Source organism: Monodelphis domestica, chromosome 4 (genome assembly GCF_027887165.1).
Source record: "Monodelphis domestica isolate mMonDom1 chromosome 4, mMonDom1.pri, whole genome shotgun sequence".
Classification (NCBI taxonomy): Eukaryota; Metazoa; Chordata; class Mammalia; order Didelphimorphia; family Didelphidae; genus Monodelphis; species Monodelphis domestica.
This window is the reverse complement of record NC_077230.1, coordinates 77,830,881-78,119,238: the sequence shown is the minus strand read 5'-3', so window position 1 is coordinate 78,119,238 and position 288,358 is coordinate 77,830,881. Positions and strand designations below refer to the sequence as shown.

Genomic DNA, 288,358 nt, shown 5'->3' with positions numbered 1-288,358 from the left:
GAACAGGAAAAGACTTTGGTATATAATATTCTCATTAATGAGATTGTAGATCCATTGAAATAATAGTACACCAAACCATACTGAGCCAATATAGGAGAAAGGTGAGGCCCAACACTAATGAATGTATTTAGTTTTAATACTTGAGAGAGAATTTCCTAACTTTTAGAGATGTTGAAAATAGAATAAGATGCCTCCTATAAAGAAAGGAACTGCTGTTCCTACCAACAGGCACTCACAAGACAGGAATTTGTATGTTCCAGGCAAGTCAAACCACCACTACTGCCATCTTGACCACCATCTCTTTTCAGATTCTGATGGAGACAGCTTTGGACACTTAATCAAAGAACATTCAGAATAGTAGTACTTCTAGCCCAGTGTCCATGGTCCTTATCCTGAAAAAACAACCCTCTTGAAGTTGTAGCCTACAGGTGCTCTAGGCACAGCTCCTGAAGCCCCAAAAAGGGAAATTCTTGTCACCAAAGACCTTGACCTTATCAAATGGTCTGGCATAAGAAATTGGTGACTTGATCAGTGGAAATGACATTGACGAAGAGGCATTCTGTTTCCACAACATCCTTCAGATCGTGGATTCTTTCCATCTGACCTGCCATTGAAACCTTCCATATAATTATTGTCTCTCCCATTAGAATGTGAGCTCCTTGAGAGCAAGCACTGTTTTACTTTTCTGTTTTTATGCCTAGAGTTTAACACAATGCTTTATACATAGTAAGCCCTTAGTAAATAGTTCATTCATTTATATTCTGATTTCATGAGGTAGTGGTTGCTTCATTTCTGAAGAGATTCAAGCAGAAGATAGATGATTACTTGTCAAAGGGTATCATTAAATGGGGTTACTTTAGGTTTGGATTAGACTAGATGGCCTTAGGGTATTAATAACTTTTATTTTTTTAAAATATGAGGATAAACAAATAATAAGGTAGTAGGACTTCATGGGTATGAGTGTAAGTTGGTCCTAACCTATGATTTAAAAAATATAGAAAGTTCTAGAATATAAACTTATTTCACTATGCAGATCAGCAATCCCTCTATAACTTCCCCTTTTAAAGAGTTGCCTGAAATTTTAAGAGGTTAAGAGAATTTCCAATAGTCCAATAATATGTTCCAGAAGAAGGATTTTAATCTAAATTAATCTATCTCCAAAAGTGCTACACTTTCTAAAGTGTCATCATGCTTCTCTAATGGGGAATGAGGAATTTGTGATTATATATATATATATATATGTACATATATATATATATTACATATATATGTGTGTGTGTAAAATACACATGTATATATGTATGTATCTTGAGTACATACATATATGTGTTTATGCATGCAAATATGTGTAAAGAGTTTTACAAACAGACATATGTAATACATTTTATTCCTGCAGGTGGCAATACTCGTACTATTAGTTTTGTCTTGTGTTCCTTAAATATCCCTGGGAATAAATTTCAGTGCAGATAAGCTAATAACTAGAATATTGAAGAAAGAAAAAATAATTAGATTTGAAAAAATATCCTTACACAAAATTAAAATATACACTCAATATTTTAACCATAATAGTCACTAGTTTTTAGAAAAACACTGAAAGCCTAAATCCACTTGCTAAATACCTTGCATTCGTTAAATGGCCATATATTTAAGACAGGATAGCATTATGTGATCATAAAATAATAAATCTAGAGCTACTAGGATGTCATCAATTTCAATGATCTCATCTTTTAGATAATTAAACTGAGACCTAAAAAGAAAGTGACTTGCCAAAGTTAACATGGGAATTAAGTGGCAGATCTAGGATTCAAACTCAGATCCATTGATGTTAAAATAGTATTCTTCCTATAAGAATCATCATCACCATCATCGTTATGATCTTTATCAACCTTACAATACCAAAAAGCATTTTTTTATTTTAAGGTTTGCCAAGTGCTTAAATATCTCATGTTATCTTCAATACAATCCTGGAAGGTAGCTGCTATTTCTCTCTCCATTTTACAGATGAGAAAGTGGAGGCAGTCAAAAGTTAAATGGTTTGCACAGGGTCATCTAATTTGTAATTGTCTTGAGGCTGAATTTGAGCTTAAGTCTTCCTAACTCTAGGTCTAGGATTCTATCCATTATACTTGGAAATTATTTTATTTTTAGTTTGTCTTATCTATACACTATATTCTTCCCCAGTATAATGTAAGATCCTTGGGGACAAATACTGCTTTTTTCTTGTCACTGTATCTCTAATAATCTCTAATAGAAAGATTTTTTTAAAATATATATATTTAATTTGAATTTGTAAAGGGAATTTCTATTCTAATAGTTCAAATGACAGGGAGGAAGGTTCATTAAGGATTCTGTGAGATCTCATGATACCTCTTTAGCATCCTGTATTTCAGTTTTCCCCTCCCCTGGAGAAAAGCCTGTATATCTTCTCGTGAGAAGTGCTCTGTACATTTGGATGGCAGACGGACAGAAACATGCCGACACATTCGCTGACATGCCATACAGCATGCTGGTAGAAGGATCTGTGGGCGGGTTGTGAATACCTGGTAATTAGGATGATTCTGGGCACACTATAATGATTTCATAGATACGCAGAAAAAATCTGTGAACACTTTCATAAACATTTGACTCCTGGGGACTGTGTGTGGGTGGGCTGATGACTATTTTCACATTAAGCATAAATATGTGTGTAGGCTTCCCTCCCCTGTACTAGCCCCATTCCCTTCCTAGGAAAGAGGCAAATGATGGGGATTTTCCAATGATATAAATGAAAGAAACCAGAACCTTTTATTCAAGAGATGAAGTCAGTTTCAGTTGTTTGAATACTGTCATTCATTTTGAAATAACCTACTTTGGAGGGGGGCACCTATCTGTTTGCTTGGTCTAGTTGACCACGCTGTGGGGGATTAACATCTGGCTACATCTCACATTCCATCCTGACTCCATTTGTTCATGTCATAAGATGAAAACTAGTGTGCTAGAGTAGATAGAGAGGTGACATACTGACTTGCCATACATGATATTAACTTTTAGTGTGCTTCCTTCATTGGTCAATCATTTCAGTCTTCTTCATGACTTCATGAACCCATTGGAGTTTTTCTTGGCAAAGATAATGGAGTGGCTTGTCATTTCCTTCTTTGGATTATTTTACAGATGAAGAAACGGAGGCAAGTAGACTTAAGTAACTTGCCCAAGGTTCCACACACAACTTGTAAGCGTCTGAGTCCAGATCTGAGCTCAGGAAAGTGATGTTTCCTGACTCCACTGTTCCACCTAGCTATCCTAGGCAACTCTATCAGACCGTCCTATGCCAGAAAAGCTACTGAAATGAATTGGTAGATAGGTAAAGGATGAGATTTTCTAGGGATAGAGAGTAAAAGAATCAGAGACTTTTATTTGGCATAGATGGATGGTTTGAAACACAGTAGTACCTCAGTTTTTGTTGATATCGGTTATCATTGGGTTCAGGTTTTGTTGATTTTTTTCTGTGAAAAAATGTCTAGGTTTTACTCAGTTGCCTGGGATTTCATTGATGTGCCCACGTGACCTCATTGCTAATTTTGTGAAAACAAAGGGCAGCCCACACATTGTTCTTCTGCTCAGTGTGGCATTGCTTCTCGTCATGTCAGCATCACCCTGCGCATCCAGCCAATGCTTTCTTCTTTGCTAATGCAACACGGCTATCCAACATCATACATCAAGCCCACATTGACTGAAAATGGTGCAAAGCTAGCTGCAATTAACCTAGAAAAGAACATATAAATATGAGTGACCCAGGCAGAGGCGTGAACACCAGTTATATAGCCCAGCCTTTTGTGTGGGAGAAAATTAGCAGGCCAGTTGATTGGACCTATAAGAATAAGAGAATGGACTCAGTAAAAAGAGATAAAATATTTTGTATGTGTGGGGGAAGAGAGGCAGGGAGGTGATGGTGAGGTTTAAACCAGCAACACTAGTTTTGGAATCAAGTTATCTGAGTTCACTTCTCCCTAATTATTTAGACTGAGTTGACTCAATAATAATATGAAGGTTACATTTTTAAGGGTTCAAGCCATAGGTATTAGGAAACCACTCTAGCCCCTCAGAGTTATCCCTACAAATCTCAAGGAGAAATGTAGCCAAGTTCTGGAGACTCAACTCATTTATAAAAATGATAGTTGCAGTGATGATCTTCAGAGCTCACATGGACAACATTTAATTAAGAACTTCTATCTTTATCAAAAGGCAATTGAATATGATACTATTTGCTGACATTCAAAACTTGTGAAATTCAAACATACTTCAGAAAATGCAAACATATTTTCATCTAATTTGTGATCCTATAAGCTTATTTATTAATATTTTAATAAGCCTGAAAGCTCTAAGATTCTCAAGTATAATGTGTTTACAAATAAGATTGCAAATGTGTTAATTGTTTATTTTTTAATTCTGCTGCAAATTGGCTTGAATCTTCTTCCTAGCTATGAGTCAGATCCATACAAAATGGAAGGTATAGAAAATGTAATTTCCATTAGCATTGTGACAAATATTCTATAGGCCATTCCATTTGCTAAAATAAGATTCAATTCAATTCATTAATTACAAAACAGTAAGTTAGAGATAGAGTTAAAATACAAATGAAAAGTTGTTCCTGCCTTCAAGGTGCTTAAATTCCATGCAAAAGACAATTTTGGCATTTTGGGAGTACTTTGACATTTGCAAGATATTTTACATATGCTATTTTACTTGAGCAGTGCTATAACTCTGTGACTAAGATAGCACAGGTCATCTTATCCCATTCTGTAAATGAGATAATTGAGGTGATTTGCTCATGGAGAGCTGGCATATGTAAGAGATGGGGTCAAATTTGAAACCAGATCTCCCTAATTTCAAGTCCTGTACTCCTGTTTTAGAATTAGGAATATGTGAAAACAGTATCATTCAAAAGGAAATGCAGAATTGATGGAGCTGTAAACTGATCCAACCATTCAGGAAAGTAATTTTGAACTATGCTCATCAGTGCCAAAGGCCATCAAATCCTTTGACTCAGTGATCAATATTACTAGGTTTGTACCTGAAAGAGATCAAAGATAAATTAAAAAAATATATATATACATACATAAATATTTAAAACAGCTCTTTTTTTGGTGGAAAAGAATTGGAAATTGAGAGGATGTCCATCAATTGCAGAAAGGCTGAACAAGTTGTGGTAGATGGCTGTGATAGAATAATATTGTGCTAGAAGAAATTATGAGCAAGATGCTTTTAGAAAAAACCTGGGAAGACTTCTTAGAACTGATGCAAAGTGAAATGAATAGAAGCAGAAAACATTATAAAGAGTAAAAGCAATATTGTACAATGATCAAATGTGAATGAGGAATATTTTCAGCAATACAATGATCTGAGACAATTCTGAAGGACTCAGGATAAAAATACTATCCACTTCCAAAGAGAGAACTGATGTAATCTGAATGCAGATTGAAGCATATTTTTAAAAATCTTTCTTTATTTTTCTTATTTTTTTTTTTGGTGTGTAAGGGATAAATTTAGGGAGTTTTGACTGAATATATTAAACTATGGTCACCAGAGATTGATTCAAATTCCAATAAAAATACTCAAGTCAGTTTGGGAATTTTATGGTGGTTTAATTAATATAGAGGGAAGGAATTAAGAAGAAGAGAGAGAGAAAGGGGTATAAGATTTCTCCGGCCTAGCCTAAACCTAGGGAAGTTCAGAGACCACAGCACAAGGCCTCCTCCAAGATTTAATCTAGCTCAGCTACCAGCCACAAGGCCTCCTCCGAGATCACGGGCCTCCTCGGAGTATAGTGCTTTTAGGAAAGGTAAAGAGGAAAAAAATGAATCAGCCTAAACTCCAAGAGAGCTCAGGAAAGACACCTCACCTGACCCATGCTATTGAGCTTCACTGAGTCACTGCACCAAGGACACTCACCACCAAACCTGGCGGACAAGAGCTGTAGGCATGCCAAGATGCCAAGATGCCAAGATGCCTAGCAGGCTGCCACCAGCCACACTGCTGTCAAATCCAATGTCTCCGAGAGAGACCTAGAGCTTAACGCCTCCACCGCCAAAAAGAGTCCAGCAAGAGGAAGTGACATAAATATATAGACTATTTTTTACATCACTTCCTGTGTCTCACATGTACCAATGGTAGCTTAAGCTTGACTAAGGACAGCCCAGGGGGTCTATCAGTTGTTTCTTATTTGTCATTTGCTAGCACATGTCTGTCATAGGCCATCCTCCTTAACACGTAATCCTTAAATAGGGTGTAGACATTCCTGTTTGTTAGGATTTTAAAGATTTAATCAGAGTGGAGAAAATCTAAAATTCACAGGTGGCAGGTGTTTGTATTTTCTTTTACAACATGGCTAATATGAATATTTTGTGTGACTGCACATGCATAATCCATATAAAATTGCTTGCCTTCTCAAGTAGGGGGGAAAGGGGAAGAGAATATGGAATTCAAATTTTTCAAAAAATAAATATTAAAAATTTTTGTTTAAATATAGTTGAGAAAAACTAAAAATTAAATTAAGAAAGGAAAAATAAAAGCAGTCTTAGATTGAAGGTAGCTGAGCTAATTAGAATTAGAATTATATTCACAGTCATCTATGAGAAAGAAAAAATAACCTTAAATGAAGTCTCCAGGTGTAACGATTTTTCGTGCCACTGGACCCAGGCTTCCAACGCCAAGAGAGTGGGACTGTCTCTATGCATTGACTTTTCCACTTAAATCTCCTTCACGCACAAGTGTCTTTGTGCACACTCATCTATCATAGATGAAAATGCACAAAGACAATCATCATCCTTGGTTACCAAGAGACTACTACAAATACATGAGAATAAACATGGCATATATCATGAGAAAAATTCATGACCAAAAAAGGGATATAGATTGTTGCATTGTTGTGTAGCCCATATGCCCTATTAGTAAACATGTTAAGGACAGAGATTGAGATGATATCAATCTCTTCCCAAAGAGACCTCGTTTCCCAGTATTGTCTAGTTGGTAAACACTTTCATTAAATTCCATCATTCCCATATCCTGGAATGCTACACTTATGAGTTCATCATGTTTTTTGTTTGCTTTTTAACAAACCACCATTAACAAGTCACCTCAATTTTTTATTGTAGTGAAAGAAAAATAATTTGCAATCCATGATCCAGGTTTTTATAAATGGAATACTTGATTTTATATTATTGTGAAATTTTGTTGGTCAGGACAATATTACATTTGGTATGCATATCTTGTCAAATCTCTGATAGTCTCTGAAATCAATAATATGGCTAAGGATCTACACAATGAAAAATATATTGAGAAAAAGGTACATTTTTCAAAAGACAATAAAGGATATAGAATATAGAACTAAAAGACAATACAACCTTTTCTACAATTTCAGTGACTAATTTTGGGGTAAGCCAAAAATGGTGAAGAAATAATATTGTGGTAATGGAATCGAAGCTATTGTTTCATTCGGTATATTTTTATCTCCAGTATCTGTTAATTATCTGGTCTCAGACATTTATTAGCTGTTTGACCGAAGCAAGTCACTTAACCCTGTTTGCCTCAGTTTCTTTATATGCAGTTTGTTCCTTGAGAAGAAATTTTCAGGTGCTCTTGTATGGTTATTCTAATTTAAATGAATACTCTTGCATAGTTGGTTATTTTGTTTGCTAATTTTTTTCTGGCAGTAAGAGAGATTTGTTAAAAAAAAGCTCACAAGAGGAGTTCATTCAAAACACACACACACACACACACACACACACACATACACACACACACAAAACCAGTTGAGATAAGAACAAAGGATACTGGTTCTCCAGAATTTCAGCTAACCTGCTATGTCGTTTCTCATCTTCACTTCTCTTATCTCAGTATGAGAGGAGAGGCCAGACACTCCTTATATAACTGTGAGAAGAGAGCTCTATTTTTACAAGACCATTGCAGAACTGCACTTTCAGCACATTGGGGATATGTGAACCAAATGGTTTACAGATGAAATGAGAGTTCATTTTTTAACCTTAATGTCTTGTTTCTTATCTACCTTAGGAAGCAAGTTAGCAAGCTGATACAAAGAAGTTTCATATTTCTTGATATCTCTTTGCCACTTCTCATCTTTCATGCCCCATGCTACTTCAAAGGTGGTGAGTAGAGCAGGAAAGAACCAAGATACAGTAAAGATGGGGGGGGAGGGAGTGATAGGAAATAACATAGTGGCCCTAAAAGAGGCAGCTGGGACATAGGAAACTAGGCATCTTTGGACAATTCAGTTAACCTTTCTGATCCATGATTTACTCATCTAGAAAAAATAAAGAATTTGGACTAGATGGCCTCTAAATTCTTTTCCAGATCTAATAATCTATGTCTCAACTAAGATATATCATTAGATAATATAATATATTGATCATTGGAATTGTAGTCAAAAAGCCTTAAGTTCAAAACTCCAGTTCAGTCATGTATTAAATGCATGATACTGAGCCAAATGAAGAAATGCTTTTTTAAATTATATATGCCAAACCTGTGCTAAGAGCTGATGACAAAAAATGGCAATAATATTCTCTACCCATCAAGGAACTCACAATCGTATAGACAATCACTTAACTTTACTATGCCTCAGGTTCTTCATCTGTAAGATCCCTAGGGCCCTTCCAGCTATAGCTCAATGATTATATGATCCTAATTAGAAGAGTCTTAATGAAGGACAATTTTCTTAAGGAAAAAAGGACAGAAAACTCAAACACCTAGATGAAACTTCAACAATTAGATGGATTTAGGAGCCTAGATGGGAAAGTGGAAAATGCCAAACCTGGAATCAGGAAGACCTAACTTCCAATTTCACTTCAGACATTTACTAGCTATGTAACCCCATGCAAGTTACTTAACCTCTGTTTGCCTCAATTTCCTCATGTGTAGAGATAATTGGCACTTATCTTTCAAGATTGTTGTCTGCATTAAATGAAATAATTGTAAAGTACTTAGCACAGTGACACTCAGTAAGTGATATATTAATTTTAGATATTATTTAATGTAATTAATTAACATATAATTATTCAGTATACATTAATAATATTAGTCTATGGCAATTAAATGATGAATTTTGTTCACCTGCCTTGAAAATACATATATATGTATTTATGGATGTATGCTTATATGCCTAATAGCCTCACCATGTATCAGGCTATAGGAAAATCAAGAAGGATTTGTCAGAAGAGGATTTACTGACAGTGAGATTTGAGATTCATATATAAAGCCTGGAGTTGAAAGTTCTAAAGTGTGTTGCTATTATACCCAAAGACCATGTGTATGGAGATCAATTTCAAATATAAATGAAGAATAATCTGCTAACAGTCAAGCTAAACAGTCAAGAGTCAATGAATATGTAGAAAAACACTTACTATCTTCCAAAGTACTCTATTAATCATTGGGGATACAAATATGAAAAACAAAGCCCCTGCCCTCAAGGAGCTTACAGTCTAACAGTGGAAGACAATACAAAAAAGAACACTTTAAAGCAAGATGGAGGGAGGTCGGGAGGAGAAAATTCCTATTTTGCAAACATGCTAGTAATAACAATACTTAATAGTTGGCAGGGACTGTGCTAAGTATTTTACTATTATTATCTCAGTTGATCCTCACAAGAGATAGGTGCTCTTATTATCTCTACTTTAAAGATAAGGAAATGAAAGGAAAAAGAAAAGTCAAGATGGCGGCCTAAAAGGAGCAGAAGTTCAGACCTCTGAATACCCTTCCTTACTAATCACAAACTGAATGCTCCCAGGGGACTGAAAAACAAACTTAACAACAAGACAGAGCCAAGGAACCCTCTTGCCTGACTTAATTCAAAAGGTATGTTCCCCGAAAAGCCAGAATTCGAGAACACTTGGGTTTAAGGGTAAGACAGAAGGAAGGTCCCAGGACCCATCCCCCCTTCCACCTAGAGTGCTGAGACTCCAGCAGCAGCAGGAACTTCTGGGAAGGCAAAGGTGCTGGTCTGGAGGGTGTACCTTGTGGGCAGAGCTGTGCCAAGTACAGAGCATCCAAAACAGATGACGGGGAAGGAACTAGAGAGGGAGCATAGACCTGGCAGCCTGGCCAGAGCTGTGGAGATTCTCCATATTTGCTCCAGCCTTCCAGAAGGTTTTGGACTCAGAGCACACCCAGCCCAACTAAGCTGAACTTAATACTATCAAAAGTCTCCAGAACTCAGGGAAGCCCATGCTCCACACCCATTCTCATTGACTGCTGGACTTTAATCCAATCAAAAGCCTCCAGAGGACAGGGAAGCTCAAACCCCCAACAACCCTCCCCCAGAGACTACACCAAGAGATCTTCTGTTAAAGCTCCAAGAGGGGAGACTAACAGAAGCACCCAAAACCAAAAAAAATGAGAAGAGCAAGAGCACAGACAAATACGGGGAGTAAAGAAGGGGTGAATATGAGCAAACAACAGAAAAAGAAGAAAGAAACTACATTAGACAGCTTCTATTCAGCAAACAGAACAGAGGGAGAGAGATCAACAAATGATAAATGAGAAATCCCAGCGAATTAGATACAGGCTGTGGAGGAACTCAAAACACAATTAAGAGAGGCTGAAGACAAGTGGGAAAAGAACTTAAAAATTAAGATAAGTCATCTGGAAACAGAGGCACTTGAACTAAAATGAGGAAATAGTGTCTTGAAAGCCAAAATCAACCAGGTGGAAAATAAGGCAAAGGAGATGAAAGATGAGGCAAAGAAGATGAGAGATGAGACAAAGGAGATGAAAGACAAGATCAAGAGGATAAAAGATGACCTTCAAAGAAAATCAGACCAGAAGGAAAAGGATGAAGAAAAAGCCAGGGATGAAATTCAGTCTTTAAGAACAAGAATACAACAACTGGAACTAAGTGACCTCACAAGGCAGCAGGACATTATAAAACAAAACAAAAAGAATGAAAAAATTGAGGAAATATGAAGCATCTCATTCACAAAACAGAAGATTTAGAAAATCTTTCAAGAAAAGACAATTTAAGAATCATTGGTCTACCAGAAGACTATGACAAAAGAAAAAGCCTGGACATAATACTACAGGAAATTATTCAGGAAAACTGTCCTGATGTCCTAGAACAAGAGGGAAAAGTGGAGATTGAAAGAATCCACAGATCATCTCCTGTATTTAATCGCCAACTGACAACACCCAGGAATGTTATAGCCAATTCAAGAACTACCAGATCAAGGAAAAAAATATTACAAGATGCCAATAAGAAGTCATTCAGATACCATGGAACCACAGTGAGGATAACACAGGATCAGGCTGCATTCACACTGAAGGACAGAAAGGCATTGAATATGATATTCCGGAAAGCAAGGAAACTAGGTCTACAACAAAGACTCAATTACCCAGCAAAACTGACTATATTCTTACAAGGGAAAGTATGGTCATTCAAAACAATAGAAGAATTCCAAGCATTCATAAAGAAAAGACCAGAACTGAACAGAAAATTTGATGTCCAAGCACAGAATTCAAGAGAATCATCAAAAGGTAATTAAAAAAAGGGGGAAAAGAAAAACAAAACAAAACAACAACAATAAAAATTTTTTAAGAGACTCAATAAGTTAAAATGATATGTATCCCTATAAGAAAAGAGGTCATTGTTAACTCTTAAAAACTGTTGCTATCACCTGGGCAGCTAGAAGAATTACACTTAGAGGGAACAGTGACAAACTGTATAGGATGAAAGGACAAGACATAAATAGGTATATAGATATATGCATGCATAAATACATATACATGTGTATGTGTGTATATATATATATATATATGACTAGAACTAAAAAAAGAGGTTATGACTAAAAGAAATGGGAAAAGAAACAAATTCATGGCTAGAGGGGGGAGAACATCAATATGCTGGAAGGGTAAAGAGGTTGGAGATAGGAAATACTCAACTCTTACGTACTTTGAAACTGACCCAAAGAGGGAAGAACAATCCAATACATTGGGGAAGAGAATAGATTTAAGCCCTATAGGGGAGTAGAAGGGGAAAAAAAAACGTACTGGTGGGGAGGGAACCAGTACAAAGGAGGGAGAGGGCGGGGGGAAATTTTAAAAAGACTACGGGGGAAAATGATGGAGGGAATAAGAAGGGAGGGGGGTAGAAAGGAAAGTAAAATAAGGAGGGGAACTAGGGGGACTGACTATAAACAAACATTGGTGTAGAAGAAAATAGTGAAAGAAGAAAAGGCAGGACCAGGAGTAGAAATCAAAATGCTGGGAAATACACAGCTAGTAATCATAACTCTGAATGTGAATGGAATGAACTCACTCATAAAACACAAGCGAATAGCAGAGTGGATTAGAATCCAAAATCCTACCATATGCTGCCTGCAAGGAACATACAAGGTGAAGATAGATACACATAGGGGGAAAGTAAGAGGATGGAGCCAAATCTATTGGGCATCAACTGATAAAAAGAAGGAAGGATTCACAATAATTATATCTGACAAAGCCAAAGTAAAAATAAATCTAGTTAAAAGAGATAAGGTAATTACATCCTGATAAAAGGCAGTATAGACAATGAGGGAATATCTGTACTGAACATGTATGTACCAAATGGCATAGCATCCAAATTTCTAAAGGAGAAACAAGAGGAGCTCAAGAATGAAGTAAACAGAAAAACTATGCTAGTAGGAGAACTGAATCTTCCTCTATCTTAACCAGATAAATAAAACAAAAAAAAATAAATAAGAGAGAGGTAAAAGAAGTGAATGAAATCTTAGAAAAATTAGAGTTAGTAAACAGGGGAGAAAAATAAATAGGAACAAAAAGGAATATACCTTCTTTTCAGCAGCACATGTGACATTCACAAAAATTGACCATGTATTAGGGCATAAAAACATTGCAAATGAGTGCAAAAAGGCAGAAATAATAAATGCAACCTTCTCAGATCATAATGCAATAAAAATAATAATCAGTAAGGGTACATGGAGAGGTAAATAAAAAATTAATCGGAAATTAAACAATATGATTCTCCAAAACCGGTTAGTTAAAGAACAAATCGTAGAAACAATTAATAATTTCATTGAAGAAAATGACAATGATGAAACATCCTTTCAAAACCTATGGGATGCAGCCAAAGCAGTACTCAGGAGGAAATTTATATCTTTGAGTTCATACATTAACAAATTAAGAAGGACAGAGGTCAATGAATTAGGCATGCAAATTAAAAAACTAGAAAGAGAACAAATTAAAAATCCTCAAATGAAGACTAAATTAGAGATCCTAAAAATAAAAGGAGAAATTAATAAAATTGAAAGTCAAAGAACTATTGATTTAATAAGTAAGACTAAAAGCTGGTACTTTGAAGACAAAGTACTAGTCAGTCTAATTTTAAAAAGGAAAGAAAAAAAACAAATTGACAGTATCCAAGATCAAAAGGGAGACCTCACCTCTAATGAAGAGGAAATTAAGGCAATCATTAAAACTACTATGCTCAATTATATGGCAACAACTTTGGCAATCTTGGTGAAATGGATGAATACTTACAAAAATATAAATTGCCTAGACTAACAGAGGAATAAATAAATTACCTAAACAACCCCATATCAGAAAAAGAAATTGAACAAGCCATCAAAGAACTCACTAAGAAAAAATACCCACATCCAGATGGATTCACAAATAAATTGTATCAAACATTCAAAGAACAACTAATCCCAATATTATACAAACTATGACAGAATAAGCCAAGAAGGAGTTTTTCCAAATTCATTTTACGACACAAACATGGTACCTATCCCAAAGCCAGGCAGGTCAAAAACAGGAAATGAAAACTATAGACCAATCTCCCTAATGAATATAGATGCAAAAATCATAAAATAGGATACTAGCAAAAAGACTCCAACTAGTCATCACAAGGGTTATTCACTATGACCAGGTAGGATTCATACCAGGAATGCAAGGATGGTTCAACATTAGGAAAACTATCCACATAATTGACCATATTAACAAGCAAAATGACAAAAATCACATGCTTATCTCAATAGATGCAGAAAAAGTCTTTCATAAAATACAACACCCATTCCTATTGAAAACACCAGAAAGTATAGGAATAGAAGGGCCTTTCCTAAAAATAATAAACAGTATATATCTGAAACCATCAGCAAACATCATCTGCAATGGTGACAAACAAGATGCATTCCCAGTAAGATCAGGAGTGAAACAAGGATGCCCATTATCACCCCTATTATTTAACATTGTACTAGAAACACTAGTAGTAGTAATTAGAGAAGGAAAAGAAATTGAAGGTATTAAAATTGGCAACGAGGAGACAAAGCTATCACTCTTTGCGGATGATATGATGGTCTACTTAAAGAATCCTAGAGAATCAACCAAAAAGCTAGTCGAAATAATCAACAACTTTAGCAAAGTTGCAGGATACAAAATAAACCCTCATAAGTCATCAGCATTTCTATATCTCTCCAATCCATCTCAGCAGCAAGAATTAGAAAGAGAAATTCCATTTAAAATCACCCTGGACAATATAAAATATTTAGGAATCTATCTGCCAAGACAAACACAGGAACTATATAAACACAACCAGAAAACACTCTCCACACAATTAAAAAGAGATCTAAACAATTGGAAAAACATTGATTGCTCATGGGTGGGATGAGCTAACATAATAAAAATGACAATCCTACCCAAATTAATTTACTTATTGAATGCTATACCCATTGAACTACCAAAAAACTTTTTTACAGAATTAGAAAAAAACATAACAGTTCATTTGGTAGAACAAAAGATCAAGGATATCCAGGGAAATCATGAAAAAAAAAAATGCAAAGGAAGGAGGACTTGTGGTCCCAGATCTCAAACTATACTATAAAGCAGTGGGCATCAAAACAATTTGGTACTGGCTAAGAGACAGAAAGGAGGATCAGTGGAATAGACTTGGGGTAAATGACTTCAGCAGGACAGTGTATGATAAACCCCCAAATCCCAGTTTTGGGGACCAAAACCCACTTTTTTATAAAAACTGCTGGGAAAATTGGAAGACAGTATGGGAGAGATTAGGTTTGGATCAACACCTCCCACTGGACACCAAGATGAACTCAGAATGGATGAATAACCTGAATATAAAGAAGGAAACTATAAGCAAATTAGGTGAACACAGAATAGTATATTTGTCAGATCTTTGGGAAAGGAAAGACTTTAAAACCAAGCAAGAGTTAGAAAAAATCACAAAATATAAAATCAATAATTTTGATTACCTCAAATTAAAAAGGTTTTGTACAAACAAATCTAATGCATCCAAAATTAGAAGGGAAGCAACAAATTGCGGAATTTATGCAGAGTGAGAGGAGCAGAACCAGGAAAATATTGTACACAGAAACTGACACACTGTGGTACAATCGAATGTAATGGACTTCTCCATTAGTGGCAATGCAATAACCCTGAACAACTCGGAGGAACCTATGAGAAAAACCACTATCCACATCCAGAGGAAACACTGTGGGAGTAAAAACACCAAAGAAAAACATCTGCTTAAATGCATGGGTTGAAGGCATATTTTGGGGGATGTAGACTCTAAATGAACATCCTAGTGTAAACAACAACATGGAAATGGGTTCTGATTAAAGGACACATGTAATACTCTATGAAATTGTGTGTTGGCTGCAGAAAGAGTGGTTGGAAGAGAAGGAGGGAAATAATGTGCTTATTGTAACCAAGGCATAATCTTCTAAATTGACTAAATAAGTTTATTCAAATAAAAAAAAGAAAGGAAAAAGAATTTATATGACTTATCCAAAATCACAATAAGACAGTGAGTGTTTGAGGTAGGATTTGGATTCATTTCTTCCTGACCCCAGGTCTACTGCTCTATCAACTGTGACACCTAACTCTCCTTCTTTGTAGAAGCCAGTGAAGCCTGAAATGCAGCCAAGTTAGGAAATGAGGACACATCCAAGGAGCTATCAATCCTGGCCCCTCTCTTTCCTTAAATGGTAAAATTTATTCTCCACCATCCAATCAGAGAGACAGAGGGAACTGATAAAATGTATTGAGAGACTCATTGGATTTTGCAAGATGATGAGATTTCCCAATGAGATTTTTATTGGGGGCATGGTGGAGAAGCCAAAAAATGTCGAAAAGGACTGTACCTGGTTAGAAAATGAGGAGGTATCTGAGGAGAGGTCAGTCCTGTTCTCTCTCCTCCCTTAAATAGAGGATATCTTCCATTAAATGAAGAACAGGACAAATGGGATGCTGCCAATCCATGAAAGTCAGAAACATAAACTATGATTACACTTTTGACCAGTGAAGACTAGCCCAGGAGCATATTTTTCATTCTTAAGAATCATACCAAATGTGATTATCCCAAAGGTATGATGACAGAGGATTAAAGGCTAACTGTTAACACCCAATGAATTGAGCCACAATCATAAATGTGACACTGTGTGGGACTTCTCTAAGAAAGTGTCAGCATTGTCTTTAAACCTTGTTTTATTGAACTGCTATTCTTCTCTTGTTCTCGCATGAAAAGTAATAATGAATCAAACCCTGATTTGATGTTTTGTTATTTCTGAGGACTAAATGAACACAGGAAAAAATTAATAATTTCTCACCTATTATGACCTGACATTGGCTCTAGCACAACACCCCTGAATGGATCCCCTTGGCAATCTGGTGACACCCTTCTCAAAATCATTTTTAAAATATATTCCATAAAAGAGATAGGATTATAAAGGACTCAAATTACATCAAAATAATCAGATTTTTTTTGGTAGTAAATGGACCTCAGGGTTAAGAAACCTTTCTGTATACTCCACTCGATTTGGTGTGGGAACTACAACTTTTCTTGGCTTGTTTCAGAGAGTCAGGAGGTAAGTAGAGAGGATGTCAGTACTTATAACCAGGGCAATTAGTATTGAGAGATGATATGAAAGAAACCTGCCATGATATAATGTTTAACTAAAAGAGACATGATTTCTGCTCTAACAAAAATAGATGATGGCATGAAGGTTTTAGTTCATTGGCCAATAACATCAGCAAGGTGAAAAGTCTTTCTGAAAAATCTTGATGTTTGGGAACAAGCAAGGTAATGGAGCAATAAAAAGCTACTGGAAACCAACCAGTTGAGCGCTGAGCCTAGGAAATCTGTTTGTTAAAAGGTTTCTTAAGAGAGGAAAAGAACAAAAGTTTTAGCATGACAATTTGACCAAATGGCCAGATACTCATAGGAGAGTTAGTTAGTCAGACTTCCTAGTGTCTGGCCAAAAACTGTAATATTTATAGGAAAAATGTGTTGAGTGTTGAAAAACAGGGAATATAGAATGTTTTGTAATAGGGAAATGAGTAGTTGAAGGGAGATAAGAAATATGACTGCCACTGAGGTAACGGGTGAGAGATACCCCCTGCCAAGAGGCTATTTTTGAAAAATGGGGTTCCTGAGACTTCTATATAGATTAATGTTGAAGGTACCCCAGAGCAGGTAAGCACGGACCTTCCTGAGGGACAAGCCTCCCCCCAGACCAAGTTCTCCAAGCAGGGGTCCAATAAGGACTGTCTATGGTTGAATTGCTGACCTGAGGTTCAGCAACCTCTATGTCCCCTGACATGATCATCCTCTTATCTGACTGTAGTTATTTAAATAAAGAATAATTTTAATAAGAAGTTTGTATTGGGGAGGTATCAGAGAATGGGAATCAGGATTTCCCTAGATTGGGTTTGAGTCTCCCTCAGCTTTGGAACTAAGGCCAGGCCTCACAGGCTGGTGGAGGGTTTCTTTTATTCCTGTTTATGCTAATCTGTGCTAGTTTTCTTAAGTTCAATGTCTTTAGCAGTAGACAGCAAGAGGAAAAGTTCTGACCTTAAGAGCTAGTTGGGCCTGTCTTTTTGGGCTGACGCTCCTAAAAACCAGCCTAACAGTTCAAACTGCTTCCCTTAAGTCCTTTTGACTGATGACACAATTACAGGAATTCAGGTAGAGCACACAATTGGGAAAATCAGGAATAGAGGCAATTTTTTTATCATTACTTTTTTATTTGGTCAATTTCAAACATTATTGCTTGGTTACAAAAATCATTTTGTATTCCTCCCTCCCCTCCTGCCACCACTCCCATAGCCAACGCACAATTCCACTGGGTATTACATGGGTCCTTTATCAGAACCCATTTCCATGTTGTTGGTGTTTGCACTTTGCACTGGGATGTTCATTTAGAGCCTACATTCCCAATCATATCCCTTCGACCCATGTAATCAAGCAATTGTTTTTCTTTAGTGTTTTTACTCCCACAGTGTTTCCTCTAAATGTGGATAGTGTTCTTTCTCGTACATCCCTCCAAGTTGTTCAGGATCACTGCATTGCCACTAATGGAGAAGTCCATTAAATTTGTTTGTACCACAGTGCATCAGTCTCTGTGTACATTATTCTCCTGGTTCTACTCCTTTTGCTCTGCATCACTTCCTGGAGGTTGTTCCAGTTCACATGGAATTCCTCCACTTTATTATTCCTTTGAGCACAATAGTATTCCATCACCAACATATACCACAATTTGTTCAGCCATTCCCCAATTGAAGGGCATCCCCTCATTTTCCAATTTTTGGCCACCACAAAGCGCGCAGCTATGAATATTCTTGCACAAGTCTTTTTACTTATTGTCTCTTTAGGGTACAAACCCAGCAGTGCTATGACTGGGTCAAAAGGCAGACAATCCTTTAGTGCCCTTTGGGTATAGTTTCAAATTGCTCTCCAGAATGGCTGGATCAATTCACAACTCCACCAGCAATGAATTAATATCCCAACTTTGCCACATCCCCTCCAACATTCATTACCTTCCTGTGGGTTTAGCTTCCAACTGCCTTCTCCCAGGAACATTCCAAATGGAATGTTACTTTTTTTGATTGACAGCTGAGGTCCTTTACTTTGTGTTGCATGCTTTTCTTGTCTTGTAAATTCTCTCCTTTACAATTCAAATGATATTATAACTCAAATTCCTGCAGAAGCTTGGTGGTAAACAGTGTTAGTCTTGAGCAACGCTTACTTTACTATACCGTTGCATGCTGATTCTCAAAATATTTTTGCTTTCCAATGGGGACAAACTCAGCTGTGCTATACTAGATTAGTTCAAGGATGTTGTGAGTCAGCTTCAATATTTTGTGATTGTGGATAGACTGACTAGATGGGTTGAAGCATGTCTGTCCTAGAAAAATGATACTGCAATGGTAGTGAGATTTTTATTAAAGGAGATTATACCTAGGCATGGCATTCCCGATACCATAGATTTGGACAAGGGGTCCCACTTCACTTCCCAGGTTCTACAAGAAATCTACAAGACCTTAGGGATTAATTGCAATCACCATTCAGTTTATTGGCCCCAAAGTTCCAGTCAGTTGAGTGTATGAACAAAGAATTAAAGACACAAATAGGTAAACCCTGTTCAGAAACACACTTAAAATGGACAGATGTTTTGCCTCTTGCTTTGTTCAACATTAAAACCAGGCCTAGGACTGACTTGAATACATCACAATTTGAAATTCTATATGGTCAGCCACTTTGGCATGGTAGGACATTAAAGCCACCTTACTTGTCCATGTGAAGAGGGGAATGTGTTCTTCATGAAAACTTAAAACACATACATACAAGGTAGAATTGAAGAACTAAGGAAACTGTGTTTGCTTGTGCAAAGAATACCACTAGATTTTTTATTGCATAAAATAAAACCCGGTGATAAGGTATATGTCAAGAACTTTAATAGAGAATCTCCTACAGAACCTAGTTGGATCAGACCAACAATGGTTGCAATGACAACCCCAACGTCTATAAAGGTTGATCAAAGAGATCCATGGTTCCATGCTTCACATGTAAAATTACATCACACCCATAATGCTGAGTAGCCCTAGGACAATAATCGATAAGCAATAACAGTCCCTACTGAAAACAAAGGAAAGCACACATGAGAGTACATATCAACAGATAGTAAAGAAAAGAGAGCACTGCACATGTTAAAATGACAACAGGAAAGCACCCCTGAAGCCAATACAACCAGTAACACAGACAAAGGGAAAACATGCATTTGAAAGCTTAGCAGGCACAGTAAATCTATATTATAAATGAAGTCTCTGCTGAACACAGTAACATAACAGAAAGAAACAATGAAAGTAAGTTGAAATCTTCATGAATGTTTGTCAGAATTTATCAATAATTATTCATGTATTGAATGTATTTGAATGTATTCAAATGAATACATAATTCTCTAAATTCTATCTGCAAGAAATAATTACAGAAACCATATAATAAATCTCCTTGTGAAAAAGTCACACATCATAAAGATTAGGATAAACTTCAAATCACTATTCTTAATAAAATCTTGAGAACTTATGCTTACACACACCCATGAAGAACACATATACAGCTTACTTGCATGCATGAAGAAGTACACATGTCATACTTACTCCCATGCATGAAGAGAAACACATGTAAGGCTTACTTTCAAACATGAAGAATTATTGATAAATTCTGACAAACATTCATGAAGATTTCAACTTATTTTCATTCAAATGTAAATTTCACTCTTAAATACATGCACATGTAAAAACCTTACACACATACATATTTGTGTTTGTTCTCGTGTGTTCCTGGTTCCTGATTATTCCAGTGGATCCTGATTTGAAGAACACAAGTCTTCAATCAAAAGTGAAAAAAGACAGAAGAGTGGCATGCTGACCAGTTGGAGGACCAGAGATGAAGAAAGAGTTTATACAAGCAACATAAAAGAACATGGAAGAACTTTGAAATTTAGAACTTTTGATCATAAGGATATGTAAGAATGAGCCATACATGTTAACATTACATATATGCATGCACATGATACATAAAATTACACTTTAGGAAGATATTTCATGGAATGGGTAAGTATACAACATGCAGAGTTGCATAACAAAAAGACACACTGATAAAAATTTCTGTGGAAAATTCAAACAGATGAAGGTATTTCTCATCTGTATGAGTTTGCACAGAAATCTAGAATGATGTAGATATGTAAATACTTTTTTACTAATGAACTAATTTTATTGGAATAGTTTTTTAATATTCTAACTACTAACAGCAGTGACAGCTTAGTGAATTTGTTCAAGTCTTAGGAAAGTAGAGACATGTAGAATTACTTAACTATAGAAGAAACATTACATTATGATTGTAGGCTAGCATTTGTGAGTACTAAAAGATTTTACTTAGTGAATTTATAGACATTAGGAGATAAGACAGTTGCATGTTCAAAATATTATGGAAATCAATAGAATGATTTGAAAATTATTACATGATTTGTTGTATTGTAAAACTATGTTCATGTAAATCCCTTACCTAAACCATTTTCCTATATCCACTCTTAGCTTAGCATCTAGGTAGACAGAATAGCTGAGATAAGTTAGGATTTTGTTATTTTTGGAGTGTAAAAGAATATTTAAGATGGTATAGAGGGAAGTATAGATAGATATATAACTAAGATGTAAGTATCGTTTAATTTTGCTAGTTGCAAAATTAAGGGGAAAAAGGGAGGAATTGTAAAGAAGAGGATTTACAAGACAAGAGAAGCATGCAACACAAAGTAAATAACCTCAGCTGTCAATCAAAAAAGTAACATTCCATTTGGAATGTTCCTGGGAGAAGGCATTTGGAAGCTAAACCCACAGCTGAAGAACTTCTCTCTTGGCTTTGGAGAGGGGAGGGAAGAAGAAGGTTTTCTGTGGCTGAGGGTGGTGGTTTAACCTCAAGAGCTAATTGTGTCTCTGGACTTGAATTAATCAAGCTGAGATTATCTGGCTGGTTAAAAGAAGAAAGAAGAAAAATATTTGTCCTCCAAACTCTCTGGATGTCCCTGCTAGTGACTCTCTGACTGTCCCTGTTTTGGGAAGAAGCTCTGAACAGGACCCCTGTTAGCTTCTGTCCTAGGCTGAGGGACTGGCGTGGCTTTTGGAGCTGAGGGAGAAATTTGTGAATTTAATTTTGGATGTTGGTGGCTGAGTGTGGTGAAGAAAATATTGGTGTCTCTGAGAATTGAGTTTGAAGGAAGAAGAAAGAAGATTAAACAGTTTTCCTCCCATCTCCCTGACAGACTTTTCTGTCAGTTGTGACAGGGCTGACATTTCTCAAAATCCTCCTAACCCTCATTATAGACTAGGGATAACCCCATCCCTCCCACCTCATTTTCCTTCATTTTCCTGTCTTTCCCAATAAACCCCTTTACTTAAGAAAGAGAGAAATAGTATTTTCTCTAAACCTCATAGTCCACTCTGGGAAGGAGATGGGAGGGGCAAAGCTAAAGGCTTCAGAAGTGGGAGATGAGGGGAGGTATTGAGAGAGGAGGAGGGTAGGAAAAATATTAATCAATTAGTCATCTAGGTAATTGATAGATACTCTCAAGTATTCCCCTAGTATCACTCTCTCTACTATAACTAGGCACCCTCAGGTTTCCCCTGGTATCTCTCTAGTGAAGCCAGAGTATTCTTTCATTACAATTTAACCCCCAGCATCTATTCTATTACAACTTTCCCCTCCAGTATCTTTTTTAATACATGCCCCAATCCTTTCCTTTGAGTGATTCTTCTAATTTCTATAATAATGAATACAATTTTTGAGAGTTACAAATAATATTTCCACATATATTAATATATATAATTTGATCTAATTGTAGCCGTTAAAGAAGAGTTTGAATAAAAAAAAAACATTTTCCCCTTTTCCCTCTCTTTCTTATTTACCTTTTCATGTTTCTCTTGATCTTTGTGTTTGTATATCAGACTTTCCATTGAGTTCTGGTCTTTTCTTTACAAATACTTCAAAATCTTCTATTTTGTTGAATGCCCATACTTTCCCCTGGAAGTATATAGTAAGTTTTGATGGATAGATGATTCTTGTTTGAAGACCCAGTTCTCTTGTCTTTCTGAATATCATGTTCCAGGCCTTGTGGTCCTTTAATGTGGAAGCTGCCACATCTTGTGTGATCCTGATTGGTGCTCCTTGGTATCTGAATTGTCTCTCTTTGGCTTATTGTATAATTTTCTCCTTAGCTTGAAAGCTCTGGAATTTGACAGTCATAATCCTGGGAGTTGTCTTTTGGGGATTTAGTGTAGAGCGTGTTCTATGAACTCTTTCAATGTCTATTTTTCCCCCTTGTTCAAGAACATCAGGGCAGTTTTCTTGGATGATTTCTTGTAGTATGATGTCAAGATTTCTGTTTATTTTTGGCTTTTCAGGTAGACCAATTATTCTCAAATTGTCTCTCCTTCCTCTGTTTTCCTGATCTGTCACCTTGTCAGTGAGATATTTTACATTTTCTTCTATTTTGTCAGTCTTTTGACTTTGCTTTATTAATTCTTGCTGTTCTGCAGGATCATTGGTTTCCAGTTGCTCAATTCTGGTCCTTAAGGCCTGGTTTTCTGCTTTAATCTTTTGATTTTCTGCTATAATCTTTTGGTTTTCTCTTTGAACCATTTACTACTTCTCTTGCCAGAAGGCTTCCATATTTTTGATAAGCTCCAACTTAAAATCTTCCAGAGCTTGTGGACAATTTCCATTTTTTAAGAAGGTTTGTCTTTGTTTGAATTTTCTCCTGTATTTCCTCTGTAGCCTGGGTTTTTCCTCTGTAAAAATTTTTCGAGGGTCACTGTCTTTTTTGTTTGTTTATTTTTCTTGGAGGGTGTTTGCTCCTGTGCACAATTTGCCATCACTGTGGAGGTTTTACCTTCCATTTTTAGTCAGAAATCTGAGTGAGATGGGCAGATTCTCTGTGTACAGAGTTAGGGAGCAAGAATTTTGCCTGAGGCAAGCTCTCGAATCTCCGCAGCCTCTGTGTTTCCAGGCTCTTCTCTGAGTTACCTTCCCAATCATGCCCACAGTCTGAGTTCCCCCACCTGCCAGGGTTTCAGGTGTAGCTGCTCTCAGGGGTAGGTCTTTGGTGGTCTTAGTCAGCTCCCAAGAACCTAGAGGTGCCCCTTGATTGCTCTAGAGGTACCCCTTACTCACTTGCTGATTTTGGCATGTACTGGCTCTGACTCTGGCTCTGTAGGTGGGGTGGGGGAGGGTAGATCAACTCACATTTGGGTGGGAGCTTTTTCACCCCCTTATAGTGTGGAAATGCCCAAATCCCAGGTACCTACTGTGCCCTACTGTAGAGTCCCTTCATACTTGTGAAAATGGTTTTTTTTTTTTGGTCTTTTGAGGTAGTCTATATCAATGGGTGCTGAGGAGAGGAAGCATCTGGCATCTAGACTGCCACCATGCTTAACTGGAAGTATTAGAAGCACTTCTATCCAGAGACAGGGAGAGAGGCTCCTTCCAGTCTGAGGGCCAAGAAGAGAGTCAGTCACCAGACCAACTGTCACTTTAAGTTGTCCCTCCACCCACCAACTGTCATTCTTGTCAATATCTTCTTTCTAACATTCCAACTGCTATTTGTTCCACCTGATAGACAGAAAGTCCAAAACTTGCTTCAGTTTTCCTTTCCACACTAGTGAACTGTAGAATAAAAGCTATAGCCAATTCTAAGAAGAAACTCTCTCTAAAGGAGATGGTCTGGCCTATCTAATAGAAAAGCTCTGCAAGTGATTTGTTTTTTTATGATTTGAACATTTTTATTTAATTAATTAATTTAGAATATTTTCCCATGGTTACATGATTCATATTCTTTCCCTCCTCTCCCCCCAACCCCCTCCCATTACCAATGAGCAATTCCACTGGGTTTTACATGTGTCATTGATCAAGACCTATTTCCATATTATTACTATTTGCACTAGGGTAATTGTTTAGAGTCTACATCCCCAATCATATCCCCATTGACCCATGTGATCAGGCAGCAGTTCTTTCATTGGATGTGGATAACATTTGTATAAGAATTCCTTAGAATTGTCCTGGGTCAATGCATTGCTGCTAGTAGACAAGTCCATTAAATTCAATTGTACCACAGTGTAGCTGTCACTGTATACACTGTTCTGGTTCTGCTCCTTTCTGAAAGTGATTTTTAAAGTAAAGAAAGAAATGTGTGCTCTAATGACAGCTTAAAATTCTTGGTGCAAGTGGAGGGTGGATGGGTACAGGAGGGAAGGATTCCTACAGAGGTATCTTGTTTCCTGCCTGATGTTTTGGCTGGGGAGGTGGGGGAGTGTTATAAAGCCATCCATAATGCTTAAGAATTTTTTAAATGCATTTTTCTTTTGAACTTGACAAACACTATAAAAAATGCCCATAAAATGGGCATTTCCATATACCTAGTGGATAGCAAAAGAGAATTGTACATAAAATAATAGACTTCAATTATATAGAATGTGACCTTTTTTTGAAAAGTATATTATATTTAATCTTTAGTTTTCAAAGCTAACCTTTCCAGCCATTCTATATTCTTCTCTTATTTTTGAAACTTATTCTAACATTTCCTCTCTCACTGCCTCACTCCAATATTCTCCCTGAAAAACAAAGTCCTCACAACAAATATGCAGTCAAGCAAAAGAGATTCCCACATTGGCTTTAGGCCAAATCTGTCTTATTCTCTATCTTCACTTCTGTGTGAATAAAATGAGATAATATTTGTAAAGCACTTTATAAACCTTAAAGCCTTTTACAAATGCTTATTATTATTATCATTGTTATTATTTTGCATATATCATCTCTATGTTGGCTTGTGGTATGTTCTCCATATAATTTAGACATTGAATTAGGCATTAGTCAAGTTGTTTTGCTTTGTGCTATATTTATGTCACATAGTAATGCTGATATAATAATAGCTATATATCATTTCTATGGTTCTTACTTTATGTCAAGCACTGCTAAGTGCTATACAATTATTAGGTCATTTGATCCTCACAATAATCCTTAGAGTTAGATGCTATTATTATCTTAATTTTATAGATGAGGAAACTAAGGCAGGCAGAGATTAAATAACTTGGCTAGGATCACACAGCAAGAAACTACCTGGGGCTAGATATGAACTCAGGTCTCTTGACTCCAGACCCAGTGCTTTATTTACTAAGCCACCTATATGCCCCTATCTGTCATGAAAATGCACTGTGATCCCAAACTGTGCTGTTAGGATAATTACCCTAGATGTATTGAATATTGATGCTTATCATAATATTCATGGCATATATCTGCAGATGTTCTGGTGTGCCTTAAGTCGATTTCTTAGGGATATCTTTTGCTAAGGAGAGATTTTTTTTCATTTTTGAGTAGACTTTTAAGACCTTTAAGTCTTCCACCAAGGAGGCAGACAGCATGATTTGTGAGATTGCCTTGATTCTGTTTAGGACTGGGAGCATTGCGGCAGGAAGCAACCTGATTGGAGAAATCGAGATTATCTGCATCCTGTTAGATTTTTATTGCACTTCAGTTGCCTTTGCCATATTGGTGTTCCAAGAGAAAGAGTTGGTGAATAATGATTGCACAGAGAAGAACAGAGGGACAGAGGCCAGAGCTAAAGCCAGCCAGAGACCATCATGCCATGAAACTGAGACAACTCATGGGATTTGTCATGGAGGCCAGTGCAACTGAAAAAAAACTGAACCAGGAGCAAAGGTGGAACCAGGGACCAGGATCCCACAAAGAGAGGAGATTCAGAGATGATGAGACTGCTTTTGTGCTTTGTTCTGGATTAGTGAACTATGCTAAATGGATTCCTTTCATCATTTTTCCTGCTGCTTTTTTCTTTCTAGTCAATGATCTCAAAATGATAAGTAGATTTCTCTTTTGTTATTTCAGAATCATGGATGAGTGTAATTGTGTTCTCCCATAAACATATATGAAGATTTAGAATGGTAAATGGAATGAGGGCTAGAAAAAATGAGATGGAGTGAAAGAAGAGTTCCTCCACATGAAAGTAGTTAGTCTAGAAATGTTTTGTTTTATTTTATATATAGTAAACTATACAATCAAAGAACCCTGGGTATCAGGATATGAATCAGAATCTAAAAGAAGGTAGCTCAAGTGGAGTATATACTCATGAGTTAAATACAAATAATACATTTCACATGTTAATATTTTAAGCAATATTCCATCTCATCTTCTAGATGAGACATTCTATTACAAAGGAGGGAATTTGAAGATCATTCAGGTAGTTTAACCCTATAATTTCACATGAGGAAAATGAAGTCTAGAATAGTCAAGGGTCCTTTGTGGAGTCAGGGCTAGTCCCTTACTCTTCTAACTCCCAGCTCAAATCACTTCCCATTATATCATGAAAATTCAATTTTATCATAATAAAATCTTTAAGGTTGGGCAGCTAAGTGACACAATGGATAGATCTCTGGACCTGGAGTTGAGAAGACATGACTTAATCATACTTGACTCAATTTCCTTTTCTGTAAATGAGCTGGGAAAAGAAATGGCAAACTACTCCAGAATCTTTGCCAAGAAATCTCCAAAGAGAGTCACAAAAAGTCAACGCTACTGACACGACTAAACAATAAAACAGCAATAATACCTTTAATGTTGTCCCACTGAGTAAATACCAAGGAAAATTATGTGTATCAAGTGTATTTAAAGTAGATGTATTCATCTAGAGAGATCAATAAGTATATTCAAATGTAAATGGTTTCTTTTGTTTCCTATATTTTAGTCCATGCATTTGAAATGATCATTTTGAGAAAGGTCAGCAGACTTCCCCAGAGTGCCAAAAAAGATCCATGACACAATAAAAGGTTAAGAACCTTTGTCTTAAGCTGTCCAGCATAGGTTGTTCCAACCTGCTTATTTCTACAGTTACAATGAGGAATAGAGGAGTGAGGAGGCAAGGCATGCTGGGGAGAGAGAACAGTGTTTAAGTGTTTTCAGGATGAGTGCCCTCTGCTCACCTCTTAGGAAAGCTATCTCACTCATGTGTCCAGGAAAAAAATCACAAGGCTGGCCTAGTAGCTCAAGAACATTGGCGCCTTGTGGACAAATCAAATATTCTACTCCCTAATTAATTTAGTGGCAATCTGCCTTTCTGAAGGCTGAAAAAGATAGCACTAGAATTACATAACACTAAAGTCCTTTTATGGGGACCAGTTTTACATGTCTAACACCTGTTGAATGGATTTCATTGTCTCTTATTTTGCCATATTACTCAGTTAAATATCCTTTTTCTCTGAAATGCCATTATCTGATTAGCCTGCTAAATGGCCAAGTCAAGTTAAGAAGCCAACACATATTTATTCAGTACTGACTATGTACTACTTAATTCTGGAGATACCCTTTTCTTGAACGTTTTTCAAACACATTTATAATACTAACAGGGACAGATACAGGAAAAGTAAACATGCTCAAGTTGAGCAGTAACATAATTATTGCTTGTGAGGTCAAGAATTACCCTTTTGCAATTGTGTAAATCATGGTAGTAGTAGCTGATGGGACCTTGCTATATCACACAAGTTATGGGATCCCTTACTATTTCACACAAAATCCATGCTAAACAGGAGTGGAAAAGAAGAAAGAATACAGCAATAAGAATTGGGGATATGAGGGTCCAAATAGGGAAGGTGCCCAAAAGAGGGCAGTGTTGTCCAGAGCTAGGACCTTCCTCAATTAATTTGTGCTTGCTTTCTTTGATGTTCACCACTTTCTTTGACTATATACACTTCCCTTGGGTAATTTCCCAACATTCTGCTGAACTACTGCAAGTTCAAATCAGGGGTAAGGGGAAAGGGAAAGTCAGGGGCAAAGGAACAAGGGGAAAATATCAGCTAAGTAGGGATATTTAGGATTTTTCTTCTTAATAGTTCAAATTCTAGTTTGTATTTTTCCCCTAGCTGTATGAAAAGGAGGAGCCTATATTTGCATTAAGACTTAAGTACTCCTGCCATCCCCAACAAGCTTTTTTCTTTCTACCCTTCCTTCCCCCACTTCTTTTCTTTCAGGCTTCCATGACTTCCTCTCTAATGGAAGAGGAGGAGGAAAGCATGAAAGCCCATGAATATTTCAAAGGCAAAAGCCAGGGGACTCCATTAAATCCTGAATGCTCTCAGTAAATGGAGATAGAGTTTGAATAATGAGACACACCAGAAGCACTGAGAAGATTTCAGTGGCATAACAGACAGATATAAAATAAAATGTTTCTTATCCAGGTGATCATCTTTGCTCTTTCTCTATTCTTTTGTCTTCTCTATCACTCAATTTGGGTGATTCCTTGCAGACTTCTAACCTTTCTCTACAGGAGCATGAATTCCATTTCAACATTTTTATTTTTCCATCTACCATGACAAAACAATGTGGTACATTGGAAAGAACATTGGATTTAGTGTCAGATGACTTTTCTTCAAGTCCTAGAGCTTCCACTTAACCTTTGTGATCTTGGGCAAGTCACTTAACCCCTGTGGGCCTCAGTTTCCTCATGTGTTTGTAAAAGAAGACTTTGTAGGTCCCTTTCAACTCTAAGTCTTTGATCTTATTCTTCCACACATAACTTTCATCTTTTCCTCTTTCCTACCTACCATCCCAAGACTGTACTATGTTACATAGTCAATTGGGACTTTAGCTCAAACCATCTTTTCAAGTGGCAAACAGACAATGCCTGAAAGACCCATATGTTACAGCAGACATAATTCCTCCCTCTAATGGACCTTAGGGAATAGGGTAAGGGGGCTTTTAAGGGATTTGATATTGAAGTAGCATGCTAGAAAACCTTTATTAACTTTCTCTGGACTGCCAAGGGCATTTAAGTCAGCTAGGATGAGATCAGCCAACAATAATGTCTGACTTCTTGGAAAAACTGTCACTCTTCCTTTCCTTTCTATCTTCTCCTAGAAAAATGCAAAAATTATTCATAAACTGTGAATCAAGATACAGATATCTCTGAACTTCTACCTTTTGTGATCATAGAACCAGTAGATATTGAATTTGAAAGGGATTTCAGATTTTATTGAGTCCAGCCCCCATACTTTACCAATAGATAAAATAAAATCTAGAGAGATTGATGACCTAGTTCACGTTGGGAAGAAAGAGGCACAGCCCAGATTCAACCTCCATGCATTGTCACTGTCTCTTGTACCATGTCCTCAAATAAAATTGGGCTAGGTTGTCTGTGAAGCCAATAATCCTGAAATCAACTGGAAAATGTCCCTCTAGTCTCGTGCCAGTGGATATATGATTACCAAGGTTTGAGGAATACATCACATTGGGCTTATTCCTACATGAATAGTTTTAATTACTACAATGTGTCCCCCCCCCCCTTATAATAAGCTTAAATCAGCTGCTTTGCAGCTTTCATCCCTTACTCCTACTGTTATTCTGTCTTCTGGGGCTAATCGAAACAAGCTTCTTTCACATAACCTTACAAAACAATCATATTACATTCTGATTGCTCCTAATACCTCTTCCAGCCAGAGCTGAGTTAGCAGTTTATGGATGAGAAAAACATTTTCATCCCACAAGGGCAATATTGATTTTGGTAGACCCTGTTCTAATCGGTTGGGTGGAGTCTGTCTGGAAGGAAAATGAGTCAGTTCCAAGACATCTACCTGGTCCAGAGGATTAGGCATGGAGGCAAAGGACAAGAAATAGACAGGCAAATTTGAACACACTGCAAGCACAGAGAGAGACTGTTCTTTTATGAAAAATACCAGCTATTTTAATAAATTCAATCAAATAACTGCCTACAATTAAAGATATAGGGAAGGAAGAGACTTGAAAGGCTATCCAGTCCTGCAATGGTGTCATTTTATAGATGAGGAAACCAAGGCACAATGAGGTTAAATTACTTGTTCAAGAACTTTCAGGTAATAAGAATCAGATATATTAGACCTGGAACCAGTATTCTTTTCTGCTCTACAATGCTACTATTTTTTAAATCAATCATACCAATAATTTCATTGAGCAAAATAATAATCTAAATTCTTATGCAATTTTAATAACTTAGTCCCCAAAGATCTATCATTTTATAGGTGTGTTTACCATCTCCATCAGCACAGATTTCTAACATACTTGAATGTCCCATGAGTTACTGTGGCCAAAGCAATCAACAGCCTACCTGATAAAGAGACTCTAAATATAGCCTGGTCCTTGGACAATAGACACTCAGTATGCCAGCTCCAGGCTTTTATCCAAAGCCTTGCCAGGTGGTGAAATCTGCCCAAGCACTTCCAAATTGTGTAGTCTTTGAGAGAGAACAAAAGGTCAATTCCACAATTCTTTGAGACTTCTGGGTAGCATTTTAGGAAAAGATTCTTATTTAAACAGACCTTAAATCATCCAGTGGCCTAGTCATTTCTTTCATATTTCTATCTCTATACCCCACAATTTACTCTTTACTCTGTTACTAAGTAAATTTTCCTAATTCTCAAATCTGAGATTTCCAATTTTCAAATGTGGATTTTTGTTAATTCTCAAATCTCCACTACTTAGAACTCTTTGTCGATTCCTTGCTTCCTTTCCTAAAACCAAAGTTCTTAGCTTGGCTCATCTTACACCATACCTTTAGTTCCAATCTACTTCTAAAGATTTATCTCCAAATGATTCCTTTATCCAGCCAATTGTTTCCATCAGCCTAGTCTACTCACCATTCCCTGAAAAGTCATTCTATGCATCTCCATCTTTGTGCCCTTCCTCAGGTCATTCCCTATATCAGATATGTTCTCCTTCACCCCGTATCTGCTCATTCACATCCTGCCCTTTCTTCAAGGTCCATCATACTGGAAATTTTGTTTCTATATTTGCATTCATGGTGTTTGTACCTTGTTTATTTACATAATTTATTTTCCAATTAAATGTAAAATATTCCAACATGTTATTTAAAATATTGAGCTCCAAATTCTCTTCCTCCCTTCCTCCCCTTCTGCCTCATTAAGAAGGCAAGAAATTTGATATTGGTTTTGCAACTTATACCTCTTTTAAATATTTAAACATATTTTTATTGCAGTTATTTGTATATATGCCTTAGCTTTTTAAAATATTTAAATATTTTTATTTTTTAATTACATGTAAAAACAAGTTTTAATATCCTTTCTTTATATACACGTGTCATCTTCTCTATTAGATTTTTGGCTCCTAAGCAGCAGCAGCTGTGTCCTACTTATCTTTATATCTCCCTCAGTGCCTAGCAAAGGGAATGTCCCATAGCTAACAATGGAATGAAAGAACCTCCTGGTGTCAGATTTCCCATCAAATCATCATCCCTACAATCAATGACTTGCCATCCTCATGTCCCTCTGCTTTATTAGTTGGTAACCACTTTTGCCTAGTATGATAAGAACAACATCTATCAAGGTTCCTCACTACGTTGATTAGGTTAGATTTTCCCTAAAAGGCAAGTCAGTCCAGTGCCAAAAGCTTATTCAAGTTGTCATTTCTTAGTCACTTTAGGGCATAAAAGAATTGATTCCTTAAGTAGCCAGTGAATAGAGTATCACACTTGAAGTTGAAACAACAGCAAACAAACAAACCTCTCAGTAGATTGAGAGCTAGCCCTAGAGACTAGAGGTTCTGGTATTTAATTTCGCCTCAGATAGCTTCCTGGCTATGTGACCCTGGACAAGTCACTTCCTCCCCTCCTAATACACAGTATTGATTCTAAGAAAAAAGGTAAAGGTTTAAGGAAAAGAACCTGAGTTCCAATTTTGTCTCAAAGACTAGTTCTGTGATCCTGGTTAGGTCACTTAATCTCTCCCAATCTGTTCCTCCTCTGTTAAATGTGGATAATAATAATAGCACAACGTCACAGAGTTGTTATGTAATAAAGATTAAATAAAATAATATGTGTAATATACTTTACAAACTTTACAGTGATACACACATATATGTGGATATAGCTATATGCCAGTTATTTTTTTATTAAAAGATGCCATCCCACAAGAACTAGGTACCATTTAGATTTGGAGAATATTCTACTGCCAGGGAAGCTGAGCAGATTCGTTTCTGCACAGAGACAAGGCAGGATGCATCTGTCTGAACCACTGTGGTACCCTCACTTAGGATCCTTTCTATGATTTGGCAAAGTAAGTCTCCTTTGTTAGTTGTCAGATGACCAATGAGGGTCTCATTTAATTCCAGTCTGGAATCTGAGCTCCTAACCCAACCCCACTCTGGTCTGGCCTCTCCTCTCTCTCCAGCCTCTAAATCCAATTGATTAGCAGGTTCAGCTGATTCTCCTGGGGCTGTGCCTCTCAGGATCTCCTGATGTGTCCATTGTGACAGGAGTTAGCCGGGGAGGAAAGAATGCTAACTGCAGAAGAGTGGGCCAGTCCATCTTGCTATCTGCTTACTTTACTGAAATAGACCTATTTTCTCCTCGTCAGCACTCCCGAAGTCAATATTGCTGGTGTAGGGCGAAGCTGTTTTCCTCACACATCTTCAGCAACTGCCAGCTAAGCTCTGGCTGGTGAAAGCCTGAAGAATATAGCTTGATTGTTTTTCAAGGTGTAAGACTGAGGCAGGAATAACAGTAAGGCAAAGCCCCCTTTAAAATAACCTTGCTTCAGCATTTTTGTGCAGATGTTTTCTTCTTTTAGTCCTGGAGGAAATTATTAGGGAATTTTACTGTTGTGCCTTTGTTTTTGTTTTTTAGGTCTCTATTTTGACTTGCTAAATGAGCTGATTTGATATGAGAATGATTGAAAGTGAGTAAATATAGGATAATAATATACATTTCTCAGAGTCCAGATTTATTCTTTCTCCCTGACTTAACAACTCAACATTCTCATTTAAAAATCAGGAAATGTTTCTCTCTCTCTCTCTCTCTCTCTCTCTCTCTCTCTCTCTCTCTCTCTCTCTCTCTCTCTCTCTCTCTCTCTCTCTCTCTCTCTCTCTCTTCTCTTCTCTCTCTTTCTCTCTCTCTCTCTTTCTCTCTCTCTCTTTCTCTCTCTCTCTCTCTTCTGTTCTCTCTCTCTCTCTCTTTCTCTCTCTCTCTCTCTCTCTCTCTCTCTCTCTCTCTCTCTCTCTCTCTCTCTCTCTCTCTCTCTCTCTCTCTTTCTCTCTTTCTCTCTCTCTCTCCCCCCCTCCCTCCCCACAGTGGTCATTATTGTAAACTGTGTCCATCAGTGGAAAAATACAGCTTTCCTTTCAGATTCATCTTCCATTATGAAAATACAATAATTAGCATTCACCTAGCAACTTAAAGGTGCAGAGGACTGGAGGGTTTGGGGAAGGAGGGGGTGCGGCAGGGAGGAAGGAGACATGCAGAGAGACAGAAAGAGGAAAGAGTCACATAGAGACAGGGACATTGGGGAAACGCAGACACAATAGCACAAAGAGAGCCAGAAATAACCAGAGAGAGAAAATATAGCATGTTATCAGTCCACTAGTCAAATATCATATGCTCCATTTCTCTTTTGTACTCTTTGGAAATCAGGAAGTGATGTCAACAGCCTAAAACTTCAGTTTCTTAAGCGATTCAAGTCTCATTAATGGCTTTTAAAGATCTTTTTTTTTTACTTTTTAAACATTATTTAATTTGGTTATTTACAAACATTATTCATTGGAAACAATGATCATTATCTTTTCCTCCCCCCGTCCCCCTCCCACCACTTCTCCCATAGCCGGCGCACAATTCCACTGGGTTTCACATGTGTTCTTGGTTCAAACCCATTTCCATGTTGTTGGTATTTGCATTAGAGTGTTCATTTAGAGTCTCCTCAGTCATATCCCCTCCACCCCTGTAGTCAAGCAGTTGCTTTTCCTCGGTGTTTTTACTCCCACAGTTTATGCTCTGCTTGTGGGTAGTATTTTTTTTTAGATCCCTGCAGATTGTTCAGGGACATTGCATTGTCCCTAGTGGAGGAGTACATTACCTTCGATTGTACCACAGTGTATCAGTCTCTGTGTACGATGTTCTCCTGGTTCTGCTCCTCTCACTCTGCATCACTTCCTTGAGGTTGTTCCAGACTCCATGGAATTCCTCCACTTTATTATTCCTTTTAGCACAATAGTATTCCATCACCAACATATACCACAATTTGTTCAGCCATTCCCCAATTGATGGGCATCCCCTCTTTTTCCAATTTTTGGCCACCAAAAAGAGCGCAGCTATGAATATTCTTGTACAAGTCTTTTTACTTATTGTCTCTTTGGGGTACAAACCCAGCAGTGCTATAGCTGGATCAAAGGGCAGACAGTCTTTTATCGCCCTTTGGGCATAGTTCCAAATTGCCCTCCAGAATGGTTGGATCAGTTCACAACTCAACCAGCAATGAATTAATGTCCCTACTTTGTCGCATCCCCCCAGCATTCATTACTTCCCATAGCTGTCATGTTAGACAATCTGCTAGGTGTGAGGTGATACCTCAGAGTTGTTTTGATTTGCATCTCTCTGATTATAAGAGATGTAGATCACTTTTTCATGTGCTTATTAATAGTTTTGATTTCTTTGGCTGAGAACTGCCTGTTCATGTCCCTTGCCCATTTATTAATTGGAGAATGACTTGATTTTTTGTACAATTGATCTAGCTCTGTAAATTTGAGTAATTAAACCTTTGTCAGAGGTTTTTATGAAGATTGCTTCCCAATTTGTTGTTTTCCTTCTGATTTTAGTTATATTAGTTTTGTTTGTACAAAAGCTTTTTAATTTGATGTAGTCGAAATTATTTATTTTACATTTTATGACTCTTTCTATGTCTTGCTTGGTTTTAAAGTCTTTCCCTTCCCAAAGGTCTGACATGTATACTATTCTGTGTTTACCGAATTTACTTATAGTTTCCTTCTTTATGTTCATGTCAGTCACCCATTTTGAATTTATCTTGGTGTAAGGTGTGAGGTGTTGATCTAATCCTAATCTCTCCCACACTGTCTTCCAGTTTTCCCAGTAGTTTTTATCGAATAGTGGATTTTTGACCCAAAAGCTGGGATCTTTGGGTTTATCATATTGTCTTGCTGATGTCACTTGCCCCAAGTCTGTTCCACTGATCCTCCTTTCTGTCTCTTAGCCAGTACCAAATTCTTTTGATGACTGCTGCTTTGTAATATAGTTTGAGATCTGGGACTGAAAGGCCCCTTTCCTTTGTATTTTTTTTTTTCATTATTTCCCTGGATATCCTTGATCCTTTGTTATTCCAAATGAACTTTGTTATGGTTTTTTCTAAATCAGTAAGGAAATATTTTGGGAGTTCCATGGGTATGGCACTAAATAGATCAATAAGTTTGGGTAGGATGGTCATTTTTATTATATTGGCTCATCCTATCCACGAGCAGTTAATGTTTTTCCAATTGCTCAAGTCTAGTTTTAGTTGTGTGGCGAGTGTTTTGTAGTTGTGTTCATATAGTTCCTGTGTTTGTCTCGGGAGATAGATTCCTAGGTATTTTATTTTGTCTAAGGTAATTTTGAATGGGATTTCTCTTTCTAATTTTTGCTGCTGAACTATGTTGGAGATGTATAGAAATGCTGATGACTTATGTGGGTTTATTTTGTATCCTGCAACTTTGCTAAAGTTGTTGATTATTTCAATTAGCTTTTTGGTTGAATCTCTAGGATTCTTTAAATAGACCATCATGTCATCTGCAAAGAGCGATAGTTTAGTCTCCTCCTTGCCTATTTTGATGCCTTCAATTTCTTTTTCTTCTCTAATTGCTACTGCTAGTGTTTCTAGTACAATGTCAAATAGTAGAGGTGATAATGGGCATCCTTGTTTCACTCCTGAACTTATTGGGAATGCATTTAGTTTATCCCCATTGCAGATGATATTGGCTGATGGTTTTAGATATATACTATTTATTATTTTTAGGAATGACCCTCCTATTCCTATTATTTTTAGTGTTTTCAATAGGAATGGATGTTGCATTTTATCAAAGGATTTTTCTGCGTCTATTGAAATAATCATGTGATTTTTGTTGGTTTGCTTGTTGATATGGTTGATTATGTGGATAGTTTTCCTAATATTGAACCAGCCCTGGATTCCTGGTATAAATCCTACTTGATCATTGTGGATGACCCTTCTGATCACATGCTGGAGTCTTTTTGCTAGTATCCAATATAAGATTTTTGCATCTATATTCATTAGAGAGATTGGTCTATAATTATCTTTCTCTGTTTTGATCTGCCTGGTTTTGGAATCAGTACCATGTTTGTGTCATAAAAGGAGTTTGGTAGAATTCACTCTTTGCTTATTATGTCAAATAGTTTGTGTAATATTGGGATTAACTGTTCTCTGAATGTTTGATAGAATTCACTTGTGAATCCATCGGGCCCTGGGGATTTTTTCTTAGGGAGTTCTTTGATGTCCTGTTGGATTTCATTTTCTGATATGGGATTATTTAAGAATTCTATTTCTTCTTCTGTTAGTCTAGGCAGTTTGTATTTTTGTATATATTCATCCATATCGCCTAGATTGCTGTATTTATTGCTATATAATTGGGCAAAGTAATTTTTAATGATTGCCTTGATTTCCTCTTCATTGGAGGTGATGTCCTCCTTTTCATCTTTGATGCTGTTAATTTGCTTTTCTTCTTTCCTTTTTTTAATTAGATTGACCAGTACTTTGTCTATTTTGTTTGTTTTTTCAAAGTACCAGCTTCTAGTCTTATTTATTAAATCAATAGTTCTATCACATTCTATTTTATTAATTTCTCCCTTAATTTTTAGGATTTCTAGTTTGGTTTTCTGCTGGAGGTTTTTAATTTGATCACTTTCGAGTTTTTTATTTGCATTTCCAATTGATTGATCTCTGCTCTCCCTCGTTTGTTAATATATGCACTCAGGGATATGAATTTACCTCTGATTACCACTTTGGCTGTATCCCCAAAGGTTTGAAAGGATATCTCACCGTTGTCATTTTCCTTGATGAAATTATTAATTGTTTCTGTGATTTCTTCTCTAACTAAACTATTTTGGAGTATCATATTGTTTAATTTCCAATTAATTTTTGTTTTGGTTTTCCACATACCGTTACTGATCATTATTTTTATTGCCTTGTGATCTGAAAAGGCTGCATTTATTATTTTTGCTTTTCTGTATTTGTATGCCATGTTTCTGTGACCTAGTGTACGGTCAATCTTTGTGAATGTGCCATGTGGTGCTGAGAAGAAGGTGTATTCCTTTTTGTCCCTATTTATTTTTCTCCATATGTCTATTAACTCTAATTTTTCTAAGATTTCATTCACTTCTTTTACCTCTTTCTTATTTATTTTTTGATTTGATTTATCTAAATTTGATAATGGTTGGTTCAAATCTCCCACTAATATTGTTTTACTGTCTATTTCTTCCTTCAATTCTCCTAGTTTCTCCATTAGAAATTTGGGTGCTATATTATTTGGCGCATACATGTTGATTAGTGATATTTCCTCATTATCTAAGTCCCTTTTAACAAAATATAATTACCTTCCCTATCCCTTTTGATCAGGTCTTTTTTTGCTTTGGCTTTATCAGATATCATGATTGCCACTCCTGCCTTCTTTCTATCAGTTGAGGCCCAGAAGGTCTTACTCCATCCTTTAATTCTGACCTTGTGGGTGTCAACCCACCTCATGTGTGTTTCTTGAAGAAACATATGGTAGGGTTTTGGATTCTAACCCATTCTGCTATTTGTCTATGTTTTATGGGTGAGTTCATCCCATTCACGTTCAAAGTTATGGTTGTGACTTGTGAATTCTCTGGCATTTTGATATCCTTCCCTAATTCTAACCTTTCTTCTTTAGCTCTAACCTTTTAATCCAGTGATTTACTTTCAATCAGTCCCCCTTGTCCCCTCCCTTGATATGTTTCCCTTTCTGCCCCTCCCTTTTTTTTCCTCCTCTTCCCCCCTCTCTTTCCCTCCCCTTTTGTTTTCCCTCCTCCCCCCTTGGTTTTCCCTTCTCCCTACCCTTGTTGGGTAAGATAGAATTCAAGATCCCAATGGATCTGGATGTTTTTCCCTCGCAGAGTTCATTTCCCTGAAAGTAAGGTTTAAGTAAAAATGCTCTTCCTCTCTTTCTTATAGGAGTTTTCTTCCCCTCCCCTTCCCGTGTGAATCTTTGTGTGAGAAAGATTATTCTATTTGATTTTTCTTTTCCTCCTATTTACACATAACATTTTCCATATATTAATATATAGAGATTGATATAAATATCATAGAAGGGAGGTTGAATAAATGAAAAGATAACAATTTTCTCCTTTTCCCTTTCCATCATATTTACCTTTTCAGGTATTCCATGTTCTTTTTTTTTTCGATATCGAACTTTCCACAGAGCTCTGGTCTTTTCTTAGCAAAAAGTTGGAAATCTTATATTTTGTTGAATGCCCATACTTTCCCTTGGAAACAGAGGAGGAAGGATAATCAAATAATAAATCAGAAATCCCAGCGAACTGGATACATTCTTTGGAAGAACTCAAAATGCAATTCAAAATACAATTAAGAGAGGCTGAATACAATTGAGAAAAGAACTTTAAAAATAAGATAAGTGATCTGGAAACAGAAAATGGTGTCTTGAAAGCCAAAATCAACCAGCTTGAAAATGAGGCAAAGGAGATGAAAGATGAGGCAAAGAAGATGAAAGATGAGGCAAAGGAGATGAGAGATGAGGTAAAGAGGATGAAAGATGACTTCCAAAGAAAATCAGACCAGAAGGAGAAGGATGACCAAAAAGCCAGGGATGAAATCCAGTCTTTAAGAACCAGAATTCAACAACTAGAATTAAGTGACCTCATAAGGCAGCAGGACACTATAAAACAATAACCAAAAGAATGAAAAAATTGAGGAAAATATGAAGCATCTCATTCACAAAACAGAAGATTTAGAAAATCGTTCAAGGAGAGACAATTTAAGAATCATTGGTCTACCAGAAGACCACAACAAAAGAAAAATCCTGGACATAATACTACAGGAAATTATTCAAGAAAACCGCCCCAATATTCTAGAACAAGAGGGAAAAGTGGAGATTGAAAGAATCCACAGATAACCTCCTGTACTTAATCCCCAACTGATAACACCCAGGAATTTTATAGCCAAATTCAAGAACTATCAAACCAAAGAGAAAATATTACAAGCTGCCAAGAAGTCATTCAGATACTATGGAACCACAGAGGATAACCCAGGATCTGGCTGGGCTGCATCCACACTGAAGGACCAAAAGGCATGGAATATGTTATTTTGGAAAGCAAGGGAACTAGGTCTACAACCCAGAATCAACTACCCAGCAAAACTGACTATATTCTTATGGGGGAAAGTATGGTCATTCAACAAAATAGAAGAATTCCAAGAACTTGCAAAGAAAAGACCAGACCTGAACAGAAAATTTGATGTCCAGGAATAGAACTCAAGAGAATCATCAAAATGTAATTTAAAAAGAGGGTAATTAAAAACAGTGACAAACTATATAGGATGAAATAACAATACATAAATAGGTATATAGATATATGTATGTATAAATATATATATATATATATACATTATATATATAAAACTAAAGCTAAAAAAGAGGTGAATACTAAAAGAAATGGGAAAAGAAAGAAAAGGGGGTAAATTTATATGTCACAAAGAAGCTCATGGTGGGAGTGGGGAGAACATCAATACACTGGAAGGGTAAAGAGGTTGGAGATGGGAAATATTCAACCCTTACGGGCATTGAAATTGACCCAAAGAGGGAAGAACAATCCAATTCATTGGGGCAGAGAATAGATTCGTGCCCTATAGGGGAGTAGAAGGGTAACAAAAGGACTGGTGGGGAGGGAAGCAGTATAAGGGAGGGAGAGTGTGGGGGAGTAGTTTTAGAAAATACTGGAAAGAAAATAAGGGGGGGAATAAGAAGGGAGGGGTAGAAGGGGAAGTAAAATAAGGGTGGTAACTAGGGGGACTGATTATAAACAAACATTGGTGTAGAAAGAAATAGTGAAAGAAGAAAACACAGAACCAGGAGTAGAAATCAAAATGCTGGGAAATACACAGCTGGTAATCATAACTCTGAATGTGAATGGAATGAACTCACCCATAAAATGCAAGTGAATAGCAGAGTAGATTAGAATACAAAACCCTACCCATATTCTGTCTACAAGAAACACAAATGAGGAAGGTAGATATGCAAAGGGTGAAAGTAAAAGGATGGAGCCAAATCTATTGGGCATCAACTGATAAAAAGAAGGAAGGATTCTAAATCATTATATCTGACAAAGCTAAAGTAAAAATAAATCTAGTTAAAAGAGATAAGGTAATTACATCATGATAAAAGGCAGTATAGACAATGAGGAAATATCTGTACTGAACATGTATGCACCAAATGGCATAGCATCCAAATTTCTAAAGGAGAAACAAGAGGAGCTCAAGGATGAAGTAAATAGAAAAAAACTGTATTAGTGGGAGAACTGAACCTTCCTCTATCTGAACTAGATAAATCAAACCAAAAACTAAATGAGAGAGGTAAAAGAAGTGAATGAAATCTTAGAAAAATTAGAGTTAGTAGACAGGGGAGAAAAATAAATAGAAACAAAAAGGAATATACTTTCTTTTCAGCAGCACATGTGACATTCACAAAAATTGACCATGTATTAGGGCATAAAACATTGAAAACAAGTGCAAAAGAGCAGAAATAATAAATGCAAACTTCTCAGATCATAATGCAATGAAAATAATAATTAGTAAGGGTACATGGAGAGGTAAATAAAACATTAATTGAAATTGAATGATACAGTTCTCCAAAACCGGTTAGTCAAAGAACAAATCATAGAAACAATTAATAATTTTATTGAAGAAAATGACAATGATGGAACATCCTTTCAAAATCTATGGGATGCAGCCAAAGCAGTACTCAGGGCTTAAATTTATATCTATGAGTTCATGTATTAACGAATTAGGGATGGCAGAGTCCAATGAATTAGGCATGCAAATTAAAAAACTACAAAGTGAACAAGTTAAAAATTCTCAGATGAAAACTAAATTAGAAATCCTAAAAATCAAAGAAGAAAGTAATAAAATTGAAAGTCAAAGAACTATTGATTTAATAAATAAGACTAGAATTTGGTACTTTGAAAAAAGCAAATAAAATGGACAAAATACTGGTCAGTCTAATTAAAAAAAAAAGGAAAGAAGAAAACCAAATTGACAGTATCCAAGAATGAAAAGGGAGGCCTCACATCTAATGAAGAGGAATTTAAGGCAATCATTAAAAACTATTATGCTCAATTATATGGCAACAAATATGGCAATCTAGGTGATATGGTTGAATACTTACCACAATATAAATTGCCAAGACTAACAGAGGAAGAAATTGATTACCTAAACAACACCATATCAGAAAAAGAAATTGAACAAGCCATTAAAGAACTCCCTAAGAAAAAAATACCCACATCCAGATGGATTCACAAATGAATTCTATGAAACATTCAAAGAACAACTAATCCCAATATTATACAAACTATCTGACAGAATAAGCCAAGAAGTAGTTCCATCAAATTCATTTTATGACACAAATATGGTACTGATCCCAAAACCAGGCAGGTCAAAAACAAAGAAAGAAAACTATAGACCAATGTCCTTAATGAATATAGATGCAAAAATCATAAATATGATACAAGCAAAAAGACTCTAGCAAGTCATCACAAGGGTTATTCACTATGAACAGGTAGGATTCATACCAGGAATGCAAGGATGGTTCAATATTAGGGAAACTATCCACATAATTGACCATATTAACAAGCAAATTGACAAAAGTCACATGATTATCTCAATAGATGCAGAAAAAGCCTTTCATAAAATACAACACCCATTCCTATTGAAAACACCAGAAAGTATAGGAATAGAAGGGTCTTTCCTAAAAATAATGAAAAAGTATTTATCTGAAACCATCAGAAAACATCATCTTCAATAGAGATAAACTAGAAGCCTTCCCAATAAGATGAGGAGTGAAACAAGGATGCCCATCATCACCTCTATTATTTAAGATTGTACTAGAAACACTAGCAGTAGCAATTAGAGAAGAAAAAGAAATTGAAGGTATTTAAATTGGCAATGAAGAGATCAACCTATCACTCTTTGCGGATGATATGATGGTCTACTTAAAGAATCTCATAGAATCAACCAAAAAGCTAGTCAAAATAATCAACAACTTTAGCAATGTTGCAGAATATAAAATAAACCTGCATAAGTCATTAGCATTTCTATATATCTCCAACCCATTTCAGCCTCAAGAATTAGAAAGAGAAATTCCATTTAAAATCACCCTAGACAATATAAAATACTTAGGAATCTATCTGCCAAGACAAAAACAGGAACTATATGAACACAACTACAAAACACTTTCCACACAATTAAAACTAGATCTAAACAATTGGGAAAAAAAAACATTGATTGCTCATGGGTGGGGCGAGCTAACATAATAAAAATTACAATCCTGCCCAAATTAATTTACTTATTGAGTGCCATACCCATTGAACTACCAAAAAACTTTTTTACTGAATTAGAAAAAAAAAAACATAACAAAGTTCATTTGGAAGAACAAAAGATCAAGGATATGCAGGGAAATAATGAAAAAAAAATGCAAAGGAAGGAGGACTTGCAGTCCCAGATCTCAAACTATACCATAAAGCACTGGTAATCAAAACAATTTGGTACTGGCTAAGAGACAGAAAGGAGGATCAGTGGAAGAGCCTCGGGTTAAATGACTTCAGCAGGACAGTGTATGATAAGCCCAAAGATCCCAGATTTCGGGACCAAAATCAACTATTTGATAAAAACTGCTAGGTAAATTGGAAGACAGTATGGGAGAGATTAGGTTTGGATCAACATTTCACACCATACACCAAGATAAACTCAGAATGGGTGAATGACCTGAATATAAAGAAGGAAACTATAAGCAAATTAGGTCAACACAGAATAGTATACATGTCAGATCTTTGGGAAAGGAAAGACTTTAAAACTAAGCAAGAGCTAGAAAAAAATCACAAAATATTAAATCAATAATTTTGATTACATCAAATTAAAAAGGTTTTGTACAAACAAAACTAATGCATTCAAAATTAGAAGGGAAGCAACAAATTAGGAAATAATCTTCATTATAAAATCCTCTGACAAAGGTCTAATAACTCAAATTTATAAAGAGCTAAACCAATTGTAGAAAAAAATCAAGCAATTCCAGCTTTATATTTACAATCATAACATATTACTGCCCATTCCCATTCATCTCTAACCACTAGGTATATATGTTTGGGAAGAACCAAAGGGAAGGTCACATGAAGATAAGCCAAAGGAGCCAGAAAGAATGTTCATCTGTCCTTGGGTGTTTCCCTGACCCAGGTCCAGCCACTTGTTCTCTCTGGTAAGCTCTGAGAGGCAACATGGTGAGTGGTCACTCTGTGAGGCCATTGGAAGCAGACTGTGGCTCTGAAGGATCCTTGTTAAACAAGGGAGCCAACTCTTCGGAGTATACCTACCCCCCAGTGAGTCTTGTCTTCATCATCATCTGATCTGTGTGGATCACACCTCAAAGCCGGCATTTGAGCCCAGTTCAGGTCTCTGTGACTGCTCAACTTAGTCTTTGTGTGTTATACCAGCATCTGTGTGCAGTTGGAAGTCTGGGGCTCCAGATCTTTGGGGTAGATGAGATGGCTGAGGAGACTCCTCTCCAGGTGGCCCCTGAGACCCTGCAGTCAAACTGGTCCCGGGGCTGAGATAGGAGAAGGGATAATGATATAGCAAAGTCAGCCACATCCAGAGGGAAAGGACAATTGGGCTCCCAGGGTGAGAGAAAGCCCACCACCTGGCCTCCCTGCCCGTGGGTGCCTCAAACCCAAGGCCACCTGCCATATTGAAACATCTGAGCTTCTTCTCAAATCCTTCAAGTTCCTGGCTACAGGTGTTGTCATCATCAACAAAGTACACTACCCCATGAGCTCCCTTTACCCACCAGCTGTAGCCTGTTTTCTTTGGAGCCTTTCCAAGGGTTAGTTTGGCTGCTCCTCACCCCGAGGCAAACCCAGCCTGGCTCTTCTCCAAGGCCCTTTAGGTGTGAGTGCTACCAGGTGAGTGAAGTGAAAGCCAGAGGTTGCCAACAGCCCTGAGACCAGTGGAATAAAGGCTCAGCATCCTCCAACAAGCATCCAATGTAACCAGGTACCAAGGACTGGGCCTTTGACAGGTGGATCGGCTTAGCCTTCTGCACCAGCCTGGCATAGGTAGGGGATCAATACATAGAAGATAGGCAAAGCCTCTGGTTTGGGGTCTGATCAGGGGGCATTTAGCCAAGCTTGCAGCTGGAAGATCTTCTAGTCTTTCTGGTGCAGATGCCCTAAGGTGTGGAGAGTAATCACAGGACTGGACTGGGAAGTACCTGCAAAGTTTCTTAACCTCTCTAGGCATCAGTTTCCCACATCAAGCTGCAGGAGCTCATGGAAGAAGCCACTCAAGGACACAAAGAAGAAGAGGAGAAAGATGCTTTTCAGTGTCAGCTTTATGACAGGTCAAGGGGAGTAGACAAGGTTAGGCCCCCACTGGGCACTAGAATACTAGGGAAGCCCCCTGGCTTCTTTTTACATTGTATCCACAACTAACAAGCCCAAACTAGTGGAAATCTATCAAATTCATAATTCCCATAGAATTGTGACAAATATCATCACTTGGAAATTGGGAGTAGGTGCGAAAGTATAAAACCAAAGATATCACCAGGTCATCTCAGGTCCATTGGTTTTGTAGAGATTGAAATTCCCTAGAGAGAGTATTCTTAATTTTAAAATAATTTATTAAGTGACTGGTCTCAGAAGCCTAATTATGGTCAAAAGATTCTCTAAGCTCTCCAAAAACCTTTTAAACTCCTGACCCAGATAACTATATGCACTTTTATGAGTTCATTTTTCAGCTCCTCCCTTAAACATCCCCAAACATTTTTAATTGGTTTTAACTAGCTAATTAGGAGGTAGTCCATCAAATCCTCAACTCTTCTCCACAGGAAGAAATGGACAGATGATTATGCATATGCAGGAAAAATTATTATAAAACCTTCCTGTTAATGAGAGTCTGTAAAAGAACCATATTCCTAAGGACAAAGAGAATGAAAAAAAATCTGTTAAATGGATGTATGTATGTCCAAAACCTGGCTCAGGAATTCTCCCTAATATAGAAATAATATGGTGTATGAAAAATAAATTCTTAAAATCTCCAGGCCATATCTTGATAATGAAGTCCTCTTCATCCCATAGGAGTAAAACATAGCCTATTAGATGCATGACTCCATATAATTCCTGGTCTTGGTGTCATAGATGATTCCAGAACAGAATAGACTAGGCATTTTATTGGGAGAAGAGGGGTCATATTTAAGTGGATCTGATTGATTATTCATTAAAGAACAAAGAGAGAGAAACCAAAGACTCATATATGATACTGAAGCTTTCCATTTATATGTCAAAATACCTTCTTTGAGAAAAGGGCCAGCAAATATTGGACATGGTAAAATTCAAACATCAGCAAAAATTGAAAATGCCTAGATTTTAAAAGTCAGAAAACAACTAGTTCCTGATGAGAGAATCAATTCTGAATCAACTTTTTATGCAGTCATATCAACAACTTTTCAAAACCAAAACTAAAATTAATTCCAGTAAGATGTCACAACATTTAGACTTTCTAATCTTACATTTAAACAATATGTAGATAATTTTTAAAAAGAGACAGAAATAAAGTAATACCTATTGACACCATTTCTGAAAGATACTTGATCAGTGTAAATGAATTACCTCAACCATAAGACCAAAAGACGACTTTAGTGAACTCGATGTCTGATAACTAGAGAAACATGGCAGCCAAAAGTAACAATATTTTATTAAAAATTTTATTTAGTCAAATTAGAACATTATTCTTGGAAATCATATTCTTTTCCTTCCTCCCCTCCCCTCTACCTTTCCCATAGCTGACACACAATTCCACTGGGTATTAAATGTGACCTTAATCAGAACCTAATTTCATGTTGATAATGTGTGCACTAGGATGATCACTTAGAATCTATATCCCCAATCATATCCCCATTAATCCATGGAATCAAGCAGTTGTTTTTCTTTGGTGTTTCTAATCCCACAGATTTTCCTCTGAATGTGGATAGTGTTCGTTCTCATAGATCCCTCCAGGTGGTTCAGGACGACTGCATTGCCATTAATTGGAGAAGTCTATTACATTCGATTGTAACACAGTGTATCAGTCTCTGGGTACAATGTTCTCCTGGTTCTGCTCCTTTCACGCTGCATCACTTCCTGGAGGTTGTTCCAGTCTCCATGGAGTTCCTCCACTTTATTATTCCTTTTTGCACAATAGTATTCCATCACCAACATATGCAATAATTTGTTCAGTCATTTCCCAATTGAAGGGCATCCCCTCATTTTCCAATTTTTACAACCACAAAGAGCACAAGGATGAATATTCTTGAACATGTCTTTTTCCTTATTATCTCTTTGGGGTACAAACCCAGCAGTGCTATGGCTAGATCAAAGGGCAGACAGTCTTTTAGCACCCTTTGGGCATAGTTCCAAATAACCCTCCATAATGGTTGGATCAGTTCCCAAACTCCACCAGCAGTACATTAATGTCCCAACTTTGCCACATCATCTCCAGCATTCATTATTTTCCATAGCTGTCATGTTAGCCAATCTGCTAGGTGTGAGGTGATACCTCAGACTTGTCTTGATTTGCATCTCTCTGATTTTACAAGATTTAGAACACTTTTTCGTGTGTTTTTAATAGTTTTGATTTCATTAACTGAAAATTGCCTGTTCATGTCCCTTGCCTATTTATCAATTGGAGAATGGCTTGATTTTTTGTACAATTGATTTAGCTCTTTATAAATTTGAGCAATTATACCTTTTTCAGAGGTTTCTATTAAGAAGATTGTTTCTCAGTTTGTTATTTCCCTTTTAATTTGGTTGCATTGCTTTTTTTTGTACAAAAAATTAATTTGATGTAATCAAAATTATTTCTTTTAATTTTGTGATTTTTTTTTCTAACTCTTGCTTGGTTTTAAAATCTTTCCTTTCCCAAAGATCTGACATGTATACTATTCTGTGTTCACCTAATTTACTTATAGTTTCCTTCTTTATATTCAAGTCATTCACCCATACTGAGTTTATCTTGGTGTAGGGTGTGAGATGTTGACCAAACATAATCTCTCCTATATTGTCTTCCAACTTTCCCAGGAGTTTTTATCAAATAGTTGGTTTTGGTCCCCAAATCTGGGATCTTTGGGCTTATCATAGACTGTCTTGCTGAGGTCAGTTACCCCAAATCTCTTCCAGTGATCTGCCTTTATGTCTCTTAGCCAGTACCATATTGTTTTGATGACGACTGCTTCTGGGACTGCTTCAAGGCCTCCTTCCTTCGCATTTTATTTTCATGATTTCCCTAGATATCCTTGATCTTTTGTTCTTCCAAATGAACTTTGTTATGGATTTTTCTAATTCAGTAAAAAAGTATGGCACTAAATAAGTAAATTAATTTGTGTAGGATTGTCATTTTTATTATGTTAGCTCATCCAACCCATGAGCAATCAATGGCTTTTTCCAATTCTTTAGATCTAGTTTTAATTGTGTGGAGAGTGTTTTGTAGTTGTGTTCATAAAGTTCCTGTGTTTGTCTTGGCAGATAGATTCCTAGGTACTTCATATTGCCTAGAGGGATTTTAAATGGAATTTCTCTTTCTAATTCTTGTTGCTGAGATGTGTTGGAAATGTATAGAAATGCTGATGACTTATATGGATTTATTTTATATCCTGCTACTTTGCTGAAGTTGTTGATTATTTCCAGTAGCTTTTTAGTGGATTCTCTAGAATTCTTTAAGTAGACCATCATATCACCTTCAAAGAGTGATAGCTTGGTCTCCTCATTGCCTATTTTAATACCTTCAATTACTTTTTATTCTCTAATTGCTACTGCTAGTGTTCAATGTTAAGTAATAGAGGTGATAATGGGAATCCTTTTTTTCACTCCTGATCTTATTGGGAAGGCTTCTAGTTTATCCCCATTGCAGATGATGTTGGCTGATGGTTTTAAATAGATACTATTTATTGCTTTTGGGAAAGACCCTTCTATTCCTATGCTTTCTAGTGTTTTCAATAGGAATGAGTTGTATTTTTTCAAAGGCTTTTTCTGCATCTAGTGAGATAATCATGTGATTTTTGTCAGGTTGCTTATTGGTATGGTCAATTATGTGGGTAATTCTCCTAATATCGATCCATCTTTGCATTCCTGTTATGAATCCTAACTGGTCATAATGAATAACCCTCATGATCACTTGCTGGAGTCTTTTTACTAGTATTCTCTTTAAGATTTTTGCATCTATGTTCATTAAGGAGATTGGTCTGTAGTTTTCTTTCTCTGTTTTTACCTGTTTGGCTTTGGAATCAGTACCATATTTGTGTTGTAAAAGGAATTTAGTAGAATTCCTTCTTTGTTTATTCTGTAAAATAGTTTGTATAATATTGGGATCAGTTGTTCTTTGAATGCTTGATATAATTCATTTGGGAATCCATTTGGTCCTGGGGATTTTTTCATAGGGAGTTATTTGATGACTTGTTCAATTTCTTTTTCTGATATGGGGTTGTTTAGGTATTTTGTTTCTTCCTCTGTTAGTCTAGGCAATTTATATTCTTGTAAATATTCATCCATATCACTTTGATTGCCATATTTATTGCTATATAATTGGGCATAATAATTTTTAATGATTACCTTAATTTCCTATTCATTAGAGGTGAGGTCTCCCTTTCCATCTTGGATACTGTCAATTTGATTTTCTTCTTTCATTTTTTTTAAATTAGATTGACCAGTACTTTGTCTATTTTATTTGTTTTTTCAAAGTACCAGCTTCTAGTCTTACTTATTAAATTAATAATTCTTTGACTTTCAGTTTTATTAATTTCTCCTTTGATTTTTAGGATTTCTAATTCTTCTAATTTCTAATTCTTCATCTGAGAATTTTAAATTTGTTGACTTTCTAGTTTTTTTTAATTTGCATGCCCAACTCACTGACCTCTTCCCTCCCTAATTTGTTAATATATGAACTCAAAGATATAAATTTCCCCCTGAGTACTGCTTTGACTTAATACCATATATTTTGAAAGGATGTTTCATCATTGTCATTTTCTTCAATGAAATTATTAATTGTTTCTATGATTGGTTCATTAACAGATTTGGGGGAATCTTATTATTTAATTTCCAATTAATTTTTGATTTGTCTTTCCATATACCCTTACTAATTATTATTTTCATTGCATTGTGGTCTGAGGTTGCATTTATTATTTCTGCTCTTTTGCACTTGTTTACAATGTTTTTATGCCCTAATACATGGTCAATCTTTGTGAATGTCTCATGTGCTACTGAAAAAAAGGTGTATTCCTTTTTGTCCCTATTAATTTTTCTCCATATATCTACTAACTCAAATTTTCCTAAGATTTCATTTACTTCTCTTACCTCTTTCTTATTTATGTTTTGGTTTGCTTTATCTAGTTCAGATAGAGGAAGGTTTAGGTCTCCCACTAGTATAATTTTTCTATCGATTCCATCCTTGAGATCCACTAGTTTCTCCTTTAGAAATTTGGATGCTATGCCATTTGGTGCATACATGTTGAGTACTGATATTTCCTCATTGTCCATACTGCCTTTTATCATGATGTAATTACCTTCCCTATCTCTTTTAACTAGATTTATTTTTACTTTGGCTTTGTCAGATATCATGATTGTGACTCCTGCCTTCTTTTTATCAGTTGATGTCCAATAGTTTTGGCTCCAACCTCTTACCTTTATACCCTGTGTGTGTCTACCTGTCTTATGTGTGTTTTTGTAGACAGCATATGGTAGGGTTTTGGATCCTAATCCACTCTGCTATTTGCTTAAATTTTATGAGTGAGTTCATTCCATTCACATTCAGAGTTATGATTACCAGCTGCGTATTTCCCAGCATTTTAATTTCCACTCCTAGTCCTGCCCTTTTTCTTTCACTATTTCCTTTTACACCAATGTTTGTTTTTAATCAGTCCCCCTAGTTCCCACCCTTATTTTACTTCCCTTTCTACCCCCTCCCTTCTTATTCTCCTCTTATTTTCTTTACAGTCTTTTTGAACTACCCCCCCAACCTCTCCCTCCCTTGTATTGGTTCCCTCCCCATCAGTCCATTTGTTAATCTTCTACTTCCCTATAGGACGCAAATCAATTCTCAGCCCCAATATATTGGATTGTACTTCCCTCTTTGAGTCAATTTCAATGCACATAAGAACTGAGTATTTCCTATCTCCTACCTCTTTACCTTTCCAGCATATTGATGTTCTCCCCCCCTGCCATGTGCTTCTTTGTGACATGTAAATTCATCCTATTTTGTTGCTTTTCCCATTTCTCTTAATATTAACCTCTTTTTAAACTCTAGGTGTTTGTATATATATCCATATATATGCATATATATATATATATATACACACATATTTATGTCTTGGCATTTCATCCTATACAGTTTGTCACTGTTCCCTCTAAGTATATTCTTCTTCTAGCTACCCAGGTGATAATAACAATTTTTAAGAGTAACCAATATCTTCTTTTCTTGTAGGGATACATATCATTTTAACTTTTGGGGTCCCTTAAGAAAAGTTTGTGTTTTGTTTTTTCTCCCTTTCTTAATTACCTTTTGATGATTCTCTTGAGTTCTATGTTTGGGCATCAAATTTTCTGTTCAGGTCTGGTCTTTTCTTTACAAATGCTTGGAATTCTTCTATTTTATTAAATGACCACACTTTCCTCTGTAGGAACATTGTCAGTTTTTCTGGGTAGTTGATTCTTGGTTGTAGGCGTAGTTCCCTTGCTTTCCAGAATATCATATTCCATGCCTTTCAGCCCTTCAGTATAGATGCAGCCAGATCCTGTGTTATCCTCACTGTAGTTTGTAACCATGAAAATATGATTTGCCAAGACTGTGAATTGCCAAAACTGTAAAGATTTCAGCCAAACTTGTAAAGATAATTTTTAGTGTCTTGATTTATATTAAAAATAAGTGGTCACCATGGGAAAATTCCCAAATATGAAAATACCCAAGTCAGCTGGATTTTATGGAGATTTTAATTAATATAGATGAAGGAATTAAGGGAAGAGAGAGAGAAAAAGAAAATAGTAGAAAGGGCTTAGGCCTGAGCCTTAAGGGAGACTAGTCAGTCTTTATCACTCACCACAAGATCATCCCAAGCAAGCTCTAGTCCTTCACTGAAATCCTCAGCTCCTGAACTGAGTTCAGAGACCCTCCTCTGAACTCCTGACCTCCTCCAATTCAGCTTCCAAACTGAACTAAAAACAAACTGAACTGAATTCTCCTTTTAAAGAAATGTTCTCTTATGTCGCCTCCCCTAAAATTTCACATCTACCAATCACAGTAGATGCTTTTTCCCAGGACTGCCCATTCTTAGTTCTCACCAATCTTTAGTTCTCACCTTCTCTGGGTAGATAAAAACTTCACACCTCTTTTGATAAGCATGCCTTTTGTATGGTGCTTGACCTTTTAGTGATCAATTTAACCTTTATAGGTACTTAGCACCCTTTTGTATTAGATCTAAAAACAGACCACCTAGCTTAAGTGTTTGGCTTCACTATAAGTATGAGTTAGGGACTTTTCATTGTTCAGTCAGGAATTTGCAACTTTATCTTCCCCTAAGGCACTGTCTGAGCAGGGTGGAGTAATTTTAAAAGTTCTCAATACATTCCTGATTAAGTACCTCCATTGTTACAATAGGAGAATAGCTTAACCAAATCTTCTAAGGTAGAGTCTGAGCAAATTTTAAGATTCACAAGTTCCATGGTATCTGAATGACTTATTCTTAGTATCTTAGCAATATTTTTTTCCTTGATCTGGTAGTTCTTGAATGCTATAACATTCCTGGGTGTTGTCAGTTGGGGATTAAGTACAGGAGGTGATCTCTGGATTCTTTCTCCACTTTTCCCTCTTGTTTTAAAATGTTGGGGTAGTTTTCTTGGATAATTTCCTGTAGTATGATGTCCAGGCTTTTTCTTTGTCATGGTCTTCCAGTAGACCAATGATTCTTAACTTGTCTCTCCTGGAATGATTTTCTAAATCTTCTGTTTTGTGAAAGATGTTTCATATTTTCCCCAATTTTTTCATTTCTTTAAATTTTGTTTTATAGTTTCCTGCTGCCTTGTGAAGTCACTTGCTTCTAATTGCTGTATTTGGGTTTTTAGAGGCTGAATTTCATCCCTGGCTTTTTTGGTTATCCTTCTCCTTCTGGCCTGATTTTCTTCAGAGGTCATCTTTTATCTTCTTTGCCTCGTCTTTCATCTCCTTTACTTCATTTTCAAGTTGATTAATTTTGTCTTTTCAAGACACTATTTTCTTGTTTTAGTTCAAGTACCTCCATTTCCAGATGACTTATCTTGCTTTTTAAGTTCTTTTTCCAGCTGTATGCAGCCTCTGTTATTTGTGTTTTGAATTGTATTTTGAGTTCTTCCAAAGCCTGAGTCCAATTTGCTGGAGTTTCTGTGTTTTGGCTTGGTGATCCTTGATCCTCCTCTGTTACATTTGTTCTTTGTTCATTGCCTGGATAGAAGCTGTTAATTGTGATTTCTTTTTTTCTTTTTCTGTCGTTCGCTCATATTTGCCCCTTCTTCCCCCCCCCCCCCCAATAGTTGCCTGCATTCTTGCTCCTCTCATTGTGTGCTAGATATTTGGGTTTGGGCTTTTCTGTCAGCCTTCACCCTTGGAGTTAGCAAGGCTCTCAGAATAGTCTGTGGGGGAGAGGTTTTGGAGTTTGAGCTTCCCTGCCCTCTGAAGGCTTGATGAGATTAAGCCCAGCTGAGTTGAACTTGCAGAGCTGATTGTTCCCTGCAGCCAAAACCTCAGCAAGGTGTGGGCAATATGGAGTGTCTCTGCTGCTTCAACTAGGTTGCCTGCTCTGTGCTTCAACTCAGGCTGCCTCCCAGCCTCTCATGTTGGAGTTCTGATTCTGGCCCAGCTTTGCTTGCATGGTACACCTTCCAGGATAGCGCCCTTGTTCGCCCAGTCATTCCAACTCAGTACTGTGGGGGAGGGGTCCTTGGACTATCCTTCTTCTGTCCCTTTAAACCCAAGCATTCTAGAATTCAGGCTTTGGGGGAGAGTGTGCCTTTTAAGTTGAGTCTATGAGGAGGGTTCCTTAGCTTTGTCTTGTTGTGAGATTTGGTTTTCAGTCCCCTAGGAGCATTTGTTTTTTAATTGGCGAGGAAGGGTTTTCAGAGGTCTGAACTTTTGCTCCCTCTATGTCACCTTCTTGACTCTGCCTCAACAATATTTTGCTAATATAAACTAACTTATAAAATCTTACATGAGATGTTTAAAAAACATAATGAAAAATATCTTCTCATACTATTGCAAAAAGCAGCACAATAGGAACATTTTTAAAGAAAGCTTATTGAAAATCCCACTTAAGTGGAGTCATCCCAAGGAAGTTTAGAGATGAAACTGGATGTAAGATAATAAACACAAAAAATGTAAAAAATCCTTAGAGATTTTAATAATAAACTTTCTCACCATTAATGACAGTAGAACCATTACTTTAGAAAATGAGCCTTATAACTCATAAGCCCAAAATGTACTATAGGGAAAAAGTAAAAATTGTGCTGAAAAATAGAACTGGAAAGAAAATTAGACTAGCCCAAGTTTACACATAGAAATCTTGGTGGAAAAGGGTTTAGAGCTCTGGATCTTGGTCAAATCTGACCAAAGATATTTGTGTCCTTGGGTAAGTCACTTAACCTCAATCTGTACCAGTTTCCTCAATTATAAAATGTAGCTATAAAGGCAACTACATTCCAGGGATTATTGTGAGGAACCAATGAGATAATGTACCCAAAGCACTTAGCATAGTCCTTGACACATAGAAAATACTTAATAAATCCTTAATTTTTACTTCATTCTTGACACAACAAAATCTTGAGAGCATTAATATATGGATCTCAAGATATATGAAAGAGGAGAAGATATCAAACGTATGTGTGGAAAATCTTGGACCTTATTATACCCATAAAGCAATAGAGGGAATATTTGTAACTATCAATACATATCTTTATTTTCTCAACTCTACAAAATTTTATGAGAATAATTTATTCCTATATAATGTATGAGAAGCTTGTGGCAAAGTGGATAAAATTCTGAGCCTGGAGTCAAGAAAACCCTAGTTCAAATACAAAGTCAGACACTATGTAATGGCTACTAGCTATTTAACCCTGGGCAAGTCATTCCTCAGTTTACCCATCTGTAAAATGGCCATGATGATAGAACCTACCTCCCAAGGTTGTTGTGAGGATCAAATGAGACAATATTTTCACAGTGCTTGGAACTTAGTAAATGCTATCAAAATAGTTATTATTATCAAAAGTATCCTTTATGAAACTGCTGAATTGGTGATCATGAGAAATGAATTTGAATATCAGCTCTGCAATTATGATATGTGTGACTTTGGATAAAACACTTAGTTTGGATAGGACAACAGGTTCCTCATATGTAATAAAAAGAATTGGACCAAATGATTTCTGAGGTCCCTCCTAGTTCTAAATATATGAAGAATTGGAAAGGAAACAGTCAGGCTTTCACAGATAGTATTTTATAGAAAAAAATACATCTGTATAGTCATAGAATTGACTGAATGGTATGGATAACACAAAGTCCTATTATATTAATTGTTTGCTGATTATTAAACATATTTTATTGGGCAATCAGTCTACAGGGATTTATTGAGGGGCAGCTATGTATCACAGTGCATATAGCACCAGGCCTGGAATCATGATAATCTGGGTTCAAATCTGGCTCCAAACATTTCCTAGCTTTGTGACTTTGGGTAAGTCAATTAACTCGATTTGCCCTAGCTCTTTCTCTTCTATCTTAGAATTGTTGCTAGGACAGAAAAGTCAGGGTTTAAAAATGAAAGAATTTATTGAGAGCCTATTATGTGTTTGTCATTGTGCTAAGTGTTGGGACCAAACTAATGTAATGTAATGACCATGACTTCCAAGGATATGATAAATATGATAGTTGTCACAAGTACATGAATAAGAATATATAAAATAAATCAGAAGATAATAAATACAAAGAAGTATTAAGTATTTTTAACATAAATGCAATAAAAAAGTTTTCCAAATTGGAATATCCCATGCATATGACAAAGTTATGCAAGATATATTAAGAAATAGAATGATATAAAAAGGACTTTATTAGATAGTACTCTGATTAAATCACATAGAATGTAAATCCAGGATACAAAATGGCATTGTTTCTGAGAAGCTTACAATCCTATGTTTTATGCAAAATATACTTAAATGTAATGAATAGAAGGTGTCATGGGCAGGACAAAGCAGAGATAGAAAACATTGGTCAAAAATTGGGAAATGCTTGATTTTTATAGTTCCTGAAAATATAAAAAGATTCATGCAAAGAAAAACAAGGAAAAAGAAAAAAGAAAAGGGAATAGAAAACAAATTTGTGCATTTAGGAATATACTGGACTTCATATATATCATAATTCTTAATCTTGTTTGTTTGTTTTTTGGCAGTCTGGTAAATCCTATAGATTTTAAATAGAATAATATTTTCCCCAAGGAAATAAGGCAAATTCATTCAGTCTATCAACAGGAGCATTAGGGGCCAGCTACTCCTGACCTCTTTATCTACCCATGTCCATAAATTAAAAAAAAAAATTAGGCTATTTCCAAAGTGAGACTGTGGAACTGGAGGGTATCTAGACAGATCCAGTAAAGTGGATGGGATTGAGTGAAACCCCTCTCTACAGTGGGGGGGAGGAAGGAATTCAATACCTTTTGGAGAGACTGCTGTGAAGTGGAGTTGCCCTGCCCCTCCAGTCTCAGCCAAGGATAAAGGGCATGTAATAGGGCAGGCTAGCTCTCTCTCTCTCTCTCTCTCTCTCTCTCTCTCTCTCTCTCTCTCTCTCTCTCTCTCTCTCTCTCTCTCTCTCTCTCTCGCTCTCTCTCTCTCTCTCTCTCTCTCTTTCTGGCTTTGGCATCTCTGAAGTAGATTTCCTGGGGACAGAAAGACCCCCAGTTCTGAGACTGGTCCCATTAAACTCATTAACACTGCCATGAGGTTTTGATGGCCAAGTCAATGAACAGGAACTGTAGGTCTCCTAGATTAGTATTGATAGTGTAGAGTAGTACAAGGAAGTGAACTGAATGAAGATATAGAGAATCATGTATTGGAATATACAGAAGGAGGTGACCTGGGAGCAACTCCCTTCCCTGACCACCTTATGCACACACTGAATGTTGGTAGTTTGGGAAGTGAGAGGAAATGCTACTGAGCCTCAGCCTCTGACAGGAAGATGCCCACATTGGCACCTTCAGGGCTTCACAGTCTCTGGCTCCATTTCCACACATGCCTATGCAGTAATTTAAGTTTTGAAAGCCACATATTATCTGAGTCTTCAGTTCTGATGTCATTCTGTAAAAGATGGTGCTCTGCAGTAGGATCTTGGGAAATAGTTCAGGGAAATGATCCAAAACCACAGTGAGTGCTTTCTCATTCAGTGCCAGGTGGCAGTGATTCCAGGCTGGCTCCATAGTGTATTTTTTGGGTTCAGTTTGATCCCCATGTGAGGGGTCCTCAAAGGGGACAAACTTGATTAAAGATAGTTTTCCAAAGGCAGAGGCTGAGACATGGACAAATGCTACTGGCTCAGGGGGGGCTCACCATGTCACATTAACTGTAGTCAACATGTTGTCACTTGTGACCATGACTGTACGAATATTGGCCCTGCACAGGGTGTGTATGGTGTATGCCATCTTTTGTCTCACCACTTTCCTCATCACCAAGAGGCCCAGCAGAGTCACATTGTTCTCCACTTCTGTCCTGGCCAGCTGTTGAGCCTCTTCCAAAGTGAGAGCAATGAGTAGGGGCTTGAAGACCAAAGTCAGAACTTGGAATCCATCTGACATGTATTGATGGAGTATTTTGGAGGAATTTGGAGGCACTGTGTCTGGAGTATAAGGATTAGCCACTGTCTCAGGGCCCTCTTCATGTAAACCTCAGGAAAGTGTTCCCTAAGATGGACAAGGACCATGCTCATGAGTTGCAAGACTGATGAGAAGAGGAAGGTATAGAGGATGCTAATGGGTTCCACAGGCTCTATCTCTTGAGGCTGCAACTCTAGGAGTGGGAACTTCATCACAGGCATGACCTTGGTTCCAAACACTAAGGTCTTCATTGCATTTTCCTCCAGGAACCAACCAGTGGACTCCACTATTTTGAGATTGTCAGGGTCCTTAATGGACTGATCATTCAACTAGAAGATGGAATGACAGGAGGCCAGGGGGATGAGCAGGAAACTTTTATGGAGCTGCCATGGATCTGGGAGCAGGGACAGAAAATTTTCACTTTTCAGGAGGAGAATACCCCAAACAACTGACCTTCCTCTGTCATCATGCTTGTCTTGTCAAATCAGGTCAGCCATAGCTTGGCCCCCAGTTTGATGTGAGACAGACTGAAAAAGATTTTATGTTTCTTAAGCAATTCTGGGCATAGATGATGCCAGTGGTCATGGTGACTGGGAGTCCTGGTGGTACCACCACTGTCATAAGGTCTAGGTACCTCTTTACAATATTTTCCACCTTGTGGATCAAAATTATGATGCTATAGATCAGGAGTCACCAAACTAAGGCCAGCAGGCCACATGTGGCCCCCTGAGGCCATTAATCTTGCACCCACCACACTTCCAGAAGGGGCACCTCTTTCATTGATGGTCAGTGAGAGGAGCACTGTATGTGGTGGCCCCACAGAGCACAGCATTGCTCACAAACAGAACTACTTCTGGTGACATAATCCTTTGTGTGCGCCTTGTTCTGAGAGTATCTGAATGAGAACAAGGCGCCATGCAAAGAATTATGTGGCTGCACAATGGAAGATATCAGCATGGTGAGTGGCAATCTGGGGAGGGGATTCCTCACTGTGTATAATGCTGCCCAGTATAGTGGTGGGGGTGATGGGCCTGTGCAAGGTGTGACACGTCCATCTCAGCCAGCGCTGCAGCCTCTGCTATCCCAGACAGTGGTATACAGTGTCATAGGCCCAACACCACCTCCAGTACTGTATACAGGCATCAGAGAGTGGTGATCTGGCCTATGACATCAGCAACCATCTTTTTCCAAAATGAAACATATGAAACCTCCCACCAGATCTAGACTAACTGATGCACACTTGCATCCTTTGTTACGGCTAGCAGTGACAAATATGGAACCGGACATTGACCATCTCATTAGCCAAAAGCAGGCCCCTAGTTCCCATTGAAATACTGGTAAGTTTGTTGATTTAAATTTACTTGTTCTTTATTTTAAATGTTGTATTTGTTCCCGTTTTGTATTTATACTTTAAAATAAGATATGTGCTTTGTGCATAGGTATTTGTTCATAATTGTTTTTTTTTTATAGTCCAGCCCTCCAACGGTCTGAGGGACAGTGAACTGGCCCCCTGTGTAAAAATTTTGGGGACCCCTGCTATAGATAGTACCCAAAGCAACCAGAAGAGAAAGAAGACAAACTTCAGGGCATCTCTGTAGAATTTGAAGTTAATGCATTTGGGATGTAGGATGGAGCTAATCAAGTCTCCTTTTATGGTACAAAATCCTCCCCCACTCATCACCACTACCTAGCTTGTAAGACTAGTGCACCACAGAATAGTGTATGTTGGTGGTGTTCCTCAAGGAAGTAGAGAAGACATCACTGAGACACTCTCTCCAGAATGCTCTCATTGATCATGTCCTCTTGAGGCAGGAGAACAGCATCAAAGGGCACCTCACACTAGGCAGTCTCTACGCACCAGCACATTTTATCCACCAGCTCCAGGCACCATCACACCATGGCCATCTTCATCATATTTTGCAGAGTTTGGCTTTGCTTCCTGGTCTCATAGAGGGCCAGAACAATGGAGAAGACAGAGATAAGCCAACATAGTAGTAACTGGAGTCCCCCAGCTATAGGCTGATGCTGAAGTCCTGGAACACTTAGAACGGATTCAACACCTCATCCCCAGGAACCAAGAGTATTATTTGATTGGCATGTTGATCAGATTAAGATCAGCAGGGCCACCACATGGTACAGATCAGTACCACAGTAGATCATTCGCTTCCACAAAGACCCTAGCTAGATCCAGGGCAAAGTTCCATAATAGGGTAGAAGGCTGTCCAGCTGTTGTCTCTACTCTTCCCTGTGGTTCCAACTGCTGCCCATTTCCCTAGAGATGCTTACCTCCAAGCTATGCAGAGACCCTGGGGGCAATGCTGTCCCCAAAGGTTTCCCCAACTGCTACAGGAGAAGGAAATGTCAAACCGTCATGGTATCTTTACCAGGAAAACTCCAAATGGAGTCATGAGGAGACAGATATGACAGAAAAATGACTGAAAAACAAACAACAAAACCAGTTAGATAATATGCCTATAGTATCTACTTTGCAGGGTTATTATGAAATAAGGTAAGTTAATTACTTTTAAACTTTAAAATGAGATATAAATGCCATAAATTGTTACCATTATCATTGAGCTTGTGGCAGAGTGAGGATGAACTGGACATACTGATGTTGACTTGTGTGTTTCTGGGAGTTAGGTTACCTCTCAAAGCCTGAAGCAACTCTAAGACTTTAGGTTAGGTAACAGATTCAGCACTACAGTGGTGGAGAGTTTCCTCATCAGGAACTCCCAAAATGGAAGAAGTTGCAAGTCCACATTAAAAAAGTAAATGTGAAATATATTTCTCAATCTACAAAACTATTCCAATTTTCATATCATTAAACACCCACTCTACTTTATCACTGTAATAATACAACAAGAATAAATATTTTAAAATATTTGTTCAACATGGTTTGTTAATAGGAATGGATTTGTGTTAATTAAAATCTATAATTACTTTCAAGCCATATGCTGTTCTGATGCAAAATAGGGTCAAGTTTTGAAAAGAGTCACCTATGATTTAGATATTGGCTCACATATAATATCACGTTCTTCTGGGTAATAAAATATGCCTTGTGACTTTCACTCAGTATTTTGGCTTAATGAGAAATATCACTCATATCACTAACCCTGAATTCTTCACTTAGCAATACGTGGCACTTCCTATTTTATAAAAATAATTATGAAGTTCTTTTGGAAATCCATTATCACTTTCTATCTTCAGCTTTAACTATTCAATCAAAAAACTTTGTAGTCATCCTTCAAATAGGAGTATACCAGCTAGTGGTGGTAGCCTAAATATATATATGTATATATATAAATGTGTGTGTGTGTATATATGTATATATATATAATATGTATATTAGTATATCAGCTAGTGGTGGCACCCTAAATTATGGACATTTTGTTGTTGTTATTGTTCAGTCATTTCCAGTCATGTTCAATTCTTTGTGACTTTACTTTGTGATTTTGGGCAAAAATACCAGAATGGTTTACCATTTCCTTCTCCAACTCTTTTAACAGATGAAGAACTTAGGTAAACAAGATCAAGTGACTCATCCATGGTCACACAGATAGTAAATATGAGGCCACATTTGAATTTAGGACTTTTCTACTTTTAAAAATTTTAAACATACCTTTTTTTTCCCCATAAATGAAAAGTGCTGAACTAGAACAACCTTTAAGCCAATGTGACGTACTTTGATGGATCCATATCACTGATGTGGTTAGTCCAAATACATCATTCCCAGCCTTCTCCTTCTGAGAAAAACATGTCACAGTTATGCCTGAGAAAGAGACTAGTATTGAATTGTTTTTCTACTTTATTTATATTTGCCTTTATATGCAGGTGATGTGTCTGTTTTCATCTTATCTTGGTAAGTGGTATAAGATATTGCTCTATATCTAGTTTCTGCCAAAGAGCTTCCCAGTTTTTCCACCAATATTTTACCAAATAGTGAATTCTGAATCCAAAAACATGAAACTTTACCTCTGTCAAACACAAAGTTACAATAATCTTTTACTATTGATGTATGTCTATTCTATTCCTCTGATCTGCTTTTCTATTTCTTAGCCAGTGCTACATATTTTTGATAATTACTGTTTCATAATATAGTTTGAAATCTGACACTAATAAATCTCTCTCCTTAACATTTTTTTCATTATTTCCTTTGATATTCCTTACCTTTGAATGAATCTTACTTTCTCTAGTTCAATAATATAAAATTTTTGTAACTGAAATGGAATGGCATTAAATAAGTAGATTACTTTAGAAAGAATTGTCATCTTAATTATATTGGCTCAGGCCACCCACGAATAATAAATATTTTCTCCAATTCTTTAAATCTGACTTTATTTTAAAAATAAAAGTATTTTAAAATTATGGTCATATAGTTTCTGGATTTGTTTTGGAAAATATACTTCTTGGTATTTTGTTCTATTGTTAATTTAAATAAGTTATCTCTTCTTGCAGGACATTGCTAGTGATGTATAGAAATGCTGATGATTAATGTATGGCTACCCTCCTAAAATAATTGATACTTTTCATTGATTTTATTTGAACCTCTAAGATTATATATACATATATAGATAGATGTAAATGTGTATAAAGATATAGCTATAGATATAAAATCACATCATCTACAAAAAATAGTTTTTATTATCTCTTTGCCAATTCATATACTTTTAATTTCTTTTTATTCTCATATTGCTAGCATTTCTAGTGAAATAGTAAATATTTGTGATAATGGGCATCTTTGTTTTACTGCTGATCTTATAGGCAAGGCTTCTAACTTATCTTCTTTAGAGATAACATTTACAGATTGTTTTAAATATATGTTTCTTATTAATCTAAAGAAAAATCCATTTGTCTCTATGTTTTCAATTTTTTAAAATAGGAATGAATGTTGTAGTTTTCAAAAAACTTTTTCTACATCTATTGATAGACTCAGTTTTTTGTTGATGTAATCAATTATGTTAAAGGTTGTCTTCATAGCAAATCATCTTTGCATCTCTTGTATAAATCATTTGTGGTCATAAAGCATAATAATTTGTGATATAGTAGTTTCTTGGCTAATATTTTGTTTAAAAATTTTACATCTATATTCTTTATTGAAATTGGCCTATAATTTTCTTTCTATGTTTTTTGCTCTTCCTTTTTACGTATTAGCACCACATTTGTTTCATAAAAGGAACTTCTTAGCACTCCTTTATCTATTGTTATAAATAATTTATTTAATACTGGATTTAGATGATCTTTAAGTATATGGTAAAATTTACTTTTAAATCCATCTGGTCCTGAAAATTTTTTCTTAGAAAGTTCTTTCTAGGTGGTTCTATTTCTTTTTTTCTAAAATAGGTTTATTTAAATAATATATTTCCTCCTCAGTCTAGATAATTTATATTTTTCTAAGTATCCATTTCACTTAAATTATTAAATTTGTTGGCATATAATTGGGCCCAATAACTCCTAATAATTGTTTTGATTTCATCTTCATTAGAGGAAAATTTACTATTTTAATTTTTGATGCTGGTGATTTTGTTTTCTTCTCTTTTAAAAAAAAGACATATTAACCAATGGTTTAACACTGTTGCTGTTTTTCATAGAACTAACTTTTAGTTTCATGTATTAATTCAATTGTTTTCTTATATTCAATTTTATTACTCACTTTTAATTTTTAGGATTTCTAATTTAGTATTTAAGTCTGATTCTTATTTTGTTTTTTTTTCTATTTTTTTAATTGACATCCAATTCATTGACCTATTCTCTTTCTATTTTATAGATATAAATATTTAGGGAAGTGAATTTTTCTTTAATTACTGCTTTTGTTATATCCTATAAGTTTTGGTATGTTGTCTCATTATTATAATTTTCCTTAGTGAAATTAATTATTGTTTCTATGACTTCTTTAATCCACTCATTTTTAAGATTTTTTGATTTTTTAAAATTATTTGATCTCCAATTAATTTTTTATTTTTTAATTCTATGGTCCCTTAAATTCTATGGTCATCAAATATAATTGTATTGCCTTATGACCTGAAAAGGATGAATTTAATATTTCTACTTTTTACAAAACCTACTTTTGCATTTAATTATAAAATGCTTGTGCTTTGGCATATAGTAGGTTTTTATAAAAGTACAATATATACTCCTGAACAAAAGGTATATTTCTTTCTATCCCAATACATTTCTTTCCATATAATTATCATATCTAGCTTATATAAGATTTTTTAAAATCCTTTAACTTTTTTCTTATTTTTATATTTTGGATGATTTTTCTAGTTCTGAGAGGGGAAGGTTTAAATATCCCCCAGTATTATAGTTTTATTTTCTATTTCTACTCATAACTCTTCTAGCATTTACTTTAAAAAATATGAAAGCTATACCATTTGTTGCATATATATTTATTATTGATAATGCTTCATTATCTGTGATATCTTTTAACATAAAATGGTGTCCTCACTTCTCTCTTTTGAATACACCAAGTTCACTTTAGCCTTGTCTGAGATCATTATTGCTACCCCTATTTTTTGTGCCAGTTGAAGCATGATATACTCTACCACTCTATTTTTATGCTCTGTGTGTCTCTCATTTTTAAATGTGTTGCCTGTATTTTGCTATTTATTTACATTTTTATGGGTGGATTCTTCCCATTCACATTCAAATGTATAATTATTAGTTGTGTATTTTCCCCCCATTCTGTTTTTCTTCACTGTTTTTCCTTATTTTCTTTCTTTTTATCTTATTGTTCCTCAGAGGTCTAATTTTCCTCTTACCATTACCTCCCTAATCCCCATTCATTCTTCAGTGCAACTTTTATTTTCCTCCCTATTCTGTTTCCCTCCTTTTTCTCATCTCCCTCCCCTACTACTTGTAAATTTATCTGCCTTTCTATGAGTCCCTTTATCCCTTTCTTATTTTTTTCATATAAATAAATTGTATAATTCCTTCTCTTATTTTATTTTTTTGCCTTTTATTTCTTAATCTATATTCCCTTCTAAGGTTTCCTTTTAATCTTTGTACCTAGTCCTCTAATCTTCTTATAAGAAATATTTTACTCTTCTATATGTATATATTATTCCCTCTTTTACCAAGATCCAATGAGAATAAAAATACTAGCACTACCATCCCTCCCTACCTGCCTTCCCCTTATTAAGCATTCTTTCCTTCATGCTCCTTTTATATGAGATGATTATTTCAATGTGTCCTTCCTCATTCAATTTTATTTTTTAACTCATTCTATTATGTTCATTTCAACCTCAAAGCTTCTATCTATAATGCTATGTCAAAGCACCAAATTAATGATATCATTCTTTTTTTTAATGATAATTTCATCCTTTATTTTTTGGGGTGGAATTTTTTTAATTAGATAATTTAGAATATTTTCCCATAGTTACAAGATTCATGTTCTTTCCTTGACCTCTTCCTAACTCCCTCCCATACCTAACATGCAATTCTACTTGGTTTTACATGTGTTGTTGATCAAGACCTATTTCCATATTACTGATATTTGCACTAGGATGATCATTTAGTGTCTACATCCCCAATCATATCCCCCTCTACCCATGTAATCAAGCAGTTGTTTTTCTTTGAGGTTTTTACTTCCACAGTTCTTCCTCTTAATTTGGATAGTATTCTTTCTCATAAGTCCCTCTGAATTGTTCTGGATCATTTCATTGCTACAAGTTGAGAAGTCCACTGCAATCAATTGTACCACAGTGTGTCAGTCTCTGTGTACAATGTTCTCCTGGTTCTGTTCCTTTCACTCTGCATCAGTTCCTGGAGGTTGTTCCAGTTCTCATGGAATTCCTCCAGTTCATTATGCCTTTGAGCACAATAGGATTCCATCACCAACATATACCATAATTTGTTTAGCCATTCCCCAATCAGAGGGCATCCCCTCATTTTCCAATTTTTTGCCACCACAAAGAGTACAGCTACGAATATTCTTGTGCAAGTCTTTTTCCTTATGATCTCTTTGGTGTACAAACCCAGCAGTGCTATGTGTTAAATTTATGGTTGGACTGGATAGAACCAATTTGGTTGGTTGCTAGGGATTTAATTACTAAATCCCAAATGAATCACTAAAATCAGAATGGAATTTATGGTCATTTATTTTACAACAGAGGGAAGATATTAAGGAAGAGAGAAAGAGAAGAAAAGGAGAGAGAGATAACTGCTCCAGCTTCCTCTGAGCCAGGTAAGAATTCAGAGGTCCCAGCCATGGGATAGGAGTCCCAAGATAATGGGCCTCTCCAGATGCTACTGCCCCCAGAAAGGCCAAGGGAAAGGAAGTGAACCTTTATACTCACCACATGCCAGTTCAATCAGCAAATTCTATATCAGCCTCCTCTTCATCAGCCTCAATTCCAAAAGAACTGCCAATGGCCTCCAGCAGAAGTCTAGCAGCACTGCTTCTCACAGGAGGTTCCATTATAAGTGTGTCAGGTTCTGAGTCAAACTTCATTTTTAAAGACCTTTTCTCTTGCATAACTTCCCCTAAATTGTTACGTCTACCAATCACATCTGACACCCCACTCCTGTACTACCCACTCCTTCACACATGGGTCACAGACCTCCTACTCAATGTGTGAAATGGGTATTTAATGCACTTTTTGTGGTTAAATAAAAAATGGGCAGATCTCCATACTCAACTTTCAGTACCATGCTTAGCCTTTGGAGATTAAATCTAAAAATAGACAGTGGATTACAATTTAATCTAAAGCTAGTTTTTATTATTTCTTACTGCTTTAAGAAGTTATCAGCTTCTTCTTTCCCAATTCTAATTTTTAATGATTTTTTAAAAGAGGTTTTTGGATTTCTATTTCCAATTGGCTGATTTTTCTTTCACTATTTTCTATATTTTCCTTGAATTGTTTTATTTTTTTTCTAATTTTCCCCAATCTCTCTCACTTGTTTTTAAAAGTCTTTCACAAGCTCTTCCAAGAACTCCTTTTTGTTCTTGTGTGCATTTTACAGTTTCCTTCAAAATTTTAAAAGTGGTTGTTTTATTTTCACTGTCTCTTGAATTTAAACACTGATCTTTATTTCCAAAGAAGCTCTATAGTTGAATTCTTTTTCTTTTGCTAACTCTTTCATTTTTTAGTGGCCTATTTCTTAATTGTCATTTTTATACAAATGTCATATTCTTCTCCCTGTGTGGGGACAGGGATTTGGGGGTGTGGGGAATGTTGGAATAATGCTTCAGGTTTAGTTTGTTGTTGCTGCTGATACTGCTGCTTCTGTTATTTTTTTTTCCTGAGCTCTCTCGAAGTCTTTGATCTCTTGGTTCATTTAATTTCTCTGTTGCATGGTCTCTAGCATGCTATCACTTTCAATACTCTTACCCCCTAAAGTTTCTACAGAGAATGAAAGTGTTTTCTTCCCCTACATCCTGGAACCTTAATCATGAATAAGAAAACTCTTATCCTTCTTACCCCTCTGTCCTGGGAAAACAATCATGGGATAATTTCTCATGATTTTTTTTGTTATTGTTAATATTGTTATTTCCTGAGTTCTCTGGGGATCTTTGAACTTTTGGTTCTTTTAATTTCTATACTGCAGAATCTCTATCAATACCATCACTTTCAAAACTTTTATCCCTTAAACTTTCTACAGAGATTGGAAGTGTCTTCTTCCCCCCATCCTGAAAACATAATCAGGAATTCCATTTTCCTTGGGTTCATTCACCTGTGTGATTTTGTTCCTCCTCTTCTATAGTCATAATTTTATATAGCATCTAGCCCATTTCAGGTAGACCCTGCAGTTTTTCTTTCAGTCAGCTACCCCCACCATGAGTTTGTTTGAAGCAGAGCCTATGATCTAAACAGTAAACGCCCGGCCCTGTTTTTTGTTTTTTTTTTTTTTAATTTAGTCATTAGCCATATACCTAAATCACTCTCAGCTTCTTCTCAAGTTGTCTTACACTGGACAATTCTATTCTACCATCTTCCCATCCACCAAAAATATTCTACCATCTTCCATAGGTACTTTTTTGAGGAGAAAATAGACAGTTTGGAGCATAGTTATTTTTCTTCATACATATTTTCCACTATCAACTGCAATGGGCAGAATATTTTTCTCTGGTTCTTTTAATAACTTGGATATTACTGTATAGCACTTTCTATCTCAGTATATGACTGGGCAAATTCCTTTTTCAAACATATATTGCATGCCACTTCTCTCAACCAAGTTATTATTGTTATTCTGTTAAAGCTTACTTATTCCCACCATTACCTTTCCTTTATCCTTTGAGTATCCTTTGAGTAACCTAAATTTTGGTTATTTTGAGATCACATTGTTCTTTGATTAATAACCAGGAGAATATTAGAGTCAAAAAAGATAGGATTATTGTAGCAAGATGCAGCTGTGAATCATTGAAAACACTACAGAATTTTCCAAGTGTAATCACTGTTCACTCTTCTTCCATTCCTCTATAAGCCAAGTTCAATATTACCTGTTGAACCTTCCATGATTCATGTGCTGCTTGACTAACTCAATGGACTGCCCATTCAACTGCATGTTATAATCTGGAAAATGTAACAGTCTTTACCCATGTATGTTCTTTACCCAGTTTTTTTCTCCTTTTTTAAGTTGCTGAATTGTCCTCTTTTGAGAGACTGCAGGTCTCACTAAGAAGACTTTACGTTGCAACAAAAATTTATATATTCAACATATCATCAACAAATAATAGTATGAAAATAACTTGCCAGGAATACATTTTAATTTGAAATTCTAAATAGGACATTAATTATGATAATGAAAAACACCTTCTAAAAGCAGATCTGCTCCTTATTTGCCTCTTATTTTATATCTTACTCTATGTTAATAATTAGAGTTAAAGAACAAAGTAATTATTGGCATTGTCATAGAAATTTATATACTCTTAACATATATAGGGGAGACAATTTTAATCAATCAAGTAGTATTTTGGGGGGGATCTATAAATTTGGACAGGAAAAATACAACCCTATTTTCACTAACTCCTAACTAAGATTTAGCATTTACTTTCATAATAATTTTTAAAATAAGAAGGTTTCACAGATTGTGAAAGGGATCCATGACTCAAACAAAACAAAAAAAATTAAGAACCTCTGGTATAGACAGAAAAGAACCTGGGACAGAAACCAGTAATATACTTCTGTATAGAAAGTAGGATCTGGATTGTGGCCATGCAAAGAAGACTGAGAATCATGCAGTCAGGTAAATGAGAAACCAAGACAGAGTAGTGTCATGAACAATTCCAATAAAGAAAGTAATGAACAAGAAGAGTTGAACATAATATCATAGAATGCATGGAGGTCAAGAAGAACAAGTAAATGAGAATTTGAAAACCACATAGAAAGGGGAAGGTTGTTTGCACAAAATTCTCCTCATTGTTGGAGATTGGTCATTCAATGCTCCCTCTCAGTGATAAGATTGGAAACGAGATCATAAATAATTCAGAAATAAACAGAAAGTAAGAATATTAATGTAAGGCGAGTTGGTGGCTGTTTAGTAGTCAGGCTGTGAAAGGGAGCAATAATGGAAAAGGAAAACAATATAGGGAAGATAGTTAAGTGAAGACAATTGTATCATTTTGTTTTAAAAGGGAGATTTAATCTTTTTTATAAATACCAGGGACAGATCCAGTGGATAAGAAAAGGCTGAAAATGAAAGAAATATGACTGAAGAGGCAGATTCTTAGCCAACAGGGAATGGAATCAAGGTTAAAGCAAGAGGGTTGACCCTGGCAAAAAGAAGGGCCATCTCATTTGTTTCAAAAGATGGTGGAATAAAGAATGATGTTGAGGGAATTTTAAGTTTAGAACTGAAAAAAAGAGAGACATAATAAAGGATGGCCTCTCTATCAGTGAAGTATGAGTGTAGGTGCTCAGCTGAGAGAGAGTGGTATAGCAAGCTCGAGAAGAGAAGAGCAGAGAAGAGAAGAGAAGAGAAGAGAAGAGAAGAGAAGAGAAGAGAAGAGAAGAGAAGAGAAGAGAAGAGAAGAGAAGAGAAGGTTTAGAAGAAACTTTGTGGGGAACATGAACACCTTCAAAAATAGAGAATTGTTCCAGTTGGAGAATCAGTACTTGTTGCATTAATTATCCAGCCTACACATGTTCTGTGTCTCATTAGTGGCATGGCACCCTGCAGGAGGTTGCTTTCCATGTTTATATAGCGATGGTAGTTGAATTGTAACTTTTTCTCCATTTTAGCTATTTTCTGTAATCAAGTGCCTCTTTTTTTTTCAGACCTACTATTTTTTTTAAATAATGTTTTATTTTTTTCCTCAATTATATGAAAAAACAATTTAAACCTTCATTTAAAAAATGTTTGAACCAAATTCTCACCATTCCTCCCTCTTTCCTTTCCCCTCTCCTGAGACAGCAAACAGTAATAATATAAAATATTTTCTGTAGTAAACATTTTGTGAAAGAGAATTTGAACAAAGAAAAGAAAAAATTAAGGAAAAATGAAATTTAGTATATCTATAGTCTGCATTGAGACTATATCAATTATTTTTCTGGCAACAAATGACATTTTTCACCATGAGTCCTTGGGGATTTTCCTGGATCACTATATTGCTAGGAATAGCTAAATCATTCATAAATATTCATCACATAATATTGCTGTTATTATATACAATGTTCTCCCAGTTTTTCTCACTTCACACTACATCAATTCATGTAGATATTTCCAAATTTTTCTGAATTCATTCTCATCATTTCTTACAATAATATTCCATTATAACCATATACATAGCTTATTCAGACATTCTCCAATTAACAGATAGTCCTTTAATTTCCAATTCTTTGCCACCGATAAAAGAGCAATAGTGAATATTTGTATACAAACAGATCCTTTTTCGTTTTGTGGGATGTCTTTGGGGGTATAGACCTGTGCCGTTTTATAGCCTTTTAGGCATAGTTCCAAACCACTGTCCAGAATAGTTGGAATAGTTCACAACTCCATCAGTAGTGCATTAATTCCCCAAATTTTCCACATCCCTTCCAATATTTATTATTTTCCTTTTCTGTCATATTAGCTGATCTGATAGGTATCAATTGGTACCTCAGAGTTGTTTTAATTTGCATTTCTCTAATGAAGAGTGATTTGGAGTATGTTTTCATTTGACTATAGAAATCTTTGGTTTCTTTATATATTGTATATGAGGCTCCCCGAAACCGCAAGAAGCCTCAAGGTAGGAAGATTGAAAAAGGATAGAAGTTTTGGATACCCCGAGGGGCGTGGTGGAGCCAAGTTATAGATATGAGGTGGCAGAAATAAGTCACAAACCAGGCCTTATTGATTATAATGGGGCCACAGCACAACCCCGATCTTTAGGATGTCGCAGAGGCATGATCCATCCTGAGAGCCACAATTAATACCACACAGGTAGGAGACATGATAGAGAAAAGAGAGTGCCTGGCCAAAAGCCAGGTCCCAGGTGGGAGAGGTAGATAAGGAAAGGAATTAAAGATAGAGCTTGGCCAGAGCTCCAGCAAGGACAGACATCAGTGAGAGCTGAGATCCAAGAGAGGAAGAGAGGAAGAGAGGGCGGAGCTTGCTGCGACCCTGTATTTAATCTCTTTGATATGCAAATATACACAATACATAGGGATGATTATCATTGGTTAATGACAAGGTATAGGTGTGGTTTCTCTTAGCCAGGTGAACACAAAGAAACCTGTTTTTCCCGCCTAACCTGGGGGAAGCTGGGGTCAAGGGTCAGAGGCTTTCCCAGCCATGCTCAAGACTGAGCATGCTCTCTTCTAAGCCACTCTGTACATACTAACTGTTTCCCTTGCCCATAGCTAGGGGTGGACTGCTACAGTATACATAGTCCAATATAGCTTTATTTCATGGATGGGGAAACTGTGACACCAGAAGGCAAAGGATTTTGCCTAAGCCATCTGTAATACATTTTCAACTATTATCTTCTGTTTTTCCTTTTTGGTTTGGTCTATCATGCTTTTCATGGCTTCTAGCAGGTCAATTTCAGCCTCTTGAAGCATATTTAATAATGCTTCTAGAAAGTTTAATATCAACTTCCAGGTAAACATGGCAGCAGTCTAGACCCAGGACTCTTCCTCTCCTCACCACCTACTGATATAGACTACCTCAAAAAGCCCTCAAAACCCACATGAAGAGACCCAACAGTAGGGCGTAGCATTGAAGGTACATAGGATTTGGGCATTTCCACACCATATGGGGGTGAAAAAGCTTCCACCAAAATGTGAGCTGATTCCCTCCTCTCCACTCCACCTATGGAGCCAGAGTGAGAGCCAGTGTGCACTAGAATCAATGAGTGAGGGAAGGGTAACTGTAGAGCAAGTTAAGGGAACCTCTAGGCTCTTGGCAGCTGACTAAGACCACCAAAAACCTACCCCTGAGAGCAGCTAAACATGAAACCCCAGCATATTAAAGAGTGCAGACCCTGGGTGCCCATAGGGAGATAGCACATAGAAGGGCAGCAAACAGCAGAAGCTGCAGAGACTTGAGAGCTGGCCTCAGGCAAAATCCTTGCTCCTTAGCTCCATACACAGAGAACCTGCTCTCCTTACTAAGATTTCTGACTGAAAAGGGAAATAAAAACAACAATAGTGATGAAAAACAGTGCCCAGAAACAACTTCTGAACACTAAGAAAAACAATAAGAAGGGGTTGACCATGGATAAATTTTATGGAGGAAAAATCCAGACTACAGAGGAAATAGCAGAAAAGGAAATCCAAACAAATGCACCAAAGCCTTTCCCCCAAAATGGAAATTGTCCACAAGCTCTTGAAGAATTTAAATTGGAGCTTACCAAAAAGAAGGAATCCTTCTGGAAGAAAAGTGGGAAATAGTTCAAAAAGAAAATGACAATTTAAAGGGCAAGAACTCCCAATTGGAGGAACAGCTAGAAGGACAAAAAGCAAGATAGACCAAAATGAAAAGGAAAACCAAAAGATTATAGCAGAAAACCAGGCCTTAAAGACCAGAATTGGGTAATTGGAAACCAATGACCTTGCAAAACACCAAGAATTAATTAAACAAAGTCAAAAGACTGAGAAATTAGAAGAAAACATAAAATATCTCACTGATAAGATGGATCAGGAAAACTGGTCATGAAGAAACAATTTGAGAATCACTGGTCTACTGGACAACCCAGAAATAAACAGAAATTTTGACATCATACTACAAGAAATTATTCAAGAAAACTTCCCTGATATTCTTGAACAAGGGGGAAAAATAGACATTGAAAGAGTTCATAGAAAACCCTCTACACTAAGTCCTCAAAAGACAACTCCCAGCGATGTAATTGCCAAAATCAAGAGCTTCTAAGTTATGGGAAAAAAATTACAAGAAGACAAAAAGAGATAATTCAGATATCAAGGAGCACCAATCAGGATTACACAAGACCTGGCAGTTTCCACCCTAAAGGAACGCAAGGCTTGGGATATTCAGAAAGGTAAGAGAATTGGGTCTTCAGCCAAGGATCACCTACCCATCAAAACTGACTATATTCTTCCAGGGGGAAGTATGGGAATTCAATAAAATAGATTTACAAGTATTTATAAAGAAAAGACCAGAACTAAGTAGAAAGTTTGATATCCAAACACAAAAATCAAGAGAAACATGAAAAGGTAAATAAGAGAGGGGAAAGGGGAAAAATGTTTTTTTATTCAAACTTTCTTCTTTAAGGGCTTCAATAAGATCAAATTGTTTATATCAATATATGGGAAAATGGTATTTGTAACTCAAAATTATATTTATTATTATAGTAATTAGAAGAATCATTGACAAGAACAGATTGGGATAATTATTGAAAAAAATAAAAGAAAAAGGGAGGGGGAATCAAAGATGGCACCAAGAGAAATTTAAAGAAATTAGATAAATAGGATAATCTACACCACACAAAGAAGCACATGAGAAGGGAAGGGGAAGCATCCTATTATAATGGAAGAAAAGAGTGCTAATAGCTGATACCTAAACCTTACTCTCAGTGAAACCAATTCTGAGAGGGAAGAGCATCTAGATCCATTGGGGTATTGAATACTATCTTACCATACAGGGAAAGTGAGAAGGGAAAACTAAGTGGGGGAGGAGGAAGGGAGTAGAAAAAGGGAGGGAAAGAGAGTGGGAAGGGAACTCAACAGACCCCGAAAAAAACTAATAAGAAGGGAACAAAAAGGGAGGGAGCAGAAAGGGAAGTATATTATGGGTGGGGTTTAGGGGGACTGATTAAAAGCAAACCACTGGTATAAAAGAATATAGCAAAAGAAGAAAGGACAGAACTAGGAGAGTGTATCAAAATGCTGGGGAATACACAAGTGGCAATCATATCTTTGAATGTGAATGAGATAATCTCACCCATAAAACAAAAACAAACAGCAGAGTGGATTAGAATCCAAAATCCTACCATATGTTGTCTACAAGAAACATACACAAAGCAGGTAGACATGCACAAGGTGAGAATTAAAGGTTGGAGTAAAATCTATTGGACCTCAACTGACAGAAAGAAGTTAGGGGTTGTAATCATATATCTGACAAAGTTAAAGTAAATAGATCTGATTAAAAGTGATAGGGAAGATAACTACAACCTGATAAAAGACAGTATAAAGAATTAGGAAATATCAGTAATCAACATGTATGCACCAAATGGTATAGCATCCAAGTTTGTAAAGGATAAATTAGCAGAATTGAATGAGAAAACAGATAGTAAAACTATACTAGTGGGAGACCTGAGCCTACCACTATCAACTCTAGATAAATCAAATAAAAAATAAATAACAAAGAGGGAAGAGATGTGAATGAAATCTTGGAAAAAATAAGAGTTAATAGATATATGGAGAAAAATAAATAGGGACAAAAAGGTATACACCTTTTTTTCAGCAGCACATGGTACATTCACAAATATTGACAATGAACTAGGTCATAAAAACATGGCAAACAAATGCAGAAAAGCAGAAATAATAAATGCAATCTTTTCAGATCCTAATGCAATAAAAATAATAATCAGTAAGGGTACATGGAGAGCCAATTCAAAAATAAATTAGAAATTAAATAATATGGCTCTAAAAATTGGTTAGTTAAATAACAAATCATAGAAACAATTAATAATTTCATTGAAGAAAATAATAATGATGAGACATCATTTCAAAATCTATGGGATGCAGCCAAAGCAGTACTCAGGAGGAAATTTATATCCTTGAGTTCATATATTAACAAATTAAGGAGAGCAGAGGTCAATGAATTGGACATGCAAGTCAAAAAACTTGAAAGCAAACAAATTAAACCCCCCAGATGAAAACTAAGTTAGAGATCCTAAAATTTAAGGGAGAAATTAATAAAACTGAAAGTGAAAGTACAATTGAATTAATAAATGAGACTAGAAGCTGGTATTTTGAAAAAAGAAACAAAATAGACAAAGTACTTGTCAATCTAATAAAAAAAAAGAAAAGAAGAAAACCAAATGAACAGTATCATAGATGAAAAGGGAGACCTCACCTCTAGCGAAGAGAAAATTAAGGCAATCATTAAAAATGATTTTTCCAAACTATATGGAAACAAATATGGTAATATAGGTGATATGGATGAATATTTACAAAAATATAAATTACTTAGATTAACAGAAGAAAAAGAATTCTTAAATAATCCCATATCAGAAAAAGAAATTGAACAAGCTATCAAAGAACTCCCTAACAAAAAATCCCAAGGGCCTGATGGATTCAAAAGTGAATTCTATGAAACATTCAAAGAAGAATTAATCCCAATACTATACAAACTATTTGACATAATGAGTAAAGAAGGAGTTCTACCAAATTCCTTTTCTGACACAAATATGGTACTGATTCCAAGGCCAGGCAGGTCAAAAACAGAGAAAGAAAATGATAGGCCAATCTCCTTAATGAACATAGATGCAAAAATCTTAAAGAGAATAATAGGAAAAAGACTCCAGCAAGTGATCAGGAGGATTATTTACTATGATCAGGTGGAATTTATACCAGGAATGCAAGGATGGGTCAATATCAGGAAAACCATCCACAGAATTGACCATATCAACAAGCAAACCAACAAAAATCACATGATTATCTCAATAGATGGAGAAAAAGCCTTTAACAAAAAATACAATACTCATTCCTATTGAAAACACCAGAAAGTATATGAATTGAAGGGTCTTTCCTAAAAATAATAAAAAAGGATTTATCTAAAACCATCAGCAAACATCATCTGCAATGGGGATAAACTAGATGCATTCCCAATAAGATCAGGAATGAAACAAGGATACCCATTATCACCTCTATTATTTAACATTGTACTAGAAACACTAGCAGGAGCAATTAGAGAAGAAAAAGAAATTGAAGGTATTAAAATTTGTAATGAGGAGACCAAGCTATCACTCTTCGCAGATGATATGATGGTTTACTTAAAGAATCCTTGAGAATCAACTTAAAAGCTAATGGAAATAATCAACAACTTTAACAAAGTTGCAGATATAAAATAAACCCACATAAGTTGTCAGCATTTCTATATATCTCCAATACATCTCAGCAGCAAGAATTGGAAAGAGAAATTCCTTTTAAAATCACCCTAGACAATATAAAATACTTAGGAATCTATCTGCCAAGACAAACACAGGAACTATATGAACAAAACTGCAAAACACTTTCCACACAATTAAAACTAGATCTAAACAATTGGAAAAACACCAACTCCTTACGGGTAGGATGAGCTAACATAATAATAATGACCATCCTGCCCAAACTTATTTACTTATTTTGTGCCATATCCATCAAACTACCAAAAAACTTTTTTTACTGAATTAGAAAAAAAACATAAAAAAGTTCATTTGGAAGAACACAAGATCAAGGATATCCAGAGAAATCATGAAAAAAAAAATATGAAGGGGGCCTTGTAGTACCAGATCTCAAACTATACTATAACACAGTGGTAATCAAAACAATTTGGTACTGGCTAAGAGACAGAAAAGAGGATCCATGGAATAGACTTGGGGTAAGTGACCTCAATAAGACAGTATATGATAAACTCAAAGATCCCAACTGTTGGGATCAAAGTCCACTATTTCATAAAAACTGCTGAGAAAATTGGAAGGCAATATGGGAGAGATTGGGGTTGGATCAACATCTCACATCCTACACCAAGATAAACTCAGAATGGGTGAATGACCTGAATATAAAGAAGGAAATATAAGTAAATTAGGTGAACACAGAATAGTATACATGTCAGATGTTTGGGAAAGGAAAGATTTTAAGACCAAGCACAAGTTAGAAAAAAATCACAAAATCAATAATTTTGATTACATCAAATGAAAAAAGGTTTTGTACAGACAAAACCAATGCAACCAAAATTAGAAGGCAAATAACAAATTGGGAACAATCTTCATAACAAAAACCTCTTACAAAGGTCTAATTACTCAAATTTATAAAGAGCTAAATCAATTGTACAAAAAATCAAGACATTCTCCAATTGATAAATGGGCAATGGACATGAGTGGGCAATTTTCAGTTTAAGAAATCAAAACTATTTATAAGCACATGAAAAAGTGTTCTAAATCTCTTATAATCAGAGAAATGAAAATCAAAACAACTCTGAGGTATCACCTCACACCTAGCAGATTGGCTAACATGATAGCAAAGGAAAGTAAGGAATGGTTGGAGGGATATGGCAAATTTGGGACATTAATGCCCTGCTGATGTAGTTGTGAATTGATCCAACCATTCTGGAGGGCAATTTGGTGCCCAAAGGGTGCTAAAAGACTGTCTGCCCTTTGATCCAGCCATAGAACTGCTGGGTTTGTATCCCAAAGAGATAATAAGGACAAAGACATGTATAAGAATATTGATAACTGTGCTCTTTGTGGTTTCAAAAATTGGAAAATGAGATGATGTCCTTCAATTGGGGAATGGCTGAACAAAATGTGGTATATGTTGGTGACGGAATACTATTGTGCTCAAGGGAATAATAAACTGGAGGAATTCCATGTGACCTGGAAAGACCTCCAGGAATTGATGCAGAGTGAAAGGAGCAGAACTCGGAGAACATTGTACACAGAGAAGGATATGCTGTGGTACAATCAAATGTAATGGACTTCTCCATTAGTGGCAATGCAATGATCCTGAACAACCAGAGGGATCTATGAGAAAGAACACTATCCATATTCAGAGGAATCACTGTGGGATTAGAAACACCAAAGAAAAGCAACTGCTTGACTACAGGGGTCAAGGGGATATGGCTGGGGATGTAGACTCCAAATGAACTTCCTAGTGCAAATATCAACTACCTGGAAATAGGTTCTGATCAAAAACACATGTAATACCCAGTGGAATTGTGCATTGGCTACAGGAAGGGTGGGGGGACAGGAGGGAGGGGAAGAATATTATTCTTGTAACCAAACAATAATGTTCTAAATTGACAAAATAACATTATTTTTTTAAATGAAAGAGTTATATCAATGCAAAGGCTTTGGGTGAGCCTAGATAAAGGAAGTATAAAGAAATGTCTTCTCATGGAAAAGAATTCTATGTCTAGGCAGGGTAATAGAATACCTCTGCTTAATCTCACGTGCTCATTCCTAGAATGTTCTGATCACCACTTGGCCACAATGTTTTCTAACTTTGAAGCTCCCTATTCTAGCATTGTACAATCTGCTATTTTTTTTAACTTCATATCATTTCAATTTGTCTTTTCAACCTTCTCCATCAAAATTTTTAAGGCTATAAACTGTTCAGCCATTTTGCATTTGGTTGGAGAGCATGACTGAAATGTGTTTTTTTGTTCATGGGTCAGTTCCTTTCTTGTATACACAAGTAACAATAATTTTTAAAAAGACCTTGGCTTAGCCAGAAAATTGCAGAGATCAGCTATTTCTGATAGCAAGGCATTCAGAGGCACTATTACATTTTGGAATACCTGAGCTCCAACTGAAGGCTGTCAGTTTATACTCTAGCTACTGGCAAGGTAGTATATTTTTACAATCCTTAATCCTATTTCCAGGGTTGCATCAATATAAAAAATGACTTTACTGATCCAGAATATCTTCCCTATTATGGTTTCTATTTATGTCCTATTGTTTCCCATATTGGTTTTTTTTTAAATTAAGAAATAATCTATGATAGACACGTTCAGTACTCCCAAAGAAAACAAGTAAAAATTAATAAATGACAAAAAGAAAAGAGAGACCTAATAAATAGTTTTTGACTTATTAATTGTGCTTATTAGGTCTTTCCCTTTTCTTTTTGAATTCTACATACACAACTCTTTTTGGTTGTGTATGGCTGACTTCATTTTTTTAAGGAGGGAAAACTGAGGCATGGAAAACAAGTTGCCTAATCCAAGGAAACTAATTTAGTAAGAACTCTGGAAATAAAGTCTAGATAGTTCAACTTCCATTATTTTCCTTTTGCTTTTGCCAACTACCCCACCATTCTTTTATAGGTTAACATACTTGCTAGCAGATCTGGTTTTCTTCTTTAGTCATATGCCGCCTTAAGCATGAAGGAGTCAAAAGTCTCCTTCCATTTTTCTTCTATATGAATACCTTCTAGCCAATGTCAACCTGGACAGTCTGAATTATTAGTCCATCATCTTTTCTTCTTCCATTTTACCAATCTTCCATGGCCTAAACTTCAAACCTCATGAGGCCAAGCAAGGTTTTATAAAAAAATTCCTTCTTCATGTGTCTAACACATTCAAGGGATGGATAGGTGTTTAGCAAATATAGAACTGTTCTTTAATTGAATGCAAACATAATAATGGATAATGGTGCTCTTTAGGTTTTAGTCTTATACATACACTACTTATTCATATCGTTTTATATTGTTTTAAAGACAATACAATTTTATGCTGGCACATGCTGTATAATTCAATGATATCACAGAAACTTTGGAATGTTTTCTTAGCCCCATAAGAGCCTATTTGTTAATCAATGATTTTTTTTTCAGTACTAAATTCTCTCTGCTCCCACTTCCTTGCCCATTGAGAAGGCAGGAAATATAATACTCATTATACATATGCGTCACATAAAACCCATTTCTACATTAACCATGTTTAAAAAAAAGCAAGAAAAATGAAGTGAAAATACTACTTCAATCTGTACTCAGAGTTCATTAATTCTCTCTCTGGAGGTGTATAGCATTAATAACTATGAAGTGTCAAAGTACCAACATTGTGCTTGGAAATAGGAAAACAAAGATTTAAAAATACACCATTCCTACTTTCAGTGTGTATACACAATTTTTATAATTTTACACACACACACACACACACACACACACACACACACATATATATATATATATATATGTGAACTCAGGAGGGAGAGCATCAGCAAAATTGGGAGGATAAAATAAAGCTTAAGCCTTGTGAAATCACTGGTCATGTTTCAGCCTAGTGTTACAGAAAATGAGATATTTTACCAGTCAGAGGGGAGCAGGACATGAATTCCAGACCTGCGGGGATGATCACTGCAAAGATACATAGACAAGGAATGGAAAAACATAGGGGTGGGAAAAAATAAGAGTTTGGCTGGCCCATAGAGTGACAATTGGTGAAGCCTATTCTAAGAAAGTCTTTCATGCTACCGTAAATTATATCTTGCATTACTGGTTTGGAAATGGCAGACCCAAGTGACTGGGGAAGCCAGAAACCACTAAAACATCAGGTTGGGGAATGGAAATGGAGGATCAGAAGGAAGAATTTGCTCTATAAAATTGAATGTCCTCAAAAAGTGTCCAGTTTTCACACTAACCAGTTGAGGTTATAAGATCCAGGAAGCAGTGATTATTATTATTATAGATACCAATTATAGATAATCATTGTTTCCAGCTGTGACTGGATTCAGTTATTGAAAGTGATGAGTAGGGAGGATAAATCTATCCTAGGAATAAATAAAAGTCTTATCCAAGCAATTTCACCATGTATTGTCACAGTTCACATATGTTGTCTGCCAACATGTTGGCTACCTCTATTGTCTACACATCAGTCACTGGCTGTGCATCGCCATTTCTTAAAAGACAGTGTGGATATTTGAACCATTGGTTTGAAGAATCCCCAGATGAAGGGATTTTGCCTACTAATGCAAGGGTCCACCTTCACTTCAACTTAGAGTCTTACAGTGTTTTCTAAGATAGTAGCCTCTCCTAAGATGTCAAATTGCTCTTCCTAAAGAGCAGGTCTATTCATGTGATTTCCCTCCCCCGGATTCAATCCAATATTTAGGGGTTCCCTTTTACCTCCAAGATCCAATCTAGCATCTGCTTGGCTTTTAAAGTCCTTTATGACTTGGTCTCTAACTATTGTTTCAGTGTTACACTTTACTTCTTCTCTATGTCCCTGTGACAGTGGACTTCTTGCTCTTCCATCTCCTAACCAAAAGACAGAAATATCAGAATGCAGAAAAGGTGGTGTGAAGCAGAGTGAGAAAAAGCAGATTTGGCTGAAAGGCCAGGGATAGAATGCAAGAGAAGAATTTGGAATTCTGTGCTGGTACAGTTACCAAACTGCCAGCATGGGGGGGAAGTTAGAGAGAGAACCTGTCACAGCTGGGGGACAGAGCTCTCTCTCTTCTCCAGATCTCAAACCTCCTACTTTGAGTTCTGTTGTCCTGTGAGCTTCAGCCAGCAATTCTTTTATCCCAGAGACATCTTTGGACTCCTTGAAGACTACAAAATACCATCTTGATACCTTCAGTGTGCTGCTTTGCCTCTGCTATCATCAGCCTGAATCTGATAACTGGATCAGTTTGCTGACTTGGTTTCTGATCCAATGACTCAATTTTTACTTCATCAAAGACTTTTGTTGGTGGGCACAGCTCATGTAGTTAGACAGAAACATTGGGGCAGAGATAGAGAGGAAGACAGTGTAGCTCCAGATTTGCTGGAGACCTAAGGGAGCCTTGTGGATCAGAAGGGATCTGGGACAGATATTGTTAAAAGATTATGGAACTTCCTAGCCCACCACCCTTCCCAAACTCCTAATTGCCAACTTTAATAAATCTACTGTTGTTTACTTAAGAAATCAGATTGCATTTAATAGAGTTCCAGGCCTGAGGGTAGCCATTTTGCCCTTGGGCCAAGGAGGAGCAGCTAAAACACCTTGAGACTCTACAAACCTTTTTTAAGGATAAAATTACCATCTTATAGTTGGCATTTTCACTGGCTGTTTGCAAGGGCAAGATTTTTCTCCTTCTTTATCTCTGCCTTCTGGCTACCATGACATCCATCTAAGATAAAATATCACCTTCTGAAAGAAACCCTTTGCATCTTCCCTATGTGATTATCTCGAAATTATTTTGTTTATAATTTTAATGTAATTATATTTTGTCACTCCATTAGACTGTGAGAGTCTTAAATGTGAAGACTGTATTTTGCCTTTCTTTGTATCCCAGGACTTCTTGCAATACCTGGAGCATCATTGTTGTTGGGGTTCCATCATTTCCAACTCTTCATGACCCTATTTAGGGTTTTCTTGGCAAAAGTTACTAGAGTTCTTCTCCAACTTATTTACAGATGAGGAAATTGAGGTGAATTGGGTTAAATGACTTGGTCAGAGTCACACAGTTGGTGTCTCTAGTCCAAATTTGAACTTAGGAAGCTGAGTTTTCCTGGCCCCAGTCCTGGTACTGTATCCACTCTGTCACATAGCTATTCTTGCCTGGAACAGATTAGGCACTAAATAAATGGTTTCTGACTTGGCTGAAAGTTAGGGTCACAAAGCTGGTGTGTATCCAAGACAAAACCAGGTTTTCCTGATTTCTGAATCCATTATTTTTATTCACTACTTTAGGCTGCCTCTCATTACTCATTCTTAAACCTGATAAAATTGAGGTCAGACAATCCATGTTACTCAGGGATATTTGCTCAAAGAGTTTCCTCATTAACATTTGGAATTTCATTGCTGGATCAGGATTAATCAAAAATACAAATAATTTTAATATCATTTATATGCCCATATTTCAAGGATTTGTGATTTCTTTGTTGTGAGAATTCACTTCACCAATGTAATTACAATCCATTTTATATTTTTGTTGTCCACCTGGACAATGAATTCAAAAGGAGACAACCAGATTTCATGTGGCTGATCTTTGGACCACAGATTGAGAGTCTATTCCTGAAGTCTTCCATGTTGTATTGTCTACCAGAGTTTGTACCCTACTGGCTCTGCCTTTGCACTCCGTGATGATGCCACAGAGTAGAACTTTAGTGGAGGTAATGTCATTGTTTGATTTTATGTGGACTTTTGGATTTTCTAGAGGGAAACCAATTAAATTGATAAGAACTAAAGCAAAGAAATGGTTTTGCTGTTATTAAAGGAATGATTGATCTAGTGCTTTCAAAAACCTAAGACGATCATAAAGAGCTGAGACATCAAAAGCTTTTTTTTTTTTTTTTTGGTATAACCATCTCTTTTTAAAGCTGAAGAAACTGAGACTTATAGAGATTCAGTCAGCTTTCAAAAAGTTATCCTACCTATATTGCAGTTCACTTATCACAGCTTCACTGTATTGTGGGTTTTTTTTTAATATCTAATTCTGTATCATGGGGTTTTCTCAATATTGCAGGATTTTGCAGATGAATACCATACTGTACACAATGGTAAGGTAGTACACCACTACCACTTGGGCGAGTTTACCAACATGAGATTTTAGGTGGTTGAACACAAAGCAGGCATTTCTGTACTGGCTGATGGAATGAAAGGCAACCAACCACAGTGTGGTGTTCTGTATCTGGGCACTGATTAGCTCAGTGTTTATAAGATTGTGGGAAAGTTTAATAAGAGTGTAGAAAAGGTTTATAGGAGAGTGGGGAGGGTTTATGAAGCCTTAATATATATATATATATATATATATAATTAAATAACACCAATCCTTTGTGTATTTTCACCTATTACAGGGGTCTCTGGAACGTAAGTCTTGCGATAGGCGAGGCATCACTGTACTGTCATCTTCATCTCAAGCTCTTATTTTCACTGCCTGATCATATTATAATGAGTTTCTTGTTTTCCAGCAGTATGGAGTTTACAAAATGCCCAACTCTTTTTGAAGTATTCATTCTAATTCAGTGACTTTTTCTATGACAAGGGAGAAATAGTATATTGCAGTATAAGAAAATGGGAACTTTGTGTGTAGGTAGACAGAGATTAAATGAACATGAGATCACAAGGTAGATAAAGTGGGACATATTAATAGCTATATAGTAGGTAAAATTAAGATGTCTAGTTTTTTGTTTCATTATTATCATACAGATTCCTTGGGATTAGAGGAATTTCTGTTTTGTTTCGTTTTGAACTATTTAAGTTCAAATAAAGAACATTTCAAGGAGTTAAACTCAAGAGAAAGGTGACCTAAACTTGTAATGGATAATTTCAATATACTCCTTTTCTCTCTTTACTCTCACCTTTTGGCACAACTGCTGTCCATAATTAATAAAGATTTTGAAAACTGTCTTGACAGAGTGTGCTGTAAGCATGTCAGAAGTTAGTAAGTTAAGTAAGGCAAGAACAAAGTGGATTGGTAGTTGATTCAAAATAAATCCCCTAAACAAAAATAAACAAAAAAGTGAAATTGAATAATGATCGCTTCCTAGACAGGACAATGTGTGGGCCAAAAGAACACAAAACTATTAACCTTTTGATGAAATAAAAATTCATTGTCTTGATGATTCCTGAGATAATTTAAAATATTTCATGATACTTTTTAAAAGATCTGGATATTCATGCTGGATAACAGTCTACTTTCCCTGTCAGGAATATACAGATCACACCCCAAAGCTCATATTTATTAGCTGTAGGATTAAGGGCAAACCTACTTACTCATTTGTGAAATGGGGTATATAAAATTTGTATTACTTATCTCACGTGTCTATTGTGAAGTTCAAAGGAGATAAAACTTATGGAAACTTTATATACATGTAAGTAATTGTTAGGCTGCATCGTTGTTGTTGTTACCATCACAACAAATTAATCACCGTGTATTTTACATCTATCTTATTGGTATGTAGTTGTTTCTGTACTGTCTCTTCCAGTAGAAAATGAAACCCTTAAGGACCGAGACCATGTTTTTGCTTCTCTTTGTATACTCAATGCTTGAATATTCAGTGCCTGGCCATATAGGGATTTAATAAATGCCTGTTAACTGATAGTCATTGCTGTTAGTTCCCAGTACATAGCTGACCACTGATATAACTAGATTAAGGATTGTCAGGGATAGAAAGAAATATGTTGCCAATATGGAAGGAAAATCCCCCTGGAGACAAAAAGAAGGTGATAGAGAAACACAAAGTCATATACTTATGATTACTCTCATCATTTATTAATATTCAGATTGAAAAAGGAGCCTTGGAGCCGCAAGTTACGCTAATTGGCACATTTGCTTTATTTTTTTTTTAAACAATCTGGGTTTTTAATTTTTTTCCTTTTTAGTTCATTCCATCACATTGAAAAGGAGGAAAAGAAAAACGTTTTTGAATTCACTCGATAGTTTGAACTCCTCAGATGAACGGAACATTGCACACACACTTTGAACAGAGAGAGAGGGAGTGTGGACTCCCAGAGGGCCACACGCACCAGATCAAAAAACTTGGATACAGTGCAAGAATTTCCCAAATGATTGGATCATCATTACCAAAAAACTCGCCATAACAACACCAAGAAACAAAGAAATGTTTAAGCCACACTGTTTGACTTGGGATCTTTCCTGCTTTTTTTTTTTTAAATGTTTGCCACACAGAGAGAAAGAGGGTTGTTGGGGGTAGGGGGAGTAGACAGGCCCACAGATGTGAGCAGGATAGGAAGGGGGACTCAGGAGTAAGGTAGGGAATTAGGTGCAGAGAGACATGGGTCAGGAGGAGGGAGGAAAGGGAGGCAGGGAGTCATTTCTTTAAGGTTCAGGCATGTTCTTGGTCCGCCTTGCTCTCATCTCCTTTCTCCTCTTCCTGCTGGGCACTTTCCATGGGTTTGGTTTCTTCTACAGCTTCTGTGGGAGGAAAAAAAAGGGGAAAAATAAAGAAAATAGTTATTATTAGCATCTTATTACATTGGTTTCTTTTAGGATCAAATTCAACCATACCTCCTGAGAAGGAAACAAGTTATTTATTGACTCAAAAATTTGGTTCCTTTGTTAGAAATTTGTCACTTTGGGATAATTATTTATTAACCTATGTAAACTGACTCATGAGTTCAATGGGTAATTTTGGTGGTTAGGTCCCTGATGAGAAGAGATGACCACTTTATCAGCCCCACATTCCAAGTCCTAGAACACAAGCTATCAATACAACAAATCACACTTAGGAGAAACAAAGCTTATGTGTCTACCTTCTTTTAGGGTTAAATTGACCTATCCTACAGTAATAACAATAATAACATAAATTCATATCATGTTTTATTTTATAATTTTCAAAGTCAATCATTGAAGATACCATCAATGAAAGATGCTGAAAATGCATCTTCTACCTGAAAACTTTCCTGCATGAAGCATATAAAGTCCAGTATAGGAGAAAGATTGGACAAGGGGCACATCATATAGTTGAACAACTATAAAACAAAATGGTAGATAATAAATGTTAAAGTGACATTTAAAGTACTGTATTGCATCCAAGAAGAAAAAATAATTTCTGCCTTTGGAGTACAAGTATTCACAATATTTTAACTAAATCTTAAAGGATATTTAAGAATGTGAAAGACATGTGCCCTTCCTCAGGAACATATGAGGGAGGGCATAAAGGGCACCAAGTTTGGAATTAACAAAGATATAGAGGCATGGAAGTAAGGGATATCTCTTAGGGAACACTAATAGTCCAGTGTAGCTTGAATGTAGAGACATGGAACACATGGAGGGCAGTATGAGATAGCACTTAAAGAACAGTATGAGAAAAGAATAAAAGATCAGGCAGTACCAGATTGTGGAAGACCATGAAGGCCAAGTTAATGAATTTAGACTTTATTTGCTAAAATTAGGAATTTCTAAAAGGTTCTGAGGGAAAGTACCAGGATAAGTCTGTGCATAAAGAAGATTGCAATGTCTTATACTTGATTTGTGACAGTAGGAATATAAAGGAGGGTTCAGGTGCTTATTTATAGTAGATGAAATCATCTTAATCAATCTGAAGTTGTATGTCAACTGAAACCCTCTTTAAAGGCTCTCAAGAAAAAAAATCCTCTAAAGAATAGCAATACTACAGGAGAATCAGCTGTAAATGATGTAACAATTATCAGCCATACAAAGATCCAGGACAAAGTCAAGGGACTTGTGACAAAAAGGCTATCCACTGCTGTAGAAGGAACTGATGAAGTCTGAATACAGATGGAACCATATCTTTCTTTATTTTATTTCCTCCATAAATTTCCTCTACTGTAAGTGATATGTGCTTTCTTTCACAACATGATAAATATGGTAATATGTATTGTATGAAAACTTCTATATTATCTGCCATCTTGGGGAAAGGGTGGGAGGGAGGATGAGAGCATAAGTTACAAAATGTCAGAAAATAATTATTAAAAATTGCATAAACATGTAATGTTGGGAAAAAGAATAAGAGGTCTTTTTAGAATGTACTTATTTATATGTAGTTTCTTTAAATGACTCAGATAATTGATTTCGTGATATCATATGATTTACTAAATACATTAATTAGTGGTGTTGAGGTCTATCATTTTTTTTAATATTTTTATTTTCAGTCATGTTGTTTAGTCAATTTTCAATTGTGTATGACTCGTCTTTATCCCTTTTGTGGTTTTTGTGGCAAAGATACTAAGGTAGTTTGCCATTTTTCTTCTCCAGTTCATGTTCCAGATGAGAAAACAGAGGCAAACATGTTTAAGTAACTTGCTCAGGGTCATACAGCCAGTAAGTATTTGAATCTGGATTTGAACTTAGATCTTCCTAACTCCAATCCTGGCACTATATCCACTGAGCCATTTAGTTGCTTAGTCATGAGGAAATGTGAGTCACACTATCTTCTCTAGCTCCTTGACTTAAAATATTTCAATAATATATTTGAGGTGTCTCCTTGGAAAATAAATGTTTCTTTCTACCTGCTGTGGTACTCCTGAGGTCTGTAGGAAAAAAAGGGTGATTTTAACCTCCTTTATGACCACTTCAATCCAACAACATGGTCTAGTGGAAGGCAGTGGAAGGATCTGACTCTGGTGAGCTTCGCTAAATTTCTTAATCTTTTATAACTCTGAGTGATTCTCTAAGTCTGTAATTTGTATAGAGTATGCTGTCTTGCATTAGTAGAAGACATAGCAACACTTGGAAGTTCTCTATACCAATGAAATCATAGATCCAATCTCTAGAACTAATCCAAAAGCCCATTAAGGTTCAAATACCCCATCAAAGACTTTTCTTGGTCTCTTGTTTGTTTGTTTGACTATTTTTTTTCTTTTTTGACTCTGTAAGTCTGTGGAGCCAATTTTCCTCGACGTTAAAAAGTAGTTAGAATGTTGATGACACCATCAAAGCTGAGGCCATTTTCCCCCTGAGCCTGAATTTTATTCTGGGCTGAGCAAAATGGCCATGTTTGGAGGCATCCAGCTCTCTGAAGTTCTGTATCGAGTCAGGGCTGTACCATACAATTTGACATTTTATCATGCACTGTCTTAAGTTGTCCTCTAATTGCTTCATATATATGCATCCAGTATCCCTAATAGGATTTTTAGTTCTTTGAAGAGAGAGCCTATGAATTATATTTCTTTCAATTCCTTAGACTCCCCAAGTACATCATTGAACAACGCAGCTCATTAAACACTCAGTCTACTGATTGAAGTTTCAGAAACATTAAAGAAATATAGTACTTTCATTGAAATACTGTAAAAAAAGGTTTGTGCTTTATACTTAACTATGTTCCTTTAAAATATGCACACTCCAATAAGTTGCAAAATCAGATTAAAGATACACTTTATCTTAGTTTACTACATGTTTTCGTATGCCAAAATTTTTTAAATATTAATTTTTAAAACCTTTACCTTCCATTTTAGAATCAATACTATTTATTGGCTCTAAGGCAGAAAGGCAGTAAGGGCAATGCAATGGGAGTTTAGTGACCTCTCGGGGTTCACAAAACTAGGAAGTATCAAAAGTCAAATTTGAACTCCCATCTCTAGGTATTGCTCTCAAACCCCTGAGTCACCTAACTGGCCCTAAAAGTTGTTTTAAAATAATGTGGGACAAGGCAGTTGGCTCTTTTTTAAAATTTTAAGCAACATAGTACTTTCAATATAAATGATGTATAAACTCCAGGAGAAGCTCACCACCAGGGAGCTATCTCAGCAGATCAGGATTGGCCAGCCCATACTTGATTGTCTTATACTGAAATTTGCTTTGTGGTCTCCTAGTTATTTCTGGTATCACTCATACCTACACATAGCGATTTACTTGAGAAAGTGACCAACCCTAAAGGAGCTTGGCTTCCACATGTCCCTTCTAAGCAGGACAAAGTCAGTCAGTAGTCAAATGATTTACTTTATAACTGTAAGTATAAGATGTAACAATAAAGAAAAATAGCTTTTTAAAATATGCAAGAACCATTCATTCAACTACTGAAGTTTTAAATAGTATACTGTGCCTTTTTTATTTAAGATACTATGGAACTCTAGTGGATGAGGGCAACACAACCTGTCCCTATCCTCCAGGAGCTTAAAATCTAGAGGGGGATCTATAATAAGCAAAGTAAGGCAGAATGTCATAAGCTTCATAAAACTGATAGGAACAAATTGATATTTGAGTTCAAATGAAAGAGAGATTTTACTTGGTAGAGTTAGATGGTAGTTAAGGAAGCTTCATGGAAGAGGTAGCATTTCAGTTAGGACTTGTAGAATTAATTTGGATTATGACAGGTGGAAATGGGATAAATAAACATTCTGAGTAGAGGGAACTGAATGTGCTTTAGCAAGGATTTGGATCATGTTCGAGAAAAGTTGACTAGTATGTAGAATATACATTATGGGAGTAGTGTGAGGCAAAACTAGACAGGAAATTGGGTGAGAGTAGAGAGGACTGAATTCAAGACAATGGAGCTTGGACTTCAGGAATATTTAATAAGGAGCCATTAAAGATTTTTGAGCAAGAGTGTAACATCATCTGAAGTGTATTTTAAAAAGAGTCATCTATTTTTCTGGATTTCCCCATCAGGATTAAGTCCCATGAATTTTCTAGATCTGTTAGGAGCTCTGTATAGAGGAATCTTTATAGAGAAGCTCAGTTACATTCCTTCCTATCACTCTGCCATCTTGGCTCCACCTCCCTAGAAAGATTAATCTGGTAGTAAAATGTAGGATGGCTTCAATCAGGAAAAAAAATTTAAAATCAGGTTACCAAAGGAACTTAAAATCAAATGAATATCATCCACCCAAAGAAAATATTCGCAGAACTATTTTTTTACTAGTTTCAGAGTCTGAATTACATGCTTTTGATCATCCAATAAAAGCAAATTTTCATCCTTTGATGAATAGATTTGTTGTTTGGAAATGGTTTAGTATATTAAATAAGACGGCAAATTTAATAGATAATACAATTTGGGTCAAAAATGAAATGTGAACACTGTAAATGAAATTCATTTTCTTGCACAACTGTCCGATTGGTTCAAATGATGATAGAAGCTGAAGCCTGGGAATAAGGTTGTCCCAGGCTCAATAAGATTTACCAAAAGACAAGTCTATCCAATAAGAAACAGAAGAAAAACATAAATCAATCTATGGGGAGAAATGCAGTATACTGTATGGCTGGGAGGAAAAGAGAAGATTATGTAAGGACTATTAATAAGATTTCATTTTAAAATCCCTTTCTCCCACTCCTGTTGTTCCTTGAATATGACACTGCATATTCTGATTTTAGGTCTTTCCATTGGCTGTCTCTCATGCCTGGAATGCTCTCCCTCTTCATATCTTGTTTCTTCCTACAATGCTCATTTGAAACCTACTATTCACAAAGCCCTTTTCCTGGTTCTCCCGCCCTCCTTTTCCTCAGGCTCATCCAGTGTCTGCCTTTTGAGACTGCCTTCCATTTATACTGCATATATTATAAATAAATATATTGGTTTACATATTATCCCTCCTATTAGAAGAGGAGTAGCTGGAGGCCTACTGCCATGTTTTTGCCTTATTTACATTCCCAATATGTGGCATAGTATCTAGCATTTAATAAGTAAGCACTTAATACATACTTATAGATTGACTGATTGATTAATCACTGGTTTCTTCCATATATTCTTTGAGATTCTTATATTGTTAGCTTTCTTTTAAACTTAGACATATTACTGTGTAGTCATTCAGAAACAAACAAAAACCTTCTGTTTTCCCTCTGCAAGCAGACTATAATATCTTTCAGGATATCACAATAATTTTTTTTTTATGGTGGAATGGACTTTTTATTTTTTAACATTGTCGGAAGTACCAGGTTGAACAAAAGCATTTCATTGTCTCATAAATCAATTTGGCCTAATCCTGAATCAGGCAATCACTTAACATAGATTTGAGCCAATAAATTGAGGGTTATTGACTCCATGCACAATTTTCAAATTGTCATTTACCCTATTGTTCTGATCCAGACCTTTGAGTCAGGGTGGCAAAGAGAGAAGAACTAGGAAAACCTATGTTCAAGTACACTAATCACTTAACTTCTTAGCATCCCAGGCAACTCTCCAAGATGATACCTTGAAGGGAAGAAGGTACTGTACACTTGGGTACAAGCAGTTTCCATACTAGGAGCAGGGGAAAGCTAGAAAAATCATAAATCTCAAATTCATACACTTTTTTCACTAGGAGAACTGATTTGCATTGTACAAAAATTAGACTCTGTCTTTCCTTTGTTGCTTCCCATTTCCCAATGGACAACTTTCTTAAGGCATAACCCTTATATGCTAATTAATCCTACAATTTAGATCCCCAATCAGGAAACTCTCCTAAGTTTTCTGGTGGAATCTGAATGAAATTATTTGGAGTCTTCTAAGGGAATTTACTTAGCAAAGCAGAACCTGACAAAACTTTAGAGGGAATAAGAGAAGAAGGGATAGGAAAGAGGAGTTGAGTGTATGTTTATTTAACATTATTCTGAGAAATGATATGAATTGTTGCTTTTTTATCAAATTTACTATATTACTGAACTAGATTGTGAAGCAGTCACAGTCTCTTGGAGCATGTTTCTTCTAATGTGGAGATAGATAGATAGATAGATAGATATATAGATAGATAGATAGATAGACAGACAGACAGACACACAGAGAGAGAGAGAGAGACAGAGAGAGAGAGAGAGAGAGAGAGAGAGAGAGAGAGAGAGAGAGATGGATGGATGGATTTTTTTACAATATATTATGTGGTTTTGAAAATGCTGCTTTGCAAATCTTAAAGTCTTTAGTAAATCTGAGTTGGCATTTTATTTATTTTTGATCCAGACATGTAATTATATTGGTTTAGCTTTCCTGGTGAGAAAACTCCCTCTACCAATGAAGATAAGCACCTATTTTGAACCTCAACTTAGAGTCTTAAAGAGTTTCTTAAATCATTGGTAATTTAAGTACCTTAGCTAGGGTCTTGCAATAAGCATGTATCAGAGATGATATGTAAACTTAGTTCTTCTCTGACTTGGAGGCAAGCTCTTTTTACCCACCATGCCATGGTGATTTATTATTACAATTATTGTTTCTGTGAACGGATCATTCTCATCTCTTTTGATGGAGTTTGAATAGAAATGTTTATGAGAAGTTGATATGCTGATATTTTTAATATTTAATAGTCTATTGATTATTGTATGGAGGATAATAATTGCTCTTTGTAGGGGGGTTGTTTTTTTTTAATTATTAGTAGGTAAATATTTCCATTTACTGTATAATATTTGATACATCTCCAATATCAGACTGGCCAACATAGATGTCATAAATTTTGTCCTACTTGCACAGGATTTTTATTTCTTCTGAGGTCTCAATGTGTTGAAAGCTTTTTTATTCCATGGAGACTAGAGATTATGAATATTTGTTATGGCTATGTCTAATAAAAATGATGTTACAGATTGGGGATGAAGACTCTAAATGAACATCCTAGTGCAAACATCAACAACATGGAAATAGGTTCTGATCAAGGACTCATGTAATACCCAGTGGAATTGTGTGTCATCTATGGGAAGGATTGGGAGAGGGGAGGGAGGAATAGAATATGATTCTTGTAACCAAGGAATAATATTCTAAATTGACTAAATAAAATTTTAAAAATGATGTTACATTTTTATAGTTCAATGTTGTCTGGTTGATAATAAGCAAAAGGCAGATCTATGATAATGATCTGATTGCCATACAGTTATGGGTTGAACTAACATACTTGTTTGATTGAAACCATTATGGAATCAGTAGTGTAGAAGCAGGAGCAAATAGTTTCTGACTGTTCAGTCATTACAGTCATGTCTGACTCTTCATGACCCCATTTGGGGCTTTCATGGCAAAGATATTAGAGAGATTTGCCATTTCCTTCTCCAGCTCATTTGACAAATGAAGAAACTGAGGCAAACAGGGTTAAGTGGTTAAATGACTTGCCCAGGGTCACCCCACTATGTAGTGTCTCCAACTAGATTTGAATTCAGAAAAATGAGTGTTGTTGACTTGAGACCTGGCACTCTGCCCACTGGCTCCATCTAGCTTCCCATCAAGGAAGATACTGTAAAACAAAACTAGGAGAGAGAATAGTTAAGTTTTATTAACTAGATTATGGTATTTATATCTAAAGAATTAATTATTTGGAGCTAATGAATGACACCTTTGAACACTACTTAATAGATTATGAATACTTTAAAAATATTAAATTAGCAGATTAAACACACAATCATACTATGAAGATTACAAAAAGTGAAGTGAGGAAAGAAAATGAAGATTAGAAAAACTAGAGAGAAGAAAAATATGGAAAGGGAGGGAGGGAAGGAAGGAAGGAAGGAAGAAGAGGATAAGAAGAAAAGGGAAGAAAAAAAGGAGAGGGGAAAAGGACACTGTGGTAGAAAGAGTACTTGATTAGGTATCAGGAGACCTGAGGTTTATTCCTAGTTCAGCCTGTAATCTATTGCATAACTTTGAGAAAGTCAGTTGATTTTTGTGGGGGGACCTATGATGCCTCCATCATAAAAATGATTTCTAGTTGATTTGTCTCATAGAGTTGTTTTGAGGTTCATATTGAGATCACTCAATGCATATGAATATATATATATATATTAAAGGTTTTTTTGATGTATAGTTACAAAAGTTCAGATAGTATCATTTTTTTAGGTAGAAGGATAAGGAAAAGAAAGGAACTCAGGATAAGAAAGACCATGTTGAAACAGAAGATCTGATGAATCAGATCAGCCTTTGCTGAATGATGTTCAGTGTACAAAAAAAAAAGAAAGTTGTTCTTTGAAATGAAGTTTAATGGCAGGAAATATCTCATTTAGGCCAGAGGTTGGTAGTAGAACAAAATCACATTAAGAAAGAACATTTTCTAGTTTTTACAAATGGAAAAAAGTCTATAAATTCTCTCAACTCAAATAAATTTTATTTAATTCAAAATCACTGAGTACCTTCTACGTGTAAGGAACTGTTCTAGGCACTGCAAAAAGACAAAACCATTAGTCATTCTATTAGAATCTTTGAAAACTTTGATGAGTTCTGTTTTTTCCTTCAGTTTCCCTCTTTCAATCAGGAGCTTGGCACCTGGGTAATGGATGAAAAAGAACTCAGAAAAGTCATTTAAGAAATGATAACTTAATGGATGGTATAATTTTAACTTCAAAACCACGTCTTAAGAAACCGTTATCAAAAAGCTCTTTTAAACTGTTAGAATTGTTTATTAAAATAATGTTTAAACCCTTTGTAAGAAGTAAAATGGAGAGTCCCTTTAAAATCTCAGTTTTATTTTTTAGATCACAAAAACATGCTATCAAAGAATACACAGGACTAGTAATGAGTAACCTTTAACCTTCAGTAGAAAATGAATTTTTAGTTAAGTAATGACTTCAAAGGAAAGTTAGTTATCAAAATAACCTGATTCTGGCAATGGGAGATGGTCATATTGCTCTCTGATAGAATTAAAACTCTTTGGTTATGATGTGGAAACAGGGAAATGAAGAATATCATCTCTGACACCTGACTGGTTTTAGAGGTAGACATAAAAAACTAAAAGGCTGGATTTAGGAATTGCATCACAGACCCTGACCTGGAAAGGTCTTTAGATGCCATCTAGTCTATCACCATCATTTTGCAGATGAAAAAACTGAGACACGAGGAGATTGTACCCAATAGTACAGTGATAATAAGCTTTAGAAACCGTGCTTAAACCCAGGTGCTCTGATTACAGAGTCATGTTCTTTCCACTGTACCATACCACCAAAACAAGAATGTGATGAGGGGATTCAGGATTGGTGTGCCACAGGTGCATAAGAAAAGTTAAAGGAAGATCCAGGCTTGAGTTAAATAATTGATTGAAATCAAAATCTAAAGAAATAAAGATCCCACTTGTGTTCAGGTGTTCCCTTTCATTGAAATTCAAATGTTATTTTATTGAAATGTAATATGAGTCCATGAGAAGAATCCTTATCTAGCAGCTCATGAATTGACCTCATAGATAGATTTGGGGTAAAGGCATGCTTCTGAAATAAACTGAGTATATAAATTTGGGCATGTCATTCAATCTCTTACTCCTCCCAGGAAGCACTCTAAGAGTTCTCTACACATTAGAAAATGGTTGTAGATCTGTCTCAGTAGAGAGAACTTTCTCCCTAGAAGCTTCCTATTCTAATGAAATCACAAAGACCAAAACAAATTATCAAAAGGTAATTAAATTTAAATCATATTTATAATATTATTTCTATTTTTTTCCATGGGAAAAGTAATACTGTTTCCCATACTAAAGGTTCTGATACATCACCTAGGCAATAGCCTAATTAAAGGGTTTATCATGAATGAAGGTAACCTTCTTAGAAAACAGATAGTATCTGAATTTATCTTCATATTCCCAAATGCCAAACATAATCTTCTGCACATATTAAGCATTTACTAAGTTTCTCTTGAGTAGCTAGGTGACACAATAAACAAAGCATCAGGCCTAGTGTCAAGAAGGCTCATCTTCCTGAGTTCAAATCTGGTCTCAGACACTTAATAGCTATGTGACCTTGGGCAAGTCACTAACCCTGTTGGGTCTCAATTGATTCATATATAAAATGATCTAGAGAAGAAAAAGAAAAACTACTCTAGTATCTTTGCCAAGAAAACCACAAATGGAATCAAGAAGAGCCAAATGTAAGTGAAAATGACTGAAAAATAACAAAGTTTTTCTTAAAAGAATTAAATAGGCATTAGAGATAGTGTCTAAGAAATTAATCTTGGAATCAAGAAGATATGGATTCAAGTCCTTCCTCTTACTAGCTATGTGAATGGATGGTTTTCTTAACCTCTCAGTTCATCCAGGTAAATCTCAATGATTATAACTTCCAGATAAAGTACCACCATTTCCCATGATGATTTCTACATCATGAGTTCTCTTCTCATCAAAATCACAACTGTAGAGGGGGGGGGGGAGAATGGGAGTGGAAGGAAGCAATATCTGGTGATAGCTTCAAGGTGGTTTTTCATATGGTTACCAGAAACTTCCTAATTGTCAAATCTCCTCTTCTTTCTATATCTTCTTTTGTGATCTCAAAACCTTTCATGAGTACAATATGTCTATGCAAACAAGTTTCAAATCCATACATATAGCCTTGATTTCTTCCTGAACTTCAACACTGCAACACCAACTAATTGTTAGATATCTTCACCTGGATGTCCTTCAGATATCTTACACTCAACAAATTGAAAAACATAACTCATTTTTCTCACTCCTAACCTGCCCCACCTCTAAATTTCCTTATTTTTATTGAGATACTACTTTTATGTCACTTGGGTTCACAATTTTGAATCATTATCAACTCTTTATTCCCCTGTGGATCTATATCCAAACAATTATCTAGTATTTTTAACTTTACGTTTGCAACATCCTTTGTATCCATCCTCTTCTCTCCACTTATACAGTCATCATCCTGGTTTAGGGAGTCATCATATCTAGTCTAATATTTTAGCATACTCCTAACTGGAGTTACTAGTTCTATTCTCTCTCCTCTCTAACCCATCTTCCCACAGTTAACAAAATAATCTTCGTCTAGGACAAATCTGATGATATTACTTCCCTATTCAAGAAACTTCAGTGATTCCATATTGCTCTGAGGATAAAATTCCACTCATATTTAAAAATAAGAAGATTTTTAAAATAACTAAGATTTAAAAAAAATACTTTGTTATCTTGACATTTAAAGTCAAGATAGGCATCCTAAGATAAAATACAAAAATCCTCACTTTTATAACTTGGTTCTAGAAATCTTTCCAGTTTTTCCCAATATTTTGTTCTGTGTTCTAGGCAAACAGACAAGCCAGTTGTTTGCTATTTGAACAAGTGATCCCTCGCAACTATAATGTATAACTTCCCCACTTCCAACTAAGAATCTCTGCTTCCTTCAATGCACTTCAGGAGCCACTTCTAATTCCACTCTTTCTTTCTTCCCTGGAATTTGTACTCTCTTAGTCATGAAATTATTCTTAGTTCATCCATATTTTGCATTTACTTTTTGGTGTACATGTATCTCCCCAAGAGAATATAACCTCCTTAAGGGCAAAAGATGTTCTTTTTTTTTGTTTCCATATCCCTGGTACCTTACACATAAAAGGTACTTAATAAATATTTATTGAGCAATCATTTAATTTTTAAGTGGTGGCTATCTGTTCTCAAAGGTTCCAATTCTTCTAACATTGTCAATCAATGTCTGTACTCCTCAGAGGACCATAATACTTATAGGCACTATTTCGTAGAAGGCATAAATTATAACTTCTTCAAGTAGACTTGAGACCAGGAAAATAGTTACAACATCAACTAATTAGGTCGAAAGCCTTAGGAAATAAAGTTTACTACTAGCCTCTAGTAGTATTATATTTTCCCTAAAAATTCTCAGAAAAGATAAAAATCTAGAATTATTGCCAAAAATGCAACTTATCTACAAGTGTCAATTCTAAAATAAGCTTTAAAAATACAGAGCTTTGAAACTACTATTGTAATACAAAGGACTGAAAGCACTGGTATAAATTAAAGGAACCATCCATTCCAAAGGGAATTTGTTTCATTTGTTTTGACCCAATTAAGCTGGGAATCAAAACACATTAAAAGGGTTTAGTTATGTCAGTCCTGACCCATTCCCACTGTTCTTTGAATTGGTAGATCATGATTCTTATATTATTTCTGCCTTCCAGAGAACATTTCTGAGCAGTCTTATAATAATGAAAGTAAAATATTAAATGTAATATTAATTTAAAAAAAGATTGTGGTCACCATCTATAAAATTAACTCTCAAGTCACAAGTTGGTTAGAAGCTCTTAACAATTAAGTTTTAATCAAAATGGATATAAAGTAAAAAGAGGGAAATCTAGGAAGGAGACAGAAAATATCACCTAGCTAAAATACCCTAAACCTAATCAGGAAGCTTACATCGGGAGCCTGCCAAGCCACTAAAGCCAACAAAAGTCCTTGAGCACATAGGAAGCACCAGAGCTCCGGCTCTCCATAGTGTTCCACTGAAGCACCAAACCAGAGAGCCCTCTGTGTCCCACACCACACCTTCTTCTACCTCTCCTCCTTTGTCACACAACTTAAGCACGCAAAATGGGATGTGAGGTAAGATGCGCTTGGGGAGGACGAGTCTGGGGAGTGGATTTTTTCTACATAGTCTCTTCTTTACTAGAATACTACATAAAGCATACACTTGTCCCATGAAGAATTTAGTAGTAGTCATGTAGGAGAGGGCAGGACTTCTGTTATTTTGAAACTTTGAAAAGTAGAAAAAAATGTGAGCCCAAACTATTGTTTTAAAAACTAGCTCTTTGATATCTTAGATCAAATAGTTGTTGTCTACTTCCTGAGAATGAACCAATCAATAAGTATCTACTATGTAACAGACACTATAATAAGTGTTGGATATACAAAACTGAAATCTATGTAGTCCCTAACCTCAAGTTGACATTCTAAGGGAGAGACAACACATATGAATAATGTGTAGAAAATGAACACAAGACAATATGGGGAGAGAATACCCTATCAGCTGAGGTGACACTAGGATGATACCAGGAAAGGTTTCATGTAGAAAGTGGCACTTGATCTGAATCTTGAAGGGAATCAGAGATTGGAAGTAGAGGGATTATCCCATGTATAGGTCCAGCCAGTACAAAGGCATGGAGATGAGAGATGGAGTGTTAATTGTACAGAATAGCAAGTAGGACAGCATGACTATTGCAAGGTGCAAAGAGGAGGAAAATGTGTAAGAATATGGAAAAGATAGGTTAAAACCAAGTTATGAAGACTTAAATGTCAAACACAGGAGATTATATTTGATTATATAGGCAAAGAGAGTTAGTTGTGGTATTTGTATTGTGTATTGTGGTATTGAGCAAAGATGTGACAGAATCAGGCCTGAGTTTTAGGAAAATTGCCTTGGAAACTATTTGGTTGGAGCCAAGAAAGACTTGAGGCCAAGAGACCAAATTAGAAGCCACCTATGATAATCTAAGAGAAAAAAGTGATGAGGGATTGAGCTAGGATAGTGACTAAATGAGACAAGAGAGAACATATATGAAATGTTGTAGAAACTGAAACCCTGAGATCTGGCAACCCACTGGTTATGTGGGATGAGATAGAGAAAGAGAAAATGAGAGACAGGCAGACAGACACAAAGACAGAAAAAGAATGAGAGAGAGACAGAGACAGAGAGAGAGAGAGAGAGAGAGAGAGAGAGAGAGAGAGAGAGAGAGAGAGAGAGAGAGAGACAGAGACAGAGAGACAGAGACAGAGAGACAGAGAGACAGAGAGACAGAGAGACTGAGAGAGACAGAGAGACAGAGACAGACAGACAGACAGAGACAGAGACAGAGAGACAGAGACAGAGAGAGAGAGAGACAGAGACAGAGACAGAGGGAGAAGAGAGAGAGAGAGAGAGAGAGAGAGAGAGAGAGAGAGAGAGAGAGAGAGAGAGAGACAGAGAGAGAGAGACAGAGAGAGAGAGAGAGAGAAACAAGAAAGAGAAAGAACAAGGTAGAGAATGAGAGAGAAAACAAGAGAGGAGTATCATGAAAACCCATAGAGCAGAGCATACAAAGAATATTGGCAAGATGATAGGAGAGTAGTTTGGTTTATTAAACTGACATCCCATCTTCCTTAAGTTTCTTGTTAAATATATCAGTTATCTGAGCTCATGAACAGTGAAACATAACAAATCGGGGTACGGGTATCAATCACTCATGATGAGGTCATGAGAGAGAGAGAGACAAAGAGACAGAGAGAGACAGAGAGAGAGAGACAGAGAGAGAATTTGTTGCATTTAGTTACCTTTGTCTATAGTCTGTCTATAGACAATATGAATAAGATATCATCCTCAATATGCAACTATTGTTCCACCTCAATGTTTTGAGGATCCATGATTTTTAAAAGTGTGGGAAATTCTTACATGAGGGTAAACAACAACCCCTAAATGTAGTAATGGTCCTCCAGGGTAACTATAGCTGAAAAGTCCATCACCTTGATGTCAACCTAGCCATAAGACTCTCTAGATTCCGATAGCATAGTTTTCTGACAAGTCCATCACTGAACCCAAATTTGAAGCCTTTCTAGATGAATAGAGACTGCCATAGCTGATGATTAATGGGATCATTATTTGAAAATTGAAGGCCTCTGTAAAATTATGATGAGGAATTTGAGTAGAAGTCAATTTTTAATTGACTTTCTCCTTAATGGTCAAAAATATTTAATATTTTCATAAATCTGTTTATGCATGAGTTGGGAAGGAAGGTTTTATCCAGAAATGATCAATATAACAAAATATAACAATATATTATGTTTGAATATTATTTTAAGCTTTGTTGATGGCAAAAGGCAATTTTAAAGAAATCATATAGGGTTGTCCTCAAACTCACCAATGAGATATGTATATATGTATATATAAAATATAGAAATATATATGAATACAGTTATGTATGTATATGTGCACATATATTGATATGATTCTTTATTGAGTCTGAACAGGTCAAAATTATTATGCAAGATTTAAAGTACTATATACATAAGTCTGTTCTTTATTCCTCATCCTCATCAAAATTCTAAGCTATCTAATATTTGAAGACTGTATGGAGAAAGATGAAATAAAAAATTCATTTCTGTACCCAATTGGATGAGAATCTAGCTTTAGCCTCTGAACGTGACCACTGTGGGGTCACCTTCCAAGGTGGCTCTGGAAAAAAAAAGACAACACATGATGGAAGTGATTTCTGGTATCTCCTTAAACAGAGGGTAAAACAGCTCCTGCCTATTTTCTACATTCTGTGTTTCCTCAACGGGGTGACAAAAGCACATCTGTAAATTCTTTTGGGGAGCAAGCATTGGGAACATATGTAGCCACGGATGCTCCAGAGCTCAGGCAGGCAGACAGCAATTTGGGAGATGGCGGCATTCCCAGTTGACATTGCTTACCCTGTTGTAATGGCCCAGCTTACCGGCTCTTCTCCAGGCCCTTCTGTGCCCCCACATTACTGAAATTAGGTTGAGTGGATTTCCGAGTAAAACATTACCTCTGGGACCTACCCAACTCGGTAGCCTTGTCAGAAGTGATTAAGAAGAAGCAGATATCACTTTGTGGCTATTCCCACAACCAGTCTGGAGGGTCTGTGAATGTTTAAGTGTTTGTCTTGCCTAAATAGTATATACTGTCCCCTCAAATATTAAAAGGACACAAATTAAATATTCCATTATAATGAACAGCACACAGTCAGTCTTTTGTGTTTTACACAGCCTATCATCCCCTTTAATACTATCCTCTTTAGCCTACATCCGGATTCCACTTACTAGGTTGGATTATTGGTTTGAAATTCCTTCTCATGACTATTATAAGATGCCATATTGAAAAGCAATTTAAAAGCAAAATGGTCTAAAAGATACCATTTTGATAATGTTTGAATAGTCCCATAGGCTGTCTGACTTATGGGGCACCTAGATAAAAAGAAATAACCTATTGGATATAGCCACCATTGCTCTCTTCAGAATCTAGGTAATTTACACATTGGAATTTCATGCTAGGGAAGTTTGGGTACAATGTGGCACAGTGAAAAGGGCCCTGTGTTCTGTTCCAAGCTTTGCCACTAACCAGCTTTGAGCATGGCAAGTCACTTCATTTCTCATGGAATTGGGTTGACCATCTGTAAAATAGTGGAATTGAGTTAGATAATTTTAGGAAAATTTTAGGATTCAGATTTTAAATCACTACAGCTCAACACATGGACTCCCACATCTCTAGTGATATTCTTTGTCTTGATATTACTATTATCTAAAATAGGCTTGTTATTCAAATTCAGTGTATACATGTTTATCTAGTGACAAAAAAAAACCTCATCTTTCTTTCTCTCTGGTTGGCAAACAAGTACAAATATCAACAAAAATCCAATTCATAATGCTAACTTAATTTTATCACTGTCAACCTTTCTAGATCTTGACAAACCTCCCAAGCACAAGTAGAATTTGACTCTAAAATCCTCATGCCTCAAATGCTTAAACATGCTTAAATACACATGAGCACACAAATGCACACACTCCTGATTTGTTGCTCTAACTGAAGATGTTACTTAAACTAGCACATATTCTGAAAAAAAAAAAGTTTCCCTATTCATATAATCCAGAGGTATCCCTGGTATAAGTTGAGGTGGATGGAAGTAGAGTAGGGTGTGATGTGAGTAAGCCTATTGGCAAAATATCGGTTCTTTTGTGGCATCAAAAGGCAGAATTTTGTGAGAGATTTCTGACTTTAAGACCTAAGTACTAGGCAGAACCCAGAGAACAATATATACAAGAACAGAAATATTGCACAATGATCAACAATGAAGGGCTAAACCATTATCAGCAAAACAAGATTCCAAGATAACCCAAAGGGACTCATTGTAAGGTGTCAGTCAAGTTATTTGCCAGGGAAGGATCAGGATAAGAGAAATGGAGTTCAGATCAGGAGGGTCAAAAAGACTTACAGACAGACACAAAGGGCCTCATGCTGATCAGTGACAAAATTTAATGATTTGGAGTACATACTTTATAGGGGAAATGATGTAGGCTAAGGGATTAAGTAAGTCTTTTGCAAAGACAAGGGCTAGTAATGATTTACAAGATAGAGACAATAGATGGAGATTACCTCAGTAGTTCTAAACAGAGTTTTCTATAGGTGATAATTCAATATGTCAATGTATAAACCATCTAACAGAATTTCTCACAGAATTCCTGCATTAGTAATTTCTTGGAAGTATATTTAGTATTTGGGGAAGAATTAGATTAAATTCAAATTCTGAGTGGGGGAGAAGCTATGTGACTGACAACTTCTAAACTATGGCTTCTACTTAAGAGACCTTACAAGCTGGGTAGATCAGGCATTTCCAAAGTCTTATTTGATGGAAAGCCTCTGAATCTTCTTATGCTGTTCCCACAATTCATGATGAAAATAAATTGTTATTCATAACAAGTGAAAGAACTATTGAGAGGCTGATTACAGATCTAAACAGTTTATTTCCTTCATGTGTTTTTGATTATATATGTGATAGTTGTCTTTAGGCACAACATGGGGAATATAGAAATGGGCATTGCATGGAAACACTGCTATAACCTATATCAGACTATTTACTATCTCAGGGAGGATGGGAGGAAAGGAGAGAATCTGAATCTTAAAATGACAAAAAACAATTATCAAAATTAGCTTCTACATATAATTGAAAAATAAAATTTAATTGACATTTTTAAATTTTAATTCTTTAAAAAGTCATTAGCTCTAAGCAAAGGCAGAGATAGGATATAGTTCCATTGCTTTTCTCACATCCTAGACCCCAAAATCAATATGGGGCTACTGTTGATGCCCTGATGAGAAACCTACCAGTGATCAAACCTTTTTTCATATAAGTTAAAAAGAAGCTTCAAAATTCCACAGAACTAATGTAAATGGGTATCCATATCTTGACCCAAATTTGTGTGATCCTTGGCTATTCTGTTCTTTTCAAATTTGGTTAAGGGTCTCTGGAAATTAATTTCAAGATATGTGCAGGCATTATCTGTTGTTTTATCTTTCCACATAGTTCATATTTAAGAAATAGAGAGATGGATGAAATTATTTGGGTTTAATTATATCTTGTTATTCCTATGTACTAAGGTTAATATATTTGAATTTATGTTTATATACACATGCAAATAAATATATGGATGTGTAGATGTGTGTGTATATGTTAATACTCTTAAGCAATTTTAATATTCCTAAGTCCTTTTGGGTTCCCTTTTGGCACCTTTATTTATTACATTGTTCTCAATTTTCTCTTTCAATAAAATCCTTTAATTTAAGCCACAGCTGTATGCCAAAGGCTTTATCAGAGATCACTTATTATGACAGGAAGAAAAAGGTTAACCTCTATTCAATGTATGGGTCAAAATGACAAACAGGACTTTTTATCAGAAACTTGAACAAAGAAAAACTGTGAACCAAAAACCAGAATGAATAATATTAATGAGCTGAACCCTAACACAAGCTAAAATCAAATAACAGTTTCTTAAATAAAAGATAAATGAAAGTTGACATCCCCCAAAATGGAAAATAAAGCCTTGTGCAAAACGTTATAAACACATGCAGGAAAGAACAAAATCTAGGTACCTAAAATATTTCAGAGTGTTGAAATAACTTTCTTAATAAAATTTGAACTCAATCTGTATTTCATTCAATTTTAAAAAGGAAAGGAAAACATTAACCTTTGTTTAGTGTTTTTTGTGGTACTATTTTTAGTTGATTTCAGATGTGAATGCTAAGAGAACAGCTCTACTTTTGAGTGGCTGGGCCCTCTAAGTGTTTTTCATTGCCTAACTCACTGTGGGGGATCAATAGACTTGGAATCAATAAATAAATCAATTACTAAGATATATGTTCACAAACAGATGCAAAGTGGAATGTAAATTTGGAAGTGTGCTTGGGGATTTGGGCTAAATGGGCTAAGTGTTGTGAAAACTAATTAGTTAATGCTTGTACATCACTTTGAACATGAAAAATGCTTTATTTATTTCATTCATTAAAATGTACTATGTGACATAAGGCCTGAGGGGTGGAATAATGAAATCATATAGCTAATTATTGCCATAGTTTATTAGACACCCACAAACCTACCCTCATTTCAATCCAGGGGGACAATGTTGAATCCAAACACCTGAATTTTTAACACTGAGAAAATGTTGCAATCACAGTGAGCATATGATCAGATTCAATTGTATTTCTCCAATTCTTTTTTCCTCTGTAGAATGAAAGGAACAGACTTCCTCCTCCATCTCCTGCTAGGAAGAAACCCATGGAAGGATGGGATTCCTTTGACTATATCTTCTTTTTTAAATAGTTTTTCCAATTACATTTTTTTATTTTAGTTTTAAATTCTCTCCCTCCCTTCATCATATCTTCTTAATACATCATCTTGACTTGCTCATCTGAAGGTCAAGTGTGATAGGAAGTTCAAAGATACCATATATTGCTTTCTCCTTGTCTTCAATATCTAGTATCATACCACAGAAAGAAATTAAATGGATCTAGCACCATTATTCTGTACTGAGTCTTAATGATTGCCCCACAATGCTATTTGCTTTTCTAAGTGACTGAGAATTGATTGCTTGATGATATGTTCTATTATGATATTTGAGCATCAAAGGAAAGCTGATGAGCCCATGATTATCAAAAGTGTTCGTTTTCCCTTTCTAAAAGAAAATAAAAAATCCTCATAGAGGCATATGTAGCCTAAAATCATTAATTGGTTTTGCAGAAAGACATGAGATAAGTAGACTTATAAGTGATCTCTAGCTCTGTAAAGACAATGGTGCAGGATGGCTTCTTAAATGAGGGTCTATGGACCTGTATTTTAAAATTTCTTATAAATTTAGTTTTCATAAGTTTATTCTTAATATTTTTGATAATCAATATAACTGGTTTCCTTTGTAATCTTATGAATTTTAATTTATGCATTTAAAAACATTATTCCTCCCAGAATGCCAAGTCTGATCCTGACAACAATCCTGAGAGGTTGGTGCTTTTATTATCTCAACTTTATAGTTGAAGAAACTGAGACAGAAGAGGTTAAATTACTTCCCCAAGATCACTCAGTTATTAAGTGTCTGTGATTGGATTTGAACGCAATCTTCCTGACTCCAGTACCTGACTGCCCTATGAATATGCATATAGTAATTATAATGACTATGTTTGGTCATTTTAAAAAAGAGATATCAGAATATATTATCCATCTTTCTTTCTAGAGGTGAGGTATTAAAGGTGTGGAACACTACATGTTACGTGGTCCAAACAGTTTATTTAACAATCATCAAAGGACACTCAACTGTTGTGACACTGTTCCATCAGATTTAATTGGTGAGTTGGTTAGTTTTGCTGAATGGATCTTTATTTTTCTCTTTCCTTTTTGTTCTTTGTTATAAGAGATGACTATATGGGTGGGATGGGGAGGGGTATAGTGAGAAATAAAGTTAATGTGAAAAAAAAGACTAAAAAGCATTTAAATTTTTAAAAAATCTTCATAGACTCAGGTTCCACAGTGATATGGTATCATGTTTCATCAAATTTACAGTCAGTGTTTTCCCTTATGACTAACTATGGGCATATACAGAACTTGGGTCAGATGCACTGGCACACAATCCATCCACTCTCCCTGTACATCTGTTTGTCTAGCTATAATCCTGCTGCAATATACAGTGGAGCTGGAGCACTCTTCAATTTCTACAGTATCGTCTCCGATATTATTCTTCAGAAGCTTAAAGAAAGAAGTACAATTGACTGTTAGCCTTCCTTGCATTTATTTACTTTCTATCTCTTAAGTCATTTTTGTGAAACTCTTGACCCTCTTGCCTTTCTTTTTTTGGGCATAGGTATTAAAACACAGTTGAAAGCTGGATACTTACTCAGATCTCATAATTATCTTGGTTAATGTCGACTAAAGCAAAAAGATTGTTTCCTAGTTCTTCCTATTGGTATATGTTCCCAAAGAATATTAGTTTTTAAAATTAAAGCAAGTTATCCATGAGTCATTTACAGCTCATAGCTCACTTTTTTTTAGAAACTGTGCCTAGATCTTAAATTTTGGAACAATATAATCTCTGTGGAATTAAATTTGTTGATAATCCAGAGGGCAACATGATGGGCCTAAAGATGCTGCACTAAATTTCAAAATGACCTCCATTCAAAAAGTGGCATCAAGGAAATGTACAATTGGAAAAGGAGGTGAGAGCATCCTACTTTATCTCCCTGATTTTGTGACATCTCTCACATATATCCCCTTCTCCATACTCACAAATTTGAATTGAATTGAATTGATTTGAAACTTTCATTACCTCTTGTCTGGATTATTGGTATGGTCTACTATTTGATTTTCTTCTCTCAAAATCTCCCTCCCCCCTCCAATATATCCTCCTTACAATTATCAATGTGATTTACTTAATTTTTTGACCCAAACACCTTACTCCCCTAATAAACTCTAATGGCTCCCTATCTCTCTAAAATAAAATATAAATTCCATTTAAGCCTTTCCTGACCTGGCTCCCTTATGCCTTTCCAATCTTAACATATACTACTCCCTTCCACTCATCTTATAGTCCAGCCAAACTGGCCTTCTTACCTTTCCTCAAATATGACCTACCATCTCTGTGCCTTTACTCTGTCTGTCACCCATGCCTGTATGACATTCATTCCTTATCTGCTTCATGGAATCCCTACTTCAAAATTCAAGCATCATCTTCGACATGAAGCCTTCCCAGATCTCCCAACTAAAAGTATTCTCTATCTCTCTCCCAAAATTGCCCTAGAGTACTTTACCTAGACTTTTCTCTTTGTCTCTAATGCACTCTGCCTTATTTTATAATTAATTCTGTACATGTTGCTCGGTTCACAAGTAGAATATAAGTGTAAAGACTATGAAGACAAAAGGCGATGTAATTTTTCATCTTTGATTCTCCAAGAATGTGTATACAGTGTTTTATTAATGATCAATGCTAAAAAAAAGTTTGTTAAATTAAACCAAATTGGGTAATGTGAGAAATATCTTGGTAGTATAGAAAAAATTGAGCAAGAAGGAAAAACAGGAAATGATAAAAGAAAGATGCGCCCACCAACACAGGTGGGAATTTAATAGAGGATTTATTTTCCAAGTTACTGTACAAAACCAGACCACAATAACACTTGGAAAACCTGCTAACTAAGCATAACTCCATTACCTGAAAAAAAAATCTGCAGAATTTGAGTTGTAGTGGTGGGAAGGCAGCAGCTGCTGCCAGTCACCCAGAGGAATACAACAGCTTCTCTTCCATGCTAAGGTTGATTGCAGTCAATAATAAGAGCAAGAAGAAGCAGGACTTTCCTGCTGATGTTTTTGAAGGTTAGCCAAATTATAGAGCTGTTTCAGAGTTTGTCATAACTGAAGGAGCAAGAAAGAGCCTGCCCTTACAAATGTCAACACCAGTTGAGGATTATTTTTCAAAAAACAGTGTGCCTATGGTGTCTTTCTGGTGTTCTTGGGCTGTTTTTTGTATGTACGGGGCAGGTGTATAGTGGTGTGGCTTGAAGTGGTGCTTGAAGGAGTCAATTCAATTCAGCTAACAGAAGTTATTAAGAATTTATTATATACTAGTCAATGATGTAATCACTGGGAGAACAAATAAGGAAAAGAAAGACATTCTCTGCCTTCAAAAAGCTTCTAGGCTAGTATGGAAAAAACAATACACAAAAGGAAGCTGAAAGGAGGAGGGGGATTCATGTACTAGTGGGTGACAGTCAGGAAGTCTCAACCAAATAGAGTTACTGATAGAAAAATGGAGTTATCTGGAGAGTTTGGATTCCTCTACAAAACAAGGATTTAAGAGGAGTTTACTATTCCATCTTCAGGTAAATGGACAAAGGTAACTGAGGGAGTTGATCTTCGTGCTGATGAGATGAAAATTGATCCATTGGAGCAGCTAGATGGCTCAGTGGACTTAGAGCCAGGCCTAAAATGGGAAGTTCTGGGCTCAAAAGTGGCATGACCCTGTGCAAGTAAGTTAATACCAATTGCCTAGCCCTTACTACTCTTCTGCCTTGGAACTGATACTCTTATGGATTCTAAGAGAGAAGGTAAGTTTTTAAGTGACTAATTTATCCCCTGGAAGGCATAGTGTTTCTTGAGCCTAAACCAAATAGAGGCACTGAGAAAAATGGAGAGAAACCATATAGCCAAGCTGCCCAAGGTCTTGGCACAGAGAATACTAGAAGAATTTGTAAGTGATAACTCTGTCATGAGACTAATTAATACCATGTCCTTATCAAAATTTTCTGAGCCCTTTTTAAGATATATCAAAATACCTTGATGACTCCCCCCCCCCCAAGTTTACCCTTTCCATTTCTGCTGGGGAAAACTGGCCCAAGTTCCCTTTGTTTATTCATCTTAACTCAAGTGATCAGATGAATTGAGAAGGCTCCAATCAAATAATGTTGGTTGAATGAATTGAATTGAATTGTTTTGAACTGAATCCTGCTGGCAGCCATTCAGTCTTCTTAGGACATATCTAGTGCCTACAATTGCCCTATCCCCATCTTCATCCATTGAAACACTACTTGGTTATTATAGCTTCTCTCCTATATGATTTCTGTAGATTCAGCATGGCAGTAAGGCAAGGTATATGGAAATAGGCAATCAATCCAGAAGCTATGCTAGGCATTTATGACTAAATTAGTCATGTCTGGGGCATTCCTCTCACCTTCCCTCTTTTCTTTCTCCTCTTTCCTTCTTTCTATTTTATCCTCTCCTCTTCTCTATTCTTTCCCCTCTACTCTTCTCTGTCCACTAAGGGGATGAAATGAACCTTCTAGGCTAAGACTAAGAGAAACTAGGGTAAAGTGGGAATCCCCAGAATCCAAGAAAGAATGGAGCAATAACAGGAAGATAGAATGCAGTTAGTATCCTGGAAGCTAAAGTACAAAGGTGAGAATGAATAAAGGAAAAGCTCAGGTGAATCAGGGTCATCACAATTATAATAGTACTTATCATTTGTAATGTGCTTTGCAAATATTTCCTCATTTAATACTCAGCAGCAGTGTGGGTAATGTCACAACTCGGATAATCCTCTTCCTGCTTGGGGCCATTTCTAGGCTTACTTATTTAAAGAAATGTAAGACATTTCTGCACACGCCACTCTTTCTGCATGCATTACCCCCCCCAACTCAAACTTCTCCACATGATACAATGTGCATCTAATCCTCAGCATATATACACAAGCAGTAACATTAGTGGCACAATGGAGATACATTCTGATTCAAAACAGCACATAATCCTCAAGTCATTTATATTTGGCTTTATCTATGCTCATTTTGCAGCAGGTTGGCCTTTCTAAATGTCTTGTGATGAGCTGGCTAATGCTTTCTGAGGATACACTGACCAAGCAGTAGGAGGAGAAGGCTTTTAGGCAGGAGGAGCCAGCTAGAGTCTCTGCTTGACTTCAGACTTCCTGAAAATCACTGAGTGGTATCCCCACTTCTCCTTTCATCGTCCTTTGTTTTTGTCTTTCCCCCTCTAGCCTATAAGCTTTCTGAAGGCAGAGGGCATCTTTCTTCTTTATATCCCCCAGGAATAGTCCAGTGCCTAGCATATAATATACTCTTAATACATATTTACTGAGTTGAATGATGTAGGTATGTTAGAAGAAGTAAGGAATAAGAAAACTGGTCAAGAGTTATGTTTTTTTAATACTCTGGTTGGTATACAATCAAGATAAACATGCATGTGTATAATTGAAAGTTTATGAGTTTATGATAATGTGCTTCATTTGCAGAATGAATCAAGAAACTCCTTTGGACTATGGAGAGCAGAAATCCTCCAACTTCCTACAGGTTCCTAGTAATATCCCACTAAAAATCATCTACTGCTGTAGTGGATGATAATGTTTTTATAACCATATTCTGAGCAGTGTAATGATTAAAGGAAGGCTTGTGGGGATGCTGAAAACCAAGGAACCAAAATATTGCTCTTGAGGCTAAGGGAGAACCATGAATACAAAAGAGGTGTATTAGGTTGAAATTGCCACAACTTTGTTTTATCCTTCTCCACTCAGCTCCAGGACGTTGAGTAAAATAATTAAGAAGGCTATGGGGATACAAAATCAACCAGCCAACAATATTGTTTTGCTTGGCTGTGCATGTTTGTTACGAAGGCTTTGGGCTTATTTTTTTTTATTTTGTTGGGTTTTTTGAGTTGGAAGATAGATTAGAGGGAAAAAATGATTTAAAAATAAAATAAAAATTTAAAAATCAACCAGCCAAGCAATAACTATTTATTTAACACAATTTTTGGTAGCAAGTACCTTTTTTCAGTGTCTTATGTGAATATATTAAAGACATTCGTTCATTTATACTCTATATAAAGGCTATTCCTTATGCCAAAAAACCCCATAGCCAAACATGATCCCTAGCAAAAGGGGCACACGTGTATATACATACATATATATATACATAAATACCTATATTTACATATGTACATGTGCCCATATCTAATAAATATGTAAATCATCATTTCTAAGAGGGATGTTAGACTAACTATTCTTTATAGTCCCTACCACCTCTAGATATGTGATCCTCAAAAGATAGTATGTGATTGAACCTCAGATGAGTGACTCTATAGGATTACTCCACCTATGGGTTTGAGAGGAAACATTGCCTTCTTTCCCAAGTAGTCCCCTTAATCTTCAGTCCTTTATCCTATTTTAGCCCCCAAGCATACTGAATCCTTATTCCTCTATTTCCTCACCACTTATCTTGTAACTCCCTTCAATTTGACTTTTCACATTTTATCGAATCATTGTACCATCTACTATTCCCAGTCATCAAATGTGTGGAAGCAGGTGCATTATTCACCTAGATTTTCTTTCTATAGTCTAGTATTAATTATCCTTTCTTCTTAGGATACCTAGAGCATTCTAAGTTCTTCTGCTATTCACACAGTCTCCACATATTTATCACCTTTTTTTTCCTTTTGACTCCCTATTACAGGTCTATCCTTTAGATAAATCTTTAGTCTTCTGTTCTTCTCCGTATATAGACTCTGAATAATAACATTTACTCTCATGGCACTATCATCTCTATACAGATTAATTCCATAACAATGTACACAAGAAGACAAGCATTCTTGGACCTTACCAACAGGAGGATTTATTTTGCACAACTATGCACATTTGTTCCAAAGACTTTTTCTTCTTTTTTCTTTTCCTTTCTCAATGGGGACAAGGAGAAAAAGATGAGTGGAAGAGAAAACAAATGAAACAAATTATTCCCACAACTCTATCTTTAGCACTGATCTTTTTTATTATGTTTTAGTTTTCCATCTTAAACTTTGTTTGACATTTTAATCTAGATATTCAGCTGATATTACAAAACCACTTACATGTACACATCTGTGTAAAAAGGCAATTGTCATCTTTTCACCAAAATCAGTTCCTCCTTTGGAAATTCTTTATTTTTCCTGATGTTATCATCATATTCCAAAGCTAGAAACCTTCAAGTTAACCTTTACTCTTCCCTCTCTTCTCCTCTCAGACCCAGGCAGAAATCTTCTTGGTTTTTCTCTCTTAATGTCTCACAAATGATGATAAGAAACAAAGGGAGGAAAGCAGATCTACTTAACCCTTAATTTGCTTTGGTTTTCTTTGCCAAGGAAAGTGAACCTTTGACTTGAAAGGAGAGAATAAAAATAGCTAATGGGTGGGGAGTTGAAGTAAAGAGATGAGGATTCTCATGATTGGTTCAAGTCATCACATCCAGAAATATTATATACCAAGGTACTGGAAGAACTAGCAAATATGATGACTGTGCCATAGTAATTAATATTCAAAAGATCATGAAGAAGAAGAGAGTTTCCATAGGACTGGAAAAGGACAAATAACACAATTTTCAGAAAGGGAAAGAGAGTAGTGTATAAACTAGAAGCTGATGAACTTGATCAATTCCTGGTAAATATTTAGATTATATCATTGAAGAAATGCTTAGTAAACATCAAAAAAGGAAAATCACCCAAAAAGTCAGTATGTCTTAAAAAAAAAGTCATGCTGGACTAATTCCATTTACTCTCTTAGAAAGTTACTTTAGTATTAGATCAGAACAAACTATAAATATTATTTACCTACATATCACTAATACTTTTTATAATGACTTTTTAAAATTGCTGTACTTATAGAAAAGATAGGCAGATGTTGTCTAAGAAATAGGCAAGTCAGCTATAGATGGTTGAATGAGCTTCAAAAATAGTCATTAATGGAAAGGTAGATTGTACCAGGATATCTAAGTTTAGTCTTATGCCATATAACATTTTTATTAATAGATACAGATTGGACCTGTAGTATAACTAGTATACTGGTAATTCCAATTGATGAAAGTCCCTCTGTAAATACATATCAGCCCCTTCTTTGCAACTTATAGTCTGAAAATTATCTAGAGAAATGAAAGTTAAGGGATTTGCCTAGGGTCAAATAACCAGTATGTACCAGAGGAGAGATTTAAAGACATGGATAAGGGCAGCGCTTCAGTCTCTTAATGACTCTCATTTTTGTTGGAGGTTTTTCTATGTCTTGGATCATGACACAAATTACAATCTCAATAAATTTTCCTACAACATACAGATGTGGAAGATAGCTGACATGCTGGATGACAGAATCCAAAAACATCCTTTTAAGTAGAAAATAACAAAATTATTATAATAAGGATAAATGTAAAAGCATAAAAACTTTTTTCTACGGTATGGCATGAAGTAGTTGGTCTAAAGAATATCTTGGAAGAGTGTGTTATTGAACTATAAATTCCATAGATGTGTGATATTACAGTCAAAATAACTAATATAATATTAGGCTGAATTAAGGAATGAATGCTGTTCAGAACAAGGAAAGTGATCATCCCACTTTACTATGCCTTTGTTAGATCACATTCTGGGTTCATTTTAAAAAGACCCTTTATAACCTGGAGATAGCCCTGGTAGGACTACCAGGAAAGTGAAGGGAATTCAAGAGTATGTCATATGATGCTCATTTGAAAGAACTGGGAAAGAGAATATTTGAGGACAGATAGAGAAGCATATCATTATTGTCTTCAAGAAAGAGAAGTTCTATCAGGTGGAAGATATATTAGACCTCTTTTGTTTTAACCTAGAGAGGTGAACTAAGAGAAATAGGTAAAAATTACAGAGTAGCAGATTTTGGTTTTATGTATAGAAAACTTACCATCAAAAATAAAATGGTCTTGGAAGCTAATTTGGCTCTCTTTCACTAAAGGATTTCAAGGAAATGCTGGATAATTACTTATTGGGGATATAATAAAAAGGACTCTTGATCAAGTATATGGTGAAATATACTTATTTCCATGTTGAGGTATTACAATGTGCATCCCTTCATCTCTGTCCCCAGTACCATACTCTTGGTCTTCATAACAACATGCCTGGACTACTATAATCACCTTGGAATAAAGATTCCTGCCTCTAAATTCTATCCTATCTCATCCATACTGCCACCATGCTCACATGAATATTCCTACAATACCACCTGTCATGTATCACTTCCCTGATAAAGGAAAAAACCTTCAATGACATACCTTCAATTATAGGGAAAAAAGTCAAAAACTTCTCTGGATTTTCAAGAACTTCCACTACCCACCCAACTTATCCGACAAGTTACATTCCTACCCAAGACCTGTACACATTGTCCCTGAACATATTATTGGGACCCTACCTGTACCTTTAAAGCGATACCCTCTTCCTCCTCATTACTCATAGTTGTATACTTCCCTTGATAACCAAATTAATTCCCCATTTGAACCATTAAGTCTTAAACATCTTCCCTAATCCATAGTGATCTCCCTTTCCTCTGAACCCCTATAGCTCATTTTTTGCCTGGTCCTGCTATTTCATTTTGTGTCTATGTATTCATTTCCCAAAGGGACTGTAAGCTTTCTGAGGAAAGGAATCATGCCCTCTGTTTCTTTATATTTTCTAGCTCAATGTCCTTCCTAAATAAATATGGTGATATTATTATTATTATTGAGGATATTATGTTATTAGAGTTCAGGAAGAAGGCACACCTATATAATGACTGACTTACAATACATCTGAAGACTAAGTTGCTTTCCAAAAAGTAAAGGGTACTACAGCTTTTCCCCTTTTCTTTTAGGATTCCTCATAGAGCATAGAATAGAGGGACTATAATCTTCTTCTTAGAAATTATACTTCTCAGTGAAGGAATAATGCCTCTCTTCCCAAGAAAGAGATAGTCATAATAATTATAAATCTAGTCACATTTTTATGGTTAGAAATGTCACACACTGTCACATTTACACCTTGCAGCAGTCTTAGATAGTGGAAGTATTACTGTCCCCATATAACAGATGAGATAACTAAGTTGTCTAAAGTCATTGGCTGAACCTTTGCTATTTGACTATTCTTCCTACTTAAAAAAGCAATGCTTCTATCACCATTGGCCCAGCTCCTTCTTCTTCCTTTTTAAGCCAATGGATTCTGTTAAGTACATAAATAAATGGATGAATAAATGAAATGCCTGGAAATAAATTCTAATAATTTTTTTTAAAAAAAGAAAAATTTTGACTGTTTCCTTATTTGTCAAATGAACTAGAGAAGGAAATGACAAAAGACTCCAGTATTTTTGCCAAGAAAACTCCAAATATGATCATAAAGAGCCAGACATCACTAAAAACAACTCACCACCAACAAAAACAAATACTCGTTATAGATCTTAAATTCACAACTTCCATCCTATGGAAGGGAAAATTAAATTGTACAGAGACCGCGTAATGAGTCTACCCATTTTCAGTCTAGAATCATCGGCTCCAAGTCCTGCCTTGAGGGAGAATCAGGAATCAGCTTTTACCATCTCTGAAAGATGTTGGTGATGGTGATGGCTCCCAATAGGCTAGTGTCTATGTTTTCTCATTAAAAAATGTCTTAATCTTATAAAGATTCTTTATGAGAAAGGAAGAAAATGGCATATCTGCGTCTGTCACTCTAGTCTTCCCCTTCACTGGTATGACAAGGTAGCAAACTTGAATTTTTCACCCTTCCTTTCTTTAATAGCCTGTCAAAAGGAAACTCCATCCTGTGTCAGCATTAATGCCTGCAGTAAATAACAAGAAAATGGGAAGAAGGGAGTGGGGGCGGGGATGAAGTGTGTGATGGAAGCTAGATTTGCAGCTCAATTGCAAGGCATCTCTCAGTGTCTAGACACCAGCTGCCTGGTTGCCATAGAAACCCACTAACTTTAGATGGTGGTTTGAGTAGTAATGACTCTCAAGAGATCTGGGTGGGTGCATTCGGAGGGGTGGGGGTTAGAGGGAGGTGGGAAACATCAGTACTGATGGTATTGGAGAGATGTGAGAGGGGAAGAGCAAGAAAAAAGGGAGGAAATGTTCTTTGTGAATGTTTAGCATTAACCTCATTATTGTTCCTATCATCGGCATTACACACCCAGTGACAAGGTACAAATTTGCTGTGCCCAGCAGGTGTCAGGACACTGGTTGTTGAGATGTGGAGCTGAGCTAAGTTTCTTTATGCTTCGATCAACCCCCTGCCGGTGCCAGAGCATTTTTTCGGGAAGCCACAGTTTCCCCCCGTAAATAGGCTGTGTCAACAACTAGTCTACTGAAGTCAACAGAAACAGGAAATTCTCATCTTCAAGAATATCTGTTACTTTCACAGGTGTTGAGCAGCATAGATGAATAACAGCTCTTTACAGCCATGGCCTCCATACCTTAGTCTTCATTCTGCTCATCTCTCTATACTACAGTCAAGAATGAGAAACCATGTCCACAATCAGTGAGTCATAAAATCACAGAATTTGAGAGCTGGAAAGAATCTTAAGCATGGTACAATCCATAAGTGAAAAAAGTCCCCTCTACAACCAACATCACATGTGATCCTTAGCCTCTGCTCAAAGATCTCCCTTGAGGTAGGATTCACCACCTCCCAAGGGAGACAATTCCCGTTTTGGACAGAAAGGCTTTCCTGACATCAAGCCCAAATTCTCCCTTTTGTAACTTGCTCCCAATATTCTTAGCTCTATACTTTGGAACCGAGCTACACAGTTGAAATTCCCCCTCCATATAGCAGCTCTTCAAACCTTCTGAAACCTGCTATAATGTCTTTTGCAATCTTCTTTATGCTAACACCTTCAGTTCCTTCACTTGATCATCAGTTCACACAGACTCAAGAGCCTCCATCACTTTTGTTGTTTTCCTCTTCATGCTTCTGCAACTTATCAATATCCTCTGCAAATGGTGGTGGCCAGAACTGAACACAATATTCTCCATGTGGTCTGACTAGGGCAGAATACAGAGAGATAATCTCTCTATTCCAGGAAATTTTGCCTCTCAGTGTGGTATTAATCTCTTTGTCTCTAAACGAGAGAACATAATTTTAGTAATGATTCACATCTAGTTTTCACTATATAGTTACCAAGAGCTTTCATATGCTGCCACTCTGGCACTTTTCAACAATTCTGTAAGGTATACGGTGTTCAGTGCTATTATGTCCATTTACCGGATGAGGTAGCTGAGTAATCTATGGTCATAGTATAGAAAAAAAAAAAGGTGCCACTGGCTCTATTCAAAGTATAATGATTCTTCCATTTTTTCATGCTGGCTCTGAACAATTCTTTAACCCTTTGTAACATGAGATAAAGGGGGCAAGATTGGAAGTTCATGGCTGTTAGGAAAATCCCCAAGGACACCCCAAACTTGAAAATTTTTGGTACCTACAGACAGACTCCTAGAGTTAGTCATCCCTGACAAGAAATTCTGGATCTGCCAATAGATCTTGAACACTTGATACATAAGTTAGTTTTCATCACTGCTCATCATCCCTTCCCTACCTCTAACCATCTTCTTCTCCAAGGCTTTAAGGATTCCCAGGGAGAAAATGAGCACAACCAATAGCTCCTTTATCTTTTCCATTTGAGAGTCTTACTGGAAGCACTGGTACCACACCACTGCTCCCCACCAGCTCAGGCATCTAAGGGCTGGCACATTCTTACCTGCAAGACTATAGTTCCTCATGTGTGTGTGTGTGTATGTAAATATATAGTATACACTTTGCTATCCTTCAGCCCACCATCTGAAGAACATGGCCCCTCAAATATTTTTATAGTAGCAATGAACTGAATCTAATTATCATAATTTTGTCAATTTCCACTTGTGACAGCCAACATTTGGAAGATTTCCTTCTTATCACTGATATTATATGGAGCCCCAAGGCAGAACTTTTCTCTGTGTAAGGCTTACCGGACTTGGCAGAGAATTAACCCAGAACCTCATCTACATCAGCTCAAATCAATTGAACTGACTGGCACAGACCTTCTATCTTTTTATAGTAAGGTCTATATGTAGAGACTTTATCCACCTGCAAAGAGGCACACAGATCAGATTAACCTTCACAATATTAGTAAGGAAACTGAAAACCAAGAGAAGTATCAATAGATTTAAAAACAGGAATATTAGCAATGCAAATATCAAGTTAATTCTAATTAGTGACAAACAGAACAAAGACAAAAAGGAAGGATAACTTCTAAGATATTCAGGCTTTGAAAATTTTGCTTTGATGACAAAAAAGCAGAATGGCAACAGAGTTAGTTCTTGGTAGGACAAAGGCTTGTTTATTCCTGGAATTTCAGGGCTATTAAGTGACCTCAGTCTAACCCATACCTGAGCAAGAATCTTTTCTCCAGTCTCCACTTGAAAATCTCCAAGGAGGAATTCACTAGCTACAAAGGCAGCTCATTCCAATTTTGGATAATTTGAATTGTTATAAAAATTCGCTTATACTGAGCCTAAAGTTGCTTTTCTGCAATTGTCACGCATTTTTCCTCTAGAACCAGGCCAAACCCTCTGTTACATGATAACCCTTTCAATACTGAAAGACAGCTATCATGTCCTTCTAGTCTCCTTTTCTCTTTATTAAAGTCTCGGTTCCTTATAAGACATTGTCTTTACTCTTCCCATTCAGATTATTCTTTGTAGAACCCACTAAATCAATTGGACTGGATGGCCAGTACTGTCCTTTCCTTTCCACCTCTAAAATTGTTTCTCTGGCACTCTCTGGTTTGCCAATATGGCCCATAGAACTGATTCTCTCTCTCTCTCTCTCTCTCTCTCTCTCTTCCTCTCTCTTCCTCTCTCTCTCTCTCTCTCTCTCTCTCTCTCTCTCTCTCTCTCTCTCTCTCTCTCTCTCTCTCTCCCTCTCTCTCTCTCTCTCTCTCTCCCTCTCTCTCTCTCTCTCTTTCTCTCTCTCTCTCTCCCTCTCTCTCTCTCTCTCTCTCTCTCTCTCAAAGATGCTCTCTATTTATCTTAGAACATTAGAGCTAATAGTCCCAGGAGTTCTGTTAGTTTTTAAACAACCCCAAATGGTCCTCTCATTTGAAGAGAGTTATTTTTATCATGAGAAAACAAGGCTGATTTCCCCCACTTTGACTGGAAATCCCAGTATGAGGCAAAATCGGGAACAACAGTCCAACTGTCCAGTCTGGTGCTGTGGTTTGGAGGGGAACAGTCTTGATGTCAGCATCCTCCTCTGCCAGTGAAGCCAGGAGTATAGGTTAGTCTAGTGGAGCCTGCAATGTTGCCATTTCCCCCCAGCTGACCTGAGGTGAGATGGGAGGTCCAGAGTGTTGAGGTAAAGAAAAGTGACAAGATGTGAAGGGGAAGTAGAGTAGGAAATAGTAAGAAGAGAATATCCTGACGGTCTCTCAATAATTTCTCCCAATTCTCTTATGAATTTTCCTTTCCTGGAGGATGATGGAAACCCCAGACATTCTTCAATCTGACATGACATGTACAATTCTCTAAGGACACAGGGTAGGGGGGTATCTTCTCAAGGTCCCTTCTAATTGCGTAACACCCTATTCTTAACTTCACCATTAAACAGATGAAGTGGTTGCAAATTGAGCTGGGTTTCTAATCGTACCTTGTTCAATCTGGCTATAGAGTGAGGCAGTATGGTCTAATAGGAAGAGTTGGACTTGGGATGAGAAGAAGAGGCAGTTAGGTATCACAGTGGATAAAGTGCCAGACCTGAAGCTGGGAAGAACTGGGTTCAAATATGGCCTCAGAGACTTCCTAGCTGAATGACCCTAGGCAAGTCACTTAACCTTTTTTGCCTATCCTTTGCCCTTCTATGTTGTTACTAAGACAGAAGGTAAGAATTTCTTTAAAAAAAAAAAGGATTCAAGAAGAAACACAAGATCTATTTCTACCTCAGAAATTTATCTGATATGTGAATGTGTGCAAGTGATTTAGCCTCTCTATGCCTCCATTTCCTTAGCTATAAAATGGTGATAATAATGACTAATTACCATGAAGGCTAGATGGTGTGATGGCTTAGAGGGCTGGATTTAGAGTCAGGAAGAGCTGAGTTCAAATCCTTCTTCAGACCTATGTTTGCTTGGGGACACTTGAAGAAGTCACTTAACCTCCTCTTTCTTAGCTTCCTCCTCTATAAAATTAAGTGGACAGGCTCATTAGCCTCAAAGGTACCACTTCGAAAATCTATGAGACTATAATAATAAGTTCTCAAATGATTATAAATGTGTTACTGTAATATCAACTGCCACTTTCATAAATCAACACTGTAATATTTATTGTACACAATAGATGTAACTAGGTAGGGCAGTGGTTAGAGCACTAGACATGAAATCAAGAGGACCTATGTTGACATCTAGTCTTGGACAGTTACTAGTTGTGAGACCCTGGGCAAGTCACTTAACATCTTTCTGCCTCAGTTCTCTCATTTGTAAAATGGGGATAATAGCAGTATCTATCAACCAGGCTTGTGAGGATGAAATTAGATAACCTGGCTAAAACACTTTATATTTCTTAGAGCACATTGTAAATGCTGGCTATTATTAATAGCTACAAGTGTGAGCTATTTATAAAAGCTATTTTTTATTAACAGTTCACATATAGCATGTTAAGATTCATAAGGTTCTTTGTGAATATAGGGTGTGTCAAAAGCCAAAAGCTTAAAACTGTCCTAAGATGTTTAGAGCCCACTGTATTTCAAGGTTTGATCCTTATAACACATCTGTGAAGTAGGTACCATTATCGTCAGTTTACATATGATAAAACAAAGGCAGAGAGAAGCTAAATGACTTGCTCAAGGTCACACAGCTAATAAGTGTTTGAGGCAGAATTTGAACACAATTCTTGATTCCAAGTTCAATATTTGATTCACTATGCCATTTAGTAGCTTCAATGAATGAATTCCAATAATAACTAATGATAACTCTTTGGAAATAAAAAGTTTAATTTAAATTTGGCACAGTTTTAGACCTCAGTCTATTTTATTGTATTTCATTCATTCATTCTTAACTCATTTTTCTGTGCCAGTCCTGAAAGACTTATGACAAGGAATGCTATCCACCTCCAGAAAAGAACTGTTGCAGTCCTTTTTTATAATAATTATATGTACAGTTTTATTTTGATTATATATGAGTTTGCTCTTACAACAATGACCAATATGGAAGTGTATTTTGCATGATGATAAAAATAAATCAAAAAGAAGATTTTCCTTTGCACAAGACTCTGAGATATTGATGTTATTGAAAATGGAAAGAATAGACTAGTTCTTCTCCTTAAGGAGTTAACAACTTGTGACCAAGCCAAAACAAAATGCATGCACAAATAGCAATAATGATAGAATGTGACAAAGTGCTGAGAGAAGGGCACAAAACATTATAGGAGGAGGACACAGAAAGGACAGACCACAATCCTATAACAAGGAATTGCATAAATTTCAAGGCTGTGGGGGGGAAATGGAAGCAACTAGGATTTGGATCCAGAAGACCTGAGTCCAACTCAGCCCCTGAATTGCCATGTAACCTTGGACACTATGTTATCCCAACCTACTGGCCTTGCTTTTCCCATCTTTATGGTGAGAGGGTTGGATGAGAAGACATCCAAGATCCATCTTGATTCTAAAGCTATGGTTCAATGGTCCAATTATCCAATGGTAACATTCTAATAATCAGATTATCTGAATAAGCATAACTCCTCATTTCTCATCAGTCAGTATCAATAGCAGAAAGAGCTAGATTTGGATTTGGAATGAGACGACTTGAGTTTTACCACATGCTTGGGCACATCACAACCTACATGGATCTCATTTTCCTCTTCTAATAAAAAAGTGGAAGGCTTGGAATAGGTGACATCTAAGGCTCCTTCTAACACTGAGTTCATGGTGAAGGACACCACTTTCTTGAAGACAATTGTTTATTATATGTGAGTATAAGCAATTATGTCAAAGGGAAAAATATTCCTGATTGCTCAAAGAAATGAGGATCTCTTGTGGACATTACGAGCACAGAGTGCTTTGAAAATGAAGACCCTAAGTCTCAATGTCACAAGGTATATTGTGTGTTTGGCTGAAACATATACTGCATAGGAAGGAATAATAGCAGTTAAGGCTGGAAAGGGAGGCAGCGCCAATTTATGCACAGCCTCAAGTAATAGGCAGAGCAATATGAATTTATAGTAAGGAATTGGAAACTTTTTCCCATGGGCCAAATCTAGCCCAATGCCTATTTTTGTATAGCCTGAAAGCTAAAAATGGTTTGTGGGTTACTAAAAAATAGATGATGAGATGAATTTGTCTTATGAGCCATAGTTTGCTTACCCATGATTTATAGGAAACCACTTTAGCTTTTTGAGCAGTAGAGTAAAGTGACCAGATCATAAATTAGGAATATAATTGTGATATGTAAAAAATAGACTAGAATACAGGACTACAATCCCCACAAGCCTTTGCTCCACTTCCCCAAAATGCTTTGTAATATCACGGGAATTCTGAGGTGGGCCGAGATCGAGGAAGGATTTAAGCTGGTGGCAAAGGTTTTTGGCTTTTTTTTGGATTTCCGTTTTGGAGCAGATGTGGCTCTTTCCATAATGTAGGTGAGGTTTTGTCTAGGCCTCTGGCCTTTTCCTTATCTTGTATTTTCTTTAATCCTTAATCCTTAATAAACCTCTAAAAAAATATAACACTCCTTGCAGAGAGAAATTAATTTCTACCTGCCTCAGTCTCCCCATATTCCTAAATTTTAATCTTTACAGATACCACTATGAAGAGGGCAGGGAGCATCAGCAAAGTCCAGAAAAGCTTTTTACAATAGTCTAGACAGATGATAATGAAAACCTAAATGAGTATTAAGTTCATGAGAGAGGCATAAAACAAGGTGCCAGGTGAAGTCCTAGGAGAAAATTAAAAGAAAGGGCTAGATGAAAGAGATGTTGCAAAGGTGAGAGAATGGAACATGATAGATGACTGGAAATTAAATAAAGAAGATACAAAGACATACCAAGATCAGGGACATAGGAAACCTGGTGAATGGTGATGACTCAGATAGAAAGCAAGTCTTGCACAAAATACATGCTAATTTAACTTGAAGTTGGAGGGAGGATCAATTTTGGAGAAAAAATAATATGCTTAATCTTGGACAAGGTGATATTGAAGTGAACTGGGCACATTCATGGGAGATGCATCATCAGGAAGATGGAGATCCTAGCTTGGATCTTGGAAGCACAGAAAAGATCAAAGATTAAGGTTTAGAGTAAGGGAGGATATTAAAGGACATTTAATATAACCACCTCATTTTGCAAATGGAGAAATGGAGGCCAGATAAGGTTAACCAACTTGCTACAGGTAGTAAATGGTGGAAATAGAGTTTGTATACTGATCCTAGCTTTGTATACAGATCCTCTGACACCAAAGCCAGTGTCCTTTCCATTGTAATTTCCATTTATGCAAATGTTCTAAAGATGTGGGTATCATCTATGAATATAGGGCAGGCAGAAATCTTACAAGTGAATGAAATTGCCAAGATGTATATAAGTGTAGAAAAGGCCAGATAGAATTGAGGCTGAAGTAGATAGTGAGGAAGGGGGACATCAGGTATAAATAATTTTAAGATATATAGTAAAGGTGATTAGAGACAGAAAGGTAATTGAATGGAATACAAAATCAAGGAAAACTTATCTTTTGGTTTTGAGGAGATCAGGATGTAAGAAAGGTAAGAAAGAGCCTTTCGTATAAGTGAGAAATGGAAAACCAGATAGTCCAGAAGAGATTGCTGCTGAGACAAGGTCCTAAGAAGCAGGAGGGAAAGGAATCAAGGATACATGGATACTAATTGAGCTTAGTAAGAAAAAGGGATAAATCTTCTGTGTCCAGGGAAATAGGAAGGGTTAAAATGATAAAAGAAATTGATGAAGGGAAGAAAAGAGATAAGGGAGCTTGTATTAGTTGGTCTCAAATCTTCTTAATTTTATTAGAAGCTAAATCATCTAGCAGAGATTAGCAACCTTAGAGTCAAGAAGACCTGGGCTCAAATCCCACCTCAGACACTTATGGGTTTATAAGATCCTGGCCAAGATACTTAATCTCTCAGCCTTGTACATCTCTCTCTAATAAAATCAGTTGCAAAGAAGGTCCTGACCAGCATTGGTACAGTTTTCTCACCTGAAAGTTCATTAAATCAATGAAATTACAGATCCAGTTTCTATCCCTATCCTAACCTAGGTCATCTGTTGTAATTCTGAGGACTTTGATAGGATTAGGGGCTCAAGAAGAAAAGATTGGGGAATGAGTCACAGTGGGGAATTAAATAGGAAGGTGATAAAGTTAAATGTAAAGATTTTTCAGTCAGCAGTAGCAAAGAGCCAGCTAAGGTAGTGTGGTAAACCCATTGGATTCTGTTCCAGTGATGCCCTGGAGTAGAAGTGGTAGAATCAAGTTTTGTGGGGTGCCCAGAGATAAGGTTTTTGAGCAACAGAAACAGAAGAAAGTCATTAGGCAAGGAGTTGCAGAGTAGTGGAAGACTAAAGCTATGAGCAGGGACTTAGAAAAATATGAATGGATGGACAAATGGATTGAAGACTATTCACATTAGGAAAACAGTAGGTCCAAGATGAGACTGGGAGGAGAGATAGAATGATTGGAAGAATGAAATTCCAGTATTCCAATTTTTGGAGATGGTATAATTTGGAGACAGTATGAGGTCTAAATTGTGACAATGCTGGAGTGTGATTGAAGCCAAGTGGGGAAGGCAGTTATTAGATTTTAAAACACTGAACGATTCTATGATCCAATGTAATATATGATCAAATCTATGATCAAGCTTGTATTCTCCAAGACAGGTAGAAATATGGTGTCATAAAAGGAAGAACTGAGTTCAAATCTTGGCTCTCCAGTTGAATTGAACTACTTATGTGATATTGAGCAAAGAACTACATGTGTGTGGACCTCAGTTTTTCTGGTCTGTGAAATGAGGGGTTTCTAAGAAACTTTGGTCCCAAATTCTATGGAACAATAGAGGATAATGGAGTGACAAGAAAAAAGCATGACCGAGGTACTTAAATCATTGAAAAAGTTGAGAGTGATCTGGATATCCATGAATGGTTGTAATAAATACTAAGAAATTTCTAGTACAAATGAAGAAAAAGCTCTCCAAATATGAAAATTAAATAAAAATCTGAAAAACATTATTAGAATTGACAAAGCAAATAACCTATTTGTGATCAGACAAAAATTTGAAATGATAATGGAAAAGAGACTAGATTACAAGTACTAGTCTGTACTAGTAGCTGGTCTGCTTATCCAAACTCCAGCTGGATTGGGTGTAAGAGGCAGGAGAAAGTAATACCCAGTCCTTTCCCATGAATGCCAGCACCAAAAGAATATTCTGTGCCATCCCTATCCAAACCCCCAGAAGGGAACAAATTGGTACCTACCCACACACATTTCCCTTACTTCCTCTCATAAGCTGATGAAAACCAATTTAGCTGATATAGCTATAGTCTGCTTTCCAGCCTTTTGCTAAAATGGTACCGACAGGGTTAACTTCTCTACATCCCCCAACTCAATCCTTCAGAGGTCATTTAGAAAATATCCCCACTTTACTGGTCTTATAGATAACAGAGCAATATCTCATTGTTAGACTGGTTCTTTGTGTCAAACGATATATACATTTCAGTCCTGAAGGGTTTTGAGTATGTGACTGAAGTATAGATACCTCCCCACCAAATGTGTTGTCGACTTCAGACATGGAAGTCACCCAAAAACACTGTTGCTGTTAGTAGCTGATTTCTTCCTCCCCTTGTGAATAGTAATAAAGTTGGTTAAAGCTATCTCTGTGTGCCAGTTACTCTTCATCTGAACTATAAAATACAACCTCACCAATCTCTCCTTCTCTTCCCCTCCCCCTAGGCCAGCAGGCACGTGCCAGTAATGAGCAGTCTGATTCTGTGTGGTTCTGGTCTCCATTAATAAGCCCTGCAAGACTGATAAATTGGGGATTCATGGTGCCTGCAGCCTTTCAATAAGGCAAGTTGTTATGGAAACCAAAGGCAGACCTCCGTGTCCAGTCTGACACATTATTGATCCCATAAAAAAATGAACTCAGAAGTTAGAAAGGGCTATTCCAGTTAGCTCCTGCCTATACTTTTCTGATTTATTTTAAAAATATCTAATGACCTTCTGTGAGACCTAGATCTTTCACCTACAAAATAGTAAATGCTAACTAGCTCTCTCTCTCTCTCTCTCTGCCTCTCTGTCTCTCTCTGTCTCTCTGTCTCTGTCTCTCTGTCTCTCTCTCTGTCTCTCTCTCTCTGTCTCTCTCTCTCTCTCTCTCTCTCTCACACACACACACACACACACATACATGCCTTAATTATAATGAAAAAAAAATTTAATCTCTAGCTGGAAAATCAGCCAGTCACTGAAGGAAGACAAGAGGAGGTACTGTAAATCTAATTTAGCCTTAGATCATTAATGCTGATTTTCCAAGCTATGAAGTTTAGTTCCAACCAATGTTTTCCCCACCACTGAAATGAAATAATAATCCAATCAAAGAAAGAATGACTCTAGTGTCTAACACTTGCATCTCAAGAGGCAGTATTCTGTTGCAAGATGGCCACCACCCACACAGAGCCCACTAATGCAAGTTTTAATTAGGCAGCTGTTACTTAAAATTTCATAGTATTGTACCCAATAAAAAGAATGTCTGGCTCCTAAATTGTCAGGATACAGTGCAAGGGAAAAGGACCATTTTTCTTGGGCTATTTTTTTTTAATTGGCTGGCAAGCTGCTCACAATAAAAAAAAAAAAAATCAGTTACTTTGTTTGGTTAATGAAACCAGCTTTGATGCAAGAAAATACCTAAATGAGCAGCCAATAACAAACCAAGACCAATTGAACATGCTTGCTGTCCAGGCTCATCATCACCAAGCCAGCCTCTGTATTAGATAGAACAGGCCAGCACGCCATTGTATCTTGGTGAATTTCCAATATGTACCCAGCAGAGGGCACCAATGTAATTCGGTTCTTGGCTATTGGGTCTGTAGATAGATGAATACACCAGGAATCCTTTTCAGGGGAAGGAACATAGGAAACAAGGAGAGCAGGGTGTGGCAAGGGAGAAGGGGAATACAGGAGTTAGCTCATGCCTCAGCGCTACAGTGAATGAATATTCATTTTAGTGTATCCTAAAATTTGGTTTCAATCCAGGTTTCATTAAAAGAGAAATGATTAAAAATTGTGTTTGAAGGTATTGGTCTTTGAAGCAATCTTCCCTGAGTACTGACATTTAGATAGCACTCAGGTTCACAAACTGTTTTCCATACAGGTCTCTCCTCTGCATGAGTTCCTGGGGTTCCCCAATATCTCCATGCAAGTTTTGGGGGCAGCTAGGAGGCTCTGGGGATAGAGTACTGAGACATGTAAATCAGGAAGACACTAGTTCAAGTCTGACTTCAGTCATTTACTATAGGTGGAACTCAAGGTAAGTCATTTCACCCTGTTTGCTTCAGTGTCCTCATCTATAAAATAAGAGAAAGAAAGAAAGAAAGAAAGAAAGAAAGAAAGAAAGAAAGAAAGAAAGAAAGAAAGAAAGAAAGAAAGAAAGAAAGAAAGAAAGAAAGAAAGAAAGAAAGAAAGAAAGAAAGAAAGAAAGAAAGAAAGAAAGAAAGAAAGAAAGAAAGAAAGAAAGAAAGAAAGAAAGAAGGAGAGAGGGGGGGAGAGAGAGAAAGAGGGAGGGAGGAAGGAAGAGAATGAAAAAGAAATGGCAAACTGCCCCAGTATCTTTACCAAGAAAATGGGATCATGAAGTCAGACATGACTATAATGACTAAACAACTGACATCTCATTTGATTTCCCCAACAAATCTTGTGAATGCAATTATTAATGCTATTATTTTTCACATTTTAAAGAGGTGGAAAGAAGGCAAGAGAGGCTAAATTGTCCAAAATAACATAGCTTGCAGGCATTTGAAATAGTTTGAACTTGTCTTCCTATAATCACATCTAACAATTTCTTCACACTAGTCTCAGTCTAGAGACTGAACTGACGAATAGATTCTGTTTTATTCTGCAGTCTGAAGCCCCTCTAAAAGTCTGACCTCACCTTACCTATTCATTCTGATTTTTTAACTCCTTTTCAATATAGACTGTTGGTAATCAGACTGATCTCACTGTACCACTTAGGATGCACCATCTCCTTTGCACATCAATGTCTTTGTACATATTGCTCTAGCCAGTAGGAATATCTTCCTCTCTCCCCTCTGTCTATTGCACAGTGGAAAGATTTGGAGTCAAAGGATGTGAGCTCACAAATATCCTCACTCTGTTACTCTCTGTGAGTATGGACAAGTCGCTTAATCTCCTGGGATCTCACTTTCCTCAAACAAACAGATTTTTTTTTTTATTTGAATCATAAATCTGGGCCAGGAAAGGACTGCACAAGCAGAAATCAGAGATACAAAATTAAGTAACTTACCTAAGGTCATAAAAGAAGAAAGTAACAAAAGTGGTTTCAGCACAGATCCTCAGATTCTAGATACATTTATTTAGTTAGTTAGTTTTTCTTTTCCTCCATTATACTATGTCTGTTAGCTCTAATAAACCTACCCATCCTGCAATGCCCATCATAGTCCCAAGTCAAGCCCCATCTCTTCCAGAATGCCTTCCCTAAACCCTCCAAAATCTTCATTATGTTGTGCCTTTTAACTCCTATAGGATTTACAGTCTACACTGAACAATTTACTGCATAATTATATTACCTATCATTTTCTAATTTTGTGTTCCTAACGAGATTGTAAAATCATGCAGGCTTACAATGGCAGGAGCCACCTTTTGCATTTCTCAGGATAATAATAAGAGTTTATACATATATCATTTAGCCTCTATGGGCCACAATTCTCTCTTCTATAAAATACTGGCTTTGATAAAGAGCCTTTCAGTTCTGTGATGCTGATTTAGATATTAACTGCTGATTGATCAGCTTCTGAAAGAGTTATCAGGAAAATCCAAAGATTTTTTTTTCATCATACCTACATGGGAGCATTATCTGATGGGGTAAAACAGAAACTGCACTTGAGACAATGTGGAGTAGAGGAGAAAAGCTGATTTTCTGGTTGTTGTTGTTTCTTTCTGTTTTTATATTCTGCTTTTCAAAGACTTTTCCAGGAATGCATTACAAAATATTCCTGCACAGTCCAATGAAATTCATTAGTCCAAGGTCTGCTTACTAGTTGATGGCCCATTGATTATGGCCTAAACAATTTTTTAAAACTCTGTCTTGGAATCAATATATTGGCTCCAAGGCAGAAGAGTGGTAAGGGCTAGGCAATGGGGGTCAAGTGACTTGCCCAGGGTCACACAGCTGGGAAGTGGCTGAGGCCAGATTTGAACCTAGGATCTCCCATCTGTAGGACTGGCTCTCAATCCACTGAGCTACCCAGCTGCCCCCTCTTTCTCTATATATTAAAAAATCTTAAAAGGTTTTTGGGAAAAAGAGATCCTTAATTCTAAATTTCAGATAATCCTGAGTAAAGCCATACTTTTTATAGTTAGTTCAACTTTGAATCACAAAGATCATTTATTAAGAAGTCACTTAACAAAAACAAAGATTCATAGAATATTAGAGCTAAAAGGAGCCTTCAAGGTAATGATTAAGTCAACCTCCCTCATTTTCCAGATGCAGAGATTCCGGACAGAGAGATTATGAAGAGACATCCTCAAATCCATATAATTATTTAGTTGAAGAATCAAGATTATCCAATTCCTAAACTAAATGCACAGACCCACACTTCTACTTCATATCTAGTTTCTCTGTTTTCTTTTTCTCTTTCTTTTCTTCTGCTTTTGATTTTTCAGTTTCCCCTTTTGCCTCCTTTTTTTTTCCTCTGGATCTCAGATTCCTTATTTTCATCAAGAGGAGTGTGCTTAAATGATCTCTAAGGTCTCTAGTCCTAAATCCATCATCGTATAGTTTTCTTTCTTCATTATTTGAACTATGAGACTGATAATCTCTCCTCACTCCATGAGAAGACAAGAAACTCAACTGAATTGTAAGCCATTCCAACTTCTATTATGTCAGTGTGCCTTAGGGACATCTCAAAGTATATCACAGAATGAAAGAGCCTAGGAAACACTGATGTGCCATAATTATATTTTCTAACAGAGCTAGGCTCCAATATCAAATTCCCCCAAGAGGTGCTCTGATGGTCTTAAGTTAAAAACTTCAGGTTACATAAAGGAATTGGTTCTCTTTCAGTGTATCAAATTGACTTCAGAAGAGGAATAAACATTATAGACGGAATCCCTACAGATGAGTGAATATCAGCATCTGCATTCAAAGCCAAGTAAGTATTTCAAGGAAGAACAAAAGAAACCTAGACTTCATCAGTAAATTTGCCTGGTATTATGGACAGAAAGCCAAACTTGGAGTTGGCAAGGTGCAGGTTCAGGTTCTGCCTCTGATAGACCCTGGCTGAGAGGATGGTCGGGTCAATTAACCTCTCGATGGACCAGGCAACTCTCTAAGATCCTAAATTTCAGATGATTTACCCATACACCTTTAGAAATAAGAGTTCCTTCATTAGTGAAAGCATAAATTCAGGCTGCCAGATTAAAATAAACAAAAATTTTCCCGTGGACACAATTTTTATCACTTTTATCAGATTCACAATTCCATCGTGCATCTATAAGCTATCTGTAAAACTACTTGATTTTGGCAGAGTGTGTAAGATGGTTCATGATTACATAAATGATGCCACATTTCCCCTTCAGAGTTTCAATTCCCTGCAGTAAAGATCATTAGCCCTGAGCCAATGTGCCACAGAGCAGTTTCTATTTAGCAGCAGTCCAACTCTGGGGAGGCACAAACAATTGCCTTCCTCTGTTACTAGAAAGCAGGGGAATCAAGTGTAAGTTTTTTTATAATGCCATTCGAACACACGTGTTTATAGAGCAATTAAAGAGACTAGAAATAAAATTTAATAAGGATTTTTTTCTTTGAGTATGACCAGGGTTTTGCTGTATGCATCACACTCATGAAGTCTTTTAGGTGATTAGGCAGGCAGTTTTCATGTCTGTGTCCAATTTGACCACATTATGGGGGAAAAGCCTTCTTTCTAGATATAAAATATGAAGAATTTACAGGAATTACACATCTAAATTATATGTAATAGTTTTAACATTTCATAAAGCTGATGGAACAGATGGAACAAATGGAGATTCTATGTTGATATAAATTTATACACACGCATATATAGAGGCAGCTAGGATAGAGTTGCTGGGGTTGGAGTCAGGAAAACTCATGTTCATAAGTTCATATCCAGTTCATATTCACATCTATCCATTGATGATGGATGTGATTCTAGCCAAGTCACTTAATGCTATTTGCCTCAGTTTCCCCACCTGTAGAATGAGCAGCAAAATGAAATGACAAAGCACTCCAGTATATTTTCTATGAAAATCTTACAGGGCAATACAAAGAGTCAGCTATGGTGGAAATGACTGAAAAACAACAAAATAATAGATATGGATTTTTATAAGGAGACTATTAGATAGATCTAGCTATGTACAAGGCATCCTCAAAGTCTTAGTTATAATAGGAATTTGGATTTAGTATAGAAGTTTAGGGATAAGGACTGAAGAGGTTGATTTTAGCATTGAGTGGAAGGTAAGACCTGGAAGTAAGGTTCTCTTAGAATGCCGAGAAGTGAGCTGGAAAGAGCCAACTGAAATTCAGTGGCAGTTGCTTTTCCTGACAACCAAAGAGCTGCGGTCAACTCTTCTCTCTGACCAGATACCTGAGTTTTGAGAGGAAGTGAAAGAAAAAGCTGCCTGGTTCTTATTCTCTCTGACCAGAGACTTGGGCTTGAGAGGAGGAGAAGAAGCCCTAGCTGTTGTTTTATTTGTATATATTAGTATACTGTTTCATCAAGTTTTTGGAGATCAGTAAGACTATGTCTGTGCTGTAAACTCTGAGGGTTACCTAAGAGCAACCACTCTGTTCTAGTGACTCTCAGTCAACTGGTTTTTATCACTGTTAAATTGAAGATGATAGTAGTAGTCATAGTCTCTCGGTAACCGAGGATGACGATTGTCTTTGTGCATTTTCATCTATGACAGATGAGTGTGCACAAAGACACTTGTAAATTGAAGAGACTATTTAAGGACTATAGATCACGTTATTAGTAAGGATAAGTAGAATAGGGCTTTTTAGTTAAAATAGGAATTTGTAAGTTAGCCTGGCTAACCCCCAGGAAAGAAGTGGTTCCTTGTGGAACCAGGGTTTGGGGTGCAGTTAGATTTCCCTTAGATTAGCAATCCTTTTCCTTATCCTTACTTTTGTATATTTTTACTAAATATTAATAAATAGATTTGTATATATCAGCAGAGTCAGAGTTCCTTGTGCTGAGCCCAGAGAAGGGAAGTTATTATATAGTGCAACTTTAAGTTTAGTAGCTTATACACATTCACATGCAAGACTTATATCAGTTTTAAGTTATTAAAAAGATGAAAAGCATATATATATAATATATGTGTGTAAAGATTATATAAGCAAATAACTTATATACACTGCACACTTTATTATATATGTAATGATTAAACACATATGTGAAGACCATATATATAAAGTATACACATATGTTTGATTTGTATATATGTATGTAATGATTAAACACTTCTATATGTAAAGATTACATGTAAGTATATACATATACATGCTTTATACATAAAGATTTAAAGCTTACATATATGAAATTTAATGTGTGTATATAATAAATGCTTATCTATATATGGAAAGTATATGTATACTTTATATATGTAAATATTAAAAGCTTACACATATGTAAAGATTTTATATATATAATATTTATATACATATATAAAGTATATACGGGTATATATTTTATATATAAAGATTAAAAGCTTACATATACATATATAAATATAAAGCATATATACATAAAGGCCTAACATATTCACATATTCTTTATGCATTCATACTTATATTTGTACATCTATATTTATGCTTTCTATCTTTAAGAGCTTAAAACTGATCTAAGTCTTTTGGAACACTTAAAAGTTTATATAAACTCATTTAATAGTATCAACTATTAAACTATATATATATATATATATATATGCACTGATAGACATTTATTGTATTAGAGGCAGCAAAGTGGATTAGTGAGTTAGATGAGAAATGCTGAATTCAAATCTGGCCTCAGACACTTCCCAGCTGTGTGACCATGGGCAAGTCACTTAACCCTCATTGCCTAGCCCTTTCCTCTCTTCTGTCTTGCAACCAATGAACAATATTGATTCTAAGACAGAAGGCAAGGGTTAAAAAAATATTGGTTCTTCTGACCAGGGTTTCCTTGATGATATAAAGCTGGTATTGTTAGACTAGAAGTTCCTTGCAATTTGGGATTGTTTTATTGTTTGTATTTTTATCCCAAATGTCTCACAGTGATTAGCACATAGTAGGCGCTTAATAAATTCTTATTGATTTATAGATTGGCACCACTAAGACTCTTTACTAAATAATTTGGATATCATGTAGTCTTTGAAAAGCTAGATTTCTTTTACTTTGCACAAAATATCAAAATTGGACAAAATTAGAGCTAGAAGGAACCTAAAACGCCATTTAGTTCAACATGCTCATTTTAAAAATGAGAAAAAAAAAGACTCAGAAAAAATAAGTAATCTATTTAAGGGCTCCCCACAAGACTGGGAATTTAAATCCAGATAACATAACTCAGTCCAGATCTTTTAACCGTACCACCCATTCTTCTTAATGCAAGTTGTGCTGTCTACTGCTATGGCTTCCACTTCATCTCTAAGGGTCATGATTCTGAAATGCGGGAAACACAAGTTATGAGTCATGAATCCCACTGCATGCACAGGAACCCTTCTATTTAAGCATAGACGTACAACCCCTCAAACTGGGAGTGTTGATAAAACTGGCATATTTTGCAAGTGAAGATCATCTGGTGGTAAATGAAACCACCCAAGCAATACAGAGAAATGTCTGCCTAAAGGAATGAATAGAGTAATTTTGAACCAGACATTGCATATGGATGACTTTTAATCATGTCAAAACTGGAGGCCTTTGGAAAAATCATCTTTATAACTAGAAAATAGAAATGCATTTTCAAACAGGCCAATTCTTACCATTTATATTATTTTGAGTTAAAGTAGAATTCTCTGTGAACTACTTGACCAGTATAGCAAGAGGTAATTCAGATCAGACCACTCTGCAACTGCAAAACTGGCCCAGAAAAAAACAAAAGGAGAGTGGGGTCCATGCCTAATTCTCAAAATGCTTAACTCAGAAGACTGGACAATCAATATAGCTGCAATGATTCATTCCATTCAGCAATATCAGTTTTTAATAACCATTAGACTGATTTTTTCAAAACTAGCCACTGTGCAGGCTTTTTAGAGATATAAATGAGCCAGAAACAGAAAGACAGAGAGAAACAGATGGAGAGACAGAAACAAGGAAACAGAGGAGAGAGGGAAAAAGAGAAAAAAAAGATGATAATAATATTGACATCCTCTATTCCCTCCCTCTCCATAAATTTCAGTGCTCTGAAATGTCCCCAGTAGTATAAGTTGAGAGCATCATTTACACTAAAAATTATAATGAGAAAAGAGGGAAAGGCTGCTCTTCACAGGATATTAGAGGTTAGGAAAATCTTCAATGGTTCCAATGTTTTCTGAACCCTGAACTCATCTCTGAGAAGATAAAAAGCCTTTCAATTCATTAAAAAGATGCAACTCAGATCACAGTAAAGAGGACAATATAGTCAACCCTTCAGTAGCAATTATTTTTTCAACTGAATTGTAGCTTAGAGTACTAAACTTTAGCCTTTCCCTTAACCTTTAATAAGTTGACAATGCACAGGAGAAATGATTGCAAATTTGAAAACTAGCTCTCAGGGCATCACACATGTATTATATTGGAAACCATTATTGTACTATGAGGTTTTTTAAGAGCTCTTAAAATAAAAGCTAATAGATTTAAGCTTGATTATTTTAATGGGTTGAAATTCCATAAAAATTGAATGAATAATATTGTTCCGCTTCATATTACAGCATATATCAATCTATGGTAATGATGAATTTGAATGGAAATGACAGAGAAATTAATATAAGGAAAGGCTAAAGGCAAAGAGGCTGTGAAACAGTTTGACAGTGATAAAATTTTTTTCTGATATTATTATATGCAACAAATATAATAAAGTCTTTTTAAATTGATCTTATTTAACATGTAGAATGTGTGCATAGCTCCTAATGAAACAAATTCTTATCTGAGGACCATGAGTCATTTTTCTAGTTTTACAATCATCACTGACTAATTCTAGACTGTCAATGACTTATTTGATAATACAAAATCATAAAATCTTGGAAATTGCCTACATTCTTAGATACCATTTAGATTAATCAAATCAGGATTTCTCCAAAAGTAGAATTAATAGAGAATGAGAAATGAGAAAGGGGTGGGGGACAGGGAGGAACCCTTATTCCTCCTGAAACTTTATCCCCTTAACTAATGATTTTCCCCCCATGGGGACAATGAGACAAGTTTAGTTAGGGAGCCCTGTTATGGTTCAATAAACTCTTTAATATGTTAGACACACTTTTGAGATATCCAGTTTACTCTTGAAGACAACTGGGGGTTTTCTGGAATAATGAGTAAACATAGTGTGGCATTTTTAATAGAACTAAATTATTCTTGGAAGAGGATGGAACTGAGAAATTATTCTTTTTTAAAGTTCCCAATACTTTTTAGTTAAATGACATTTGGCAAGTCACTTGTCCTCTTTAAGCCTCAGTTTCTTCATATATAGATTGGAAAGCCTGACAGCATCTGCCTCACAGGGTCTGATTTATTTGTTTTACTTTATTTATTGAGGATCAAATAAGATGTCTATAAAGGGCTTTACAAACTTTAAAATGACTTATAAATTTGAACCATTATTATCTGAAGACAAAGCAGGGCTTGGCAGATCAGGATCCAATTCTTTATATACTAGATGTTTTGCATGCCACAATCTCATTTTTCAGATTACTGAGAAAATCAACAAAACTAAAATTAAAATGCAGTGATGAAAGACCCTATGTGAATTCATTGTTGATTATTCAGTCCATCAGTCAATAAAATAGATTAAGTGTCTATTACATGCTTGACACATTGCCAGATACTGGGTATACAAAGAAAGGTAAAAGTCCCAGCCTTCAAGAAGTTTACAATCTGATGGGAGAGACAGCATGCAAACATCTGTGGACAAACAAGCTATATATAGGAGAAATAGGAGACTCATACCAAATAATCTATGCAGACCACTACTAATTAACCAGAAATTTTCTGTAATTTCTTGAATTTTTCTTTCACTCTGGATCAAAATTTTTGTGATAGCTCCAATCAAGACTATGTGATGAAATGAAACATAGAAAAACTTTTATTTAATTTTCTCTTCCATCTTTCTCCTCTTTTGAATACTGGCAAGAAGAAACAAAATGGTTTTCTAATAGTGCTCCCATCAAACTTTCACTAATAGCAAGAAAATCAGAATTTGACAGCAAGGAGAGAAAAAAATGCTCTGGTACTGGGCTCTTCCCAAGATTAGCTAACTTCTGTCACTAGGGAATAAGCAATAAGTACAGTGCTTAATCCTTGGCTGTTCTTAACCCTTTAAATTGGACTAGCAGGAATTCCATAGTGGGAATGTTCTTATCTCTTTACAGACTACTCCTCTACATTACATCCGTCATAGTGCAGATATTTGGAAGAAACAAATCTACTTCCCACCACAGCCCAGTGGTCTCAACAGTTTACCAGCTGTTAAACCACTTACAAATGTACTACTGGGAGCCTTATAGAAAAGAAAAGTAGGCAACAGGAGGGTCCAAAGTCCTGCTTTCTTTCTCCCAACAGAGATGGTAAGAGAGTGTTGAACTGACTCAACTGTCAACAGCCACAGCATTTTTTAACAATGGCAAGGAAAGACTGGCTAAAAACATAGAACCAGGATAAGTAGCTGAAGGACCTGGCAGCTCTTTCCTCCCCTGCACAGATCTGCCATATTCACTGGCAACCTCTCATATGAAGATGCCTACAGGTCATTTCTAAGACTATAAAGAAATTAATCACATACTATTTGGGAAGGGATAGTGCTTCTTTGTCTTTAGTTCTCAATATGGTTCTTATAATATTGCAGTCTTCACTTTAGTCTATGAAAGCCCTAAGTGGTTTGAGTTCTGGCTATTCCAGTAATGATTTCTACTTCCATATGACCCTCAAAATCTGCTAGTGGGCTTCTAGCCACAGTTCAAAGTAGCCTCAGGGTTTTTGGTGGCAGTTTTCAATCTCCACACTGCCGGCCCTAGATAAGCTGGCCTTTCTTTGTCTGCCATAATGCCGATAGCTCAAACTTCCAGATAAAACAGCATTTCTCATAGTATATTGAGAGTGAACATTCTAGTAGCTGTTGAACTGTTATTAAAATTAATTATTTTACTTTATTTTAATGTTTACAACCAAAAATGTTTTTTCAAAGGTTGATTTTTTTAATGTTCAATGGAGTTTTTCCTCATTCAGTTCCATTCATTGGATATTTATTGAACATGTATACATATCATCGAAGTAAGCAAGTCTGTGGAGAATTTCCTTCTATTAATGCAGATTGGCCCCTTCTTTGCAATTCAAGAGTTTTAGGGACTTATCTAAAGCACAGAGAGATGCTTAGCTGCTTATAAACTGTACCTAACTCTTAATCTGTAAATCTATGAAGCTTCCTACTCCAAGTCCAGGCCCCATTTCACTGTACCACCTGGCCTTCTCATAGTAATTATAATTAATAGCAAAAAAGGAAAAGCTATTTCAGAGTTGGATCAGAAGAATAGCACCCCCCCAAAAAAGAGGGTCCAATGATCCTAAGGGAAATTTTATTTTCATGATCTTCAAAGTTGGTAATTTGCAGAATAAAAGGTTTCTTTATTTTTCATGGATGACTACAAAGACAACTGCAAATAAATTTAATGTTCAACCTCCTAGCCATCAAAGATCCCATAAACCCAAAGCAGTACAAGAGAGAAATGACACTCTCTTCAGGAACAGAGATGCACTGCAGGGCTTTTCCATGATCTACTCTTTCATATGGTCCAAGTCCCAAACAAGTGATATCCCAAAAGTCTGTATATTCTCTGATGCCCTTTATTCTGAAATAGCTTCCCCTGCACATTTTGTGAATAGGGGGAAGGAAGAAGGAATGCTATAAGAGCATACTACAAGAACACAGTTTCCATACAAGCCAATTAATTCTCTCCTGCCTCACTATACAATCTAAGGGAAATCAAGAACCTTGCCACGCAGAGTCATTTTCTTTCTGCAATTGTGGGATACATTAAAAACTGTAAGATTTTAATGGCCCAGAAAATAAAGCACAACTTTCCAATGGTTCCTTGATCAAATCTCTCCAAGCTGGAAAGAAAATGAATTTTCGCATATTAGCTATTAAGGGATGCTTTTTTTTCCTCACAAAGAACCTTATTTTAAGAGATTTAGAGATAATACTTTAGTACTGAAAGACTTCTTTACAGTATCAATTCCCTGTATAATACCTGCTATAAAACTGGGAAACTGGCTTGATAATAGCAAGAAATCATTAGTAAATTTCAATTTCTTCAAAAATGCTTCAAAATTATATTTTAAAGTTTTTTCTATGATTTACTTCATCATATAATCTTGTTTGGAGGTATCAAAAGAAGTCTGACCTAGACTGAAAGAAAAATTCCAGAAATTACAGTATTTTCCATTTAATTAGTATGTATATATAAAATATAATATTAAAGCTACATATTATATATTAATTGCATCTACTGTAGAGGTGCATATACTTAAATATATAGAAACCGAGACAGAAAGCTAGGTAATGTCATCACAATATTATAAAGCAGTAATTATCAAGACCCTCTGGTACCAGCTAAGAAACAGAGTGGAGAACCAATCAAATAGATTAGACACTCAAACTGCAATTGTAAATAACTATAGTAACCTAGTGTTTGGCAAACCCAACTATCCAAGCTTTTAGAAAAACTCACTATTTGAAAAAAAACTGCTGAGAAAACTGGGAAACAACATGGCAGAAATTAGGCATAGACCAACACCTTTCATCATATACCAAAATAAAGTCAAAAATAGATAAATTATTTTAAAATAAGGTTTGATAACACAAACAAATTAGAGAAGCACAAAATAATTTACCTCTCAGATCTATGGATAAGGGAAGAATTTAGGTCAAAATAAGATATAGAAATATTATGCTACATAAAATAGATAACTGGAAGAACTTAGGTCAAAACAAGATATAGAGAATATTATGATAGATAAAATAGATAATTGACGTAAATCAAAAATGATTTGCACAAACAAAAGAAATGTAATCAAAATTAAAAGGCAAATAACAAACTGGGAAAAGGTCTTCACAGCAAGTCTCTTCAGTGACTGGAGGGGAAAAATCTTTCAAAAATGCTAATAAGATCAGTCACCCTGAAAATAATCAAGTACTTGGGGATTTTGAAGGTAGTGCTATATGAGGTTTCTACCAAATGAACTCAAGTGGAGATTCTATTCAGTTGTCTTCATTTGTCAAGTAGGGAATTATTTGTTTACTCATTAGAATACATGGAACCTTTAGATTCTAGACAGATTATTTTGCCTGATTATTTCAGTACCATAGACAGCACCTTGACAATATTAGTTCACATTCACAATTGGGAGTGCTTAAACTAAATCTAAGTCTCTTGAATTTCAGTTTTGTTCTCTTTGCATCATGGCATACTTTTATTATGAAACTACATTGCTACATACCCCTGGTGGAAAACACTATTAGAAATACACATGAAAAGTTTTTTTTTTTCTTATAAACTTAGGAACCCTTATTCTGACACTAACAAATAATTAAGTCTTTGATTCATTCATTTGACATGGCATAATTAGAAGGAAGAAGACTGGTCCCAGAAAAGAGTTCCAGAAAGTAGGAAATTATGAATGCAGAATGTTACATATACTGCCAGCTATGTTTGATGTTTTATTGGTATTGAGGGAACTATTTTTTCCTGTCATTTATTAACTTTACCACAAATAATAGTCTGCTGGGTAGGGGAAGAGAAAAGACATATTCTGAAATGAAACTGTTAAAAAATAAAATATATGAATAATATTTTTAAAATTCAATGTATTTATTAAGCATTTGATCTGTCAGTGCATGGACATTGAAAGGTAGACATGTTATAAAATTTAGACATGACAGAACTTCATAAAGAAAGAAATGTCATCAATTGTCTAGATTGTTCCAACAGGTTCAGCACCACAATTATAAAAACCTTAAACATGACTAAAAGTGAGATCAGACATCAGACCTTCACTAAAATTTTTTTTAAAATATTTTTGGACTTAGCTAATTATCTCAGTGGATTGAGAGCAAGGTCCAGAGCCAAGGAGGTCCTGGGATTCAAATCTGACATCAGGCATTTCCTAGCTGTGTGACCCTGAGAAATCAGTCAACCCCTGCTGCCTAGCTCTTATCAATCTTCTGCTTGGGAGTCAATGCATAGTAATGACTCTAAGACAGGAGCTAAAGGTATTTTTTTAATTTAAGTAAAGTTCTTTATAGGACTTTATTTTGAAGGGTTGCTTCCTTTTTCTGAGATGTTGTGAAAATTCCAACCAATTTAAGAATAGAGATCTTTAACAAAAATGTATTCCTAAACTAGGTTGAAACCTAACATTCAGACATCCTTGATAATATCTAAACAAAGGTTATTAACCTTTTCTGTATTGTGTTGTATTTTTGCAGACTTGGGAAGCCTATGGATACCTTCTTGGGATGTCTTTTAATGCACAAAACAAAATATATATGATTTAAAAGGAAATTAGCTGTATTAAAGTAATATTGCCAAAATACTTTTAAAAAAATCACAGGCCCTCTGAAATATATACACAGACCCATTGGTAATCTATGGGCTTCAAATTAAGAAGCACTGATATAAACTAAATCATCTTTGTAGCTAATCAATGTCATGAACCTTTTAGCCCTAAGAGCTGGAAAAGTGTTTTCCTTCCCTTCAATTATGGACTAGTTATAAGAAGTTTTTAATTCTGTTTCAAAAATCCTTTATTGTACAAATAGAATTATAATGGGAGTCTTCACTCCTGACTACTTCATTAAATTGTGCTCTTTGCCCCAAGCTACAGCTGCTTAGTAAAATGTATACCACAGCCTACTCTCACATCTCACCTTCCTCCTTCCACCTTTCCCTGAGTATATCTTATGGCAGTGCTGGGGAAGGAAGAGAAAAAAATGCAATAAATGTAAACATGTATACTATGTTTATACTAATGTGTTTCTTATCTTTTAATAAAACAATACATCAGTGGGAGGTGTAATAGGCCTACTTTCATTTCTCACCTTTCTCTCACCTTTCCCTGAGAAAATCGTGTGGCAGCAATGGGAAGGGGTAGAGGAAAATGCAATAAATAAAAACATGCATATTACATTTGTGTATATGTGTCTCTTATCTTTTAATTGAAACAGTGTTGGACAGTGGGAAGTATCATAAAATCAGACAATAAAGTGTCACAATTCAAAAGAAGTTGACCATCATTCTTCTAGACAGACAGATGGAGAAATCAAGATGTCACATTTCTGTCTTTTAGTCATATAAATTAGGCATGCTTGTTAACAAATTCATTTAAATTTAATTCAATGAACATTTGTTGACTATATAGTATATTTAGAACACTGGGTTAGTATCCTGGATGTCTCATCCTTATTCATTCTTGAAATAGTTAAGTATCTACTATGTTCTGAGCCTAGTGAATGAATGAATGAAAAAAGTATTGATTAAGTATTTATATTCTGAACACTATGCAAAGCAATAGATGAGACACAAAATTTACATAATTCTATATTATATTCTAATAGGGAAATGTAACACATTCATAGCAAACTGCCACACTGAGTTTTACATGATCATTGGATCAATGATTTACAATGCTTTGTGAGGTCAAAAATTACCATCAGCCATGGAAATCAGGGACAAGTTTCATGAAGGAGTTTGAATTTGAACTGAGATTTGAAGTATGGGCAAAAATTCAATAGAGAAGGCAAGAGAAACATTCCAGGGGAAAGGAAAAACATGAACAAAGTCACTGAGGCAGGAAAGAACAGGTTGTACATATTTGGGAGATAGTGAACAGTCCAATTTAGCCAGAGTATAGAGTATGTGGAGGAATATCATATTAGAAGCAACTGGGTGAAGAAGTGGAGTCAGGAAGATTCATCTTACCGAGTTCAGATTTGGCTTCAGACACTTACTAGCTTTGTGATCCTGGGCAAAACTGTCAAATAAGCTAGAAAAGGACAATGCAAACCATTCTAGTACCTTTTGCCAAGAAAATCCCAAATAAAGTCATGAAGACACAACTGAACTACAGCAGCAACAACCATGATCTATTATCATTGCTGCCATAGTCAAGCAGCAAAGGAGAGGGCTCCATCTGTGGATGTCTATTACACACAAACCCTCAAATAAGCTTTTGATCATAGGAGCATAAATTTCAGGACTAAAAGAAAACTGTGAGGCCACATAGCATGCAAGGGACATCCTCAGAAGTTCATCATTGCTCAGGCTTTGGCCATTCCTTCAGAGACCTTGTTACCATTTACCTACCAATACTCCCCCCTTTTCTAACAAATGAATATAGCAAAATAAATGGTAGCAGAGATGGAAAATGGGCAGCAATATAGGTGAAAACTAGAGACATTGTCAGATAAAAGACAGGATTATCTTTTCAGAATTCAATATTAGGACTGAGACATGAAAGTAGGTAGGTAGTAAATAGATAGTTGCCTATGCAATTAGCTTCAGAATTCTTTTGCTAACCTTAATCCAATCCACTCCAACAAGTACTTTTTTAGCATATTCAAGGAATGATGCTGGTCTCTGGGTATATAGAGGAAAAAAATACACAAGTGTGCTCAAGCAGCTTACCTTCTCCTGAGGGAATACAATATTTAGACACATAGATATATGTACACAATATATACGCAATAATTTAAAGAGGAAGAATATATAAACACAAACAACTATGGGCATATCAGAAAGGCTGCCATAAGAGATAGCAGTTGCACTATACTTTGCAGGAAGCTAGGGAATCTAAGTTGTAGAGGAGAGTGTGCAAATCAGGAATGCATAATAACCTAGGCAAAGACACAAAAGCTGGAAACAGAATGCTGAATTTGGGAAATTATATCATTATCTTTAACCCTGATATTATGAAAAATGTAAAACTAACTTTAGAGAAAACCATTTCCCCAAAGGTAGGCCTACCTGCTTTTCAAATAGCTTTTGCAGCTTTGGATGTCTTATTCCTTTAAGAATCGTGGCAATACCAGGTAATTGGGCAGAGAAAGGGGAAAATTAAGGGCTTAACTTCATTCTGACTGCTATTGTTGGATAGACAATATTGGTTCAGCTATTGATGAGAGAGTCAAAGAGTGAATATAGAAATGGGGAGGGAATAAGAATAGCTTTCTGAGAGAGTAGGTAGTTTGAAGTAAAAAAACCATGTTTGTATATTTATGAGGAAAATGCTGCTTCACTTTGTCCTTTGACTACAAAATGGGAAGGCTAATACAATTGGAAACCACTGGGTTATTGTCAAGAAGGGCCAATAAAAATGATTACTCTAGCAATATAAAAACTACAGCATAAAAGTTTAATAATAAACAGTATTTAGAAAGCATTCTGCTGAGAATCTGACAGTGTACCCTTTTTTTAGATAGCATTTATAGGTTTTCACAGATCTCCTGAATTTCCCCTTTTTATGGACTATATGTAAATCTGGGAAATAGCTAAAAAAAATAAAACAAATTCAAATCAGAATTGCTTATGAGGCACCCCACAGTACAAATGTAAATATCTTGGAGAAATATCAAATCTTAGACATAAGATTAGACCATGCTTAGTGGAAACTATTTTATAATGTACATATCATTGGAGAGGCTGAGGAATGGAATTGATAATGATTTCACAAGGCATTTAAGAATAAAGAGCAAGCAGATTAGAAACAATGGTGTGGAAGGATAAAGATCATAGGATCACAGATTTAGGGCTATAAGGAGCCACGGAGGCTATTAAATCACCCTACCTCAATTTATAGATAAGGAAGCTGAGGCTCAGAGAGGTTGTCTTGTGCAAGACCATGTAGCTAATGTGTCAGAGGTAAGATTCAAATATTTGTCTTGCTAATTCTATATTTGTCATTTTGTCTACTATTCCATGTGGCTTCTACCTAATCCCAGATGGCATAGTGAACAAAGGCATGTGCCACATAAGTGTCCAGAGTTTTGTAGTTATGTAGTTATAAAATAAGAAGGCTTACTAGTTGGCCCATTGCATCTTCCAGCTCTAAATCTGTTTCTAGAATCATTAATACATCATCATGAATCACACCAGAAAATCAGAAAGACTTGCCCCAATGTTAAACATGCACCAATAAGCTTACCAATATTATTTCTAGAGAATCCAAAAAATGTTCCAGAAACATTTCATATAACATTGTGTTGTTGATTATATTTTATTTTTCAATTAATAAATATCTGTTTTTCTTTCTCTCCCTATATACTGTAAAGAAAAAGAAAATTTCCAAAATAAATATTAGCCAAATAAAAACTTATATATTGACCATGTCCAAAATTTTATAGATATCAATCATTCTGAACAGAGTCCATCACCTTTTTGTCAAAAATTGAGTAGAATGTTTCATCATTAGCCCTCTGAAATCATAGTTGCTCACTGTATTTCTCAGAGTTCTTAAAGTTTTCAAGTTTTGCCTAACACTGTGTATTTTGGAGTCAAATATTTTCATTCTACGGGATATGCTTCATTTAACATTAAATATTAACAAGCCTGCAGGAATTTGATTTATTTCCCATGAATCCTAAGAATCATACCTTTTATGTCTTTTCTTGATTATGAAGACTTATTTTAGACAAATGGAGGATCAAAAAGGAAAAACTCATCTTCTGCAATTTCCCTTCTGTTGATAATAATCTAACAGAAGTGATAAAATTATTCAAAAACATAATCCATCTAAACACCATAAAAATATTGAGTGACCTACAATTGCTTTTCTCAGTAGTAGCCGCCAAGCATACCATGGCAAACATCCAGTCAATGACACTGGCTAGTAGCCAGTTGGAAGTGTTACTCTTGGCAAAAGAACATCATCATGTAGTATTGCTAGCCTGGATTAGAGGAAAAGAAAGAGGTGAGCTCTAAAAAAGACAGTAGTGATGGGGTCTTGGGCTGGAACCTGAGGAAGTCAAAGGCAAAATTGAGGTCAACGAACATTTAGCAGAAAACTCTGTCTCTAGCTTTCTAGTAGAGAAATTAGCAGAGCCACATTGATCTATAGCAGGTTTCCTAATTAAAAAAATAAAGAGAAGTCTTAAGAATTCTCTCCCCGCAGCTAAAGAGTTAAATATTTTCAAGTAGAAAGATTGTTTTGAGATCTGAAAGGGGTAAAAATAAAAATACACTTAAATCCTTACACATGAGAGAGAAGGGGATGAGAAAGTAAAAACAAATGAAGACTTTGAAATGGTGAGGAACTTTTAATAACCTTATTGTCAGCCCATGAAAATCAATGAAGGTAAAGTTAATACACTGATTTTATCTAATTCAACCATGACTTACTGGCAGGAAGTATATTCTTTTATTTCTTTTTCTTTCCTTCTTTCCCCAGCTTTCCATTTTCCCTGTGTTCCATTCTTCCTTCCCTCTCCATGGTTTTCCTCCTTGTTGTCCCATTTAAATATCTATATAATCCCAAGAGTTGTTATAGGCAGTATGCTTTGAGGATCCCTTGCCAAAGTAGTCACCCAAATTTGAGAAAATTGAATTGGTAATATTGTAGGGTCAGAATCTCACATTGAGGGGAATCTTGATGATATTACCTGTCTCTTTTCTTCTAGATTGTATATGGTGATGGAGAAGGAGGGGGAAATGTTTTGTATTGTATTGTCTGTAAGCAGAAATTCAGACTGAGTGTCAATTAAAACATATTAAATATTACAAGTATACCCAGAGGGAAGGAAAAATTTCTTCAGAGAAACAGTGAAGACTCCTCACCTGGGACATTTAAACCTGGACTAAAATAAAATTTAATAGAAAGAAGTGAAAAATATTGTATAAAACCCCTAGAGACTTGAGTTTATGTAGTCTCATAGATCTCTTTGCCACCTCTAATTTCTGGGATCCCACAGAACTTACCAACTCAGAGTAATGTGTGCTTGTCAAATAGAGATGCCAAAACAAATATATCATCAACAAAGAAACCCCAAGTAATAAAGTTGAGTAAAAGATTTCTTTGTGACCAATGGAATTCTCTAATTTTGAATTTCCCTAATTATTTTCTTCACTGAACCATAGAATGTCAGATTTGAAGGGTCCTTGGAGGTCATCTATTCCATTTCCCTCATTTTTTCAATTGAGGAAGCTGAAATCAATCTCTTACATCACCAGTAAATTTATTTATTTCTTTATCTATGTCTTATTCTTATCATTTATAGATATTTTCATCATAATCTGATGAATCTTAACCTTTGCTTTGTGGAATGTGCTTCTTCTGTGTTATGGGGCAATAGAATGTAAATTTGTTGAAGACTGCCTTTTATATTTATATCTCCAGTGTCTATCACAATGCCTCAAATATGGTCAGTACTTAATAAATGTTTGTTGATTGACTTCTTGGTTTAAACTTCTAAGGTCATTGGCATTTTCCCATACCAAACAACCAAAAAGTTCACACAGATGTAAAGTAGTTTGAAAACTACAGAAGAAGAAGGCCTGGCACAGGCTGTAGGTTTTCCCTTCTGTTACTATGTGTTGAGGAAACAGATTGCAGAAGGCTGAGCAACTAAAAGCTTTGCCAGCTAAAACCACAGCAGGAGAGTTAGCACTGAGTTATCATCAAGGATAAGACTTGGTTGAAGGATGCTAATCAGGAAGGAAGAAGAAAGTAAGAAGAATGTGTCTATTTCTTGTTCCCCATAGTTGGTATATGGGTCTAGGATAAGAGCCCCCTTTTTTAATATTTGCCTTCTCTTTCTATTCATGTTGTCTCTCTCCAATTTGTATGTTTCCCTTATAATCCACTGATGGGAATCCCATTTTAAATCACCCAAGAGGATACTGGGCTGCTTTCAAAGAGCAGGAATGAAAGAAATCTTCGCCTACCCATAGGGATATGGCTAAAAGAAACCAGAAAAAAGGGGAAGTGACAAAATGACAGGCAAAAAGCCTTTCCTTCCAGACTATACCAGACCCCCACCTTTTCTGAGCCATTCCAGAATAAAGAAGGCATTTTGACCTAGTAGCCCAGACTCATAGTCTAGGTGACAGATCAAAATCATGGTGGCCCCTACTGGTCAAAGGTGAGTTCATTCAGCTTTGCTCAGTTGTAAATTTCAAAGGAACTCAATGAATAATCCCAAACAGAAGCATCTTGGAACCTTCATACATCAAGTCTTATGAGTTGATACTCATACCTCTATAGTTAATTTCCAACTATCCTTACTGAGGGTGAGAAGCTCTTTTGAAAATCAGCCAAATCTCATCCACTTCTGGCTACAGAATGCACTATGTAAGTCTCTGTTGCTGTGGCAGCAGCTGCATTCATCTACTTAATTATCTTTTATTTTTGCTAACATTAAAATTGACACCACCTAAGCATATGACAATCGATGGCAGGGGAGATATAGCCCAGAAACACTCTTGATTGGTAGGAGGGAGCCAACCTAGGATTCTGTTGTTTTGTTTTTCTGGAGATGATTCATAAAGTGGATACTCTGCCCATGGTTAATAGATAGTTGACATTATTTGTAATAGGTATTTCTTGGAGCCAAATGAATGAATATACTAGCTGATTCTCATTCAGAAAATATGCATGGTCTGAATAGGCTATGTCTACCTAGAACAAAGTGAAGTTTGGACCTGAATTATCCCGTTTAGCTATTTACATTGATCAAATTACAAAGCTAATTGCCAGAATCCCTCTTCACTTTGTGCTGGGCAGACCCAGCCTGAAGGTCCACAAGGCCTTAGAGGATTGTAGGAGCCTTACTGAGTCCTGACCAATTGGAGACTCATGAATCTTAGCCCTTTGCTCCCTCATCTATGGAAGGGTGGCTTGCTTTCTTTTCCCCCCCACTCATTTCCTCCTCCCTCCCGCGTTGCCCCTCCTCTCAGAGTAGGAAAGCTTGGAGGCTTCTTCTAGACCAGTTTTGAGCCCCCACTCACCTGTCTTCTCTTCAGCTTTGCTGCTTTCCGCTGTCTCCGTTGGAGGCGGGGCGGTTGCCTTGACAGCAGCATCCTCTGCAGCAGGGGTGGTGGCAGCAGCAGTGGGAACAGCAGCAGGCACATCGGCTTGTTTAGGCTCCTCCTTGGCAGGGGCATCTTCAGCCTTGGAGGACGGAGAGTTGTCAGTGGAAGCTTTAGTGGCACTTTCTGTTTCAGGGGAGACCGGCTTCTCCTCTGATGGGGCAGTGGCCTTGGGGGCTGGCTGCTCTGAAGCAGCAGCCGGGGCACCAGCCTCCTTCTCCTCTGAAGTACTCTCCCCAGCTTTGCTGGCCTCTTCTGCTTTAGGACCATCAACTGGGGCAGCTTCTGTAGCTGCAGGGGCTTCACTCTCTTTTTTCTCCACTGCATCAGCGGTAGCAGCAGCTTCATCTTTCTTCTCATTCGCATCAGCCTCAGCAGCTCGGGCATCCCCTTTCTTTTCCCCCTTGAGCTTTTTCCTTGTTATGTGTCCACGAAAGCTGGCCTGAATTTTGGTGGCTGCCTTATGAGCTTTATCTTCTGGTTTGATGCCATCTTGTTCAATCTTTTGGTCAGCATCATCATTTTTTTCAACCTTGGAAAAGAAAAGAGAAAAGGAAGAAAAGACTATGAGGACATATCACATCTCAGGATCATAGATTAAGAGCAAGGAAGAATATTAGAAGCCATCTGGTCCAATCCTGTTATTTTACAGATGAAAACCAGCAATGTTAAATGATTTGCCAAGGATCACATTGCTAATAAGTGACAGAGGTGAGACTTGAACCCAGGTTCTCTGATCCCAAGCCCAATGTTCTTACAACTAATCCATATTTCTCAAAATCAAAGCAAAAAGCAAATAGCAACCCACACTTTTCCATAATGCAGGATTTGAGCCAAACTTGCATCTGGCTGAGAAAAAGGGCAGATTGTTTTACTAGAAAACAATACTTATGGCCTTCAGGGAACCGAGGCATATTTTAAAAATAAAAGTCTGTTCAGACTGACATCTGTGGCTTAGGTTTTAAATTCCCAACATATTGAACTTCTGATGATCCCCAAAAAGAGCCACAAATAACTTTCTCAGTATCATTGTAAGCATTCTCCCTTGACTAAACTCAAACCAATGCTTTTTGGGTGGACTGCAATGTTTGAATTCATGTTTGCTCCCAGTTTATAACCAAAGAACTCCCAGTAAAGCTGTTTTTCTGGTATTTCTGGCTGGACACTGACTGTGGTATGCCAAGAAATCCTATGAAAAAGCCTGTTCTCCCAGAATCTACAGCATGAATTTATAACAATGAAATGTTCAGTGCAGATAGCATGGTAAAATTGGTACCAAACAAACCCAGAAAGTTCTGATTCCAAATTCAAGTTGAAAGTGGATTTTGAAGTTTTAAGGAAAATCTCAAAATTTTTTTAAATAATTTCCAAATAATACACACACACACACACACACACACACACACACACACACACACACACACACACACACACACACACCATACACACTTTCACATTCATTCAGCCATCCTAAATTTACTCATTTAATTCAGAAGAGAGAAATTGGGCTTTTCTGAATACGTTGGTTTGTTAATGAATATGTTTAGTTTCATGAAAGAATATATAGTTTCAATTTTTTAGAAAAAGTGGCATAAATTAACTAGAACATGAATCCCAATTAGAGAAGCAATGTAAAGCCACCCACTCTGATAAAATAGAAGTATAATATCATAAACTATAATTTTGCTTAATTTAATAGGGTTCTAATCAAGAAACTAAAAAGTCAGCACACAGATTTTTTCATCTATTGGCACCCACATTAGAATCAATGAACAATTCATGGTTCTAAGACTAAGAGGAGGAATTAATCTGTTGAATGATAAACCATGGAATGGAACTCATGCCCATCTATGGAAAACACTCCATAGACATGCCCCAATATTTCTGTGCCTACAATTGGTCATTGTTGTTCTCCATTATTATCTAGTCATTCTTCAACATTCATTCATTTACCTTAGCCCAATATCTGTACCTAAAACATGTAAAAGTTATTATAGGAAACTATCAAAAAAAATCCACTTAGATAGAAGGAGAGAAAGTTTCTATTAAACATAAAAAAGATATTCCTGACTCTAAGAGTTATGAAATATTGGGATATTCTTTCAATTTGTTTGAAAATATAGTCTATAGTTTACAGGGGAGCTTTATTGCAAATCCTACCAATCAATTAATCAACAAAACATTTTAAGGGACTCCTATGAGCTAAACATTATGCCAGGCCCTTCTTCCAAATACAAAGAATGAAAAAAAATCCCATTTGAAAGGAACTTACAAAGGAAGACAAGAAATATATAGATGTTGATATGGAATAAGTAAAAATATATACATATATAAATATACATATGTACATATATATATATATATATATATATATATAATGAGAGAGATTACAAACATGTTTCCTTTCCTAAAAGTATTCATGAGTTACTTTTTTCCTGTGACCTTCTCCCTCTTCGCTATACAGACTTTACTTCTCAATAACTTGTCATTTCTAAATCTATAAATTTCTATTATATTAGAAGGAGGCACTCTCCTTCCTCTCATCACTTAGAAGTATGATGATGAATATGGATTTCTAAGTTGAGTTAGGGCCCAATTGGAGCCAAGGAAAGATAATAAAATAAGTCCTGAGCAGGCTATTGTGCATTTAAAGATTCCATTAATGTTGCTCTGGAGGTAAGCCATGCTTCACTAAGAGTAGAGAAATGAAAAGCCAGTCAATGAAGAGTATTTAATTTAGACACATACCATTCTTTCCCAGCCTAGTCTAGAATTTAAGCCAAATACTTAAATACTCATATTCCAGGGACCTTGTATAAAGAAAAAAGAAGTCTCACTTCCCCAGTTCCTAGAGGCAAAAAGCAAGGGACTTTCATGTTCCATTTCCCTAAGTAGATTTTGTATATAGCATATGTTGTTGTTAATGGTCACTATGGTAGTAGTAGTAGTAGTAGTAGTAGTAGTAGTAGTAGGTTTTAATTTCTGAAAGATATTTTTTCTCACTAAAAATATTTTGGTAGTGAATGAATTTACCTATAACTTGATTTAAGGAACAGACCTAAGTAATTATATGGAAGAGGGTTGATTATCTATTACTCAGTCAATTCACTAGGTTCAGCAGAATATGTGAACTCCCTGAATCACATAATAATATTCTTCCCTACCAAAAAAAAAAGAAGATAATTGGGCATTGTTTGGGGCATAGTAAATATTAATTCAAAGAATAAAATGATTCCTACTCACAAGGATCTTATATTTTAAGGACAGATTCAATACAAGCTGTCCCAAAACTCTAAGAGCAGTTAAAAGATATTAAAGTTTTAAATTGCCCTAAGACTGTATTGTGATGAGGTTTTGTGCACTCAAGAGCAATTCTGCCATTCTGTCTGTATTTTAATTAGAAGTTAAAGAAATGTTTTTAAAGCACAAGGAGCAATGGACTATTTCAGACTAGCAGAGTTTCTTGCCTTGGGATAATATTTATCTCTTTGAAAACTACCAATAGGCCTAAACACAACTTCCTTCCTTCCTTCCTTCCTTCCTTCCTTCCTTCCTTCCTTCCTTCCTTCCTTCCTTCCTTCCTTCCTTCCTTCCTTCTTCCCTCCCTCCCTCCCTCCCTCCTTCCTTCCTTCCTTCCTCTTTCTCTTTCTCCCTCCCTCTCTTTCTTTCTTTCTTTCTTTCTTCCTTCTTTCCTTCTTTCCTCTTTCCTTCTCTCTCATATATAGATATATGATATATATATACTTATATAAATATATGCATGCATTTTATGGGGACATGTGTATATATATGCATATGTAGAAATATATACATATAAGTATATAATATCAAACTTCAGAAAAGAATAAAGTAATAAAATAGAAAATGGCATATTCTTCTTTCCAAACAAATATCAAAGCAAATTAGATCTATTTCCCGAAAGCCTTTAAAGTACCTTTACTGAGGCATCACAGAGAGGTCACAAATGCTGATATACTTGATCCAACTATGAGAGAACCATTTTTTAAAAGGTGGATGATCAAGTCCAAAAAGTGACATCGCCTCAGCCCCATCTATTTTCTCACTGGATGAATGAAGCAATACAGAATAAAGTTTTCCTTGTCTTGTGTTCTTGTTTTAAATCTTTGTTACAAAGCATAACTCTCTGAGTAAGTGAGTGGGAAGGAATATATTTCGAAACTAATATAATGTAAGAGATAAAAGAAATCAACAAAATAATATTAAATTTTTAAAGAAAATACAATTTTCCATCTGGTATATTCCCTTTTGAGATAAAAATGAATGCATTGGCTTGGATGTGACTGCTGTCCAACATAGAATCTGCCATTTTGATCCCTCATTGTAGATGGAAATGAGAGGATCACCTTAGGTCACATTTTTTAAAATGCCTGCACCAAACAAAAATCAATACATTCAAATATCAAAGATCAATCCCATAGCTATTCACCTCTAAGGTTTTGTTCAAAGCCTTTTTGAGTCAGAGGAGACTTTTGTTAATCTCAATTTTCTCCCCAGTGACCTCTACTAGCAATCCTGTGAATTAATTGGAAGGCTAACAATAGATAATGCAATATATTTATGTAGATGGTGTAGGATCAGGGGAAGGAAAGAAAATGGAAGAAATTCCCTTAAGGTAACAACTGGATAGATTTTTGGAATTGCTTAGCCTTCCTCTAACCCCCAGATGGAATGTAACCTTATTCCAAGTATTGATTTGTTAAATGAGAAAGACAGTGTAGACCATCAAAGACAAATACTTATTCACATTCTGTCTACACTGTTCCACGTCCTGCTAACTTACAAAACAGGCCTCTAGATCAAAGTAAACATATGCCACAAAATGGCAGAAATGGAAGGGATGCCCAAGATCTTCTATTCCAAGGTTTCTCATAAAAAAGGTTAATTTTATGAGTCATGGACACTTAGTAACATGCTGTATCAATCATATGCATGTTTTTTAATTAATTAAATGAAATGCCAAATTTCATTTAGAGATTAGCAAAAAGAAAAGTATATTTTTAAAATTTAAGTTACAGACCTGATAAAATCTCTATATGGCTATACCGGGCATCTGTGAACTTCTGTGATGGGTCTTTATTCTAGTCAAATGCTTTTGTTTCATAGGCAAGGAAGGTGATGCTCAGGGAAGTTAGTGAATATGCCTCATGTCACGACAACTATCATACCCAAAAGGACAAAAATTCTAATTCGGGTCTTTTGTCTTTTGTTGTACCATTGATACCTTTCTATTGCTGTGTCAAGGTTAAAGTTCTGAAGCTTGCTGATATATACAGCCTAGATGATGATATTAAGAAGTGAGCAAATTGATCAAAGTAAGAATCTTGGTTTCATATTAAATATAATATGAATACCCAGGCTTCCTGTAAGTATTCTCTTATCAATATGAAGAATGAATGAATGAATGAGTGAATGAATGGATGGATGGATGGATGGATGGATGGATGGAGAAGAAGCCTTCCCTTCCCTATGTCTGCCTATTCCCCACCCTCTCACCAGTCCCACTGTCTTATTCTCTGATTCACAACTACCTTCCCAGAAATCCTGCTGTTCTTGCCATTCCCTACTGTGATTTACACAGCCCAATCTGGGGGCACCGGAGCAGCTGTCCCTGGGAGGATGTCTTCAACTAGAAGATAGAAGCATAACCCTGTTAAATTAACAGTTGTGAACTGAGCATGGAGCCAAGAGGCTGTAACTTACTCTAAATTTATTTTAATGGATCTCAAATGAAGAATGGTGGTGAGTGGTAATGGAAATACTGATAACAGAGAAAGGTTATTGTTTTTTAGTTGTTACAGGTCTGTTGGACTCTTCATGACCCATTTAGGATTTTTTGAAAAAGATACTGGAACAGTTTGCTATTTCCTATGCCAGTTCATTTTATAGATGAGGAAACTGAGGCAAACAGGGTTAAATGATTTGTCCAGGGCAACACAGCTAGTAAGTGTCTGAGGTTGGATTTGGACTCGGCAAGATGGGTTTTCTTGACTCCAAGCAAGGTGCTCTATCCGTTGTGCAACCTCACCACCTTCTATTGAAAGATATTTAGTGCTAAAGAAAGGGAAAAATACTTTGTGAGCCAATTGCCTTGCATAAGTGAAAGTAGATAAGACTGTGGAACAATTGTGTGTGTGGGAAAAGCACCATTATTTGATCTCAAAGAGGCATCATAGTCATTGAGAAGGTCATGAGAGAACCCTAATTTTAAAGCCTCATTTTCTCTTTAAAAAATCAAGCATAGATAATGAAGAATGTTACTCAACCTCTGACAGAGGGGATAGTTTAACTATGCAGAATGAGATAAACATTTTGGGACAGGTCCAATGTGGGAGTGTGTTTTGAATGAAAATAAATATTTGTTAAAAGCTTTGTTTTCCTCCTATTTGAGGACGAGGGGAAAGGTGAGAGGAGAAAAAAAATTGTTAATTGAAAAATGTTAAATTTTTTAAAGAACAAGAAAAAAGCTACTATATTTAGATAAAAAGTGAGCATCTGTACAAGGCTCATTGGAGAAGAAGATATATCCTAATAAAGAAAAGATAACTTTAATGCATGACTAACCCACCACCTAATCTACCTTCTTGTATTTATTTCCCTGCCATTAGGGTATCCCCATTATGTTCTGTGATACAGAAAAACTAGATTTGTGTGCTAAGACAAGAGTGGTGATTAGACTGATTTTGAGAAAGATCCCAAAGATCAAGGAAAAAGGGGACCAAGAAAGACAATAAAGGAGAGAGAACAGTGACTTTGAAGGAAAAGGGCTCAAAAAAAGGTAGTCTCATATTTGATGGGGTCTAAGTATTCCTCATTGGTTGTCCAGACAATAAGGAGAGTTATACTGCCTGACTTAACTTTTTGGGGTCATGAATCCCCTTCTTTGGAAATGTGATGAAGCTTATGGACAGGTTCTCAGAATAATGTTTCTAAATGCATAGAATATATGGAAAATATAGCATTAAATAGAAACAAACTAAAACATTACAAAGTAAACCAGTTATATAGAAATTTAGGTAAGAAAATATACAAAAACTAAGTTCATAGAAGAGGAGTACAGCATGATATAGAAAATTCTGAAGTCTCAAATGGCAGGGAAGAAAAAAATTCATGCTGGTACTCAGGTACCTGGGACAGAAATATCCAGAAGCAAGATCATTTTAAATACTTAATTATACCTTATTTTGAATAATTACCTACAATTTATCCTCTATTTGTGTTTTGTACAGAGATATTTGTATATTGTCTCCCTCATTATATAGTGAGCTCCTTGAGGGAAGAGATAATTTTAATTTGTATTATATCCTTAGCTCTTGGCATAATATCTGGCATGCAGTAGGTGCTTAATAAATACTTGCTGACTTGTCTTAAAAAATCTCTTTTAGGGTGAATAAATCTGAAAGTTGTGATCACTTTCTCACATCTGGGCTATCCCCAATAACCCATTGGCTATCCCCATGCCTGAATCCACTCCTCAACTCCATCTCTCAGAGTGCCTAGTTTTCATCAATAATAATAATAATAGTTAGTTTGGGGCAGTGAAGTGACAGAGTGGACAGAGTGCCAGTCCTGGAGATGGGAGGACCTACCTGGCTTCCAAACAGACCTCAGGCACTTCCTAGCTGTATAACTGGGGAAGTCAGTTAACTCCATTTGCCTAGCCCTCGCTCTTATGTCTTAGAGTTGTTACTAACAGAAAAGTAAGGGTTTTAAAAATAATAATAATAATAACAATAACAATAACAATAATAACTAGTATTTACATGGTGCCTAATCTATGACAGGCGCTGCACTAAGCACTTTGCAAATATTATCTCATTTGATCCCCACAGTCCTAGGAGGCAAACTCTATCTTCTATCCATCTTATATTTAAGGAAATTAAGGCAAATAGAAGTTAAGTGATTTTCCCAAAGTCATATCACCTGTGTTTTATATACATTTTTTAAATTTATAAATATATTTATTTTAGACATGTTATATATACATATAATTTTACTTATGTATAATTTTTGTATTTAGTTTTATATGTGTGTTTTAGATATGATCATATATAATTTTAAATAAAATATTTAAATTAATAAATTTATATAATATGTATACAAAAAACATCTAGGTGACTGATATATACACACACTGAGCACATATTGTATATGTGCATGCATATAATAAACACATGGATAGAATAAATGCAATACGATTGTGCATATATACATGTACACATATAAATTATAAATAATAGATGCACACATATATTCATAAAATATATATTTATATACATGTGCATATTTATAGAATATATTTCTATATTATGTGTATACATATAATTTTATTATATGTAGAATATATAATATATAACAATATGATATATATATTTGTATATATCTAAATATGTTCATGATGCCTCTCCCCACTAAACTGTAAGCTTCTTGAGGGTATAAGCTATCTTCACTCTTGTCTTTGTATCCCTATATGCCCTAGCACAGTGTCTGACATAGGATAAATACCTAAGAAATAAATGTTAATTGATTAATTGATAAATGTCCCTACTGAGATCTGGACATCTAGTAAGGTGGTACTGCAACTGAGAGGATGTTGTTGGTAGATCTCTGAGAATAAAGACAAGAGATCAGGGCAAAGAGCTACAGAAGTCCCAAGATCCAAGACAAGAGATCCAAGAGGACTCCATTAATTGAAAGTAATCTGCATAGAATTGAAATAGGTTGAACTTTCCTCTGGCAGAGGAACAGATGATGAAGTAAAGTTTACATTTTCCCTCAGATGGGTGGACATCTGGCCTCCCTTGGAGCCAGGATGGCCTGGATTCAAGTCTTACCTCAGATACATACAAGCTTTGTGATCCAGAGAAAACAACATCTTGGTGTCCCCAGGAAGTTCTCTTAAGACTATAAATTACAGAGGATTACTGATTTAATATCAAATAATCCCCTTTCACCAGTATCTAGATCTAGATTTACATCTTTGGGGAGAATTTCCACACCTTGAGTGTAAGCCCATGAAATCAAAGGTGCAGACAAAGAAATAAGCAAGCTGGATTTCTTTATCAGATATTTGATTTTCCCTATAATATTTAAGCACATTCGTTCTCATCAGTAAGCATGACTGATGAAGAGGAAGACATTCAGCTTCTTACTTTATTCATACCTATTGTTTTTCTCTTGTTCCTGGAATCCTTAAGAAACTTAAAAACTAAGCCTTAAAGAATAGGCAAAAAACTTCAAACACCTGTTTCAAAATGTCCTATTTGATGGCCATGATTATGTTATAAATCACATGAAACAATACTTGTAAAAGCATATAGTACAGTGTCTAGCACAATAAACTAGAGGGAGGAAATGGAAATGTGAGAGCTTGAAGTGGGAGAAAGTCACAGCATTCCTGGACTTTTTCCCTCAAATTTAGTTCTAAGCAACCTAGAAAGAAATGGAAGGGTGTTTTCAGTTGATGAATGGGCAAATCATATGTTTAGGCATTTATCAGAGGAAGAAATTCCAGATAATAATAGACGTATTAAAATGATCCAAATAACAATTGGAGCAATACAAATAAAGCAACTCTGAGGTTCAACCCCATCCTCATCAAATTGTCAGTGTTGACCAGAAAAAAAAGAACTTTTTAAATGTTGGAGGGCTGTGGGAAACCACATTCATTAAGGAACAGATAATTGGTTCAAATATTCTGGAAAGCTAATTGAATATGTCTCAAAAGTTGCTAAATTATTCAATGGTGAGAAAGAGTGCTATTCCCTTCTAGAGAAAGAACTATGAGAGTAGAAACACAAATGAAAAACATATGAATGATCACGTGGTTTAATGGGGACATGATTGGTGTTTTTTGTCTTTAAAAGATCACTCTATTGCAAATATGAATAATATGGAAATAGGTTTTGAACAATGATGATACATGTATTAAAAAAGTTGTTAAATTATAAATGATCCCCTTTGACCAGTATCTAGATCTAGATTCTAAAGAAATCAAATAAAGGGGGAAATATCTAGACATACAAAAATATTAATAGAAACTTTTTTAGGTTTGCAGACAACTGAACACTAAAGGAGTACATATATGTGTTTGTGTATGCATATGTTTGAATTTCCAAATGCATATATTGTTATGAGAATTTTTTCATTATCTTTCAATTGAAGGAGACAAAAGAAATACATTTTTGGTTATTTGATATTACATTTTAAAAAGAGAGGGGAAGGAGAATGAAAGCAGAAAGATGGGAAGGAGGGGAGGAGAAAGAGAAGGAAAGGGACTGTCTTTGTATGTTTACATGAAAGGGGGGATGCTTTGTTTTATTTAATGCTCATCCTGGCTTAGTTGGACTTTGCAAGAGATATGGGAAGAGGTAAACTAAGGATAAAATCACTACAGCCCTGAGAATTATGCCAGCATAGGAGCTCTGCATCCCTGAAACTGGTTCTTCAAGGAGCTGATTTTAGCTTACAGAAAAGCCTATGCTTAACTACAAGGTATCTGAAATAGTGGCTGAGTGATTCAGTAGGGGTAACTAGGCATAAATCTAACTTCCTCCAAAAATCAAGCTTGATAGTAGCAAAAGGAGAGCATACTTCCCATTTCAAACCCACAAGGAACACAAAATATTTCACTGAAAGCAAGTTAAAGATAAAGCCAGGTATTCCAAAGGATTCACTGTGAACAATATTTGTATTCATTCATTCATTTTATACTATTTATTCATTATTGCCTGAATGCATGACACTGCAATAGGTGACAAAATATGCAAATTTTATTTTTTTCTTTTTTTAATGGTAAATTTTTACTTTTTACCAATTACATGTAATAACAAATTTCCACATAAATTTTCTAAAGTTATATGATCCAAATTATCTCCCTCCTTTCTTCCTTCTCCTCTCCTGGAGCAAACAAGTCAATCTGGGTTATATATGTGTTATCACACAAAACATATTTCCATGTTATTCATTTTTGTAAGGGAATAATCTTACAAAACCAAAACCCCAAAACATATACCCAAATAAACAAGTGAAAATTGTATGAGATGCAAAATTTAGACAAGACACAATTACTACCACCATGAAGCTCAAATCTGCATACATATATATTCATTTCAATCTCCATTTTCCTTGTTAAGCCATACAGAGAAAGATTTTTTAAAAATAGGCTAGGTCTTGGTTGTTTGTAGTTAAGAATCATTCTAATAGTTTTTTCAGGTATGAGTTGGATTAGATGGGCTCTGAGGTTCCCTTCGAAACTGACATGCTGTAAAGCCATCATCCAATAGATGACTGGTCTCAAAAAGGCAGTTGCATACTAGAGGAACCTAGAAAATCTTTAGGAATTCCAGTTTATTTCACTGTTTCAAATCCCCCAAAGCAAGAGATTAAACTATGGGCCTTTGTTTTTAAGATACTGGTGACTGACTTTTAAGAATCTCTCACTATAACAAAGTATCTGTGGGAGAATCTTTTGCATGTTAAATAGAACAATTTTCTTGGCAGATAAAAATAAAGGTGGAAATATTTTATATGGGTGAAGGAGAGTATGCATCAGTCAATGCCAGCAGTAATATGCATAGATTTATTCAGGGACAAGATGTCCAAGATAAAATGAATATAAAAAGCTCTAGCCACCACTAAATCCTATGACCTGGTGCTATTTTTAAATGCCAAGAATTCTAGAGGTCTAAAAAAATGGCAGTGAAAGAGGAAGCAAAAAAGCCCAGCTCTTTCTCACTATTCCAACAAAGATCAAGGAAGAAGACCAGAAAGAATAAAGATACTTGGGAGATTTCCAAGGAAATCCAATGAGAAACTTCAGTGGACCATTTTTCCAGTCTAGGTAAGCATAAAGAGAGGGCTAGAAGCCAATGGGCCCTGGAGAAGGTTCTAGCCAGGAAGATCCAGATTGTCTTCCAGCTCAAGACTGAACTAATGCCTATATCTCTATACACAGTCCCTCTTCCAACTCTGAGGCTTGAAAAGGAGCAAGGACAGAAAAGATCATGAAGCACTGTCATTCTATATCTGGAGCATGATTGAAGATTCAACTATGAACTGAGACTGGGGCTCTACTATGGCAAGGAACAAGATCACAGATATAGCAAGGCCAGACCTATAATACCAAGCAGGGAATAGGAATAAGCCTGAAACTTCCTCCTCAGAAACAAGATTGCAGATTCAGTCCATAAACCCTGGGTACCACCTACAATTGAGTAACCATTGCAGGGACCTTGAATAAAGTATTCATCTATAATTCTATTGTTCTGAACCCAAAGAGGCATCCAACTAGCTATATACAAAGGGCAAACCTGTAGTTGTGTTGCCCAGACCCAAACCAGGGCCAAAAGCTAGGAGATTTGCAATATTTCAGAACAGCTGAGCACTGATCCGACTGTTCTAGATCAAAATACTTGGGGTACACTAAAATTTTGCATCCCCTTGACTTTGAGCTATGTCTGAGATCCTTGGAGAAAAGAGTACTTAATCCTCAGAGAAAGTAGCAGCAGAACCTCAAAGAATATATATGAGAACCACAAAAGATCTCAGTGTTCCTCTCTGAAGTATGAGCCTGATATAACACAATGTGTGAATTCAGCAAGTAAAGCTGGACAAATGAGTAAAAGAAAAAGAAAAAAAATATATTTTTAGAGTCAGGAACAGCAAAGACATTAAAACCCTGAAGAAATCTGTAAGTACTGGATCTGGAGTCAAAGGGACTGAGTTTGAGTCTCAGTTCTGTCCTCTTTGTGGACCTACTTTCTCATCTTCAAATATAGAGATTGGAGAAATCCATTTTAGTTCTAAAACTATAATAATTGATACTTTAAAATTTAAATAGTTCTAAGAAAGGTCAAGGGAACTCTCCCTTTGTTCTCACCTCTGCTTTTGATTTACTGTTACCCCAACAAGATTATTTAACCTTTCTGTGCCTCATTTTGTTAATTGGTAAAATTGTGATGACCTATTTCCCACCTCCACAAGAAAATAGTTAATGTGAAAAAGAGTACAGAATACATTGAACTTTCAAAAAAGACATAATTCATTTAAGTGTACATTTTACTTCTTAGTAGATAAGATGGTAGATAAGATGTTCTTCATTAGGGCTCAAGAGAGGACTAGTCACAATCTGACTACCCAGGTGCTGAAAGAGAGAGCAGACTCTCATTTCTCAGGCCACTCCACTATTCTTTCTTCCTGACTGTTACTTGGGGGGAAAAAAAAAGAATCCTCATAGGCAACTGGTATCTTATACAACCTGTCTGTATGGTTACAAATAGGTGAGAACTAAGATAAAAAAATAATTAGAAACTGATAAGGATGAATTAAACTCAAGTGAGAAGCATCTTCTCTCTTGAGGAGTATATCCCAAAGCTGAGGAGAACTGCCATAATGCCTTGATTTCTCTGCCCATCCAAGAGGCATATTCCATTTGGAAGTGTCTATGAAGTCCCCTTATTTTTTTAACTGTGTCAGGTCATGCAAAGATGTCATATTCTGAGAGTTGATTGTAGGAGGAGTCCTTTTCTGCCCTCTAAGGAACTAGTTTCCCCATATAGGGAGAAAGAATCTGGTTCATCAACTCATCAATTTCTGTGACCTATCTATTCTCAATGAGGTAAGCAAAAAAGAAAATGCTCTTAAATGCAATACAGTCCTCTCTTGGCCCAATTCTTTTTTTTTTCCTACCTTAGAGATCTTTTGCCAGTGTGTATGGCAAAGACAAAGTAGGGGGATAATTAGTTCCTTTACCATTGACAGGATTATTTTATATACTATCACACCATTTCTCTGTACTCAAAGTTCAACATGATTAAGGAGCTAGAAATTCAGTTAATTTGGGTCTCCAGTCAAAACCAACCTTTCTCATTTCCTTTACCTCAAAGTCAACCCTGTCTGATTCTCCTTCCACCCAAGGAAGTGCATAACTTGATGTTTTCCAAATTGACAATGGAGAAAAGTTCCTTTTAAAATCTCACCTGAATTCCAAGAAGGGACTCATTAACTTAGGCATTAATATTATTCTACTTGCTGACAATTATTGTAAAGATAAGATATGGGAAAATAAGTATAATGCAAGAGCACTGTTATGCTCTTAAATGCCATCTAGTCCAACCTCCTCATTTTGCAAAAGAGAAATGGACTCTCAAAGAGCTCAGATTAAGAATACTATGATATCATAGTGAAAATAAATGATTAAAAATTAAAGGTACCATCTGGAAGTTCTTGAATTTCAGAATAAGGAATTTATATTTTACTCTACTGGTAGTGAGTAACCACGAATTTAGGGTTAGGGTTACAGTAGAAAAGTGTTGTGAATAGGGAACTAGGTAGAAAAAATGACTTAGACAACTGAAGTAAGGATAAAAGATAAACTGAGAGTCCATCAATCTTGTAATAAGAAAGGTGGGAAGTTATGGAAGAATTGAAAGAAAATGTAGGTGGGAGAGACAGTGATGATTTAAAATGAATTTGTGTTGGTAATTGATTAGATATGGAGGTTGATGGAGAAGGAAGAATAAAAAATAATTCTAAGGATATGAGTCAAGGATATTGATATCATGAACAAAAAAGGAAAATTTGGAGGAAAGGTAAGATTGGGAAGGGGGAAGGAGTTTGATTTGGAGCATGTTGAATTTGATGTGTCAGAGGAACATTCATGTATAAATATTGAGCAGAGGAGTAGAATTAAGATCCTCCATTGTAATGTAATAGAACCTTTTGAGTAGGGATTGTTTCATTCTATGTACCTCAGTGCCTAGAAAATGACATATAATAAATACTCAATAAAGACTTGCCTATTCATTGATTAATTGTTAGAAATAATATACTTGAACTCTGGTAAGAGTCTGAGATTTGAATGGAATTTTAAATAGAATGTGGATGATATCATCAAGGGAGAATGTGGAGAAAGAGCCAAGGCTCTTTTATGGCCAAGTTCAGAACTTTGGGGGATGTCTATGATTAAGGAGTGTAAAAAGGATGAGATGCCAAAAATGGGAACTGAAATGTATCAGGCAGAGAGGCAAGAGGAGAATCAGATGAGAGTAAAGTCTCAGAAGTCAAATAAAAGAAGAATATGAAGGAGAGGTGAGTGGATCACAGGGTCAGATGAAGTTAAGAGATTGAAGATGATGAGGACAGAAAGTATAGATCAATTTTTCTTGAAACTTTCTGTGAGGGGAAAGAAAGCCATAAAATAATAGTGTAAAAGAGTAAAGGGAAATGTGTGTGGGGTGTTTTCTTTTGTTTAAGGACAAAGATTTGGAATGATTGTAAAGTAAAGGGAAAGAGTCAAAGAGAGAAGAATTGAGGACTGTGAGATAAGACTCTCCAATGGAATGAGGTCAAGGAAATGACAAAGAATGAGATGTAAAATATGAAAAAGTACAGGGGTTGGCCCTTGACAAGGGAAGCCATTTTATTTTCTATGAGTGTACGGAAAGAGAAGATGAAAAGTAATGAAGTAGAGCAGTAGAGAGAGTTCAAGTCAGTATTAAGTGCAATAGAAAGTGAGGTCATCTGTGGATAGAGTATGGTAAAGAAATATCATAGGAGGCTTGGATAAAAAATGCTTTGACAAAAACTTTAAGGAATGGTTAAAGAGCTAAAGGATTAATACATTTTGCATCACAATGAGGACCCAGTTAGGATTAAAGAGCATGACTTTGTAGGAGATCCAGTCAGCACCCTTTGGGGATTTCTTATAGTAATATCAGTAGTTGAGTTAGTGGCAATTTTGAGTGCGGAAAGCAAATGGTAGTAGAAACTACTCACAACTGAAGAATAAAAATGGGAAGAGTAGAACCTCCATTTGCTTAAGTCTTTATTTTCTGTTCTTTCCATCTACTGTCTTGAAATCCTCCACAGCTGATTACCCTCCTTTAGCTAAACCATTTCCCAAGTTATTCTACATCTGAATTCCTCTGCCTATCAATTGGGAAGGATAGTACAAGGCATGGTATGTAAGTATGATAGCGTACTATTATTCTGTAAGAAATGATTAGGGGAGGGTTTTAAAAATACCTCAGAAGATCTGTATGTACTGATGCAAAGTGAAGTGAGCAAAAGCAAAACAATTTATCTAATAATAAAAATATTATTAAGATAATCTTCACAAAAAGGTAACTAAATATCACAATGATCAACCACAATTCCAAAGGATTCATGATAAAACATGATATCTACCTCCAAGCAGAGAGAAAATGGACTGGAGTGCAAATTAAAGCTTTCTTGCTTTTTCTTTATTTTTTGGACATGGTTAATGTATGAATTTGTTTTACATATTTATATATAGATGCATATGTACATATACATATACAATGGGTTTTATTTTTCTTGCTTTCTCAGCAGAGAGGGGAGAAAGAATTTAGAACTAAAAATTAAAACAAAATAAAATAATAAAAACATCAAAAATATTTATTCTTAATTATATCTTTCAGACCATACAATGTTACTTTCTCACTTAAATCAAAACTCTCAGTATTTGAAGGAAGGGCCCTGCTAATCTTTTTTTAGGAATCTTTTTTAGACATGAACAACACCTAAATTTTGTTTAAGAGTTCTTCCTCAGAATCCTGGGGCAGAGCCATGATGATCAAGAAAAGCATGAGAAAATCCTGTCAATCACTTCTCTTTGGGATCAGGCTGTCTAACTTAAGACTAAAGCTACTCTTCAGGACTCCGGAGTGTGAGCCCTATACAGGAGGAGATGGTCCCCTGGATGGCAGGTGACATATATACATTTCTTTGCAAACTTGAAAGTGCTAGAGGGTTATATAGATAGAGCACCAGATCTGGAGTCAGGAAGATGTGAGTCCAAACACAGATTCAAATATACAAGCTCTATGACCCTTAGCAAATCACTTAAGCTGTTTGTCACAATATCTTCATCTTTAAAATGGAGAAAATACGAATACCTACCTTTTTTGTAGTATTGTAAAGAAAAAAGTGAGATATTTGTAAAGTGATTTGAAACTTCAAGGCACTATGTAATCTAGTTTATTATTATTATTATTGCTTCTACTATTGCTACTATGCAAATATTAGTTATTACTACCTATTTTGCTATATCTTAGCAGTATCATTCTATATACATGGTGAATAATTTGAAATCACTTGAGGGGTTGGGAACACCTTCCAGGAAGTTGTTTTTGTTAACAAGTGCCAAATTTTACTTGTCTTCACCCCACCCCAAAAATGAGGTCTTTAAACCTCATTTTTTAGGATTTTGACTTCCTAAATGTTAGAATTTGAAAGGGCTGTGTCCCCTGCCCCTGCTACTTTATTTAGCAAGGAAAATCATCTTCAAAAGGAAAAAGGAAAAAAAAATTCAAATCACAGAGTTAAAAACAAACCATGGCATTAGGAACTGATCACCAAGGTGATTCTGTGACTCATTTACATTGCCAAGATTCTTTCAGGGATAAAGCTTCCCACTTGTTCTGCTGAGAACTGCATAGAAATCAGTTTTCCTATTTCATGCTAAAAGTGAGTAGAGCAAGTCTCAGAAGAGGGTAAAGAGAGTCGGGGGGAAAGTAGGGAAGAGAAGTTTAATTTGTCATTATTGAATCTTTTTTAAATGAGGAAAGTGATCCAAGAGACATTTATTGAAAGTTGTTATTTAAGACACAGCCTAGCTGTCTAAATGTATGAATTTGTTCTATAATTGGAAAGACTTATATGAACTGATGCAGAAGGAAATTAACAGAACCAATGGAACAGCTGGCTCTTTAGCATCAATACTGTAAAATGAACAATTCTAAAAGACGTGAGAACTCTGATCAACTAAGTGATCAACTGCCATTCAGAAAAAAAATTAGAAAAAAATGCTGCCTATCACATGACATATAGATGATGGGACAACATTCAGAAAAAAGAATCACATTTTCAGATAGGATCAATATGGGAATTTGTTTTGCTTTATTGTGCTTATGTGATCTAATATTTCTTTTATGCTTCCGTTAATATGGGTAAGTAGAGGAGAGAGAAAAAGGAACGGTTAAAAAAATTTTTTTTTAAAGAGAGGCAAAAGTGAAGATGAAATGAGGTGGTCAGAAATAAAGGATAATAGTGATAATTTCAGCCACTGATTGAATTTTTGGTCAAGAAAGCTCCTCAACAAAATCTACCTCTGACCGTTGGGTCATTTCTAGAAACACTCCATGGGTATTAAGATAAATAGTCCTGAAAGGAGGAAAAAATATCTTCCTCTTAGGCAGTGTGGTGTGTATGGTAGCAGTAAGGTAGAGTATAAAGAACTCTAGATTTAGAGCCAGAAGAATAGAATTTGAATCCCAGTTCAGTTGTTTATTTCCTATATCCATTTAGGAAAGTAATAGCCTCAGAGAGCTATATTTTCCTCACCTATTTGATCCATGGAAACTAAAAAGATACCCATTAATCTTGGGAGAATGACTGAATAAATTATAATATTTTCATATAATTGAATACTATGCTATAAGAAATAAGGAAATAGATGGTTTCAAAGAGACATAGAAAGACTTTTATGAACTGATTCTGAGGGAAGTAAAGCAGAACTAGAAAAACATCTTGTGCCATGATATCAATATTATTAAAATAAATAATTGTGAGGATTTTATTGATGAAGAATTAAATGAGCATTACTAGAATAAAATTTATTTAATAATCCTGTAAGAATAAACAATAGCAACTAGGTAACAAAGCAGATAGAATAGCAAAGTAGATAGAATGCCAGGGCTAAAGTCGGGAATACTTCTTTCTGAGTTCAAATACAGTCTCAGCTATGTGACCCTGGGGAAGTCATTTAACCCTGTTTGCCTCAGTTTCCTTATCTTTAAAATGACAAATCACTCTAGCATCTTTGCCAAGAAAATCCCTTATAGGTTCATAAAGAGTCAGACATGACTGAAACAATTGGACAATAAAAATAAACATTTAAAACTGAAAGAATTATCATAACTGTAATGACAACCCTCTATTTCAAAAGATCAATAATGAAACTTACTATTTGCTTCCTGACATAAATGTGATAACCTTACAGCATAGAATGATGTATGGATATGTATGTGCATATATATACATATATACACACAAATAATAGGATAATTTATTTTACTTAATTAGGCATATTTTTTACCAAAAAAAAAAAAAGCTTTTCTTCCTTTTTTTTCCCCAGTGGGATGGAGGGTAGAGGAAAGGAAGGAAGGAGGAAATAACCACTGATTAAAAGCTTGCTATATAGTAGACACTGTGCTAAGCACTTTGGAAATATCTCATTTGAACTTCAGAATGACCCTGTGAGGTGCTATTATCATCTCTGTTTTACAGTAGAGAAAAATCAGGTAGAAGGAGATTGAGAGACTATATAGATGATAAGTATTTGTGACTACACTCGAAGTCATCTTCCTGATTCCAGGCCCAGCTTTCCATCTATCTACCTGCCTTATCTAGGATGAGAGGGAGAAAAAAACAAATCTCTATTAATTGTTTTAATAGAGATGGAAGTTGTTACAGATGTGGAATGTTGGATGTACTTGTAGATAAAGTCTCCAAGGTACTGTTTGTTTTGCTTATTTATTTTACTTTGTTACAAGAGACCTATCAGAGATTATGGGTAATTTGCAAATGTTTGTAATATAAAAACAAAATACATCAATAAAACTTCAAAAAATTATGATGGAAAAAATGACTCACTGTGGCTTTTTTTGGCTTTTGCACGCAGAATTTGGTTTGGCACATTTTTAAAACTGAGGTAGAGGGAGGGTATAGGGAGAGCATGGCAAAAATGTTGACTTGGCTCTGCCCTTTCTTGAAATTGTCTCTGAATACTGATCAGAGTAAAATGGTTCCCGAGAAGGTCCCCCAATTTAGGAGCTGCCTCATCTCCCAAAAGACCAAAAATGCACCTGATTAGGCAGGGGGAAAATCCCCATAATCATTCTAGGTACCATCTTAAACCAATTTCTAAGAGTGATTCAGAATAGAGAGAGCCTCTTAGTTTTTCCTCAGTCAGGTTTAAGTTCCTATGGCATTTTTTTTCTCATGGACATTAGGATAACTGTAATATTACTTCCTATGCATCCAGCCTGTAGTTAAGTGATTCAGTGGACAGAATGCTGGGTCTTGAGTCAGGAAGACCTGAATTCAAATTTGACCTCAGATACTTATTAATTGTGTGAACCTGGCCAAGACTCTTAATCTCTATTTACTTTAGTGTAAAATGTAGACTGTAAAATGGAGATAACAGGCTAGTTGTAAAGATGAAGTAAGAACATATTTGGGGGGGGGGGAACACAGCACACTTCCTGAGACACAGTAGGTGCTGTATAAATGCTTGTGCCCTTCCCCTTATTTGGCCTTTCCTTCTCATTACAGCTCTTCTAATATTTGAAAAAATAATCATTATAATTCCATCTTCTTTTCTTTAGACTAAACATCTACAGTAGCATCAAGAGATCTCCCACATAGCCTGTTCTCCATCATGACCATCCTCCTGCTTCTCAATTTCCTGACTGAAATGTAGTGTCCAGAATGGAAAATAAGACTGAAGTTGAGGTCTGACTATGGCAGAATATAACTGGACTTTCATCTTGTTCATTTCCACAATGGTACCAGTAGTCTGAGTTCTTTTAAAGTTTACAAAACACTTTATATATATTGTCTCATTTGTTCCTCAAAATAAGCCCCAAAAGTAAGTATAACAGCTTTTATTATTCCCATTGTACAGATGAAGAAACTGAGACTCAAAGTAGAAAAATTATTTAACTAAAATAATGAAATTTATGTTGAAATGAACTTTATGCTCATCTCTCCTGACTTCAAGTCCAATGCTTTTTCCACTATATAATTATGTCTCTTTTAATTTAATATCAAACTGGTTTTTTGACTGCCATATCACACTATTTATTCATACTGAGCTTATAACTCACAAATCCCATAAACCTTTGTCATCTAGTCATATTTCCCTCATTATATACTTTCAAGTTTAATTTTCAACCACATGTAGATTTTTAAACCTTCATGTAGTTCCATTTCTCCTACTTAAATTCTGTCTAATTAGATCTGGTCCGTTGATCTAGCCTTTGAAGAGTTCCTTGCATCCTGACTCACTTATCTAATGTGTTACCAAATTTTCAGATGACACAAGGGAGGGAAGGAATCATGAGTATATCTTTATCAAAATGATTGATGAAAATTTTACATGGCTCCAGATCAAAAACTAGTCCCTGAAGCATTTCACTGCAGACCTCCTCCCAACTTGATATATACCTAGTAATGACTACTCTTTGCATCCAGTCTTCCAACAAGTTCCTGATTCATGTAAGCACTAATCTTTAGCCCACCTCTCTGCATCTCATTCACAAAGATTATGAGATTATAAATTTGGATCTAGACAAGTCCAAAGAAGCCATCAAGTCCAACTCTCATCATTCTGCAGATGCAGAGGCTGAAACACCATAGAGATTGAGAGACATCCTACAAAACACAGTTAGTAAATCTGAGAAAGGGTTGTAAGCCTGACCCTTCCTTCCTCATATGAAGCATTTTGTCTAGTATACCATGTTCCTTCTCTAGCTTGAAAGATTTTGTCAAAGGCTTCCTTGAATTTCAGGTGCGCAGGACTGTGGCATTCTTCTGCTATATCAATGTAGCAACACAGTTAAAAAATTCCTGATGGAGCCATGCTGACTCTATGATCACTGTTGTACTTTTTTTTTGTTTCTTCCTACATTCTTACAATCTTTTTTTTTTAACCTTTACCTTCTGTCTTAAAATCAATACTGTGTATTGGTTCCAACTTAGAAGAATGGTAAGAATTAGGCAATGGGGGTCAAGTGACTTGCCCAGGGTCACTCAGCTGGGAAGTATCTGAGGCCAGATTTGAATCTAGGATATCCTGTCTCTAGGCCTAGCTCTCTATCCACTAAGCCACCCAGTTGCTCTTCCCCCATACTCATTTTTTTAAAAGAATGTAACCTGGAGCTCAAAACCATTTATATAAGACTTTGCTCATTGGTGGAGAATGATTGCTTGATTTTCAGTGCCAGTGTGAGGCAAGAACTTGGCAAGAGTTTGAGAGAGGAGAGATCCATGTTTTTCTGGCTTCCAGTTGACCTGTGGAGGAGCTAATACCTCAATAATAAATTTTAATTAACTAATTTATTATATATATTACATGTAATATATATAATAAAAAATAAATAATAAATAAACAAATTTATAGAATTACAAAGGATTCTAACTAAACTTGAGAATCCTTTGTAATTCTATATATTTTTAAATTTATTTTAAAAACATTATTCTTCCCAAAAAGATCCAAGGAAAAAGATAAAGATTTATACATAAAAAAATACTTATAGCAGCTCTTTTTGTAGTGGCAAGAGTTGAAAACTCAGGGAATGCCCATCAATTGAGGAATTGCTGAACAAGTTGTGATATATGATTGTAATGGAATATGATTTTGCCATAAGAAATGATGAACAGGATGATTTCAGAAAAACCTGGAAAGACTTATATGAATTGATTCCAAGTAAGTGAGCAGAACCAGGAGAATATTGTATGTAGTAACAAAAAATATTGTGATTTGATGATCAACTGTGAAGGAATTAACTATTATCAGCAATGCAGAATCAAAAATAACCCCAAGGGACTCATGATGAAAAAGGCTATCCACTATCATAGAAGAAACTGTTGGGAGTCTGAATGCAAATTGAAGCATATCATTTTTAACTCCATTTCCTTCATGATTTTTTTTCTTGTATGTATAATATGTCCTCTTTTTCAACATGAGGAATATAGAAATAAAAAAAAAGAATGTCCCTATTCCCAGATTATCACACTATCAAGAATTCCTCAAGTAAGATCAAGAACTCCTTTTGGGGAGGCTAGGCACCGTGTCTGGCACATAGTAGGTACTTGATGAATGTTTATTCACTAACAGACTGAGTTTTGAATGAGCTCCCAGTGGGAATGCTCATTCACTCTATGTGCAGTATGGTTAATCTTTATAAATTCTCTAACTCTTATTGGCTGTTGGCTGGCATAAATGGTTTCATGAGCTATTCCCTAGTCTTTCTGTAACTGACATTTGATGGGACGGGAGTCAAACCTATGCAAATAGAGCTCGGGACAATAAGGAAAGACTTAAAAATTTATAACTATCGAAACTGGAATAGTCTGACGCATCTCTCACTTAAGGTATCAACATGCTGACTGTTCCAGAGCTATTTATTATTAAGAAAATTCGTTTGGTACATTTTTGACTGGATGACTACTGAGATCTCGCCTACCTCCATCATTCCATGATTCTGTAATTCACACTCCATTTTCCACTATATCCCCTGAAACATGCCCATGAAAAGAACCAAAAATACAAATCCAACTGAGTAGTACAGATAATAAATTGATCCTGGATTTGAGGAGAAGGAAAAAGGAAGACTGGGGTGGGGGAGTGAACCAGAGAAAGCTTCTAAAAGGAGTTAAGTTTTGAGCTAAGCCTTAAAGGATGAAAAGGAATTAAATAATCAGGAACATCCTGGGGACCTTTCCAGGGAGGAGCTGCTGTAAAAGTCAAGGACCACAGATAGGCAAGGCAAGTTCCTGTAACAGTGAACAGATTCATTTATTGTAGTATGAAGTGCCTGTTTCATGAGAAAGCAAAGTTGGAAAGATAAGTTGAAGTCATATTACTAAACTCATGGACTGCCAGACTTTGGAATGAATCCTGCAGTTACTACAGAATTCCAGAAGGTTTTCAAGCAAGTGAATGTGATTTTTAGAAAAACCAGAATTTTGCAAAGATTAATTTAAGGAGAGCCCATGATTCATATTTTGGTCCTTTAAATGGATCAATGAGCTCCTCAGTTAACATACTTCCACCAACGGTGCAGGTAACTATCTAATCTCCCTTTCTTTTGGATGAAAAGGAAATTCTTATCCAATGCAGCTCTTGTCCACCTTGTCCCATAAGTTCTCCAGGGGAAAGGCGTGTAAGGCAGTGGACGCTCTTCTCTTGTAACAATACATGGATATCAGTGCCTCCACCTAACCAATAGCAAATATGCTTCCCCCAACACATCATGAGAAATTCGTTGGACCCAATCTTCCCAGACAGTGTCTTCCTCAACTCTCTTAATCATTCTAATTCCCTCCTGTGGAGAAATAAATTCATTCCTTAGAGGAAAGAAGGTGATTTTTATCTTTCTTTTTTTGCATTTTACCAGAAGAAAAACTAAACCTAGCAGACATCTCCAGAAATACCGTACTTCTAAAATGTAGGGCCAGAAAGCACGGAATGAAAACGAATTTGAAAAAAGGTATGAAGGTATCATGAAGAAAAGGTATCAAGGCAAAATGAAAGCACTGGATAGTCTTAGGGAAAATGCCATGGAAGATTTTCTGAGCCCCAGATGAAGTGAGAAAACACCGTACCAGCTGCTTCCCCAGGAGGGGAACAAGAGGCATCTGGGAGGACACTTGTGAGATTTTAAATGGTTTGGTTTTTTTTTAACCATCCGAGTTGAGGAAGTCACTTTACGTGAGAAAGTGGTTTTGTGGCACTAAGTTAATGGTGTTAAGTTACCAGACAGAAGATCACACTCTCTAACTCAACACGTCTGCCTCCAGGGACAATTTCTAACAATATCAAGGTCTGGATGAGGACAAGGCAGTGAGAGACACCCAGAGGATGAGCTTCAGGATCACATTGACCCTGCTGGCAGGAGCAAAGGGAAAACTTAAAATCTCCAGGGTAGGGCTCTCATGGGGAAGGAAAAAGCAAATGAAAAGAGTACAGCCCTCAGCACTCAACCAAAATAAACATAACTTGTGAGCAACTGAGCATCCCTTTGAACATGTCTCAGAGATTATTTCAAAGGTACTTCTAGCCACTGCAGACTTGGATGGCAAGGAATAAGGCTAGGCATGCTAGGTCCTTAGCACAAAGGCCCCCAGTGGTACCTTAGAAAAATATACCTACTATGTGCAGTTGTCACTTCCTCAAGCTAAAAATAATTCCCCTAGGGTTGGAAATAAATAATATTTATATAGCATTTACTATGTACTTGGACTATGCTAAATTACTGTGTCATTTCAGATTCTTCATGACCTCATTTGGGTTTTTCTTGGCAGAGGGACTAGAATGATTTGCCATTTCCTTTCCCAAGTCATTTTACAGATGAGGAAATTGACACAAACAGGGTTAAGTGACTTGCTCAAGGTCACACAGTTAATAAACATCTGAGGCTGGATTTGAAATCAAGTCTTCCTGACTTTAGACCCAGCACTCTAAGCAGTGTACCCCCTACATGCCCACTGTGCTAAATGCTTTACAATTATTATCTTATTTGACTCTCACGGTAACCTTAGTAGGTAGGTGCTATTATCATCCTCATTTTACAGAGAAGGAAACTGAAGCAACAGAGATTAAGTGACTAGTCCAAGACTACTCAGGAGTTATAGGTCAGTTTTGAACTCAGCTCCTTATTTAGTTCACTACCTAGCTGCCCAATAGAAGAGTTTTTTGATACTTCTTTCTCCAAATGTAAGTACTAATCCAGTTTCTTTCTTCGTTTGCATTTTTACAGTCATATATTATGCTTTTGGCATTAAAAAAAGACTCTTCAACAAAATCCACCAGTTTCTGGCAGAAGATTTGGATGCCCAGTTCTCTGCTATGGATATTATTCATTAGTCAGCACACTCTTTTCCTCAGCCTTCCTTCCCAAAATGATTCAATGATGCATAAAGAATTCACATCATGTTTGAGGCTAATGGAGTAAAATTGAGTTGTCAATCTGTGAGACAGGGTAAGAGGGAGGGGATGGACACTACTCTACCCTCCTTTAAAAAAAAAATTCTGGGGAAATATAATTCTAATCTGCCCATAACTTTAACCATGGTTGACTTCAACCTAGTTAGAGAAGAAAAGGGGGTCAGAAAACAGAGAAGGAAAAAATTCCCCAACTTCCCATCAGCTTCCCATCTTTATCACAAATATTCCCAAATCAGTCTCAGACTCCTTTGTTCCTCAGCTTCTATTAAGTGACTCCTGTCCCTACTCAAGCTACCCCTTCATTCTCACTTCTTCCTTCTTTTCCATCGTACCCTAATGCCATTTTATGGTGGAAGGAAAAGTTAGAGATCTAATCTAGAGTCTCCAACCAACTCTCAATCCCTAACACACCCATAGGATCAGCATCCCATTTTCCCAGCCTGATCATAAAGGTGGTGGTGAACCCTGGTTCAATTCGAGCTCTAAATCTATGATAAATCATGGTGACTTAGCTTACCCCGGGAGGACCCGATGATCATTTCCCTCAAAATGGACGTTGAGTTGTTTTCCCAAAAGAAGGACTTTTCCTCTCCTCGGCCAACCCCCTCTCTCCTTTATGCTTAAAATAATCACCCCATGTTCACCCTGACAAACGGAGACTCCACCTGGCCTCTGCCCTTCCCTCTTTTTAAGATCCTGGAGAGAGAGGCACAAAATACGTATTAGGACTGCTAGTGCATTTGTCTCAGCCATGGTGTAGGAGGAAAAGAGAAGGGGCTTCCAGACCACCCTTTTTCTTCCTCCTTCCCCACCTTCTCTTTGCTACCACATGGCTGTGTGACCTTGCTAGCACAGAAGTCAGACAGCTTCAGGCAGTCAATGAGGACGCACCATGGGAAGGAGGGAGGGAGAACCACAGCACCCTTCTTTCTGGGCTGTTTTGAGGAACAGCCTTAGGGCCTGGGTCCTTGCTTTTGTTCCCAGTGTCCCTGGAAGAAGCAATTATCTCTCAAACAAGAGTTTGCAGAGGTTCATTAAAATCATACAGAACTCTCTAATGATCAAGAAAAGCAAGGAGAAAATTCCCAGGGGTCATGGGAATTAGAGAGCAGCTCCGCTTTCTCTGCCTGTCAGGGCGAGAGCAGCCTCTCATCTCCTGCTTCAGGAGCAGCTATAGGCTCAAATGAGAGGAGACTGCAAGCTTTCAGGCAAGAGCCACGCCCTTTTATCCCTTTCTCCAGAGCAGCTTCCTCAGGCAGGCCAGGCCTGGGCAGATTGAATGGAGAGGGCTGAAGGCTGCCAGGGAAGAAAGAAGGGAGGGTCAGCGGGCTGGGAAACACAAAGACAAAGGGGGAAAGAGTGCAGAGAGCAGATTGAACAGAGAAGAAATGAGGGAGGCTGGAAAGGGAAAGAGACGAACTGCAATAAGGGCCTGCCAAAAGTCAAAATGCAAGGAAAGATCAGACCAGAGGCCAGGAAAGGATTGAAAGAGGAGAGAGAGAGAGAGAGAGAGAGAGAGAGAGAGAGAGAGAGAGAGAGAGAGAGAGAGAGAGAGAGACAGAGAGAGAGACAGAGAGAGACAGAGAGACAGAGACAGAGAGACAGAGAGACAGAGAGAGACAGAGAGACAGAGACAGAGACAGAGAGAGAGGGGGAGAGAGAGAGAGAGACAGAGAGAGAGAGAGAGAGAGAGAGGCAGAGCGAGAGAGAGAAAGAGAGACAGAGAGAGAGACAGAGAGACAGAGAGAGAGACAGAGAGACAGAGAGAGACAGAGAGAGACAGAGACAAAGAGACAGAGAGAGAGACAGAGAGACAGAGAGAGACAGAGAGAGACAGAGACAAAGAGACAGAGAGACAGACAGAGAGAGAGACAGAGACAGACAGACAGACAGACAGACAGAGACAGAGAGAGACAGAGACAGAGGCAGAGGCAGAGAGAGAAACAAAAAGTGAGGACAATGGGTGAGAAGCAAGCTGTAAAAATAAAATAAAATAAACCTCACAGATGGTCAGTACTGGTCAACTAACTAGGATTGCCCACGTTTGCTGTGATTTGAAGGGTCTCATCAATCTGTCCAAGACTTTCACCCTCAGTGGCTAGCCCTAATCTCCAAAATTTCAATTAGAGTCTCTCTTTTGTATTAGTATTAAATTGGGGAGGGGCATTGGGAGGTGGAGAGTAGTAAGTAAAGAGGGAGAGATCCTTTAATCTGGTTTATCTATCCGATTGTTTTTCTGTCACCTGGTAAAATAGCAGAATCTTTAAAGTCTAGACTAGTACTTCCATGTCAACGTTTCTCTAGGAAAGACATTACTTTTATTCATTTTTTCCTTATGGAATTACTAAATCAAAAAGGATCATAAAAAATCATATTCAGAGCTAGAAAGCACCTTTAGAAGTGATTCTAATTCAACCCTCTCTTTTTTCAGATGCAGAGAATGAGTCCCAGAAAGGTTTCAATGTTTTGCCTCAGGTCATACCTCATAATTGGCAGACTTGGAGAGGCCACATCAAAAAGAAAGATAGAATCAGAGTTTCAGAGCTAAAAGCAGTCTTTAGAAATCATCTTTCAACCCTTTCATTTTTCAGATAAGGAGACTGGGACCTGGAGAGTTGAGTGATCTATGAAAGGCTACATATGTTAAGTGACTTATATACCTTAAGTGACATGGTTGGTACTTGAATACAGATCTTGTGACTCCAGATCTACTTTCTCTCCTCAGTACCCTGTGTTGACACACAATAGACCTGCATCTGGGAACAAGTGAAGCAGTAAGTTAGGTGAAAGAGAAACTCTACCACCAATAGAACAATGAGAGATAAAGCTTGCTTTGACTATGAAAAAGGAGGTATAAATTGGTACATTCACATACAAAGAAAAAGACTTATTATTACTGTCAATATTACTGGTTAGACTACTTCTTCCATAGAACCCTCTAAGTCCCCCCAACAAATTGGAATATTTGGGGGTCACTTTTAAGGGCAGCCCTATTACAGTCTGAGCTCACTGAGCGAAGGGGCTATGTCACTTTCTGTTTGTTTCTCTAGCACTGACATAGCACAGTGCCTGGCACACATTATATCATTGAGATTTTTGTTGTTCAGTCATTTCAGTTGTGTTTGACTGTAATGATATTTGGGGTTGTCATGGCAAAGGGACTGGAGTGGTTTGCCATTTCCTTCTCTAGCTCACTTTATAAATGAGGAACTAAGGCAAATAGGGTTCAGTGACTAAGGCTGGATTTGAACTCATGAAAATCCCCAATTCCAAGCCCAAGTGCTCTATCCACTGTACCACCTAGCTGCCCATAGCATATAGATTTTTATATATTCATATAATTATTTATATTTATATAGATAAAATAAATATATGTTCATATAGATAAATATAAATGTTTATACATAGCTATATATCTATTTTGTTGTTTGGGATGATGAGGGAAAATTTTTTAGAAGAGATATAATTGGAGCTTGGCCTTGAAGGAAGCAAAGAATTCTAATAGACAGAAAAAAGGAAATACAACCTATAAAGCATATGAAATAGTATATGTGAACATACAAAGGAAAAAAATAAAATTAGATCAAGAAATATCTAGCCATTTCAGTGTGACTGAAAGAGTACATGAAAAGTCATGTGAAATAATTGAGTAAGAAAAAGTCAGGTCAAGATCATGAAAGGTATTAAATTTTAGAATAAGAAGTTTGTGTTTTATACTCAACTGGTTTTTGAGAACAAGAACCTAGATAACTTAGGATGGTGATATCAATAATAGAAATGGATGATTAGAGAGAAGAAAGTTCGATAGGGTAGATGATGAATTCAATTTGTGATATATGAAGTTAGAACTACCAATGGAATAGGCAGAGTTGGCTAGCAAGTCATTGGAAGTGTAAGATTGAATATTGGGGAAAGATTGGGATAAAGATCAGACTCAAGAAGAAGTCAGGTGCATATTGGGTAATACTTAGAGCCATGGGAGTAGATTAAGTCACTAAGGGAGCAAAAAGAAGAAAACCTGGAATAAAGCCTTAAGGTTCACCCATACCTAGTGAGTGAAAATAGGAAGATAGACAAATAAAGGAAATACTGAAGTATGGATACAAGCATCAGTAGATAACTGACATGGAAACCTAGGGAAAAGAGATTATAAAAGGCAGGATGATGTGAAGAGGGCCTATTCCTTGCAAGTCAAAGAAGTTGAAGGTAGAGAAAAAGTCATTGAGTTTGGCAATGAAAAGGTAATTGGTAACTAAAAAGAGAACAGTTCCAGAAGGGTGGTAGGAGGATAGAAACCAAATTGCAGAGGTTTCAGTGGTGAGATGGTAGTGAGAGAGTGGAAACAATAAGTATGACTTAATTTAACAGATTTTTAGCAGTGAAAGGAAAAAAAGAAATAAGATGTTGAAAAATAGCAAGATCAAAAGAAATGTTTCTTTCATTTTTAATTTGATTTTTAGGGGAATCTCAAAGCTGTTTGTAGGCAGAAAGAAGGAAAAATAATGAAGAGGGGAATATTTTAAACGACAGAAAATGATCATTGGAGTGAGGTTCTAGAGAGACAAGACATGTTAAGGCATTAGTCCTGGCAAGAAAAAGAGCCACATAAACTCTGCAGCTGAATTGGTCCTCCTCCCACCTGTTAAACTACATTTGAATCTGCTCTCTTCGATAATCATCCCTAATTTGCTCCTTAGATTTGGATATCCTTGGGGACATCATATCTATTCTTTTTCTTCTATATACTACTTCTTTTGGTGATCTCATCAGCTCTTGTGAGTTCATTTATCTCTGAAGATGACTCTGAGAATATATAACCACCTAGAATCTCTCTTCTGATCTCTAGTATCTTATCAGCAGATGCAAACTGGACACCTCCAATGCTTCATGAGCATCCATCTCAAATTCAGAACATTAAAAATGAAACTCTACCCCTAAGATACCTCTCTTCCATCTTTCTCTATTTCTGTTGTAGACACCATCTACCAGTTGCCCAGGTGAACAAGCTTCCTCTTTTTGTTGTTTTTTAAACCATTTCCTTCTGTCCTAGTATCAGTTCTAAGACAGAACAAGTTACAGAGCAAGTTAAGAGTTAAGAAATGTCTGAAGCCAGACTTGAAAATAGGTCTTCCCAACTTCAGGTCTGGCTCTCTATCCACTCTGCTACCCAACTGCCCTTGATTTAGCATAATTCTTGACCCTTCTTTCTCCCTCACCATCCCATCTAAGTTTGCCATGTCTTTCTGATTACATCTCTACAATATAGTTCATCTGTCCCCTTCTTATAACTCATGTGACCATACACTATATTTCAAACCCACATCACTGTTTCAATGACCTCCTAATTGGACTCCCTGCTTGGCATTTCTCCCCTTTCCAATTCATCTTCCACATAGTTGTCAAAATAGTCTGACTGAGTTATTAAATCATAGTCCTAGAGCTAGAAATAACTTTGTAGATTATCAAATTCAACTCCCTCATTTTACAGCTGACAAAACTGGAGCCCAAAGAAGTAAAAGGACTTATTGAAGGTCACATAGTAAATGACTGAGGTGAGATATAACCCAGATCTTCCTGATTCCAAGTTCAGTGTCCTATCTACTAGGTTATGCTACCTTCTAAAACACAAATTTTACCAGATACCTTCCTTCTCAAGAATCTTCAGTGGCTCCCTTCTGCCTCTAAACTAAAACAAACTGTTCAGTTTAGCATTTAAAGACCATCACAATCTGACCACAGCCTTCCAGGCTTATTTTCATAACATCCCTTTGTGAACTCTACAGTCTAATCAAACTTGCCTATTGCTACTTCCCAATTTTACATTCCATCTCCCAATTCTTTTCCTTAGAACTTAGGCTGTTCTCTTACCTACAGTATGCTACCTCCCCAATTCTCTCTCTCTTTTAGAACCTTTAGCTTCTTCCAAGGCTTAGCTCACAGATCTCCTCCTATTATAATTTCCCTAATGATTAGCATCCCCCCCCTTAAATTCATATCTCTATGCTTGTGTAAGCATATAATATAGCTCCATGAAGGCAGGAACACTTCAAACCTTTTGGCCTGCCATGGTGTCTTAAACAATGACTCTTGAACCATATTTGCATGGAATTGAACTAGGAATGACTGAGGGCATAGAGCTATTTCACATGAGGATGAGAGTAGTGGTAGTTTATCATAAATGATCTTGATTTTCTTCAAAAAATTGTGGTTGACATCACCCACTGAGAGAGAAGGTTCAAGGCTAAGAGTTATAAAGAAGAAAACGTTTAGAAAGCTGCTATGAGGAATATGATAGATGTTGATCAGAGATAAGTAAAAAGAGAATTATATCACAGTGATGGCCCAACTGAGGCCAGAGAGTATGGTTTTTAGTGGGTCTAGACAGCATGGTTTCATGACTTCATCTAGTATGAGCAGAAAAGATGGATGATGGGAGTAAATTGAAATTTTAAAAGGCATTGGTAGAATAAGGCAAGGGATTGGTGGGTCATAATGGTTTACTGAAATAGTCATATTTAAGATCAAGTCTGTGAAGAAAAGTGAATAAGGACAGAAGTGGGTTAATAGCCTGGAAGAGTAAGAAGGGATTCAGGGGCCAGGGGTAATCTTAGTGATAAATAACTGTCTTAAGAATAATGAGAATCGGATTGGTTGAAGGATAGGTGACCACAACAAGAAAACAATATTTGAATTTTGGAAAGAGAGAAGTTTGGGGTGAGGAGTGATCATCTGATCCTCAAAATGACTGAGGAAGACTTTGGATTACTATCTTCCCTTATATAAGTATCCTGTACTAAAGAGACCTTTTGCAGAGTCTTCTCTTTACACTCTCAACCTCCTATTAAAAATCTGAAAATTAAATTATTTTGTGCAATAGGGAGTTAGATATCTTCTGAAATAATGACCCACATTGAATTAGTTGAAAGAACACTGGATATGGGCTCAAAAGATATGGCACCTAAATTATTTGAAATGTTGACTCTTCTCACTTTCTGGGTAACCTTGGCCAAGTTGTTTCACCTCTTTTAGGCAGAGTTTTTTCATCTGTAAAATTGAAATTGAAGGGAGTTAGGTTAAAAGACCTCTTGTAACTCTAAATGGGTAATCATTATAACATTTTAAAGTTTACAAAGAGACTTCTTCATAACAATCCTTTGAGGTATACGTTGCCAAAATTACGATCATTTTTACAGATCAGGCTGGAAGCTCAAGTGACTGGCCCATGGTCCAACAGCAAATAAATGAAGAGACCTGATTTGGGGATTTTGCCTATAAAAAGGTAAATATGATACATTTATGACTTGACTTAACTTCCATGGTTTTTGTACAAACTCATGCTACTACTACATGTTTTCCTCATCACTAGAAGTATTCAAGCAGATACTTTCTAACCATTTGTCTAAGATTAAATTTGATAAATCTATAAATTCCCTTTTCCCTCTAGGATACTATGTTAAATAGAAGACTAAATCTGGAGAAAACCCAGAAAATTAATTTCAAAATATTAAGCCAAAAGAGATGCTTTAGCCTCAGTAAACTGGGTGGGGCTCATTCTTTATCCTTCTGCTCCAGGTCCAAATGAACCAGTAGAGACTGTCCTTCTCCTTTATAAAATTTTTGAGACCTGGTTTTTGTCTGCCTTTGTCATTTCTCTATGGTCATAAATGTAGAACACATTTTGAAAGAGATAATCGTGTTTACTTTTCTCCAAAGGCAAAATTCCAAATAAGTCAACATGACAACATGACCTTTTTTTTTTATGTAGAAAGGTGTCACTGTTCTGTTGTTTCAGTTGTATCCAACCCTTTGTGATTCTATTTGAGGTTTTCTTGGCAAAGATACTAGAGTAGTCTACCATTTCCTCCTCCAGCTCATTATAAGGATAAGGAAACTGAGGCAAACATGGTTAGGTACCTTGTTCAGAGTCACACAGTTAGGAAGTGTCTGAAGTCAGATTTGAACATATGAAGATGAGTCTACCTGATTCCAAGTCCTGTGCTTTATCCATTGTGCCATCTGTCTCTGATGTAGAAAGTATTCCCTTCCAAATAGTCTACATTCCAGTGACACTGATCTCCTTGCCATTCCTCCCACAAGACACTCCATCTTTGTGCTCCATTCATTTTCACTGACTGTCTCTCATTTCTGGAATTTTCTCCCTTTTTTTAATCCACCTTGTAGCTTTCCAAACTTTTATAAACCCCCACTTCTTCAGGAAACTTTTCTCAATATCCCATAATGCTAATGTTTTCCCTGTGAGGTTATCTCCATGTTATCTCTTATCTGGATAGAGTTGTTTCTAGGTTTCTCCCAAATAAAATTATAAGCTCCCTGAAGGCAGAGATGGTTTTGTATTCCCAAAGCTTTGGCAAATAGTATGCACTTAACTAAAGATTGTTGATTTGACTTGACTTTGTAAGATGCATCTGGTTTGTTTTTTAATTACTTATGACAGTAAGGAATGATAGTACTAGTTTAAAGGAGAATGATTTTTTTTAGAATGTTCTTTTCTGCCTTGGATTTTCTAGTAAGACTATCCTATGACAATGGAAAGAGTTCAAGATTTCAAAGAGAGGGAGATGCTTATACATTTTAACATGTAGAGAGAATTTAGGGAAGTTACAATAACTTATTCTTATGATAGTTAAGAGGGCGATTCCATTATTGCATGACATTAGCTTTCTAAATCACTATGCTATCCTTTTAAAAAATGTAGCAGAAAAAAATGTAGCAGGCTGAACTTTCACAAATTACTAGCTTACATATATTACACAAACATTCTTTGCAAAAACCAGAGGCTTTTAACAACAATCTCAGCTCTATAAGAATTGATGTGGAGCTAGGCTAGGTAGCACAGTGGATTGAGTCCTGGGTCTACAGTCAAAAAAACCCATGTTCAAATCTGGTCTCAGACACTTGTATAGTTATGTGAATCTTCTGTTTGCCTCAGTTTCCTCAACTGTAAAATAGGAATAAAAGCACTTACCTTCCAGGACTGTGATGAAGATCAAATGAAATAATATTTGTAAAGTGCCTGGCACATAATAGGCTTTGCTAAATGCTTATTCCCTCCCTCCCCTCTTCAACTTAGTTAAAGCTTGTGTTACTTTAGGTAAGTCAATAAACTTCTCTAACACTGAATTTCCTCATCTGAAAAGTAAGGAAATTGAACTGGACATTCCCTCAAGTCACTTAAATTTCCAAATACCATAATACCTGCCAAGTAAGAATAATCAGCTGTGAAAAACTTGGTAACATCAGTACAACATGACACCACAATTTCAAAGAATTTAAAATATAAAATGCTATACAGGATTGCATATCCCAGTGCAGATTGAAGCATATATTTTCTTTTTTTTTTGCATGTTTTTCTTTATTTTTTGGAGAATGGAGAAATGAATTTTATATGTATAATGGGGTGGAAGAGGAGTAGAAGAAGGGAGAGAATTTGGAACTAAACATAATTTTTTTAAAGAAATTAAAATCTCTAGCCATAGACTTCCTTACTATTCTTTTGGTAGGACATCCACATAATACTATGTTGGAATAAAGGAAAATGAAACAAAACACCCTAACTCTGTCTCAGTGCTTATTTCCTGGGAACTCCAGACTTTCCTTGTGAGATCTCACTCTCTCTTTTGTTCATTCCTGAGATGTGCCTGCATTCAATTTATAGGACCTTCTGAGGCCCATGCCCTCACTTTCAAAGCTACATTACACTCTTCAAAATTCTGCAAAGTCAACTGGGAATTATTTTCTTCCAAGAAGGCCCTGGTTCACACATCTGTTCTTTGCAGAAATTGACATAATTACCAGGGTCCTGTGTGTAGACTCATGACCCTCTGAAAGGGCATTGGTTAAACATCTGTAAACAACCATAAACATCCCATTGTTTCCCTTTATCAAGCAATTTGAGTTTTTTTCTTGCTTTAGAGAAAGATGGCTTTAGAGCAGTTGATATTTCAGCAAGTCATTTCCTTTCTAAGGGTGTGAATGTGTTAGATTTGCCTTTGCCCTAAGGAAGGCAGATTTTGCTGAAGCACTCTTTTCCTCAGTCATCTTGTGTCCAAATAAAAATAGGCTTGAAGAGAGTCTTGAAAAAGGTGTTGGTAAGGAGGCAGCTTGACCTTATTCATCATTTTCTCAGACCTCCCTGTGAAGGGCTGAGCTCTTCAGTACTGACAGTTTGTGTTTCTGTAGTGTCTTTCTCTATAGGAGCACTTGACAAGAGGGGAAAATATCTTATGATTTCTTATGTCATCTTCTCGAGTTGAGCAGGGACAAGTCAAGTCCATGACTTGTTCAAGGTCACATTGCAAGTCAGCAATTGAACTCAAGAATCCAAGTTTCCAGTCCTGAATTTTTTTAATAGTTCAGAAACGACCAATTCAATGATAAGGGACCCTTTTGAAATGTTTAACCTTAAATAAGGTCAAATGATCTCCCAGAGCAGAGAATAACTGCTTATTTTAATGGTACTTTAGAAGAAGGTTGTAGGAAAGACTCTCCTTACTGTGTCCTGGTTTATAGTAATTATTCTAATAAAAATTAGGAGATTTGGAGAAGTGGAGCCTGTATCCTTAGCAAGACTAGAAAATTGTGCAAGTAACCTTTGTGTTACTACCCACCAGAAGCTAGATCATTGCTAGATCTCATGAGATGTGACAACGTAAAGTAAATACAATATCCCCTGTGTCAAATGAAGGCATTATACTAGATGATCTCAAAGATCCTTTCCAATTCTAAATCGAAGATCCTGGCATCCTTGTGGACACATGTCTCTAACAATATGCATCATTAATACAACCTAATGTAAGAACAAAAAATCACCTATCAACTTATCGTCAGTCTTGGTAGTGAAAGATGTGATCCCAACCTTTGATCTGGTGTGCCCACTATTCTATTCAAGCCAGATGTGGAAGGTATGACCATATTTGATTGGCCACTTAACTAGGTTAAATTTGAGGGTATTTTGCATCTCACAAAATGAAACATATATATGTAACTTTTTATATTTATGAAATTTTGCCAAAAATCTTTTAAAGTAAGGGAAGATAGACCTATTCGAAAGTTACTATCATTACTATTTTATTTAAAGATAATACATTGAAACACAAATCAGTTCTAAAGTATATCTTGATTCCCATTATTTTGATAATGTCCCTAAGCTCACAGGAAAAGTAAGTCATCTCATTCAAATATTATCACAGAGCAAGTAAATAGCTGCAAAATATTTAGCAATCCATTTAAATCATCCTCCTTAACCTGAAGACAGTTACCAAAAGTCTACTGTTTCAAGATACTAAGCTAAAAGTTTGGAATATAGGATGAAGTCCCTATATTCAAAGAGTTTAGTGTCCCCAAAGTCTTAGTGCAATTTAAAAGTACTAAATAGTAAAACTGCAATAAGACTTTGAGGATATACTGTATATATATGAAAATAATACTGATAATAATAATAATGGCAGTATGTTTAATAACAAATGAGTGGTATATACAAGAAGTCCAATAAGAATTCAAATTGGAGATAAATCATCTTGGGCTGAAACAACCAGAGGAGACTTAATCAGAGAAGAAGGAATTGATCTAGATTTTGAAGGAGGTCAGAACTTTTGATGAGCATTATAGGTATTATACCCAGTGTGAAATTCTTTGAGTTTTTAAGAAAAAATGAATATATCACTTTAATTGCAACACAATATTCAAACAAAAATATCAAGGTAGAGGAGAAAGATCAGTGGTACCTCAATCAGAGGACCTGAGTTCAAATTTGAACTCTTATTTTTATATAAAATAACTTTGAACAAGTCACTTAACATTCCTGGGCTTTGGTTTCTTCCTTCGTAAAATAAGGACTTTGGACTTCTAGCTTTAGATCTATCAACCTATGAACATTCACAGATAAGTACTTCAGCATCATGGACACAAGACAAAAAAGGAAATAATTTCTGCCATTGAGAAGCCTGAATTTTATTGAGAGGATATAACATGTAGAATGAGGATAATAATACTTGTTATGGAGTGAAGGGGGAAGAAGAGATCAAACAATATGCTCTAGAAAAATTTAAGGACACAATTAAGGATAATAATTAGAGAGATACTTCTGAGCTGGCACCAGAGCTGTGTCTCAAAGAAAGGTAAAGATGATGAGGAAATGAATTCTTAGCTTGAGGAATGGAATAACTCTTGCAAATGCACATAGATGGGAGCATTAAGTTCAGGGAACAGCTAGATTAAGACATAGAAAATATAGAGTCAGAGGACTAGGGCTCTAAACCATCCTTCAGTACTTTAGTACTTTAGTAACTTTAGGCAAGTCAATTATCTTCCAAGGGCTATAATATCTTCATCTTTAAAGTAAAGAGGATGAATGAAACATTTATATATCTGAACATGGTCAAAAGAAAATCAATTTTGCTTGATTATGTGTATTTACCCATTTGTTACAAGGGTTTAGTTTTTCTCAATTTTTTTCCATTGGTGAAGGTAAGAGGAATAGAGAATTGATAAACTAACATGAGAAAGTTGGACTAGATAGCCTCTGAGTTCCCTTCCAGTTATAGATCAGTAATCCTATGACTAAATTGCCTCTGTGGTCCTTTCCATCTTTCAGTCAATGATCCAATGAGTTCATCTCCAACACAGAGATAATAATTAAGTCTATGGGAGTGGTTTAGATCATTGAGAAAGAAGAGGGTAAATAATCATGCTTAGAAGGAAGTAGATGTTACTGCAACAAAAATGACTGAAGATCAGATAGGTAGAATAAGAACTTAGAGATGACAGTATTATGAAAGAGTGAATATTCACATGGCCAATAATTTCAAAATATTTAGAAATGTTCAAGATAAATGAGAATTGAGAAAAAGTCATTGGCAATCTTTGAGTTTTAGCAAAGCAGTTGGAATGAAAAGTTGGATTTCTTGAAATATCAAGTAGTGAAAGGTTTTTTTGTTTAATAGCTGGTGTTAGAGGGAAATTAAAGAGAATTTTAAGTACTAGGCAAAGGAGTGTGGACTTTATCTAGTAAAGGAAAGACACTGAAGAATTCTGAGCAAGAGGCTGACATACAAGTTATTAGGAGATGTTTATGACAGAGGGATAAAGAAGGGATGAAAATGTAATGAAAAGAAAACTAGCTAAAAGCCTGCTGTAATAGTCCCCCATCAGTTGATGTGTCCCAAAGCAGGTAGCAATGGGAATAGAAAAGAATAAATGGCTCTAAGAAAATCCATGAAACTTAATGATTAACTCAACATGAGAGGAGAGGAAGAAAGAAGAATCAGTTATGCTGAACCTTGAAGGAAAGGACTAGGAGGAAGCACTGGCCTACAGTTAACAAGTAATGCTACTATCATGGTACTCTTGTCAGAAAAAGGGAGGTCTAGATTAGTAGAAAAGACAAATTTGATTCTAGATATATTGTTTTGAGATAGCTTCCAGCAGGTAGCTACAGGAGTGGAACAATAGCTTCAGATAAAGGTGAAGACTGTGAGGGGCTTTCCTACAGGGTCACCTCTGTAGAAACAGGCAATGGTTGGAGTCTTTGCTATGAACAAGATCTCTGAAGAAGAAAGTGTAGGAAGAACACAGATCTTATGGCAACCTCAGAATATGGGAAGGAAGGAGTACATCAAAGCTTAGAGTAACCAGGAATATTGTCACTGAACCAGTATAGTCTAGATGTCAATGGGAAAAACAAAGGCCAAGAAAGAAGAGATTATCAAAATTACTAACTACAAAGAAGTAAAAGAAAAAGCAGTAAGGGGAGCCCATTTGTTATAAAAATTAGCTGTTCATTAGTGATCTGACAGAAATCAGTGTTGGTAGAGTGGTAAGAGTTGATACTAGGCTAGTACCAGTTAGAAAATGAATGGAGAGTGAAGAAATGGGAGGCAGCAAATTAAAAGGTTTAGCAGTAAGAGGAAGGAAAGAATTAGAAATATTACTTTGTTCAGACTAAATGGAAGGGAAATAAGGAAATGCTAGATTTTTTCCCATTTAGTCTAACCCGGTAATTTAAATGGTATAAGTCACTCTCTGGTGTGGAAACTCCACCAATCCAAATCAGAAATTCATCTGTAATTTATAGTCTTAGAGAGTTACCTGAAAATACAAAGAAGTTGCTTAGGATCACACAGATGGTATGTGGCAGAGATCCCACTGAATTGGGTCTTATTTACTCATGAAATAGTTTTAAGCTTCACTTACCTTCCATAGCATCATCCACCTCTGCCTCCTAGAAGCTATCTTTGGAACAAAAGATATGTCTCGCACATGAGTAAGAAAAGGACAATAATTCTCTACAAAGATCAATGAGATGATAATTTTCAAACCTTAAATCCAGCTATCCTGAAAAGGGGACATAAACATTTTAAAACAGTATTAAAATGTCATTTTGTGAGGCAGATATGAATACACAAGTGGATATTTTTATTTCTTTTAAATAAGTTTCCCCTTCTTCCTTACCACCACCCCAAATGTTCCTCAAAATAAGCAAGTTAAATGAAATCAGGTAAAGATTATTTATGTTTTAGAAATTTGGGGAAATCATTCTAGCAGTATGCCAAAAAATAACAGAACTTCTGGTAGTGTTTATGGTCTCTTGCCTGAAAAATCTCAATAATGAAACTTCAAATCATAAAGCCATTCCTTCCCACTCACTGATTCCACTAGAAAGGCATTTTTCTTCTCTTTCTATGGAACCTAATAGAGACCAAAATGAAAGCTGCCCAAAGAATATGAAGCCAATTCCCAAGTTGCCAAGGACTCATGGGACACCTTATTTTAAAGGTTTTATTAAATTTCCCCTTGTGACTAAGAAAACCATCTAAATTCCTTTATCTCTCACAGTTGATGACCTTAGCTGAAATCAAATTCAACAAGAAGAAAGGAGATCAAGACCATCTGAGGAGCTCTTGAACTTGGGCCTCTTTGTATCTCAACATTACATTTCTATCTTTATATCAAATCTCTCATCCTTCTCTTCTTTATTATAAGAACAGATATCATCCTTCCTTTCTAAGTCTAACTTTTATGCCTGTGTCTTTGAACTCATCCCCTATTTGTTCAATTCCTCCTCTTTAACACCTTGGGTCACTCCCTCCATACTAACACAGACCCCCTCTGTCTTTATATGGGTACGGTCTTCTCTGTCTTGAAAGAAACTTTTGTCACCAACTCTTCTCATTAGAAGTCTTACAAAACTAACTTATTTTTTTTTTGTTTTACCCAGACCTGTGAATTTCCTTGGTGAAAGAACACTTGAGATGGAAGAAACTCCATCTCAAATTCAGATTAGCGACTTCCTTGAAATATATAACCTTGAAATATATATATATATATATATATATATATATATATATATATATATATATATGGATCAGCCAGGTAGCTCACTGAACAGAGAGAAAGACGTAGAGATGGAAGGTCTGGATTCCAATCTGTCTCAGACACTTCCTAGTCATGTGACCTTGGACAAGTCATTCAATTCCAGTTCCCTAATCGTTATTGCTCTGCTGCCTTGACACCAAATACTAAGTATTGACTCTAAGAAAGAAGGTAAGTATTAATAATATATATATATATATATATATATATATATATATATAACCTTTGAAATCTGCTGCAGACACTGAAAGGTAAAATGGTTAGTAGACATGATTTAGACTAAAGTCACACAGACAATAAATAACAGAGAGAAGAGACATCCTGACTCTGAGGTCAGTTGTTTGTCCACTGTACCCTTCTGCCTCTTCTCTACTCAATGAACTACTAGTTTTGAATTATTTGTTTCATTGACTGCTAAATACATTGGATGAATAATCTACATTCAACATCTCCACTCACTTTCCTCTTCCAAAGTTTTACTTCCATCATTTTCCATATCTAAAATGCCTACCTGAATCCAACCAATCCTACAAGACCCAACTCAAATCCTAAGTGAACCTGCATAACGACTCTGGTCCTCACTGATCTGCTCTCTTCTGAACTGAAATATCATTTCTCTATTCCTGATACTTAAGTACTTATTCTTAAGTACTTATTCTTAGTAGTAGTACTGTTTAAGCAACTGGGTCAGCTAAGTGGAACCCCAAGAAATACTTGTTGGTTGATTTCTTGCTGACTGACACTTAGAATAATGGTGAGATGGTTAAAAGTTTGCTACAAACCAAAATATCAGAAGCAAATAAACATCATAGAAGGTGTTTTGGGGCATTACCATCATTCCCTATCACTTCTCCTATAGAAAGAATCAATTGCCTTGGAAGGCTTTTTCATAAGGTGCCACCATGAAATGAGAGTTCTGGACCTGAAGTCTGGGAGATTTAAATTTGAATCCTGACTCTGATATTACAAGCTCTATGGTCCTGGACAAGTCATTGAACCATTCTCAGCCTTAGTTTACCCCTCTATAAAAGGAAACAATAATAAAACCTATGTCACAGGGTTTTTCTGAGAATCAAATAAGATAGACATGAAGCATTTTGCAAACCTTAAGACAAGATATAAATACTACTATGATAGAAATCCATCTACTTAAAAAAGTGGTTGTAACCAAGGATACTATAAACTTTTCCCCCCTTAAAACTGAGGTCCCTACAGTTGAAGATGTTTCCATTTTTTTTCTCAGAAGGATTCTATATGTTTTCAACTTAAATGTGATAATTACTATATAATTTTACCCTCGTATCAACCCTGAAAGGTCCCTGATGCCTTATTTATTCACTCATTTGTTTCAATAAAGGGAGCTGGGATGGCATCAGCCAAAATATAATGGCTTCACACCCTACCTGCAGACCGGAGTAAGGAACTGGGTAGGTAAGTTCTCTATATCTCCAGTGAATAGTAAAACATATTGTTGTTTTTTCTTTGTTTTCAATGATATCTGACTCTTTGTGACTACATTTGAGGCTGTTGGCAAAAATAGTACAGTGGTTTGCCAGTTCCCTCACCAGCTCATTTTACAGATGAGGAAACTGAGGCAAACAAGGTAATCAACTTGCCTAGGTTCACATAGCTAGAAAGTGTCTATAGAGACCAGATTTGAATTCAGGAAAATGAGTCTTTCTGACTTCAGATCTGGTACTTTTCCCACTATCTATATCACCTAGCTGCCCCTAATAAGACATACTGAATTGTATTTACTATAATGGTGATTAGCAGTGCAACTAAAAATAAACTTAAATATGAAATGAGCACACTGGGAGTTTCCACTGAGCATGTAAGCACTAGGCACTAATAGGGCAATGAGCAAGAAAAATCTTTATAGGTCACAAATATTGGACAGATTGTTGGATCAGGTCAGACAAGCTGTTTACCAGAGCCTGATTTTATCATAAGCTTAGAGTTTTTGGATCCTAGCAGGGTGGGAATATTAAGTCATAGCTTATGAATAATCATGGTTAATAGACATGATTTGACATGCTTTGGTTGAAGTGATACTTTTTGGCATTTTATAAATGCAATGATCTTTAACTTTAAAAGCAAAAGGAGTTAAACCAATGGGTTCTGATAAATGAGTTCTAGACTGCATCTTGATCTAAAATTGGAAAACTTGTCACTCAAGAAGCTTTTATTAAATGTTCAGTATATGCTGGGTCCTACACTAAATAATGGGAATACAAGAAAAGGTAAAATATGTTCCCATTCGTTTAGGGGACACTACATGCAAATAACTCTATACTTTCAAGATGTATACAGAGTAGTGAATGCAAAGTATTCCTCAATTGACAAATGGTCAAAGGATATAAACAAGCAATTGTCAGATGAAGAACTTAAAATTCTCATTGGTCATATGAAAAAATGCTCCAAATCACTATTAATGAGAGAAATGAAAATTAAAACAACTCTGAGGTTCCACCTTTCACACATCAGACTTGATAACATGACAAAATTGGAAAATGATGAATGTTGGAGGGGATGTGAAAAAATTGGGACACTGTTGGAGCTATACAATCATTCTGGAGAGTAATTTGGAAGTGTGCCAAAAGGGCCACAAACCTGTGCATACCCTTTGGACGCAGAAATAACACTTCTAGTATGTATCCCAAAGAGACTGAAGATTGGGGGTGAGGGATAGCCTAACTGCACAAAAATTTTTTATAATTGTTCTTTTTATGGTGGTAAAGAAGTAGAAATTGAAGGGATGTCCAACAACTGGAGCATGGCTGAACAAGTTGTGATATATGATTGTAATGGCATACTATTGTGCCATAAGAAATGATAAACAAAATGATCACAAAAACCTGGAAAGACTTTTATGAAGTGATGCAAAGTGAAGTGAGCAGAACCAGAAGAACTTTGTACACAGTAACAACAATAATGTATGATGATCAACTATGAATGGTTTAACTACAAGGCAAGGATCTAGGACAACTCTAGGAGACTCATGGTGAAAAAGGAATATATCTACTACCATAAGAAGCACCAGAATCCAAATACAGTTTAAAACATACCATTCTTCATTTTATTTCCTCCATGAATTTTCTCTAGTGAAAGCAATGTGTCTTGTTTCACAACATGACAAACATGGAAATATGTATACATATATGTATATACATAACATGATAACATATGTACAACCTGTATCATAGTACCTGCTTTCTTGGGGAGGAGAAAAGGGTGGGATAAAGTAAGATAACATGGATTGCACATCGAAAAATATTAAATATTGAATCAATATGTAACCTGATAAATTTTTAATTAAAAATAAATTAGATAAAGAATAACATCAAGGTTTTAAAAAAGATATATACAAAATAGGGGTAGTTAGGTGGCTCATTGGATAGTCAGATCTGGAGATGTGAGGATGTGGATTCAAATCTGACCTCATAACTTCCTAACTATATGGCCTTGAGCAAGTCACAATTCCAGTTGCCTAGCCCACACTGCTCTTCTGCCTTGGCATTAATATTTCTATCAATTCTTAGAAAGAAAATAAAAGATTATATATATATATATATATATATATATATATATATATATATATATATATATATATATATATACCAGACTGGGTAATCTTGGGGAAGACAAAAAGGACTGGAAAAGTCTTGTAGAAGATGGAATCTGAGATCAATCTTAAAGAAAGGCTGGAAGAATAGGAAATCCTCAGAAATCCCAGAAATCCTCAGTATCCCTGAGTTGCATTTTTTCCCCCAACTAATTTTCCCTTTTTCAGAATTGCTTCATTTCCTACACCCTATGAAGGTCATGAAATTTTATTCATGAAACATTTTTAAGTATTTTACAAACACAAGAATTCTGTATTAACATATTGGACTCATTTCTAAAACATAATGTTTCTATGAAAATGAAAACAGACCTCAATTTCTGAGTCAATCTAGGTTCAATTATTCCTTGGGAAAAGTATTCTGAAACACCAGTAAAGGATTTTGGGTTTTTTTAATCATCTGATTAATAAAATTCTGTATTTATTTCTCAAATTATTTGCTAGTATAGAATTAAAGCTGAGAGAAGAAAGGAATGGAGGTAGCTAAAAAATAAAATAGGAATTAGGCAAGCACAAGGACAGAAAAAGGGACTCACTCAATTGATAGTTCAGATCCCTAGGCATCCTACTTTCAGTTCTATTACTGATTTTCTTCATGACCTGAAGTAAATCACTCCTTGTTGGGGCTTATGACAATGAGATTAGCTTACTTTCTCTCATATGGATGCTTTGAAGAAATAAGATTAAGAACAGCAATGTGGCTCGAGATAGGTCAGTGATCTATAAACTCCAGAACAATGTAAGGGACTCCACGGTACTCATTCACCTCTGGAAGATATCAGGAAAATAAATGTTGAGACATCAAGTAACTTCAAATTGCTCCAATCTTCTCAGCATCAACCACATTCACAAACTTTCTGGGCTCAGATTTTAGCCACCAAGTTTATTGAAGCCAAAGCATGTCACTATCACATTAACCATTCCAATGGTTTCTCCTTCACTTCCCACAAATCAAATTACTTCTTATATTGGGCTGAGAATATATCTTGAGAATATTTTACTTTCAAAACTAAATCTATTTTAAAAGCGGTGATGCTTAGAAATGAAACCACAAAATCCCATGTCTAACCACAATTATGAAGAATCATAGGAAGTACAGAAGCTGTAAAAAAATTTCTTTTATGCCCTGGGATGTCCAGCCTTACCACTTGGTACAGTATAAAGAAGGCTGGAATTGACGTCAGAATACCTATTCTGAAATCCCTTGACAAATTTAGAACTTAAATGAAGTTGGACAGTCACTTAAGTACTCTGAGCCTCAGTTTCCCTGTCAAATGAATGATTAGCTGAAATGGCCACAAAGGCCCCTCCTAGCTCTAAATCTATGACTTTATTGTTTTGTCTTGCAATGTTTTTGCCATGTATAATATTTGAGGACCTCCATATAGGTAAAATTTCATAGTTTAATTTAGTAGCATTATTTCCCATAGGCCATAGGAGGATCTAAATGACCTCTTAAGATCCCTTCAGGGCTGATAGTACTGAGAAAATTGACACAGAATACAAATGAGATAACACCACGGATTCTCTATCCCAGCCTGTGCTACATTATCTCACAATCTCAGTCTTCTGTATGTTTGTTATTGCTTCTCAGTCAACATCCTGAAGCCTCCTACTGTCACCCATCCATCATGGTGATGGTCCCATTCAGAGACTTCAAGGTAAAATGAAATAATCAGTCAAAGCCAAATTGTGCCAGTGGCAAAAACTAGCATTTCCCTGTTAGAGCTCCAGCAATAAATAAATAATAAAGTTGCATTTGACAATTTAATGAGTATAAATTTACCACAGTAAGGAAATCCTCCTCAAATATTTAAACAATTAAAACTCACAAAGAGAAATAAATAGGGGTTCTGTTGTGTTAGGCAAACAAACTCCTCCTTCACTTTCATTTGCTTATTCACTGCATCTCCCATGACTCCCAGATGAAAAATATAAGAGGCCCTGCTGCTCAAATTAAGTGGATGGCTCTTAGCAGGTGGCTGGGTCATGAGGGAAGAAGAATTGGATGTTAAGAGACAGAAGGAGGATGTACCAACAGTAGTCTAGGAATGCTTTTTAGATACAGATTCAATTCTGAGTTCTAAACATGGATATTCTTATACCTATAGCTCATGGATGAGGTGCAGAGGTAATACTCTGGGAACAAGACTGAAAGAACAGGTATTACAAGTTGGACGAAGAAATTTTATGACAGTACCTTCATTTCCTCTCTTATTGTTAAACTAATATTTGCATTAATCCCCACACAATACCCTAAAAAGGGATTTCCAGATCAAGAAATTGCCTGTATTCTTAGAGTAAAACTGCCACACTTATGATGATAGTGACCACCAATTCAGTGACAAATTTCCTTCAGAGGAGCACCCCAACCCCACACCCCAGAAAATAAACTGCTCAGCATTTGGAGTATTCCTTGGGGCAAAGCTGAGGGGACTGTCAGCTAGAGAGTGTGTATTTCATACATGCATCACTTCTCTATAGTCAGTCCAGTTGCCTAGATTTCAAGAACCCTTGCTTTGCTCACTAAATAGGTTGCCCTGGAGATCAGTCTTTACCACCATCATTTCTAGTAAGAGTTTTCACCATGAGAAAGAAAGGAAGAAAAGAAAGAAAGAAAGAAAGAAAGAAAGAAAGAAAGAAAGAAAGAAAGAAAGAAAGAAAGAAAGAAAGAAAGAAAGAAAGAAAGAAAGAAAGAAAGAAAGAAAGAAAGAAAGAAAGAAAGAAAGAAAGAAAGAAAGAAAGAAAGAAAGAAAGAAAGAAAGAAAGAAAGAAAGAAAGAAAGAAAGAAAGAAAGAAAGAAAGAAAGAAAGAAAGAAAGAAAGAAAGAAAGAAAGAAAGAAAGAAAGAAAGAAAGAAAAGAAAGAAAGAAAGAAAGAAAGAAAGAAAGAAAGAAAGAAAGAAAGGAAGGAAGGAAGGAAGGAAGGAAGGAAGGAAGGAAGGAAGGAAGGAAGGAAAAAGAGAGATAAAGGAAAGAAGGGGGAAAGGAAATCAGGGAGATGGAAAGTCTTCCTTTCATGATGGCAATCAGTGAAGCAAGGTGGGATTAGTCTTCATGGAGGATTCCTAAATAGAATTGTGAAAGCAGAACATGCTTTGGTAGAATGGAGAAAAAGGGTAAAGTATTTACTGACATAGCAAAAAGGTTTGAAATTATTTTATTCTTACCCTTCCAATGACATGCATACTACATGAGAACCTATTGTTACTGTTGGAATAGAAAAGCTCTTGGTTAAACAAATGCCCTGATGTAAAAAGATTCACCCAGATTTGAAGACTAGCTCAAGAATCTAATGATTACTGTGTCTTAAAAGTTTAGTTTGTGTCTGACTACAGTGGTTGAGGGGTCATGACAGAGGAGAGACTCTAAACGAAACTCTAATGCAAATATTAACAACATGGCAATGGGTTCGAATCAAGAACACATGTGACACCCAGTGGAATCATGCGTCGGCTATGGGGGGTGGGGGGAGGAAAAGAAAATGATCTTTGTCTTTAATGAATAATGCTTGGAAATGATCAAATAAAATATTATTTTAAAAAAAAAAGAAAGAAAAAAAGTTTAGTTTGACCTAGACTACTGATGGCAAACCTTTTAGAGGGGCAGTTGATATGAGAAATGTTCTCAGGTGCTTGTGGAGATGGGGAGGGGAGCAGCCTCACAAGGCATCCCTCTGGCTTTCTAGTAATTCACTCTAGTGAACTCTGTGCTGGAATGACGTTGCACATGCCCACAGAGAGTGCTCTGAGTGCCCCTTCTGACATATGTGCCATAGGTTCACTACTATGGGCCAAGTATGCCAAGGCAACAGCGGCATCCTGAGTTTTGCCAAGAGTTGTAAGCAGAGGCAGCACAGCATACTGGCTTTGCAGTTAGGAAGAACTGGGATCAAATCTTTTTGCTGACACCCACTAACTGTGGAGATATGACTAAATATGTGAGTTCTTGGACCTTCAATTTCCTTATGTAAAATAGGGATAACAATTTTTATTGTTGTTCAGTTATTTCAACCATATCTGACTCTTCAAGACCCCTTTTAAGGTTTTTTTTGCAAAGATCCTGGAGTGATTGGCCATTCCCTTCTCTAGTTCATTTTACAGATCAGGAAACTGAGGTAAACAGGGTTAAGTGACTAAGTGAACAGGGTCATACAACTAGGAAGTATCTGAGGCCAGATTTGAATTCAGGAAGATGAGTTTTCCTGATTTCAGTTCTAGCTGTATCCACTGTGCCACCTAACTGCCAATGGGGGTAATAATAACTGTGAAATATTCCACAGGAGATTAATATGAATCTCAAATAAAATATTGTAGGTGAAGTGTTTTACAAATATTGAGAGACACTTTATAACAATTTCTGGAGTTATCATGGGGCTTTTTGTTATGTTTTTACAGAGCTTCCATACAAAATTATAGGAAGACCTAAGGAAGAGGAAAGATGAAAAATAGACAGCTGGGTGAATGGAATAAAAAAGTGACCTTCCCTAAAATTCCAACATCAAGTGCCCTATCTGGGATCTATCATTCTCCTGTCAGATTTTCATGCCCCCAATTCAACCCATTCTGCTGTGTAAAGTTTCCTGAATCTCTACTTACTCAGCTATGTAGAATCACTTTGGTGCCTTCTTTGCTTCTCAAGTAATCACTGAAATAATAAATGCACAATTGAGAAAAGCAATCTATTTTTTCCATTAAAATCAGCTTCATTGCTTCTTCCTTATCCTCATCCACTTCAAATTCCCAGGGAGAAAATGGATCTTCTTCTTGGAGTTTAGTCAAGTTCCTTATCTTGGATTGGAAATTCCAGGATAATCAATAATTCAAAATCACAGAGTGGACTCCACCTTACAAATGGGATCCACTCCAAACACACTTGAAAGTTTGTGCCTGAGAACCCAGAAAATATTTTCCCATAGAAATAACCCAATCCAATTCAACAGCATTCAACAAATCTTGTTAACTATTCTGTGCGAGGCATTCGGTGCACAAATGTGAAATAAAATATACTGATGTCCTCAGAAATATTTTTTTCTTTCATAGGAAAAGGATTTGATAAAGATAAAAATGTAAGATGGTCCAAAAGTCTTAGTGCAGTTTTAAGCTTTAATAGTTATATGTGTATATGTGTGCATATGTATATACATACATAGATATCTATATCTCCTTACCTATAGATATTTATATTTCTTTATGTATCCATTTTCTATAGATACCTGCTTAAATCTGTATCTGTTTATATAGAGATGATATAGGTAGGGATATAGAAATAGATATAGAGAGGCAGAGATAAAGATGTGATTTAAGAACATGGCCAGACAGGAGGAAAACAAGGACTTTTGCCTCTGGGCATTGTTTTGCCCCCATGTGTTTTCTGTCTCCCAACTTTTGGGATGAGAATATTGGGGTTGCAAATATTGGAGGCAGAACAATCCCCTGTTAGTGTACTAGAAAAGCACCTTCTAAAGCAAGGCTGCCTGGGTGTACTTCAGCAAACATTAAGTATTAAGTCAAGATCCACACAGGATTTCCAACCCCAAATTAGATAAAGGTTTCAAAAAGCGATTCTTTCCTTGGTAAGCAGAAAGTCTATAAAATAGTTATAAAATTGATTTAAACCTGCGGACATGAATTCATTGGAACTGTTCTGCGTTTTTCTACATATCTTCGCTTCTACAGCAAGAATCTCCTTTGGGGAAAGAACCTCCTTTTATAGCCAAAGTTCTGTGAACAGAAAGACCCTCCTTATGTTAGGAAAACCTGCTAAGGTTTCCAAGCTATCCCCAACCCCTTGTTCATTGACTGGATGTGTGAGATCTCTGCCTGTATTTTAAAAAATTAAAAGCTATAGAAAAAAGCTTCTGAACCCTAAGCTGAAGATGAGAGATGGCAGAGCTCATTCTCTATCATATGGAGAAGTTAACAACTCAGCTGAAGCCAGAAGCTGAAGAATAGGGAAATTCTACAGCCTCCTGCCCAGTGAAACCAAGCTCACAGGAGACCAGCTGGAAACAGGCCTAATGGAAGCATTGCAATGACAGTACCAGAAGGCATCAGCCACCCTGCAGTTTCAGAGGCATGAGTTCCTCCTCCAAGTATGTCCCCTAGACAATTATAATACATATGTGCCTCTCTATATGTGTTTCTTAGGTGTGTCTACTTCTCTCAGACGATGGTGTCTTGTAGGACATTGGACCCCACATTTCTGGGAGACAGAAATTGTTTGTTTATTAAGGCTTTTCTTCTTATATTCTTTCAATAAATATATCTAAGCTTTGAATTACTTGTATCCCCCAGCCTGATCACAAAGCCTATTTAACCTATAACACTGTTAATTTAGCTTGATAGTTATGCTCTAAAGTTATACCCTTATGCCACAGTAAAAGCTGTCTTTCTTTCCCTTTTCTTCCAGCCTACAACCATATTTATAGAACCAAAGAATCTGTTAGAGGATTTCAAAGGTCATCTTTCTCACCTTTTACCCCTTCCATTCCAGATAACTAGCCTCCAATCTATGCTGACAGGCAATGTAATAGTAAGTAAAATAGCCCATGTTGTTGTTGGATAGCTCTGATGAATGGGGATCCCCTCCCCAAATAATAGGTTGACATCTATCTGCCTATAAACTTTTTTTATACCCATCGAAGAATCAATTTATGTATTAGTTGCAAGGCAGAAGAAAGGTAAGGGCTAGGCAATTGGAGTGAAGTTTGGGTCAAATTTGAACCCAGCCACATTTGAACCCAGGTCCTTCTGACTCCAGGCCTGGCACTCTATCCACAGAACCACCTAGCTGCTCCTCCCTATAGCTTTCAACAACTGGCTTAGCCTCACCTTCAGGCAAAATAAATTGAATTCTTCTTCCACCTAAGAAAACTTGCACTAAGATAACTGTTATTACCTCCTAGTTTTTCTCCTCTCCAAGTCAAGCAATCCTTCATCCTTCAACCAATCATCATCTCATAGTTTCAAGATGCCTCACTAATTTATTTACTATACTCTAGAATTTAACAGTGCACCATCTAAAATGGATAAACACCTAGGACTGGAAACAATACAGGTTGGGCTCATCAGGGTGAAGAATAGCAAAACTGTCACATTCCTCCTTTTGGTAACTATATTTTATTCTTTTAGGCTAATTTCTTTGGGCTCCACATTAGACTGGTGAAACCTATTGACCTTTGGATCCAGTAAAAACTCAAGATATTTTCCATGGGGGCTTTCTGGCCCTATCACATCATTGTGGAGTTGGTTTCTGAGTCCATTTGTAGAACTTTTCATTTATCACTGCCTAGTGTAGGTAAATATCAAGAAAGCAGTGATCTGATTCTGCCATAGATTTTCCTCAGTTTACTTCATACAATTCTCTTGGGGCTTGTACCTATTTTCCTTATAAGTAACAACCTTCTAAATTGGGCTAGGAAGATGACTACACAACAATTCATGTGGTAAGAACTTTCAGGTCTCAGTACACTTCAAGCTCAATTTAGGTAAAGGATGTGACCAGACAATCATAAAGTTATCTCATTTTGCATTATTATGTCAGTAAACATTGATTGAGCACTTACTATTGAGGAAAATTAACATTGAATTGTATTATTAATTAGTAATATTTCTATATGAAACCTTCCTTAAAGTGTCTTAAAGTCTTAGAGTTTTAAAGGTCAGGCTGATCCCAAGCTAAAGTAATTTACTCCCTTCCTCAAGATATCTAACTAACTGGGCTAGAACGTTTTTGTCTTTTGTCTTTTGTTCTTATCTTGCCTTCTCCTAAGGCATTTATTTGAAAGCACAACAGGTCAATATTTCTCTAGCTCAGCAAACTTTCAGCTGCCTACCCTCCTCCCTTGTGATGAAGTAAAGTGGGAGAAGTTGAGATCTCTAAGTCCACCTCCTCTTTCTTTGTGTGTTTTTTTTTTTAATTCTTACCTTTCGTCTTAGAATCAATATTGTTCTAAGGCAGGAGAGCATAAGCACTAGACAACAGAGATTAAATTACTGACCCAGGGTCACACAAATAATAAATGTCTAAATTTGAACGCACAATCTCCTATCTCCAGGCCTGGCTCTGTATCCACTGAGGCACCTAGCTACCTATGACCACTCTTCTTTCAAATTATCTTCTCACTGGGACTGCCATAAAAGTCCAAAAGATGAACTATCATGAGGGTTCTAGAAAGGTCTCTTAAAGAAGGTGATATTTGAGCTGGGCTTTGAAGGAAGCCAGGGAAATGGGAAGAGGTGAGGAGAGAGAACAGACATGGGAGATAGTGAAAAGTCAAGGAGTCAAGAGGTAAAGTGTCATGTGGAAGAAACGGGAAAAATGTCAGAGTCCTTGGAGCTTAGGGTATGCAAAGAAGATTCAATTATAGATGTGTAGAGTTCAGATAGCAAGAAGTCATTCAATTCTGTTTGCCTCAGTTTCCTCATCTACAAAATGAGCTGGAGAAGAAAATAGCAAGCCACTTCACTGGGTCACAAGGAGGCAGAAATGATTGAAATGACTGAGCAAGTACCCTGTCCTGGTCAGACCTTATCTAGAACACTGTATCTAGTTTGGGGCATGTACTAAGAAGAATAGGTGCAGGATGAGGGAAACACTCAAAACAACTGCCTAAAGAGATTGGTTAAAGGAAATGGGAATAGAGTTTTCAAATATGTGAATGATTGTCAAATGAAAGAAAGAAGGAAGGAACAAGTATGTATTAAGTACCTACTATATACTGGGCATTACATCAATCATTTTACAAATACTTTCTTCTGTGGAAAAAGATTAGACTTGTTTTGTTTTCCTTTGGAGTCAGAGCTAGAAACAATGGATATAACTCAACCTGCCTGGGAAGGTCCATTTCAAATATTGTTAACCACTCCAACAGCTATCAAAATTGGAGAAAAGGACTCTTAGATTTATTAATTACATGTAAACCAGGTAGCTTCTATTAATAATGATTAACTGTATCTTGTATTGCAATTGTTTTTTATTTCTTTTTATTTTTAATCCTCCTATGATTAGGCTGGAGATAATGCCATCATAAAAGTCCATAGATAAATTGGACACTGTTTTAGCTGACACATTGTCATGGAATGTAAACTATGAATTTTTGATTTTTTAGAATTTTATTATTGTTTTTCCTTTTCTTTTTCTTTGATTTCCCCCCTTTGTTGCTTCTTTTACTTGAAGTACACGTAATCAGTATTAATGTTTTGGATTTTGAAGGATAAGTTTACAATATATATTAGTTCTAATATCAATGCATACCAAAAACTTTTAGACTATAGAAACCTGCCATTGATTGTTAAATATCATGGGACTGTAACTAATAATTATGTATAATTCCAGAAGAAGGGATCACAAAAGAGTCACTGTACAGTGCCAATAAACACAAGATCAATGAGAACAACAATTCTTGTGGGATTGATAAGTACATGTGCCAAGACAGAGGACTTGTTTGAGATTTGAGGAAGTGGATGTTTGACAATGTCAGACGCTGGACTCCCCCATGCCACATTCTGACAAGTACATTAGTTTGGCTGCCATTTTGGCTCCCCTATCCCTGAGAGGGAAGGTAAAATCAGACCAGGGAGTCATAATTCCCTTTTACTTCAAAATCTAGTCCCTTTTCCCCTCTTTAGAGTATGGTAATTTTCTGTAGTCCTAGCTACCAAAGTGCTATACTGCTGCGATTGTTCTGCAGACTTGTAGGTCAGAAATTACTTTAATTGGGCCCTGATTTAAGAACCTATTATGGATTTATTCTTGCTTACTAAAAATTTTATATATGTGGATTTTTTCCCAAATTTTAATTTTTTATCTTTTGTTTTGTTTTGTTTTTATGTTTTTGTTTTTTCTTTTGGCAATTGATTCATATACCTCATAATTGAACCATGTGTCCTGAGTTGATCTGGGTTTGATCAACACCCTCCCTGGGAGGATTGTATAATTTTTGTAAAAATCCAAGATTTAAAAAAAATTTTTTGAGAGAAATCTTAAGAAAAGAAGCTCGCTAACTCCTCAAATCAAGAAAGTGAACTGTTTGGAGAAATTGCCTGCAGAAACCAGTTACTACATCAAAGATCCAGAATGAACTTTGGATATAATAATTGAACTAAAGGGGGTTGAATTATAATTTTCTCTTAGAAAGTGCAATATTGTATGCACCTTTAATTAAAATATCTTTAGAGGTATAAGCTGGATATGTGAAATGATTCACTGGGGAGACTAGGCATGTAAATCTGGGAGATTTCAATATGGTCATTTCCCAATGGAATCATGGGAGGGGAGGGGGATTGTGAAGAGATAATTGAATGCTCTTAGTTTATTTTAATGTAATCAATCAGAAACATTTAATCCAGAATTTGAAGTACCCCTACTTAGCACTTGGTAAGTCTATGTAAGAGAACTCACAAGTCACTTACTAGTGTATGCACCCAAAGGCCACAAGCACTGCCCCTCTTGGGCAGTGCTAGGCAAATTGGGAGACTCCAATTGGTTCCTGTGAAGAGGGGGAGAGACAGGAAGTGACATGGAAAAAAGGGTATAAAAAGCCAAGTCCAAGGACTAATTGATTCACTCTGTGTCAGTGAACCAAGCTGAAGGGAGATTTTTCTTGGATGTGGTCACCTTGTCCTAGACTCGCCCTTGCTAAGGCTGAACCTGACTTCACTGGATCAGCACCTAGGCTGGTAGGCTAGACAAGGCTCTGTCTCCTTCCTACTTTTCCCATTTTCAATATCTCTACTTAGTTGTAAATAAAAAAGCTGCTAATAGTCATTTTTGACTTAAGGGCTAATAATTTATAAATGAGAGCCACAATCTCACTTTTCTAACTCTCATATTGAATCAAACCTAATTTAAATTCTTTCAGAATTACAACTCAAATTCCCTGAGAGTTATATGGCTGACCAAATACAAAGTTACAATTCCCTGTAACAATTGACTGACAATTATATGGCTGACCAAGTTTGTTTTAGGTTGTCAAAGCAACAAGAAAACATGGAATATGTTTGAGAAAGGTCAAAACATAATCAACATGTTTTAAGAACCTTAGGAAGCAGTGTGGTATAATGAATAGAGGACCATGAAAGGTCAATAGGGGGCCATGGTAGAGTGAACAGAGAGCTTCTAGGTTCAAGTTTTTACTCTGACATACTAGCTATGTTACTAGGGGTCAGTCATCTAACCTCTTAGAACCTTGGACAATTTTCAAAAAGGGTATGTTATATAGGAGATGTTAATCCACATTGATGGAGAGTGTTTCCAAACCACTGAGTTCCCCACATAAATTTTCATTTTGGGGGACCCATTCATGGGTCCATACCATCTTCCTCAAGGATCATCACTTTCCCCCTCCCCCAAATCTAGCAGCAACTGAAAGTCTAATGAAAGTCTGGGGATAAGATGGGAAGAACCTGAATTAGATGGCTGTGGAAATGGAAAGGAGTAAGTATAATCGAGTAGCTATGGAAAAAGAAAGAAATAACTACAAGAGATGTAAAGGAAGTTATCAATAGAGCCTTCTGACTAACTTAATAAAGGAATAAGGGAGAGGAAAGAATTTAGATTGAGAATTACTGATGTGGCTGTGAAAAATTCAAATGGTGATATGTCATTACATTTACTTCTTTTTATTTATCTGCTCTTAGGGGTCATTTCCCCATAGCTTGCTTTCCTCCAATCAACAACAACCATACCTTAGCCGGGCTTCACAGGATATAAGATCACCACTGTACAAAACTATGATCTTCCCAACAAATCACTCCAATGAAAAGTGCAACTTGACAACGATTTCCCATAACTATCCATCATATATTCTATATTCCAGCCAACTTTAGCGACTGGATGGTCCCCTGTATTTGAAATTCTATCTCCTGTCTTCATATTTTTGTGTAAACAGTTTCTCCCCAAACTTCCCTATCACTGACTCCTGGAATACCTAAGTCCCTTTAAAGGTTAGCTTAAATGATACTTTGTATTAGGACTTTTCATGACTCCATCAGCTATTAGTACAGCTCTCTCCCCACTTACTTTGTATATATTTTATATTGACCCATCTCTGTGCATGTAGTCTCCCCTAATGAAAAAAATAAGGTACTTTGGGGGCAGCAACTGTCCCTTTTTTTCTTTGTTTCCCTAGTACCTAATCCAGTGCCTAGCACAAAATGACTGTTGAATTGAATTAAACTGATAAGGCATATTTAATAAAACAGACTCAACTTTCTGCTATGAGGCAGTCAATTTCATATAACTCTAAAAAGAGCTGGAGTAAAGTAGAAAGAACATTAAAATAATATCTACCAGAAACCTTGATTCTAACTCCAGGTCTGCTACTAACTAGTTGTGTGACCTAGGGCAAACTACTTCATCTCTCTTGGCCTGACTGTTTCTTCAATTTTAATATGAAGGTATTGGACCCGATGATGTCTAAGATCCCTTCCAGCTCAAAATGCTTTGATTCTATAATTGTATAGAAAAGTGATAGCCTGGACAAGAAACAGTGACTTATGCTAAACTATATAATGGTTACATGGATAGGAGCAATGATCTAAGGGCGCTAACTCAAAATCTGCCCTCCACAAAAATCTACACCTCCCCCCTTTTTTAATCAAAAAGTAAATATAGATTGAAGTGAATTTGGATTAGAGGCCAAAAGAGGTGACTAGGGGTATGAAGTTAATTCTTGGATTCTTCAATGAAAGTTGACTCTAGATTCTTGGACATTCTATTATCCAGATGATGCTCAGAAAGTGTGATTTGGGCCAGCTATGGTCATTAAAGTACCTATGAATGTTTTTTTTTTTTTGCTAAAATTTTGTGATCTGACTTTTTAAGGGAATTATATACTTCTACATTAGCTAGAGAAGTCTTCATTTCACAGTAATGGAGAGTTCTGAATATCTGTGAAACATGTGTTGGGTTCCTCTTCTATGATGAATTACATGAGGGTCACATGTAATAAGGATTTCTCAGAATGAAAAGGGGACAGAGTTGGGGGTCAGAGGCTTTTGCTTATTTCTTCCTAGATAGCTCTGGAACAAAATGCCTAGTAGTGGCCACAATCCAGAAACTGGCTCAATTCATGAAAGCTCTCATCCTGTGTATTTTAATCAAAGGTTCTCAGAACCCTAAGGAGCAATGGATTAAGGGGATTAGCATACAAGATTTTATTCCAAGTGATTGCCAAACACCAATCTGCAGTGTCAAAATATTTTACCAGACAGTAAATTATAGCTTCTTTGGAAAATTCTTACACATCTGCAAATATCTTCCTTTTTCCATGGGGCATGGAAGAGTTAAGGACAAATTGTAAAACTCTGGAAAGTAACTAAAAAGTCTGAACCTTTAATTCCTATCACTAATACTCAAAAGAACTCTAATAGAACTTTGTATTCCACAAATACTAATCCAGTAAAACTTTGACAGTCACTAGAGAAAAAGGATCATCAGGTTTATGGATGAAATGAGGGGCTTAGGCTCAGAAATCACTTTCATGGGGTGGTCTAGTAAAAAGAGCAATGAACAGAGAGCTTTTCTGGAAAGAATCACAAGGCCAATATTCAAGTCTCATTTCCCTTCCAATTCAATTTGTAACCTGAAATAAGTCACAATCTCTCTGGGCCTCAATTCCTTTATTTGTAAATTGGAAATAGTCTTGGTCTGCCTCTCTTACAAAGTTGGGTATACAATGGGATCATGGTGGTTAAGTCCTTTATGTAATTTTATTCTAAAATTCTATACAGTCAGTCCATGAATTCTGATTGAGCACTTCTAATATATTGTTGCTATACTAATACAAAGAAAAAAGTGAAATTTTTACTTTGAACTAATACAAAGAAGAAAGTGAAATTTTTACTTTGATCAAAACAAAGAAAAAGTGAAAACAGTCCCTAACCTCAAAAAAAAAAGCTTACATTGTACTGCAAGAGATGACATGTAAACAAATAGTATATAATTGTAAGCTATTGCTATTATCTTGTCCTCCTTTAAAATGGGCACACTTGGGGGAACATAATTTGGAAATACACTGTGTACTGAAGATAGGGGAAATATTCAGGGATTATTTTCCTAACCATTTATAATCCCAATGGCACTCTATAAAAACGAAGAGTGGCAAATAAGAAATAATACAGGTGTAATGCACTTAACAAAATCAATAAGTTCCTAAAAAGCTATACGTAAATTGATTTTTCTTTTGTAGATAAGGAGCTCTTTACTTAAAGGAGTCCTGTAATGAATCCTTTATAGGTGGATCGTTTTGTAATTATCATCATCTAAATCTGTCTTATAAAGGAATTTTTTTTACATCTTAAGCAGCCAGGGTCACTTATATAATATATATATATATATATATGTATATATATATATATATATATAATGTCCTATATATAATGTAAACTGGTAAGTAGAGAATATATACTATTCAAATGAGCAATAACACGTGAGAATTCTCTTTACAGACTCAGACTAACTACCAGTGAGGCTCGACTACACCTATCACTTCCCCAAAAGTGACAGAGTAGACCCAGAATTACTACTATCTTTAAGCAAACTGTCATGCCAAATTCATTTTCAATTACCTCAATGCCAATGTGATTAGTTTATTTGTGCATAATCTGCTCAGATTATATACACACACGAGCAAGTTGAGACCTTTTTTAGTTCCTCTCCTGCTTGTTCACAATTTGTCCTGTCTTGCTAAAACCATCTGCCCATTGTGATCCATATAACTCTTTAAGGGCAAGGATTCTCTCATTTCTGTCTTTGTATCCCCAGAGCCAACATGAGTGCCTGGTATTTTTGCCCTTTGGAAAAGGAGCTGTGGTATTTCTCATGGTCACAAGAAGGAACTAGGCTGCTGGCAAAGAGCATGAGTATCCTACCACCCCCAGACTCTCATCTCTCTCTCTTTTTTCCCTCCCCGCCCCCTTGTTCTGCTGATTCATGAGGTTCAGATGTCATTTGAAAATGCTGCAAACCCCCTTTATTTTCCCTGAGTCTTTAACCTTTGAAGATTTTTTCATTTCTGTCTTCATTCCTTCCTTTAGTTCCCCAACATAGTCATCATATGAACTATTAAGGGTGAGATACAAATTATGATCTTTCATATTTTCACAGGAAAAATGACATTTCTGAGTCATTATTTATTGGAACTGGGATTACAAATAGTGGCTGGAAAGGATAATTACCCAAAGTCCTACATTTAGAGAAAACTGGTGCATATGGGGATAACAGCTCAATATTTTAGGATGCGCCAACTTTCTAAAAATAGAGAAATATGGTGATTATCACTGGAATTAATTCAAGAACATTCAGAATGAGATGACTAATGTTAAGGAATACCATTTCTGTGATATCACTCACAAGGAGCTAAATTTCATACCCCACATACCGTAATCCTTTTGAGGAAACTGGTCCTAGGAGCCCTTGTAAGTGAAAAAAGAAAGGTTAAGAACAAATAACACATTTTCAAATGAGCAATAACACATGATAGTTATCATCTCTCCAGACTTAGCCCAAATACCAGTGAGGCTTCTTGTAGACCTTTAACCCTGTCCTTCTTCCCCAAAAGTGACAGAGCAGACTCATAGCTACTTTTATGTTTAAAAAGACATGCTGAGGAATAAAAGAATAAGTAAGAAATCCTACTATTGAATTTAATCAACAAGGCAGGGCAAGAAGTATTTATTAAGCTTTTGCTATATTATAGGTGGGGCAGCTAGGTGATGCAGTGGATAGAGACCTGGGGTCAAATTTGGCCTCTTACACTTACTATCTGTGTGACCCTGGGCAAGTCCTTTAACCCTGGTTGCCTTAGTTTTCTCATCTGTAAAATTAACTGAAGAAGGAAATGGCAAACTATTCTAGTATCTTTGCCAAGACAATCCAAAAAAGGAAGTCTGAAAGTCAGACGCAACTGAAAATGATTGAGCATCAAAAAGAAATGTTCTAAGCATTTTGCTAAGCAATGAGAATACAAGTATAAGCAAAAATAAAGCCCCTAATTTCAAACAGTTTATAATATATTAATAAAAAAACATGTAAAAACATAGAAAAGGGAACTGGAAATGAAGAAAAATATGTTATGCTCTATTATGAGTATGTAGCAGAGATTGTACTAATCTCTAGGGAAATAGAGACAAAAATCAACCAGTTCCTGCCCTCAGAATACTGTGTGTATAACAACAGGCAGACTGTCCTAGCAACAGAGGGCAAATGAGAAATAAATAGGAGTGGAACAAAGATAAAACATGTCCCCGAAAGTAAAAACTTGTTCTTCACACAAATCTCTTGAGTGCATAGAATATGTGCAAGTGCAAATGTTATGTGTGTGCATGTATGACACATCGGTGGGGAAAGAAAGCAGCCTCATGACATGAGTTGCTTTCAAGTCAGAAGGAACTGGATTCATGTCTTTACTGGAATACTTGGAAGCTATGTGACCATGAGCAAATTACATAACCACTCAGAGGTCCAAGCAACTTTCCAGGGCTCTAAATCACTGCTTAGCATTAGAGAGGTGAGTATGGAGATCTCTATGACTTTGAGGTGGTCAGTAAAAGTTGTATCACCATGTGACTAGCCTAGAGAGGAGCTTCTATGAACTTTGCTAGTTCAAGCAATAAATGTAAGTTTCTCCCTAGACCCCTATTTGAAGGTATATCAGTAACTGATTAAAAGGGATTCATTGATTAAATTCTTCCACAAAGTTGTACTTGGGAAAAAATCATAGGAATTAAGATTTGGCAGGTACCTCAGAAACAGAATGATAAAAGCACACAATGTCAAAGAAGGAAGAGATTTTATTTTTTGGTAGACTCCTAACTCCTAGCATTACACGTTGGTAGGACCTACCAGAAGGTTATCTCCATGCCACGACTAGATATAAGATAGGACATATATGCATAAAATTTACATTTGCACAATTTATACTTTATATTTACATATGTTTAAATGCATCTGTGAATACCCATGTCCATATTTGTGAATGCTTACATCTATGCATATATGTATGTAACTGTGGCTAGAATTTGGACAACAACTTCTTGTTTTCTAACCTTTTCAAAATCATTTTTGCTATCATTCAAAATTTCTAGTCTAAATAAGCCCTTCTATAACTTATTTAATTGATTATACTTGAATTTGTTCATTTAACAAACACTGAATTCCTACTATGTGCAAGGTAATTAGCAGGACACACAATTGGGTTACATATGGCCTCTGACACCAATCTGCTAATAGTTTAACTTGTGGGCAGATATTTTAGTTCTAGGAAAACAAGATTACAACTATTCAATTATAAGCATACTTCAATATTTCCATCAGGCCAAGTCCATATTAAGGAAAATGAATTTCTAAAACAAAGCACAATCCAAATTTGATATTACCAGGTTTTGATTTTAAACTCTATCTTGTCCTAAACTTGAGCTACAGAAACTCAAATGATGTGAAAGTTGGAAGGTAATCTGAGATTAATTTCTAACAAGAAGATATTACTGAAGGTCTGTACTGGTCCTTAAGCCTTTGAACACAACAGACTATAAAAAAGACAGATGAATTCTAGTAGAAGACCCACCCTGGCCCAACAGTTATTCCTTACTGGCATGCCATGGAGAACGTTCCCTTTTGACATCATAGAAATTTAAAGGTAGAGAACATTGGCCCCAGAAGGTTCCACTCTCCACTAATCCTCTTCATTAGCATAGTAGCATGAGGAATTAATTTATTAAATCCTTTCAAAAAGTTCTACTTGAGGAAAAATTGTAGCATTTAAAGTACATCACAGGATAGCAAAGTTGGAAGTGACTTCAGCTGCCATCTAATACCACTAGTACTTCAAGAAGAATGATTTCTACAACATACTTAGGAGTGGTCTTCCAGAGTCTACTTGAAGAAAACCAACAAGGAGGAATCCAATAGCACTTCAGTCAAGCTATTTTTAAACAGTTATCAGTTGGGGAAGTTTTTTTTTTTCTTTCACAGGCCTAAATTCATCTTTTTTTTTCTATTTTCTATCTCATTAAACCTAATTTTCCCTTTGGGGGTAAACTGGAGGGGGAATGTGGACTATAGATTTTTGGTATAGAGAACTTGCTGGTGAGAAAATTTTTTTCTCTCCGTGTAAGCAGGTACATTTGCTATAATATAGAATCTTGAAGAACTGCCTGAGGGCATTGAAAAGTTGTCTTCTTGACTCTTAGGACAGTTATCTATCCACTATGTCTAAATGAATATCTACTCTTTTTTTCCCCCATGACAACTCTGAATACTTGAAGCTCACTATAGCAACCCACTCTTTTAAAAATTTAAACAGTCTCAATTCCTTCAATTGATTTTCATTTAACATGAATTTGAAGTGGCTTCTTTTGAGGAATCTTCATTTCGTCAATACCCATAGTAAAATTTGGTGGTCCTAACTGAGCACAGCACTCCATGAGCAAGGGGACCAGGGCAGAGGACAATGTGATCATTATTCCCTTATTCCCAGAAATTATATGTCTCAAAATGTAGTTCAAGGAGATGGTACCTTTTTCCACTGCCAAATCATAATTTACTGATATTCAGTCCACAAAATCTCTGAAATTTTTTTTCAGACAAAATGCATGTTGTATCTTTCCCATCATGAACTTGTGAAGTTGTTTGATTTTTTTTTTAACCCAAGTGTAAGTCAACATTTATTTCTCCAGGCTAATCTATACTTGAAAAAGAATTCTTCCAATATCCTAATTGTCAAATGATCATCCAGATTCTGGCAAACCTGTCAGGGAGGAGATGTTGCTATCTCCTTAGCCAGTCCATTCTACTTTAAGATAGTCTTAACTTTTGCTATTTCAATGTCTCCTCATGGGGTGAAGATGATACTGGACGACCAAGACTATGCTAGCAGCTCAGTAGATCTCACCATTATGGAAAGTCTTCAGTTAGATATAAAATCCTAGGACCATTCTCAAAAACTTTGGATAAATTCATTAGCAGACGTTTGTCTAGCAAGAGATTAATTACTTCAGCTCTGGTCAATTTAAGATACTTTACAGTGAGTCAGTCACAAGCAGAGGATCAAGCTATTTAAGCTCTGAGAGGTTAATTACTAGAAGGTGTGAGTTGGGGGAATTCAAAGTAAATTCTGACTTACAAAGACTTAGAGGGGTTGCAATTCACATTAGTGGAGGGAGTGCCTAAACAGATGGAATCAGAAATCAGAGACTATGTTAGTGGTTCTGATAAATTCTACCAAAGTGGAAAATATTTTCAGAGACCCCAAATCCCAGGAATACTCTAGCAAAAGTTTAGATGGGATATACCTTTTTTTAAGTGCTTTGCATGCTTTAACATACCATATAAATTCTCGTGATCATCATGACCACCTGAATTTTGGCCACCAGATGATAATTATTTCAGATGCAGGAGTTCAAGAAGATAGCAGATGGACAAAGAGGAGTTAAAATCTGCATCAATGGAGGAAGTGCCTACATGGAGTAAATAATGATGGATTCTAAGATCATAGGATCAGAATTCAAAGGCTGGAAGAGACTTCATCTAGTCCAATGTTCTAATTATACAGATGGGCAAACCAAAGACTGGAGAGGTTAAGGGTTTATCTAAGGCTCTTATGTATATAGTAAGCCTTGGAAGCCCAAGTGTTAACAATTTATTTGGTGGAGGGGGTAAGAGAGGAAGGAATGGAAGGATGATACAGAGAAGAAAAAAGAACAGGAATACTTTAAAGAGAAGGAACTAGACAGTAAAAGAAAAATAATCTTATGGGGAAGTGGGAATTTAGCATGAGAATGTCAGGAAGGCAAGTCAATTTTGAAAAATTGTAGTTTGGTCTGAGATTCACTTCTAAGCAAAGGACTGTCCCTACCTTTAAATAAAATATGTGAAACACTCAGATATTCACTTAATAAAAAGGAAGCTTTCAGCCTCCTAACCTCTTCTTATGATACCAGAAGGACTTAAAGTTGTTAAATACATGCTATCTCAATGGGAAGAAGTATATACCATATATACAGAGGTGCACTAGTGAATGTTTAATGACCAGCTCACTGGAAGGGAGTTTTAGGAGGAAGTGTATAAGGGGAATGTATCTATGACACATCATAAGTTTAATCCAAATTATTCATATTTTCCCCATCACTTTCATATGTCTAAATATTCACCAAAACAATAAATCTGAAGCCCTGATTTGTAGGAATTGCTGATATCCAAAATATGAATGCTCATGATGAAATCTAACAATCAGCTCTCTGAGTCAAACAAGAGTTAACTTCAGCACACCAAGGTAACATATCCAGGTAAAGGGAATTCTTTATTTAAGTTATGCTTGCATCCAGCCCACAGGCTAAAGTAATTCTACTTGAATATTCAAAACTCTTCAGTCTATTCAAGCTTTGAATGGAATGGCAAAGGTCTTCCAGGAATTTACTTCTGTTTACTATTCTTTTCTTTCATGAATTACTGCTACATGGTTGGCTGGTTAGCAGTTACTTGTAAAAAATTCTAAATTGTGCTCAAGTATCTTTGTGAACTCATGCACCTGAATATAGACATTCCAGTATTCATTTTGAATCCTTGAGCATTCTTCATATAATCAATGTAAGACACTGGAAACATTGCAGTGAGAGGGAAGGTAAATATCAGAAGGTAAGAGCAACAAGTAAAAAATATCAAGTGCCAATGTATCACCAAAAATTTTAAAAGGAAGAATTTTCACAGGTACAATGAAAGTTGGGAAGCCATTTTGTAATCAGGATCCTTAAAAATCCCAGAACGTGGTAGTCACATCTTTCAGCCATAAATTTTCCCCTACTCTAATCTTTAAATTAAGTTACTCTACAACTGTAGAGACGTACAGAACTCTAAAGATCATTTAGGCTAATTCATTCATTTTACAGATTAAGAAACTGAGGACAAAGAGGAGAAAGAACTTAACCAGAGTCAGACAGGCAAGATGGCAAGGATTCAAATCTAGGTATTCTGACTTAAGCGATAGTGTTCATTATACTATACTTAATTGAACTTGCCAGGTCACCTGAAAAAAAAGCCCCTAAAAAGGGTCCATGGTTGTGTTAAAGAATAAAATGATGATCTCATACTATAAATGATTACCATGAGGCAGCTGGGTGATGCAATGGACAGAGTGCTGAAGTTGGAGTCAGGAAGACCTATGTTTAAATCCTGCTTCAGATCCTTATTTTTGATGTGACACTGAGTATTTTGTTTAATCTTTTTGGGTCTCTGTTCTCTTATCTTTAAAATGAAGGAATTAGACTCAGTGTCCTCAAAAATTTCTTCCATCTCTAAATCTACAAAACCTATCATCTTGGATATCCTCCTCCTTTAGATTCTCTGCCAGTAAAGTAGGAGAATTTCCCTCTTTTCCTGCCACCATTCAATTTCCCACAAGTTAATCCACTTCAGACCCTAAAGAGGGACTAGAAATCTTGACTGAAAAATAGACTGCCCATAGTTAAAATCAATTCAAGGACTAGATGTCTTTGTTTTAAGATGTCCTTCTTGATCATACGGAAAAGACGGCAACTCTAAGTCAAGGACAAATTTCAAAAATAGGAGAGCAAATAGACATACACAATTACCAAGAGACAGAGATAGCATTTGTTACCATCTTTTAATTCAGTATTTCAAAGATTCCTGATCTCATTGGTTCCTTCCATGATTCACATGTTGCATTGTTCATGCCTTAGTAAATAGTCTTCAAAAATTACTGTGGGCAAAAAAAAATCAGCATCTAGTACCTGACCTTCCAGTAATAAACTGCTCAGATTTTAATCTGGTCTTGTTATTAGTTATACATATCTTCTTACCATTGACTAGAAGGAAACCTATCCAGTTCGCATAACTCTCTGCAGTTGGAAGAAAGCATCTGATTAACACATACACTTTTTTTTTTTTTTACAGTGACATAGGGAACTAAGGATATTTCATTTGGAATTAGGTAAAACTCTGAGGTAGGTGGCATCATTTATTGAAATATGGTTATATTCTTGTTTTCATTGTGAAGCAGGCAAAGAAGACCCTACATCATTCTCCCTCAGTGATGCCCTTTAGTATGAAACGTGAAAAGAAGATCCCTGCAATTATGCCAAATCAGCAAGAAAATGAATTAACTCTGTCGTTACAGTAGACTGACTCATGGAATATTAGAGCTAAAAGAGACCTTGGAAAGTACCTAGGCTGACCCCTTCCTTATAGAAATGAGAAAACAAAGAGCATAAGTGGGGGTAGAACTGATTTTATATGTTCACTCTCTAACCGTGTTAGATTACAGAACAAATTCACCAGAAATGAATGCATGCTTAAATTCATTTTTATTTTCTTTGTGGAAATATTTGGAAAAATATTCCCTCCCTCTTTTTCTCATTTAAATTTGGCCATCTAAATGGTTTCCTAATATATATATATATACTTTATACTAATATATACTTTCATTTGCATTAAAGAGAATTATCTACACTTAATTATCACAGGAAGTTATTGGGTGTGGCTTACTGTTATAAAATTTAGGAAACATCCAATTCACCACTAGGAGGAAACTCCTGGAACCAAAGGAAAAGGACATTATTTCTAATATGTTCAAACCTTGCAAAAGAGAAACCAGTAAAAAAAGAATTCTAAGCCACATTCACACTCCCTGCTCAGGGAGGTCCCAGAACACAATATGGCTCTTTTCACTTTGGCTAAAGCTAAATGCCATTTTTTTTAAACAAAAGGAAACACCCACATCTCCTGTGCTTTGCCTGCTTCTCTACATATTAACACACCTTGCAAGTTTTTCATTGACTTCCATGTGTACTGAAATTAAACTATATCAAATCAAGAGTCCCAAGTCATTTTAATATCCTAAAGCAATAAAATGTCAGCTAGTCATTCATTCTTCCTCTTTTTCCTCCTCCTTCACTCCAACTCTTCTCCATTCTCCACATCCTTCTCCACCTTGCTTCACTCCCCAGACTCCAAACACAGCAAGATCAAGCAGAGGCTAATTGCTGAAATTCATTAATGCTGGCTTCCCACCTATTTGCAGCAAAACTACAACTTGGAAATCTAGGGTAGTTTCTCCCCCCCCCACCCCCCTTTTTCATGCGGAAGAGGAAGGAAGCGCAAAGTCCTCCACCCCTTCCCACTCTGATCGGTTGGATTTCATGGGTGTGGCAGAGTTGAGACCCTAGCTAGGTCTTGCTGATGGTTTCTCCCCACACACACACACCCATGGCAGGGATGATGAATAGAGGGCAAGGAAAGGATGGAAGCCATCAGCTTCTGCCTTTGATGTTCCAAGATCACATCACCCACAAGTGGGAAGCCTGCTTTCCACTTATTGAATCACTCATGTAATACAAATGCCACTCAGTGTCCCAGTGAGCCCACACCCTTATTACAGTATGTCCATCTGTTCTGTATGATGATCTACTGAGTGCTGGCTGCATGTACAGTGAGCACTCCCAGGGCTGATACACATACCCTGGGAAGATTTTCAGATTAAATTGTATGGATCTGCAAAGCATGTACTTATGAGTGGCTCTATGATGTAGGATATATGACATATGTGTCATATATGGGAGATGTAGGAGTTTGGATGCTTTTCTGCTATTTCTGCTGTTTCTGCTTGCAGTTAAACACATGTAGACATATAGAAACCATTATTGCATATGAATGAGTATACATGACTTAAGTATGTGTGTGAATATACATACATGCACTCTCCCAAGTCTATAACTGTAGCCTCAGCAGTTTGCATATCAAAGAAACTATATATGAGGCTGTCAGTAAGGAAGGATTTGAAAGATGGCAGCTGGCCTCATTTTAGGAAGGGGATACATTAGTTCTAATTCTCCACTTTAAAAACATGCTTAGTTTCCTTTGTCAAACAGTGGGTATAGATAGGGTGGGAACCAGTCTCCTAAACTGGCATTGCCTTCTTTCCAAAATTAAAGCTTCTTTAAGGAATAGAATTGGTTTCCCAAACAGGGCTCCTCCTTCCCAAATTTTGTTTCACCAGCCAGGCAACCTTAGTTCATCTCGCTGACAATGTGCATAACCCGGCCACCTGTGTCTCCTGGATTGCCAAATTAAAAGACAGGATAGGAGCATCCTGACTTAAAACAAGATCGCCAGACACAGAAATTGCCTGAACCATGGACCAGCCCCCTGGAAGTGCTGCAGGAAGGACCACACCCCCACTCCCACAGCTCTTCCCCAAACACCTCTGGGCTGCTGAAAACCCCAATGTAGGCTACTTTTTTTTTTTTTTAAGAGACTGCCCTGCCTCTCTTCCTACTGCTCTGTCATTCTGCTTGTCTGTCTTCCTCTTCCGTCTTCATCGACCTCTGCCTCCACCCCTCATCCCCCATAGCGAGCAGAACGTGCTCTCCGCTAGCAGTCTGCACCAAGCCCACTCCCCTCCACCCCACCCCTTTCGGATTTTTAGCGAGTGCATTACAAATTGCCAAGTATCCAATACCTGCACAGGAAGATTGCCCAAATCCTCTCCCACCCCCACCCCGTGGCCATGATTCTACATGGATTTTTTTTTTTTCCCAGGGCTGCATGTACGCGCGCGCGCATAACACACACAACACACAACACACAACACACACACACACACACACATACAACCCTACATACATTTTCTCCTTAACCCTCTTCAAACATCTCTACAGACACCCCAATGGTTGTTCTATTCCTAGTTTGAGATAGCTGGTAACTGCGGAATTCTGTAAACTGTCCTTTTCTTCATTTTCTCATCAAGTTTCCGAATTGCCTTTCAAGACGAAAGTGAGCAATTTGAAATGGAGGAGGAAATAAAGTGGGTTGGGGGTGGGTGGGGGAGGGGCTGGAATCTGGCATTTGTCTCCTTACCAGATGAAAATGAGTCACCTGCTCATTATCTTTAGCCTCGGGGTGTCTCTGGCCCCTGGAAACACCAAAAGGATCCAAAGGGACCCAATTTTTTTTTTTAACGAAAGGAAAAAAAGAAGGAAGAAAAAGAGAGAGAAAAACTGGTTTCCAACAGGTAACACCCGGCTAGTCTTTCCCATCCCATCGGAGCTCAAAGCTCCTAGGGGCGTGGTCCACCCTCTTCTCAGACCAGCTGGTGCATAGTTGTCTAACTGCTCTTACTATGATGGGTTATCATGAAGAGCGCCTTCTCCTCCTTTTCCACGGCCAATTGATTGATTTTTTTTCTGTAAATTAATATTTCCTTTCGGCTAGTCAATAAAAAATATTTTAGTCACCCACAAGCGTAGTTCTTTTTCTTAAAAAAAAAAAAAAAGAGCCTTTCACGTGGGTGTGGGGGAGATCCGAAGTACACCTGCCCCCGTTCCAAGGCACATGCATGTAAGAAATAAAGCATCTCTGGACGCCCCTTGAAAGGAATTGCATGACAAAATTGGCAGATTTAGCACTAAAAATCAACCCTCCCAACACTGTATCATTCTCTACATAAGATAAAGAATTCTCTCTTCTCAGGCCATCTCTACTCGCCCCCAACCACTACCACATCATACCTTTCTACATCCACACCCTCAAAATCAGAGACATAAAACCCTGAGCATTTGTCAGTAACCAAAAGAATCCTTATTTCTTGTCAGCCAGGAACATTTTCAAGCTTTTCCCGATCAGCGACAACACGCTAAACCCAAATCGTAAAAGACAACGTGAATAAAGGCAAGGAAGCAGCGTTCAGTTACCAGATGTTAAGGAAATATAAGCATCATGTTCAGACTAGAAGCATTTAAAAGATTTTTCTCTCTTTAAATCCAATAGTCTAGGAATTTCTTATCAGTTTTAAGTAGGAAAAAAAAAGATCTTTAACTCTACCTGTTTTGTTCTTCTCATACAGCACAGCATGATTGTATTGTCCCTTCCCCTCTTCTTCCTTCCTTCCTTTCCTCCTCTCTCTTTCTTATTTTCCCCCCTCTCCACCTCTTTTCTGCTTCCTCTCTCTCTCACACACACACACCAGGGCAGTTAGCAGCAACTGTAAGGTCCTCAGCTATTGCTCATCACATAGGCACACACTGTGTCTCTCTCTCTCTCTCTCTCTCTCTCTCTCTCTCTCTCTCTCTCTCTCTCTCTCTCTCTCTCTCTCTCTCTCTCTCTCCCTCCCTCCCTTCCTAACCCTCTCTATCTATCCCTCCCTCTCCTCCTCCCTCTCCCTCTCTCCCCTTCCTCTTTTGCCCCCTCCCTTTCTCTCTCCTTCCCTTCCCTTCTCTCTCTGCCTCTTTCTTCCTCTCTCTCCCTCAGTATCTTTCCCAGAATTGTTCACTAGCTCTCAATGACTAGTCACCTCCCCCAGCCCCCACCCCCATTCTAGACAGCCACCCCCTCCCAGTCCCCTGCCAGTCTCATGAATATTTAAACATCTCCAATCTGGACCCAATTACCCACTGACTTTCCCACTACACTGGGAGGATGGGGGTGGGGGCTCAAAGAAAGATATTATAGCTCTTTTAGGGCACAGGGTGAGGTACATTGGGGTAAAGGGGACTTGAGAAGGTCCTTGCATTTTCTGAAACTCTTGCCTTTCTCCTTTTCTAGCTGAGTAGTGAAAGCAAGAAACACCCATCCCTAGACAGGAGGTTTGGGTTGTGTGTGTGTGTGTGTGTGTGTGTGTGTTAATACAGTGAGTGAGGTTATTTCTACCATTCAGGCTTTATACACAGGTAAACTATGCCTAGGCTAAGTTTATTCAAGAAAAGCAACATGTATAGGGGATCACATATCCCTTTTCTCAAATATGTATTCAATGTATAAAAGAATTATGCAAATATTCAGATTCGTAGGTTTACATATACTGAATATGGAAACATTACTTGCATGTATGTATATGCTCCATATACTAAATGAAGCACATTCTTCCTATTATATTATGCTTTCTTCAAACTTCTTTATAATTAAAATTGGAGAACCATGTATAACACTTGGGAAATAAATCAAAATCTTTTATGGCATTAAGTCCTTCCATAATCCACATTCTTCTATGTGATATGCATGGCTTCTACCAATTTGCCCTGAAAATCTGAGTACCGATGAATGGTAGAGCTGGAACACATTGATGCTGACCACAGTGCCATGGATCAGTGCAGGAAAATGAAAAAAAGTGAAATACTTTAGATGCTGAGCCTTGGAGGGACCAAGAACACATATCTTATTCATCTAAAGCCTAAATGATTGTTCTTGTTGAATTTCACAATTTGGGAGGGGAAAGAAATATCTTTTATTAAAATAAAATATATAATGCATAACATGCATGTGCATCTGTTAGTATACTGCAGCATATGTGTGTATAGTTAATACATTTGGGCATTATACATTTCTACATATGGGACATTTTTAAGAGAAGAAAAATATTTCTGATAAAACAGAGATCATTAATTATGTCTACAACAATATTTAGACATTCAGGTAACCTGTCTCTAGGGGGCCTTTAATGCCTTATATATTCATAGATCTCAAAGAATTTTCTAAATACTTACTCACCCATTAATTGATGTTAACATTACCAATTATGCTACAGAGATCCTTTCTAGGGTTTCTAGTGAGAGAATATACAGTAGAAAAGATTCCTTTGGCCTAATTGGCAACATTACTACTATTCAACATCAGGTAGTCTTAAGATATTTAGTCTTGGCCTCAAATGCCGATTGTGGAATTTTAGCAAACACCATGCCACACCCATTTGAGATTGAAGTATTATAGAAAGAATCACTCTTCAGCTCAGGGAATTTACTGTGCTACAGAGCATTTTACGAAGATGATTCCTTGATGAAGAATTATCCATTTTTTCTTTTCCCTCAGACTACTTCAATTTTTATATTTTATATTGAAAAATAAAGCCTAATTTCTGAAATTTCAATTTTGCATATCACAGTGAGACTACAGCTGGGCAGTCAAGATCACAAGTCATTTACAATAATGTCATGAATTTTTAAAAATTCCTTACAGACTTTCAAATCATTTTCACATACATTATCTTCTTTGATCACCCCAATAAGCTGTAAGGAATGCAACACAGAGAGATGTTACTCTCATTTTAGAGATGAGAAAATTAGAGAAGCTTAGAGAGTAAATTGGCTTTTGGCAAATAGCCCTCATGAGTTTAAATGGACATGTGTGAAAGAAATAAATCATTCTTTTTATACTCCACCCATCTGCTGGTTTCAAAAATTCAGGATCCCTCATTGCAATGCATATGTAAGGCAGGCCATTACTGACCAAGAGTTGATTGGGCTAGTTGGCATTCTGATATTTTGCATCATAGACAACCAGTAAATTTAATTAGTCAATTAGTAAATTTCTTCAACTTCGGCATTAGGATGGTGCTATACCCACTTTCCTAGAATCATTTAAATTGGTCTTTAAGATGCCTTTGCTCTCTTCTAGACTATCCATGGTCCATGCTATATCCAATACCATCATAAAATCTAGAAGTTAGTAAGGCCTTTAAGGTCATTTAAATGTAGCAAGTTTTTTTTTTTTCACAAAATGGGAAATGGATAAAAGCAATAATATTCAATCCAGTTATTAAAAGTTTTTAGAAAAGTTTAATTGCTGTAAATAATCTCCTTGATAGTAAGCCAAAAGAGTCAATGAATCAATTTAGTCAGCAAACATCATCTTTTCAGAGAAACTTGACAGCCAAGAGAAAGATTAGTTTAAGTTAAAAACCCATTAAAAAAGCCTTATTGAGGAAAGCAAAAGATTATGAAGAGTATTATTACACAAATCCTAGAAAAGCAATACAAGGAAAAATACACTTTTTGGAATATTTGGTTGATGCTCAGATTATGCCAAGAATGCCCATCTCAAGAAATCTGATTGGTTTCATCAACATTTCAACTGAGATTTACTCTCGTCATCAATGACAGTGGAATTATCTATTAAGACTGAAAACTATATATCTGAGGTACTAATAGGAATAAATAGGAATTGCATTCAAGAAGTCGGGAAGGACAGGACAAAGAAAAAACATGCATGTGGCAGTTAAAAAAAAAACCTAATGACATTCAAGTATTGATTTTCAAGATATCCTAATTAAAGAAAAATTCCTGGAAATATGGAAGTGATCGTGGATGATATTATTACAAAAATTATATTGAGGATATCCTTAATGAAAACATTACAGTGGAATAGACTGACTTTTATAGATGATATTCTAGATCTTTTGGTCACTCGCATATTTTTATAGTCACATAATTGAACGTTAAGTATTGAGAATACAAAAGTTTCAATTGTTTGTTGATTGTTATTCAGTTTTATTAAATTCTTCATGACCCTATATGGGGATTTCTTGGCAAAGATGCTAGAGTGGTTTGCCTTTTTCTTCTCTAGTGAATCAAGGCAAATGGAGGTTAAATGAGTTGCCTAAAGTCATATAACTAGTGAGTTTTTGATATCAGATTTGAACTCAGTTCTTCTTGACCCAGACTCAGAACTCTAGCCACTGAAGCACCTAGTTGCCTCCTTTTTATTAATTACCCTCCCAACTGTCTGTATCAAAAAAAAAAAAATTCCTATCACACATTATTGCTCATACATCTGTCAAAACCTTTTGATGGACAAAATTATTTGTTAGGAGATAACTGGAAGGGTAAAATTGCTCATCAGCCCTCTATCAACATCAACTACGATTTCTTTCAAAGTCCAAGAGGAAGAGGAATTCATTATAGATAGTGATGGGTTCTAGACTATACTATTTGCAGATGATATTATGCTAACTGATTTATTTCAAAGTACTCCTTTTCCCTGAATTGGCATATCCTATCATTTTAAAGAGATCAGCCTAAGAGTCAGCATGGGGAAAACTAAAGGTACAAAGATCCTATATTTCCAAAATTATGATTTGTAGATGGTTCAGTCACCCATTCACTGAATTAGTTCATAAATGCACATATTTTGGACAAGCTCTAAAGACATAAAATAAGCTGAGCACAAAATTTAAAAGGAGAGAGGAAATATAAGACAAGATTACATGTCAGGAATTTATCATTGCCTTTAATTATCCCAGCCTTCTCCCTTTTGCAAAAGGCCATCTTTATAAGGCCAATACTCGCTAAGAAATGCTAATGGATGCAGATAATGGAATATTGTCATCTGAAAGAAAAAAATTGTGAGTGACCCAAATTACAATGAAAAGATACATAATGCAGTAATATGATTAGTAATATCAATAGAATGCAATTTCTTACTAATAAGAAAAAGTATGGCATAGTGAATAACCTTTGAGTAAGAAGGCTTAGATTCAATCTTGTCTATAACAGGCTCAATCAGTATGACTAGACTACTTTCTAGATATCTTAATTTACTAACTTTTATAAACTCTATATTCTAGTGGTACTGACCTGTTTCCTCTTTCCACACAATAGGTCCTACCTCCACAACTTTGTACAAGTTCTTTCTAAGTCTAAAATCCACTCCCTCTCACAGCTGCATTTAATATATATATATATATATATATGTATATGTATATAAGTATGATAATTGCTATTTATCAGTTCTTTCTTTGGAGGTAGACATACATAAGTCATTCATCAAACAATATTTTTGTTGCTGTATATCATGTTCCCTTTGTTCTGATTTCACCCTTTCTAATTTCATTAGGTCTTTCCATTTAAAAAAAATTTAACCTACTTGTCATTTCTCCTGGCATAGTAGTATTCCATCACAATCCTATGCCACAACTTGTTTAACCATTCCCCAATTGATGGGCATCCCTTCAATTTCTAGTTCTTTGCTAACACAAAGAGAGCTGCTATAAATATTTTAGAATATATAGGTTCTTTTCCTTTTTCTCTGATCACCTTAGAAAATAAACCTAATAATGGTATTGCTGGGTCAAAAGATATATAGAATTAGATAACTCTTTGGGCATAATTCCAGATTGGTTTCCAAAATGGTTGGATCAGTTTATAGTTCCAAAAGTATATTAGTGTCCTCACTTTTCCATATCCCCTCCAACATTTGTCATTTTGCCATTTTATCATTTTAGCTAATCTGATAGGTGTGAGATGATATTTCAGACTTGATTTGATTTACATTTTCTAATCAATAATGCTTTAGAGCATTTTTCATATAATTCTATATAGCTATGATTTCTTCATCCCCAAACTGTCCATATCTTTTGACCATTTATCAATTAAATTTTTATAAACAGTTTCTCAGATAGAGATCTCATCTAAGGTATAGAGATAAACACTGTTTTTTTAAAAAATATATCCAAGGTTCAAGTGCTGCCTCCTATGAAGGCCTTCCTCATTTCCTGTTAGCTCTTTCCCTGTCCTAAAATGACATCATATTAATATATATATATATATATAATTTGCATTTACTTATTGGTGCACACATATTGTTTCCCTAAAAGAATATAAATCCTTTGGGGACAAAAATTGTTTTGATTCTTGTCTGTTTCTCTAGTACCCAGCATAGGCAGTGCTTTATAAATGTTTGCCAGAAGAAGGAATTAAAACTGGAATGAATGAATGAATTTAACATTTTATGCTCCTGTCAAATCTCCAAGACTCTAAATTGCAGATGAGTCCCAGGTCTACTACAGTAGAAGGAGTTTCCATGATCCAAATTTCTTGAACTTGTGAAATCACAAGTCCCTACCTCCTACTCCACCACTCTACTCCTTAATACACACACACACACACACACACACACACACACACACACACACACACACACACATATACACAAAATTAACTTTTGTTTTAAGAAGTTTTTACAAAAGAAATCTTTAAGGATATGAAAAACTATAAAAATGAGTGGTCTAGTTCTTAGAGTGAGTAATAGGATGAAAGCTTAAATGCTGAACTTTTATTAATATATTTGTAAATGGTTAATAAGTTTAGATTATCTATTGATGAAATTTAGGAAGAAAAGGACAAGAATCATAACATAAACTGGCATAACTTAGTTACCCCTTACTAAAAGAGGAAGAATTCACATTATTGAAATTATGGATCCATAAAATATCAATTTATTCTTTCATTTCTCTAGCATCAGAAGGAAAATGAAATCCTTTTTTAGGTATGTCCCTCTCCTTTTAAGGATTGTATTAACTTTGATGAGGGATGAGGAAGAAGGTAATTGAGAAGACTTAGTGCCATGCTAAAAAGTTTAGATTTTATTCTTTACACAGAGTTTTGAGGAGGGCAGTGATGTGATGAGCACGATATTTGAAAAGATACACTTAGTAGCACCATGTAGGCCAGATGGGAGGGTAGAAAAACTAGAGATAAAGATACCAGTTGGGGTATTTTCAAATCACATGTGAGTTGAAAAGGGGCTGAATTACTATCTGGCAATAGGAATGAAAAGGAAGGAAAGGATTGAAAGGTGGCATGAATAGTTGCTTAGGAGTCAAATTACCTAAGTTCAAATGCTGTTGGGACACCACCTGTGAGAATATGGATGAGTCACTTAACCAACCTGAGGCTTGATTTCCTCATTTGTGAAATGAAGAGGTTGAATTAAATGAACTTTGAATTATTTCTAGCTCTAGGTCTATTATTCTATGCCTAATGCCAAAAATGTCAAATGGATGGGGCTTGATGACTAACTGAGTGTGGGATAGGGGTTTGCAGTGGAGAGACAGACAGACAGATAGAGAAAGACAGAGAAACACAGAGACAGTGACAGAAAGAGACAGAAACAGAGAGAAACAGAGAGTGAGAGACAGAGAGACAGAGACAGAGATAGAGAGAGAGAAATAGAGAGAGAGAAGAGAGAGAGAGAGAGAGAGAGAGAGAGAGAGAGAGAGAGAGAGAGAGAAAGAGAGAGAGAGAGAGAGAGAGAGAGAGAGAAGGAAGAGAGAAGAGAGGAATCATAGATATCTTTGAGGGGATAAGTCAAGAAGTAGTGATAATATAATTGATAAATGTGGGGAAAACATCATTAGATTACAGAGCCATTTTCTTTTCAAGTTCATTTTATAGATGAGGAAACTGAGGCAAACAAGGTTAAATGACTTGGCCAGAGTCACATGGCTGATTTCTGAGGCCAGATTTTGACTCAGAAAGGTAATTCTTTCTGACTTCAGGGCCAACACTCTATCAACTATGCCACCTACCTGCCCACATTAATTTCCATAGGTTCATATCATAGATATAAAGGTAGAAGGAACTTCAGAGACCATCTAGTCCAAATTTCTCATTTTATCAGTGAGGAAACTGAGGCCAAGGGAGGTTAAATAATTTGTCTGAGGTCACATTGCATGAGAGATGCAATTTAAACCCAGGTTCATTGACCCAAGAGCTATTGCTCTTTTTAATTTATCATTAATTTATCTAATATTCTTTACTTCTTCTGCTCAATTCATTAGTAATATATTGTGAACTGCTCACACTATGTCCCCCCTCCTTGTTTTTTGAGTAATATGTATTTTTTTCTATGGAGACAGTGACATGCCATGATTTACAGCCATATAGAATCAGGAAGAAGGGAGGGGGATCATGAATTATGTAATCATGGAAAAATATTCTAAATTTTAAAAAAGTTAAAAAAATTTTAAAGCTTGTTCAATTTCCCAAAAGCAATCCATCCCACTCTCTTCTTCCTACTAAATTCTGTTCTAATTTATTGTCCACCCACATTGTCTATCTATTATAAATATACTTATAGATTGGTTCTATATGCTATCACTAATTTAGAGCGTGGATAACAAAGGTTATTATTCCCATTTTTTTCTTGTGTGCATAGTAAAGACGAACTTTTTAAAGCAAATATGGATACCATTTAAGAAGTCTGCAGTATTTCATGACTTGATGTAATTAGCACAATATTCTGTGCAAACCCAACTGAAACAATATATGAAATAAATATAAATTATTACTATTATCCCTTAAACCTGAGATTGTTAATCAACATAAGTATTTGGCCAGTCTGATGCATCTTCTAATTCCTATTATCCAGAGGTAGGATCTAAATTACCTGAAGCCATTCTTATCATCCTTTATCATTCCTACCTCTACCATTGCTTCTCCTCTATTCAGCACAACTATCAGGGAATGTTTCCCCAACTGTTGCTTTTCTCTGGACTTTCTCATCAAAATATAAGTTTCTCTAGAGTAAGGACTACAGAGGCAACTAAGTGGTTCAGTGGACTAAGAGACAAGTCTAGAGATGGGAGGTCCTCAAATCTGACCTCAGACACTTCCCAGCTGTGTGACCCTGGGAAAGTCACTTAACCCTCATTGCCTGGCCTTTACCACTGTGCTGCCTTAGAACCAATACCCAGTATTGCTTCTAAGATGGAAGGTAAATATTTAAATAAAAGTAAGGGCTACATATATCTTGCATATCTTGCATGTTCAGTTCTATCCTAAAGTGTCTGTCATAAGTTACTTGTATACTAATAATAATCATCAGTTACATTATTTCTGTCATCCAGGATATAAAATATATTGGTTACATTTTATTAGTAGCAAAATGGACAAATTTAATGATATGGATATAAAATTATGGAACCCTTGAGAAAATTTTCTCAGGAGGTTCTCTCTCCCCTATTCTCTCCCTAAATGCCATTTCAGCTGAATGCCTATCATAATTCCCCACTCAAAGAAGTCTAATATAGTGGAAAAGGCACTTTATTAATAGCCAGAAGTCCTGTGTTCTGGGCCTAGACCATGCCTGAGGTGATCTGAGGTTTCATAGGCATCCCTATAAAAAAAAAAAAGCATAATAATAATGTCTTAACTAATCCAAAGATCTTTGTGTACATCAGGAGAGATCATAGGAGTTAAGGTACTTGGAAAATTAAAAATGCTATGTAGATCTATGTAGATGATATTAAAGCTAACTCTTAACAAAGTTGTTTCTGGGTATTGACTATACAAAGACAAAACACCCATTTAAAAACTGAAATTTTCAATCAAACTAGTAATTTGCAATTAGGGCAGCAAAAATGAATGGTTATTGGACTGAATTTCATCCCATGTTTTATTTCACTCCCCAGGAAATCCAGTCAAAGCAATCTCAGGAGTTCATGGATATAGAGACAAAAATGAAGCTGGAAGTAGGTGAGTCCTGAATATTAGGGCAACTCCATTATTGCTTTAGAGTTGGCTACAGGAAGTAAAGATGTCAATTTTTTCTCCATAAGCCTTCACCTTTTTCAAACTTTCCTATTACTGTCCAAGGTATCACTATATTCCCAGGCACCTGGAATTGAAACTTGTTACCTTCAACTCCTTTCTTTCTCTTTACCTAATCATTTGCCTGTTCCTAATGATTCTATCTTGTGACATTTCTCACATATGCTCCGTTTTATCTGCTGACATTGTTACTAGACTTGAGCATTAGTTCTCTCCTAGACTATTACAATCTCCTTCTGGTTGGTCTCCTCTCCTGACTCTAGTCCATACTCTACCAAATATCAGTGCAATCTTCCTAAAATACAGGAGATCTGACCAGATCACCTCCCTCTTCCAAAGCTACAGTAGCTTCCTATTGCCTCCAGGATCAAACATAAATTCCTACATTGGCTTTTGAATTTCTCACATCCTAGCGCCTCCCCAATTTCCCAGTATTCCTAGTATTTATTATGTACTCTTCAAAAGTCCTGTGATACTGGCCCCCTTGACATGTGTCATCCAAGAGAAACCTTCTCTGGATTGAGCATTTTCATTGGCCAACACCACCCATGTTTGGAATTTCTCCCACCTCATCTCCATATTGTGGCTTCCTTGGCATCCTCTAAGTCACTACTAAAACTCCCCCTACTGTATAAAGCCTTTCCCAATCACTATTAATGACTGCTTTCCAACTGATTATCTCCAACTTTTCATATATATATATATATATATGTATATATATATCATATATGTATATATATAATGTTTGTACATAGTTGTTTGCATATTGTTTTCTCCATTAGACTTCTTGAGAGTTAGCTTCTTGAGAGTGGGAATTGTTTTTACCTTTTTTTTGCATTCATGCTTAGCATAGCACCTGGCACACAGTAGGTACTTACTAAAGTCTTATTGACTTGACTGGGTTTCACAGTTGAATTCTAGGCAGTGGCATTTCTTCACTCTAATTTTTTAATGTAAATATTGGCTTATTATTCTAAGACCTCTACTTGAAGATAGCTGACTTATTTAAGGCTGGATAGCAACCATCTATTTCTTATTTTACCCCACAGCTTCCATAATGAATGGTTTTGCAGAATCATCCTTTTAATTATCTTCCACAGAATCAATATTCATCCACAAAAGTAGAAAACAAAAGTAGAAAATTTATCCTAAATCAGATGTTCTTAGCCTTTTTGATTTCAGGATCTCTTTGGCATTTTAATACCTTTCTTAGAATGATATTTTAAATGTATAGATTAAAATACACAGGATTACAAGAAAAACACATACATTGGAATGCTGTTGTTGATTTTTTATAAGTAAGTTCCAAGACCCAAGGCTAAAAACCCTTGACCTGTATATTTTCTATACAGATTACCAAACACATGACTGTTTCCAAAATAGTTAATGCCATGACCATGAGTATACACACACACACACACATATTAAATTCAAATGGAGAGGGGGGAGACATTAGATGCCAGGACTTCTTGGCACAGTGTAGGAAAAATAATTTGAATGATTCACATTTCATTTTTCATTTCAGTGCCACGGAAGTTCTCATCTGATACTTCATTATGATGTGGAAGTGGCCCTATGTTTGACTTTGCCAACAAAGTGCAGACTCTGGTCATTCCTATCAGGCTGGAAAAGTTTTGAATGTTATCCCAGTGACAGACTGCTGTGTCTGCTGTCTGATGAATACCTGGATAGCTAAGTAAGGAGAGCCTCATCACCAATTGATGAGATCTGGGTGATGAATTCCTTGGCCACTCTTCCAAGGGTTTCGAGATTAGACAATAGAGTAGCATCTGCTTGGCTTGGCCATCATATAAAACAGCCTTAGCATCATGTAAGCATAGCTATAACATGTGTTTTCACCATGTCCTTAGCTGGAGGCTCAGTGACTAAATGATACCATTACAATACACTGAAAAGGAAAAACATTAATCACAGTCAGCTTGACTGATTTTTTTTCTGCTGATTTGACTGACTAAACTAAGATTTCTTGATATTGTAATACCCAAGGTCCCCTCAGATGTAGTTCCCCTGAATATTATCCCAAGTTCTAGGTACTCTATGGCTCAGAATACACTCAAACTGCTATTGAAATATTCATTTTTTTCTATTACAGGCAGAAAGGATTAAAAGCAAAATGTTCACCGATGAAGAATATTTGACCAAACATCTTAGGAAGTTAAGTTCTAACAAGATTTCTCCTGTCTCCATGTAGGTACAATCTCATAAGGGTTTACTATACTGCCAGTAGGGGAACACGCACACACACAGAGGCACCCAGAGGCACACACACACCAAACAAACATATGTGATCAAGAATAGTAAAGGAATGACATACAAGGAACAAATATGCATGGGTAAGTATATATGAAGAGGCATGACAAAAAATAACTCATACCTCTATGTGTGTGTCTAGGGAACATATGTTCCTTACATGCAAGCCCCTTCATAAACAACAGATGCAGTCATCATCATGCTGTTTTGTGCTGGTTTTTAGTCTCCATTGTAGGCTGGGTCCTGCTGCTAGCCTCTACCTGCTGTCTTCATCAAACTGTATTATTATTCCATCTGTTGGTCTTCAGACTGTATGCCATTGTTTGTTATTAGCTGCAGAAGTGCGGTGGCTGGCAAGCCTCTCCATTCCTCTCCAAAGAAGGTTAAAGCTAATTGAGTTTCTATTGCTACTAGCCAGATAGCCAGGAAAAGCTACCAGAAACCCTCAGGTCCAGATTTAATCTGTTCTTTTGACCCTTCTTTTTCTACTTCTATTCAAAAGCTCTTGCTCCAACTAAATATATAACAGGGTTAGAAAATTCCTTTTAACTCCTGTGAAACCCTGGATTATTAGTCAATATTGCTTTTGAGCATTTTTTGGACTCAATCGAACAAAACTACCAAGGATTTACACTGATAAGGTTGACTCCCTTCAAACCCCATGATGACATACTTATTTGTATTGAAGAAAGAATAGAAAGGCTATGTGCAGATAGACGGACTACTGAACTATACCTTAGATCACTTGTCTTAAATTATCTTTATTGTGAAATAAGACCACAACAAAATCATTGCTTTTCCTACAGAACAATAAATATGCAATTTGAGTGGTATCTGGTTTCTTTGGATGTGATTATGGCTGGTAAAGATCTAGACTTGGAGCATCATGATGAGTGCCACCTATCTCAAACCTAATGTTTAGTAGTTTATTCATTGGAGCTAACCTTCAGAATGAGTAAGACAAAGAAATCAAGTACCAATCTTGCTTCTTTTTGTCCAAGGAAAACATAGTTGGACAAGGAGAAATTAGGTAGTTAATCAAATCTATTATTGTCTATTTGCTGTCTATCCATCCCTTGAGAGTTTCAATTCAGCTACTTCCCATTTCATTTTATCACCAATGTTTTTCATGAAATAGAATTCATTAAGAGACACATATTTCATTCACTTGGGGCTCTAGTTCTATCATAACATCCATGTCCATCAATTGTGACCATTTATAATGTTCATTTTTAGTCAGTTTCATTCATATCTACAAAGCAAGGCATTTATGAAGCGGCTTGAGCAGGATGATTCAACACTGTGAGTTCAAAACTGGCCTCAGACATTTCCTAGGTTTGTGAACTTGGCCAAATCACTTAACCCCAATTGCCTATCCCTTACTACTTTTCTGACTTAGAACTGATACTTGGCATCAATTCTAAATTGGAAGGTAAGAGTTAAAAAAATTTAGTGACCATGAAAGCATATGTCTGAGAAATATGGAGATAGAATCTTCCAGGTTCACATAGAGATCAATCTATGGATGGTAGATACAATTACTCCATGTTTGTCGCCCATGTCATTGGAAAGTCAAAAATGAAGGAAATTTTAAAAAAAGATCTGAAATAAATATTTCAATGAACAATTAATTATTGAAATGCAAATCTGTGAAAGTTTCAAAAATAATAGATTCATGAGGATTTAATGTCACACAGTATTGCTGCAAAGATGAGAAAAGGAATAAGAAGATGAGGGCTTAAATCTAAACTTCACTATTTACTAACACTTTAACCTTAGGTAAGCCAAACAAACAAGAGATTATTTACTGAGGTGTAAAAAAAAAAGGGAAATCATCAAAGAAATATTTGTGAATCAAGTATGATACAGAAGTTGGTTTTGAGTATCTAAAGCCCTCAACAGAATATGAGAATTTGGAGAAAGAGTGAGATTGGGAGAACATAATGAATTCTATTGAACATTTTGAATTTTAGATGCCTAGAGGATAGCCAGTTGGAGATGTCCACAGATAATTGGTAGCACAGGACTGAAACTTGGGAAAGATACTGGACTTGGATATTTATGTATTGGAGTTATATTCAAAGAAGTGGTAACTCAGTCCTTAGAGGGTGATGAAATCACCAAGAAAGAGGATATAGATAGAGTGAGAGAACAGTTTGATAGAGTCTCAGTGAATGCCCATAGTTAGAGAGAAGAGACATGATCCTGTGAAAGAGAATGAGAAGGAAAAGAACCAAGAGAGGGCAGTGAGAGGGGGCAGAGAGGGATTAGAGAGCAGTGGTTAAAGTACTTTTTCTAAAAGTTTGATTGTGAATGGAATGAGATATAAAATTATTAGGACAGTGCTAGAGAACTGGAAGGATCTTGAAAGTAAAGGCAGTTCAAGTATATTTCCTATTTTATTATTTAGGGCATGTAGACCCTGATACAGGCTGGCAGATATGTTAGTGGGAAGGTCTGATAACCCTTTTTCACCCATCCTCTTCTACTCTCCACCACCTAGAGTAACTTTTCCTATTTTAGCTGATATTGAATGAAGCCTGAATCCACTAAATTACTGAATGTGCCCTTAGACTATCAAACATTAATGCTGTCAGTTTACAAGCTGTTTCTCAGGGCAAGTTGCTTTACTATTCATAACCTTAGATTATAGAATAGGGATAGTTATCCTTAAGTTAATTACATTATAAGGAAAAGAAAATGCTTTGTAAATATGAAAGTGACCTATAAATGTGGATTGTCATTAATATTATTCCCCACAGGCATCGTCTTTATCTTGAATTTTTTCCTTTTGATATAATATTAATTTGTATTTTTTCCTCTAAGCAGAATTGTATTTCATACTTTGGGGCCCATATTTGTAGCCACCAAAGGTCTATATTGTTTTTTTTTTATCTTTAAAAATGTTCCTAATGATTCAATATTTAATATCATTTGCAAATTTCATTAGCATGCTGTTTTTCCTTTCCCTGGACAATTAATAAAAATGGTAAATAGACCTTAGCCATAACTTAAGATACCAACCTCTGTGACACCCTGCTGAGAACACATTTCTCACCAAGTTCATACATTTTCATTTGCTACCATCTTTTGTTTACATTTCAAAACTGGATCTTAATCCCTGTAATTATAAGGCAACATAGGCAAAATGGAAGTGATGTTTACCTAAAATTATGACAAAGAAGACAGGGAAGAGATAATGTCGGTCTCTACCATTAATAACTTGATAATTTTATGAGGAAACTATCCAACCACAATTTCCAAAAGATTTCTAGGATGCTTCCTAATATAACTTTCCCTTACAATGTTTTTCTACTATTTTCATATTATCTCTTCAACAATCTTGTGATATAGGAAAGTTATTGTTTATTATTCCTATTGAACCATGAGGAAATGAATCCTCAAAAAGATCAAGTGATTTACCCAAGGTCACAGTGCCCATAACTAGTGGTTTAGACTCAAGGCTAAGTCTTTTGTTGTCTTTTCAACTATATTATGTTAACATTAAATCTTCATGAATCCATTGTTTATGGAACTTTCACAGACTTGCATTTCTATAGTTATATTTTTCAATGACGTGTTCATTTCATGCTTCTTTTATTATTTCCTTAATTCTTGATTTTCTAATAACATTAGAAATAAAGAAACAGGAGACTGATTGGATCTATCATACGTGGAATGATCTCTATGCATTTGATCACATGCATTGCCATATAGTGAATCTAATTCTGTCATTAATATGGCCAAGATAACTGAACCATGAAACAGTCAGTCCAATTATTTCATCCATCTTAGTGGCCAAATCAGACCAACCGCCCAGCAACACAATCAATTACTCAGGGACCATCCACTATGATGGCAGCAAAAGAAAACAAAAAAATATCAATCCTAGTTTGAATCAATTCTGTAAATCTCTATAGACAAGACTATCATCTAAGCTTTATTAAGTTATAGTTTTTACTGTTTTCTTGTCCTGAGTGTATATAACCAATTGTTTCTCTTCTCTGCTTCTCTAGGTGGCTACTTTACTTTCCCTGTATTATTTTTCTCTTTTCATTCATCTTATTAATGGCAAATAAATGAAGAAATTGATTGCCTCATCTTTTTTGAACATCATTCATTTTATTCCCCCTCCCCCTTGCTTATTAAATAGTCTATTTCTACCTCTGTTTCATTTTTTCTCTTCTACATGTGGAGTGTTTCTTATTTGCCTCTTTGCCTCAACCCCCTTAGAAAGCATTTGGAGTACTAGTAGAACCCAGATGCTCCTCGTAAGCAAATGGTACAATAAATGCTTGCCATTTTATAAAATCATGGGATATTAGTGCTAGAAGAGGCCTTAGAGCTTATTGAGACTAACCCCCTCAATTTGAAGTTATGCAAACTGAAACTGAGAGGAATGAACTGACTTCCTAGAATTTCTCTAGCAAGATGAAGTCAAATTATCTGATTTTTTCAGCATTATTTCCACCATAGAACAGTATTTCCTTACTTTACATCTCAAGATAAATTAAGCTCACTTTGTATTTAGATATTTCAGAGTTCAGTCTAAAACATCCCCTAAATACATGGCTTCTTCAAGTATATTTTATTTTACAAATGAATTTTACTCTTGCATTTTGAGTAAATAGTAATTTGGCCACCAAATAATGAATTCTGATGATGAGACAAGTCAGGGATTCTTATTAAAATTCTAAGTGTTCCTCGTCCTGTGCTTTTACTTCCATTTCTATCGGGGAAGGGGAATAAAAAAAATGTGGGGAGAGAAGAGAGAATAGGGGGTAGAGGTTCTAAAATTGTCTAGTTTTTAGATCATCTAAAATATTAGTTCAATTTTACTTGCTCTAAATTGGAGATTATTGCAATAATCAAGGAACTGACGCACGTTAGGAAAAAATGAAGCATTTCAATATTCATCTTACAATAAATGGAACCTGGAGACAAAAAGAAGTTACAAGTAAATAGCTAAATGACTTGAAGTTACTCCTTGGAGAGACAAACAATAGATTTTGCAGTATTAGTTTTGCCATGACTACAAAAGCAACAAGAACCATATCATTTTGCCACTTCCAACACTTATAACCAATTTGATGTTGGGCAAGTCATAAACCCTCTTGGTCTTAGTTTCCTCATCTAGATTATTGACTAGATGATCTCCAAGGTCCCTTACAACTTCAAATCTATGATTGTATGATTCTTTATGGTGGCATCTTAACTTCTAATTTTGTGCTATGTAGGATGAGCATAAGTAAAGAGACTATCTTGAAAATAAATTTAAATTATGTGCATAGGATATAGTGGAGGGGGGACCACATAAAGAGCTTTGCAAGATATCCAAAACTAAATATATATATATATATATATGTGTGTGTGTGTGTGTGTGTGTGTGTGTGTACATATATATGTATATATATTTGAGAACTTAGTCATTTCAATTTGAAATTGACTGTATTGGAACATCCAAAAACCATTTTTAATTTTATGGAATTTCTATCATATTCAGCTCTCTATGTGAGGTCAGACTATCAAGTAATTAAAAAACATGCCTCAGCTTCACAGGTGGAACAAATTAATGAAGTTAAGAATGGTAAGGAGAGAGGAAGAGGGGAAGATTTCATAGTTAATAAGTTTGACTGATCTTTGGGAATATATCTTTCCAGGTTTTTTTTAATACTATACCTATATCTATGTAAATCTAGTCTAGAATTATGTGAACTTTATTTTTCTCTTCTTCACTGAGAGGGACAGAAGGAAGTTACAATGACATAAACTGTGATTGGAAGGCCTCCTACGTGTAATGTGTGAAAAGGAATAATTCTAAGAAGCAAGAGACAAGAGGAACATAAATAATGTTACACAGAGTTAACATTAGCCAGGTCCAACATCTCATTAAGCAGCAAGGAGATAAGTTTGTATTAAGGAAAAAGTCTGCATAAGAAAACACCATAGTTCCTCAAAGACTGTGAATTTTGCATCATTTTCACTATATTCCCAATCAACTGGTTACCAGACAAGAATCACAACAAAGAGAAGAGGCAAATTTGTAGTGGTTATTTGTTGATCAAATCCCTTCCCCTCTAGCTCTTCAGGAGGAAGATATTGAAGAATTGTTACTGTGAATTGGAAACACATGAGATTCCCTCCAAGTTTTGAACCTGAGACCTCTCTATCCTTCACAAGGCTCTGGGAATCTCCTTTCATATCTCTCTTGTGTGAGTTGTAGTATCTCATGGGTTCCTAAGCCACTAGACCCAGACCCAGACCCAGCTATTAAAAGGATTATTTTTAACATTTGATTAATTTTTTTCAGTGAATAAAAATCAATGTACTCTCCCACTCCCTCCCCAAAACTGAAAAAATTAATAATGATAATAATAAAAATCTTTATAACATGCATGTTTGAGCCAAACAAATTCCTACACTGGTCATATCCAAAAAGATATTTGTCTTTTTATGCCCCCTCAGTTCTATCACTTCTTTTACAGAATATATGTAACATGCTTCATCAGTGTTTCTCTGGAATTGTGACTAGTCATTATGTTGATTCCAGTTCTTACTGCCTTCAGGGTAATTTGCTTTTATAATGATATTGTTATTGTATAAACTCTTCTTCTGGTTCTGATCATTCCACTCTATCTGTTCCTACAAGCCTTCCCCACGTTTCTTTAAAATGATAACTTTCATCATTTCCTAGAGGACAATCAGATTCCCCAACATTCATTTACCATTATTTGTGTAGCCTGTCCTCAATTGATGGCTATCCCCCTTAGTTGGCAGTTCTTTATTACTACTGAAAGGACTACTTTAAGTATTTTTGCACATATGAGTCATTTTCCTTATTTTTTGATATATTTAACCTAGTAGTGGTATCCCTGGATGAAAGCGTACATATGCTTTAGTAATTTTTTGATAGTTTCAAACTAGCAAAAATTAATGTTGGTTCTATAGAAATAGACTGATTGATTTCAGGGGACTATGAACTTAAAGGGGTGAATAATGACCTGATGTTTAACTGAAATTCACCATTTCCTTAAATTACTTAAAAACGTTCTGAGAAAGGATCCATAGCCTTTCCCAGACAGCCAAGGGGGTCTAAGACCCAAGGAAGTTAAGAACCCCAAACCTGGGACAAGATCCTCTGGTTGAGAAGTTTGGACAGAGAGCCAATCTGCTGGTCTGTGCTTGTTCTCTGGGGAAAGGAAAATATGGAAACCATCTAGAAGTAGCTAAATCACAGAAGGAATAAGGCATCAATGAAACCTAGTCCGGGATTGGGATTTGCCTAATGAAATGTTTGCTTCATAGTATATGTTCCATACACTTATTTCTTGTTTCTGCTTTGAAGAAGCCAGACATGGGGATGTAAGTAGTTCCTTATCTCGAGGTTTTCTTGAATTTTTCTGAAAACTATTAACATCTTTGTATATCATTTTGACCTTGTTAGAATGGTTTAGAGCTCAGCTTATGTGGTCTATGGCTTGGTTAGTTCTTGCCATTTACTTCATGAATGAATGTGCTAAGGCAGTGGTTCTCAACCTCTCAATTTGTAGCAATGAGAATACATAATGCATATCAGGTATTTACATTCCGAATCATAACTGTAGCAAAATGACAGTTTTGAAGTAGCCACCAAAATAATTTTTTGGTTTGGGGTCACCGCAACATGAGGAACTGTATTGCAAAAGGTTGAGAACCACTGTGCTAAGGGAAAGGAATTGTAGAGAGGGAAACTAGTTTGTTTGTTACAATGGAAGAGTAAACTCCATTACTGTACCCAAATCTAGTTGTACAGAAAAAAGGGTGTGAAATATCTTGCTGGTATTTGATATAAAATAAATGATACTTTTCTAAGGTCTGGTTTGTTCATTCCATTTCCCCATATGCTTGGGGATGATGAGTACATGGTGGTAACCTTTGATTTACAGGGATAAAAAAGGGAGATTTCTAGAAAAAGATATGATTTCGGGATTTTTATGTTGGAAATATGGCCAACAATCCTGGGAAGATAGAACCCATTCTGCAGAGATTAACAATTACTGGCAGTGATGATGGTATATGAGATGACATGCTCCCTCTTCATCAATGTCTACAGGAAAAAATTATAATGATGACTCATTTCAAGAGGAAGGTAAGATTAATCAGTGGCAAAATTGTTGGCAATCAGGATCAAGATTGAGTAAGAGTTGATTAAGAACTGTATATTTGCCCTTCTAATTTTTCTTCAAGGTCCAACTTTTGCATGTGGCCATTGCCTCAAATGTGGTCTTTTATATTTGAGGCTACCAAACTTTCCAGGCTTCACCATAGGGGATCTCTTACTGACCACTGGTAAGGAGGTATTCCAACTACAAGACTTGGTTCTATGTTCGACTCTTTGGGACATATAAGGGAAACTCCCTTTCAAAAGTCCATTGAACAAAGAACAAATTGGTATGTATGCTAGGAAGACAAATGAGTTCATATACTAGAGAACTTAGCTTTTCTCCTTTGCACCTCTATCTGCTGCTCTTCTTAGACTAATTTAGCTAAATCTAGGTGAACTCCAAATTACGTAATTTCTATTGGTATAATTAACAAGTCAAATAGACATCATCATATGAAGCTAGGTACATTATTTTACCAATCATTAAATCAATAAGCATTAAGTGCCTACTATGTGTCAGATGCCGTGCTACGTATCAGCCCTTGGATTTGTGAAAATGGGTATAATATTAGAGATTATTAGAATTGGGGAGAGGGATGGATAGAAGAAAAGAATTAGAGATTATCCTAATTTTAAAGATGGGGAAACTTGGGCTAAGAGTAATGATGTAATTTAACTAAGGACAGATATCTGGTTAGTCTTAGAGCCAGAATTAGATTCTAAGTCTCTTGAATTCTAGTCTTGTACCTTTTAACCACGTTGATTAAAATGACTCTGGAAACTTTGGGGTTAAGGAGGAAAGACTAATGGATCTGGCATTGATAAAGTAAGTCACTTTGCACTCTGCAGGTATTCTAAATTTCATTGATCAGAGGAAATGTAGCTTCCTCCAATGAGTGTTGCCAGACCGCAAAGGTAGCCCTCTTATCCAATGGGTTCTCCCCAACCCCACTCAATAGGGTAGAGTTACTTTTAGTTCTGTTTCTGAGAAAAATATGCATGAAATGGAAAATGCAGAGATTTTGACTAGCCTAGAGGAAATGAATCTGATTGTGCATCCTGATATAATCCAGAATTAGGATAGCCAAAGGATGCTAGAGAATGAAACTTTCTAGAAGCTAAAGTCCACATACTATCCTCTTCATTTCCACATGGATTTGAATATTAGTGTTGTTTTCATAACAAGGTTCTTGGGGCTGATCCCTCTTTCACTTACTCTGCATAAGCTTCTTTTGGGAAGTCTTGTTTGAGCAGAAAGGCTATTGGTAAGTAGTGGTAGAAAGCTTTTTGGGCATTATATTACATTTGTAACACATTGTTTTATAGTAAACTGGCAAAGGTGGTAATTCAGGAAAAAAAATGTGGTGAAATAAGGGAATGTCAATAGGTTCCAAATCCCTATGCTGTGGTGAAAATTCCAAATGATCTAGGGCATTGATGATGAACCTTTTGGAGAAGGAGTGTTTGGCCCCACCCCCACTCTATACCCCCCCAGATTGACTACTGTGCCTATCCCCCCCCACAGAATGCCATGCCCCTCCCCCACACTGTGTGATGGGCACCCCACACCCCACACTCTACCTGGGGAAGCAGGGAGAAAGCATTCCCATTGGGCTGTTGAATGGAGGGGCGGTTGAAATGAGGAATGTTCTCAGTAAGTATAGAGAGGGGGTGGGGAGTAGCCTAAGAGCTCTACTCCCCTCCAGCTCTTCTGCCTATGAGCTGCCCATCTTATAGTCTGTGTGTTCCCATTGGCTGTTGGACAGAGGGGCAGGGGAATTTTCATCAAGCATAGTGAAGAGGGGTAGAGAAGCAGCTGCAACCAAGTCCCTCTGCCTTTCTAGTAATGAACTCTAGGATAGAGGGGGAGGGGACGTGTACCCACAGAGAGCACTCTGTTTGCCATCTTTGGCACCTATGCCATAGGTTGGCCATCACTGATCTAAGGTCAGAGGACTTGGCTTTGAGTCCTGACTCTACCATTTATTATCTATCCAACATTAAACAAGGCATGTGAATTCTTTGAGCCTCACTTTATCTGTTCTTCCCAGTGCCTGTCTCATAGTAGCCATTTAATAAATGCTTTATCTAATCTAATCCAAAATCTATTCAGAAAGTGGCTCCCTTCTGTTCATGTCTTCAGACTACCCAGTGTTCCTATGGTGGCACATTCTTTTAAATCTGAAAGTAAATAAATTCTATAGCTTTATCTTGTGAGAACACTAATCATGAATAAGTCAAATGGGTAGATACCATTTCTTTGGTACCTTATGATTATAACTTGTAAAGTTACAAGTCATCCTCTTATGCTCTCACTTCCCATCCACTTGGGGAAAGTGACAAGTCTTATCAGCCTGTACCAAGACCTGCCCTAAAATTCCTCTTCTTTTTTTTTTTTAAGTCACAGATCCCAGGGCTTGTTTTTGAGGAAACACATCCTACTTAAGCTGGCTTCATCTTGTTCCTATCCTAGTTATTCTCTTTTAATCAATCTCATGCTATCTATGCTTTATAGTCCTTGTGCTATTCTAGTTGCTCTCCTTTGGACACACTAAGATTTACCAGTGCTCCTACTTTATATTTAAGATCTAAAGCTATTTTATTAAAACCAAAAAGACTTCTGCCCTTCAGAATCTTTCTTCAAGTCTAGACCTTCCCCTGTCTTGTTCAAATCTTCTGTTTGCTATGCACAGCTGGTCATATACCCTGCATTTTCTTATGCATCACCAAGGAGCTGGCTCACTGAAGCTGACTCACCCCTCCTCCTTGCCTAGATATTCAAAAGCATTGGGCAAAGAGATGGGTGTAGGGGGAGGACTGGGACCTGAGAAGAGTTCAATAACAGCTGTGTTTTGCTAGGAGAATGGCTGAGGGTACAGATAAACCTCAGTACAACTGAGAAGGGAAGCTTGCTTTTAAAATCTTTCCACCTCGTTTTTTCCATTTCCCCTCAGCTCTTCAGGAGCCAATTGTTTCCATGTTGAATTTTGAGATAAAAAATTCCCCACTGCAAAATTTTCCTAGGCAGCTCCTCCTCTAAAGCCCTATATTCTACAAAACTACCTCTTTTCTCTCCCTTCCCCTAACATAATCTCCCATTTCCTGGATGTAGATTAGGGTTTGCTCTTTGGGGTTTTTTTGTTTGTTTGTTTCAGTCCCCCATAGCCTCATTTTTCTGTGAAATCTAGCATAGTGTCTGCCATATGACATATGTTTTATATATGCTTGTTGATGGATTAATTGATAGACTACTGAATGGTGGAATAAGGAAGATATAAATTCAAATCCTACCACTGGTGCTCACTAGTTCTTTGGTCAGATGCATGTCATTTAATCTATTTTCTCATCTGAAAAAAATATGGGTAGTTCTACTTTTAGCACATACCTCACAGAGGTTTTATAAGAATCCAATAAAATAATATGTGTAAAGTGTTTTGCAAACTTTAAAGTGTGTTGTAATAGGCATTGATCAGGAAATCCCTGATTAATCATAAGAGTTCCTTCCTAGTTCCCATCAATTCAATTAGATTACTGGATAAGATCCTTTGTCTGAAGATGTATTCCTATAGAAAAATGCATACTTGGACCTTACTGAGAGGACCCTGGGAACTCCTCATATTAGTCCCCCAGTGACTAGGGTTTCCCTAAGACTAAAAAGAACTGCTCCTTTGGGAAGTCTATAAGAACTGGGGCTGCCCTAAGGTGACAAATGACCAATAATCAAGGAGAATGGAGTCTGGTTGAAGAAACTCTCTCCTCTCTGGTCTGTAAGACTGAATTTTGAAGTAGGGAAACACTTTCCTTTTTTTACTCATGCTTTCTCTCCTTTGAATGGCTAGAAGAGGAGATAATGAGGTACAAAAGCAGGTGGAAAGTGGCTGGAGTTTTGTCAAGTGAACCTTAAAAGTGAAGTTCCTAGATCTCCACTCAACAACTTTCTGTAGGATGTCCAGGCTTTTTCTTTTGTCATGGTCTTCTGGTAGACCAATGATTCTTAAGTTGTCTCTCCTGGACCAATTTTCTAAATCTGTTTTGTGAATAAGGTGTTTCATATTTTTCTCAATTTTTACATTCTTCTGATTTTATTTTATAGTTTCTTACTGCCTTGTGAAATCACTTGCTTCTAATTGTTGTATTCTGGTTTTTAAAGACTGAATTTCATCCCTGGATTTTTGGTCATCTTTCTTCTGATCTTTCATTTCTTTGCCTCATTTTCAAGCTGATTAATTTTGACTTTCAAGACACTCTTTTCTCATTTAAGTTCAAATGCCTCTCTTTCCAGATGACATCTTGATTTTTAAGTTCTTTTCCAGTTGTCTTCAGCCTCTCTTAATTGTGTTTTGAATTGTATTTCAAGTTCTTCCAAAGCCTGTCCAATTTGCTGGAGTCTCTGTGTTTTAGTTTGTTGTTCCTTGATCCTCCTCTGTTACATTTGCTCTTTGTTCATTGCCTGGATAGAAGCTGTCGATTGTAATTTCTATTTTTCCTTTTCTGTTGTTTGCTCATAAATGCCCCTTCTTTTCCCCCTGTAGTTGCCTGTAGTCTTGCTCCTCTCATTATGTGCTGGATCTGTGGGTTTGGGCTTTTCTGCCTTGGAGCTTAGCAAGTCTCTCAGAGCAGTCTGTGGGGGAGGGGGTGTTGGAGCTTGAGTTTCCCTGCCCTCTGATGGCTTGATAAGATTAAGCCTGACAGAGTTGATCTTGCAGATCTGGATGTGCCCTGAGGCTAAAACCTTGGGAAGGGGAGGGGAGTAATATGGAGTGTCTCCACTACTTCCACTAGGCTGCCTTCTCTGTGCTTCTCCTCCAACTGCCTCCCAGCCACCTAAGTTCAAAGCTTTGAGCCTGGTACAGCTTTGCCTGCAAGGTACTCCCTCCTGATTAGTGCCCTTGCCTGGCTAAAGATTCCAGCCACTGATGGAGGTACAGTACTGTAGGTGGGGGGGGGGATCCTGGGACCTTCCTTCTTCCTTCCACTTAAACCTGAGTGTTCTTGAATTCAGGTTTTTTGGGGACATACATTTTAAGTCCAGCAGGAGGTTTCTTTAGCTCTGTCCTGTCATTAGATTTGGTTTTCAGTCCCCTAGGAGCATTCGGTTTTTAATCAGCGAGGAAGGGTTTTCAGAGGTCTGAACCTTCACTGCCTCTATGCCGCCATCTTGACTCTGCCTCTCAACAGCTTTCTTTTTGCCTTTCTGTTTCCTTCTCTGAGCACAAGTCAGAGATTATAAATCCAAAGAAAGACCATTTCCATCATCAGAGGTTACCTTATGGATAATCCTGAGTTCTAGAGTTTCCATGTGTGAAAGTTTTTGAGTTCAAGAGCTCTTGAGTTCATGAACCAAGCACTGGATTTGAAGAAAATAGTTTCCTTAACAGCATGATTCTCAAAGAAGAAGAAAAGTATCTTCTTCAAGGGATTACCCTGCAACAGACTAAAGCAATCATGTCACAAAACACCAGGAGACATGGATCTTATCAAGTGTTCATGATATTACTATGAATTGCTTAGAGCAGGAAATTATTTGTTCAGAAGTTGTACAAAATGTCTTTAGCTTCCATTGGGAAGTTTAATGAATCTAATGGAATATTTGTGTGGTTCATATTTCTCTAATTATTCAATGATATCTGTGAATTCTTTTCATCATAAGCATTTTTTCAATGGGGGAAATAAAGGCTTTACAATATCTAATATCCATATTACACACTGAGTTTCTGCTTGGAAATTGGGAAAGTTCTTACCCACATTTGAGGAAACCTAGACTTGAGCCCTTTCAAAGATTAATTAAAGGGGATTGCCCTAACTTTCTTGTGTTGAGATTTGAATCATGGGGAAAAAAACTAGATATTCAAATGATCAGAATCATCTGAAGGTCTAGGTGAATGCAATATCTTTGAGGGGTCCTAGACCATGGGGACATCATTGCTTTTTGTCATTTATTTTACTGGAAGGGACTTTGGGAATTTTTTAATGTAAATAAAACTCTTATTTTAGAGATGGAAAAATAGAAATGTGTGATGGATGAAGTGACTTCTCCAAGGCATAATAGTATCTGTAGTCAGATTGTTTTCCTATCCCCTGGCACCAAGGCATAAGTGATAAATATATATATATATATATATATATATATATATATATATATATTCTTACCTAGTCCAGAAGCTGCCCAGGGATGTTTGGTTTCTGACTAAAATGATGAGTTGAACTGAATTATCTCTAAGTTTCCTTCTTGCTCTAAATCCCATGATCCTATGATATGAATTTCTTTGGACTATTAAATGTCATGAATGTCAACACAGAATAATGATCAGTGAGTTACTGACTGAGAAGACACATTTACACATGTTTAAATAAAGTTAGCAAATTAGTCTATTTACACTACCTATAGGATCAGTTACTTAGAGAACCATGAAAAAAATACTGGGAATATATACAGAAATAACTGTAACATAAAAACAGAAAGTGAAATTTTAAAATTTAAATAAATAAAAAGCATTTTGGGAAGTAAAAGGTCACCTTATGAATGGTCTATCTTTTATATATAATGTGAGTTTCAATCCACCACCAATCTACCAACCACCTATGCTATCATTTCAGAATAATTTTTTTCTAAAAGCTATTTTTATCAAAACTGATTTATTTTTTTTACATTACTTTTACTCCCCCAAATTATTCCACACTCACTAAAATAGCTTCCTCTTGTAAAAGCTAAGTATAATCAAGTAAAAAAAATTGATAAAGTGATCATCTTACAAACTTCTGATCCACCACCTCTTAGCTGAAAGATGATTGGGAATGCTTCATCATGGGTCTTCTGAGGTCATGGTTGGGCACTGCACAATCATAATTCTGAAGTATTTTGGTTTTGTGGTGGTCCCCATATCCTCCCAAAAATAATGCTTATTTCATTGTATATCAATTCACAAAAGACTTTCTAAGTTTCTTGAATTTCTTCATGTCTATTATTTTGTGGCATAAAAATATTATTGCATAATAATATATCAAAATGCATTCACCCATTAATAAATGATGGGGACTCATTTTGTTTCTAGTTCTTTGTCATTAGAAAAAGTGTTACAATAATTATTTTTTATATAAGGAACATTTTCCTCTTTCTTTACTTCCTTGCGCGATGTGCCAAGTAATTAAATTTCTGGATCAAAGACTATATACAGTTTAGTTACTTTTTAAAAAGGTATAATTCCAAATTGTTTTCCATAAAGTTTTGACTAATTCACAGTTTTGCTATTCGAGTATTAGTATATCTTCCAACTCTTCCATAACTCTTCCAACTTATATCATTTTTTTTCCTTTTGTTATTTTTGCCAAATAAAGGATAAGTGACACTCCTGGGTTTTCTAACTTGCATTTTTCTTACTATTAGTGATTTACCATTCTTTTATGTAGTGTTGATTGTTTGTATTCATTCATTTGAAAACAGCCTATTCATATCTTCTGGCCTTTTATCAAACAGAGAATACTTCTATTTATATCAAATACCTATATATCTTGGATTACCAATTATCTCTATTTTAATTCCAGTTACATTTTGTTCATACAATTTAAAATATTAGCTAATTAAAAATTTCCATTTCATTTTAAAATTATTTATTTTATCAACTTATATTCTCTCTCCCATAGATCACATAATTAAACAATAAAATCAAAAAGCAAAAAATTTACTTGGAATACACATAGTCCAACAAAACAATTTCCCACATTGGTCATTGGCCATATCTAAAAATTGACTTCTCGTTCCAGATTTAAATTCATTGTTTCTCTGGAAGGTAGAAGGTGGCAACATCCATCCTTCAACTTCTTGTTTCAATCTTTATTATTTAATTAATCAAATTTCTTGATGGATTCTTTTTTTATTTTGTTCTTTAACATTGTCATTGTGTAGTATCTTTGAGTTCTGCCTACTTCACTCTGAATCAGTGTGTAGAAATCTTTCCAGTTTCCTTAGAAACTATTTATTTCATCATTTTGTGTGGTACAGTTATATTCCATTCCATCAATAAACATTTATTAAAAGCCTATTACGTACTAGTTTAATTATTCCCTAATAATTGGGTACATACTTAATTTCTGGTTTGGGGCTATTACAAAAAGAATAACTATGAGTATTTTGTAAGATGGTTTTTTATCTCACTTTCATTATTGGAGGTTTAAGTATACTAGGGGCAAAGTTGGGTGAAAGGATTTGCATAGCTTAATGACTTGAGGAGATAGTTATAAATTGCTTTCCAGAAATACTAGGCCATTCATAATCCCAATGACTTTTCTCTTCCTCATCATTTCTTCCCTAGTTTTTTCCCTGTCTCCCTTCTACTTCTTTGCTATTGTAAAACATAAATTAAATATATACAGAGAGAGACAGAGAGACAGAGAGAGAGATAGACAGGCAGACAGACAGACAGACAGAGAATAAAGCAAAACCAAAGTCAAGATTTGGTTTGTTTTTATTTCTTCTTTTCAACCCTTGAAGAGGGTAGGATGCTGAGGGAATAATATTCTTTTCTATCCCATTCAAATACCAACACTAATTCATCATTTAGAACTCTTGAGTTGCTCACACTTCCTTACTTTTCTCTATGGTCAGTACTTTCATATATTTCAAAGATTCTCTCCAACTCTGGTTTTATCAACTAAAATGATAAAAAATAGTCTTCTTGTGATTTTATGAACTCTTTTATTTAGAATATTTTTCATGGTTACATGATTCATGATTCTCTCCCTTCCCCCACCCCTGGAGCTGGCAATCAGTTCCACTGGGTTATATATGTATCATTGTTCAAAACCTATTTCCATATTATTCATATTTACAGTAGAGTGATCTTTTAATGCCAAAACCCCAATCCTATCCCCATTGAACCACATGATCAATCCTATGTTTTTCTTCTGCTTTTCTGCTCCCACAGTTCTTTCTCTGGATGTGGATAGTGTTCTTTCTCCTAAGTTCCTCTGGATTGTCCTGGATCATTGCATTGCTGCTAGTAGAAAAGTCCATTACAATAGATTGTGCCACAGTGTATCAGTCTCTGTGTACATTGTTCTCCTCGTTCTGTTCCTTTCTCTCTGCAGCAATTCCTGGAGGTCATTCCAGTTCACATGGAATTCCTGCAGTTTAGTATTCCTTTCAGCACAATAATATTCCATCACCTAAATGGTCTTTTTTTTAAATGTTGAATTACAGTCAGCTTCCCAGGTTGTTATTCTTTGCAGCATATCTTTTTTGTGGTTGTTTAGCTTTTATATCATATTGTATTATAGGTTATATATCATATCATATTTCATTTTATATTCAATGTTTTTTTTTTCTTCTTTATAGTAATTGCTACATGATCTTGTGAGATCCTGATTGCACTCTCTTGCTTCATGATCTCTATCTTCCTAACCATTTTGCACATGTTTTTCTTTAATACTAATGTTTGGAATTCACATTTTTGGTTGCATTAATTTTTTAAAAACTTTCAGAGATTGACCTGTGAATTCTGTTTTTTTTTCTTTACTGATAATTCTGTACAGTTTTCTTTTGTTTGTTTTTGATAATATAGCATCCAATATTTTTTCTTTACTTATCATTTTCAAAGTGCCTGAATATTTTAAAATTCTATTTCCCACTCAACCAATTTTCTAATAGATCCTAAATTGGTATTTTGAATATTCCACTATTATCTGTTATATCATTGGATTTTAGGGCTTTGGTTTTCTCTATTCCATTTTTCATGGTATCCACTATTTCAGGTTTTCTATCTCTTGCTCTATCCTAATAATGTTCCTTCCAAATTTTTCCTCAAGCATTAAAATTAATTTTTACTTCTTATTTTCTTTTTTTTGATATTGCATTCCAAAATTCCCTTAACCTATTCATAGTTTTCATTGTATTAGAAGATTTTTGTACTTTTTTTTCCTTTTTGCTCTTATCTTGAGAATCTATGATAGTGACAACTATCAGAAGATCCTTCTTGTTACTTATTCTTTGCTATTTTTTCAAACTTCTCATGGCTGTATAATTTCTGGAGTTCCTGTCTTACCAGTCCCTTCCTGGAGTAGAGATCTATAAAAAGTCATTTTGAGCTCTTAGTCCTAGACCTGGTTTCTTAGAAACCCAGAAATTCTGGCTCATAACTCTTTGGTCACCTCCCCATAGGTTTTCTTTGCCTGAAATACCAAGATAAACATCATGCCTCTGAACATAAATCTAGATCTTAGTCTATGTCCAGTCCCATAAATTTGAGTGTAGTAGCCAATCTATATCATAGTAAGATCCTCTTATCTGTGCCTTCTTGCTGCCTTACTAAATGAAAACTCTGTACTAGGACTGTTCTTACTCCTCATAGAATTTGGTCGGGATTGCTTGGCCTTCTCTTTGCCTGCTGTCACAGTCTTGGAACCTTGTTAACCAGGTTTAAGTGCTCCCCACTGCTACAATTTCTTGCTTGGACTCTACCCTAGAGTTAGCGCCTGCCACAGACTGCTGTCCTGAACCAGCACCCCTTAAAAGAGATCCTTCTCTCTGCCCAGATCCCTCCCATGTGCCTAGATGGGATCCAAAAGTCCTGTGGGCACTGACTTGGATTCAGAACTTATGTCATGGTCCTTTGTGGCTATTTCGAGTGTGTTGGAGAAAGAGTGTTACCTCACTGATATTTCCCTTTGTAGTTGTTGATCCTCTGATTCATGTGGGGGCTGTTATTCATTATTCCTGAGCTGGTTCTCATAAAACCTGTGCTTGGTTCCCCAATGTCATATTTGCCAGAGTCCCTTCAGTAACTTTGGGAACATATCAAGAGATTTCAATTCTTCATTAGGATTTGTTTGGATTGGTGTTGGTGGATTACTAAGGAGATTAAAACTAGGGGACATTACTTTCTGACTAACCTTTAGATGTATTGAATATGACTCAGCCTGCTGGGTGGGAGAGAACAGGCTAGCACAAACACATTCACTGACATCAGTCTATTTATGTTGGGGGTGGTAAGGGAATTCAAGAGCTCTTACATCTGAACATGGTTAAAGCAGCCCTATGCCTGACATTCTCTTCTTGTACCCACAAAGAAGTGAAGGAACAAAGGCAGGTGGTAAGGCATAGTATACACAAGTCTGATCTTTGGAATCAGGAAATCTCAGTTCAGATGTTACCTTATGCAAACTGTATAACCATGGAGAAGTCAATTGAGCTCCCTGTGCCTTGGTTTCCCTATTTATAAAGAGGAGATTAGATTTCATGGCCTCTAATTTACCTTTCATCTCTAAGTTCACAATCCTATGAAAGATATTATCATTTTAATATTCTTTAACTCCCTAGGAGGCAGAAAGGGGATACAACAAATAGAACACTAGACTTGGAACCAAGAATGTCAGCTTGAATCCAGCCTCAGATACTTCTTTGCTATGAGAACTTCAACAACTCTCTCTCTCTCTCTCTCTCTCTCTCTCTCTCTCTCTCTCTCTCTCTCTCTCTCTCTCTCTCTCTCTCTCTCTGTTTTCTCATCTGTAAAACTGGGATGATAAATAGTGCCTGCATTCCATAGTTCTTGGGAGGATCAAAATGTTTTATATATGTGTATGTATGTATGTATGTATGTATATATATATATGCATAATATATATCACTTGGCAAACCTAAAGGTGCTATGTAACTGCTAACTACTATTGGACTCATCTACCCCTTCCAACTGACTTTTCTCCACCCTAAAAATCTACTTCCTCAGTCACTACGAATTTGTTTCTGTAGTTATTTAGGCCAGGTATCATTAAGCCCTGAGATGTGGAGTGAAGATTTTGTGGCAGTGGTTTTTGTGCCTGCTCATTGTACAGGTATTAGAAATCAAAAAGGAGACAGACAGAGAGAGATAGGGAAAGAGAGAAACAGAAAAATAGAGAGAAAGACAAAGACAAAGAAAAACAGAGAGAGGGGGGAACAGGACTATAAATGACTAGCACTATAGAGTGCTTTAAGATTTGCAAGAAAATCTTATATATATATGTGTGTGTGTGTGTATATATATATATATATATATATCTTATTTTATCTTCATAATACATCTGGGAACTAAATACTTTTTCTATCCTTATTCTACAGATGAGAGAACTAAGGCAAACTGAGACTAAGTAAGGACTACATGGCTATTTAGTATTTGGGGAAAGGATTTGAACTCAGATTTCTGACTTTGGGGCCAGTGTTCTATTTACTGTGCCACCAAGGTGCTTTACCTCCTGAAGATGAAGCTTGTCAAAATTGGAAGGAATTATTCAATGTAGAATGCCCAAAATTCAGATCAGAACAGTCCACTCACCTCTCCTGAATATGACTCAACATCTAATGGGAAGACTTCTAGGAATAAGGGAACATTGGGCTTATTCTACTCTTCCCTGGTGAGAGAATATCTGGTATATACACGACAGTTTAGGAAGGATATTAACAAACTGCCTGCTATATGGAAGAGGGCAACCAAAGTGGTGAAGAATCTCAAGTTCATTCCCTACGAGGACCAGCCAAAGGAACTAGGAATGTTTAGTTTGAATGAGAGGAGACAGTGGAAAAAACATGATGAATACCTTCAAGTATCTGAATGAACTGTATATTTTATAAACTGGAAGAGTGATTATGCTGGTCAGTTTGCCTCAATAGGGCAATGGATGGAGATCCAGTGGCAATGCTTGATATAAGGATAATTTTTCTTCCTATTAGAGCTACCACAAAGTAGGACAGACTGTTCTCAGAAGGTAATGTGTTTCTTCTCATGGGTGGTCTTCAAGTGGAAACTGAAGGATCATTTTATTTATAAGATCATAAATTTAAAGCTGGAAGGGATATCTATCACAAGTCATTTGATCTCTTTCATTTTATAGATGAGAAAATTTAGGACATAAGTTAAATGACTTGTACAATGTTATAAAGATGGTTAGCATCAGAAATAAGATTTTTACCAAGGTGCTCTGGTCAGTTATACTGTAAAAGCAATTTTTTTTGGCAAATACTTGTTTGACCAGGTGACTACTGAAGTCACTTCCAACTCTGAAATTCTGTGATTCTGTGAACACAGAAGAGAGAGAAGACTCCTCATTTCTCTTTGTTTACAAAGGGAGAATCAGACAGGTAACTTGGAGAAAACCATGGAAAATTGCTATTTGCCTACTAACTAGCTCAGATGGGACAGAACAGGATGGGATGGGATGGAATGAAAAAGAATATAATAGGATTTTAGAGTAGGTGGTGAACCTTCTTCTTGCTAATGAAGAAACTTAATTCAAGTGAAAAGAAATGTCTAAGTTCTCAGAGCTACAAATACTGGCAGAATCCTCATACTGATTTCTCATTGTTGCAAAAAACCTCCAGTGTAGCATACTTCTAGACCTGTCTTCTTTTTAATTTCCAGCCCATCAAATTACCATTCCTTCCTTCTGCAAAAGAGAATTAGCATAGTTGGATGAAACTAAAATGAAATTCAAATTTAATGCTAGTCTTCTGTGGGTGCTATTGGACTCTGGATCTAAAGTGGAAATGAGGAGGCAGAAGCCAGGAAAGATTGCTTCCTCAATTTTCCTGCCTTTATGGTTCCAGTGAATCTCCACCCCAAAAGATTACCAATTGACTCAATTCAATTCAACAAACCTTCATTAGTAAAATGTCCAATATATACAAAGTGTTATACTCAGTTCTGAAGGTACAAAAACAAGGAGTTTATGAGTATCTTCAAGGAGTTTATGTTCTATTGGGAGTATAAAATCTGTTCATAGATAATATATAACAGTTAACTTGAAGAGGAAAGAAAGCATCAAGTGGATGGGGATCAGCTTTCTGAAAGAGGTGACAACTAAGTTGAGCCTTAAAAGAAACTTAGAGGTGGAAATGATACAAGAGGGCATTCCAAGCCTAAAAATATAGTTTGTATAAGAACAGGAGTTTGGGAAGTAGATTTCCAAGTTTAGAAAATAGCATTAGACAGTATGGCTATAATTTAGAATTATAGGGAATGATAAGAAGTAGATATGGAAAGGGAGATAGAAGCCAGATGATGAAAGGCTTTAAATGAGAACCTGAATCATTTGGAATTTATCATTAAGAAAAAAGGGAGCTTCTGAAGATTCTTGAGCAGATAAGCATCAGAATCTAACTTGTGCATTAGAAAATTTATATTGTCAGTCCCATGTAGAAGTTGGATTAGGAGGAAGATATTGGAAATTAAGAGAAATCTATTCAAGAAAAGTGTTGCTCTTAAAGTGAAATTGAAAGAACAATTCATTTGGAATCAAGAAATCTTATATATATTCATGATACCCAAATTAAACTGGAAAAAAAACAATATTTATGTATGGAAAATAAAGATGATACATTCCCTGAGGGGCAGCAAGGTGTTTCAATGGATTGATGGGAGGTCCTGGGTTCATGTCTAACCTTAGACACTTCTACCTATATGACGCTGAGCCAGTCACTTTATCCCCATTACCTAGCCTTTACCATTTTCTGCCTTGGAACCAATACACAGTATTAATTCTAAGACTAAAGGTAAGGATTTAAAAAAAATACATTTACTTTAACATGCACAAAGGTTTTTTTCTGAGGAAACTACTTCTCTAACTCTAAAGCTCTATGAAAATATAATTTGTGATTATATAAAGGGATCAATAAAATATTTTTTCAAAAAAATGTCCATCACAATAGTCTAATCAAGAAGGGATGGGAGCCAGTCTTAGGGTAGCATCTCACTGATATCTGAGAGTATCATGACTTTGTGGTAGAATTTTCCTTTCTTAGAACTAATATGGAAACATATCTTCATATGATTACACATGTAAAATCTAAACCAGATTACTTATTCTCAGGAAAAGGGTAGAGGAGGAAAGTAGAGAATTTAGAACTCTAAATTATAATATATATATGTATATTTAAGAATTGCTCTTACATATAATTAGGGGAAAATAAAATATCAAAAAAATTTCCTTTCTTCCGCTTCCACCTTAAAAATGAAAATACTCCAGGAAGGGGATATCATTTAAATCTCTCATACCTTAGGTCAGTGATGGTGAACCTATGGCACATGTGATATAAAAAAAGGTTACACAGAATCCTCTCTGTGGGCACAATTGCAATCATCTATTAGAGTTTGTTACTAGAAAGCAAGAAGGACTGGGGTGGAGATATTCCCCTCCCCCTCTCCATATGCCTGAAAGTATTCCTCACTTCCCCCACCTCTCTACCCAGCAGCCAATGGGAATTCTTCCTCCCTCCCCTGTCTGGGATAAGGGGGTGGGGGGCAGAGCCCAGCATTCTGCCTCTAAAAGGTGCGACATCCAAAAAATTGGAAAATGAGGCGATGCCCTTCCATTGGGGAATGGCTGAACAAATTGTGGTATAGGTTGCTGATGGAATACTATTATGCTAAAAGGAATAATAAAGTGGAGGAATTCCATGGAGACAGGAACGACCTCCAGGAAGTGATGCAGAGTGAGAGGAGCAGAACCAGGAGAACATTGTACACAGAGACTGATACATTGTGGCACAATCTAATGTAATGGATTTCTCCATTAGTGACAATGCAGTGATGCTGAACAACTTGGAGGGATCTATGAGAAAGATGCTATCCACATTCAGAGTAAAAACACAGAAGAAAAACAACTGCTTGATCACATGGGTTGAAGGGTAATGGTTGGGGATGTAGACTCTGAATGAACATCCTAGTGCAAACAACAACATGGAAATGGGTTCGGATCAAGGACACATGTAAAGCCCAGTGGAATTGCTCATTGGCTACAGGAAGGGTGGGGGGAGGGGAAGGAGGGAAAGAATATGATTCTTGTAACCAAAGAATAATGTTCTAAAGAAACTAAATAAATTTTTCCAAAAATAAAAAATAAAATAAAAGGTTCACCATCACTGCCTTAGGACAAAGGCCCTGGTAGCATTTGTAGCTGAGTGAACTTGGACAGGACAGACCTAATGAGGAAGGAATGCTAGGCCAGCTGTTTAGAAAAGAAAGCTTAGAAGAAAACAGAAGCCAGAGTCACCAAACCAGTTGCCCTACGCCAGGACTTTCCTCCATCTGAAAGGCCAGTCCTTGCTACCCAACATGCTTCTGGGGCACCCCTAGACAGCCCCAAAGGTGGAGGTCACTAATCCCCTCCCTCTTTCTCCATGGCCTTTTAAGGAATTCCAGAGGTGAAGCATAAAAATAAAAAATAACAAAATAAAAAAGGAAGGGCTACTGATGGTGCTGGGTTGCAACCTGCAGAGATTTCAGCTCCAATCTGCATTTAATTGAGGCCATTTATCTCATTTCACACTGACTTTCGTCTCCAGTGGATGTTTCTCCCCTTCGCACAGACACCACACAATTCAGCATAATTGCCAGCTCCTATTCAGGCCCAGAATAGGAGGCCGAGTCGGCAGGTGAAGAGGAAGGTGCATTGTGTGGGAGAAGCCCGCACAATGCCCGCCTGCAGTCTCTGCAGCTCCAGAACCAGGGTTTCGATGACAAATATAACATTCCCTCCCCCACAGCCAAACCCTCCGTTCGTTCATTCTTTCCTTCTGCCTCGGTCTTGCCACGCAAGAGACGTACCTGTTTCCTCCTTGGCTGTATGTGCCAACCTTACTCATTCATTTTGCTTTTCCTCCTCCTCTAGGCCTTTCAGAAAAGAGGTTTGGGGCCCTTTTGCAGAGAGAACCAAGGCCCTCGGATACTCCCTCACCCACCCCCGTAGTGCCCCACCTCTGAGGACCCAGCCTCAATCCCTTCCCAGCTCTGCTGGGTCCATAGTGGCCCCACGTTGGGCCAGGAGCCAAGAGAAGGCTCCACCGGGCTGGCCCGTGCTGAGCCAGGAAAGGAGCAGTTGATGCAGTATTTCCTTTTCCTATTACATAGGGCACCTAATTGATTAATCAGTGTCCTCTGTTCCGAGCGATGAATATTAATTTGAAATTATCCTTGTTGAATAATCTGGCCTGGAGTGTGCATGGCTGTCCATGTGAGCGGCAGAGAGATCAGGCTGATGAAAGAGGCTGCTTTTTTTTGCCCTTTCCTAAAGAAAGATCTTTTTTTTCCCCAACCGCAGGGTGCATGGTTTCAACTGGATGCTCACCGCTTGGTTATTTCCACTGCCCTGAATAAGCCTATGGGGCTTTGGGGAAGCTGCACAGTTTGTTATAGACTGTACCGCACGTGGCAAGTACCAGCTTTGATTTTCTCCTTAATAATTCCTCCTCATATTTGCAACTGGATTCTACAAAGTGCCTTATGGACATTGTCTTAGCAGATTTTCATAATAATCTAATGAGGATGTGGATTCAAACCTTACTTCGGATTGGATTCTATCCCTCATTGGTTCAAAAAATTTTGGTGGCTCCATATCTTCTCTATGAAAATATGTAAGTCCTTTCACAATCTCTCTACAGTCTACCCTTCCACACTGCTTGTGTGATCTCAGGCAAATTATTGAACCATCCTGGGCTGTATTTCTTTCTATGGCAGCTGAGAAGGCTGTACCAGATGGCCTCTGGGGTACTCTTGGGCTCCATAGTTCTGATGATGATGCCTAGTCTGTTAAGCTCAGAAGTTAAGTGATTTAAGCAAGGTCACGTAATAGGCAAGGGTCTGAGCTAGGAAAAGAACCCAAATCTTTTTCTGCCTAGACCAGTGTTCATTCTAGTATGTCAAGCTATCTCCAGATGTAGGAGACAGAAAGGATTAGAGAGAAACCTGCTATTTTGATTCAATTCAATAAAACTTTTACTAAGTACCTACTATGTGTCAGAGGTTATGGCCCCTAAGTGATTTAAATAAGCAGGGAAGCTCTGGCATTAACAGTTACCATATTTTACGGTCTGCCTTTGGGTTTATGGTCAAAAAACGCAATTAGCTGTCATCCTTATATTTCTAATGGAGGGGAAGATCAGGTCATCACTGGGTGTTAAGTCAGTATTAATTTTAACACATTTTAATTTTATTTAAATGGAAGTAGATCTGGATGCAAGTCCCACCACTTACATATATTGGCTTGGTGTCTCTCTACCTCTAAAATGGAGTTTCTTAAAGTGAGATCTGACCTTTCTTGCATTTTGATATCTGTATTTCCATGTAATTGGTTTCTTTTATCATTTAATGTGTTTTTCTTTATGTGTTTAAGAACATGATGCTGAAAAATGGTACATAGCCTTCACCAAACTTCCAAAGTGGTCCACAATACAGAAAAAGCTTGAGTGCCACTGACATCAGACTTGTAAGTTGCAAAGCAATTGTCAATCTACATTGGTAAAGACTTCCTTTCCTGGTGAAATCATGTGTTTTACTAATGCATTGTTGGTGGAATTGTGAACTGATCCAATCATTCTGAAGGGCAATTTGAAACTATGCCCAAAGGCATACTACTGGATCTGTATCCCAAAGGATAATAGAAAAAAAGAAAAGACCTATTTGTACAAAAATATGTATAGCAGCCCTTTTGTGCTGGCAAAATATTGGAAATTGAGGGGATGCCCCTCATTTGAGGAATGGCTGAATAAATTGTGGTACATGTTGGTGATGGAATATTATTTTGTTATAAGAAATGATAAGCAAGATGATTTCAGAAAAATCTGTAAAGATCTGCAGGAATTGATACAGAGTGAAATAAGCAGAATTGAAAGAACATTGTACACAATAACAACAATACTCCATGAATGATGATTATCTGTGAAAACTTGGCTACTCTCAGCAATGCAATGATCTGGGATAATCCTGAAAGATTTATGAAGGAGAATGCTCTCCACCTCCTGAGAAAGAACTGTTGGAGTCATCTTTCACATCAGTGCATCTTTGGTTTTATTTGGGGGTTTGGGGTATGTATGAGTGCACTCCTACGATGACCAATATGGAAGTGTGTTTTGCATGATAATAAAATAAATAAATAAATGAGCTAGGGAAGGGAATGACAAAAAAAAGAAAGCTATCATGTGTCTGATATAAAAAGAGAAGGTGGAGTGGAAGGATATTAAAACAAATTAAAATACCTGATAATAACAAGCAAGTAACAAAAGATGCTCTAGGAAGGCAGGTTACTATCTCCAGTCAAGGCCTCCCTGGATCAGGATGTTTCCTGTTTGTTCACACCTTTTGTGTAGAGAAAGAAGGCTGAGTCAAAGAAAAGCTTCAGGACCTTCAGGAGGTTGCCTATTGTTGCCTCCTCATGATGACCTGAGATTTTAGGACTCTGGGTCCCTGGGAATCCTAATAGTTTCAGCGTAATATTTTCAGCTGTAAAGTAAAAATTTCAGCGTAATAAAGTGGAAAGTGTTTGACTCCAAGCCCTCTAACCCATACCTAGAGAAGGTATGAAGGCCATTCTCCCCAAGAGAAGATGGAGCCCCGAGTTGGGAAAAAGAAGAAAGAGCTTCTGAATTCATATTCATATTAATCATATTATAAATGAGACCTTAAGGAACTAGTAGAGATACAAAATTAGAGAGAGAGATAAGGTCAATTTTCCTGAACTTTCTGGAATTCTTCTTGAGTTCAAGTTTGACCTCAGAAACATACTAGCTATTTGGCCCTGGGCAAATCATTCAGTCCTGTTTGCTTCAGTTTCCTCACCAGTAAAATGAGCTGGAGAAGGATATAGCAAACCACTCCACTATCTTTGCCACAAAAATCCTGAATGAGATCATGAAGAATCAAACATAAGTGAAAAATGACTGAACAACAAAATAATATATATGGGTTTTTATACAGAAAATGATTAAATACATACAGAGAACTCTAAAGGACTTAATGCAACTTTGTTTTAATAGCCTGTATATACTCAGGAGAGGGAAAGACCCAGAATTTGGGGTGAGAATTTCTGATATCATGAACACTGACCTCAGTAAGTTCCTGCTTTCAGGAGGAAGGCAATATGGGGAAATGGAAAGAGCATTCCTCATTTCTGGTCTTGTCCCTACAATCAATTCTATGTGATTTTCAGTGAGTCATAAGCAAGTGACTTCATCTGTAAAATAAGGAGTATAGTTCTGAAGTCCTTTCAATATCAAAAATTTTATGAATAGCGGGTCTTTAACAAGGATAGTATTATAAGGGATGGAAGAATGTGAAGTCAGCAAGCATTAATCACTTACTCTGTGTCAGGCACTGTGCTAAGTCCTGGGGTTACAAAGAGAGGCAAAAATAGTCCCTGGGCTGAAGGGACTATCTGATGGGGAGACAAAAAAAAAGAAAAAATGCAAAAGAGAAAGATATTGACTCATCGGCCATTCTCCCAAAGAACAATAATTTGGAGGCACAGAGGAGAATGAGGGAGATACCACTCACATGCTATTCAACAAATACGATACAATAAAACTGCCTTTTATAACAGTTATTTAGGTATATCTCATCTCTTCTGCTAGATCAAAGCTTTTGGGAAAGCAGGGATCCTGTTTTTGTATCCTCCCAGCTCACCTTAGGATATCCAGTCTATATAAAGATGTTCAGTTAGGGAATGGAATTATTCGATTCTCATCCAGGTAGAAGAACTAGGTCCAGGAGGTGGCTAATTTGAGTTCCATTTACTAAACAATTAGAGAAACCTCCAACACAGAGCTGTGACAATTCTTTTATTCATTTGCAATGCCCTAGGAAGATCGTTTTGAGAGGAAAAGTTGGTTGATATTGCTTAAAGGTGACTATAAATGTGATCTTTGCTGTCCCTTTGTCAATTTGGGTTTAAACCCATTAAGATTCCTTTTATATCTTTTTAGCATTGTGCCTGCTATTCAGGTAGCTAAACAGAAATGCCACTCTATCATGATCTAAACAGCTCACCTTCCTATATGTATGGATAACTAAGTATACGTTATATAGAATATTTCCTTAAAATAATTAATTTGTTAATTGGAGAGAACTAATGACCTAGTAAAGAATTAATCTCAAGGCCAGGAAGACCTAAATCCAAGCCCCTCTTCTCTCTCACATATACTCTGTATGAGGGGTATGGGGTGTTCAGGGAAGGAAGGGTCAGTGTTCTGTGCACTGTGGAGCTACTTGACTCCCTAGAGAGGACTAGCTGCTATTGAGGTGGGGAGACTTGTCAAACCCTTTCAAGGCTATTCCTCTTTGGTGTCTACCTTTCACAATTTTCACCTGTGGCTCCAACAAGCTATAGCACCTGCAGCAGGCATACCCCTGGTAAAACTGTCTCAAAGATGGGCTAAACCAGATTGAAGGTAACCCAATTAGGGGGACTGGGAGGTGAAGGGTGGAGGGTAGGAAATAGTTTGATTTATTAGCCATTATTGATCTATAGGCAGCTCTAGAACACCCCTCTAGCAGCATCTCTCTCTATCTCTCTCATCTATCTTCATTGTAACTAGGCAGCCTCAGGTGTTCCCCTAGTAGCAGCTCTCTAGTCACAGCCAGAGTATATTCCAGTTACCACAACCAGAAATAGTCACACAAATCATCCTTTTATTACATGTCTTACCACTGGACTTCACTGACTGCAAGAGAGAGTGAGGCTGATGACTTCATGCAACCCTGCCTTACTTAAATCCAACTGACTTCCAAGACATTATCCAATGGTATCTTTGGTCCTCTTGGAAAACAAAAGATGAACAACAACCTTCTCTGTAACCCAGCCAAAGCATTTAACTTGCAGTGCTCTTGGCATCCCTCTATGACTATACATTTCAGAAAGGGTACTTGATTTGCTTGGGTAGAGGAAGTTTCTCATTCAGATGTTCCCTGAAACCATGGGAACACAGAATCAGTCCCTATCTTGTTAAAATATTAACACAAACCCAGTAATTACTGGATAAAAAATGTGTTGATGCATTTATAAAATTTGAAAAATATCAAAAAGTTCAATGAGGAACCTTTCCTCATATTCCCAAATATTATCAGTTACCATTTAATCTAATGCGGGTTCTATTTCAAGAGAGAGTGGTTTTGTAGAATACAACTGGCCCTAAAATCTCCCAGGGCCCAAACTGAGCTCTGGTGGGTGTTTTGGGATATCAAAGCAGCTGGGTGTCAAAATTGGTTTTCTCCCACCTTTGTTCAGAATCACAGTATCTATTTTGTCTAGATAATGAGCCTCTTTGTCCTTCTAATTTCCTTGTTCTTTTTTCCTTGGTAAATGAAAAAAAAAGGGAATTTCCCTTGTACTTTATAGAATGACACCTTTTCTTTCAGGACATTTTCCATTTCTTGATTCTTCTTTTTTTTCTCTAACTTCCCACTTTTTGAACCAAGGCTTTGACATCAATATGCAAATTAGATAATATTCACTAAACCTTTGCTGTCTGCAAACTTCTAACCAGACTTATCACAAAACCAAAACTATAAACTCCTTCTTTTTAAAAACAATTTATTTAGAATATTCTTCCATGGTTACATAATTCATGATTTACCCCCTTCTTTCCTCCTTCCTCCCTGAGCTGACAAGCAATTCCACTGAGTTAAACATGTATCATTGTTCAAAACCTATTTCTATATTATTCATATTTGCAGTAGAGTGATCTTTTAATGCCAGAACCCCAATCCTATCCCATAGAACCACATGATATATTTTTCTTCTGTTTTTCTGCTCCCACAGTTCTTTCTCTGAATGTGTATAGCATTCTTTCTCATAAATCCCTCAGAATTGTCCTGGAATACTGCAGTGCTGCTGGTAGAGAAGTCCATTACGTTCGATTGTGTCACAGTGTATCTGTCTCTGTTTACAAAGTTCTCCTTGTTCTGCTCCTTTCATTCTGCATCAATTCCTGGAGGTCCTTGCAGTTCACATGGATTTCCTCCAGTTCATCATTCCTTTCAGCACAATAGTATTCCATCACCAACATATACCACAATTTGTTCAGCCCTTCCCCAATTGAAGGGGATCCCCTCATTTTCCATTTTTTTGCCAACACAAAGAGCGCAGCTATAAATACTGTTGAACAAGTATTTTTTCTTATTATATCTTTGGGGTACAAACCCAGCAGTGGTATGGCTGGATCAAAGGACAGGAAGTCTTTTAAAGCCCTTTGTGCATAGTTCCAAATTGCCATCCAGAATGGTTGGATCAATTCACAACTCTACCAGCAATGCATTAGTGTCCGAATTTTGCCACATCCCCTCCAATATTTATCATTTTCCTTTGCTGCTATATTGGCCAGTTCATTAGGTGTAAGATAACACCTCAGAGTTTTTTATTTGCATTTCTTTAATCAGTAGGGATTTAAAACATTTTTTCATGTGATTATTGATCATTTTGATTTCTTCATCTGAGAACTGCCTATTCATATCCCTTGACTATTTGTCAAGTGGGAATGGCCTGATTTTTTTGTAAATTCGACTTAGTTCCATATATATTTGGGAAATTAAACCTTTGTCAGAGTTTTGTTATAAAGACTTTCCCCAGTTTGTTGCTTTCCTTCTAATGTTGGTTTCATTGGTTTTCCTTGTACAAAACGTTTTTTAATTTGATGCAATCAAAATCATTCATTTTACATTTTGTAATGTTCTCTATCTTTTGTTTGGTCTTAAAACTTCTTTCTTTCCCACAGATCTGACAGGTATACTATTTTATGTTCACCAAATTTATTCATGATTTCATTCCCTATATTTGTCATTACCCATTTTGAATTTATCTTGTTATAGGGTGTGAGATATTGATTTAGACCTGATTTTTCCCATACTGTTTTCCAATTTTCCCAGCAGTTTTTGTCAAATAGTGAGTTCTTGTCCAAAAAGCTGGGATCTTTGGGTTTATTGAACACTAACTTGCTGAGGTAATTTACTCCTAGTCTATTCCATTGATCCACCCTCTGTCTCTTAGCCAGTACCATATTGTTTTGATGACCACTGCTTTATAGTACAGTTTGAGATCTGGTACTGCTAGGCCCCCTTCCTTCATATTATTTTCACATAAACTGCTTCTTAAAGAAACAATACCCTTTTCCATCTCCCCATCCCCCCAAAACATACTTTTTAAACACATATTAAAACTAAATGCATTAAGATAATATAATGGAAATAGCACATTGAAGTCAAAAGATCTGAGTTAGGGATGTAAATTATTGATTTCTTATTGATAAAATAATTTAGATCCTAGGAAAGTCACCAACTTTCTGGGTCTCTAAATCCTATGATTTTCTCAACAAGGGAAAACACTCTGACTCTGATATTTTGAATCCACTTCTGACCTGTGAGGTCCAAGGACAAATAGCTTAGTTTTCCTGGGCCTCAGTTTCCTTATCTGTAAAATAAAGGATTTAAATAGGATGGCCTGAGAGATCTGTTTCATTTCTAAATCTATGATCTTATCATCCCTGAAGCAGAAATATGAAAAAATTTTCTTTCAGTGACAAAACCTCTCCTACTGCCACAACAATGGTACCTGCTGTGTGTGTGTCTTAACATAAATTCCCTCTCCTGATGTGTTTTCCTTGGCCTACAAGGAAGGCAAATAACTTATGTGTACTGAGGACACATACTCCAAAGACAAGTTAGCCTTTGCCTCCTACTAAGGGCTTATATTCTCAAAGGACAGCCTACTAAAATCAATAAATTTCCAAACAGTCACATAGTCTAAGAAGAAGTGTTGACTAATTTTGCATGTTTTTCTTTCCTTCTTTATTGTTAAGCTTAGGCAGTTCTTCTTTGTAATAGATAGGAAGGCAACTCAAATGGATTATTGTTCCCCAACAGATCCATGCAGGAATAAGAAAAAAATATTCAAGCTAAAATCTGTGTTCCATAACAAGGTAGATATGAGGGCCTGACTAGACTGGTGGCAATAGAACTAAAAAAATAGAGAATAGGTATCAGAGATTTGGTGGAAGTGGTGTTACTTGTAGGACTTGGGTTTTATTTGTATGTGAGAGGTAAAGGAGAAGAATCAAAGATAATGGCAGGTTTCAACCACTGGAAATGAGGTGAATGGATGCAGCCCTGAAAGAAATAGTCAAGTCATGCAGGAGTGTGGGGAAACTTTTGGACTTTCTTGGAGTTTAAGGTTGCAGTGGGACCCATGTGGATATTAAGGAGAGATTGGGGCCAAAAAAACATAAATTTGGAAGTTATCTGCATGGAAACAGGAGTGACCGAGATTAACAACCTGGTCCATGTTGGAGAGCTTTCATTTTGTCAGTCATTACAGAAAAGGAGGGAGGAACTCTAGACTCTCACAGATCTCTATTGATTGTTTTAAGAGAGCAGAAAAGTTTTGGGGGTTTTTCTTCTGTACCTGTAGGCAGAGAGAATGAGTGACTGTTATTTCAAAGCTATCTAAGAAGATATAAGACATATGATTGACTTCCCAGAAGCCATTTCTGAAGTTTAGGAATTTCCTGCACTGGTTGCTTCCATTCATTCCAAGGCTCTTCTAAAAGAGTCAGAGAAATATAGTAAAGGGAATTTTGAACTAGTAAGAAAACCTGGTCTCAACTTTTCTGATATTAACTAACCATCTGACAGTATAAATTGCCACACATTTCTGGGCTTCTAAATGAGGGGTCATGATTAAATGGTCTCCTTAGAGGTCCCTGCCAGGCAGGGATGTGCAGAAACCAACTCCAACTAGCTGGTGAAAGCTCGTTGTTCAATTTTCACTAAGAACATTTACATCTTAGAAATCGGCAAACTGAAAATCACAGTTTAATTTATTGTGTTGGGTATTGTTTGGACTTCCGATGATGAAAATATTAATAACATGTAAACTTCAATGTTTGTCTTGTTTACATTTTTTAATCAGAGTGCTAATTGTCAAACATTTATAGAACCCCCCCTGTTTTTAGTTCTAAATATATGATTCTATAACCAAGTAAGCGTGGGGAAAGCCCTCAGAAAGGAAGCAAAGGATAATACTAAAAAATATTAAAAATAATTCAGTGTATTTGGGGCCAAATATAAATTGGGACAGGTAGGTAGCACAGTGCACTGGTCTTGGAGTCAGGAAGTCTCATCTTCCTGAGTTCAACTCTGGCCTCAGACAATAGCTGCGTAATCCTGAGTAAGTCACCTAACCCTGTTTGCCTCAGTTTCATTTGTCAAATGAGCTGTAGAAAGAAATGGCAAAACCAAATAGAGTCACAAAAAGTCAGACACTACTGAAAACAACTAAACAACAGCATAAGGTTAAGAAAGAGAAATTATATTTTCCCCTCTACATTAGTGACTCGATTATAAAATTTTTCTCCATTTCAATGTAAAGGGGAAGTCATGCACATCTTTTGTAGTTTTGTTTTCCAATATCCTGGTTCTTGGGAAAGACTGACCAAAAGAAAATGTAGCTACAACCTTTAGAGTTGAGGGTACTAAATATCTTTCTTCCTTTTTTGGTAAATCTGAAGAAAAGCTGCTAAGGAATATTTTTTAAACCCTTACCCTCCATCTTAGATTCAATACTACATATTGGTTCTAAGGCAGAAGATCAGTAAGAGCAACTTGCCCAGGGCAACAGCTGGGGAGTGTCTGATATCAAATTTGAACACAGGACCTCCCATCTCTAGGCCTGACTCACAATCCACTAAGCTACCCAGCTGTGTGTTGACTAGAGATGTGACAATAAGTCAGAAAGACTTAGGTTTAAGTCCCAGTTCCTGGCTGTATTATCCTGGGTAAGTCACCTAATGCATCATTGCTCTAGGCAACTCTTTAAGGTATAAATTGTAGAGAAGGTGCAGCCTTCCAACAGTAGAGCAAGTTCCCTCATGATGGAGTTCCTTCTCTGTATCAATGAAATCATAGGCCCAGTCTAGGATATAGAAAATACCAGATTTTTTTTAGGAATAGTCCCATGTGTACATTAGCATGCCGGCATCCATGAAGCACCTTCCCTTTTGTCAAATGATAAATTCATTTATTGAACACTTTATTGAATCATGAAGCTTATTCAGTCCTGTTTTCCTCTTCCAGTAACCTGGAATGGTAGCAAAAAGAGCAAGATGTTCTCAGAGTAGGAATATTGACAATTGTTAGTAAATGCAGGGAGCCCACTCATCAATGGCACAGGCTGCTGCTGGAGCTGAATTTAATGGATCTACCTCTGGTACCCAATGCTGCCATTTAGTAACTCCACCTACCCTGTAGCTTCTTCTACATCTGTGATTCTTTCAACCAAAGAAAACTCCAAATACAAATGAACAGCTTGTTCCAAAGTATGAACAAATCTCCTTTGTGCTCTAAATAAAATGAAGGGGAAAGAATAATAAATTTTTAAAAAATAGAGTAGGGAACACAACCAAATAAGGCTGATCTGCCCTCAATGCTGCTGGAGGCTTAGCTCAGCTCTATTTTGCCTGTTTGTTCCAGGATGGTTTGCTCATTCTTTCTGTCCTGGTGGTGCTCTTAAGTAGTCCCAAGGGCATTCATCCAGGAACAATACCACACACACATGATTAAAATTTAAACCGAGAAAGAAGAGAAGAAGAAACCTTTCATCTTTTCTGGCATACCCTTCACCTTTTCCCACTTAATCCTTTAATTGGCTGTTCTGATTAGAGGGATTTGCTGCTTTCTTTTGTTGATGGTTGTTGGGATCTGTGTAGCTTCCTCAGGAAAGGAGGGCACTTCGTTTGGGAGAGAGAAGGATTCTAGGGAATCCCTAGCCCTCTCCCCCTCCATTAGGACTCCTTTAGTTGATTAGAGGGTTCTATAGATGTATGAGGTCACAGAAGATCCATTATTGCTGGGAGGAAGGAAGCCGGGAAACTGCATCATCCAGCCCTCCCTCTTGAAGCAATTACATCATTCTCTGGGTTCATGGCTTGCATTATTCTAGGCTGCTGCGAATAAAGTAGTAGCAGCTATCATTATTGGATTGGCCCCTACTCCCTCTTATTCACCCCAGGTTTGATCTTCAGCATCACTGCCCGTCAGCACTGCACCATCCCTGGAATAGACTTCTGGGAACTTTGCCCTAAGTGGGTTCAGGTGCCCCCAGACTCTTCACTCTGTAGCCAGAGAGGACTAAGGGGATGGGGAAAAATGCTCTTTGTCTGGCAACAAGCGAAGCCACAGACATGTGCTGGAACAGCTTGGCGCTCCGTTCGCCAGGGGTTACACTAAACGACATTAAACAAGTAACAACATTAGAACAGGAGAAAAAATGTAATTATAAGATCGTTATAAGAAGAAGTAATTTGTAACAATTAACTCTTCAGGGATGCCTGGATCCAACACCTGTGGAAACCCCAGGTGCCCGTTTAAAAAGAGCAAAACCCTGAGTTTTAAAACTTCGACTTCAGCCAGAGACCCAGCAGATTGGGTTGGGCTTTAGGCTTTCACAGAGACGACCTGCAGGAAGGACTTCTGATCATCCGCCATGCCCTACTGATGTCAATTGCTGAGGAAGTTCTCAGCCTGGGTTCTTGGAGAACCGGGGGCTAAACAGCTAAACTGGGAAGTCTTCTTGCTGAGAAGGGACTCAGTTCCTCAGGGCACAGATTTGGCGTAAAGATCCTTTTTAGACCCGATTAGAGCACGCAGCCAATCGGTACTGTCTAGCAGCGTTTGACTGAACCAATGAGATACGGTCCGTCCCTGTGGGAAAAGTGGTCCGGAATGTTTCCGGTTGTGTCCTCAGTGTCCTGTTTGTGAGATCTGATGAAGCTGCAGAGTTCTTTGGATGACGGGGATTTGTGTTTTCAGGCTAAGCAAATTAGAGATGGTTGAGTCAGGTGGTCCATACCAGAAGGGGAGGCAGTTCAGGCAGATTTGGGCATGTTTAGTTGGTCACAAAATGGAAAGTCAAACAGTAGGTGCTAATGACAAGTCTGGGGGAGAGTTTGTTTTTTGTTTGTTTTTTGTTTTTTTCCCCCACATATTAGGCCAGACTAGAAAGTGTCTCATAGTCCAAAGTATCTCCCAGATCCACATGGAGTCCTAGAGGGACTCCTTGGAAGTCTTTTGAAACCAGGCATCTGTCTATGGTGCTTGGCCCCTTTTCATAGCCAGCTTACTGACCTCAGTCAGTGGTTCAACCCTTGCTCAGTTATATTGAACCTTCAGCCTCCAGGGCATTTCTTGGCTGTTACAGGATTGAAGTTTCTCTCCTTGGACTCCTGTTGCTGTTTGATTTTTAATTAGCTCCCATGAGACTTTCCTTTGGAGGGCCTTCTGGGGTGTTCCTTAATGGGCCATGTCCCTTACAATATAGATGATTCTCTATCAAGAAGTGTGACTCAAATTCTCCTTTCTCTGACTATTGAGGTCTCCAGATCACAACCACCTAAAAAACTTTGGAGGAAACAAAGAAGTAAGAGGTTTTATGAAATGGCATTCATTCACTCATTCCATTCATTCAACAAAATTTTATTGAGTTCCTACTGTGTACAAAGCATCATGATATGAGTTATGAGGCATGAAAAGAAATATAAAGTATATGCTTTGAACTTTTCTGAGTCCAAATTTTCATCCTAAGGAAGGCAGCTCAGTCTGACACAACCTTTTTAAGTACCAAATGAGATAAGTGATTAATGGTGCATTTTGGCAACTAGATGGTACAACTGATAGAGCACTGGATCTGCAGTCAGGAAGACATGGGTCAACTATAGTTTCAGACACTATCTATGTGGCCCTGGGCAAGTCATTTACTTCTGTTTGCCTCAATTTTCTCATCTGTAAAATGGGGATAACACCACTTCTCTCCCCATATTATTGTAAGGATTAAATGTGGTAATATTTGTAAAGTGATTTGCAAATTTTAAAATACTGTATGAATACTAGCTTATTTTCCTCCTTCTTCCCAACCAAAGAGTCAGGAGAACTGAGTTTGACTCTTACCCTACTCATGTATTGTTAAATGAATATGGGTAAACTCTTTAGACTTTCAGATTCTGAATTTCTTCATCTGTAAAATTTTGGAAATAGGTCTGTGATTTCAATAGTACAGGGAACTCCCTGTAAGGAAACTGTCTCCACCAATGCAGATCAGTGTCTTCTATGCAATTTATAGCTTTAGAAAGTTGCCCGGGGGGGCTGAGACTTAATTGATTTTGCCAGTCACTTACCATAGACAGTGTATGTCAAGAGTTCTGAGCTAGAACCCAGGTCAGAGTTAACCTGATTATTAATTAACAGTTCCTCCCTGTGATAGTCTGGAGACCACCATCCCTAAACCTCAGTCCTTCACTCCTGTATGCTCTGTAAAGTCAGTCCCTCAACCCTTAATTGACCCCACCTTTATTGCTACAGAACTCTCTTCCAAGGCCAATTTCTTTCCTCCCCATACTCAAGGAAACACTTATGGATCTCTATAAGGAAACTGGCTGCGCCTTTCCTAGTACAAACATTTCCTAAACTGACCTCTGTGGACACTGACACCACCACCACCTATTGTCTTCTCTGATGGCTTCCTCCAACTGCCCTTTGTACCACCACCATGACCTCTAGTTCATAACTCCCAAGTTGAGGAATTTTTAGTTACAACTCTATTTAAGACCCCTCAGACCCCAGCTCTAGGTTAGAACTATAACCATTTATTTATTTAATATGGACACCCAGATTAATAACCTCAAAACTCTAGAGTCAATCTTGCCTCCTCCTTCTCCCTTACCTCCATGACCCCATATCTAACTGGTTTCCAACTCTTATCAATTCTACCTCCCAGTCCTCTCTCCCATCAGAGCCTCACCACATAGAAAAGATTATTAGATTAAGCTTTATAATTTATATCACTGTATCTAATCATATCTTCTTCAATTCATCCTGGAGAGAAATGCCAAAATAATAACATGTCTAGGTAATATGACTGACAATGACATTCCTTTGATCAAAAGACTGCAGTGGTTCCCTTCTTACCCTTGCAATACAATACAAACTTGATAGTCTGGTAATTAAGACTCTCTATGATTGCACTTTAAGCAGTAAAGCAGTTGACATTCATTTATTAATCACCTACTTCATTAAATTATTTCAGGCTATTCCTTTCATGTATTCTATTTTATTGGTAAACTGAACTTGGCATTGAAACTCCTACCTCTATCCCTTTTCCTAAACAATTCTCCATGCTTGAGATGCTTTTTTTCCTCTAACTCTCGGAAAACATGACTTCTTTCAAGGCTTTGTTCACATGCCAAATTCTACCAAAACTTTTCTGAGTCCACCAGTAGTCATATGGTCTACATCCTTGTAATTTACTTATTTGTGTGTATGTGATATATCCCAGTATGCTCCTTGAGGGTAGGCATGATACTGTTTGCTGATTTTTTTTCATCTTTGTATAAAGAGGTCCTGGAACAATGCTTAATAAGTACTGACTGGAATTAAGTTGAATTGAATCCAATATGAAACGGAAGGAGAATTTTATAGAGCACATGCAACCAGAAGCATAACTTGTGAAAAAGCAAAGGAGAAGGATCTCTGTCTGACCTTACTTTTGAAGGAGATCTAAAAGCTTTAGCCTTATTTCCCAAAGTACATCTGCCTCTTTCTTTAAAAAAAATCAGTCAAATGAACATACAGTGAGAGATAAATTGTCTACTTCATTTTCAATTCAACATTTATTTAATGTTACCTATTATTGTGCAGAGGATTATGTTAAGTATAAGAGAGTTATAAAATGTGGATAAGATTGGGTCCCTGTCCTCATAGAGCTTATAATTTAGTTTCTTTAATTTTATTTTAATAAAATACTTTAATTTTCATTGTCTTCCACTGATCAAAAGCCACTTCTAGGGGATTAAAAGAGGGTGTTACAAATACTTGCAAGCTTCTGTTTGCTTCCCACATTTATTGTAGGTGTGCTTTTTAAATAATGTGACTGATTAAAAAATCATTATAGCACTTACATAATCAAAGGAGACTTTTCTTTCAAAGTCACCATTTTGGGAGGCTTTATACTCATCATAACAATGGTAGTATTGAGTGCTACATTTTTGGAACTCTTCTTTTTGGGTAACCTTCATAAGGAATTCTTGAGTAGTGCAAGAAAATCAGCCACAGCTTGTCTCTAATGGTATCTTTCAGCTCGAGTAATTGCCTTTTTCCCTAGTGGTGGCTAAAAATATGGAGGCATATCCAAAAATCAAATTTAATATCAAAGATAAAGACTTGAATAGTTATAATAGAGGATGCACTAGACCAGAAATTGAGATCTAGATTCTAATTCTAAGCCTGCCCCTGACTTAATCCTTGGAGAGACATTTAAATACTCTATATCAATATTCCTACAATACTAATTAAAATTTATGAGATAATCACCAATTACAATGTGAGAAATTAACACAAATATTTTACCTGACATGAAATCCAGAAAGTGAAGAGCTGAAAGTCTCACTGCCAATTATATTGAGGTTTGGAGAGTAGCTTCAAAGTCAACAAGTTGAATATATTCATCTAATACATAGGAAACTGAATCCTGAAGAGATGAAATAACTTACCCAAAGTAATGCAGGTATCAAATAACATAGTAGGTCTCAAATCCTCTGAGTCCGGAGTAAGATCTCTTTTCTCTGAATTGTGAGATTAAGCAGTGTGAATTTCACTGAGGGACCAGAATCAGGCACCAGGCACTTCAAATAATTCATGAATGTACCATCTAATCTTTTGTTCCCAACTGTATTTCTATACATCTGACCTTAGGTGTTCCTCATTTCTAAAATTAAACATAATTTTTCTCAATTAACAAAAATACATTTCCTCTCCCTTTTACTTCCCTTTCCTGATCAAGAGGGGAAAAAAACCCTGTAATAAATAGGGAAAGTCAAGCAAAACTTAATACCTGCATTGGTCATATTAAGATGTTCTTTTAAGCCTTGTGCAAATAATTCATCATGGAATCTTCCAAGAAGAAAACTACTTTTGATAGGAACATGGCCCACCTCTATAGATGCCGCCACTTTCTCTTCTCTCAACTCATTTTAAACCCTTTACACTGCAGCTACTAAATTGGTCATTCCAGTGAAATTGCTCTCTCAAAATTTAGCAGTGAATGATCTCTTAATTACTAAATTCAATGGTTTTTTCTCAATCCTAATTCTTCTTGATCTCTCTATGCTCTTTGATATTGTTGATCACTTTCATCTTGCTATTCTCTTCTCTCTAACTGTTTAGGATACCACCATCTCCTGGTTCTGCTACTATCACATACAGCTCTTTCTCAGTGTTCTTTGCTTGATCCTCATCCAGGTTACATTCACTAATCATTAGTGTCCAACAGAGCTCCATTCTGAGCCCTCATCTTTTCTCCTCTATACTACTTCACTTGGTGACCTCTTTAGCTACCATAGATTTTATTATCATCTCTTAGCTGATGTTCCTCATATCTGCCTATCCTGCCCTAATCTCTCTGAGTATCTCCAATCTTGCATTTCCACTGCCTTTCAGACTTGTCAAACTGAATATCCAGTAGACATCATAAACCCAATATGAACAAAATTGAACTAATTTTCTTTTTCCACTAAATCTTCTAACATTTTTTATTACTGTAGTTGGGAATATCATCCAGTTCTTCCCACTTCCAACCTAGGTGTCTCCTTAAACTCCTCACTATCTCTCACCCACCATATATTATCTTTTCACAAGATCTGTTGATTTGACCCTTGCATATACATCCTGTTCTTTCCTCTACTACTACCATTACCCTGGTGCAAGTCCTCATTATATCATTCTGAATTCTGTAATAACCTGCTCATGGTTCTGCCTACCTTTTCTCCACTCTAATCTCTCCCCTAGTTGGCTTCCAAAGTCATTTTCCTACAGCACAGATCTAACCATATCCACGATCAGATTTCTCTGGCATTCATTCAAAAGTCTTCATAATTTACCAACTCCACCACCTTGCCCCAATACCTTTCCAATATTCTTATGCCTTACCGCCTGATATATATTTTATAATCCAACAAAAATGGCCTCATTACTGTCCCAAAAACAAGAAATTCCATTTCTTGACTCCAGACCTTTTCTCTGCCCATAACCTATGCTCAGAGTGCTCTTCCTTTTTCTTCCTACTAACTAGTTTTCCTGGCTTGCTTCAAGTCCTAAGTAAAATCCTATCTTAAATCTTTAGGAAGCTTTTCTCAATCTCTCCTAATTCTCATGCCTTCCATCTTAAAATAGTCCCTATTTTTCTTGTATATGACTTGTTTCTGCTTATTTGTTTGCATGCTCTCTCTCCCATTAGAATGTGAGCTCCTGGAGGGCAGGGACTCTTTTTGATTTTTTTTTTGTATCCCCAGGGCTAGCATAGTGCCTGGCACAGAGTAGTTGCTTAATATTTTTTGACCAACTGATTATTCCTGATGGGAAATGATCAGTTTCAGAAAGAATAAAAAAGAATATTCAATAAGGTATCTTGACAAACAAAGCATATGATGTGTTCAGAAAAAAATCAAATGTACATGAAAACTGTGCCTATTTGACACCAAAATATTTCTATTTCATTAAGATCTCTTGGCATCACACAAATCTGTAGTCAGCAAACTGAAGCATAATGGTAAATTTCTATTTGGACTGATTAGTTGGACCAGTCAACAGTATTCCAGATTAGCTAACACAGGGATTTTCATAGCTCTGTGAGCAGCAGGAATCCAAAAGTGAGCCTCAGATTCTAAGAGCTTCTTGATTTATAGATGTAGAGCTTTAAGGGACCCTAGAGAAGATGAAGTTCAACCCTTTCAATGCTTTAATTTTTTTAATATTTATTTATTTTATTTTTGGTTTAGTTAAATATTTTCTATTCCTCTGCTGGTGGGTTTGCCTGCCTCAAGTTTTTTTCACTCTAATCAATCCCCTATTTGGCCTCCAAAGTCATTGCAATAGCCCACCAAGGTAGCAGCAGTATCAGAGGAAAGAAAATATTTAAAGAGGAATAGAAATTTATGTTTATGTAAATATTTTCCATTTACGTTATTTCTATTTCTTAATTAATAAAAATCCTTTTTCTATTCCCCTATCTCCTAATTAAAAAGAAAAGACAAAGATAAACAAACTTATGATAACAAATATCCATAATCAAGCAAAATAAATTCGTGCATTGATGATGTCCAAAATATATATGTCCCATTCCATACCCTGAGTCCATCCATTACTTCTTTGATGGGAAATGGGTAGCAGGCATCATCATTAACTCTCTGGAGTTATGTCTAGTCATTGTGTTAATCAGAGTTCTAAAGTGTGTCAAAGCTGTTTGTCTTGATAATCATACATCCTTCTTTTATAAAGAAATTGAGGTCCAGAATCACAAAGCTAGTAAGTATTTAAGTCTATACTCTGGCTTAGCTCTTCTTGATTCCACATCCAGTGTACCATCTACTGTACCAATTAGCCAGAAAATATAGAGTCATTCTAACTGAGAAAGATATATTTTCTTTCTTTCTAACAAGGGTGTCAAAAAGTTCAGAGATCACTGGAGCCAGAAGCCAGTCCAGACCTGATTATAGCAACCCAGTGGCAAATACTCATACCCAAGAAATGAAATCAAAACATAGATTTTCTCCAAATATCTGAACTCCAGCATTGGGAAGACAAAGCATCTAGTCTGCAGCGAATTTTTGTGTTTACAACCCAATATTGACTATCACATAGGCATTAGAGTACTGGACCTGAAATCAGCAATCTCTAGGATCAAAATCTCCCCCTGAAACTGTGATAGAGGCTGGCACTAGAGAAAAAGTGCCAGGCTGAAGAGTATGTGAAATTCATCACCTCAACAAGAGAGGGGCCCCAGGAGTGGAATCCTGAGGAGGAGGAGACTCTGGCTTGGGGAACAGTGAGGGTCTCTCAGTCTTGAGAAGCCGAAGAGAGAAGTTGGAAAAAAGACTTTCTCCTGAGGGTTACCCATTTTTCTGCTGGTGACTGGAAATCTTCCCCCCCCCAACACTTTCCAAATGAAGGGACTTTCTGAAGAGAAACCTGAGCAAACTTTACCTCAGCTCCTGTTGCCCAGGGGTAAGCCAACCTGACTTCTTTCAGGGGTCTCAGGCTGCCAAGGCCTGAGTTCCCCCCAAACTCAAGGAGGGAGGGAAAAGGGTTTAGATAGAGACAGGGACCCCCTTTTCCCACTTTCCTTTTCCCATTCTTCCCTGCCCATTATTCCTTTTGTATTATCTGACTGAGTTAACATTAAAAGTTATCTGTTCCCCAAGCTGAGTGTAAGTGAATGGATCAAGGGTAGACCTTTTGGTCTTGAGTAGTGGAGAGGGGACAAGAGGGACAAGAGTGAATTGGGGAGAGCAGCTTTAGCTAAGGAGGGAATGCAGAAGGGGGAAAATCTTCAAACCCCCTCTCCTCTCTCTGAGCCAACCCTTAACATCTGCTATCTTCCCTGAACCCCACTTTGAGTAGGGGGTTCTCCTTTCTTTCCCACTCTCCATACCACTTTTTCTCTAGTGCCAGCCTCTGTCACAAAACTTACTAGCTATCTGACTGGCCAAGACACATGGCCTCCCTAACCTGTTTTCTCATTTATAAAATGAGGATTTTAGTGCCAACTTTGAGTAATTTTCATGAGCCTAAAAAGTGATTCAAGGATGTAAATTATGTTCAAATGTGAATATATATAATACAAACATATGCATACATGTACATCTGTGTATATATGCAATAAAGACACAGACATTTGAACATCTCTGTACACACAGGTAATACAAATATCCATGCACATAAATGTGTGTACATGCATGTGATACAAACATTGATAGTTATATCTGTGTGCATGCAGGTACTAAATATATATGTCTGTACATATAGGTAATATAAAAATATATATGCACAACATATACATGCATACACCTATAGGCACATCTGTGGACATGCATGGATAACAAAGATATATACATATGTATTTTATATGAATATTCATTTATATTCACAGAAACCACATGTACGAAACCTCAAAATGTAAGAAAGGATTAACTTCAACAATGTACAGTAATTTCAATTTTAAAAACTGTCAGGTTTCTCACATGTACATTATCCAGATCACAATTTTAAAAAAAATTATAGTCTTATGAAATTTTTATAAAAAGAAGTTTACATATGTATTTAAATGATGCTTTTATGACTACAATTATTTTCTAATGGGCTATTCCTACAATTACCTTTTATTTTGTAATTCAGGGGTTATGTTTGTGCTTTTTAATAAAATCATAGGAAATACAAATCTACATGTACATCTGTGTGCATGCATGCAACACAGATATACATGTGTGTACACGTGTGCATACATGCCATGCAAATATGCATGTTTGTACATTTATGTGCATGTAGGCAATATAAATATATTCATATGTGTACACCTGTGAGTGCACATACATAATACAAATACATGCCCATATGTACATCTATATACATGAAGTAATACAAACACATACATATATGTATATCTGTGTGCATATATACAATAAAATATACATATACATATATTTGTGTACATATGTGTGGCACAACTATATACCTATGTGTACATCTATGTTCTTGTATGTGTCATGCACACATATGTGTATATAAATACATATATGTAACTTAGTGTAACTTTTACTAAAAGGAATATATTCATTTCGAACAATAACCATGATAAACAGTGAATGACAATTACCAGTAATGCAAGGATCACAAGGAACTAACTAGTCTAAATGCAGATTGAAATAAATCAGTTTTCCCTTTATTGTCCCCATTTTTTCTTACATAAGCAATATGTGTCTTCTTTCACAATAAGCCAGGCATGGAAAACACATGTTGCATCATAGCACATATAAAACCCATATAATATTGCCTACTTTCTGGAGGAGGGGGGAGGAATAGGGGAGGGGGAGAACATGAATCAAAAAATGACAGAAAACTATCATTTAAAATTGTATGAAATATAACAGAAAAAAACAAAAACAAAAAGGGGAAAAATAATCACAATCATACCACCACCCTCTCCCCAACTCTTGAGGGACATATTCCCCCTTCATCACACTTTTATTACCTCATTCTCTGAATAGGAGAAGGCTAGATTCATGGCTTAGATTTATTCTTATAGAGCAGAGTCCCAGTTCACATACAGTCCAAATCTCCCCCTCCCTTACCCCTAGGACCTCCTAAGGTTCTCAGGGTATCCATATTGAGATGGTTGGCTCTTGCACCATCTTGTGAACTTGACTCTAAGGTCACTATGATTGAATTCTTGGTCCTATAAGGATCCCCTCTGACACCTGAAACTGGGGGCAAATAACCCAAAGCAGAAGCAAATACCCTAGGACCATTTCACAGAGCTAGGGTAAAAGAGAGAGCAGAGAAAGAGCAAGACTGCACTGGGTGCAACAACTGGGAGCACAGCTAGAAAGATGGTCTGAAAAGAGCAAGTAACTCTACAACTCCAAACCATGCCCCAGAATCCACTTTCAGCAAACTAGGCATGCTCTAAATGTGGACTTCACACACACACACACACACACACGCACACTTGTGAGTGTCCTGCATTGCATATATTACACATGCATGCATGCACACATATATAATAAGAGAGACATTGTGATGCAGTATAAAGAGCATTAGTTTCCAGATTCAAAGCACTTGGGCTCATGGTCTGTTCCTAAATATGATACGTTTACTAACTGTGTGACCTCAAGCAAAGTCATTTAATATTATTAATCCTGGATGTCAGCTTCCTTCTTTGTAAAATGAGGGGGTTGAATTGGGTGGCACCTGAGATCCCTTCTTCGCTGTGTGATCCTAAGAAAGTCACTCGACCATGTTTTCAAACTTCAGTTGCTTATTTGTCAAATGAGCTGGAGAATAAAATGGCAAACCACCCCAGTATCTTTGCCAAGAAAACCTCGAATGAGGTTCCAAATAGATTCAGACACGACTGAAATTACTGAACAACATTCAAGTTTTATGATCCCATTGTTATAAAGAAAAAGTAAGAATTTGGCTAAGTTTCTAATTCATTTGCCTCTAGTGCTAGAATTGATGTTTGTCAATAATGATTCCCAACTCTTCAAAAATAAATTCATGAAACATTCAAAGGTATGTGTATCTGTAAGACTCACACATGCACACAAATGTGCAAGAGAGATTGATAAGAGTTGACTTTGAGGGGGCAGCTGGGTGGCTCAGTGGATTGAGAGCCAGGCCTAGAGATGGGAAGTCCTAGGTTCAAATCTGGCCTCAGACACTTCCCAGCTGTGTGACCCTGGGCAAGTCACTTGACCCCCATTGCCTAGCCTTTACCACTCTTCTGCCTTGGAGCCAATACACAGTATTGACTCCAAGAGGGAAGGGAAGGGTAAAAAAAAGAGTTGACTTTGTGGGAATTAATAAATTGGAATGATACACTGACATGTACTCATATGCATAGGGATAGTGGTAAACTGCAGGGAAAAATATTAGTGTAGTACACTATGAATAAGATGTACTAGATCCTAAAAAGGAAGAAAGGAAGGAAGGAAGGAAGGAAGGAAGGAAGGAAGGAAGGAAGGAAGGAAGGAAGGAAGGAAGGAAGGAAGGAAGGAAGGAAGGAAGGAAGGAAGGAAGGAAGGAAGGAAGGAAGGAAGGAAGGAAGGAAGGAAGGAAGGAAGGAAGGAAGGAAGGAAGGAAGACAGGGCTGAACACAATGAAGAAATACAAGGCTGTGGATTGAGAGTAGCCCAAAAGATGAATTCAGAAGAAAAGAATTCTATAAGTCCAAGCAGAAATTCAGAGGAAAAAAAAAACTAGGACTACAAGAGTACCAGGCTAAATGTGAAGTAAGAGATATATGTAACTGTAAATGAAATGAGAGTTTTGGAGAAAAGAATTGATAGCTTAGAATACAAGATGGTAAACATTACTTTAAAAAATGCAAACCCCCCCTGAAAAATAGGACAAACAGAATTCAATGACTACATGAGATAACAAAAACTATCAGAATAAAACAAAAAATATTGAAAAAGTTAAATGTAAGATATATTATCAAAAAATGAAACAAGAAGAAACGTCAAAACAAAACCAAAGAATAATTTAAATATTTTAAAATGCAAGTTATATATTACATATAAAAACTGTCCTAGAAAATAGCTTGAGGGAAAATAATCTAGGTACCATATTGGAAGAAATTATAAACAAAACTGTCTGTACCTATTAGAACATTAAAATAAAATAAAACAGAAAGTATGCACAGATCACTTCCTGAAAGAAACCCCAAATGAAACCCACAGGAATGGCATAGACAAAATCCAGAGCTTTTAGGTTAAAATATATATATATATGTGTGTGTGTGTGTGTGTGTGTGTGTGTGTGTGTGTGTGTGTGTGTGTGTGTGTGTATACTAAGCCACCAGAAAAAAAAGAGTTCAAGAAACAAAAGACCACAGTCAGGATCAACAGACAGTGGCAATTATAGATCACTAATGTTAAATTCATCTTTCATCACTTGCATCTGATTTGTAAAGAGGAACCAGTAAGAGATGGAGACCAAAGGAGAGAGAAAAGTACAAGAAGATAAAAGGAAATCTACAATTAATGACCATACACATAAACATGAATGACATGAAATTACTCATAAGTAGAAAAGGATTGAATTTTTTAAAAGGGAAAAAAGGATTAAAAAGTTGAATCCAATAATAAGTTGTATAAAAATACATTTGGAACAAAAATATTAATATTTAAATTTAAATTTAAATAAAATTAAAGTGCATTAAAATAAAGTGCTGGAATAAAATTTATTATACTCAGCTCAAAAAAAAATCCAACTAAAAAACAGAAGGAAATCAATGATGATTTCAGACAAGATTACAGTAAGAGTGGACACAGCTAAAAGAAATAAATAAGGAAACCATATTTACTCAAAGGTGCCATGGTTGTCATAAAGGAACACTTAAAGACACTGGTTCTTTCATTAAAGAAAATTACACCAATTAGACAGCATATGAACACTTTGGGGATGTTTCTAAATCAGAGCTAAGTATCTCTTAACTATTTACATCATCAAATTATCCTGCAGATCAATGAATTGGAAATACAACTAAAAAACAAAAACAAGTCAGACAAAACAAACTAAAAACCAAATTAGAAATTCTGGAAATAAATTTAAAAAAAAAACTTAAAAAAAAACCTAAACAATTGACCATTACAACTAAGACTTTTGATGTTTGTTTTTACTAGCAATAGAAAGCTACTGAATCTGTGATTTCACTGATCTAGGAGAATTTCCAGATAAGTTAACTCCCTCAATCAACATAGGTCTTCCTCTTTTAGCCTTAAAGACTTTCTTAGAACACCAAGAATTTAAGTGATTTGTTAAAGTTAAGATTGAAAATATATGTTAGAATTGAATCTAAGTTTTCTGGCTCTGAAGCAGGCTCCATATTCACTCTATTACATAGCTTTTCTACGTTTAACAAGCTAGAAAAACTAGATAAAATATTTAAACAGATAATATGGTTTTTAAAAACAGAAAGTCCACTTTTGGGAATTGAGAAAAAAAATTTAGTTCCTTCTTCACCCATCCAAGCCTCAGATTCTTATTTGAAAAGTGAAGATAATATTTATTCTAAGTACTTCAAGGGCTTATTATCTGGGAGACATTTTGTAAGCATTATAGAAATGTGAGCTTTTATTATAAGGATACAAGATAATATTTCATATACAAATAAATTTAAAGTATTCAAATAACTATTTATACATGTATATTATATTACTGTTTCACTTTACTGGAAAAGAAAATTTTTGAAAATCATATTAGACCAGCAGTTAACATTTGCTTTTTCCCTTTATCTGAAACCCTATAATATTTAAAGATGCTTTGGTAATGATGTTTATAGCAAAACAAGATTCTAAAAGGAACAGCAGTAATTTTCTTTTTCTGGCAATGATCCCAGAGACAGAGGACCTCATTGGAGATTGTGGTATCAAATACATAAGAATAGTGTCCTGGAGGTTAGTAGAGAACAGTTACTAGAACTTTGGATGGACAATAGATTTGGTTTAATGCAACTCCAGAGTAGGAGAGGTTCCCAAATGATGGTGGTAAAGGATGAACTGTGAAATTAGAGAGGAAAGTAAAGAATATTCTAACTTCCCTACCACATCCAGTGAGTTGGAGGGTATGAGTAACAGTGCTGAAAACATGGCCAGGAAACCTGTTGTCAATCAGGAAGGATCCAGATCCCAGTGATACCTGACACCTCAGTGAGACAAGAAGATACAAAAAGATAGAGGGAATAAGAAAAGAAAAGGTTTAAGATGAAAGCTAATTGGTTATCTCTGAAGTAGGTATGCAAGAGAACACAATAGAAGGGTTAAATTGCAAGGGCCTGGCATGATTCTTCATGATCTCACTGGGTACTGGGGTTTTCTTGGCAGAGATAAAAGAATAGTTTTCTATTTCCTCCTCCAGTTCATTTTACAGATGAGGAAACTGAGGCAAACATAGTTAAGTGACTTGCCCAGGATCGCAGAGGTAGGAAGTTTTTGAGACTGAATTTGAACTCAGATCCTCCTGATTCTTCAGCCCAGTGCTTTTATACACTGTGCCACCCAAATGCATATATATAATAGGCACTTAATAAATTATTTATTAATTGATTGGCTGATTGGTTTGGTTTATGAGGATTAGAATAAATGTGGAAACAAGTCAAGAAAGACCCCAAATGTGCCCCAAATCACAAAAGTAGTAAGAATAGTAAGGAGTGGAGGCAGGATTGGAATATAAGACCTTTGTCTCTAAATATAGGCAGAGCTCTACTCCTGAAATCAGGAACATCTGAATTTAAAACTGGCCTCAGACATTACTAGCTGTGTGTCTTAGGCAAGGCATTTAACCTCTGTTAGTCTCAGTTTCTTCATCTATAAAAAAAATGTGGATCATTATAACACCTTCCTCCAAAGGATTGTTATGAGGATCAAATTAAGCCCTCACTCCAGTGCCTAGCACATAGCAAGTTCTCTAAAAATGCTTCTTCTTATTGAAGAAGTAAGGAAGGAATGCATTTCATGTGTTGGTAGGACAAGTGACAAGGTCCTGAAGTAGGATGAGTTTCCATTGTGGGAAGAATGGTATATCTATAAATGATACTTCAGAAATAGGAATGAAACAATTTGGAAATAGAAGGGATGCCCATCAATTGGAGAATAGCCAGCTAAACAAGCTATGGCATGCCATTGTGATAGGACTACGGCACCATAAAAAATGATGAGCAGATTACTTTAAAAAGAAAACAACGAAAGACCTAGATTGAATTACAAATTATGAAACAAGAACCATAAAAACATTATACAGAATAAAGTTTAAGAAAGAGTTGAGGATATTATCAAGACTGTGAACCTGGGTACCTAGGAGGACAGTGATGCCCTTAACCCTAATAGTGATATTTGGAATAGAGGTGGTAGTGAGGGAAAATAGAATGAGTTCTGTTTTAGACTTATTGAGTTTGAGATAATAAATAAATGCCTATGAGTCATCTAGATAGAAATGTCCACTAGATTTGTGACATAAAACCCCAAAGGGAAAATATGGAATGTAATTGAGCGAAAATGAGACATAGTCAAAGGACCTGATTGGAATCCAAGATAAGCTTCTTGCTATCTATGTGACTTTGGGAATGTCAGTTCACTTTGATCCTTTGTATTGAAAAATCATTGACTTTGAAGTTTTAGGACCTTGGTTCTAGTCCTGATTGGGTTGCTCATTCACTACACATAGGGCACTGGGTGGAACACTAAACAGCTCAGGCTTTCCATTTTCTCATCTCTAAAGTTAAGGTTCTGAATTGAATGACTCCTGAAGTCTCTTCTGCTTCCAAATCCTGTGATCCTTAGACTTCAGAACTCACTGGTCAGAAAGGATATAAGGCTCTCTAATAAAATGAGAACTAATAAAAGATGCACACCAAAACTCGGAGGTTTCATCTCACACCCATCAAATTAGCAAATATGATAAAAGACAAAAATAGTTGATTTTGGAGTCCTCGTGGGAAGAAGATAAGCAAGCACATTAATATACTGTTGACAGGGTTGTGAAATTTTTTCCCCAAACCTTCTGGAAAACTATTTGAAATTATGCAGACAGAATTGTGTGGGGCAGTCCCTTTCAGACTTGCTGATGTGCTAAAAACAATTTATTTTGCCAAGTCTAGGATCAATTCCCTTTAAGAAAGCAAAGATTCTGTTCTAGATGTTTAGTAAATGTGGAGGGCTAGGGATATAAAATACTCAGCCTATGGGGAGGGAGTATTCCTGAGGTTTAGCAGAGTTCATATCACCCTATGTCTTTCTGACACAGTTTTGCAGCCCTGTCAAATGTGGAGATAGAGATAGAGGCAAGCAGCACTTTTAAAAAAATGAATAATGTTTTTTTAAATCCTTTGTTGGAAAGCCTTCCTAATTTCATCTTAAGGTCCATGAGTATTCCATTGTACTCTAATCCTGAATTTGAACCACTGGACTGTACTGAGTAAAGCCTAGTTCAGCATAGCTGGTCACATCTCTATAGAAAAAGAAGATGGAATGGGGTTCTTAAGGTTCAACATAATAGAGACAATGAATTTGCTCCCCCTACCCACCCACTCCCATACACACAGGCTTGAATTTTGTCGGTGTATTTGCTCTGCCCAATGATTTCTCTTCTCAGTTTCCTCACCTGTGAAATTAAGAGATTGGGCTAGATGATATCTTCCATACCTCCTACCTCTAAATCCTTCCATATTTAGTAGTAGTAGAAAGAGCAATGATTTTGAAAGTTAGAAGACCCTGGTTCAAATCCTAGCTATGCTGCTCATTAATTACATATAGATACTGGGAGAGTCACTTAACAGTTCAAGTTTTTAATTTTCTCATCTCTAAAGAAAATAGAGTTTAAAATTTGAGTAATCCTAAATCCCAGAGATACTTGTTGTTTTTGAACAAATAAAGGAAAAAAAATTATAGCTCATCTTTCCAAGATTGAAAAGATTGGGGAAATATGTGGGATGGTCAACGTAAAAAGTCTAACAGAGGAATCAATGCTATTAAACTAGGAAGAGGAGCCCAAAGAAAAGGCTAAGAGAATGCTATTTGTCACACACAGCTGATAAGCTCATGTTTTCCAATGTGTAAAATCATGAACATGGATGGAATTTAGAGAGAGGTACATTGTATGCCAATGTGAGGACGAATATCCTAATTTTAGAAGTGTGCAGAATAAAAGGTAATGCGGTCTCCATTCCTGGAATTCCTGATATATGGATAACCATATGCCAGAGATATTAGAAGGAAATTCCTGAATGGAAAGACCAGTGTGATAATAGTGGAAAAACAGCTGAATTTGGAGTCAGAAGACCTAGATTCAAATCTCATCTCTCATTTACTACCTGTATGATCTCACACAAATTATATTACTCCTCTCTACCTTAGTTTCCTTATTTCTAAATGACGGTTTTGTTTCTAAGGTCCTTTCTAACTCTCAATCTATAATTCCATGAACCTAGATGACCTTTGAGGTATTTCCACAATAGCAGATAGTTTCTAAAGTTAAAATGACATAACTTCTTGAAGTGTTACCTCTCAGAGAAGAATTTGCATTTTGAAGGAGTGAAACTTCTAGTCAGAAAGTTCAGGCTTCATTGAAGGGGAGACCTTTGTTGAGCAAGGAGCATCTTTGCCTGAAATTATGCCACTTCTCCTGCCTAGACTATGCTAGGGTCACAGATGGTCTTTGTGTCCATTGAATGCAGCCTTATCACTATGACAGAAAGAAGCTAGTGGTACACACAGTTCAGGGTTCCAAGGAACACTCCTGGTTCTGACAGATCTCAGTGTTGAGACTGCTGAGACCAGAGTTAAAGGGCAGCCCTTAAATCCCACTAAAGGAATTAGCTTCTTAGTTTTACAGTGAATTCTTTTAGAACAAACCGTCAAGAACAGTACACACTGAGCATCCTTCCTGGATCGCTTCAACATCCATCTATTCATTATAGGAAAGAAAATTCTTTCCTATGGTGATGGTATTTTCCAAGTCAACAATCAGGTCTGTGTGGTCTAGAAAAAGCATATTCCTTTCAAATGATCTGGAAGATTTCTATGTGAATTGGAAAGACCTCCAAAATTGATGCAGAGTGAAAGGAGCAGAACCAGGAGAACATTGTACTCAGAGACTTATACACTGTGGTACAATAGAACGTAATGGACTTCTCTACTGGCAGCAATGCAATGATCCAGGACAATCCCAAGGGAATTATGAGAAAGAATGTTCTCTTCATCCGTACAAAGCACTATGGGAGTAGAAATGCAGAAGAAAAATATATGATAGATTATGTGGTTTGATGGGGATAGGATTGAGGGTTTGGTGTTAAAAGATCAAGCTTACTGCAAATATGAATTTTTTGGAAATAGGTTTTGAACAATGATATATGTATAATCCAGTGGAATTGCTTGTCAGCTCTGGGAATGTGGAGGAAAGTGTGGGGGAGGGAAAAATCTTAAATCATGTAACCATGGAAATTTTTTTCTAAATAAAAAATTTTAATTTTAAAAAATTTAATTTTTAAAATTAAAAATTTCTTTCCAAAGGTGCCCTTCAATGTTTTATTTCTTTCCATGAAAATGGAGCTATCCTCTCAAAGTCACTGTATTGTTTCAGTCACTAAGACAATCAACAAATATTAGTTACTTACTATGTGCCAGGCACTGTAATATATACATAGGTAGAATGTGAAGGTAATCTGAAAAACGACAGCATTGGAAACAGGGAAGGGGACTGAGGAATCAGAAAAGGCCTCCTGCAGAAAATGGGATTAAGTCGAATCTTAAAGGAAGTATGGGGCAAAACACCAACCTAGGGACCACTTGTTCAAAACTTTGGGGATAGAAGAAAAAGTATTGTGTTCCAGGAACTACAAATAGACTTTCAGGCAAGATGCTCCTCACTAAACAAAGATCTCCTCTTCAATAAAGCCTGAACTTATTAGATAGAAGTTTCACCCCACTAAAATGGAAACTGCCCTGAGAGGTACAACTTCAAGCTTTAGAAATTTCCTTCTCTTGTGAAAATACCTCAGGAGTCATCTAGGTTCATGGAATTATAGATTGAGAGTTAGAAAGAAACTTAGATGACATCTAGACTGTATACATGCATTATTTTATTGTTGTTGTTGCTGCTGGTCCATCATTTTTATAAACAATCATTTTTACATATCAATATAATTTTAATAATCATTTTCTGACATTTTGTGATCTATATTCTCTTCTTCCCACCCATTTCCCCTCCCCAAGAAAGCAGGTTGTAATCATATAATACATATTTCTACATTTGTATTGTGAAAGAGCACACATATTGCTTACAGTAGAGAAAGCTTCATGGAAGAAGAAAGCTTCATAAAATGAAGAATGGTATGTTTCAATCAGACTCTGTTAGTTCCTTCTATGGTGATACCTTTTACATCATAATTCCTTGGAGTTGTCCTAGATCCTTGCATTGCTGATAATAAATTGTTCACATCTTATAATAGGATATTGTTGCTACTACTATGTACAAAGTTGTCTTGGTTCTGTTCACTTCACTTTGCATCACTTCATATAAGTCTTTCCAGATTTTACTGTGATCAACTTGTTATTTCTTATGGCACAGTAGTATTAAATTATAATCATCATGCCACAACTTGTTTAGCCATTCCCCGACTGATGGATATCCATTTAGTTTTCAATTCTTTGAACCACAAAAAGAGCTGCCATAAATACTTTTGTGTAAGTAAGTCCTTTCCCCCTGTTTTTTATCTCTTTGGGAAACAGATCTAGTAATGGTATTTCTGGGTCAAAGATTATGCACAGTTTTATGATCCTTTAGGCATAGTTCCAGAATGTTCTCCAGAGTGGTCAGGTCACTTCACAATTCCATCAACAGTGTATTATTGTCCCAAATTTTACCATATTCCCTCCAATATTTATCATTTTCCTTTTTTGTCATATTAGCCAATCTTGAGTACCTCAGAGTTTTTTTTTATTTCTCTAATTAATAGTGATTTGGATAATTTTTCTATTTGATTAAAGATAGTTTTATTTCTTTATCTGAAAATTGCGTGTTCATATCCTTTGACTGTCAAATGGGGAATACTTTGTATTCTTATAAATTTGACTCAATTCTCTATAAATAAAAACTTTATTTCAGTTTTTTTGTTTCCTTTCTAATCTTGATTACATTGGTTTTGTTTGTGCAAAACCTTTTCAGTTTTATGTAAGCAAAATTATCCATTTTATGTCTTTTAATGTTCTCTATGTTTGGTTTCATTATAAATTCTTCCCTTATCCATAAGTCTAACAGGTAAACTATCACACCTCCCCAAATTGTCCATGGTATCATCCTTTATCTCTAAATCATGTATCCATTTTATCTTTAGCTGGTATATGGTGTGAGAGGCTGGTCTATGCTTGGCTTCTGCCATAGTTTTTCAGTTTCCCCAGCAGTTTTTGTTGAATAAGAAGTGCTTTTTCCAAAAACTTAGCTCTTTGGAATTATCAAATAGTAGATGATTATGGTCATTTATTATTGTGTGTTGAATGACTAATCTTATTCCACCAATCCCCTACTCTATTTCTTAGCCTATACCAGATTGTTTAGATGATTTTTATTTTATAATACAGTTTGAGCTAAGCCACATTTCTTCATGTTTTTTCATTAATTGCTTTGATATTCTTGACCTTTTGTTCTTCCAGATGAATTTTATTTTATTTTTTCTAGATCTATGAAATAATTTTTGGGTAATTTGATTGGTATGACAATGAATAGGTAAATTGATTTAGGAAGATTTGACATTTTATTATATTGGCTCAACTTACCCATGAGCAATTAATGTTTTTTCCAGTTGTTCAGATTTGATTTTACTTATGTGGGAAGCATTTTTCATTGAGATCATATAATTTCTAAGTTTGCCTTAGTAGGTAGACACCCAGTTTCATCTTTTAGTTTTCAAAAAAGACATTAGACTTGGTGAGTGATTTCTTTATTTCCTTGAGAAATGAATTTTAGCAGAGCATTTTTACACAAAATCATCAATCTCATTCTCTCTTCCAGAGTCATCAAAGTCTAGTAGTCAGGATGACTGATGACTGATGACAATCCAGGATGTGATGGCCTTGGCTTCTTCTATATATGACCAAGCAGAGTACATAGAAAGGAGTAAGTTTGGAAAGACTGAAAATGTAGGAAGGGGTCAGGTTATGAAGAACTTTAAATGTCAAACCAAAATCTTAATATTTGGTCTTGGAGGTGATAGAGAGGTACTGTGGATTGCTAAGTAGGAAGGTAACATAGTTGGACCTAGGCTATGGAAAATATTACCTAGACTACTGAGTAGAGGATGGATTTGAGTAGGGAGAGTCTTCAGTCAGGGAGACTAGTAAAAAGGATATTACAGTCTTAGTCTAGAAAAGAACCTAAACTGGGTTTATGACTACATAAGTAGAGGAAAATGGACATTTATGAGAGATATTGTGAAGGTAGAGCTGATAATATTTTGGCAATGGATTTGATCTGTGGGGTAAGCAAGAGTAAGAAGCTGAGGGTGATGGTGTCATTTT

General features: G+C 36.4%; 1 protein-coding gene and 1 long non-coding RNA gene across 6 annotated transcripts; one reads left to right on the top strand and one right to left on the bottom strand.

Moving 5' to 3' along the window:
• Positions 1–85,021: 85,021 nt before the first annotated feature.
• Positions 85,022–219,736, bottom strand: GAP43 (growth associated protein 43). Its single transcript, XM_007493723.2, has 3 exons — positions 219,274–219,736; positions 148,570–149,182; positions 85,022–85,706 (listed from the first exon to the last, which is right to left on the bottom strand). The coding sequence occupies exons 1-3, from the start codon at positions 219,301–219,303 to the stop codon at positions 85,618–85,620; spliced, it is 732 nt and encodes a 243-aa protein (XP_007493785.1). The 5' UTR covers positions 219,304–219,736; the 3' UTR covers positions 85,022–85,617.
• On the top strand, positions 163,469–206,209 carry LOC103093872 (uncharacterized). 5 transcript variants are annotated; one of them, XR_001629812.2, is made up of 9 exons: positions 163,469–163,758; positions 164,539–164,629; positions 169,080–169,259; positions 174,237–174,458; positions 177,016–177,198; positions 181,618–181,703; positions 191,172–191,245; positions 199,849–199,971; positions 205,080–206,209. It is a non-coding gene; the product is annotated as an uncharacterized LOC103093872 (long non-coding RNA). The 5 variants fall into 5 exon arrangements; XR_008911113.1 differs by having other exon boundaries at positions 163,473–163,758; positions 164,539–164,633; positions 177,150–177,198; XR_008911112.1 differs by having other exon boundaries at positions 163,476–163,758; positions 177,150–177,198.
• Positions 219,737–288,358: the final 68,622 nt, after the last annotated feature.

Coding starts and splice junctions, on each gene's coding strand:
- GAP43 (XM_007493723.2), bottom strand. CDS start 219,303: ATGCTGTGCTGTATGAGAAGAACAAAACAG. Junction 149,183..219,273: donor GTATGAGAAGAACAAAACAG/GTAGAGTTAAAG, acceptor TTCTTTTCCAAG/GTTGAAAAAAATGATGATGC. Junction 85,707..148,569: donor CAAAGCTGAAGAGAAGACAG/GTGAGTGGGGGC, acceptor TTCCTCCCACAG/AAGCTGTAGAAGAAACCAAA.